The following is a 208,009-nucleotide window of genomic DNA, read 5'->3' on the forward strand; positions in this document are numbered from 1 at the left end:
TTTTGAGGTTAATTCTCCAGTTGGTATTGTTATGTGTTTAATGTGCAAGCTTACATACTTACTTGAGCTTTTGACAAACAAATTTACATTACTTTAAAAATCATGGACAAATAGTAGACTTATGTAAGGTTCAACAATCTAAGATTTACACGCAAGGAATGAGACTTAAATAAATCAAAATAAACTTTATTTTTACAAAAAGTAAAATGACACCTTCATTTATATTTTAAAAAACATCCAACAATTCAGACTATCGCCTAAAAAAAAACAATATACCAAAACATGCCCAAAACAAAAGGAATGCAAAACTAACAGATTCAAAACAAATAAGGGTCCAAAAATGAAAAATAAAAATCCCCCCCCCCCAAAAAAGGGGCAAAAATAAATTTGTGGGTAGCGTTAACAAGAAAGACACAAGTGTGAGTGTTTGGACATGTGTCATATGTGTAAGGGGAAAACATCCTTGACATTGTTTCACAAAGATTTATATCAAAAACATTGGAACTACTTTACTATTTTGAACTGCACAGGCAAAATGACAACATCAACCCAAATGTAAAAATCCCCCCAAAAACCATAGTTTAAAATGTAAACATACCGGTCAAAATTGTGCCTGGGCCTGGAGCACCGAAATCCTCCTCTTCTGAGGTTGGCCAGTGGCTCTGGGAAGGAGGAGGTGTAATTTGGGAGGAAGTGGAGGGTGAGAAAAAGAGAGGGGGGGTTTGAGGGGAGGGGGAAGTTGGAGGGATGGTAAGGTGAAGAGAGGGAGGGGACTGATGGGTGGCAAGGTCTGGCGTGGAGGGGGTATTTGGGGAAGAGTGGGCAGAAGATGTTTGGGTGGGAGTGGGGGATAGGGGTCGAGACACCCGTCTGTGCCGTCTCATTATCCGCTCGGCCCCTAAATGATGGAGAGAAACATATTTAATTACAATGCTTTTTTGTTTATATATTTTTTTTTTAATAATACCCTAAAAATAAAAACAAAACGCCTATACTGTAAACATGCACATGCAGGTAGGGCCAAAATTAACAAACAGGGCTATACTGTAAACATGCACATGCAGGTAGGGCCAAAATTAACAAACAGGGCTATACTGTAAACATGCACACGCAGGTAGGGCCAAAAAATAAATAAATAAATATAACACTTACTTTCCACAATCTGGAGACGCAAAAGTGCAAGCAGGCATGGGGTTCGGCATCTCAAATCCGACCACCTGCGCTCCAGTTGGCCGATATTTCAGCGTTAGCCGATGGAACGCAGGCGGTGGTGCACCTCCGCGTACGCCATCCGCTTGCGGAGGTTTGTGATGGGGGGGAGGATGATGGGTTATTCTCTGGTCCATCACCTCAGTGAGGACCAGTAGCTCACGCCTACAAAACGCGGAGGCTCTCATGATGGCAATGATTTTTTTTACATAAAACAGTTTTAATAAAGGCCCTAGAAAAAATTTGATTGGCTAATGTACTTTGTAAATTAACAGGAACCATTCTATTGGTTATTGTATGAGTCATGTGACCTACAGCCTCACAAATATAATGTGAGTTATGATAGGCTTGATGCAGTGACATGCGTAAGCTAATTTAAATAAAAAAATTAAAGTACTAAAATATGCCTATAAAAAACAACGCAAAACAATAGTATCATTCCAAAAAACATTTAATTTCGAAAAACAATCCCATTGGTGAAACCGTACGTATTCTGCGGTACAAATGACACACACTGACAAGAATAAAGTTTATTGACAATGAAAAAAAAAACAGGATTGCAAACATGTGAATAGCAATTAAGGTAATTAATATAGCGATTGCCATTAAACGATTAAAGTATGTTTGAAGAATGAAATAGCAGGCAATCGAAAACTGACAGGGCAACTTCCGGAATTTACTTGTGCGAGCGTTCCCTGCAACCAAAGAGGAGACGGACAGTTGCTATTTTGAACGTTCGCTAGCTAGAGGAGGGGTTGGGAGACTATGGGGCGGAAAATTAGCTACGAGCGAACATACGAGCGAGCGCTTGAATTTAAATATTTCCGCTCGTACGGCGGAAGAGCGAACGGCCACTTGCGTCCGGGTCTGAATCAGGCCCTCAGTGCAGCTCTGATTCAGGCTCACTGTCCCATAAATAAAATAAGGAATTGTCTTTTCAAACATTATTGCTTGACAATCTCATATGTATTTAGGAACTTGGCAGGGGTGTAAATACAGGAAACAATGTAAGGCGCCAGCCCTGAAGGGTGCACACTGACCTCCATTGTTTTAGGTTCTGCTTTATTCACCCCAGAGCAGGAATAGGCAGGGAGCCCACTCAGCATGTACCACGGTCCTTGCTCTCCCAGGGACTGAACCAATGTACATAAAAGGAGCAGGGCAGAGTCTGTAGTGCATGGCCCCTCCCTAATTTATTGGATTTTCCCCATCACACATGTGAGACCTGCTTCCTCTGCTATTGTTGTGGGAGCAGTAACTAGCAAGAACAGAATACCCTGATCAGCAACAGTTAGGGGTAAATTTATTAAAGTGAGAATTTTTAGAAGTGAGTTTTAGAAGTGATAGTGACAGATACTACTTAACATTTAACTAGCACCTTCTAGAAGATAATAGCTAGAATCTGATTGGTTGCTGTGGGCAACATCACTTCTAAAACTCACATCTAAAAACGCTCACTTTAGTAAATGTACCCCTTAGTGTTTGTGTGTCTGGGTGTTGGTAGTTAATTGGGGGAGGAGTGTGTGTCTGGGTGCTGCTGCTGGGGTGTTGGAACAGCAGTGAATGCAGGTAGGGAGAGTGTGTTGGTTGTTCTGGGGTGTTGGCAATGAAAGCAGGGAGAGGATGTGTGTCTGGGTGCTGCTAGGGTGTTAATAGTGAATGCAGGGGGGAGAATATGTGTCTGGCTACTGGTGGGGTGTTGGCAACTAATGCAGTGGAAGGAGAGTGTGTTTCTGGGTATTGCTGAAGTGATGGAAGTGAATGTGGAGGGGGTGAGAGTTTTTGCTGCTGGGTAGTTGGCAGTGAATGCAGGCGGAGAAGAGTGTATGTTTAGGTGAAGGTGGGGTGTTGGAAGTGAATGTGGAGGGGGCAAGGGGTTGAAAGTGTGTGCCTGGGTTCTGCTGGAGTGCTGGCAATGAATGCAGGGAGAGGAGTGTGTGTGACTGGGTGCTGCTGGGGTGTTGGAAGTGAATACAGGGGAAGGAGAGTGTTGGAAGTGAATGTGGTTTAGGGGGAGTGTGTGTGAGTGCTGCTGGTGCTGGGGTGTTGGTAGTGAATGTGAGTGGAGGCAACAACAACTATCTCACCCTTGGGCTCTTGGTATGAACTTACGCCCCCTGTCACTTGGGACAGTGCTACGGTATGTAAGATGATTATATAATTTGACTTCAGCAAAAAAAGGTGACAATCACAAAAATGCATACTGTCTGTTAATTTTAAATACCATCAGAAAAGAAAGAAAAGTACTACCATGGACTATTTTATTATTTTTATTATTTAATTTTTCATGTAAAAAAACATGAAACATTACACTTTATCTACATCTGGTTTACTAGCAGTTAAGAGGCTAGGCCAGTGGTTCCCAAACTGGGTGCCTCAGGGCACTTGCAGGGGTGCCTCGGTTGATTTTTAGTCAGTGTGATAGGCAAAACCAGTGCTAATGGCTGCCAATCAAATAATGTAGACTAAAAGGAGCGCAGCCATTTCAACCACCACATAACTAAACCTAAGGGTGACATATAAGCACAATTCACTTCATTTATTTTTGCTGAATTTCTCAATTAGAAACTTTTGGCCCAGGGGTGCCGTGTAAAAAATGCTGATACTCTAGGGCGCCATGATTCGAAAAAGTTTGGGAACCACTGGGCTAGGCCGATGCAAGTCACAGGCTATTACATTTATCACAAGGAATTTATAAGCGTTGAAGACACCACTAAAATGTTGGAAAAAACACATGTGTGAATGAGCCTTTAAACTAGGGGTGAGCGGGTTCGGATTTCTGAAATCCGAACCCCCCCGAGCCCGCCCGATCCGAGTCCGATCCGAGTCAGGCTCGACTTTTCCCGCCTGACTCGGATCTGAAATCGAGGCAAAACGTCATCATCCCGCCTTCCGAGTCTCGCGGGTTTTGGATCCTATATAAGGTACCCGCGTCGGCGCCATTTTCTCACTCGGCTGTGGACAGTGAAGAGGGAGGGTGGGAGTTAGGGCTGTGTAGTGTAGTGTAGTGTAGTGTAGTGTAGTGCTGCTGTTGTCCACTACTTCAAAGTCCATAGGGGCTGGCTGTGTTGTGCTGTGCTGCTGTTGTTAATAGGGGCTGTGTCCACTACTTCAAAGTCCATAGGGGCTGGCTGGACTGTGTTGTGCAGTCAGTTCTCCATAGGGGCTGTGTCCACTCCAAAGTCCTGTGCAGTGTCCCAGTCCTAAAGGAGTGCTGTAGTGTTGTCCAGGGGGTGCTCTGTCCATCAGGGGTGCTCCCCCCAAGTGCTAAAAAAATAATATATTTTCTGTGTTTGTGAATTGTGTGCGCAGTAGCCGCACGTGCATCAACAAAGTAGTGCCAAGCGTGCGCCTGTGTCATAAGTAAAGGGCCGGCTGGCTTGACCGTTAAAGGGTGCTGTAACCCCCGAAAGTACACTCCAGTCCAAACCAAAAAAAAATTATTTTCTGTGTTTGTGAATTGTGTGCGCAGTAGCCGCACGTGCATCAACAAAGTAGTGCCAAGCATGCGCCTGTGTCATAAGTAAAGGGCCGGCTGGCTTGACCGTTAAGGGTGCTGTAACCCCCGAAAGTACACTCCAGTCCAAACCAAAAAAAAAATTATTTTCTGTGTTTGTGAATTGTGTGCGCAGTAGCCGCACGTGCATCAACAAAGTAGTGCCAAGCGTGCGCCTGTGTCATAAGTAAAGGGCCGGCTGGCTTGACCGTTAAGGGTGCTGTAACCCCCGAAACTACACTCCAGTCCAAACCAAAAAAAAAATTATTTTCTGTGTTTGTGAATTGTGTGCGCAGTAGCCGCACGTGCATCAACAAAGTAGTGCCAAGCGTGCACCTGTGTCATAAGTAAAGGGCCGGCTGGCTTGACCGTTAAGGGTGCTGTAACCCCCGAAAGTACACTCCAGTCCAAACCAAAAAAAAAATTATTTTCTGTGTTTGTGAATTGTGTGCGCAGTAGCCGCACGTGCATCAACAAAGTAGTGCCAAGCGTGCGCCTGTGTCATAAGTAAAGGGCCGGCTGGCTTGACCGTTAAAGGGTGCTGTAACCCCCAAAGTACACTCCAGTCCAAACCAAAAAAAAAATTATTTTCTGTGTTTGTGAATTGTGTGCGCAGTAGCCGCACGTGCATCAACAAAGTAGTGCCAAGCGTGCGCCTGTGTCATAAGTAAAGGGCCGGCTGGCTTGACCGTTAAAGGGTGCTGTAACCCCCGAAAGTACACTCCAGTCCAAACCAAAAAAAAATTATTTTCTGTGTTTGTGAATTGTGTGCGCAGTAGCCGCACGTGCATCAACAAAGTAGTGCCAAGCGTGCGCCTGTGTCATAAGTAAAGGGCCGGCTGGCTTGACCGTTAAAGGGTGCTGTAACCCCCGAAAGTACACTCCAGTCCAAACCAAAAAAAAAATTATTTTCTGTGTTTGTGAATTGTGTGCGCAGTAGCCGCACGTGCATCAACAAAGTAGTGCCAAGCGTGCACCTGTGTCATAAGTAAAGGGCCGGCTGGCTTGACCGTTAAAGGGTGCTGTAACCCCCGAAAGTACACTCCAGTCCAAACCAAAAAAAAATTATTTTCTGTGTTTGTGAATTGTGTGCGCAGTAGCCGCACGTGCATCAACAAAGTAGTGCCAAGCGTGCACCTGTGTCATAAGTAAAGGGCCGGCTGGCTTGACCGTTAAAGGGTGCTGTAACCCCCGAAAGTACACTCCAGTCCAAACCAAAAAAAAATTATTTTCTGTGTTTGTGAATTGTGTGCGCAGTAGCCGCACGTGCATCAACAAAGTAGTGCCAAGCGTGCGCCTGTGTCATAAGTAAAGGGCCGGCTGGCTTGACCGTTAAAGGGTGCTGTAACCCCCGAAAGTACACTCCAGTCCAAACCAAAAAAAAATTATTTTCTGTGTTTGTGAATTGTGTGCGCAGTAGCCGCACGTGCATCAACAAAGTAGTGCCAAGCGTGCGCCTGTGTCATAAGTAAAGGGCCGGCTGGCTTGACCGTTAAAGGGTGCTGTAACCCCCGAAAGTACACTCCAGTCCAAACCAAAAAAAAAAATATTTTCTGTGTTTGTGAATTGTGTGCGCAGTAGCCGCACGTGCATCAACAAAGTAGTGCCAAGCGTGCACCTGTGTCATAAGTAAAGGGCCGGCTGGCTTGACCGTTAAGGGTGCTGTAACCCCCGAAAGTACACTACAGTCCAAACCAAAAATAAAATTATTTTCTGTGTTTGTGAATTGTGTGCGCAGTAGCCGCACGTGCATCAACAAAGTAGTGCCAAGCGTGCGCCTGTGTCATAAGTAAAGGGCCGGCTGGCTTTACCGTTAAAGGGTGCTGTAACCCCCGAAAGTACACTCCAGTCCAAACCAAAAAAAAAATTATTTTCTGTGTTTGTGAATTGTGTGCACTGTGGCTGCACGTGCATCAACAAAGGAGCAGCGCCAAGCGTGCGCCTGTGTCCCATAAGTAAAGAGCCGGCTGGCTCATTTCTTAAAGGGTGGTGTAACCCACAAAGTGCACTACTCTCCAGCAAAAATAAAATAATATTTTCTGTGTTTGTGTGCGCTTTAGCCGCACGTATATATATCAATATAACATAAATGGAGGACCAAACTTTCTCCGATAAAAATAAAATAGAGAAAGATCAAGAACCTCTTCCTCCTAGTGCTGTTGCTGCTGCTGGGAGTTGTTCATCATCCCAGAGAGGAAGTAGGAACATCACTACTTTTACTAAACAATTGACCCTCCAACAGTCCCTAGCGATGAGGATGAAGTACGACAGCAGTCATCCTGAAGCAAAACGTATAACTGAGGCCTTGACTGCTATGTTGGTGTTAGACGTGCGTCCGGTATCCGACATTAGTGCAGTGGGATTTAGACAATTGATGGAGGTAGTGTGTCCTCGGTTCCAAATCCCGTCTAGATTCCACCTGCATCCTCAAAGCAGCAGCGACAAGCGTGCGTCTGTCTGTTAAAGGGTGGTGACACCCTCAAAGTGTTCTACACAAACAATTAAAATATTGTTCTTTTTTTTTCGGTCTTTGTGAAATGTGTGGGCTGTAGCCTCACCTGCATCCTTAAAGCAGCAGCGACAAGCGTGCGTCTGTCTGTTAAAGGGTGGTGTAACTCTCAAAGTGTTCCAAAAAATAAAAAACTATTTTTTTAATGTGTTTGTGACTTGTGTGCGATGTAGCCACACTTGCATCCTCAAAGCAGCAGCGACAAGCGTGCGTCTGTCTGTTAAAGGGTGGTGACACCCTCAAAGTGTGCTACACAAACAATTAAAATATTGTTCTTTTTTTTTTGGTCTTTGTGAAATGTGTGGGCTGTAGCCACACCTGCATCCTTAAAGCAGCAGCGACAAGCGTGCGTCTGTCTGTTAAAGGGTGGTGACACCCTCAAAGTGTGCTACACAAACAATTAAAATATTGTTCTTTTTTCTGTCTTTGTGAATTGTGTGGGCTGTAGCCGCACCTGCATCCTTAAAGCAGCAGCGACAAGCGTGCGTCTGTCTGTTAAAGGGTGGTGACACCCTCAAAGTGTGCTACACAAACAATTAAAATATTGTTCTTTTTTCTGTCTTTGTGAATTGTGTGGGCTGTAGCCGCACCTGCATCCTTAAAGCAGCAGCGACAAGCGTGCGTCTGTCTGTTAAAGGGTGGTGACACCCTCAAAGTGTGCTACACAAACAATTAAAATATTGTTCTTTTTTTTTCTGTCTTTGTGAAATGTGTGGGCTGTAGCCGCACCTGCATCCTTAAAGCAGCAGTGACAAGCGTGCGTCTGTCTGTTAAAGGGTGGTGTAACTCTCAAAGTGTTCCAAAAAATAAAAAACTATTTTTTTAATGTGTTTGTGACTTGTGTGCGATGTAGCCACACTTGCATCCTCAAAGCAGCAGCGACAAGCGTGCGTCTGTCTGTTAAAGGGTGGTGACACCCTCAAAGTGTGCTACAGAAACAATTAAAATATTGTTCTTCTTTTTTCTGTCTTTGTGAATTGTGTGGGCTGTAGCCGCACTTGCATCCTCAAAGCAGCAGCGACAAGCGTGCGTCTGTCTGTTAAAGGATGGTGTAACCCTCAAAGTGTGCTCCACAAACAATAAAAATATTCTTTTTTTTTTTCTGTCTTTGTGAATTGTGTGGGCTGTAGCCGCACTTGAATCCTCAAAGCAGCAGCGACAAGCGTGCGTCTGTCTGTTAAAGGATTACATCGGTGACAGCATCCAAGTAGGCATGTCAGACAGTCCGTACCTGTACTGGCAGGAAAAAGAAGCAATTTGGAGGTCCCTGTACAAACTGGCTCTATTTTACCTGAGTTGCCCCCCCTCCAGTGTGTACTCCGAAAGATTGTTTAGTGCAGCCGGGAACCTTGTCAGCGAAAGGCGTAGGAGGTTGCTTCCACAAAATGTGGAGAAGATGATGTTCATAAAATGAATTATCAACTCTTCCAGGGAGACCAGCCTCCAGAACGTACAGAGGGACCTGTGGTTCCAGCAGGGACGAATTAATATTCTGTGAGGATGAGGATGTACACACTGAAGAGGGTGAGGAATCGGTGGATGAGGAGGATGAGGATGACATCTTGCCTCCGTAGAGCCAGTTTGTGCAGGGACACATTAATTGCCAGCTTGTTTTGTGGGGGCCCAAACGAACCAATCATTTCAGCCACAGTTGTGTGGCAGACCCTGGCGCTGAAATGATTGATTTGTTAAAGTGTGCATGTCCTGTTTATACAACATAAGGGTGGGTGGGAGGGCCCAAGGACAATTCCATCTTGCACTTCTTTTTTTTCTTTGCATTATGTACAGTTTGGGGCCTAGTTTTTCTAACTGCCATCCTGTCTGCCACTGCAGTGTCACTCCTAGATGGGTCACGTGTTTGTGCCGCCCACTCGTGTCGCTTAGCATAGTCATCCAGCTACCTCGGTGCAACCTTTTGGACATGAAAACACTATTGTGAGGTGTGAGGTGTTCAGAATAGACTGGAAATGAGTGGAAATTAAGGTTATTGAGGTTAATAATAGCATAGGAGCAGAAAAACCTACAAATTCTGTGATTTTAGCTGTTTTTATGCTTTTTTTCAAAAAAATACAGATCCAAAACACAAAACCCAGAACCCAAAACACGGAAGGGTGGTTTTGGCAAAACCAATCCAGATCCAAAACACGAAGAAAGATCCAGATCCAAAACCAAAACACAAAACACGAAAAGTGGCCGGTGCACACCCCTACTTTAAACATAAATCATACACCATGTTAACCATAGTGTACTCTTAGATAAATTAGATGGGACTTACCTAGGTATTTTGAAGAAGCTATGGAGACTCACTAGCATGCTTGCAGAGTGAAATACAGTATCTCTTCAGAAACAACTACTTTAAAAGAACACAATTACAACGAATTGCAGGGAAAGGAAAAGAAAGCGGTGTGCAAGGCTCTCACAAGTTCCACGTATTACCACCTTGGGCGTGCTCGGCCCAACCTTGTAGGCACGCAACCACGCCTCCTACCACGATTTTCACCTGGGGTGTGCTCGGCCCAACCTCATAGAACCCGCAACCACGCCCCCTACCTTTGGGACCAGCTACCATACGTATAACACCCTCACCTGGCGCGCAGCCCATATGGCCCATGCAGCATTTTGCTGGAACCAAGGCGCGCGGCCTACTAATTGGTGAATATGCAAGGCATTCTGACAATCCCCTACTTACCATGCCTTGCACACTGCTTTCCCCTGCCACACAAGGTCCCAGTAACCTGAGGACTGAAGCCCCACCCTGCGACCTCCACCACTTCACTCCTACCAGCACCTTTTGAACATGACCAGACCACCGTTATAAGCTACCAACTTACTGATGGCTGCGTTGGCATCTGAGGACCAAGGCCCTTGCAAGCTACTCCTTCCAGCATCTCCTGTACTGCCATAATTTAAAGTGCCCATTATTGGTAACTGCCAAACGCACTCCCTCGCCCTAGTATGGCCCGCTAGCTTTGAGACTGATGCCCTTATGCTGCGTAATTCTGCCTGGCATGATAGATGATAAGCCTGGGCATGCTGTTTTCCCCATATTATGCCTGCATGTTTCCCTGGTTTGCTTGTTTTTTTCTTCTCCTCCAAATGTATTTTACACATTTCTGTGGCACATAGCTTAAGGCAGAAATATTTCACATAAAAAACTCCCCGTTGGGACTGCGGTTGCCCCTTATGCCCCCAGCTTTAAACTAGGGGTGTGCACCGGCCACTTTTCGTGTTTTGTGTTTTGGTTTTGGATCTGGATCTTTCTTCGTGTTTTGGATCTGGATTAGTTTTGCCAAAACCACCCTTGCGTGTTTTGGGTTCTGGGTTTTGTGTTTTGGATCTGTATTTTTTTTTAAAAAAGCATAAAAACAGCTAAAATCACAGAATTTGTAGGTTTTTCTGCTCCTATGCTATTATTAACCTCAATAACCTTAATTTCCACTCATTTCCAGTCTATTCTGAATACCTCACACCTCACAATAGTGTTTTTATGTCCAAAAGGTTGCACCGAGGTAGCTGGATGACTATGCTAAGCGACACAAGTGGGCGGCACAAACACGTGACCCATCTAGGCGTGAAACTGCAGTGGCAGACAGGATGGCATTGAAAAACTAGGCCCCAAACTGTACATAATGCAAAGAAAAAAAAGAGGTGCAAGATGGAATTGTCCTTGGGCCCTCCCACCCACCCTTATGTTGTATAAACAGGACATGCACACTTTAACAAACCAATCATTTCAGCGCCAGGGTCTGCCACACAACTGTGGCTGAAATGATTGGTTCGTTTGGGCCCCCACAAAACAAGCTGGCAATTTATCTGTCCCTGCACAAACTGGCTCTACGGAGGCAAGATGTCATCCTCATCCTCCTCATCCACCGATTCCTCACCCTCTTCAGTGTGTACATCCTCATCCTCACAGAGTATTAATTCGTCCCTGCTGGAACCACAGGTCCCTCTGTACGTTCTGGAGGCTGGTCTCCCTGGAAGAGTTGATAATTCATTTTATGAACATCATCTTCTCCACATTTTGTGGAAGCAACCTCCTACGCCTTTCGCTGACAAGGTTCCCGGCTGCACTAAACACTCTTTCGGAGTACACACTGGAGGGGGGGCAACTCAGGTAAAATAGAGCCAGTTTGTACAGGGACCTCCAAATTGCTTCTTTTTCCTGCCAGTACAGGTACGGACTGTCTGACATGCCTACTTGGATGCTGTCACCGATATAATCCTTTAACAGACAGACGCACGCTTGTCGCTGCTGCTTTGAGGATTCAAGTGCGGCTACAGCCCACACAATTCACAAAGACAGAAAAAAAAAAAGAATATTTTTATTGTTTGTGGAGCACACTTTGAGGGTTACACCACCCTTTAACAGACAGGCGCACGCTTGTCGCTGCTGCTTTGAGGATGCAAGTGCGGCTACAGCCCACACAATTCACAAAGACAGAAAAAAGAAGAAGAATATTTTAATTGTTTGTGTAGAACACTTTGAGGTGTCACCACCCTTTAACAGACAGACGCACGCTTGTCGCTGCTGCTTTAAGGATGCAGGTGCGGCTACAGCCCACACATTTCACAAAGACCGAAAAAAAAGAACAATATTTTAATTGTTTGTGTAGAACACTTTGAGGTGTCACCACCCTTTAACAGACAGACGCACGCTTGTCGCTGCTGCTTTAAGGATGCAGGTGCGGCTACAGCCCACACAATTCACATAGACAGAAAAAAGAAGAAGAATATTTTTATTGTTTGTGTAGCACACTTTGAGGGTGTCACCACCCTTTAACAGACAGACGCACGCTTGTCGCTGCTGCTTTAAGGATGCAGGTGCGGCTACAGCCCACACATTTCACAAAGACCAAAAAAAAAAGAACAATATTTTAATTGTTTGTGTAGCACACTTTGAGGGTGTCACCACCCTTTAACAGACAGACGCACGCTTGTCGCTGCTGCTTTAAGGATGCAGGTGCGGCTACAGCCCACACAATTCACAAAGACAGAAAAAAGAACAATATTTTAATTGTTTGTGTAGCACACTTTGAGGGTGTCACCACCCTTTAACAGACAGACGCACGCTTGTCGCTGCTGCTTTGAGGATGCAGGTGGAATCTAGACGGGATTTGGAACCGAGGACACACTACCTCCATCAATTGTCTAAATCCCACTGCACTAATGTCGGATACCGGACGCACGTCTAACACCAACATAGCAGTCAAGGCCTCAGTTATACGTTTTGCTTCAGGATGACTGCTGTCGTACTTCATCCTCATCGCTAGGGACTGTTGGAGGGTCAATTGTTTAGTAAAAGTAGTGATGTTCCTACTTCCTCTCTGGGATGATGAACAACTCCCAGCAGCAGCAACAGCACTAGGAGGAAGTGGTTCTTGATCTTTCCCTATTTTATTTTTATCAGAGAAAGTTTGGTCCTCCATTTATGTTATATTGTTATATATACGTGCGGCTAAAGCGCACACAAACACAGAAAATATTTTTTTATTTTTGCTGGAGAGTAGTGCACTTTGTGGGTTACACCACCCTTTAAGAAATGAGCCAGCCGGCTCTTTACTTATGGGACACAGGCGCACGCTTGGCGCTGCTCCTTTGTTGATGCACGTGCAGCCACAGTGCACACAAGTCACAAACACAGAAAATATATATTTTTTTGGTTTGGAGTGTACTTTGGGGGTTACAGAACCCTTTAACGGTCAAGCCAGCCGGCCCTTTACTTATGACACAGGCGCACGCTTGGCACTACTTTGTTGATGCACGTGCGGCTACTGCGCACACAATTCACAAACACAGAAAATAATTTTTTTTTGGTTTGGACTGGAGTGTACTTTCGGGGGTTACAGCACCCTTTAACGGTCAAGCCAGCCGGCCCTTTACTTATGACACAGGCGCACACTTGGCACTACTTTGTTGATGCACGTGCGGCTACTGCGCACACAATTCACAAACACAGAAAATAAGTTTTTTCGGTTTGGACTGGAGTGTACTTTGGGGGTTACAGCACCCTTTAACGGTCAAGCCAGCTGGCCCTTTACTTATGACACAGGCGCACGCTTGGCACTACTTTGTTGATGCACGTGCGGCTACTGCGCACACAATTCACAAACACAGAAAATAATTTTTTTTTTGGTTTGGACTGGAGTGTACTTTCGGGGGTTACAGCACCCTTTAACGGTCAAGCCAGCCGGCCCTTTACTTATGACACAGGCGCACGCTTGGCACTACTTTGTTGATGCACGTGCGGCTACTGCGCACACAATTCACAAACACAGAAAATAATTTTTTTTTTGGTTTGGACTGGAGTGTACTTTCGGGGGTTACAGCACCCTTTAACGGTCAAGCCAGCCGGCCCTTTACTTATGACACAGGCGCACGCTTGGCACTACTTTGTTGATGCACGTGCGGCTACGGCGCACACAATTCACAAACACAGAAAATATATTATTTTTTTAGCACTTGGGGGGAGCACCCCTGATGGACAGAGCACCCCCTGGACAACACTACAGCACCTCTTTAGGACTGGGACACTGCACAGGACTTTGGAGTGGACACAGCCCCTATGGAGAACTGACTGCACAACACAGTCCAGCCAGCCCCTATGGACTTTGAAGTAGTGGACACAGCCCCTATTAACAACAGCAGCACAGCACAACACAGCCAGCCCCTATGGACTTTGAAGTAGTGGACAACAGCAGCACTACACTACACTACACTACACAGCCCTAACTCCCACCCTCCCTCTTCACTGTCCACAGCCGAGTGAGAAAATGGCGCCGACGTGGGTACCTTATATAGGATCCAAAACCCGCGAGACTCGGAAGGCGGGAAGATGACGTTTTGCCTCGATTTCAGAATCCGAGTCAGGCGGGAAAAGTCGAGCCTGACTCGGATCGGACTCGGATCGGGGGGGCTCGGGGGGGTTCGGATTTCAGAAATCCGAACCCGCTCACCCCTACTTTAAACCCATAGCTCTTCCTAGCTTGATCCCGATGGCTGCTGTCCTTATCAAAGGATATCCCAGGCTAACACCTGTAATAATCAACTGCAGTGACAGCCCTTTTACATGCTGCAGCTTCCAACCCTAATCTCCTTCCGAATCCTTTTGGCTACCTTCTCGGCCCTTTCACTTCAAGGCTCCTATCCACACAGATAATCCTGCACCATCATATCTGGACCAAATTGAAAATCACCCACATTGACATGGTATCACCATTACCAAGCAATCCCCCTTGCTCCAATTCCTTTCTTGAACATTCCGGCACCTCCTTATTTGATCCCACAAGTGAAAGTACCGTACCTACTCTCCTATGGTCTTACTACTCCGCCACTTTTCGCCATAATTCAGTCAAGCTAGGTGCTCAACCTTCCCTTAACCACGAACTGTATGGTCTGTTATTCTACTGGTATCTGCCCAAAGAGCGCATCTTACTAACCTGGGTGCACACTATATTACAACAACAAAATTCTGTCCCAAACTCCCCTCCAAATTAGCTGCTTGAAAAACTTGTCATCCACTTTGCTCCACTTAATGAGCCCACTCCAGTCTGGAATGAGTTTTCAACCTTCCCCAGGGACTGTACTAGCAAGGGTGACCGCTGATTTGATCCCTGCTCATTCTAAAACCATTACCTGCTTCAATGTCTCCTGGTTTGTCTGTTGTCCTTTGACCCCTGCTGACCACACTCCTCTTGTACCTTTATTAGGGCTGCCTTACACTGCCCTATCCTGGTTGTCCTATCCCTATTCCATTCTTGCCTTCTCTGGTTCACTCATCCCCAGTTACTCTATTGGTTGGAGACTGCAAGGCTCAGCCCTACAACTAACGTTAAGCTAACTATCTGCCAAGTTGGATGAAGACTCTCAGCATTGCCTTCATCCCTTAACCGAAGAGCCAGCGGTCTCTAGGACCCACCAATGCTCTTTTGGTGGCCTGAACTCCAACCTGTGCTACTGCACCTTTACGCTTCTCTGCACTTCTTTCTCCAGCAGCACCTGCTCTGCACACCTAAAGGGGCCTATCCATTAGCAGATCTTTCTCTATGATGAAAGACATAAGATTTATCCCTTGAAAATTCCTGGGGCTGTGGTGACAGATATCTGTCATGTACATGACAGGTTTTTGCAAACGACGAACGACAAACGATATTACATTGCACCATTCAGGGAGTGGATTTTTTTGAATGTTTCTATTAATTTTCATTAAAAATATCGTTCGTCGTTTACCGCTTATAAACTGACAGATATTTCTAATATCTGTCAGCGATAAGCAATAATTGACCAACATGTTGTAGAGACGAAAGACGCAATTTGTCGGCTGCGGGAGTGTGCCTCTGTCATCGTTCAGGGCCTATCCATGACAGATAAATTGAACGACTGAACAATATATTGTTCAAATTTTTCTGCTAATGGATAGGCCCCTTAAGCCTCTCTGCTATATTGCAGCCGTACAAAGCCCTGCGGGCTTCCTCTTCTCCTATACCATTACCTCTGGTACTGTGGCGCATCATGCTACTGGCCACCAGGGTGTATACTCCCCCAACCCTGGGCGCATTAAACACCCAGCATACCCAGCTCCTGGTTGCACTTACAGTAATGTTCAACCGACTGTAGCATGCTGATGTCTCCGCTCCCTGTATACTATATAGTTAATAAACCTAATCACCGCTTAAGTTGCCTCTTGCGTGGACTAACCGCCACTCACACATCACTGCGTAATTCCATCACGCTAGAACTCCTGTGGGCCAGAGTACTGTCAAGGGCCAACTCTGCTAAACACTGCCAATGGGTAATCAGCATAGTGCCCCCACCTGCAGCGTTCTCATACAAGGAAATTAACCGGACTCTGCCGTTGCTGCAGAAATAAACCCTGCAAAATTAAACTTCTATTTGTGCGGCCCTTTCTCAAACATTGACTTCTGCCAGTCTACTTTTTTTTTCCCCCTATAATCTATTTTTGAATGCAGCTGCGAGACCAATCTACTCGCAGCATCTGCTGATGCGCTGCTTTGTTGGTACCCAGCCCTGGTGTATACCTTTTTTTGTTTGTTAATGCTTTGCTTCTGATTACATCGTGCAGATGAATATTGGCACTTAGATAAGTCAATATTACCCAATAAATAACCTATATCTCTTTGCTTAGTCCTATTATGCCTCCCCCAGACCCCTGTGCTCTGCACCAGCTTTGTACCTCTCAACCACCCTCCTTAACAGGACTTTCCCTGAGCTGTTCTCCCTCGGACAGATAGACTTTCCTGTATCCTTGAAGCATTCCTTGAAATAAAATTACATCTACCGGCAAACTTGTGACTGGACCTTACAGTCAGTTTTTCCAAATTACAATATATGTTGCTTATTCTTGTGTATCGAATTCCTATTTTCTTAAATGTTGCATAAAGTCTCGTTTTGTTAATGTTCTGTCCTCAGTTAGGCGGTGTGCTGGATTATACTGGCTCACCTCCGGTTGTTGCAATGTTCATATGTGCTCTGATCTTGGTGACATCTCTGCCAGTATTGGAGTCCCGTTGGTATTGGTGTGGATCTTATGACGCATCTGGGCTGGTGCCATGCTGGCTGTGCTGTCCCTGGTCAGGCACATTTGGTATTGCCATTTGCCGTGAAATGCTGTTCAACGTTAAACTCCCTTGGCCCTGTCGTGGACTTCAAGATATTTGGTTGTTCGTGGGTCTATTGTGTCTGCTGGCTTCTCCATGTGACCTCTCCCCCGAAGCATTGCGTGAGTGCAAGAAGCCAGTTGATCTGCTTCCCGATACCGCTCCGTGTCATACAGAAAGAAGGACAACAACCATACATGAATAAACAATTAGCAGGTATACTCATTATGTTCCTGCAAAGACTATTAATAACGCCTTTTAACACAGAGGCTTCCAAGGTACTCCCCATATAAAATGCCTCTGGAATATGAAGCAATCATTGTACTGATTCACACATGTACTCTGGGCCTGATTCAGAGCCGCTCGTAAGCGGCCGCTCGTTCGCTATGAGCGATGTTCGCTCAACTGCGCATGCATATGGGTCATAATGCGCATGCGCAAACCAGTCATTGCGGTTGGAAATCGAGTGTTTGCAAAATAGTGAGGGGCTGCTATTTGATTGACAGAATGTACCGTTTGTGGGTGGTAACAGGGGAAGGTGCTTGAAAACGGGGGAGTGGAGATCCGAACGCAGGTGTGCCTAATGGTAAAAAGGGCATTTAATGGGAGTGCATAATTAATAAAGGAGCGTCATCGATCACGTCACTTGGTTGTCTTTTAGCCTGAACTGCTCGCAGTGATTGCGGTAGGATAAACCTACCACAAGCACTGCGAGCAGTTCAGATGCCTTTCGATGTACTCGATTAATCTAATAAATACCGGAGATGACGTGTGATGCGAACGGCAAAGGGGCGTCTTTACAAAATAGTGAGCGCATTTTTCGTTCGCTCGCTCAGACATAGAGGCGTCAACAAACCGCAATGAGCGAGCGCTCAATTTAAATAGCCGGCCCCTTTTTAGGAACGACCATCCACAAATAGTGTCCGGCTCTGAATCAGGCCCACTGTCCTTGTGCCTACCTATGTACTCTTCTATCCATTCCACACATACCGATGCATGCGCAAGCACACATGCTGTATATCTATGTATACGCACATACATGTGCCCAAACTTGCATACATATATAACTGCACATGCCTAATACCTATATCCATGTGAGATAAAGAATTAGGCGAATCCACATATATATAGCTCTTATGAAGCTAATTTAACACAAATAACCCTATCAGATTTTTACATTCCACTATTATTTATTATTTTAAAAATTTGAATAAAAAACAAGAGATATGGTAAGAACTTACCTTTGTTATCTCTGGGCCTGATTCAGACCCGGTCGCAAGCGCTGAGTGCTCGCAACCGGGTCGATGGTTGCCCAGAGCGCATGCGTACGACGGAGCCAGCTCTGTCATGCGCATGCGCGAGACTCGGATAGTGACGGACACTCCGTCGCTCCGGGTCTCGCAATAAAGGGGGCGAGCTGTCAATGTTGAGTGACAGCTCACCCCTTTGGTGGGCGGGCTGGGGGTGTGGCTGCCCAAATGGAGGCGTTTCCATGAGAACGCCTGTCGTTTGGGGGCGGCCCCACTGACATCACAAGTGATGTCAGTGGAGAGCTTCCGGCTCTGTTAGAGCCGAAAGCTCTCTGGGGCTTGCGGCCATGAGACCCTACCACAAGGGTCTCGTCGTAAGCCCGATGGTCGCTATGGTTTTGACCATCGCGACCATCATCATGGCCGCTCACTGTAGCTGTGGGTGGTCACCCACAGCTATGCGAGCGGCCAGGAGGCCGTTCTAAAAAAAAAACAACCCGGCCCTGATTCGGAGCGAGCGCTCTGTCAGAGCGACCGGGTCTGAATCAGGGCCTCTGTTTCTGCGAGGTCCATAGGGTCCACAGGGTTGACCTTGGGGTATAGCTGAATCTGGATCCACGGGCACCACGCAGTTAAAGCTTTGCTGCTCCCAGGATGCACTGGGTCCATCCTCCTATATACCCCGCCCCAGCCACAGGCACCTCAGTTGGTAAGTAGCCAAGGTCGGGGGAGATAAAAACAGGGAGAAGGAAGACTGGAACACACAAGAACCATACTCACAGAAAGGGAGACGGAAAACCGGTGACCAGCCACATAGCCCATATGAAGCCAGGTGCATCAGGGCGGGCGCCCTGTGGACCCTATGGACCTCGTAGAAACAGAGATAACAAAGGTAAGTTCTTACCATATCTCTTGTTTTCTACTTCAGGTGTCATAGGGGGTCCACAGGGTTGACCTTGGGGATGTCCCAAAGCAGTACAACTAAGGGCGGGGACGCTCCTGCACTGAAAGGAGAATCCGGCACCCGAAGGCTGCATCCTGAGAGGCGAAGGTGTCAGACTTATAGAACCGTAGAAAAGTCTGTATGGAAGACCAGATGGCTGCCTTACACAGCTGAACAGCTGAGGCGCCATGGCCAGCAGCCCCGAGGGACCCACAGACCGAGTGGAATGAGTCTTAACAGAGCCTGGAACAGGTAAACCATCCTGTGAATAAGCCTCACAAATAACTAAAGGAAGCCAACGGGCAAAGTTTGCTTGTTGGCAGGCCAACCCCTCTTGTGAAAACCAAAGAGGACGAACAAAGAATCAGACTTCCGAATGGAACTAGTCCGGTCCACATAAACTTTGAGAGCACGGACAACATCTGAGGAAGCCTCACCAGCCGAAAGATCAGGTGACTGAAATGCCGGCACAACAATTTCCTGATTAATGTGGAACTTTGAGACTACCTTAGGAAGAAAACCCAGACAGGTGCAAAGCACTGCCGTGTCCTGGTGAAAAATCAGAAAAGGAGAACGGCAAGAAAGTGCGCCTAGTTCTTACACTCTTCTGGCCGAAGCAATTGCCAGGAAAAAAACAGTCTTAAGTGTCATCCACTTGAGTTCTACCGACTCCAGAGGTTCAAATGGAGGACCCTGCAAGGCCCGCAGCAGCACAGCCAAATCCCAAGGAGCCACTGGTGGAACAAAGGGAGGCTGAATCCTGAGGACACCCTGGAAGGTACGGACATCAGGCAGCGTAGCGATTCTACGCTGGAACCACACAGAAAGTACAGACACATGGACTTTCAATGAAGCGAGGCGTAAACCTAAGGGCCTGATTCAGACCCCGATGCTATGCTGCGCTCGCTCGCATTGAGCGATTTTACGTAATCTGCACATGCGTATGAGCCGCAATGCGCGTGCGCGAACCAGTCATTGTGATGGGAAAGTGCTCGCCCGTAGCATGCAGTCAGGCCACTATTTTGAGTGACAGAAGGTGCCGTTTGTGGGTGGTAAAAGGGAAAGGTGCTTGTAAACGGGGGTGTGGATGTGTGAACGCAGGCGAGCCCAACCATCTGAACAGCGTTTAATGGGTGTGCATAATTAGCAAAGTAGCGTCATTACACACATGACCGGGTTGTATTTTAGCCTGAACTGCTCGCAATGTTGTGGTGGGAAAAGGCTACCACAAGCGCTGCGAGCAGCTCCGATGGCTCTCGATGTTCCTGATTAATCCTACAACTGCCGGAGATGACGTGTGTTGCAAGTGGCAAAGGGGCGTCTTTATATAGGTGCGAGCGCATAGTGCGACCGCTCGCTATTACTTAGTGGGCGGCTTTATGTGACACAGTGAGAGCACATGATTTAAATAGCCGGCCCCTTTTAGCCAGCGAGCGGCCGCAAATACCGTCCGGGTCTGAATCAGGCCCTAAGTCCAATCCAGACTGAAGGAATGGAAAAATCCTAGAAACACGAAACGCTTGAGGATCGTAGTTTCTGGACTCACACCATTGAAAATATGTATGCCAAACCCGGTGGTAAATCCTGGCAGAAGCAGGCTTGCGTGCCTGTAGCATTGTGCTGATGACTGACCTGGAAAAACCCTGGGCTCTCAAGATGGATGTCTCAAGAGCCACGACATCAATGACAGATGACCCAGGTTCGGGTGAAGGCAGGGCCGAGGCAACAGGTCCCGACGTTGAGGCAGAAGAAACGCAATGTCTATGGATAGTCCCCGAAGATCGGAGTACCAGGGACATCTGGGCCAAGCTGGTGCCACCAGCAGAAGTATGCCGCCGTCCTGTTTGAATTTCTGAAGGACCCGAGGCAGCAAGGCTATCGGAGAGAAGAGATACGCCAGTTGAAATGTCCATGTCAACCAGGCTTGCGGCGGCGTCTCTTGTCCTGGACCCGTACACTGGCCGGAGAGCCGGCCAGCAATAGGAGGTCGTCCAGATACGGCAGAAGCCTTATACCCTCGCTGCGCAGATGTGCAGCCATGACAGCCATCACTTTGGTGAACACCCTCGGAGCCGTGGAAATACCAAAGGGTAGAGCCTGAAACTGGAAGTGAAGATGTTGTACAGCAAACCTCAGATACTGCTGGTGTGAGGGGGCTATAGGAACATGGAGGTAGGCGTCCTGGATATCCAGGGAGACAATATAACTCCCCGGTTCGATAGCTAGAATGATGGAACGCAAAGTTTCCATCCTGAATGTAGGCACTCTGAGGAACTTGTTCAATGATTTCAGGTTGAGAATGGGCCGATGAGACCCATTGGGTTTTGAAACCAGAAATAGAGAAGAGTAGTAACCAGTACCGCGTTGAGATGGCGGAACAACAACCCCTGCTTTCAGCAAGGACTCTATGGCTTCCTGGATCAACAATGCCTTGGTCTTGGGAAAGGCTCGTGCAGAAGAACTGTTGGGGGGGTCTGTACCGGAAGGACAGGGTGTACCCCTGAGATACCACTTCTTGTACCCAAGCATCCGTGGTGGTATTGCACCAGCATTGGGCAAATTGAAGAAGTCGGCCCCCCACTCTGGGATCCCCCAGAGAGAGGCCCGTCCCATCATTGATAACGCACAGGCACTTTTTTGATTTTATATATTTATTGGTTGGTTCACCAGATTATTGATTGCATGTTATGAATTTCCAGTGATTGCACTAGACACTTTATATTTGTTGTTTGTCACTTTATCCCCAAAAAATATCCATTTCACTGAGTATACCTGTCGCTTAAGGGTTAATTCCAATTTTGTCTATATATATATATATATATATATATATATATATATCAGGGGCGTATCTACCCATTGGCCAGGATGGCGCTCGCCAGGGGCGCCGACCAAAGATGGGGCGCCGTCCGGCAGTGCCACCAGCAGCCAAGGGGTGGACTAGTTCCCCGGCCCCACAAGTGTAGGGCAGACCACAGTAAGAGCGGTCTGCCCTACACAGTTTACAAACAGCGGCAGCTGTGTGTTTGTAATAGCAGCCAGCCAATGAAAGTCAGACAGACTCTCATTTGCTGCTGCGTTGTCCGTGGAGGGAGCCGGCTGGAGCTCACTCTTGAGCTCAGACTTCCGGCTCCTCCCACAGCATGTGATGGGAGAGACGTCATGACGTCTCTCCCATGCAGGAGAAGAGCGGGCTGGGACTCAGAGCGGACAGCGGCGGTCTCGTCAGGTGCGGGGATCAGGTAAGTTGTTTTTTGTGTGTGTGTGTGTAAGCCTGGCACAGCAGGGGGGGCCACTGAAATAGGGGGTGGCCGCTACTGGGGGCACTGTATGGGGGGGTGCCCGCTACTGGGGGCACTGTATAGGGGTGGCCACTACTGGGGGCAATTTAGGGGGGGTGGCCACTACTAGGGGCACTGTATAGGGGGGACTACTACTGGGGTCAATGCAGCATAGGGGGGACTACTACTGGGAGCACTGTATAGGGGGGACTACTACTGGGGGAACTGTATAGGGGCACTACTACTGGGGTCTACTACTGGGGGCACTCTATAGGGAGGACTACTACTGGGGGCACTGCATGGGGGGGCGCCAGTCCATTACATTGCCGGGTGCGCTTGGATCCCTAGATACACCCCTGATATGTATATATATATATATATATATATATACATATACTGTACACATACTACACCCACGCCCACATACAGGCTGGATTTGAGTCTTCAGTACAAAACATAATTTTTTTAACGAGGCTGAAGTTGGCTTCTTATTCGGCCAGCTTCTTATTCATTTCTTATTCACTTCTTATTCATTTTCCAGCTTCTTATTCAGAAAATGTTACATTAAAATATTTAAATAAAGTTAGATCACTAAACTAACACTATGTAAAAAAAGAATTATGTCCCTTACACAGTCTACAATTATTATTTTCCTGGCACAATAAGGATTTGGGCATGAAAAGTGCAGTAAAGCGGGCACAGGCACTATATTTTGTCATTTTGAATAAGAAGCTGTAGTTGTGCAGGGGTTAACTAGCTTCGGTCATCAAATGTTACACTTGAAACCCACAGAGGGTGGTCTGGTACATATGACCCACTTGTCATTTGCCTTGACCAACAAGGATTTTGGCATGAATAGGGCAGTAAACGGGCACAGACTCCAGAATTTGTAATTTTGAATAAGAAGCTGTAGTTGTGCAGGGGTTAACTAGCTTCGGTCATCAAATGTTACACTTGAAACCCACAGAGGGTGGTCTGGTACATATGACCCACTTGTCATTTGTCTTGACCAACAAGGATTTGGGCATGAAAAGGGCAGTAAAGCGGGCACAAGCACTATATTTTGTCATTTTGATTAAGAAGCTGTAGTTGTGCAGGGGTTAACTAGCTTCGGTCATCAAATGTTACACTTGAAACCCACAGAGGGTGGTCACGTACATATGACCCACTTGTCATTTGTCTTGACCAATAAGGATTTTGGCATGAATAGGGCAGTAAACAGGCACAGGCTCCAGAATTTGTAATTTTGAATAAGAAGCTGTAGTTGTGCAGGGGTTAACAAGCTTCGGTCATCAAATGTTACACTTGAAACCCACAGAGGGTGGTCTGGTACATATGACCCACTTGTCATTTGCCTTGACCAACAAGGATTTTGGCATGAATAGGGCAGTAAAGTGGGCACAGGCTCCAGAATTTGTAATTTTGAATAAGAAGCTGTAGTTGTGCAGGGGTTAACTAGCTTCAGTCATCAAATGTTACACTTGAAACCCACAGAGGGTGGTCTGGTACATATGACCCACTTGTCATTTGCCTTGACCAACAAGGATTTTGGCATGAATAGGGCAGTAAACGGGCACAGGCTCCAGAATTTGTAATTTTGAATAAGAAGCTGTAGTTGTGCAGGGGTTAACTAGCTTCGGTCACCAAATGTTACACTTGAAACCCACAGAAGGTGGTCTGGTACATATCACCCACTTGTCATTTGCCTTGACCAACAAGGATTTTGGCATGAATAGGCAGTAAATGGGCACAGGCTCCAGAATTTGTAATTTTGAATAAGAAGCTGTAGTTGTGCAGGGGTTAACTAGCTTCGGTCATCAAATGTTACATTTGAAACTCACAGAGGGTGGTCTGGTACATATCACCCACTTGTCATTTGTCTTGACCAACAAGGATTATGGCATGAATAGGGCAGTAAACAGGCACAGGCTCCACAATTTGTAATTTTGAATAAGAAGCTGTAGTTGTGCAGGGGTTAACTAGCTTCGGTCATCAAATGTTACACTTGAAACCCACAGAGGGTGGTCTGGTACATATGACCCACTTGTCATTTGCCTTGACCAACAAGGATTTTGGCATGAATAGGGCAGTAAATGGGCACAGGCTCCAGAATTTGTAATTTTGAATAAGAAGCTGTAGTTGTGCAGGGGTTAACTAGCTTCGGTCATCAAATGTTACATTTGAAACTCACAGAGGGTGGTCTGGTACATATGACCCACTTGTCATTTGTCTTGACCAACAAGGATTTTGGCATGAATAGGGCAGTAAACAGGCACAGGCTCCACAATTTGTAATTTTGAATAAGAAGCTGTAGTTGTGCAGGGGTTAACTAGCTTCGGTCATCAAATGTTACACTTGAAACCCACAGAAGGTGGTCTGGTACATATAACCCACTTGTCATTTGTCTTGACCAAAAAGGATTTGGGCATGAAAAGGGCAGTAAAGCGGGCACAAGCACTATATTTTGTCATTTTGATTAAGAAGCTGTAGTTGTGCAGGGGTTAACTAGCTTCGGTCATCAAATGTTACACTTGAAACCCACAGAGGGTGGTCTGGTACATATGACCCACTTGTCATTTGCCTTGACCAACAAGGATTTTGGCATTAATAGGGCAGTAAACGGGCACAGGCTCCAGAATTTGTAATTTTGAATAAGAAGCTGTAGTTGTGCAGTGGTTAACTAGCTTCGGTCATCAAATGTTACACTTGAAACCCACAGAGGGTGGTCTGGACATATCACCCACTTGTCATTTGCCTTGACCAACAAGGATTTTGGCATGAATAGGCAGTAAATGGGCACAGGCTCCAGAATTTGTAATTTTGAATAAGAAGCTGTAGTTGTAAAGGGGTTAACTAGCTTCGGTCATCAAATGTTACATTTGAAACTCACAGAGGGTGGTCTGGTACATATGACCCACTTGTCATTTGTCTTGACCAACAAGGATTTTGGCATGAATAGGGCAGTAAACAGGCACAGGCTCCACAATTTGTAATTTTCAATAAGAAGCTGTAGTTGTGCAGGGGTTAACTAGCTTCGGTCATCAAATGTTACACTTGAAACCCACAGAGGGTGGTCTGGTACATATGACCCACTTGTCATTTGCCTTGACCAACAAGGATTTTGGCATGAATAGGGCAGTAAAGCGGGCACAAGCACTATATTTTGTCATTTTGATTAAGAAGCTGTAGTTGTGCAGGGGTTAACTAGCTTCGGTCATCAAATGTTACACTTGAAACCCACAGAGGGTGGTCTGGTACATATGACCCACTTGTCATTTGCCTTGACCAACAAGGATTTTGGCATTAATAGGGCAGTAAACGGGCACAGGCTCCAGAATTTGTAATTTTGAATAAGAAGCTGTAGTTGTGCAGTGGTTAACTAGCTTCGGTCATCAAATGTTACACTTGAAACCCACAGAGGGTGGTCTGGACATATCACCCACTTGTCATTTGCCTTGACCAACAAGGATTTTGGCATGAATAGGCAGTAAATGGGCACAGGCTCCAGAATTTGTAATTTTGAATAAGAAGCTGTAGTTGTAAAGGGGTTAACTAGCTTCGGTCATCAAATGTTACATTTGAAACTCACAGAGGGTGGTCTGGTACATATGACCCACTTGTCATTTGTCTTGACCAACAAGGATTTTGGCATGAATAGGGCAGTAAACAGGCACAGGCTCCACAATTTGTAATTTTCAATAAGAAGCTGTAGTTGTGCAGGGGTTAACTAGCTTCGGTCATCAAATGTTACACTTGAAACCCACAGAGGGTGGTCTGGTACATATGACCCACTTGTCATTTGCCTTGACCAACAAGGATTTTGGCATGAATAGGGCAGTAAATGGGCACAGGCTCCAGAATTTGTAATTTTGAATAAGAAGCTGTAGTTGTGCAGGGGTTACCTAGCTTCGGTCATCAAATGTTACACTTGAAACCCACAGAGGGTGGTCTGGACATATCACCCACTTGTCATTTGCCTTGACCAACAAGGATTTTGGCATGAATAGGCAGTAAATGGGCACAGGCTCCAGAATTTGTAATTTTGAATAAGAAGCTGTAGTTGTGCAGGGGTTAACTAGCTTCGGTCATCAAATGTTACATTTGAAACTCACAGAGGGTGGTCTGGTACATATGACCCACTTGTCATTTGTCTTGACCAACAAGGATTTTGGCATGAATAGGGCAGTAAACAGGCACAGGCTCCACAATTTGTAATTTTGAATAAGAAGCTGTAGTTGTGCAGGGGTTAACTAGCTTCGGTCATCAAATGTTACACTTGAAACCCACAGAGGGTGGTCTGGTACATATGACCCACTTGTCATTTGTCTTGACCAACAAGGATTTGGGCATGAAAAGGGCAGTAAAGCAGGCACAAGCACTATATTTTGTCATTTTGATTAAGAAGCTGTAGTTGTGCAGGGGTTAACTAGCTTCGGTCATCAAATGTTACACTTGAAACCCACAGAGGGTGGTCTGGTACATATGACCCACTTGTCATTTGCCTTGACCAACAAGGATTTTGGCATGAATAGGGCAGTAAAGTGGGCACAGGCTCCAGAATTTGTAATTTTGAATAAGAAGCTGTAGTTGTGCAGGGGTTAACTAGCTTCAGTCATCAAATGTTACACTTGAAACCCACAGAGGGTGGTCTGGTACATATGACCCACTTGTCATTTGCCTTGACCAACAAGGATTTTGGCATTAATAGGGCAGTAAACGGGCACAGGCTCCAGAATTTGTAATTTTGAATAAGAAGCTGTAGTTGTGCAGGGGTTAACTAGCTTCGGTCATCAAATGTTACACTTGAAACCCACAGAGGGTGGTCTGGACATATCACCCACTTGTCATTTGCCTTGACTAACAAGGATTTTGGCATGAATAGGGCAGTAAATGGGCACAGGCTCCAGAATTTGTAATTTTGAATAAGAAGCTGTAGTTGTGCAGGGGTTACCTAGCTTCGGTCATCAAATGTTACACTTGAAACCCACAGAAGGTGGTCTGGTACATATCACCCACTTGTCATTTGCCTTGACCAACAAGCATTTTGGCATTAATAGGGCAGTAAACGGGCACAGGCACCAGAATTTGTAATTTTGAATAAGAAGCTGTAGTTGTGCAGGGGTTAACTAGCTTCGGTCATCAAATGTTACACTTGAAACCCACAGAGGGTGGTCTGGTACATATGACCCACTTGTCATTTGCCTTGACCAACAAGGATTTTGGCATGAATAGGGCAGTAAAGCGGGCACAGGCTCCAGAATTTGTAATTTTGAATAAGAAGCTGTAGTTGTGCAGGGGTTAACTAGCTTCGGTCATCAAATGTTACATTTGAAACTCACAGAGGGTGGTCTGGTACATATGACCCACTTGTCATTTGTCTTGACCAACAAGGATTTTGGCATGAATAGGGCAGTAAACAGGCACAGGCTCCACAATTTGTAATTTTGAATAAGAAGCTGTAGTTGTGCAGGGGTTAACTAGCTTCGGTCATCAAATGTTACACTTGAAACCCACAGAAGGTGGTCTGGTACATATAACCCACTTGTCATTTGTCTTGACCAACAAGGATTTGGGCATGAAAAGGGCAGTAAAGCGGGCACAAGCACTATATTTTGTCATTTTGATTAAGAAGCTGTAGTTGTGCAGGGGTTAACTAGCTTCGGTCATCAAATGTTACATTTGAAACTCACAGAGGGTGGTCTGGTACATATGACCCACTTGTCATTTGTCTTGACCAACAAGGATTTTGGCATGAATAGGGCAGTAAACAGGCACAGGCTCCACAATTTGTAATTTTCAATAAGAAGCTGTAGTTGTGCAGGGGTTAACTAGCTTCGGTCATCAAATGTTACACTTGAAACCCACAGAGGGTGGTCTGGTACATATGACCCACTTGTCATTTGCCTTGACCAACAAGGATTTTGGCATGAATAGGGCAGTAAATGGGCACAGGCTCCAGAATTTGTAATTTTGAATAAGAAGCTGTAGTTGTGCAGGGGTTAACTAGCTTCGGTCATCAAATGTTACACTTGAAACCCACAGAGGGTGGTCTGGACATATCACCCACTTGTCATTTGCCTTGACCAACAAGGATTTTGGCATGAATAGGCAGTAAATGGGCACAGGCTCCAGAATTTGTAATTTTGAATAAGAAGCTGTAGTTGTGCAGGGGTTAACTAGCTTCGGTCATCAAATGTTACATTTGAAACTCACAGAGGGTGGTCTGGTACATATGACCCACTTGTCATTTGTCTTGACCAACAAGGATTTTGGCATGAATAGGGCAGTAAACAGGCACAGGCTCCACAATTTGTAATTTTGAATAAGAAGCTGTAGTTGTGCAGGGGTTAACTAGCTTCGGTCATCAAATGTTACACTTGAAACCCACAGAGGGTGGTCTGGTACATATGACCCACTTGTCATTTGTCTTGACCAACAAGGATTTGGGCATGAAAAGGGCAGTAAAGCGGGCACAAGCACTATATTTTGTCATTTTGATTAAGAAGCTGTAGTTGTGCAGGGGTTAACTAGCTTCGGTCATCAAATGTTACACTTGAAACCCACAGAGGGTGGTCTGGTACATATGACCCACTTGTCATTTGCCTTGACCAACAAGGATTTTGGCATGAATAGGGCAGTAAAGTGGGCACAGGCTCCAGAATTTGTAATTTTGAATAAGAAGCTGTAGTTGTGCAGGGGTTACCTAGCTTCGGTCATCAAATGTTACACTTGAAACCCACAGAAGGTGGTCTGATACATATCACCCACTTGTCATTTGCCTTGACCAACAAGCATTTTGGCATTAATAGGGCAGTAAACGGGCACAGGCTCCAGAATTTGTAATTTTGAATAAGAAGCTGTAGTTGTGCAGGGGTTAACTAGCTTCGGTCATCAAATGTTACACTTGAAACCCACAGAGGGTGGTCACGTACATATGACCCACTTGCCATTTCCCTTGACCAACAAGGATTTTGCCATGAATTGGGCAGTAAAGCGGGCACAGGCACCATATTATCTCATTTTGAATAAGAAGCTGTAGTTGTGCAGGGGTTAACTAGCTTCGGTCATCAAATGTTACACTTGAAACCCACAGAGGTTGGTCAGGTACATGTGACCCACTTGTCATTTGCCTTGACCAGCAAGGATTTGGGCATAAATAGGGCAGTAATGTGGGCACATGCACCAGATTTCTTAATTTTGAATAATTACCAGTAGTTTTTCAAGGTTAAATAGCTTTGGTCAACAAATTTGACAATTGGGGTCTTTCCCTAAATTAGTAAAAACCCCACACCTCTGAGCATGGTCTGGTATTGGAATACAGGTAAAAAAATCTGCGTGGAGTTCACCTTTTATACCGATAACCAGCACTAGGCAGGTTGTAGGGAGGAGGGGGTAACACTATAGCAGGGAGACACACAGCGTGGTGTCCTCCTGCCATCACATTATCCAGCACTAGGCTGGTTATAGGGAGAAAGGGGTAACACTATAGCAGGGAGACACACTTAGCCTGGTGTCCTCCTGCCATCACATTATCCAGCACTAGGCTGGTTATAGGGAGGAAGGGGGTAACACTATAGTAGGGAGACACACTTAGCATGGTGTCCTCCTGCCATCACATTATCCAGCACTAGGCTGGTTATAGGGAGAAGGGGGTAACACTATAGCAGGGAGACACACTTAGCCTGGTGTCCTCCTGCCATCACATTATCCAGCACTAGGCTGGTTATAGGGAGAAAGGAGTAACACTATAGCAGGGAGACACACTTAGCCTGGTGTCCTCCTGCCATCACATTATCCAGCACTAGGCTGGTTATAGGGAGGAAGGGGGTAACACTATAGTAAGGAGACACACTTAGCGTGGTGTCCTCCTGCCTTCACATTATCCAGCACTAGGCTGGTTATAGGGAGGAGGGGGTAACACTATAGCAGGGAGACACACTTAGCCTGGTGTCTTCCTGCCATCACATTATCCAGCACTAGGCTGGTGATAGTGAGAAAGGGGTAACACTATAGCAGGGAGACACACTTAGCGTGGTGTCCTCCTGCCATCACATTATCCAGCACTAGGCTGGTTATAGGGAGGAGGGGGTAACACTATAGCAGGGAGACACACTTAGCCTGGTGTCCTCCTGCCATCACATTATCCAGTACAAGGCTGGTTATAGGGAGGAGGGGGTAACACTATAGCAGGGAGACACACTTAGCGTGGTGTCCTCCTGCCATCACATTATCCAGTACTAGGCTGGTTATAGGGAGGAAGGGGGTAACATTATAGCAGGGAGACACACTTATCATGGTGTCCTCCTGCCATCACATTATCCAGCACTAGGCTAGTTATAGGGAGGAAGGGGTAACACTATAGCAGGGAGACACACTTAGCCTGGTTTCCTCCTGCCATCACATTATCCAGCACTAGGCTGGTTATAGGGAGAAAGGGGGTAACACTATAGCAGGGAGACACACTTAGCGTGGTGTCCTCCTGCCATCACATTAACCAGCCCCATACTATTCAGCATGTTTCTGGAATCTCTCGGAAAGCTGGTACACCAGCAGTGGCGTAATAAGGGGGTGCGTGTGGGGCACCTTGCCCTTGGCACCATCTGACAGGCCCAGCAGAGGGGGGAGCTGATGTCCAGGGCGATGTCCAGTGATCAGTGGCGTAACTAGGGCAGGGCCACCACGGCCGGTGATGCCCCCGCACCGCCGGCCACGGTACTTGCCCATCCTAGTTAAACAGTGTAGTGCCGACCGCAGTGAGGAGCTCATTCAGAGTCGGTCGCTGCTGGCGGCCGCTCACTCTGCATGTGGGCAGGTGTTTTTTTTTTTATCTCCGGCCGCTCGGAAAGCTGTGGGTGATCATCCAAAGCTTTTGCGAGCGGGCTGGAGACAGTCATAATTATCGCGACCATCGGGCTTGCGACGAGACCCTGGGGTAGGGTCTAGCTGCCGCAAGCCCGAGTGTACTTCCTGCTCTAATAGAGCAGGAAGTCCACTACTGACATCACTAGTGATGTCAGTAACCCCTCCTAAAAACGCTAGACGTTCCTAAGGGAACGCATGCGTTTGTCCGTCCACAAAACGGGGCGAGCTGTCAATCAACATCGACAGCCGTCCCGTCTTGTTGTGAGCCCCATAGCAACTGACCTTCAGTCGCTCAGCTGGTCTCGCACATGCACCTGCTGGACGCGGCGCATACGCAAACATCGAGCCGCTTGCGAGCGCTGTGCGCTCACGAGTGGCTCTGAGTGAGCTCCTGAGTGCGGTCAGCATTTACTCAGGACCGGCGCTAGGCTACCCTGCGCCCAGCACTGTCCTGTGCTGCACAGCCGTGCCCCTTCTCTCTCCCTGAGCACTTACCTAATAGCTCCAGGCGAAGGGTGAGAGGCGGGCTCAGGATAGCCCATAGAGCCGCCAGTGCATTTACAGCAGCCAATGAGAGTCAGACAGACTCTCATTGTCTGCTGCTGCGCCCACTGCAAGAGCTGGGCTGGAGCTCACTCATGAGCTCCGCCTTCCAGCTCCTGTAGTGGGTTATGGGAGAGATGTCATGACGTCTCTCCCATAATGCAGAGTGCGCCAGCCCGGGAGGACTGCGGTGGTGCAGACGGCGGCGTGAGCAGGAGCGAGGATTCAAGTTAGTTTTTTTTTTTTTTACTTGTGTGTTTGTCTAATGGGGGTACTGCATCAGGGGGGGAGGTGACCTCTACTAGGGACTACTACTAACGTATGGAGGTAACTACTATTGGGGACACTGCATCGGGGGGACTCTACTGGGGACTACTACTGGATAGGGGGATCACTACTAGGGGCCTGCATAAGTGGGACCACTACTGTGATCTGCTTAAGGGGGACCACTACTGGGGGCACCGTATAAGGGGAACTAATGGTGGGCTGCATAAGAAGGACTACAACAGGGGGAACTGTGTAAGGGGCACTGCATATGGGGGATCACTACTAGGGGTACTGTATAAGGGGCACTACTAAGGGCCTGCATAAGAGGGACCACTACTGGGGACATTGTATAGTAGGGGTACTGTATAAGGGGTACTACTGGGGGCCTGCATAAGAGGGACCACTACTGGGGGCACTGCATAGGGGGGACTGTATAAGGGGCACTGCATTAAGGTGCATATGGAATGGAAAGGAATGTTCAGAGTGAGGAGATAGGGATGTGTGTCATGTTGACACTCCCCATTTTTAAGTGTCCACACCCATTTTTTGTCACACGCACATAGGGGGGGTCCAATTTTAACCTGGTCCTGGGCTCCATATACCCTAGTTAAGCCGCTGCCAGTGCTGTGACCAAATGCTTGATCCCAACACCTTAGTCCTGCAGTCCGGTGAGATGTATCCCCAGCAGGTCACATAAGTGTCCGATGCTGGGACAGTATGTCTGTTTTCAGTGCCGGTCAAGGCCCAGCAGCGGCTGACATGTGGCACCAGCTAATAGCTTAGTGCAGCTCATTGACCGCCGGCCATTGAAGAGGGGTGACAATTTGAATTTGAGCCAATCACAGTGGTGACAATTTTGACAATCTGAACCAATCACGGCGTGCACCGGCAGCCAATAGAAATCGACCACAGTGAGCCATTCGTTGTAAGCCGCATCATGGCTGGCTACGCCCGTGGCGTCTAGCGTCAGATGTTTCTGGGAGGAAGAGTCAATTTGGCGGAAATGGGTGAAGAACTCCAGCGGCCGTGGAAGAGTCCAGAAGACACCGGGCTCAAAAGAGAAGAGCTCCAGCGGCTTCAGAAGACGCCAGGAGACACCGGGCTCAACAGAGAAGAGCTCTGGCAGCGCCGCTACTGGCCAGAATGGGCCAGCAACAGAAGAATGCGGCTGAGGACCGGAGAGTACTGCAGTGGTTGGGAAGTAAAAGAGCGAATGAAGATCCTCACTGCATCCTCTCCCACCCGACAGGTAGACCCTCTTTGAGGCCTTACCATCATTAACCCCTCCCTAGACTATCAGATTGTTAGGCAGTAGGCACGTAGGGGTCATGAGGCCTTATGCCTGTGGCACAAATAGGCGGGCATTAGGCCCGTGCCCCTAAGGCTATAATTGACCCTGGGCAATAGGCCCAGGTCACATAAATAAGCGAGGTGCGAACTTCTCATCTTGCACTGGGAGCCAAACACCATAGTTCTGCCCCTGGACCTTGGTCACTGCTACCTGTGTGAAGATTGCTGTGGCAGTGGGAGTTTGCCAGCTCAAGGTGAAGACTACAGGAAGCACTGAGATCGTGGGAGTCGACCCACCTCGGGTGAAGAACACATAGTAATTGTGGATGAACTAGGCTTAGTTCAGCCAAAGACTACTGGACTGGTAAATCTAATTGCATTGTATTTTCATTCAATTGCATGCTATATTAATTGCCAGGCATTAGGCCCATGGCCACTGTGGGCGTTAATCCCTAATCAGCAGGGACGGGCTTTGCTAGGCGGACAATAAGCCTGAGCCAGAGAGGGCACTAGTCCCACAAGGTATAAGGGGCATTAGGCCCTATAGGGTTAATTTGGGATCCACATCATTAACCCATTGTTAGGTGGGCAATAGGCCCTACATAGTGTCATTGATCCCCTAGAAGGCAGGCACTAGGCCTGAGTCAGCACAAGATGATTAAGCCCTGTAGTACTGTTGTTCTGATTTGATAAGAATGTATTGAGGTTTGTAACACTGTTACCTCGTCATCTCAGCTACTACAATCAGGCCTCCATTAAAAGGTAGGCTGTAGTAAGGTACTTGTTTGTGATTATTGTAATGTTTTGTAACTGCATTATTCCCTTGTCCTGTAACAATTATTGCATTATTGGTGTAGATGCATTGTTGGGGAGCATATGGGTAGCATGGTGATATGGAGTGCACTACATCCACCCTGTATTACTATTGGCAGGGTGCTGATGTATATATGAGTAGTCAAGTTGGTGTGTGTGGTCAGAGGCGTCACCTACCTTGGTGTCACTTGGTGTGGATGCTCTGAGTCCTCCTGCACGCCATAGGCGTACGCTCCTGGGAGGGGCGTGGCTTCGCAGGAAGGGGCGTGACCTCACCCGTGACGCGTCACCCCTTATGTGAGCCGATCTTGGGTGCTTTACCGCCTCCCGTTCTCGTCACACAGTGGGCTTCCCCAGTGCTCCTGCAGCTGTTGGGGCAGCCCACAGTCTCTCCCTGCCTCTCTCCGCGTCCTGGCATCACGGTGACACCATCCGACGGGGTGACACCAAAATAGCAGAGCAGCTCTGCTATTTTGGTGTCAAACCCTTCGGATGGTGTCACCCAGTGCGGCCCGCCCCCAGTGGCGGTTCTAGGGGCGGGCTAACAGGGCAGTTGCCCACAGTGCTGGCCCCTAGAGGGCGCCACTGATTCCCCAGGAGGGCAAAAATAAAAATCCCATAAGAAAAAAAAAAAAAAACCCAACGCCAGTCCCCCAGGCGTTGATATTTGTTATCAGCGGGCACCCGGCTCCCCCTCTGCAGCGGCAGTCGAAGCTCACTCCAGAGCTCCAGCTCCCGCATAGAGCACTAAGGGAGGGACATCCTGATGTCATGAAATCTCTCCCATAGAACCGTGGAACCGGAGCTCACTCCTGAGCTCCGGCTCCAGCAGAGAGCACTATGGGAGGGACGTCATGACGTAATGACATCTCTACCATAGATCCGTGGTGGAGCCGCGGTCGGACCAGACAGCAGCGGACGCAGGAGCGGGGCCTAAGGTAAGTATTATGTTTGTATTTTTTATTTTTCTTATTCAAAATGAGATAACCTGGTGCCTGTGCCCGCTTTACTGCCCTATTCATGCCAAAATCCTTGTTGGTCAAGGCAAATGACAAGTGGATCATATGAACCTGACCACCCTCTGTGGGTTTCAAGTGTAACATTTGATGACCGAAGCTAGTTAACCCCTGCACAACCACAGCTTCTTATTCAAAATGACAAAATCTGGTGCCTGTGCCCACTTTACTGCCCTATTCATGCCAAAATCCTTGTTGGTCAAGTGAAATGGCAAGTGGGTCATATGTACCAGACCACCCTCTGTGGGTTTCAAGTGTAACATTTGATGACCGAAGCTAGTTAACCCCTTTACAACTACAGCTTCTTATTCAAAATGACAAAATATGGTGCCTGTACCCACTTTACTGCCCTATTCATGCCAAAATCCTTGTTGGTCAAGTGAAATGGCAAGTGGGTTATATGTACCAGACCACCCTCTGTGGGTTTCAAGTGTAACATTTGATGACCGAAGCTAGATAACCCCTGCACAACTACAGCTTCTTATTCAAAATTACAAATTCTGGAGCCTGTGCCCATTTACTGCCCTATTCATGCCAAAATCCTTGTTGGTCAAGGCAAATGACAAGTGGGTCATATGTACCAGACCACCCTCTGTGGGTTTCAAGTGTAACATTTGATGAACGAAGCTAGTTAACCCCTGCACAACTACAGCTTCTTATTCAAAATGACAAAATATGGTGCCTGTGCCCACTTTACTGCCCTATTCATGCCAAAATCCTTGTTGGTCAAGTGAAATGGCAAGTGAGTTATATGTAACAGACCACCCTCTGTGGGTTTCAAGTGTAACATTTGATGAACGAAGCTAGTTAACCCCTGCACAACTACAGCTTCTTATTCAAAATTACAAATTCTGGAGCCTGTGCCCGTTTACTGCCCTATTCATGCCAAAATCCTTGTTGGTCAAGGCAAATGACAAGTGGGTCATATGTACCAGACCACCCTCTGTGGGTTTCAAGTGTAACATTTGATGAACGAAGCTAGTTAACCCCTGCACAACTACAGATTCTTATTCAAAATGACAAAATATGGTGCCTGTGCCCACTTTACTGCCCTATTCATGCCAAAATCCTTGTTGGTCAAGTGAAATGGCAAGTGAGTTATATGTAACAGACCACCCTCTGTGGGTTTCAAGTGTAACATTTGATGACCGAAGCTAGTTAACCCCTGCACAACTACAGCTTCTTATTCAAAATGACAAAATATGGTGCCTGTGCCCACTTTACTGCCCTATTCATGCCAAAATCCTTGTTGGTCAAGTGAAATGGCAAGTGGGTTATATGTACCAGACCACCCTCTGTGGGTTTCAAGTGTAACATTTGATGACCGAAGCTAGTTAACCCCTGCACAACAACAGCTTCTTATTCAAAATGACAAAATATGGTGCCTGTGCCCACTTTACTGCCCTATTCATGCCAAAATCCTTGTTGGTCAAGTGAAATGGCAAGTGGGTTATATGTACCAGACCACCCTCTGTGGGTTTCAAGTGTAACATTTGATGCCCGAAGCTAGTTAACCCCTGCACAACTACAGCTTCTTATTCAAAATGACAAAATCTGGTGCCTGTGCCCACTTTACTGCCCTATTCATGCCAAAATCCTTGTGGTCAAGTGAAATGGCAAGTGGGTTATATGTACCAGACCACCCTCTGTGGGTTTTAAGTGTAACATTTGATGACCGAAGCTAGTTAACCCCTGCACAACTACAGCTTCTTATTCAAAATGAGATAATCTGGTGCCTGTGCCCGCTTTACTGCCCTATTCATGCCAAAATCCTTGTTGGTCAAGGGAAATGACAAGTGGGTCATATATACCAGACCACCCTCTCTGGGTTTCAAGTGTAAAATTTGATGACCGAAGCTAGTTAACCCCTTTACAACTACAGCTTCTTATTCAAAATGACAAAATATGGTGCCTGTGCCCACTTTACTGCCCTATTCATGCCAAAATCCTTGTTGGTCAAGTGAAATGGCAAGTGGGTTATATGTACCAGACCACCCTCTGTGGGTTTCAAGTGTAACATTTGATGACCGAAGCTAGTTAACCCCTGCACAACTACAGCTTCTTATTCAAAATGACAAAATCTGGTGCCTGTGCCCACTTTACTGCCCTATTCATGCCAAAATCCTTGTTGGTCAAGTGAAATGGCAAGTGGGTTATATGTACCAGACCACCCTCTGTGGGTTTGAAGTGTAACATTTGATGACCGAAGCTAGTTAACCCCTGCACAACTACAGCTTCTTATTCAAAATGAGATAATCTGGTGCCTGTGCCACTTTACTGCCCTATTCATGCCAAAATCCTTGTTGGTCAAGTGAAATGGCAAGTGGGTCATATGTACCAGACCACCCTCTGTGGGTTTCAAGTGTAACATTTGATGACCGAAGCTAGTTAACCCCTGCACAACTACAGCTTCTTATTCAAAATGACAAAATATGGTGCCTGTGCCCACTTTACTGCCCTATTCATGCCAAAATCCTTGTTGGTCAAGGCAAATGACAAGTGGGTCATATGTACCTGACCACCCTCTGTGGGTTTCAAGTGTAACATTTGATGACCGAAGCTAGTTAACCCCTGCACAACTACAGCTTCTTATTCAAAATGACAAAATATGGTGCCTGTACCCACTTTACTGCCCTATTCATGCCAAAATCCTTGTTGGTCAAGTGAAATGGCAAGTGGGTTATATGTACCAGACCACCCTCTGTGGGTTTTAAGTGTAACATTTGATGACCGAAGCTAGTTAACCCCTGCACAACTACAGCTTCTTATTCAAAATGAGATAATCTGGTGCCTGTGCCCGCTTTACTGCCCTATTCATGCCAAAATCCTTGTTGGTCAAGGGAAATGACAAGTGGGTCATATATACCAGACCACCCTCTCTGGGTTTCAAGTGTAAAATTTGATGACCGAAGCTAGTTAACCCCTTTACAACTACAGCTTCTTATTCAAAATGACAAAATATGGTGCCTGTGCCCACTTTACTGCCCTATTCATGCCAAAATCCTTGTTGGTCAAGTGAAATGGCAAGTGGGTTATATGTACCAGACCACCCTCTGTGGGTTTCAAGTGTAACATTTGATGACCGAAGCTAGTTAACCCCTGCACAACTACAGCTTCTTATTCAAAATGACAAAATCTGGTGCCTGTGCCCACTTTACTGCCCTATTCATGCCAAAATCCTTGTTGGTCAAGTGAAATGGCAAGTGGGTTATATGTACCAGACCACCCTCTGTGGGTTTGAAGTGTAACATTTGATGACCGAAGCTAGTTAACCCCTGCACAACTACAGCTTCTTATTCAAAATGAGATAATCTGGTGCCTGTGCCACTTTACTGCCCTATTCATGCCAAAATCCTTGTTGGTCAAGTGAAATGGCAAGTGGGTCATATGTACCAGACCACCCTCTGTGGGTTTCAAGTGTAACATTTGATGACCGAAGCTAGTTAACCCCTGCACAACTACAGCTTCTTATTCAAAATGACAAAATATGGTGCCTGTGCCCACTTTACTGCCCTATTCATGCCAAAATCCTTGTTGGTCAAGGCAAATGACAAGTGGGTCATATGTACCTGACCACCCTCTGTGGGTTTCAAGTGTAACATTTGATGACCGAAGCTAGTTAACCCCTGCACAACTACAGCTTCTTATTCAAAATGACAAAATATGGTGCCTGTACCCACTTTACTGCCCTATTCATGCCAAAATCCTTGTTGGTCAAGTGAAATGGCAAGTGGGTTATATGTACCAGACCACCCTCTGTGGGTTTCAAGTGTAACATTTGATGCCCGAAGCTAGTTAACCCCTGCACAACTACAGCTTCTTATTCAAAATGACAAAATCTGGTGCCTGTGCCCACTTTACTGCCCTATTCATGCCAAAATCCTTGTGGTCAAGTGAAATGGCAAGTGGGTTATATGTACCAGACCACCCTCTGTGGGTTTTAAGTGTAACATTTGATGACCGAAGCTAGTTAACCCCTGCACAACTACAGCTTCTTATTCAAAATGAGATAATCTGGTGCCTGTGCCCGCTTTACTGCCCTATTCATGCCAAAATCCTTGTTGGTCAAGGGAAATGACAAGTGGGTCATATATACCAGACCACCCTCTCTGGGTTTCAAGTGTAAAATTTGATGACCGAAGCTAGTTAACCCCTTTACAACTACAGCTTCTTATTCAAAATGACAAAATATGGTGCCTGTGCCCACTTTACTGCCCTATTCATGCCAAAATCCTTGTTGGTCAAGTGAAATGGCAAGTGGGTTATATGTACCAGACCACCCTCTGTGGGTTTCAAGTGTAACATTTGATGACCGAAGCTAGTTAACCCCTGCACAACTACAGCTTCTTATTCAAAATGACAAAATCTGGTGCCTGTGCCCACTTTACTGCCCTATTCATGCCAAAATCCTTGTTGGTCAAGTGAAATGGCAAGTGGGTTATATGTACCAGACCACCCTCTGTGGGTTTGAAGTGTAACATTTGATGACCGAAGCTAGTTAACCCCTGCACAACTACAGCTTCTTATTCAAAATGAGATAATCTGGTGCCTGTGCCACTTTACTGCCCTATTCATGCCAAAATCCTTGTTGGTCAAGTGAAATGGCAAGTGGGTCATATGTACCAGACCACCCTCTGTGGGTTTCAAGTGTAACATTTGATGACCGAAGCTAGTTAACCCCTGCACAACTACAGCTTCTTATTCAAAATGACAAAATATGGTGCCTGTGCCCACTTTACTGCCCTATTCATGCCAAAATCCTTGTTGGTCAAGGCAAATGACAAGTGGGTCATATGTACCTGACCACCCTCTGTGGGTTTCAAGTGTAACATTTGATGACCGAAGCTAGTTAACCCCTGCACAACTACAGCTTCTTATTCAAAATGACAAAATATGGTGCCTGTACCCACTTTACTGCCCTATTCATGCCAAAATCCTTGTTGGTCAAGTGAAATGGCAAGTGGGTTATATGTACCAGACCACCCTCTGTGGGTTTCAAGTGTAACATTTGATGACCGAAGCTAGTTAACCCCTGCACAACTACAGCTTCTTATTCAAAATGACAAAATCTGGTGCCTGTGCCCACTTTACTGCCCTATTCATGCCAAAATCCTTGTTGGTCAAGTGAAATGGCAAGTGGGTTATATGTACCAGACCACCCTCTGTGGGTTTTAAGTGTAACATTTGATGACCGAAGCTAGTTAACCCCTGCACAACCACAGCTTCTTATTCAAAATGAGAAAATATGGTGCCTGTGCCCACTTTACTGCTCTATTCATGCCAAAATCCTTGTTGGTCAAGTGAAATGGCAAGTGGGTCATATGTACCTGACCACCCTCTGTGGGTTTCAAGTGTAACATTTGTTGACCGAAGCTAGTTAACCCCTGCACAACTACAGCTTCTTATTCAAAATGACAAAATATGGTGCCTGTGCCCGCTTTACTGCCCTATTCATGCCAAAATCCTTGTTGGTCAAGGCAAATGACAAGTGGGTCATATGTACCTGACCACCCTCTGTGGGTTTCAAGTGTAACATTTGATGACCGAAGCTAGTTAACCCCTGCACAACTACAGCTTCTTATTCAAAATGACAAAATATGGTGCCTGTACCCACTTTACTGCCCTATTCATGCCAAAATCCTTGTTGGTCAAGTGAAATGGCAAGTGGGTTATATGTACCAGACCACCCTCTGTGGGTTTCAAGTGTAACATTTGATGACCGAAGCTAGTTAACCCCTGCACAACTACAGCTTCTTATTCAAAATGACAAAATCTGGTGCCTGTGCCCACTTTACTGCCCTATTCATGCCAAAATCCTTGTTGGTCAAGTGAAATGGCAAGTGGGTTATATGTACCAGACCACCCTCTGTGGGTTTTAAGTGTAACATTTGATGACCGAAGCTAGTTAACCCCTGCACAACCACAGCTTCTTATTCAAAATGAGAAAATATGGTGCCTGTGCCCACTTTACTGCTCTATTCATGCCAAAATCCTTGTTGGTCAAGTGAAATGGCAAGTGGGTCATATGTACCTGACCACCCTCTGTGGGTTTCAAGTGTAACATTTGTTGACCGAAGCTAGTTAACCCCTGCACAACTACAGCTTCTTATTCAAAATGACAAAATATGGTGCCTGTGCCCGCTTTACTGCCCTATTCATGCCAAAATCCTTTGTTGGTCAAGTGAAATGGCAAGTGGGTCATATGTACCAGACCACCCTCTGTGGGTTTCAAGTGTAACATTTGATGCCCGAAGCTAGTTAACCCCTGCACAACTACAGCTTCTTATTCAAAATGACAAAATCTGGTGCCTGTGCCCACTTTACTGCCCTATTCATGCCAAAATCCTTTGTTGGTCAAGTGAAATAGCAAGTGGGTCATATGTACCAGACCACCCTCTGTGGGTTTCAAGTGTAACATTTGATGACCGAAGCTAGTTAACCCCTGCACAACTACAGCTTCTTATTCAAAATGACAAAATCTGGTGCCTGTGCCCACTTTACTGCCCTATTCATGCCAAAATCCTTATTGTGCCAGGAAAATAATAATTGTAAACTGTGTGAGGGACATAATTCTTTGTTTACATAGTATTCGTTTAGTGATCTAACTTTATTCAAATGTTTTAATGTAACATTTTCTGAATAAGAAGCTGGAGCTTGAATAAGAAGTGAATAAGAAATGATTAAGAAGTGAATAAGAAATGAATAAGAAGCTGGCCGAATAAGAAGCCAACTTCAGCCTCTTATTTTTTTATGGGTTGCAGTTTTGCTAATTTCATTTTCTTCCTTTGCTGAAATCAATGACTGGAGCTGCTTCTATCACTCCAGCACTTGCTTGCAGTACTGTCAACACCCAAGCACTGCCCTGCACAGCCCATTTCTCTCCACCCACCCTTTTGTCCCCCCCTCCACCTTGTCATGATGTCACTGGCCGGCTTTGTCGCTGTTCCATTAGCACTGTGAGCAGGTGAAGTCTGAAGAGCGATGAAATAGAGGGAGCATCCTCCTCATCCTCCACACAACAGCAACTGGCATACAGCATAATACACCACATACAGCATAATTCTGTATACAATATACAGCATCTGCTCCTTGCATTCAGTCAGTGATCAGGAGGATTCAAGATGGGCTTGTTCTGCTGGACTGGATGCCTCGCCGTCTGCCTACAGTTGCTCCTAGGAACAGCTCTGAGCAATCTACCTACTTGTTATGAGGTGAGGCTAGGATTTGTCTAAGCCTATTAAATGGGATGTGTGTAGCTCACATTTTGCATTAGAGGGAACGCTAAACCATAATTGTTTTGACAAATTCATCTTAGTGCATTGGGAATATTGCCTATAGGGGTTGCCTGTGATAACACTGCTGCTCAGTAAGGCAGGGTACACTATGTAGCAGAGAAACCAAATTCACAGAGCGAAGACCCATTACCTAATAGTTATTTGTGATTTTGGGTTAACCATTGCGTTTCTGTGACAAAGAAATGTACGGGGCTGTCAGAGCACGCAACGCACTGGGCTGTGCCCCTGATAAGCCTGGTAGTACTGTCCCTTTAAATAGTAGGACTGTACGTTACAGTATCATGACCAGATGTTATCATGGATAATACTATTTTGCTTTCTGAATTGGATAGTAAACGTTCATTTTCATATAAACATCGCATTATAATACAGGTTTCCCCAAAACGTCAAGCAGTGCTATTAATGTATGAGATAGTACAGTATAAAATAATGGCCAAATGTGATGGATATTGATCAGTTCTTGCACTGCGAGAACATAGCACAGTTTCCTGTCTGAAACATGACCCCTATCAAATCCTATAGCATTCTTTAATATCTGCCTAGTAGCAGCGCTTGGGAGAATAATCTGCCTTTACACTATAATATCTCAACACTGCTGGATGCACAAAGGAAGCTAGGCTTCCTGCTCTCATTATATAAGCCAAGCTAAGGTGGAATACTAGAGAAGTGTCAGGGCTGGTAATGTTAAAGGCACTTTAACCTCATTTGCTTGTAATGATAATGTAGCCAGGTCACTAAGGGTTACCCTGTTTTCCTTTCAGAAATGATAAATCATAGTATATTGACTTGTGTGTGCAGACAGGGCTTGTGTTTATAGACAAATGAGAGCCATAGTACAGTGCTTCAAGACAGTCTTATCTAAATTGACTCTGCTTCCCCCACCTTCCCTTCAGCAGGCTTCTTATAAAGTTGACAATGTAACCTGCAACTCCAGCTTGTCAGGAGTCATTTCTTAAATACAGAGGTGACGGCATGAGGGTGCAATTTGCCAGAAAGTGTGTGGACTTGTTAGTAAATCTTTATATTAATGGAATTTATTTGTGTCAGTAAACTGGACATGTTAGTAGAATGTGCAGATGTCAGTAAGAGTATGTGTCATATTAGTAACTCCCTACAGTAATTGACTATGCTATATGAACATAACATGAACAAATGTTATGAAAAAAAGGCTGCTGTATGTTATGCATCAGCACTGTGTGCATATAGTAAGTCAGTAAAATGTGTTCTCTATGTTTTGTGAATGTAGAATGGGTGAGTGATATGTCTGTAAATTGAGTATGTGAAGTGTTACCCTACTAATCAATACAGGCACACACATCACAGTATTCTAGGCAGTATAGACACACATATAACCCTCTTTACCACACCACCACACCACACAATATTTACATATATTATACACATACAGCTGAGGAATAGATTACAAAAAGGTTTCTTGCAGCTTTGTATTTGGCCCAATATCTCATTGTGCATGGCCCAGAAATTACTGTGGTGCCTGCTATATCATTTTTGTAAATGTTGGTAAACTTGTTTGAAAGATGACTGATTGAGCAATTGTTTGCCATTGTGCAGTGATCGAATTGCGATTACAGACACACAGAGGATCCCATCTCAAAGTGAGTGACAGGTAGTCAGCGTTTGGGGGTGATAATGAGGGGTGGTCAGAAAAACACAGACGTGTCTGACCGTTTAAACGCCGTTACATGGGCGTGTATAAATAAGCCACTACGATCTCTTACGCAGCATAAGAGCCCTCTGCATGGCAGGAGAGTTGGCGAGTCTGCAGCTGGTCAGACAAGATGGCTGCTTGATATATGCATCGATGTTACCGATATTTTCGCAGGTAAGCGATGCCCTGTGCAGGTAAGAAGGCAGCAGTGGGCATCCCTATGCTAGGGTGATCTTTTGAACCGTTAGCATATATTCACAGCTGCTTTCCGTACGAAATTGCATCTGCGATCACATTAGCGTCCATCTCTGAATCAGGCCCCCAGCCTATATTTTTATGGTGGACTGCATGTTCCTCCCTGATTCGGCAACGTAGGCTGTAATGTAGTGCAGAATCTTCCCTAGCCAGCTTCATATATGTACAATACAATAATGCTAGATAGTAGATGCATAACTTAATAAAACAAGGTAAAACCTAAATTCAGCTTGCATGACTTAGGGGCTGATGTAGAGTTAGGGCTAATTTTGCGTAGAATTTCCAGCCGAGCATAGGCCCTGATTCAGACCCACTCGCGAGCGGCTGTTCGCTCGCAAGTGGGTCGATGGTCTGGACTGCGCATGCGCACGACGGAGGGAGCTCCGTCGTGCGCATGTGCGAGACGCGACGAGCGAAGGACTTTCCTTCGCTCGTAGTGTCTGATCAAAGGGGGCGTGCTGTCGATGTTGATTGACAGCACGCCCCCTTTGGTGGGCGTGCCGGGGGCGTGCCTGCCAGACGGAGGCGTTCCCAAGGGAACGCCTACCGTCAGAAGCCGGCCCCACTGACATCACTAGTGATGTCAGTGGGAGTGATTTTGGCTCTGATAGAGCCAAAATCACTCCTGGCCTTGCGGTTGAGAAACTCAGGCTTCTGCTCGCAGTGGCGATGGTCAAGACCATCGCGACCATCATCCTGCACGCTCGTATATGCTGTGGGTGGTGACCCACAGCTATACGAGCGTCCAAGAGGACGCTCCATATTTATGGAGGTGGGCCCTGATTCAGAGCGAGCGCTCTTGTCAGAGCGTCCGGCTCTGAATCAGGGCCATAGTACAGTATGTTACACTGCAATGTGTGCAAATGCAAATATTCTGCATGCAGGGAGAATTCTGCATACTTTTCAATGCTGTACATTAAGGTCATTTCTATTTTTGCACTGCATTATAGAGTTGGGATAGGCCATGTCCACTCACAACCCTAATCATCTTTTGCATATTATACTTGTGACTCTTGGCACAAAATAGTATTTCCATGGTGTTCATTTTTTTACTGGACGATCTGACAATAATTGCAAACTACTTTGTAAACGTCACAGTCCATGCATTTTTGTTGTGAATCGTATTACGTTTCATACCATTTCAATGTGTTTTGAATGCACAATAAAAATTGCATTCAAAATTCAAAACATTGAATTATATGACACCATTGACCATAATTCTTATATAATATAGTGTGTCTCATTTTTGCAATGGTGCATGCTCAATGTCCTACTGGTAAAATTATGTTTTTCATTCATTCAGTTGGAGTAAGTGTTAAGGCATGTGCAGCCAAGATGCTTAAAACATGCAAGGAACTACATTATATATAAGAGCTACTCCTGACCTACTTGCTTTCTGCTGTCTGCCAGCACTCTCCATGGGGGAGAATAATGATTGTATCACTCACTGACCAAGCACGGCCTTTGCCCATCATGAACATTGTACAAGCAGGGACAACGATGAATGACAGCAATTTAAAATGATATTGATGGTCTCCCATGGCACCCAGGACCGCGTGGAAGATCTGTTGGACCCTGTTGTGAATACTAGAGGCCTCTTAACGTGTTGCACTGCCTGCTGAAGCCCGTACCCCTGACAGTCACATGCCCAGGTACTTCGTACCTGCAGAATAGCTTCACAACCCCCCACCCCCTAAGGCACCCTTGTTTTCACCCGGTACCTGCAAAGTGAGAGGAGATATTTACCCCACCACATGGCAGGAACAATCCTGCATATTTCATTATGGTGCAGGTACTAAACCAATAACAGATTTTCTTGATAAGCATAAGAGGAAATAAAATTCTTTGTAATTCCTTATTGCAACAAAAGTATTATTTTCTCATTATCTTTTATTTCAGGGTTGCATAGTATTGCATATAAAGTGCTAATCCATTTTTATTTATAGTCTTTCCATAATCAATTTATGCATAATTAACACATTCATCATAGCACTGTAACTGGCTTCTATTTGATGTCTACTTTGTGTCTAGCATCCCGTTTACATTAGGCATACCTGCATGTTTCCATAAAGCAGGGATGGGGAACCTCAGGCCCAGGGGCCGTACAAGGCCCCCGGAATCATTTGGTCTGGCCCTCTGAGCTTTTTTTTGCTAGCTTCATCTGGATAGCAGGGTGCCTATAATGGCACCCTGCAGCCAGAATCTATGCAGCAGTGCCGCCTGGAGCGTCCTTAGTACGCTTCAGACAGTCACACCGCTGCCCTTACAGGTCCCCGAAGCATCCTCAGGATGCTCCAGGCATTGCTGTAATCACTGGCGATTGTGGCCCCGCCCAGTGTGACGTCACATAGAGGGGGCGTGGCCTGCACTTGGCCCGCAAATAATGTTATATATATATATATATATCAAAATGGCCCCCGGCAGAAAAAAAGGTTCCCCACCCCTGCCATAAAGAGTCAGAGTTGTTAAATCTCTCAATAGTTGAGTAGATCCCAGCAAGGTTTGGGTGGATAATGGCCAATACTTATTTTAATAATGTTGTGAGGCATGTAACGGGTGACTGTTATACACATGGTAAGGCCAAATAAGGGCATATCCCAGGTGATGCAATATTTCATACTTTAAGTTTTAAATCTAAGTAAAATCAATCACAGTTTTGCATATGTACTTATCTATTTGTAGTAGTGTAAATAGTCAGTACTCGATAGTTACATTATTCAGATGAATAGTCTCCTGAGGATTACCTTTTTAAATTCTGTTTATTCAAATGTTTTTAGAAGTAACTGTATTTACTTTTTAGTTATAATTTATGCACTTTACTAATTATCCTCAGCTCTCTTGTAGACCTTAGTTATATCATTTTTGTAGAACTTCCTCTCCTTCTAATCTGCCCCCTGGCCATTATCTGAAGTCAGATCCACGATTGGATGATTGCACTGTGTTTTCGTAGCATAAAATGATGACCTCCCATGTCTCTCCTGAATGCAATGCTCCTGTCAAACATTATGGAAGAGTAACAGACAGTTAACAGGGGAGATGAGGGATGAAATTAAAAAACATTCTATAAAAACAATCCTCCCCCATAATCAAGCGTGTGGTGTCTATTATTTTTTTAAAAAAACCCTTAATTTCGGGGAAAAGTGAATATTACCAGTAGCTATCACCGAGTATTGTTATTGGCAAGTATGGGAAAGGTAGTAATCATATATTTAACAAAGAAAATTACAGTAATAGTACCACCACTGTCCTGCAATCATCACCACCATCTCAGGATGGTAATAGTGGAAACTAATAAATAAAGAAATGCGGTATTGCTAAATAAAGTATTTTTCTTCTCCATTAAAAAAAATAAATATTTTTTTCTACTATTTACAAATGTATTTATTTAAAATTTAAATATATTTATTTATTTTTATTGAATCATGGGCTTTCTACTGTTGGCAAGTATCGCAGAGGAGCTGGCCCCTCAAAAAATAGCTGTGAAAATTTATATGTTTTTAGAAGTAACTGTATTTACTTTTTAGTTATAATTTATGCACTTTACTAATTATCCTCAGCTCTCTTGTAGACCTTAGTTATATCATTTTTGTAGAACTTCCTCTCCTTCTAATCTGCCCCCTGGCCATTATCTGAAGTCAGATCCACGATTGGATGATTGCACTGTGTTTTCGTAGCATAAAATGATGACCTCGCATGTCTCTCCTGAATGCAATGCTCCTGTCAAACATTATGGAAGAGTAACAGACAGTTAACAGGGGAGATGAGGGATGAAATTAAAAAACATCCTATAAAAACAATCCTCCCCCATAATCAAGCGTGTGGTGTCTATTATTTTTTTTAAAAAACCCTTAATTTCGGGGAAAAGTGAATATTACCAGTAGCTATCACCGAGTATTGTTATTGGCAAGTATGGGAAAGGTAGTAATCATATATTTAACAAAGAAAATTACAGTAATAGTACCACCACTGTCCTGCAATCATCATCACCATCTCAGGATGGTAATAGTGGAAACTAATAAATAAAGAAATGCGGTATTGCTAAATAAAGTATTTTTCTTCTCCATTAAAAAAAATAAATATTTTTTTCTACTATTTACAAATGTATTTATTTAAAATTTAAATATATTTATTTATTTTTATTGAATCATGGGCTTTCTACTGTTGGCAAGTATCGCAGAGGAGCTGGCCCCTCAAAAAATAGCTGTGAAAATTTGTATTTGCATGCCATTTTGATAAATGGGTCGCTGCTGTATGTTCTTACATCTCTACTTCACATAGTCTGACTCGGGGGGGTAAATTTAGTAAACGTTGGTTTTGCATCGGTTTTAAAACCAATGGAAACCGACGGCTATAGACGGCGTGTTTGTGTTTAAAAGGTTTGTATTTACTATCCTTAGGTTTTCAGTGTCATTTGAAAAACGATGGCAATGTTGGTCGGTTTTGTCATCGGTTTTGATATTTCTGATGAAAACAAAACCAACCAAAAATAGACCACAAACAGACCAACACTTCCTGGTGGTTTTCTATAGGGTAAAACATGCAACTTCTACTTCACAAATCCCTTATAAACCTGCCCCCACCTGAACAAGAATTGCTACATGGTGAGGGAGTAGTTTGGTGGTTGGAGGTAGTAGGTGAGAGGTGATTTGTTAGAGAAGCTTGGTGAGTGTTACTGCGATGGATTTCTAAAGGAGTAGTCTTGTCATTTTCTGTGTAGTCTTGTCTGAGTCTAAAGTTTGTCTTATTTTTTTGTCTGGTGTAATTTTTTTGTGTTCATTCTAGCACCCTGCACCTGTCACCACCCTTGCAATTCCTCATTCCTGTCTGGGGTATCGCTCTCTGCTCTGGTGCTTCTAGCACACTCTGGTCTGTATCTCAGCAGTTTGTTGCATCAGTGTGCTAGAAGCACCAGAGCAGAGAGTGACGCCCCAGGCAGGAAAGAGGAAAGCACGGGTTGTGACAGGTGCAGGGTGTTAGAATGAACACTAGCTGCCAGTGTTTATTTGTGTGTGAATATGGTGTGTTTGTGATGAGTGTAGTGTTAGTGTGTAAGTTTTAGTTTTCAGTGTTTGTCTTGTCTGTCTTCTTTGTGTTATTTGTTATTCGTTTAGAATTAGATAGAGTGGGAGAGGGAAAGGAGCAGAGAGGACCCACCCACATAAACCCTGAGGACCTATCCTCACTTTGTGAATGGAAACGATAATGTCCAATTATTTGCTGACATTAAGTTTACATTTCAACATACATACCATTAAAATGTTTGTTTATTGGTTCTGTGAAAAAAAAATGTTAACACGACAAACAACATATTTTGTAAAGTTACACCAAATGTGTAATACTGGTTTTGTGCTATGTTTCACACAATATGTTGCAACAGGCAGATGTAAGCCTATTTCGACAAATATTTTAATTGTATTTTTTATTTTTGAACAATTGCCAGTGTATAGTAGATATCAATGAAGCACCTATCCTTTATGAGGTAACAACACTATATTTTTAGTTTTCCAATAACGAAAAACAAATGAAACTCATACTTGCCTGTCAGTTGGTAGTTATTATTTGGGTGGGTTTGCTGTCAGTTTGTGGCCAGTTTTTGGACAGTTTGCAAACTGATGCTTAGTAAATCTCCGGTATCTCTGTAAAATAATGAATAGTTGGTCCAGTGTCCTAAAGTGTTTTAAAGTCTAGCATTTTGTCTATTTACCATTGGTTTTGCATTTAGTAAATGGCTGATTGCAAAACCGACAGAAAATCACCCAAAAAATTTAAGTCGATGCTTAGTAAATCTACTCCTAAATATGAAACCTTTAAAGTTATTTTGAGTAAATGCATTACTCACAAATCCTGTTAATCCGGTTCAGGAAAATGATTTATTCTGAATGTAATATTTTTAGTGACAAAAATGGACTGACTTGTAAACCACATGGGGGACTGCTTTTACTTGTCTGCAACAAGTATGTAACAATGCAGTGTAAAATGTGTAATGTAATACTATATCCCCCAAGTGTTTGTACACTTTATATGCTGAATTACAAGCATATTTTTTCATTTTGGTCAGTTCATGTGATTTTTTTTTCTAGTAATCTTTTCATTTTGGGAAGAAATAGCGAAATAATTAAGTAAAAGAACAGGTTATGTGTGAAGGACATGATGAGGTTAAGTTTAGGTTTAGGTATCGGGGAGGGGGTGTTAGGTTTAGGGTGCGGAGAGGGGGTGGTTAGGTTTAGGCAGTACGGGGGGAGGTTAGGGTTAGGCACCAAGGAGGGTTGGTTAGGGTAGGGGTTAGAAAAATACTTACTGTTACTTCCTTTGGGTGTTGGGATTCTGGCTATCGGGATGTCGCTGTCGGTAATTTTACCAGCGGCTTCCCAATAGCCAACGTCCCTCTCCCAGCAGTGATGACCACAGCACCTTGGCCTTCTCCCAGTTCCAGACTTACTTTACTTGACCGCAATGGCTGCAGTCTGCACAGCGACCCGACTCGAGGTACACGCTGTTCTCAGCTCAGGCTGGCAGGCTGCGTCCCGGTGCATGCCACCCCAGTGCTAACCACTAGCTGCCACCCAGGTGAACCGTCCCCGCAAACAGTTGCTGTCTGCTCACAGTTTGCTGCTGCCAGGCCCGATCTGAGCTGTCAGCTGAGCTCCGATCGTGGACGCTGCGCAGCAGCAATAACAGAGTCTATGCCCACCCGGCAGCAGGTGTCCCTGCTGTGCCTTCCCCAAACCTCCGATGGCCTAGGCGGGCCTGGATGCCCCTAGGTATTCCAAATGCCCTAGGCATTTGCTTACTTTGCCTATACCTAGGGCCGGCTCTGGATTTGAGCCATCGGACAATTTTGGCCAGACGCTGCTGGTCACGATCATTAAGCACCCATGGTCAGCCACTGCACTGCCCACGGTGGGTAGTAATGCCTTCCATGAGGTACTCCTGGTACACATGTGACACCATAGATCGGGTAATGTTGACTGTCCGCACAACTTCGGAATTGGAAAGTCCTATCAGGCACTTAATATCGTGACCCGTTTGAACTCTGATAATTCATGTCGCCTTGCCATGAGCAGCCTAGCTGGTGTTCAGACTAACTCATAAGATATCAGATTACAACTGATGCAGGTCTGGGCATTTCCAAGACTTCACAGTACGGTGATGCCACCTACTATTACCTTTACATACTGCTATCCTATCACTTTTAGCACATCAGTGTACTGTATATAAGGTTCATGGAATAACTAGTTTTACCCATAAGCTCTTACTATTGTTTAGTTAAATTTATAAGTCTAAAGAAAAAACTAAAAAAAAACTTAAAGGAACATTCAACTAATAAAAGTATTTGTTTTTATTTGAGTCACCCCATCCTGCTCTCGTACGTACAGGGTTTCACTTTGATAACCTCTTAAAACATATTTATAGTTTGCATACCTTCCAACATGACCCCTACCATAGGCAAACGCAGGGGGGGTTTCCAGTTGCCTGGAAACCCCCCTCCCCAGCCCACACCATGACCACAATAGAAATAGTAATATAGAATTTTACTAGTGCTGCATGTGCTTCTCAGTATCACAAATTAAATAATTAACACCAGCCTGTGGATCTTTTAACATACATCTGTGCATCAACTAGGAGATCTGGAAAACATGATCTGTTAGGGGTGCACTGCTATAGACCATCAATATGGTTAATTATTAATACCATATAATAATACACTATCCAGTGCATGACGAGACCAATATGTACATATATATGCCCAGGGTAGTGCTGGGTTCTTCTGCTGCTCCCCCAGACTCCCGGACTTGCTCCAATGCTCTGGAATGGAGCCTACATCTGAAATAAAAACATTCAGCTCATATACAATGGCTTACTGTGATCACTGGTCCTGTATATGCTGGAATTATCATGACACGCTATACACTATGTATGACACATATTAAAGCTGGTTAAGTGCTAATTATGCCCTCTTCATGGACTGGGCACACTCGCTCTAAAGTCAAGCATTTGGAAACCCCCCTCTAGAAATCCTGCGTTTGCCACTGCCTACCTCCTGGTACAAAATTCTTTGCTTTTGGACTTCCCACTTATATTTGCAGTCACCTGTTACAAAAACACACTTCTTATCAATTAATTAGTTCAACATAGATGACTGCATCCATACATTAAGAAGGAAGACCAGGAACAGAGCACTTTGGAAAGGGTGTTTTTGATGAGGCTGAGTTTGCAATTTTGAAACCTATTGATATACATAAGGTGCCTACACACTAGACGATATTTTACACGATTCGCCCGACTTCGACGCATTGGAACGACAAATCGTGTAAAATATGTCCAAATCGTGTCAACTCATGATCACGATGCCAATGTGCGTACCCGCTGGTCATACATCGCATCTTCAGATCTTGCCCGCTGCAGGCAAGATTTGCCAATCTCATACACATGTTGTGCAATAGATAGATTTTGTGCACAATAGATCTTAAGTCAGACTGAACACTTTTTAGCACCATATTGTGTCCTGGAGAGCCTGGGAGCTGCCGGGGAGAGTTCAAGGGATATCGGATATTGCATTGTGAGCACATCGCCTAGTGTGTAGGCACCTTACGTTACATTTCTGTTGTGAACTTGAGTTGCGGCTCTCTCCCAGGAGAGAGCCGCATAACAATCCAGCACAGCTGCCAGGAATAAGCATGACCAATTGCTCTTGACCACACTGGTCATAGGTGTATGCGTGATTGCAGGTAATCTTTTCTCTCAGGAAACTTAATTTGTACATTCTAATACAGCGATTTAATTAAAAGTTGAATTAAAAGTTTCTCTGGTTAAAAAATGGTTTCCCACCCTCCCTTTATCTTTATTTCAATATCCCTCCTCTGGAAACCTCTTTCTCTGTGTTAGGGCCCTCTACAAAGGAGGACCTGATCTGTAGAACTTGGCATCATTGAGCATAATATTAGGCTTGCCCCTCCTTTGGTATACTTACTTTCCATCGGTTTATCAAAGCAGCAGATTATCAACGACTTTGATCAATAGTTTTAAAAAGGCAACAGGAATTTATACTCAATAAGACTCATATAGCATTTATTCCTGTTGCCATTTTAAAACTGTCGATGACCGGTGGCTTTGCAAAGCGACCATTAGTATATATATCTCCTTGTATCATTCCATCATTTAAGCCTGCCAATATAATTGCATTTGAAAGTCCTGGCAAGGTAAGTCTTGCCTCTAGAACCAGCAGTTGTGGGCAGCCAAAAGTATACATGAAATACCAAATTAATTAAAACTTTATTCCACTGTGTTAATGATGATGAGTGTGATAATGACTTTTACAACATTTTGCTGTCTGAGATAGTAATATTAATGGAGGCCTTCCTTCTCCTTTCATAGGCATGCCATGCCATTGTAGGTGGTCTGACCACATTCCCCCTTAATAACTGAGGGTTTAAATATTACCCTATGGAACCTATTTATATGTAGTAAGTATGCCAAAGCTCATCAATGTATTACTACAATCTAAAGTTTGTACTGTATTTTATTTTTTTAAGTTATCATTCCATTACCATATCAAATCTTCTAAATAAAACAATGATGGTGTTGGCTAAAGCAACCAATCTTTTACTTGCTATCTATGGATATGGTGGTGTGAATAAATCCCTAGCGCAGAATATATTGCAACCTATATATAGTGGTACTCTATGTCGAATGGCTGATATAAAAATGGTTGTATTGAGACATATAAAACATGTACATGAAAAAAACTAGTCATAAAACTACAGATAAAAGATATAAAATTGATACAAAAATCCTTAGGAATGTTGAAGCAGCAAACAAATAGAAAAACAAGCAGATGAACACCTTTATTTTGTGTTAATTACTCCTATGGAGCGTCCAATAAGCACTTCCAATATTTCAATAAAGTGCAAATGCAATGTGAAATCGTGGACATAAGTGGAAAGTTCCTACCCAGCATAGGTGTTGGAGCCACAGGTAGTGCATTTATTATGTTCACAGTGGAACCCAACATCTATCACATATACCGGAGGTTATCCTATGGAGCTGCACACCGTAGCTCATCTCTGCCACGACCATGGGTACCCAGCAGCGGTTGTTCCCATGCACTCATTGGCCAGTTTGTTTATACAGATGTGTCCACATACATCTTACTTCCTTGCATGTTAAAAATCTCTTCTAGTTGCGCCATGCCGTCTGCATGCGAAATGCCACGTTACAGTGTCACAGGCGCTGACGCTGTATCGTAACATTTAACATGCAGATACACCCGCAGTTGCACACTTAATATAGCTGCTTATCATTTTGATCAGCAGAAGCTGCTTGTGCCTCCTACTGGCATCGCTCTGTGAATTCGACGCATTTAAAGGTAAAAGGTCGCACAAATAGATGCTTGGCACCTACCGAGTCGCATGGTGCTCACGTGCTATGTTTAACGCAACTTGTAACGCACGGAGGTAAGATGTATGTGGACACATCTGTATACCCGGACAACAGCAGGACTCTAAAGCTAGGAACACATTATACAATTATTGGGCCAATTTGCCAATGATCAGGTGATTGGGCTATTTTTGGTGTTGTGTGTAGGCATGAGAGTCTTGGCCAAACGCCAATAAAATGGTCCAAAAAAGGGCCAGAAACACTTGGCTTCAATTATGGAATCAGCCACTTGACAGAAGATATCAGCTAAAAGGTCCCAATATTATACAGTGTGTGGGCATTCATGATAATCTAACCATATTTCCTACGGTTTTCCATATTTACGTCATGGTCCTTGTGGGCGGACATATGCAACTATCGATCCATGCACCTGAAAATTGGCAGGTTTTTAAAATAAATTGTATAGTGTGTACAGCTGATATCGGGTGCTTCCACTCGCAGAAAAATTGTGCTGTTTGTTGGTTCGAACGAAAAATCACATCGTGTTACCTAGCTTTAGGCAAGTGGTTCGGATGACTAACTGGGAAATCCTCTCTAACGTTGTTTCTATTGTTCCCTACTACTAATTAAATTACTATCCACTTACTATACTGTACAAATAAGCCTCCTTGTTTCACTTGATAAGGATTAGACACATATATGATATGTTGTTCTTTTTGAGCGCAGTGGTATTCCTTTTGTGTAAAGTGTTTTTGGACAAAAATAGAAATGAATAATTATCTTAACATCATTTACAAAGGAGATAATGCTTTATGTTAATAAGAAAGCATTTGCTTTGTTTATAAGAAAGCATTTGCCTCTGCAGTCGTCATCCTAAGATACATCGCATGGGGAAGCTATTGCCGAAAATAGCCAGCCAGTGTATTCACTGTTGATACCAGGCTTTAGATATGGCCGACCAGGGGGCTTTATAAATAGTGTAAAGCAGATGTTTTTGCTGTATTTAGATATTTTCTCCATATAATAAATATATTGCATTGCTGCTGTTATGTGATTTACAGGTATACCAAACCAGTGTTTACAGGTTAACAACTATATAATTAAACAGATAGCTATTATTAAATATACAACGTTCACATCCCCCAGATTCTGACACCTATGCAACTAAGATAAAACCATCAGCGATACCTTTCATAAGTGAGAACAAATGTTTTTGGGTGATACTGTGTGTTGACATTGTACACATGCACTGAGGTCCATGCATTGCATTGCTAGGAGACATTATCAGCAGAGACTTCAAGGAGCTGTTTAATGACACAAATACTATATAAAGTAACAAGACAAAATGTGGCGGTAGTGTAAAAAATGAGTTTGTTGTTCTTAGTACTCTTATCCAGATATGTTGTTCTAGCACATATGTACATGCTTATCATACTTGCGCCATCTTACAACTTTATTTCATTTAATAGTGCACTTCATTGACCAACAAGCAAGTTAAGTATATACGACTGAAACTTCCTTTTATAACAGTGCTTTGTAAATGGCCTGATAAACACTAGTAGCATATACGGAATCGGTATGTAATACCGCCGGCCGCATGGCCGGCAGCTCGATTCCCGGCAGCGTCAGGCCGACAGTGGAACAGATCCCGGCAGCGGCAGCCCGACAGCGCTGGAAATCCCGATCGTCCCTAGGTAAGTATTAACTAACCTAACCTACCCCCCTAACCCTAACCTCCCCCCCTAACCCTAATCCCCCCTCTTAAGTGCCTAAACCTAATCCCCCCTTTCCCCGCTGCCTAAACCTAAGTCCCCCTGGGGGGGTGCCTACCCCTAACCTCCCCCCGGGGGTGCCTAACCCTAACCATCCCTCCCCCCAGCCTAACCCTAACCTCCCAGGGGGGTGCCTAACACTAATTCCCCCCTGGGAGCCCTAAACCTAACCCTCCCCCCCCGCGGCTGTCCGCTCACAGCGCCCGACATCCCTTCGATTGGGATGCCGGGCGCCTGTCTCCCGGCGTCGGTGAAATGAGCGGCATCTACATTTAGACGCAGGTCATTTCACCCTCACTGGGATATGACAGTCGGGAAGTCGGCTGTCGGTATAATGCCAGCCGGCTTCCCGATTGCATCCCGCATATACTGTATCAGGCTTTATTGGTGTTGAAATGACAATGTGACTAAAGGTGTGTACACACCTATAGATATATCTGTTCAATCTGTCTGGTGGGAAGGAGAATCTGGTCCATTTTCCAGTGTTTGGTAACAAATTTCTATTGTTATTTGCTCCCATACAGTACCAGATTTTCCATCCCAGCAGACGGATTGGACAGATATATCTATAGGTGTGTACGCATTAGACAAGACTGATAAGCTCTGTCTAAGTACTGATAAAACATAGAACTTGTCCTGCTTCTTTGTGACCTTAGGGCCTGATTCAGGACAGATCGTAAGTCTGCAATAGCACTCACCCACTCGCTTAGAAAATATGCAAATGAATGTGATCGCAGTGCAATCGCAGCACCTTACCAAGACGCCAACCACTGTATAAAGCCACCCACTTACCATTACATACATCCACAAGTCAGCAAATACATCGGTAACATAGAGTAACATCGGACCCATACGCACAGTTGTGGTTGAGCTGATCCTAACTCACAAACTACGAAAATTCCTGTCGCCATCTTGACCTCTGGCTGCATATGCCATCGCAGGAGCTTAATTATGCACACCCCTGTAACAGCGTTCTAAAGCACAGGCATACCTGCGTTCCTCCATCCACCCCCCCCCCCCTCTACATCCCCAAACAGTGCTTCCCGTCATTAATTTCTTTGTGCCACTGCCTTTGCATACCCGATCGCAGTGGCTGCGCAGTACACAAACATCGACTAGTTGCGTGCGTCCGCAGCCTTGCGATCCAACCTAAATCAGGCCCTTACTCAAACTTCCATTGAAGATTTGTACAAATTGTTGCATATGTATTGTAGATGGTTATGTGTTATTAATTTAGTTTCTAATGCTGGTAACTCTGAGCACCAAGCAAACATATGCACCCAGAGATCATGTAAGAGATGGAATTCTACTGCATCAATCTGTCACTGACTTTCTCGCCTACAGTGTATGATAGGAGTAACATATTTCTTCTCTAAAGGAGAGGTGCCTCTTACTGCATACTGTATACACAAATTCACAAGACACACAACTTTTATTAACATTTATTAAAATATAAACATTGTAACTATTTAAGTAGCAAAATAATGAAAAGGTAGAGTGTGTTTGTGATTGTACAACATTAGTCTAGTATATTAATATTGTGAATGACTGTTAAGATTGTGACTGATTGTTCAGTTGTAAGATTTCATGATACTGCATTTACAAAAACCCAGTAAAACATTTACCATGGACACCAAGCTGAGCAATATCATATTCATGCCGGCTGAACTGGACAAACATCCATTAGGATAGGACGTGGTGTTAGTTATACTGTACAATAGTTTATTATTATAACCAACAGCGGGACTGACGCTTGGTCATGTAAATCAGGAATAGCACACCAATGTGTCAGGATTGTGAGTCACTGCAAAGTTGTGTGAATTTGTTATGTTTCGGTAATTTACTCAAGCCGTATATACAATATCTATATCAGCTGGAGGGATCTCCTGCACCAGGTATAGGGTTGTTGCAAATGCACTTTGATTGTAATGACAGCTACTTCAACAAGCGGATGGTTGAGGTGATGGAAATATGTGTGCATCACGCATTTATTTCCGTCCACGCAATGCGGCCACACTTGCTGCTGACTTACTTGTATGCAATGTGGCCACCCTGCTGACTTACTTGCATGCAATGTGGCCACCCTGCTGACTTACTTGCATGCAAGTGTGGCCACCCTGCTGACTTACTTGCATCATAGCTGTAGTGTCTACATTTGTATCAGTAGTACCCCACTATTGTACTAGTAACACTCGGTATTATACTAGAAGGGCATAGGTATGCCATTATATCTATCAGTAGCCAGTTCCACTATTGCACTACCACCATAACCTGATTGTGTGAAGTTCAAAAACATTTTATCTTCACTGCACCAGGCGGTGACCTGATAAGAGCAGAGGTTATGAAAAATGAAGTGTGGGAAGCAGCGTTTTTCCCCACCAATCCATTTCCATTACAGATGTGCGGTTTGGTTTCCCTGAAATCGAGCACACCTGAACTTTGGGGTTCATAGTCAAACCCAGTCCCGGCTCGAGTCTGCTATAAGTTAAAAACTCAGATTTAAAAACACGAATATCAGGGTTTTGGATTGCATGGAAACAGGTCCAAATGACATGATTTTATCGGTTTTTATACTTTTTAATTTTAAAGAAATTCAAAACCGAATCCTAACCAAAACACTTGAGGGGGAATCGGTATGAAATACCGCTGGCCGCATGGCACGGCCGGCAGTTCGATTCCCGGCAGCGCCTGGCCGACAAAAGCAGAGTTCCCGGCAGCGGAAGCCCGACAGCGCTGGAAATCCTGATCGTTGCTAAGATAAGTATATACTAACCTAACCCCCTCACCCTAACCCTCCTTAGAGGTGCCTAACCCTAACCTCCCCCCCAAGTGCCTAACCCTAATCCCCCCTCTAAGTGCCTAACCCTAACCCCCCCTTCCCCACTACCTAAACCTAAGTCCCCCGTGGGGGTACCTAACCCTCCCGAGAGGGGTGTCTAACCCTAAGTCCCCCCCGGGGGTGCCTAACCCTCCCGAGAGGGGTGTCTATATCCGTAAGTCCCCCCGGGTGCCCTAAACCTAACCCTGCCCCCCCCATGGCTGTCCGCTGGCGGCGCCCCGCATCCCTTCGATTGGGACGCCGGGCGCCTGTCTCCCGGCGTCGGGGAAATGACAGGCGTCTAGATATAGACGCCCTGCATTTCACCCTCGCCGGGATATGACAGTCTGGAAGCTGGCTGTCGGTATTAAGGCAGCCGGTTTCCCGATTGTATACCCTTGAGGGTGGTTTTGCCAAAACAATAACATTTGAGGGTGGTTTTTCCAAAACCAAAACATGGGAGTCCGTGCACATCTCTCAATCTGTCCGTGCACAATTTCCCAGTAGTCCTCATTTCAGGAAGGGAGAGGCTTGCTGGTCTAGAAACGTATGACTTACAGAGTGTCAGTCTCTCATGCCTATAATTGCTTTTTATAATTTTTTCTTATATTTTGTTTTAAAACGTTAGTGACCTTGGGCTCTATTTACTACAATCCGCATATTGAATGTGGATTGTAGTGTGATATTACCGAGTGAATTCGCATTGCGAATTCAGGTAATATCATAGGGATTTACTATAAATCCCTTGCAGGGACAGAGCTTGCGATAAAGCTCTGTCCCTGCGGATCCCATCCGCACTCTAGTCGCGGTATTTTCGGAAAAAATACCGCGACTAAGAGCCCGCGCATGCGCCGACCGACCACCGCTACTACCCCCCCACCGACGCTAAGCCCCGCCCCCGGTGCTAAGCCCCGCCCCCGCGATCGCGGACCCCCGCGACCCCCCCTCCCCCCCCCGCGACCCCCCCTCCCTTCATTACACTTACCTGCATCCTCCTGGCCTCCGGTGGTCTTCTCCGGGCTTCCCGATCAGGTGATCTCCCATACTGCACTGGGGCCCGATCACCTGATCACCGGGCCCCAGTGCACTGTGGGAGACCAGCTGACCGGAGAGGAGCCATCACCGGAGGCCCGATCACCGGTCCCTGGATTCAGGTAAGTGAAAAAAAAAATGTTTAATTTTTTTTTTCTTTTTTTTACAGCAATCAGCTTGCAGTCTGCTTAGACCACATAGCTGATTACTGGTACCGGCTCCCGCCTCTGCTCTCCCCGTTAGAGCAGAGTGGGAGCCCGGTAACCGGGGGAGACCCTGGATAACGCCACCTCCAGGTGGCGTTATTATCACAGGGCTTCCCCCGGTATTTTTTTACTATTTATTTTTAGTAACTTGCACACAGATCACATTTCCCATTACAATTATGGGAAATGCGATCTGCTTTACTAAAAATAAGTGATACTGGGGGTTGGAGTAGAATTTTACTAATTCTACTCCAATTGCCCTGTAATAAATACAGGTGAAACTAAAATAATGTGAAAAGGGTGTGAAAACACTCTTTTTCACTTTATTTTAGTAAAAATAATGTTAATAAATAGAGCCCCTTAACTTAACACAAATTTACCTTTTTTTTTTTACTTTTATTTTGCATTTTTCATTTAATTAGTTTCAGATTAAACGAAAAAAGTTGGCTCTTCATCATTATTCCTTATTTTTTTAAAAAGTGCACAAATCAGCCATTTGACACCATTTACAAACCTCCAGTACTTTCATTATGCCCACTAACAGCCTTCTATAGGATTCTGCTGTCACTTTTTTGGGGTCCAGGGTGGCTTCCCCACTTTTACATGCCCTTCTTGCAAGTCGAGTGCTATAGAAAATTCTCACATCCTCCCTGCGAGTAATCTCTAATTGGATCGAGCGTATTTCCGGAGCGAGCATTTGTGCGAAGTGTGCGCGTTTCATGAAACAAACATGCATTTGCAAGCTTGCACCTAATTGGAGTGACCCATTAGTTTGTTTGCTTTGGGTCAAAACAAATACAGGTACTAGGATTATTTTTAAGTCCTAAAAATGAGTCACAGAGTTTTCAAATATATTATTCACACTTAACATTGAGCAATTGGTGGATGGCAAGTTCAGGTACAAAAAACATAACAGCTGTGTGAGCTTATGATCAGCTAGCCTCTTTATCATTGTTTGTCTTGTATTGTACTACAATATAAACCTGAACCATGCTATTCTCCGCCCTCACTATTCAAATATTAAAGCCCACTAAAGGCTAATCGCTACTAATATCTGTAATCTGCTTATATGTAAGCATGATCCCATTCATTTGCTTTTTTTAATATACCCTGCTCATATATTAGCAGTTAATTTTAATTTACATTTAATCTAATAAAAAAGCAGACACCATACATCATAAAGACCCTTCAGAATGTGTGTTACTGACTTTGTAGCTATCAATGAATAGTTTGAAGGAATGGGTATGAAATGGCCGGCGGTTCGATTCCCGTCAGCGGCAGCCCGACAGGAGCAGAGTGCGACGCAGCGGAAGCCCGACAGCGCTGGAAATCCCGATCGTGGATAGGTAAGTATCCACTAACCTAACCTCCCTAACCCTAACCCTCCTTAGGGGTGCCTAACCCTAACTTCCCCCCCAAGTGCCTAACCCTAATCCCCCCTCTAAGTGCCTAACCCTAACCACCCCCTTCCCCGCTACCTAACCCTAAGTCCCCCGGGGGGGTGCCTAACCCTGAGTCCCCCCCGGGGGTGCCTAACCCTAACCCTCCCTCCCCCTAGCCTAACCCTAACCCTCCCAGGGGGGTGCCTAACCCTAAGTCCCCCCCGGGAGCCCTAAACCTAACCCTCCCCCCCAGTGGCTGTCCGCTCATGGCGCCCGGCATCACTACGATCGTGATGCCGGGCGCCGGTCTCCCAGCGTCGGGGAAATGCGGGCATCTACATCTAGACGCCCGGCATTTCACCCATGCCAGGATAAGACAGTCGGGAAGCCGGCTGCCGGTATATAGGCAGTCGGCTTCCCGATTGCTTCCCAGTTTGAATCATTTTCCCATCTCTTATTTAAAATTAATTGGGACCAGAATATAAATGTGTCTACTGTACCAACCATTGAAGTGGCGTGTTATTGTAAAGCCTGTATATACCTAACAGTCCATGAGAGACTTTGCTGTAAACATATTATCTGCAGTCTATACACCTGCTGTCCTTGTATTCTCATGTTTCCTGGTGATGAAACAGGTTTCCTCTGCTTAATGGCTTTAGTGTGAATTTCCCCCAGAAAATTGGAATATTGTCAAATATAGTCCATCCACACCAAATACTTGTACTTGTTTTTTTTTTTCATTTTTGTGAATTTAAATGAATATAAGTGATCACCAGAAGTCCAGTAAGAGATTAGCTGCAGAATGATGCCAGAAAATGTTGCCTTGGTGTCCCTGTTTTCCTAATGGAATGGGTATGAAGTCTTGGTGGCTGAATAGCTGCTGGTTTATATCCCGTTGCCGGCAGCCCGAAGAGAGAAGATCCTGACTTTGCAGTGTAAGGTCCACAAAACAATCAATATAACATTATACAAATTGCAGGCAAAGTTAGGTTGCAAAGTGCATATAACATTCACATGACATAATAATATTATTATTATTATTATTATCATTTATTTATATGGTGCCACAAGTGTTCCGCAGCGCCTTACAAAGTACATAGACAAAAAAGTATACATTGACTTACAATACAATGCAATACAATACAATACAATACAGGACATGGATAAACATTGCTATATTAGTGACATTAACGCCCGCATAAGCAGCCAAGTGTTAGTTGCCCTAGTGGCTAGTAAGAGATAAATTAAATTACAGTAGGGAGAAGCACAAGAGGGTAGAGGGCCCTGCTCGAAAGAGCTTACATTCTTTAAGGGAGGGGAAGACAAACAGGAGTGACACAGAATGGCGTGGGCCGGGAGAAAGGAAGATGTAGCAGCAAGTTAGGATGAGAGCTGGAAGGCTTTAATGAAGTAGTGGGTCTTAAGAGCTCGTTTGAAAGATGGTAGAGAGGTGCAGAGTCTGATAGGGAGAGGGAGGGAGTTCCAAAGGTGAGGAGCAGCACGGGCAAAGTCTTGGAGGCGGGAGTGGGAGGAAGTAATCAATTGGCATGAAAGGCGGCGTGTATTAAGTGAACGAAGAGGGCGCACAGAAGAGTGAAGGGAGATGAGATCAGAGATGTAAATGGGAGAGGAATGGGTGAGGGCTTTGTAAGTGAGTGTAAGAGCCTTGAATTGGGTTCTGAAAGGGAATGGGAGCCAGTGGAGGGCTTGCAAAAGAGGGGAGGCAGATGTAGAGCGTTTGGAGAGGAAGATGAGCCAAGCAGCAGCATTGAGCACAGACTGGAGAGGAGAGAGATGGGATTTGGGGAGGCCAGCTAGGAGAAGGTTACAGTAGTCCAGTCTGGACATGACCAGTGAATGTACAAGGGTTTTGGTAGCATCCTCGGTGAAAAAGGGTCTGATCTTGGAAATATTCTTGAGATGGAAACGACAGGACTGTGAGAGGTTCTGAATGTGTGGTTTAAAGGAGAGGGAAGAGTCCAGGATGACTCCAAGACAACGCACTTTGGGGCTAGATGAGATAGTAATGCCATCTATTAATATAATATAATAATATGCTCCAGACACCCCCCCTCAATAATATGCTCCAGACCCCATCACCACTTGACATAAAAAATAATGTGTCAGACCCTATCTCCACATGACATAATAATATGCTCCAGACCCCATCCCCACATGACATAATAATATGCTCCAGACCCAATCCCCACATGACATAATAATATGCTCCAGACCCCATCCCCACATGACATAATAATATGCTCCAGACCCCATCCCCACATGACATAATAATATGCTCCAGACCCCATCCCAACATGACATGATAAATAATATGCTCCAGACCCCATCCCCACATGACATAATAATATGCTTCAGACCCCCCTTGTGAAAATATGCTCCACAAACAACAGCCCCTTTCCCCCAGTAATATGCTCCAGCCCACTCCCCACAAAATTATATAAATATGCTCCAGTCCCCCCCGCTCACCTCACTGCACACATGTGCACTGTACAAGACTGTGCCACCCCTGTGTCTCAGCCTCACCATTCCCCAGCCCATCTCTGAGCCTCACCATTCCCCAGCCATGTCTTCAGCACCCCTTTACACTAGTCAGGCAGACAGATTTATTAAATTATAAATGTACTTACTGACTGTCACACTGTGAGACAGTAAGAATTGGCAGGCTGGCTCTGTCTCCTGTCGGTGTGTACTGTACTGTCGCACAGGGCTGCAGGCTGCTGCTTTGTGTGCACATGCAGGGAAGGCTGAAGTCGGGCCGCGGATGGGCTGGCGGTGGGACCGTCAGTGGTGACTGATGGCTCCACAAAGGCTTAGGGGAAGAGCTGCTGCGAGTGGGCATGCGCATCAGCTCCCCCGTCGGTCATATTTTTTTAAATACAGTAAGACTGCCCGATCAGAGCTGAGCTCTGATCGCGGCAGGGGTGAAGGTAGGGTGGCCACACTGACTGTGTCGCATAATATATGTATTTGGATCCACACTGTTGGGCCGCATAAAATGTTTATTTGGGCCGCATGTTTGATATGCCTGATCTAGACTGTAGAGCAAATAGTACGTTAACAATTCTTTAAGCCAGGAATGTAACATTTTATCATGCAAATCTTTATGCATTGTCTGACAATATTTGAATGTTATTATTTGGCATTGTTGAGTAGTTATATTTCCAAGGAAAACACAATCCTACACAGTCCATGGCTTGTCCAGTTATATATATAGTCACTTTGAGAAAATCAGTCAGTAAATTGCTGCCAATTTGTATCCTAGCTGTAAATTTAATAAAGGTCGATTTCAATCGATGTAGTGTTGCTGGGACTAAACCATACATTTACTAGCACAATTTTTTATTTGATTTTTAAGTGTTAGTAAATGTGTGATTTAGCCCCAGCAGCACTACATTGATTTAGATCAATTTGAATTCAACCATTAGTAAATTTACTCCCTAGTCTTTTCTTCATCATCTAAAAGCAGAGCAAGACTCTGACAGTGACTCTGACAGTGTCAGGCTTGCAGAATGCTGTGTTGCGTTTACATTCAGCAAGCAGGGTAATCATTATTATAACGGCTTTCTGTTATTTACTGTTCGAAGGGAAAGGCTCACCAAGGCTCACCAAACACAAATGTTATCTCAGTGAAAATTAGTAGATGAATGTAAAAAAAATAAATGAAGGGAATTCCTACACGTGGTAAATTGGGTTGAGGAGTGCATGGTACTTATTTGTATGTATTATTTATTTATGCTTCAATCTAAATTAGCTTCTTCAGTTCTCTGCAGTTGTGTTTTGTAAATGCTTAGATTATTCTATTTTCTTTCTTATGTGTGTAAGTCTAATTTCAGACCTAAACCCTGGCTTTAACCCGCCTCTGACCTAGGTCACAGAACACAGGTTGAAGTTGGTTTTTTTGTACTTACCACTGTTCACATCAGGGTGAGGACCTGGGTTATTTCTGGGTCGTCACCCTTCACACCGGACCCAGGTCTTCCAGCGACCCGGGTCTTCGCGGGCACTTGGAGATGGATGATGTCATCTCCAAGCACCCACTGTATCCTCCAATTAAGTCATTTTAGGCATGACCAGGGTCATAAAGACCACAGCACCACAGCGGGGTTAGGGTTAGGCTTTGGGGGGGGGGGAAAGGGATGACACCACTGGTGGGGGGGGAGTTAGGGTTAGGCACCACTGGGGGAGGTTAGGGTTAGGTACTAAGGGGGAATGGTTAGGTTTAGGCTCCAAGGGAGGATGGTTAGGTTTAGGCACTAATGGGGGTTAGGGTGCAGGTTGGGGAGGGTTAGGGCGCAGGGTGAGGAGGGTTAGGGTGCAAAAAGAAGGGGGGAGAAGGGGGGAAGGTTAGTATACTTACCCAACCCTGTCAGGATACAGAGCGTCGAGATGCCGCTGTCGGCATTTTGACAGCAGGCATCCCAACTGCCAGTATTTCATACCCAACCTGTTTTAGAGAAATGTCTATTTTTACAATGCATTTTTCAAGCAAAGTATTTGTTTTTAAATAAGTAAAATAACTTTATATGCTACTTAAAGAATTCAAAAATTGTCTCTGTATATGTGAAATTGTTAAAACAGCTCTATTTCCTAGGAACATATTTTTCACAAGTGCTCCCTTGCTCTAGGTGGACCCTCAGGGGATACTACAGTATATGTAGCCATTTCATGAGACTCTACTGGGTCTGTAGTACAGATAATAATTCTGTGTATTAAAGAACTGTCAAATGTTTGTTTGTTAAGCAACTTTAAATGTTGAGCAGGAGGACCAGTCACAAGCCACAATATTTTGGTTGCGTCTTGTAATTGTCCCTACTGCTCACCTACTGTCTTATTCACTAGTTCATCTCTTCCTTATTTCACTTTGAGCTAACTTGTCTAAATCTAATTGGATGTTTCTTTCTTTATGCGTACATTGCACATTAAACAGACTACTGTAATCTAATGATTTTGTTGGTGCATTTTTCAGAGTGACTATCATTATGAATATACAGAATGTGATAATACTGGATCCAGGTGGAGAGTTGCTATACCGAACCCAGAAAAGCCATGTGCTGGCTTGCCAGATCCAGTCAAAGGAAAAGATTGCAGTAAGTTGACCATTGTATCACTTCAGTTCAAATATTAACAGGCAAAACCTTTACTACTTCTTTCTGAAAGGTATATCTAATTTCTTGTATGAGTCATTTAATTTTTTTTATCAAAGAAATATTGTTTGCAATACAAAATCTTGATTTCTATTTTTTATCTAATGCAGCCATTTTAACCTCGTATGAACTGTCACGTGCTGCGGAGTCATACTGATTGGTATTTTATAATAGACTGTGTATCTATATTTTGAGTGGTACAGTATGGATTATTATATAGCATTGGTATGGTTTGTGCAGGAAAATAGTTCTTGTACCTCCCTAGACCAAATAATTGTAATTGATTTAATTATAACACATTTCAGAATGGGGCATGAATGGCCAAATAGGCTAATGCAATGGTAGGGGCATGGCCAGCCATCATACAAGGTGTCAGTCACACACACAGTATCGGTCTTATAGGACTCCCGTAGAAGCAGTGCTGAGTTAGTGCAGAAAATGGCTACGTAGGCCATCCATAGGTGGCCTGCGGCCAGATAGGGTTCAACTAGACCAGTGATACGCAGAATGGAAGTTGCTTAGAATCACTTTATTGGCCCATCATAGGTGTGTGTCAGGTAGGGGTTAATCTAGACACTGTTCTGAGAAGCATGTATTGGATCAGTAACTGGAGGGAATGCTGATCCTTGTAGTGCCATATTGGAGGAACCTGGGGTGCCTGTAGGTAAGTTGGCTTTCAATTTAGTAGCATGTGAATATATGATCCAAAGTGGTGCTATTATTATGTAGCATAGGACCACCTGAGCAGAGATGCTTGTGGCTTACCATATGTTTGCAAATATGGATAACTGAGTCCTCTGCATTTTATTATTATTATGTAGGATGCATATCTTTTGCTGGCCAAGAATGTTTTGGCTAGGGGGGCACCCATGCCACCCTGTCCCCAGCTGAGCCCAGTCATGGCTACAATGTCCCTAGAGTATAGTGTGTGGTTCCCCAGTGAGCTTGTCTGACCCTGATTATAATTCTTGTGATGCATGTCATAACCAGCAACCAAATATATCTGCATCTGTAATTCCCTCCTTTCATGACCCATCTGCTGAATTGTAGAACAGTCACAAGCTGTAATAAATATTTGTGGTTTGTGATTGGTCATCCTGTTCTCCCACCATCAGACTCTATTTTCAGTGGTTAGCTTAATTGATTTGCCAGTTCTGTATTAAAGAACCAACACAGTCTCAGGAAAATCTACATAAAGCCATTTTCCTGGGGCTCTGAAAATGTTACCTGGATGTGCATAGGACTCTGTGGGTGCTTGAGCAATGCTAATATCTTTGTTGCTGCTACCACTAACCAAGTCATATGGGCTTTCTTACATGTGGTAGTACAGCTTTAAACATCAAATCATTGGTAGCATGTAATACATGCATTAGGCATTATCGAGACCTGGGGGAATATATCACGTCTTCTAAAGAGAACTAGTGGAGAAGCAACCAATTAGATTCTAGCTATCATTTATCATTAACAAATTCTAGCTATAATTTAGTGACAGAGGGGTGGTGTGACAGAGGGGTGGGGTGACAGAGTGGTGGTGTAGCTGAGAAACCACCATACAGGTAAGGTGTATTTTTATTGCATACACACAAAACTGGATCTTATTAGTGGAATTGGAATATATATCTAGCCCTCCATGCCCGAATTCGATAATGCCCGATATGTTTATTTTTATTTCCATTTTTATTTTTAATTCCATTTAATTTAACCCCTCCTCTCTGGCACACTGGGGGGGCGCTATATTACGCATGTGCTCCGGGCACCCTGGCCACACGCTACACCTCTACTGGCACTGTCGTATGGGATGCGACTGCAAACAGCTGTGCTTCAAATGACAAGGTCACATCTCATGTGATTGTGCCATCCCGCTGCGCCCCCTGGGATTTAAGGAGGAAATCCTTTCTGCACATAAAATGGAATTCCTCCAGCTTGTCCGCCCTCCCTACAATGATGCGGCGGTCTATGTGACACCAACATCACTGCTGAGATTGCGCCCCAGAATGCCATGTGTCCGAACCACACTGCACATGCGTCCCGATGGTTACCTCCGGGGGAATCACAAACTATTTTGGACAGAGAGAGAGGCAATTTAAGTGGGCTTTCCTGGTAACAGAACAGTGGCTAGCCAGATGTGGGCATGTCGCAGTCTACGGCTGCATCTCTTTACACATTGGCAATGATTTTGGCTGTCATGTTTTGACGGACCTTCAGTGCCTCCATGTGCGACCAATGTGTATATATTAAGCTGAGAAGTGCATCTTTGGTTGCAATACTCATGTCCCTGCAGCCCTCATAGGGCCTGATTCAGAGATGGACGGAATTACAGAGCTGCACACAAGTGGTTGTGCAATTCTGTTCATCTAAAATGCTAATGCAGCAGGAGGTGTCTGTAGGAAACATATACATCCTTGCTGCATCTGCTATCTCAGCGCTACAATTGAGGTCACAGCCTGGGATGAGCATCGCCATGTCACAAACAACACACTGGTGCCTGCAAAATGCAGGCTATTACATTTGCACCATAGAGTATATATATAACCTACTAAATTTCACTTATCTTTGTTTCAGGAAACTGACATTCACAAGACACATATCTACACCAAACAACTGTAAATTTGGCAAATCAATGTAAGATTCCTATTATTTAGAGAAGGCGGAGGTTTGTTTGTAGATCTATTACAGTACATGGTACATTCCTCCAGCTTTCTCTGATATTGTACTTCAGCATATAAGTATGCTGTAACATAGCAAATTATTAATGAGAAGTAGCTGGTTCTTATTAATGTTACACTGCATATGTTTAAATGAATAAGCTCATTGTCTTTAGTGAGATTCAATGTGTCTGTCCCAGAATGCTATGCAGTGAGTGCCCAGACTCACATCAATCATACATAAATCACTGATTGTGCCATATTAAAGTAAATGTCTGAAATCCAGGTTGTAGAGATCGATGGACTGCTTGTAACTTTAATAATAGGTTCTCATTATCAGAGGTTGCAAAAATAGTGTATTGCAAATTTGCAAACAACCGGTGTGAGGTACCGCAATAAGAGCAGATGGAGGGCGCTGAAACCTTTATCCAAAATGAATGGTTCAAATAAGAAACCTGAAAGTGGGTGACCCAGAGAAGTAGAGAGTAAAAGATAGGGAACTATTTCAGACAAACAGCAAGGAGAGGAATGGAAGGGAGGAGAATATAACGGCACTTGGTACTTCAAACAACTGTAGTGTCACGGCCAGGGTATTTCAGCATGGCGCTAGGCGCGTGTTACCTGTGAGGTCATTGTGGCGCGGGCTGTCTGGTGGCGGAGCTGATGTCTGGCAGGGGGCTTTGGCTGCGCGCGTTGTTGTGCGGGCCTGTTGTCACTCTGCGCTGGTAAGGCCTGGCGGCGTCTCCATTCCATTTGGCATGGGCGCCGCCATCTTGCCTTCTGGCCAAGTGATGCGGCTGGCCAATCCTGGTGAGTCACATGTTCCCTCCGGCCAGTAACAGCATGGCATGGGGTATTTAGGAAGGGTCAGTGCCTTCCTTCTTTGCCAGTGCAACGTGTATCTCAGCCTAGCTGAGAGGGAGTTCTCTGTGCTTATCCTGTTCCTGTGAATTCGCTGTCTGCCAGTCTGCTTGTCAGCTCCTAGCTCCCACTGGACTACCCCGCTTCCTCCATCACCCTTGCCCATACCTGAGTGCCTGAGCCTGCTGACATCCTGCGCTTCAGTTCACTACCTGCATACCTGGCTTGATTATTTTCAGTTCACTACCTGCATACCTGGTTTGATTATTTTCAGTTTCACTACCTGCACACCTGGACAGCTCTAATTGTTTCTACTTGGACATTAACTCTTTTACTCCCACCACAGAACTTTTGTGCACATTTATGTATTCCTGGACTTTTATTTACTGCCACATTATATGTCTACTCAAGCACTTATTAAAAATCCTAGTTTTATTTTCAAATCTGCTTCTGTGATCGCTCCTGCTACCACCCCGGGTCCACAAACAACCCAGAACATAACAGTTTGCACTGGCCCCATGGAGCCAGCCACGGATCAGGAGTCAGGAGTGGATTTGTTCCGGTGCATTTCTGGTCATTTAGAAAATCTGGAAAACATGCAGCATCAGATGGCTCAATTTCTGCAAGAGATGTCCAAGTGACAGGATAGTTTGCAAACTTCCTTTTCTACCCCTGAAGTACCAGCATCTACATCCGCATCAGCGTCTGGGAATACAGGAGGCAGATCATCTCCCCGCTTACATCTTCCTTTACCAAATAAATTTGACGGCAATCCTAAACTCTGCCGAGGATTCCTAAATCAGTGTGACATACATTTTACCCTGCAGCCTGACAACTTTCTAACTGCAAGAACTAAAGTGGCTTATATAGTCTCTCTGTTATCCGGCCAGGCCTTGGAATGGGCTTCCCCACTCTGGGAGCGCTCAGATCCGCTGCTGGATAATTATGCAGGCTTTGTGTCATCCTTCAGGAGGATTTTCGATGAACCCGGGCGTACTGTCTCAGCATCATCAAACATCATGACACTGAGACAAGGGGTCCGTCCTGTCAGTCAATATGCCGTGCAATTTCAAATTTTAGCATCAGAGCTCAAATGGAATGAGGAAGCCCTCACCTCGACCTTTTGGCATGGGTTGTCAGACCGACTAAAGGATGATCTAGTCACTCGAGAGCTTCCTACTAATCTGAGCGACATGATTTCGTTGTGTATCAAAGTTGACCTATGCTTCAGGGAACGTCAGGCTGAAAAAAACAGAACTGACCGGCAAAGGTCATTTACCCCCTCCATTTCTACCCGTCCCATTCCTTCTCCTACTGAAGAGGAGCCTATGCAGGTGAATCATACACACCTCTCCAAAGAAGAACGTCAGAGAAGAATGCAAAAGAACCTCTGTCTGTACTGTGGAGAGTCCGGTCACCTGCTGATCTCCTTCCCCCGTAAACCAGGAAATGCCCAAATCCTAATTGACCCTGGAGACATCAAGTTAGAAGTTATGAACCCGTCTCCAAAAATTAAAGATTTCACGATTACCCTAGCCTTGGATCTTAAACCCAAACCTGTCTTTGCTACTGCTCTACTCGACTCGGGAGCAGCCGGAAATTTCATAACGTCTAGTTTCATCGATAAATTTCAGATTCCTTGTTTGTCTCTCAACCATGCCATCTCTCTGACCTTTATAGACGGACGCCCTCTAACTAACGGGATAGTCACCAAAGAGACTCAACCAGTATTGGTCCGAATTGGGGCACTTCATTCTGAGTCCTTAAAATTCCTGGTGATATCTGAGGCCTCTCAAGAAATTGTTCTTGGTCTACCCTGGTTACGTCAACATAATCCCAGGATTGATTGGAGTTCTATGCAGATTCTGTCATGGGGTATGGACTGTCAGAAATCCTGTCTTCCAAAAATTCGACCTGTGAGAAAGACAGTTCCATTAGTTTCTTCTGCCATTCCCAAGGAATATCAGATGTTCGCTGATGTTTTCTCTGACCAACAAGCAAATATCTTCCCTCATAGGGAATGGGACTGTCCAATTGAATTGATGCCTGATAAGATACCACCTCGTGGTCGTACCTATCCGCTGTCCTTGCCTGAGACTCAAGCCATGACCGAGTACATCCGGGACAACCTGGCAAAGGGGTTCATTCGCCTCTCTACTTCACCTGCTGGAGCTGGGTTTTTCTTCGTTGGCAAGAAGGACGGTGGTCTAAGACCATGTATCGATTATCGAGGCCTTAATGACATTACTGTAAAGAATCGATACTCTCTTCCCCTGATTACTGAGTTGTTTGATAGGGTCAAGGGCTCTGTCATTTTTTCTAAATTAGATCTGAGAGGGGCTTACAACCTCATTCGTATCCGAGCTGGCGATGAATGGAAGACCGCTTTTAATACCAGAGATGGACATTTCGAGTATTTAGTAATGCCTTTTGGATTGTGTAACGCCCCTGCTGTCTTTCAAAGTTTCGTTAATGAGATTTTCCGGGATCTGTTATATGTTTCGGTTGTTGTCTATCTGGATGACATACTGATTTTTTCACCCTCTGTGGCTAAACATCAAGAACATGTTAAAGAAGTTCTGACCCGTTTGAGAGAAAACCACCTTTACTGCAAACTGGAGAAGTGCGTCTTTGGAGTGCCCAGTGTACCTTTTCTCGGCTATGTAATATCTGGCTCCAGTTTAGAAATGGACCCCAAGAAGGTACAAGCAATTCTGGATTGGACCCGACCTCAGACACTGAAGGCCATCCAGAGATTGTTGGGCTTCGCCAATTATTATAGACGCTTCATTAAGGGATTTTCTACACTGCTGGCTCCCATTACAGCCTTGACCCGCAAAGGTGCTAATCCTGCCCAATGGTCTCCTGAGGCAGAGTCTGCCTTTCATCTTCTAAAACAGGCCTTTATCTCAGCACCAGTTCTTCGACAACCAGATCTGGACAGGCCTTTTTTGTTGGAAGTAGACGCATCATCTGAAGCTGTGGGAGCAGTCTTGTCTCAACGTTATGAGGACAACCGAGTCCACCCGTGTGGGTTCTTTTCTAAAAAATTCTCACCTGCCGAAAGGAACTATGCCATAGGTGAGCAAGAACTACTAGCTGTAAAGTTGGCGTTGAAGGAATGGAGATATTTGCTAGAAAGCACCAAGTTTCCATTTACTGTATTTACGGACCATAGAAATCTCCTATTTCTCAAAAACCTCCAATGTGTGAGTCCTCGTTTGCTCCGCTGGGCAATATTCTTTGCCAGGTTTCAGTTCACCCTGACCTTCTGGAGCACTTAATCAGAAGGCTGATGGCCTATCGAGATCTCTCCTCTGTGATGATCAATCTGAAAATCAAAGCAATACCCCTGTCTTGGAATCAAGAGTTTTTGCCGCATTACAACGTCAGCCTCCTACAGGAAAATCATTTGTGGCCCCGGAATTAAGGAAGCAGCTTCTCACTTGGGCACATTCCTCTCGCTTCGCAGGGTACTCAGGCACTCGGAAGACCTTGGAGTTCCTGAAAAGACACTATTGGTGGCCTTCTATGAAGGCAGATATAATGGAGTTCATCTCTTCCTGCTCCTCCTGTGCCCAGCATAAATCATCACGACAAGCTTCAGCTGGGAAATTGCTTCCATTACCTGCTCCATCACGTCCATGGACGCATCTCTCCATGGATTTCGTCACAGACCTGCCAGTCTCTCAAGGTTTCAACACTATCTGGGTTGTAATAGACCGATTTTCTAAGATGGTCCACTATATACCGTTGAAGAAGTTACCTTCTGCCCCTGACCTGGCACAGTTGTTTGTCCAACACATATTTCGTCTACATGGCCTTCCTGCTGAAATTGTCTCTGACCGTGGTGTGCAGTTTACTGCAAAATTCTGGAGGGCTTTGTGTTCTGTTCTTCAAGTGAAGTTAAACTTTTCCACGGCCTACTATCCGCAAAGCAACGGCTCCACTGAGAGAGTTAATCAAGATCTAGAGACTTTCTTAAGAATTTTTATGTCATCTTCCCAGGACAATTGGGCTGCCTTGCTGCCGTGGGCTGAGTTTGCACATAATGCTTCCTACCACTCGTCAACTAACCAAACGCCATTTCAGGTTGTATATGGCCTTCATCCTCGTGTTCCCGAATTCCGAAGCCTGCCTGTTTTCGATGTTCCGGCCGTGGAGGACACGGTGCGGAATTTTGCTGCCATCTAGACTCAAGTATGGTCTGATTTGTTGAAGGCATCCTCTCGCTATAAGACCCAGGCCGATAGAAAGCGTAAAATAGTTCCACGCATGCAAGTTGGAAGCCAGGTCTGGTTATCCACCCGGAATCTTCGTCTGAGGGTTCCTTCTATGAAATTTGCACCACGCTTCATTGGTCCCTTCTCCATAACAGAAGTCATTAATCCAGTGGCCTATCGTCTACAGTTACCCCCATACCTAAAAATCCCTAATTCCTTCGATATTTCGTTATTGAAGCCCCTGGTCCTGAATAAATTCTATAGTGCTCTACCTGCTTCTCGAGTCCAGATCTTGGACTCTCGTCTATGCAGAGGTCATCTACAGTATTTGCTGGACTGGAAAGGTTACGGTCCAGAGGAACATTGCTGGACCGATGCTCGTGATGTCCACGCTCCCACGCTCATCAGGAGATTCCATTCTGCCCATCCGGAGAAGCCTGGTGAGTGTCCTGAGGCCACCCCAAAAGGGGGGGTACTGTCACGGCCAGGGTATTTCAGCATGGCGCTAGGCGAGTGTTACCTGTGAGGTCATTGTGGCGCGGGCTGTCTGGTGGCGAAGCTGGTGTCTGGCGAGGGGCTTTGGCTGCGCGCGTTGTTGTGCGGGCCCTTCTGGCCATGTGATGCGGCTGGCCAATCCTGGTGAGTCACATGTTCCCTCCGGCCAGTAACAGCACGGCATGGGGTATTTAGGAAGGGTCAGTGCCTTCCTTCTTTGCCAGTGCAACGTGTATCTCAGCCTAGCTGAGAGGGAGTTCTCTGTGCTTATCCTGTTCCTGTGAATTCGCTCTCTGCCAGTCTGCCTGTCAGCTCCTAGCTCCTACTGGACTACCCCGCTTCCTCCATCACCCTTGCCCATACCTGAATGCCTGAGCCTGCTGACATCCTGCGCTTCAGTTCACTACCTGCATACCTGGCTTGATTATTTTCAGTTCACTACCTGCATACCTGGTTTGATTATTTTCAGTTTCACTACCTGCACACCTGGACAGCTCTAATTGTTTCTACTTGGACATTAACCCTTTTACTCCCACCACAGAACTCTTGTGCACATTTATATACTCTTGTTTTATTTACTGCCACATTATATGTCTACTCAAGCACTTATTAAAAATCCTAGTTTTATTTTCAAATCGGCTTCTGTGATCGCTCCTGCTACCACCCCGGGTCCACAAACAACCCAGAACATAACATGTAGACTCTGATGCTGTGATGCTGGGTACACACTGGCCGACATATCGGCTGTTCAATTGAATGACTGATATATCGTGTGCGCGTTGACCAGTATGTACAGACTCATACATACCGGTTGTTGCGGGAGGCTCCTGATTTTTCGGGTAAACCCTGCACCCCTGGAAGGGTAGGCACTTCTCCCACATTTTGCCCACTTCCTAGTGAAGTGGGCAGAATGGGGAGAATTTCTGCGGCGATCGCGGGTCCCGGTGTAGGGGGCGGGGCTTAATGGCGCGATTCTCCATGAATCGCGTCATTTAGCCCCACCCCCTATTTAAATTTAAGCCAGTCGCGGCAATTTGCTGTGAAGGGGACAGGGTTTGACGACGCGACCTGCCAGGCCCCGCTCCCCGTCACATCCCACCTGCTTCTCCTCCACAGGCTTCTCCCTGGGAGAAGAAGCAATAGGTAGGCAAGTATGTAGACAATATGCCTTTGAACGACGTCTTTCACAGACATATTGCGTCAGCTGTGTAGCACAGCCAATGTCAGATATATCTGCAATGCTGTGTGTACGGGCAGTCAGCCGACCCCCAGTACACTTACTGCAGAGACCACAGGGAGGGGGGCGCGACGCGACCCCTGGCCAGCGGGACTTGTGGCCAGATGGCAAATGATGGTTGACCAGTGTGTATGAACAACCGTCATCTGCAGATATATTTGCAGATCAGTCGATCTGCAGAAATATCTTTCCAGCGTGTACCCACCTTTAGCCTTATGTTTGTGAGACTGGTCCTAATAGAAGACAATGAAAAGACAGAGGGCCAAAATAAATGATTCAATACAGCATATCTCTTGACTTTCAATATTCAGGTGGTCTTGATCATGGAAGACTGTCCAGGCTGCTGGGAACATTGGTAGATATGTCTTCCTGCACAACAGAGTATGGATGGTTAGTAAAGATTAATTTATCAAACCTATCAACAAATCAGGCACTTGCACAGGTTTGTAACAGCACATATGTGGAAAATTGACAGCATTTATATTCCACAATTATCAGCCTATTTAATCCATATGTGCCAATCCTGTATTGCGTCGGATTATCAACATGGGAGCAACGATTGTACATCCCTATTACGTCATGTGAGGTGGTTTATGTGTTAGTGATGGCCTAGTGATTTAGGAGCAGTAGACACTCCCCTGAGTGACATGGCTATGTCCCATTGTGACACGACTATACTCTAACATGATGCAATTGTCCTAACTTTTTGGAGCAGATTGATATACAGCGATGGGGAAAAGTTTTGAGAATGACTCAAGTATTGGTTTTCCCAAAGTTTGCTGCTTCAGTGTTTTTTGCAGATGTGTTTGACCTTTTTCTCAGATGTTACTACGGTATACTGAAGTAAAATTACAAGCATTTCATAAGTGTCAAAGGTTTTTATTGGCAATTGCATTAAGGTTATGCAAAGAGTCAATATTTGCAGTGTTGACCCTTCTTTTACAAGACCTCTGCAGTTCACCCTGGCATGCTGTCAATCAACTTCTGGGCCACATACTGACTGATGGCCGCCCATTCTTGTCTAATCAATGCTTGGAGTTTGTCAGAATTTGTGGGTTTCTACTTCAGGGTCCATAGGGGGTCCACAGGGTTGACCTTGGGGTTATAGCTGGAACAGGATCCATGGGCACCACACAGTTAAGCTTTTAGCTCCCAGGATGCACTTGGGTCCTCCTCTATACCCCGCCCCCGAGCCACAGGCACCTCAGTGTAAGCTGGTGCCCGGCTGGAGTCGGTCACCGCGCAGGGGGGTTGCAGGAACAGCCCCCAGAAGCTTTTATTTTAAGTTAGATTTTATTTATTTGAATCTCCTTTTACTACAGACTGCAGCGAAGGGCTGTCTATTCAGACGCCCACGCTGCCGCTCTGATCCCCGACTGGCGCCGCGACGCCAGTACTGATCTGGGGATCGCGGCGGGAGGGCAGAGTCCGTACTAGCCGGACTCTGTCTACCTTCCAGGACTGCTGCCGGAGTCGCCGGGGATGCAGGTAAGCCGCGCGTCGCTGGCTAGCGGCGGCGCGCGGAATACCTTAAATGCAGTCCTTTAGCCTCCGGTCCTGGGGACAGACCGGAGGCTGCTGGCAGTGGCGGCGGGCCCCCCCCATAACCCGTGGGACCACTAGACCACCAGGGATAAAGGGGCAAGCGGGAAGCCAGCATCCCTGGGGTTATGGCCAGCCAGGGGAGGACGCCTTCCCTGTCAGCGGCTCCTCCCCTCAGCTCAGCGCGCCTTTCAGCACGCAGTCTGGCGTCGCTGAGCTGCAGACTACTCGGCCACTCCTCCTCTGAGGTCTCCAGCAGCCATTTTCTCACAGTGGCAGCGCAGATCTCTCAGGGAGCATGCGGACCGGTCCCCCTGTGTACCTCTCCCCTGATTAAGGACAGCGTACACAGCACTATAGCCCTCCCAGACACTGAATCTGGGCAGGTTGATTGTAGTGGAAAGGTGCAGTGAGTATTACTTCTGCATGGTATGTGACTTTTGCTAGTGCTGCCTGTCTGTGCTTATTTTCCGCTTACTGTCAGCTTATACCTATCCCTTTACTTCTCCTACAAGCCATACAGGTGTGTGGGGGAGGGGCGTTTCTACTGACCTCACTTATATAGATCACGTATTTGTGAGGTCCGTCACATACAGTTGTGTGCTACTCAGTGCCATATTGTGGGCTGTTGTTCAGCACACCGGTGAGTGCGTTTTACTTCTACCCTGGTGCCAGATATATAATATATTCTGTCATGTCAGACGAGGAGGTTGAGCGCTCAGTGGCTCCGATGTTGGCCTCCTGCGGACGCTGTTCTGCAGGAGTGGATAGGGAGGATTTGTCACAGGAGGGTCTGTGTAGTCGGTGCCAGGTGGCTCCTGGCCCATCCAGACCTTCTCTGACGCAGGAACCACCGTGGGCGATGTTTTCTCAAGTGCTGGTGTCTATTGCGGACCGTCTATCGGTCCCGACTGCTCTCCCTACTAGGGCGTTACCCCAGCCGACCATCCCCCATTCCCCGGGTGTCCCGCAGTTATTGCGGAGTCCTCCTGGGTCTCAGTCGGTGGGTCCCTATGCGGGGTTGCCTATGTATATACAGGCTTCCCCTGTGCCGCAGCAGCCTGTGGTACCTTTTCAGGCCCCTATGGTGACTCCTCCACCCTGGGTGGATGTGCTCTCCAACTCAGTACAAAATTTGGCGGCCGCTTCCTCGGTTTTTCAGTCAATGTTGCAGACTGACATGCCTTCTAGGGTTTCAAAACGCTCACTCATGGCACGGGCTGCTCAGGTATCGGACTCAGAGGGTTCCTCAGATGATGGGGAGGTCCCTGATGACACTGACTCGGACGCCTCGGTCCAGGAAATGGATACCAAGTCGTCCATTAATGTGCGAGCACTGGTTAGGGCGGTGCGAGCTATTCTTCTTATAGAGGATGAGGCACCGGTTCCTAAGTCGAAGTTTCCTAGTTTCAAAAAAACTAGGGTGGCTTCTGCGGTGTTTCCCCTGTCGGATCAGTTGACGGATCATATGGCGGTAGCTTGGCAGGCGCCCAGTAAAAGATTCCTTCCTCAGAAGCGGTTGGCTTCTAATTATCCCTTCCCTGAGGCACATTGTAAAAAATGGGAAACTCCACCGGCGGTGGATTCCCATGTCACCCGTTTAACTCGGGGCGCTACTTTACCATTACCGTCGATATCCTCGCTGAAGGATCCCACGGACAGGAAAGTTGAGACTTGTTTAAAGTCTATTTACTCCCTCTCCGGGGCGGTGGCCCGACTGTCCATGGCCATCTCCTGGGTGGCCAAGGCCATTGAGGGGTGGGCCAATGCATTGGAAGATACCTTCTCGGATGACGCTCCGGATGTCCAATGGGCGTTGTTGGGACAGATGAGGGACGCTGCTTCTTACATTGGAGAAGCTTCTTTAGATGCTAGTCTGCTGACTTCGCGGGTATCGGCTGCAGCGGTGTCTGCCCGCCGATCCTTATGGTTGCGGTCCTGGAGAGCGGACTCTGATTCAAAGAAGGGCCTGGAGGCCTTACCTTTCAATGGGGAATTACTATTTGGTCCGGACTTGGACAAAATTGTGGATACCCTGGCTAAATCCAAGTCAGCCTTCCTCCCTTCGGCGGCACTGCCTGCTAAGGTTCGGAGTTCGGCTTTTCGTTCCTTTCGGGTTCAGGGGAAGGCAAAAGGTCAGTCCTTCCTGAGACAATCTGCGAGTAAGACTGCCTCTAAGCCCAAGAAGCAAGCCTGGAGTGCACGGCGCCCTTCTTCCAAGCAGGAAGATAAACCTGCGGCCTGATGGGACGGGCCTCCCTCTGGGGGACCTCAGAGTGGGAGGCCGACTTCTTCTATTTGCCCAGTGCTGGCACAATACCACCACGGATGCCTGGGTTCGAGAAGTGGTCTCCCAGGGGTACGCCCTGTCTTTTCGGTACAGACCACCCCACCAGTTTTTCTGCACGAGTCCTTCTCAGGACAAGACCAAGGCGTTACGGATTCAGGAGGCTATAGAGTCCTTGCTGAAAGCAGGGTCATTGTTCCCGTTCCTCAATCACAACGAGGGACGGGGTATTATTCGTCTCTGTTTCTGGTGCAGAAACCCAATGGTTCTCATCGCCCTATCCTCAACTTGAAGTCTCTGAACAAATTCCTCAGGGTTCCCAAGTTCAGGATGGAGACGTTACGTTCCATCATTCTGGCGATGGAACCGGGGGATTACATGGTGTCCCTGGATATCCAGGACGCCTACCTCCATGTTCCGATAGCACCTTCGCACCAGCGGTATCTGAGGTTCGCTATCCTTCAACACCACTATCAGTTCCGGGCGCTACCCTTTGGTCTCTCCACGGCGCCGAGGGTGTTCACGAAGATTATGGCGGTCATGGCCGCACATCTTCGGAACCAGAATGTACGGCTGCTGCCGTATCTGGACGACCTCCTGTTGCTGGCGAGCTCCCCAGAGGTACTGCTTCAACATCTCCACCTGACGATCGCTTGCCTGCAAGCACACGGGTGGTTGATAAATTGGAAAAAGTCCTCCCTGATTCCATCACAGCGGATGGTTCATTTGGGAGCCCTGCTGGATTCGCGTCAGCAAAGGATCTTCCTGACTCCGGAGAAGGTCGCCTCCCTACAGCTGCGGATACGCAGTTGCCTGAGCAGTTGCCGCCTGTCGGTCCATTCGGCAATGAGAGTTCTGGGGTCCATGGTGTCGACATTCGACATGGTGGAATTTGCCCAGTTCCATTCCCGGCCCCTGCAGGGGCTGATTCTATCGGAATGGAACGGGTTACCTCACCGGATCCGCTCTCAGGTGCTGGTGTTGTCTCCGGACGTTCGGCAATCTTTGGCTTGGTGGCTTCAGACAGCTCATCTGGTCGAGGGGCGCCCATTTTGGATCCCGGACTGGGTCCTGCTCACGACGGATGCCAGTCTCCGGGGTTGGGGGGCAGTGACCGGCTCATTGTCTCTCCAGGGTCGTTGGTCTGCAGAAGAAACTCTTCTTCCCATCAACATCCTGGAACTGAGGGCTGTATACAGGGCCCTGCAGTCGTCCGGCCCCGCTCTTCACGGAAGGGCGGTACAGGTGCAGTCCGACAACGCCACCACGGTGGCGTATATCAACCACCAAGGAGGAACTCGCAGTCGGGCAGCGATGTCGGAGGTGTCTCGCATCCTGACTTGGGCGGAGGGTCACATTCCAGCGATCTCGGCGGTCTTCATCCCTGGAGTCCTCAATTGGGAAGCGGACTTCCTCAGCCGTCACGACGTGCATCCCGGGGAATGGTCGCTTCACCCAGAGGTGTTTCAGCTACTCGTGGACAGGTGGGGACTGCCGGAGCTGGACTTGATGGCCTCCCGTCACAATCACAAGTTGCCCGTTTACGGGTCAAGGACAAGAGACACAGGCGCAAGTCTGGTGGACGCGCTGTCGGTGCAATGGACGTTTCACCTGGCGTATCTGTTTCCTCCGATATCCCTACTTCCTCGGGTTCTGCGGAAATTCAAGCAGGATGGCGGCACGCTAGTGCTGGTAGCTCCGGCGTGGCCCAGACGTCCTTGGTACTCCGATCTCAGGAGCCTCTCCATCGACGCTCCGTACCTTCTTCCTCAGCGTCGGGACCTGTTGTCTCAAGGGCCCTGTCTTTACCCGGATCTGGGTTGGCTGTCTTTGACGGCGTGGCTCTTGAGACAGCCGTCTTGAGGTCTCGGGGCTTCTCCAGTTCGGTTATTGGTACCATGCTCAGGGCACGCAAGCCTGCTTCCGCACGGATTTATCACAGGGTGTGGCACACTTACTTTCAGTGGTGTGAGTCCAGAAATTATGACCCTCAGGTGTTCCGAGTTTCTAGGGTCTTGGAATTTCTTCAATCAGGATTGGACCTCGGCTTACGCCTTGCATCTCTGAAGGTTCAGGTTTCCGCCTTGTCTGTGTGGTTTCAACGGCGGATTGCAATGCTGCCGGATGTTCACACCTTTTTCCAAGGTGTTCTCAGGATCCAGCCTCCCTTTGTGCCTCCTGTGGCTCCTTGGGACTTGGCGGTGGTTCTACGGGTCCTGCAGGGTCCTCCGTTTGAGCCTCTTGAGTCGGTGGAGCTCAAGTGGCTGACATTTAAGACCGTTTTTCTCCTGGCAATTGCTTCGGCCAGGAGGGTGTCTGAATTGGGGGCGCTTTCCTGTCGCCCTCCTTTCCTGATTTTTCACCAGGACAGAGCGGTGCTCCGCACTCGTCCTGAGTTTTTGCCCAAAGTGGTCTCGAAGTTCCACATTAATCAGGAACTTGTTGTGCCAGCTTTTCAGTCCCCTGATGTTTCAGCTGGTGAGACTTCCTTAAATGTGGTCCGGGCACTTAGAATTTATGTGGACCGGACGGCTTCGGTTAGGAAGTCTGATTCCTTGTTTATCCTCTTTGGTTTTCACAAGAGGGGTTGGCCTGCCAACAAACAAACGTTAGCCCGTTGGCTTCGTTCCGTTATTTGTGAGGCTTATGCACAGGAGGGTTTACCTGTGCCAGCCTCTGTTAAGGCTCATTCCACTCGTTCTGTGGGTCCCTCTTGGGCTGCTAGACGTGGCGCTTCTGCTGTTCAGCTGTGTAAGGCGGCCACTTGGTCTTCTATTCAAACGTTTTTGAGGTTCTATGCGTTTGACACCTTCGCCTCTCAGGATGCATCCTTTGGGCGCCGGGTGCTCCTTTCAGCACAGGAGCGTCCCCGCCCTTAGTTGAACTGCTTTGGGACATCCCCAAGGTCAACCCTGTGGACCCCCTATGGACCCTGAAGTAGAAAACAAGAGATATGGTAAGAACTTACCTTTGTTATCTCTGTTTCTACGAAGTCCATAGGGTCCACAGGGCGCCCGCCCTGACGCACCTGGCTTCAAATGGGCTGTGTGGCTGGTCACCGGTTTTCCGTCTCACATTGCTGTGTGTATGGTTTCTTGTGTGTTCCAGTCTTCCTTCTCTCTGTTCCATATTCTCCTCCGGCCTAGGCTGCTTACCAACTGAGGTGCCTGTGGCTCGGGGGCGGGGTATAGAGGAGGACCCAAGTGCATCCTGGGAGCTAAAAGCTTAACTGTGTGGTGCTCATGGATCCTGTTCCAGCTATAACCCCAAGGTCAACCCTGTGGACCCTATGGACTTCGTAGAAACAGAGATAACAAAGGTAAGTTCTTACCATATCTCTCGTTTTTTGCTTGTCCACATACACAGTACAGAGCCTGCACATGCTTAAATCGAGAAACTTCTGAGATGTATGTAAATCATCAGGTTTGTGTACAGCTCTGAATAAGCCCCTCAATGCAAAAGCACCTACTCCTGATTTCCTTCCAATTCAGAGTCAGGCCCAATATATTTCAATCCACTTGCTGACAGATTGTCACATGTTGTTTAATCATATCTGAAGAAAAATAGTTTTAGGGGAGATTTTCTAATGGTGCCTCAAATCCATTGGGCAGAGTGAGCTTAAAATAAATATACTGTTCTGCACATACAAGTATTGAAATTAATGGGCTCCCTGAAATTAATGGAAGGATGTTCAGGCTGGTAAAAAAATAAATGGCAATGTGTCCTCATGCCTAATCTGTTTGTATAGCCTGGGCTGGTTTCCATGATAAGAAGGAGGACACAAGCATGGGGGCTCCGTGACATAGAGGGAGATGTATCAAGCCTATGCTATGCTTCACAGCTTCTTAACCATTAGAATGCTCACACCCTGTCTGCGTCTGATTCTCATAACTCATTCTTAACTGCAAATACAGTGCAGATAAGCACAGTATCGAAGTCACATACAGGTGAGTGAGCACCCATGCTTTAAACACTTGACTGATATGCAGGTCACTTTAGATACAGATTGGTCTTACCTCACACTTTGTCTTATCACTCTTGAGAACTTCATTTTGGTCTATACAACTGTTTCAGTTTCGCTCTCTGGGAGCATCTCTCCCAGATGCAGGAACACAACATCTGATTTAATTCGGTACACCTGAACATCTTCAGGCATAAACTTATACTGAAATAGGGAATGTTTGAGCACAAATTCTACATTTGGGTTCAAGGAAATCTTCTATCAAACCTCTGAAGGCATTACGCTTTCTCTCTTGCCTCTGGGGCCATTACTGTACATTAATATAAAATACAATTGTCTAAATGGTATGCAGTCGGGAAGCCGGCGGACCTAATCCCGACAGCCGGCTTCCCGACTGTCATATCCGAGCAAGGGTCTAAAGACAGGTGTCGATTTGCCGAGACCTGTCATTAGACATACGCTGGGAGCCCGACGCCCGGCATCCCAATCGAAGGGATGCCGGGCGCCGAGCGCGGATAGCCACACGGGGGGGAGGGTTAGGTTTAGGGTTCCTGGGGGGGATTTAGTGTTAGGCACCCCCTCGAGAGGTTAGGTTTAGGCTAGGGGAAGGGGGGTTAGCGTTAGGCACCCCCAGGGGGGACTTAGGGTTAGGCACCCCCCAGGTTTAGGCGGTGGGGAAGGGGGGTTAGGTTTAGGTACTTAGAGGGGGGATTAGGGTTAGGCATTGGGGGGGAAGGTTAGGGTTAGGCACCCCTAAGAGAGGGTTAGGGGGTAGAAATAGGTTAGTAGAAACTTACCTTTGCCGATCGGGATTTCCTCCTCTGCCGGGATGCCTCTGTCGTGATTCCAACCGCCGGGCATGGGTCCGGCGGTAAATCACACCGATTCCGTCTAAATTAATCTGCAGTAGTCCAAATGGTAACTACAGTATTCAATTATTTATTTTCTTTTATCCAGAATTTAGGACCAATCTACACTCCATCACCCAACATTTTTACATGACCTTTAATAAACTCATTCCAAAATGTTAAACGCTTGTAGCAGTCCCACCAAATCTACCCAGGGTCATCTATCAACAGCTCACAACGCCAACATTTATCTAAGACCCCTTAAACGCTTTGTGTAGGACACCAATAAATTTGCACCATCTAGTAATAATCTTGTATTGAGTTTCTAAAACTGTTAAAGTCAGGTGCATAAATATTGGGACATTGACAGAATTTTCATATTTTGGCCTCTATTCAACAATGGCTTTGAAATGAAACAAACAAGATGTGCTTTAACTACAGACTTTCAGATTTAATTTGAGGGTCATTACATCCAAATCTGGTGAACGGTGTAGGAATTACAACAGTTTCTACATGTGCCTCCCACTTTTTAAGGGGCCAAAAGTAATGGGACAAACTAAACAATCCTAAATCAAAGTTTCACTTTTTAATACTTTGTTGCAAATCCTTTGCAGGTAATTACAGCCGGAAGTCTGGAATGCATAGACATCACCAGACGCTGAGTTTCAACCCTGGTGATGCTCTGCCAGGCCTCTACTGCAAATGTCTTCAGTTCCTGCTTGTTCTTGGGGCATTTTCCCTTCAGTTTTGTCTTCACCAAGTGAAATGCATGCTCAATCGGATTCAGGTCAGGGGATTGACTTGACCATTGCATAACATTCCACTTTTTAGCCTTAAAAAACTCTTTGGTTGCTTTTGCAGTATGCTTCGGGTCATTGTCCATCTGCACTGTGAAGCGCCGTCCAATGAGTTCTGAAGCATTTGACTGAATATGAGCATATACTATTGCCTGAAACAGTTCAGAATTCATTCTGCTGCTTTTGTCAGCAGTCACATCATCAATAAATTCAAGGGAACCAGTTCCATTGGCAGCCATCTATGCCCACGCCATGACACTACCACCACCATGCTTCACTGATGAGGTGGTATGTTTTGGATCATGAGCAGTTCCTTTTCTTCTTGATACTCTTCTCTTCCCATCACTCTGGTACAAGTTGATCTTTGTCTCATCTGTCCATAGGATGTTGTTCCAGAACTGTAATGGCTTTTTTAGATGTTGTTTGGGAAACTGTAATCTGGTCTTCCTGTTTTTGAGGCTCACCAACGGTTTACATCTTGTTGTGAACCCTCTATATTCACTCTTGTGAAGTCTTCTCTTGATTGTTGACATTGACACATATACATCTACTTCCTGGAGAGTGTTGTTGATTTGGCCAACTGTTGAGAAGGGGTTTTTCTTCACCATGGAAATAATTCTTGTGTCATCCACCACAGTTGTTTTCCGTGGTTTTCCGGGTCTTTTGGTGTTGCTGAGTTCTCCGGTGCGTTCTTTCTTTTTAAGAATGTTCCAAACAGTTGATTTGGCCACACCTAATGTTTTTGCTATCTCTCTGATGGGTTTGTTTTGATTTTTCAGCCTAATGATGGCTTGCTTCACTGATAGTGACAGCTCTTTGGATCTCATATTGAGAGTCGACAGCAACTGATTCCAAATGCAAATGTCACACCTAGAATCAACTCCAGACCTTTTACCTGCTTAATTGATAATGAAATAACGAGGGAATAGCCCACACTTGTTCATGAAATAGCTTTTGAGTTGATAGTCCCATTACTTTTGGCCCCTTAAAAAGTGGGAGGCACATATAGAAACCGTTGTAATTCCTACACCGTTCACCTGATTTGGATGTAATTACCCTCAAATTAAATCTGAAAGTCTGCAGTTAAAGCACATCTTGTTTGTTTCATTTCAAACCATTGTGGTGGTGAATAGAGGTCAAAATATGAAAATTCTGTCAATGTCCCAATATTTATGCACCTGACTGTATATACTCTGAGATGAGGCCTGAGTGTTTTGGAAGATTCTGAACCACTGAAGGCCATCCAAATTTCTATCCAGGTCACATTCCCAAGCAATGGTGAACTAAGTATAAGTAAAAGGGTCTCCATAAATAAATTATACTGTACATCATGGAAATGGTATGTTTGGTATCATGTTGAATGGTGCCGTAGAATTCAAACTGAGTTAAATCTCTTCTCCTGAATGGATGCATGCCTTCACCACCCACCAGCTGCAGACATAACGAGGCTTCTCTAAACACCAATTTTAAAATGCCAAGTGAATCAAACAAGGTGGGAAGTCTTTACTGTGTGGAGGTAATGTAAGTGGGAATAATAGCAAAGAACTTTGGGTCAGATTTCTCAACTTGTGGGTAAAAATGTACTTTATGATATTATTGGTAAATTTGGTGACCATGAAAATATTTCCACAAGCATAGTGTGGTACCCCGGTTCTGGGAGTGCCACTTCTGAGCCACAAGGTTGAAAATCCCTGTTCATAAGAAATGTTTATATTTATTGTATATGTATTTATGGTGTTATTATCAGACTGTACTGTTGATGGTATTTATGTCCAGGAATGGCATGTGTATGCCTTATTGTGTATTAGAGACTGTGGCCTAAATTCCCCCCTGGGATTGTGGACTTACCCCCTGCCTTGAACTACTAAGAATAGCGGGGCACGAGGGGAGGACTTCCCCAATGGACTTGAGAGGGGAGCCCTGGTTACCTTTAGTGCTAACTGACAGCCCCTAGTAACTGTCCTGTACCACGTGACCCGGAGGGAGCTTATAAATAAGGACTGCCTAAGTGACAGTTGCTGAGTTTTGAGGTAATGCCAGACAGCGCAGGGTCTGAGCACTAATCTGGGAGCCCACCGGAGACCGTGAGCGGGAGCCGCGGCAAGGAGAGAGCTGGTCTGCTGTTCCGCACACTTCCCCTTGTGTGCTGCAGGAAGTCCGGAGGCTGCTGGGAAGAAAGGTGGGCCCGAGTGAGTCAGAGGCGGGCTGTGGGAGTCGGCGGGTGTCGGAGGCTGGTCCGGAGGCAGGGGGCAGGTGTCTGAGGCGGTGATCTCCTGAGGATACTTCCCATCATGACTAAAGCTGCCAGTAGAGGTCTTTGGTGAAACACAAAGAAATCACCTCACACTATAGCAATACTGCCTTAGTTCCAGCACACAAGTGGACACTTAGTTAAAACAGAGACTGAAACTGTGCCTGTTAATTCTAATAAAGCAGACCCTAACCAGCATTAAGGCAGGCAGTGGAAGCACCAGGTGCTGAGCAAGGGCAGTGACAGCAACCCTCCTTCTTTAACTTATCAGCTGTTAGAGTCAGCGCTCAGCCTAAAACCTTGCCAGGACTATTTGCCCTTCACAGCAATTTATAGGTGGAACCTGGAGGATGTTCATTAGCCCTAAGAGCAGAGACTCATTATTAGGAGCAATTACCAATTCAAGAGGGAGGGCTTAAGTACAGTCACAAGTATAAGCCTATCTTCTTGCACTATAACCCATCAGCAGGGTCAGTCATTATATACTTCCGCAGTGACAGCTAGAGACAATCTCATTGCAAGTTGTTTGTTACTGCACAAAGTTATAATATCGGGATTGCAGCAAGTGTTAGCAGAGCTGCCTCAGTGACTATCTTCCCTACAGCACTAGCAACACCTATTGAACACTAGAAAAGGACTCCTATATCTAGCCAGCAACATCAGTGCCCTTCAGCAGGAGTACAATTAATAACAGTGTAATAAGTGTTGAACAGTTTTGACTTTTGCCTGGATAGCTCAGGACCTCCCTTAATAAGAAACTGGAAAAGTTATGAAAGGAAGTTACAGGATTTGGTCAGTCTGCTTAAGTGACTGCCGTTTACACCTGTCAGTAAAGGCATGCCCCCAGCAAGTCATATAAAGTGCACCATCGTACAGGTATAGGTGGCCAGCCATTCATAGACTGTATTGGGTTAAATAGACTTATAGCAAGAGTAGCTGCATAGGAAATGTTCATGGTTAAAGGATAGGTATAGCAGTTGTGAGCATAAAAGTGTATATTTGTGCTTTAATCCTTCTTTCATAGCGGAACAGCGTTGACGTCAGGTGGTTCCAGCACAATAAAATACCCACCTGGATACGTGTAATTCTTTGTGTGACAATTGCTATGAAATGTGTTACATGTAATGAACTATTGATGTCTTGTATTTGTTTTAGTTAACATTGATGCTAGAAGTTTCGGTGTGAATAAATAGAAACTTTCTTCACACCAACTACTCAGATGTGTTAAGTGTTAAACAAATAATCTTCTGAGGTAAACTGGAAAGAGTAGTGAACGAATAAGTGTAGAAGGTAAGACTACCTTACGCTCCACCCTCACTATACACTTACTCTTAGTGTGGGTGTTACAATAGCAATAGAACACGACTCTATAGTAACCTACTGCTTTGATCTGTTAAGACACATCCACTCCATAATAGCAGTGTTCATTCAAGGTCTGGCGCAGAGCAGGGCGCTGGACCTTAGAAAGGGCACTCTCGGCGCATCTGAAAAGGGGGCATGGCCACAAGAGAAGGGCTTGGGACTTTAAGTTGCGCCCCCTTACTCATCACTCTTGGGGGTGTGCCCAGCACTTATGGACATGCTGGTCTGCCCTCAAGCTCTTACCTCACAGGGAATAGATGCCGTGCACATACGCACGACATCTATTCTCTGATGGTGAGCACCACACCGCAATGCTGCCTCACAGCCCCAAACACATACCTGCATGTGGCTGGCATCCTCCTCTCGGTGGTTTCCATGGCATCCGGGCCATCAGTGTACAGCAGGCCTCAGTCATGTGTTCAGATGAACCAATCACTAGCCAAGGTGTCCTGTTTAAATTAGTACAACAACTCTTCCAGAGGCTAGTACCTTGGCTCTGGGTTCATGTTCTGCATAACAGTTCCAGTATTCCTTTTTTCCTCTGTTGGACAACCTGGAAACTTGCTCCAGTGTTCCTACATAGGATATTCTCAATTTGTGCTCCAGTGTCCCTACATTGGACATCCTGTAAAGCTGTTTCAGTGTTCCTACACTGGACATCCTGAAAATCTGCTCTAGTGTTCCTACATTTGGCAATCCTGGAAACCTGCTCCAAAGTTCCCATATTGGACATCCTGAAAATCGGGCTACCAGGGTTAGTTCATTGGCCTACCATGAAAAGTCCTTCTGAGGCCTATGGCAAATCTGCTTCTGCTGGAAACTCTATTGAAATGAGGGTGCCTTTTAAATGAATTACAAAAAATTATATTTTTAAACCCTCTGGTGAAATCACATTTGACTACAATCATCACACTCGCTACACATCATTTAATCCTGAAATAAGATTGCTAAGTGACATATTACATAAATGGAAAAATTAATTTCCATTTTTTATTCTTCTGTTTCCACAAATTTAATAGACCTATGATATTTCTTATTCTTTTGTCATTAATTGATATATTTAATTTACTTTCATACATAACCATAAGAAAGAGCAAGTGGATTGTTGAAAGTAGGAATATGGAGGAAAGCTTTATGCTTTCTGCATGCTGAAAATATTGTATATGATGTAAACGCATGTTGTTATACAGTAAGAGGTATCAGGCAAGTGGCCCGATATCACCATATACATGTGTCCTCATACATTGTAATTTCAGTCGTGCCAAACAGTCCCTCTTAGCGCGGTATGCAGTCGGGAAGCTGGTGGACCTAATCCCGACAGCCGGCTTCCCGACTGCTTAATCCCGGCGAGGGTGAAATGACGGGCGTCTAAATCTAGACGCCTATCATTTTACCAACGCCGGGAGACTGGCGCCCGGCATCCCAATCGAAGGGACGCCGGGCGCGGACAGCCGCGGGAGAATTAGGTTTAGGGCTCACAGGGGGGGACTTAGGGTTAGGCACCCCCCTGGGAAGTTAGGGTTAGGCTAGGGGGAGGGAGGGTTAGGGTTAGGCACCTCCGGGGGGGACTTAGGGTTAGGCACCCCCCCAGGGGACTTAGGTTTAGGCGGCGGGGAAGGGGGGGTTAGGTTTAGGCACTTAGAGGGGGGATTAGGGTTAGGGACTGGGGGAAGGTTAGGGTTAGGCACCCTAAGGGAGGGTTAGGGTTAGGGTAGGGAATTAGGTTAGTCACCTTAGGGACGATCAGGATTTTCACCCATGTCGGGCAGCCACTGTCGGGATTCCAACCGCCAGGTCCCGGACAACTCAGCTGCCCCGAGCGTCTTTTTCCTCTCAAAATGTGTGTCTTATTTACACAAATAAATCAACTGGAAGCAACAAAACTACTTTGCTAGATTACACTGATCAATTTTATGTGTGACATGTGCGAATAAGCCTGAATCTGTATAAGAAGTGCTATGATGCAGCGGCTGCAGCTTTTTCTCATGCAAGTCCCGTTAATGTCTACATTTACAATGTCAACATTTGTAATGTCGACACCACAATGCTAACCGTTATGATGTCGACATTGTTGAAATATTGATATTGTACATGTCAGCGTCTGTAGAATGTCACCATGTTCACAATGTCAACATGTGAAATGTTGACATCCTACAGGGACCGGATGGTGGCGGCAGTGGAGGGTTAGGTTATAGGAGGGGAGGGTTAGGCACTAGGGGGATGGTTAGGGTTAACAATACTCACCGTCAGAAGTCATCAGGACATCACCGCCGGACCAAGAATGCCACGCTGGAGCCGCCGGACCCTCTGTTCCAGGTAAGTCACCGCTGAACCACCAAGGATATATTATTGACATTCTGTTCAGTATCGACTTGATGAATGTTGTTCGACAAAATATACCACACCATTGTATTGCATAATAAGATCAGGTGGGGATAAATTAAAAAAGGAAAAAAATATAATAAAGGTTTAATTTTCAGTATTTTGTCCTGTACATGTTAACAATTACATAATCATAATGCCAGTAATATAGCACATTTTCAAATTATATTGTTTCATATATTCTAATAATATTGTATCATTGTTATAGCTTGATTTGAAATAGCCAGGAGAAAAGAGGTTATGGCATGGTGGAAAGAGCGTATGACATAAATATTTTGCACCGTGCATGAGAGTTGATTTACAAACTTACCAGTTTGTGAAAAATTCTACTTACTCCTCTATGTAATGTGCCTGTAATTCACAAACTTACATAACCAATACATTGACAGAAATTGGTAGCTATTCCAATAAGAGCTAAAAACTTCTCCAATCAGCTCTTCAGCTTGTACATGGCGCCCTTATTTACTCATTCTCTGCAATCTTTGTTCTTGTGTCTTCATGTGAACATAAAGTGCCTCAGTGAGTCATTTATTTACTAAGATAAAAATGAGCACTATGAAGTGCAAAGCCATATTCGTCTCTGTGACATCAGGGAAGGGAAAGAGCCCACATCTCCATCATCTATTTGGTATACTTGAGAACATTTTATTTTTATGTAAGATATTTGGACTTCTATATGCAAACAGAGGATTTCTGCACAAGGCTGTAATAAAAGTTACATTAACCTATACATGTAAGGCTAATACTGCAGACCTGCAGATGTAAGGCTGGGTACACGCCTGGGAGAATTGTCCGCCGATTGGTAAGCCAATACACACTTACCAATCTGCCGCTCAATATGTCTGTACTGACATGACAACTGGGCGGCATTTAAATTTGCCCAGCCAGTTAAGATATCAGTGTCAGAGGGTCCCTGCAGCAAGTGCACTCGTACAAACAGCCAAACGTGCCTATATATCTGCAAGATATATCAGCAGTGGCCGTGCCGCAGGGCAGACCTGATATGTCTGTGAACGGCGTCGTTCACAGACATATCGTCAATACACACCCGGCGATGCACTACATAAGATTTTAATAAAAGCCATGTTTTGAACAGGCGAAAAGCACTTCTTGCTTCCGCATTAGTGGTTTCAGTTGTGCGCAAGCAGAGATCCTATTTACCATGATCCAGCCTGTCTACACTGCTTATCCATATATTTTCATGTAACGATGTGGGCCCCATATATTTCTGTTTTATCTGTTTGTGTTTTCGTTCTATACCATCTTGTTAGAAATTGATTGTGGATTGCTAGAACCAATAAGCTTTGGGAACTTTCATGAGTAAATATGTGTGGGTATTTTATTGTATCAATCATCTTGACTAAAATCCAGAAAACTTAATAATTGTATCTTGTTCATCATTAATTAGCAGTCAGGAAACCTTTTGTTCATCAAACCATCACAGCAAATTAAAATGTACTTTAATATATTCATAAATTACTTACTCATTGAATATAAATCACCTTTGTAATCTTCACTTTATCTTTATTGTAAATATCTAGATGTGTATTCTTATTAAATATGTGCCTCTAGATGCCCTGGTACTTGATATAGCACCATGGTTGTTATGGCAACCCCCCACCTCTAAAGTAGAACATGCATTTTCTATTAGCAAGACTAACCTCCTTCAACAGGACATTCACTATTGTAATTCATACAGACAGGCTTAACTTATTAAAACAATCATTTCAGTTCATCCCATTTGTTGTCTCATGAAATTAAATCACCAATTAATTTTATCTTGTGAAATTACTTATATTGTTGACCTTTACTGTTACACAGAGGTCTAATAAGACAAACGGCAAGCATAAATGAGAATCAGAGGTCCTTTACTTCTGAGAATTCCCTTTGTTATATGGATGGTGTGTTACTGTGGCAACGGTCAAAGTTATAGAAATAATTATCTCTGATGCAGACTAAAGAATTGAGCTGCTTTAATAGTATTTTGGGGTCCTGAAAGAAAAATTAAATTATTTTATCTATGTATGTTTTCACCTACTGCTTCTTAAGCTGGGTACACACTTTACAATCCAATATACCGTTTCGGAGCTGACCGGAATGATATATTGTACACAAGGCCGCTCCAGGGGTCTGAGCACCCTGTGCCGGCCCGGTATGCTGTGCCCTGTGCGGCCAAAATTGGGGGCGTGGCCTCATTTCCATAGGCCATGCCCCTACGTGACGTTATTTTGAGGCGTGTCCCTGCATAGCACGCCTCCAAGTAACGTCAGGCTGGGGCTAAAGCCCAGCTCTCCATCACTGGCTGGGCTTCCCCCAGCCCTCTCCCGTCTATGAATGGATGCTGCGCGCATGCACGCAGCATCGATTCACAGTCCGGGGGTCCGACACCGCCGCCCGACTGCGGCGGTGGGGGTCCCCAACATCCCGATTTCACCACCCGCTTCGGTCCACGGGTGGAACAGCGTGGGCCGAACGGGATGTTGGGGAGGGGTGCGCCCTCTATGGGTGGCGCCCCTGTTCGACCGCACTGGTTGAACACCCATAGAGCCGGCCCTGATTGTACACATTGTATACTGTGTATGCCCAATACGTCTTTCCCGGAAGTCATTCATCGCATCGTCCCATCTGCTGTGCTGCATGTCAGATGGGGCAATGAGCCCGATTCAGACCCGTTCGCTAGGCTGCGTTCGCACGCAGATGGCTGATTTTTGCATTCTGCGCAAGCGTAAAGGATGCAGTGCGATTGCGCGAAGCAGTCATAGCGATCGGGAAGCGATCGCATAGATTACACAGATGGCTCGCTAGTTTGACTGACAGAATGTGCCGTTTGGGGGTGGTGATAGGGGAAGGTCCATGAAAACGGGGGTGTGGTGGTGCGAACGCAGGCGTGCCTGAGCGTCAAAACGCCGTTCCTAGGGTGTGCATAATTAAGAAAAAGCGTAATTGTACACGTCACCTGGCTGTTTAAAACACTGTACTCGCAGTGCTTGTGGTAGGGTATGGTCAACAACAAGCACTGCGTATGCCTCCGATGGTTCTCGGTGTTACCGATTGTTACATACACAAGGATATTTAGCATGTGTAGCTCAATGAGTCTGTTTGTTGCGTAGACCATTGTTACAGGAAAGTGCATAGATTTGTGGTTTAAGATCGTAGCACCTGTGGGGGTGCTACATTTGACTTGTATGGACTAGGCATGCAGGAACAAGAATTCATGTATAAGACAATATTATTAAATTGGGTGTTAGGGTAGCAGTTATATAAATTTTACAGGTACGCAGGAAGTAACAATAATCTGGAATATTCTGGACAGAGCTAGATAAAGGCTTTAGGGAGCCTCAGGCACTAAAGACTAGGGAGGACCTATTGCAACACTTGGGGCTCAGGGGTCAGATCTGCATGTGTAGTTCTTGGGCATCACGTGAGGGGGGGGGGGGGGGCTGGCGGATACCACTTACCTTGGCTGGTTGGAGCGGTCCATGTCAGCAATTGCCCCCACTGCTCTGTCCACTACCGCTGCAGCCACATCTGTAAGCATAAGCATCACTTGATGACCTCCTGACGAAGTCATCAAGTGACGAAACATGTTGGGCATGGCTTACTGACGTGGACGTGTGACGTCATCCGGTAGTCCCAGAACCAGCGGTGGTCCGCTGAATTGCTGTCTGCAGCGGTGCCTGTCGATTACACCAGGATCCACTTTTGATCATTCTGAGATTACAATGTGCACAGTATGCACAATATGTAAATCTAGGAGGTAAAGAATATAGTATTTTCTTTCCACTACATGCATCTATCGCTGTCACTGCAGGAATATTCGTTATCAGCTAAGCTGTATAGACAAGAATACCAGCAGTATGCTCTTCAGGTCACAGGAATGCTTCCAAGATTCTTAAAATTTAAAATATGGTGTTATGGTGTAGTTTAATGTTGTAAACTTTGATGTACGTGAGCAAATGTTATAAGTAAAATTGTTATTTTTCACATAATCACGAGTGCGCTCTCCTTTCAACTTGCTTACCTCTAGAATCTGTCGCTCCGTGGCTTGGAGCTGGGATGCAGCTGCGCTACATATATAAGACTTCATGCGCATTAGTAGGATTTCTACTATATATATATATATATATATATATACATATATATATATATTGTGACACAGTCAGATTAGGAGGTCCCTCTCCTGGGTAGGGGACTCCTTCCTTACACACACACACAGCAGCAGGGAAGCAGCACACCAGTCTGGATGCGAGTACAAGCTGGTCGGCGCCAGTCTTTATTGTACAATGTCAGAAATAACACAAAGAAAACATAAACATAAATCCTAGCCCTGTCGGGGCACTAACTTCACAGGTAGTTCCCTCACTACCAGAACCTGGCAGGGCCTAATGCCCCCACCAGCAACAAAGCACAGCACAGTACTTACAAATAGGGTTTTCAAGTGTCTCTGAGCAAACTCCCTGTCTGCTCTCCCAGGTGAGACAATCAGCCCTCAACACACTAGGCTTATATTGGCCACCCTCAGGTGGGAACCTAATCAAGCCTGTTACCAGGCTGCGAGAACCAAAACCTGGAGTGGCCGTGGGTGGAGCCCTCCCTCTCCTCTCACCCACAACCCCCAGGTCCCAAACCGGCTTTTCAAAAAGCTGAGACTCAAGCCTGCTACACTGCAGACTTTCTCCTGGGGATTTTAAACACATAGGACAGGAATCTGGGATAAATGTCCCTGTCACAGACCACTTTACCAGTGATCCTATCACATATCCCCCCCCCTTTGTTTCGACCTATGGGGCGGAACAACTGAAGCCCCCAAACAATGAACGCGTGACAACGCGTCTGCTTTAGACAACAGGCCCCCGGGCCTGTGTTCCACTGAAAATTTAAAAGTTTGTAACGCCAAGAACCATCTCGTAATTCTCGCATTAGCGTCCTTATTTTCGGACATCCACTTTATGGCCAACGCCTCCTTCTCCACTGTGGCATCGGGTAGGCATTGAATTTTGAAACACTGTTCAACTTTCGGTAGTCATTGCAGAAACGCACACTCCTGTTGGGCTTTGGAATCAACCCCATGGGACTTGACCATTCACTATGTGATTCTTCAATAACCCCTAACTCTAGCATATTTTTAATTTCTTTCGACACCGATTCTCTTTGTGCTACTGGTAACCTATAGGACTTTAGATTTACTGGAGGGGCTCGGTCGTCCGACAGTACCGTTCTATCTTTCCAGGGCTTTAACAGATTTATATGGTATATCTGTTCCGGCTTTCTTTTCCCCGGCTGGTAAACTTTGTAGTTGACCTGTCCCACTCTTTCTAAGATTTCAAAGGGCCCTTGCCATTTAGCCAAAAGTTTATTTTCCACAGTGGGAACCAACACTAACACTCTGTCCCCAGGAGCAAAGCTGCGTAACCGAGCATTGCGGTTGTATACCCTCTGCTGTGCCTGTTGAGCCTGTTCCAGGTGCTCTCTCACTATCGGCACCTCTATAATAGGCAATGGAACTAGTGGACCCTTAAAATGTGGTCTGGGAGCATGATACTGACACCCAGGGCAGGATGCGCAAAAGTCAGACACCTCTTTATGAAGCCCGGGCCAGAAAAACCTCTGCATTATTCGCTCAGTGGTTTTCTCTACCCCTAGATGGCCTGCCATTATATGACCATGGGCCAGATCCAACACTGTTTTTCTGTAGGCTTTGGGAACTATTAGTTGTTCCACAATATTTTCCCCCTTCTTAGTCACCTGATATAACAAATCCTGACACATTGCCATGTGGGGATAGGACAAAGGACTATCAGGGTCTATGGCTTTTACCAAAGTAGGGTCCTTCAACTGCTCCACGGCAAAGACCTCTCTTCTGACCTCTAAATCAGGCAGACGATCCACTGGCCCAACAACACTTCCCACCTTAATGGGAGGCACATCAGTTGGCGGGCCACCGTCACGCTCCACATTCTCTAGTTCGCCAACCATAGTAGGAAAAGGGAATAATTCTGACTCAGAAGAAACTCCCTCCTCCACTATATCGACAACCTTCTCAAGTGGACCGGGGTTGTTCACTTCTGGAACAAAACGGCTTTCCCACAATCCCCAGAAGTGAGCAAAGTCTCTCCCCAATATTGCATCGTACATCAGACCAGGCACCAAACCCACAGAAACTATAGCAGAGCCACATGGTGTCTCGATGTTCACCTCGGCAGTAACATAATATCGATTATCCCCATGTATGCAGGTCACACCAACAGTTTTCCCCTTATGCCTCAAGGGGTTCACCAGCTCAGCTTTTATAAGTGTCACCAAGCTACCAGAGTCTAACAGTGCCTCTGGTCGGTTGCCACCTACAGTGAGTACACACATGTGCTTATCAGTCTCAGCCTGCCGGTCAGCCGTACAGGCTATCTGTGCAAAGAAAGACGCCCTGCGGTAGACATGAGCAGTATCACATTGCATAGGTTCAGTTGTAAGTGAACAATTAGCGAAAATATGGCCGAAGTCACCACACCGGAAACACTGAATCATATTAATGTCTAGTTGTTTACGGGGCAAGAACCTTCCTGGCCTGGCAGGCCTGTCTCCAGGTTCTACACCCTCAGTCTTAGGTACATTCCACCGCCCAGCACCCTTCTCCCCTGGAACAGTCTTACCAGTGTCTGTGGGAGTTCGCCGGTGCGCCATCGGGGCTCGGTGGGGCATACTCATCAGCTCCTCAGCCGCCACGTACCTCTCCACCAGCTCGACCAACTGGTCCGCGGACTTAGGGTCTGCATGGCTCACCCACTTGCGCAGAGTCGCAGGTAACGATCGCAGGTACCGGTCCATCACGACCCTTTCCACGATCTGTGGTCCCGTCAGCGTCTCGGGCTGTAGCCATTTTGAGAGCAGATGGATGAGGTCATGCATCTGTGACCGTGGAGGCTTGTCCATATGGAACTCCCAGCGGTGGACCCGTTGGGCACGAACAAAGGTGGTGACTCCCAAGCGAGTTAGGATCTCCTGTTTTAGTTTTTTATAGTCCTTGGCATCAGCCAGGCATAAGTCGAAATAGGCCTTTTGTGGCTCCCCAGACAAAAAAGGTGCCACCAGACTTGCCCACTGCTCCTTGGGCCAACTCTCCCTTTCGGCCGTTCTTTCAAATGCGGCAAGATAGGCCTCCACATCATCGGCCGAAGTCATCTTTTGGAGGAAGTGACTGGCTCGTATGGAGTGAGTGGGGGTGGGAGGACCAGTAGTAACCTCTCTGGGCCGGGCGACCAGGTGCTGTACCACCTCTCTTATGGCCTGGCTGTTTTCCGCTAAGGCCTGGCGGGTTTCCTCAATGGCGACCTGTTGAAGTCTGTTAGTCTCCTGCTGAGCTGCTGTAGCTTGGAGCAAGGCCTTAATAATGTCCTCCATTTTGTCCTGGGGTGTAGGTTGGAAGCTGAACCTTGCCTCTCTGAGCATTGGCTGACGCCTCCTCTATGGGACTCCAAGGACACAGCGTTATTTCCACACTCACTAATTGGGTGTCTATCCCTTTAATTTTTAAACGGAAAGTTTTCCTCTTGCTGCAACTTCAGTGTGTGTGGTTGAACGCATTCTCCACCATATTGTGACACAGTCAGATTAGGAGGTCCCTCTCCTGGGTAGGGGACTCCTTCCTTACACACACACACAGCAGCAGGGAAGCAGCACACCAGTCTGGATGTGAGTACAAGCTGGTCGGCGCCAGTCTTTATTGTACAATGTCAGAAATAACACAAAGAAAACATAAACATAAATCTTAGCCCTGTCGGGGCACTAACTTCACAGGTAGTTCCCTCACTACCAGAACCTGGCAGGGCCTAATGCCCCCACCAGCAACAAAGCACAGCACAGTACTTACAAATAGGGTTTTCAAGTGTCTCTGAGCAAACTCCCTGTCTGCTCTCCCAGGTGAGACAATCAGCCCTCAACACACTAGGCTTATATTGGCCACCCTCAGGTGGGAACCCAATCAAGCCTGTTACCAGGCTGCGAGAACCAAAACCTGGAGTGTCCGTGGGTGGAGCCCTCCCTCTCCTCTCACCCACAACCCCCAGGTCTTAAACCGGCTTTTCAAAAAGCCGAGACTCAAGCCTGCTACACTGCAGACTTTCTCCTGGGGATTTTAAACACATAGGACAGGAATCTGGGATAAATGTCCCTGTCACAGACCACTTTACCAGTGATCCGATCACAATATATATATATATATATTGTGACACAGTCAGATTAGGAGGTCCCTCTCCTGGGTAGGGGACTCCTTCTTTACACACACACACACAGCAGCAGGGAAGCAGCACACCAGTCTGGATGCGAGTACAAGCTGGTCGGCGCCAGTCTTTATTGTACAATGGCAGATATAACATAAAGAAAACATAAACACAAATCCTAGCCCTGTCGGGCACTAACTTCACAGGTGGTTCCCTCACTACCAGAACCTGGCAGGGCCTAATGCCCTCACCAGCAACAAAGGCACAGCACAACACTCACAGGTAGGTTTTCAAGTGTCTCTGAGCAAACTCCCTGTCTGCTCTCCCAGGTGAGACACTCAGCCCTAAACACACTAGGCTTATATTGGCCACTCTCAGGTGGAAACCCTAACAAGCCTGTTACCAGGTTGTGAGAACCAAAACCTGGAGTGGCCGTGGGTGGAGCCCTCCCTCTCCTCTCACCCACAACCCCCAGGTCCCAAACCGGCTTTTCAAAAAGCCGAAACTCAAGCCTGCTACACTGCAGACTTTCTCCTGGGGGTTTAAAACACATAAGACAGGAATCTGGGACAAATGTACCTGCCACAGACCACTTTACCAATGATCCTATCACATATCCCCCCCCTTTGTTTCGACCTGTGGGGCGGAACAACTGAAACCCCCAAACAATGAACGCGTGACAACGCGTCAGCATTGGCCAGCTGGCTTCCTGGCCTGTGTTCCACTGAAAATTTTAAAGTTTGTAACGCCTTACTGTCCTTATTTTCGGACATCCACTTCAAAGGGGCATGGTCAGTGATCAATTTGAACTTTCTTCCAACCAAGTAGTACCTGAGAGCCTCTAATGCCCACTTTATGGCCAATGCCTCCTTCTCCACTGTGGCATAGTTTCTCTCATGTACATTCAACTTTCTACTTAGATAGAAAATAGGGTGTTCCTCACCCTCCTTGTTCTGCGACAGGACCGCTCCTATACCTACTTCTGATGCATCGGTTTGTACTATGAATTCCCTTTCAAAATTAGGAGTCATCAGGACTGGTTGGAAACACAACGCTACTTTCAACTCCTGAAAAGCTTTCTCTGCCTCAGGACTCCATTCTACCATGACTTTTTGTTTGCCTTTGGTCAGGTCAGTCAGTGGGACTGCCATGGTGGCAAAGTTGGGTATAAACCTCCTGTAGTACCCCGTAATTCCCAAGAAGGCTCTCACCTGCTTCTTATTCAGAGGCCGTGGCCAGTTTTGTATGGCATCAACTTTATTGAGCTGAGGCTTTATCAGGCCTCTGCCAATGGTGTATCCCAGATATTTTACTTCCTCCATGCCTAGACAACACTTTTTTGGGTTGGCTGTCAAACCTGCCTTATAGATGGAGTCCAACACTGCTTGTACCCTGGGTAAGTGAGACTGCCAACCAGGACTATTAAGGACCACGTCATCCAGATAAGCAGCCGCATACCGTCTATGGGGCCTTAGAATCCTGTCCATCATTCTTTGGAAGGTAGCAGGTGCCCCATGTAGCCCGAAGGGCAACATCTTGTACTGAAACAAGCCCTCTGGCGCTGAAAAAGCTGTCTTTTGTTTGGCGCTCTCGGTTAACGGTACTTGCCAATACCCTTTGGTTAGGTCAAGAGTGGTTAAATACCTTGCCGTCCCTAGTCTCTCAATCAGTTCATCCACTCTTGGCATTGGGTAGGCATCGAATTTTGAAACACTGTTCAACTTTCGGAAGTCATTGCAGAAACGCACACTCCCGTTGGGCTTTGGAATCAACACAATGGGACTTGACCATTCACTATGTGATTCTTCAATAACCCCTAACTCTAGCATATTTTTAATTTCTTTCGACACCGATTCTCTTTGTGCTTCTGGTAACCTATAGGGCTTTAGATTAACTTTAACCCCTGGGTCAGTGATTATGTCATGTTTAATGACCGAGGTTTTCCCAGGTACGTCAGAGAACAGCACCCTATTTCTGATCAGAAACTCCTTGACCTCTTGTTGTTGAATTGCCGACAGGGTTTTTGGCACTGTCACTTCGGGAACTAAGGGCCCTGGATTTACTGGAGGGGCTCGGACGGCCGACAGTACCATTCTATCTTTCCAGGGCTTTAACAGATTTATATGGTATATCTGTTCCGGCTTTCTTTTCCCCGGCTGGTAAACTTTGTAATTGACCTGTCCCACTCTTTCTAAGATTTCAAAGGGCCCTTGCCATTTAGCCAAAAGTTTATTTTCCACAGTGGGAACCAACACTAACACTCTGTCCCCAGGAGCAAAGCTGCGTAAACGGGCATTGCGGTTGTATACCCTCTGCTGTGCCTGTTGAGCCTGTTCCAGGTGCTCTCTCACTATCGGCACTACCGCAGCAATTCTCTCCTGCATTTGAGAAACATACTCAATCACCGTTTTGTAAGGACTAGACTGCCCCTCCCATGTCTCTTTGGCAATGTCTAATAACCCCCTTGGGTGTCTCCCATACAACAAGTCGAAGGGTGAAAACCCGGTGGAGGACTGGGGTACCTCTCTTATGGCCAACAATAAATACGGCAATAAGTAATCCCAATCCCTACCATCCTTGTCGACCACTTTCCTAAGCATGTGTTTTAACGTCTTGTTAAACCTCTCGACCAGCCCATCGGTTTGGGGGTGATAAACCGAAGTTCTTAACTGTTCAATTTTGAACAGGCGGCATAACTCTTTCATGACTTTTGACATAAACGGTGTACCCTGGTCAGTTAGTATCTCCTTGGGTATACCCAGCCTGCTAAAGACATGAACTAGCTCTCTGGCAATGGTCTTGGTTGACGTATTGCGCAACGGGATCGCTTCCGGGTACCTGGTAGCGTAATCCATTATGACCAGAATATACTGGTGTCCCCTGGCAGACTTCATTAAGGGTCCAACCAAATCCATCGCTATTCTTTCAAACGGCACCTCTATAATAGGCAATGGAACTAGTGGACCCTTAAAATTTGGCCTGGGAGCATGATACTGACACCCAGTGCAGGATGCGCAAAAGTCAGCCACCTCTTTATAAAGCCCGGGCCAGAAAAACCTCTGCATTATTCGCTCAGTGGTTTTCTCTACCCCTAGATGGCCTGCCGTTATATGACCATGGGCCAGATCCAACACTGTTCTTCTGTAGGCTTTGGGAACTATTAGTTGTTCCACAATATCTTCCCCCTTCTTAGTCACCTGATATAACAAATCCTGACACATTGCCATGTGGGGATAGGACAAAGGACTATCAGGGTCTACGGGTTTACCATCAACTACTTTTACATTCTCCCTGGCTTTAACCAAAGTAGGGTCATTCAACTGCTCCACGGCAAAGACCTCTCTTCTGACCTCTAAATCAGGCAGACAATCACCTGGCCCAACAACACTTCCCACCTCAATGGGAGGCACATCAGTTGGCGGGCCACCGTCACGTTCCGCATTCTCTAGTTCGCCAACCATAGTAGAAAAAGGGAATAACTCTGACTCAGAAGAAACTCCCTCCTCCACTACATCGACAACCTTCTCAAATGGATCGGGGTTGTTCACCTCTGGAACAAAACGGCTTTCCCACAACTTCCAGAAGTGAGCAAAGTCTCTCCCCAATATTGCATCGTACACCAGACCATGCACAAACCCACAGAAACTATAGCAGAGCCACATGGTGTCTCGATGTTCACCTCGGCCGTAACATAATATCGAGTATCCCCATGTATGCAGGTCACACCAACAGTTTTCCATGTATGCCTCAAGGGGTTCACCAGCTCAGCCTTTATAAGTGTCACCAAGCTACCAGAGTCTAACAGTGCCTCTACTCAGTTGCCATCTACAGTGAGTACACACATGTGCTTATCAGTCTCAGCCTGCCGGTCAGCCGTACAGGCTGTCTGTGCAAAGAAAGACCCCCTGCGGTAGACATGAGCAGTATCACATTGCATAGGTTCAGTTGTAAGTGAACAATTAGCGGCAATATGGCCGAAGCCACCACATCGGACACACTGAGTCATATTAATGTCTAGTCGTTTACGGGGCAAGAACCTTCCTGGCCTGGCAGGCCTGTCTCCAGGTTCTACACCCTCAGTCTTAGGTACATTCCACCGCCCAGCACCCTTCTCCCCTGGAACAGTCTTACCAGTGTCTGTGGGAGTTCGCCGGTGCGTCATCGGGCTCAGTGGGGCATACTCATCAGCTCCTCAGCCGCCACGTACCTCTCCACCAGCTCGACCAACTGGTCCGCGGACTTAGGGCCACTTGCGCAGAGTCACAGGTAATGATCGCAGGTACCGGTCCATCACGACCCTTTCCACGATCTGTGGTCCCGTCAGCGTCTCGGGCTGTAGCCATTTTGAGGACAGATGGACGAGGTCATGCATCTGTGAACGTGGAGGCGTGTCCCTATTGAACTCCCAGCGGTGGACCCGTTGGGCACGAACAAAGGTGGTGACTCCCAAGCGAGTTAGGATCTCCTGTTTTAGTTTTTTATAGTCCTTGGCATCAGCCAGGCATAAGTCGAAATAGGCCTTTTGTGGCTCCCCAGACAAAAAAGGTGCCACCAGACTTGCCCACTGCTCCTTGGGCCAACTCTCCCTTTCGGCCGTTCTTTCAAACGCGGTGAGATAGGCCTCCACATCATCGCCCGAAGTCATCTTTTGGAGGAAGTGACTGGCTCGTACGGAGTGAGTGGGGGTGGGAGGACCAGTAGTAACCTCTCTGGGCCGGGCGACCAGGTGCTGTACCACCTCTCTTATGGCCTGGCTGTTTTCTGCTAAGACCTGGCGGGTTTCCTCAATGGCGACCTGTTGTTGCCTCTGGGCTGTCTCCAAGGCCAACAGTTGCACCCTGGTGGATTCCTGCTGAGCCCTGGTAGATTCCTGCTGAGCCCCTGTAGCTTCCTGCTGAGCTGCTGTAGCTTGGAGCAAGGCCTTAATAATTTCCTCCATTTTGTCCTGGGGTGTAGGTTGGAAGCTGAACCTTGCCTCTCTGAGCATTGGCTGACGCCTCCTCTATGGGACTCCAAGGACACAGCGTTATTTCCACACTCACAAATTGGGTGTCTGTCCCTTTAATTTTTAAACGGAAAGTTTTCCTCTTGCTGCAACTTCAGTGTGTGTGGTTGCCCGCATTCTCCACCATATTGTGACACAGTCAGATTAGGAGGTCCCTCTTGTGGGTAGGGGACTCCTTCCTTACACACACACACAGCAGCAGGGAAGCAGCACACCAGTCTGGATGCGAGTACAAGCTGGTCGGCGCCAGTCTTTATTGTACAATGGCAGATATAACATAAAGAAAACATAAACACAAATCCTAGCCCTGTCGGGGCACTAACTTCACAGGTGGTTCCCTCACTACCAGAACCTGGCAGGGCCTAATGCCCTCACCAGCAACAAAGGCACAGCACAACACTCACAGGTAGGTTTTCAAGTGTCTCTGAGCAAACTCCCTGTCTGCTCTCCCAGGTGAGACACTCAGCCCTAAACACACTAGGCTTATATTGGCCATTCTCAGGTGGAAACCCTAACAAGCCTGTTACCAGGTTGCGAGAACCAAAACCTGGAGTGGCCGTGGGTGGAGCCCTCCCTCTCCTCTCACCCACAACCCACAGGTCCCAAACCGGCTTTTCAAAAAGCCGAAACTCAAGCCTGCTACACTGCAGACTTTCTCCTGGGGGTTTAAAACACATAAGACAGGAATCTGGGACAAATGTACCTGCCACAGACCACTTTACCAATGATCCTATCACAATATATATACACAAATACATACAGTATCACATATATACACATATACATACAATCACACTCTTAAACAAGTAAAAACAAGTATATACAGACAGACAATACACAGCAGGGGTGGCCAAAGCGTTAATCATGATCGACTGGTCGACCATGGACAATCAACCGGTAGATGCAGTGGCGTCCAGCAGCAGCCACTAAGAATCAGACTGAATGGCTGGAGCCGCGGCTGTTCCTGTCGGCTGTCACATGTAACAGCAATAGCAATAAGAATCAGGCTGATTCCTATTGGCTTGCTATGCAGTGAAACTGCAACTTCCAGTATCTGCTGTATTAAAATGACTGGGCGGGAGAGACGGGCGCACCAAGTTACAAAGGGTGAGTGGATGTATGTGTAGATGTATCCTCGCCTCCCAGCCTACTCCCTGCCCCACAACTCAATGACGGTCCCTTCTGGCACACCACTCTTGATGCCCTTTTTGCCTCTTCGTGCCCATAATGCAGTTTTAGAGCGCATTTGTACTGGGTGGTCGGTGTGCATCTGTTCCCTTTCTGCCCTGGCAAGGTTGCTAGCACCCATTCCCTGGCTGGGTGGCTGGTACCCATTCACTGGCTAGGTGGCTGGCATGTGGCATACTTCCCAACCGTCCCAATTTTGCTGGGATAGCCCCAACACCCTTTGCGCGTGAGGCCATGCCTCCTTTTCAGGTGCACAATGCCCCCTTTTTCAGACACACGTCTAAGATGCACACAAATGTCCCTGCTTAGTAGATTGCATAAAATGTTTGGCCTTTAGAGTAGATCACCAAGTCCTAAAGTCTGATCACCCCTGGCATTATGAGGTAGGTTGCATGTGAACTTTTGGTGGTAGCGGACCAAGGGTGGACCAAACCCTATCACAGCAGATAAGCAGCAGCCCATCATGCACCGTTCCATCCTGCATCTCACTTACTGTTTGGCAGGCCCCAGGTAGTAAAGGGGGAGGCTGTGAGGTTGCAATGCTTGCCTCCAGTGCAGGGTGGGCCAGGATTGAGGTGGAGGGGATGGCCAGCATCCTCATTTCAACTGGGACGGCCTTGAGCAGTGAGTTGCACTGTGACACAGCCAATAAGATGCGCTGTGCTGACATTTCTATATGAAATGTCAATACAGTGTAACTTTCAGCCAAGTCACAGTGCCGGGTAGCAGGGAAATTATGCCAAGCGGACCTCCCGAGAAATATAGCGTGGGGAGAACACTGAATATAGTCTCCCCCTTTCTCTTACCTTACTCTCTGACACACTATCTGCAACTGCTCCTCCCCTCCTCTCTCCCATGCTGCTGACAGTGACTGTATAGTTCAGTGTAGCCCCGTCCCCTCAGCTTGGACTCCGACCTTCCATTCCAATTTCTACAGCTTGCAGTGCAGAGTAAGTAATCATAGGCAGGGGGCACTGGTGATAATCAGCAGAAGTCCCAGTTATTTGTGATTGCTAATACATTGAAGGGACCCTAACCCAAGTACAAAAATATAGAAAAAAATTAATGAAAAAAATGACTGGATAGGAGCAAAAGTTGTTTATAATACAGGGCACACTGTGACAATGGGATGCAGTCAAAAGGTCAACAATCACAACGTCGACAATAACAATGTCGACATTCATAATGTCAACGCCTCAATATCGACACTTACAGTATGATGTTAAAATGTTGATAGGCACTATGTCGACATTCTCAATGAAATGTTGACTTTATCAGAATGTTGACATTAGGTTTAGGGTGCAGGAGGGTTAGGGGAAATTAGGATTAGGCACTAGAGGGAGGGTAACGGGGTAGGGATTAGTGTTAGGGGAGGAATACTCACTGGAACACTGCAGCATCGGAAGTCTGACCTGCCAGAACCCGAAAATTGCGCTGGGCTTGCAGCAGCCGTCGGGAGCAGGAAAGTCACCACTCGACCACTAAGGATGATATGTTGCCATTCTAACATGTTGACATTTTATCCCTGTCTACATGATGAATGTTTATATGGTCAACGCCGACATTATGACCATATCGACATCCTCAAGTCAACATTATTACTTTTGACATATCATACCACACTCTGTGACAATATAATATAGTACATTAAATGGGTTGAGTGGCCAGGTAGAGAAAACAGATTGATACACAATGCACACATAAAATACACAGTTCATTGCTGGTGATCTTTGCACATTTGCACAAGCTGGGAGCATCAAGTGAAATACTTGTTGCTAGTGCAGCAGGAATGACCTGAAATTCTGGTCTGAAAGAATGCTGTTTATGTGCAATGCCTAGAAACCAATTAAGATAGTGGAATATGTTTAGTCCATTCTTTGTTGTGCATTCCTAAAGTGAAACTATGTGCTACAGATTAAAGTGATAGCACCTCCTTCATCAAATAAGCCCCCATGTACTAACGCTGAAAAAATCAAGCTGTGAATTGTCCTAAATAATTAAGGGAAGACGTTATCTAAATCGAGGTGTAATATGACAATTTGTAACAGTGTAACTGTAATCTGCTAAATAAGTGCAATCTGCCTGTTATTTAGTGTAATATACAAAAGTAGATGATATGGCTGCTCCTCTCAGTGAGACCCCTGTTAGTGGTCACAAACATATCCAAAAAAGCCATAAGAGGGTGCGCAAAATAAAGATGTTATTACCTATTACACTTTAACAAAGGAATGCCTTGAATGAGCAAGGTTATAGGTAATGGTGAAATGATTCTCTAATCACAATAATATACAGATGCCAAATATGTAAAAAGTGTTAAGTAAATACCTAAACACTACCATTCAACACCATCACCCAAAATAAAATCCTTAGGCCAACCATATTAATATCAAATAAAGACAATTGAATTTAGAAACTTATGTTTTATAAAAATAGAATCTCTCAGAATACAGTTTACACAATTTGCTGTAAGTTTTTCCACTCTCAGGGTAGAAAAAATCCACCCTTAATTTAGGGGTACAGATTTCAAGTGCGTGTCCTTTAACGGGGAGCCCACAGCTTTTTTACACTACTTAGGAGAATTCATCAGGGGATAGCTCAAGTATAGCAAATAAAATATTAAAAATTTCACAATTGCTTTTCTGCTAGAAACCAATTCAATAAGGCGTCCAGAAAACGTAACTGTCCCACCTTAGAGTGGGTGCATTTGTATTTAGACACAAATAGGTGTAACGATCAGGATGGGTGTAATGAGACAGGATGATCATCCAAGTAGGATGTGTGGATATGAGAGCCTGACAAATTAATCTATGAATTAATATCTCTTTAAATTGTACTAATGCTTATCTGAGTCATTCATAATCCACATATGGAGACTAATGTTATGTATTCCAATTAATTGTCAATACCTTATGTCATTTGTGTTTTGCAGCTTTTTCTTGTGATTCCGGACACTTCTTGGAAATTAAGACCCAGTTATGCACACAGTGTGAAGCAGGAACGTACTCACTGGGTACTGGGATCAAGTTTGATGAATGGGATGAGATGCCATCGGGATTTTCCAATGTGGCGACATTTATGGAGACTACTGCGGACTTCTCTGGAAATAGACCTGATAGCTGTGATAAGTATGTGTTTTGTGTCCATGAAATTTGGTAGGATAGATACTGAATGACTTCCGCACTCTTTGTCCCCTATTTATGAATCTTTATGCGGTACATGAGAAAATATAAGTGCATTGACATACTGTAACCACTATCATGAATTTGCCAAGTACAGTAATCACTAGCGTAGCCCTCAAATGCAGCAGTTTTGCTTGATTATTACTTAGAAATTGAATAGACCCCGTCATTCTGTGTTCGTTCGAAAATGGCAAGTAATTTCCATCTGCCATCTTCAACTGTGTGATCATTGACTGACCCTAGTATCTGGTTGCTTGACCTGACTGTTCAGTGAATGGATCCACCTTCGAGTTTGGCCAAACTGAAGGCAGGTTAGGGCATTCAGTTGTAATTTTAAACTACTTTCTACTTCAGGGTCCATAGGGGTCCACAGGGTGACCTTGGGGTATAGCTGGATCCTGGATCCTCGGGCACCACGGAGTTAAAGCTTTCAGCTGCTCCCAGGATGCACTTGGGTCCATCCTCCCCTATACCCCGCCCCCGAGCCACAGGCACCTCAGTTTAAGATGGTGCCTGGCAGGAGTCGGGTCACCCTGCGGTGGGGGCTGCAGGAGCACACCCCTAAAGCTTTTTCTTTTTTTCTAAATTTATTTTTAATAAGTTTTTCTTCAGAGCGGCAGCAATGGGCTGTCTGTACAGACGCCCACGCTGCCGCTCATTCTCCCTGCTGGCGCCGCGACGCCAGCACTGAACTGGGGATCGCGGCGGGGGAAGCCAGAGCCTGTACTAGCCGGACTCTGGTTTCCCCCGGGACTGCTGCCGGAGACGCCGGGGAGATCCAAGGTAAGCCGCGCACCGCTGATTAGCGGCGGTGCGCGGGTTCCTTTTAAAAATGCAGTCCCATGCCCCCGGTTCTAGGGGACAGACCAGGGGCGCTCTAAGTGGCGGCGGGCCCCCCCTCCAGCGGAGGCATACCCCGCCAGACCACTAGACCACCAGGGTAAATAAGGCAACCTTGGGGGTTAATATGCTAGCCAGGGGAGGAAGCCTTCCCTGTCTAGCGGCTCCTCCCCTCAGCTCAGCGCGCCTTTCAGCTAGTAGTCTGGCGTCGCTGAGCTGCAGATACTCGGCCACTCCTCCTCTGAGGTCTCCAGCGGCCATTTTCTCTGTGGCAGTGCGGATACTCTCAGGGAGCACGCGGACCGGTCCCCCTGTATACCTCTCCCCCGACAAGGACAGTGTACACAGCGCTATAGCCCTCCCAGACACTGAATCTGGGAGGTTGATTGTAGTGGAAAGGTGCAGTGAGTATATCTTCCTGCATGGTATGTGACTTTTGCTAGTGCTGCCTGTCTGTGCTAATTTCTACTTACTGTCAGCCTATACCTATCCCTTTCCTTCTCCTACAAGCCCTACAGGTGTGCGGGGGAAGGGTGTTTCTACTGACCTCACTTATATAGATCACGTATTTGTGAGGTCCATCACATACAGTTGTGTGCTACACAGTACCATATTGTGGGCTGTTGTCCAGCACACTGGTGAGTGCGCACGTTTTCTTCCTGTGTCATAACTGTATATTTAATTATATAGTCGGTCATGTCTGAGGAGGAGATTGAGCACTCCGTGGCTCCGGTATTGTTCTCCTGCAGGCCCTCTTCTGCAGGAGTGGATAGGGAGGATTTGTCGCAGGACGGCCTGTGCGGACGGTGCCAGGCGATCCCTGGTACGTCTAAACCTCCTCTGTCACAGGAGCCACCATGGGCTATGTTTTCCCAGGTGCTGGTGTCCATCGCGGACCGTCTGTCGGTCCCGACTGCCGTCCCTACTAGGGCGTTGCCCCAGCCTACCATCCCCCATTCCCCGGGTGTCCCACAATTATTGCAGACTCCCCCGGGGTCTCAGCCTGTTGGTCCCTATGCGGGGTTGCCAATGTATATACAGTCCACCCCGGTGGCGCAGCAGGCTGTGGTGCCGTTTCAGGCTCCTGTGGCAGCTCCTCCACCCTGGGTGGATGCGCTTTCCCACACTGTCCAAGATTTGGCGGCAGCATCTTCGGCTTTTCAGTCGATGTTGCGCAGCGATGTGCCCTCCAGGGCGTCCAAACGCACAGTTATGGCGCAGGCTGCGCATTTTTCGTACTCTGAGGGGTCCTCGGATGATGGCGAGGTGCAGGATGACTCAGCCTCAGATGCCTCAGTTCAGGTGGTAGACACTAAGTCTTCCATCAATGTGCGGGCTCTGGTTATGGTGGTGCGGGCCATTCTTCTGATTGAGGATGAGGCTCCCGCTCCCAAGTCGAGGTATCCTAGTTTTAAAAAAGCTAAGGTTACTTCTGCAGCGTTCCCTTTGTCTGATCAGTTGACGGATCACATGGCGGTGGCCTGGCAGACGCCCAGTAAGCGATTCTTGCCACAGAAGCGGTTGGTGTCCAACTATCCGTTTCCGGAGGCGCATTGTAAGAAATGGGAAACTCCGCCTGTGGTTGATTCCCATGTAACACGCCTCATCAGGAGTGCTACTTTGCCATTGCCGTCTATCCTCGCTGAAGGATCCTACGGACAGGAAGGTGGAGACTTGTCTAAAGTCTATTTATTCTCTCTCAGGGGCTGTGGCCCGGCCGTCCATGGCCATCTCCTGGGTGGCCAAGGCCATTGAGGGGTGGGTCAACGCCTTGGAGGACACGTTTACGGATGAAGCTCCGGATGTCCAGAGTGCGTTGTTAGGACAGATGAGAGATGCCACCTCCTACATTGGAGAAGCATCTTTGGATGCTAGCCTGCTGACCTCTAGGGTTTCGGCGGCAGCAGTGTCTGCTCGCAGATCCTTGTGGTTGAGGTCTTGGAGAGCAGACGCGGATTCAAAGAAAGGCTTGGAGGCTTTACCTTTTAATGGAGAGTTACTATTTGGTCCGGACCTGGACAAACTAGTAGATACCCTGGCAAAATCCAAGTCAGCCTTCCTCCCTTCAGCTGCTACACCTGCTAAGGTCCGGAGCTCGGCCTTTCGCTCCTTTCGGGTTCAGGGCAAGGCAAAAGGTCAGTCCTTCCCGAGGCAGTCCGCAACCAAGACCGCCTCAAAGCCAAAGAAGCAAGCCTGGAGTGCTAGGCGCCCTTCTTCCAAGCAAGAAGATAAGCCTTCGGCATGATGGGGTGGGCCTCCCTCTGGGGGACCTCAGAGTGGGAGGCTGACTTCTTCAATTCGCCCAGTGCTGGCACAATACCACCACGGATGCCTGGGTGTGAGAAGTGGTCTCCCAGGGGTACGCCCTGTCTTTTCGGCACAGGCCGCCTCACCAGTTTTTTTGCTCAAGTCCTTCTCAGGACAAAACCAAGGCCTTGCAGGTTCAGGAAGCCATAGAGGCCTTGCTGACGGCGGGGGTCATTATACCCGTGCCACAATCTCAACGTGGGATGGGGTATTACTCTACGCTGTTTCTGGTGCAGAAACCCAATGGCTCTCATCGCCCCATCCTCAATTTGAAGTCCCTGAACAGATTTCTCAGGGTTCCCTAATTCAGGATGGAAACTTTGCGTTCCATCATTCTGGCGATGGAACCGGGGGATTATATGGTCTCCCTGGATATCCAGGACGCCTACCTCCATGTGCCTATAGCAACTTCACACCAACGGTTTCTGCTGTTTGCTATTCTCCACAACCACTACCAATTCAGGGCTCTACCCTTTGGCCTCTCCACGGCACCAAGGGTATTTACCAAGGTGATGTCGTTCATGGCGGCTCACCTTCGGAGCCAGGGGATACGGTTGCTACCGTATCTAGACGACCTCTTCTTGCTGGCAAGTTCCCCGGAGGTACTGATCCAGCATCTCCACCTGATGGTCGCTTGTCTACAGGCGCACGGGTGGTTGATCAACTGGAAGAAGTCCTCCCTCATCCCATCTCTGGTTCATTTGGGGGCCCTTCTAGACTCTCGTCAACAACGGATTTTTCTGACTCCAGAGAAGGTCTCCTCCTTACAGCTGCGGATTCACAGTTGTCTGAGCAGGGGCAGAGTGTCGGTGCACTCAGCGATGAGAGTTTTGGGGTCCATGGTGTCGGCATTCGACATGGTGGAGTTTGGCCAGTTCCATTCCAGGCCCCTGCAGAGGCTGATTCTTTCGGAATGGAACGGATTGCCACACAGGATCCGCTCTCAGATGCTGGTGTTGTCCTCGGAGGTGCGTCTGTCCCTGGCCTGGTGGCTACAGACGGCTCATCTCCTCGAGGGGCGCCCCTTTTGGATCCCGGAGTGGGTTCTGCTCACGACAGATGCCAGTCTCCGGGGTTGGGGGGCGGTGACAGGCTCCTTGTCACTTCAGGGTCGTTGGTCGGCGGAGGAAGCGATTCTTCCCATCAACATCCTGGAACTGCGAGCAGTGTACAGAGCCCTGCAGTCGTCCGGCACCGCTCTTCACGGAAGGGCCGTTCAGGTGCAGTCGGACAACGCCACCACGGTGGCGTACATCAAACACCAGGGAGGGACTCGCAGTCGAGCTGCGATGTCGGAGGTTTCCCGCATCCTGGCTTGGGCGGAGCGCTATCTTCCAGCTCTCTCGGCAGTCTTCATCCCGGGAGTCCTCAATTGGGAGGCGGACTTCCTCAGCCGTTACGACGTGCATCCCGGGGAATGGTCGCTTCATCCAGAGGTATTCCAACTACTTGTGGACAAGTGGGGGCTGCCGGAACTGGACCTGATGGCGTCCCGTCACAATCACAAGCTGCCCGTATACGGGTCAAGGACAAGGGACACAGGCGCAAGTCTAATAGACGCGCTGTCGGTGAAATGGTTGTTTCGCCTGGCTTACTTGTTCCCTCCGATATCTCTGCTGCCTCGGGTCCTGCGCAAGTTCAAGCAGGACGGAGGCACACTGATCCTGGTGGCCCCAGCATGGCCCAGAAGGCCGTGGTACTCTGATCTGCGGAGCCTGTCCATCGATGCTCCGTACCTCCTACCTCAACGACGGGACCTGTTGTCTCAGGGGCCCTGTCTTCACCCGGATCTGGGTCGACTATCTTTGATGGCGTGGCTCTTGAGACAGCCGTCCTGAGGTCTTGGGGCTTTTCTAGCTCCGTTATTACTACCGCGAGGATCTACCACAGAGTGTGGCACACTTACTTTCAGTGGTGCGAGGCCAGAAGATATGATCCCCAGGTGTTCCGGGTTTCGCGTATTCTGGCTTTCCTTCAGTCGGGTTTGGAGTTAGGATTACGTCTTTCCTCGCTGAAGGTGCACGTGTCTGCTCTGTCGGTGTGGTTCCAGCGCAGGATTGCTGCTATGCCAGATGTACACACCTTTTTCCAGGGTGTTTTAAGAATCCAGCCTCCCTTTGTGCAACCTGTGGCCCCGTGGGATTTGGCGGTGGTTCTTCTGGCCTTACAGGGTCCTCCTTTTGAGCCCTTGGAGTCAGTAGAGCTCAAGTGGCTAACTTTTAAGACGGTTTTCCTCTTGGCAATTGCTTCTGCCAGGAGGGTTTCGGATTTGGGGGCGCTTTCCTGTCGTCCCCCTTTTCTGGTTTTTCATCAGGACAGAGCGGTGCTTCGCACTCGTCCTGATTTTCTGCCTAAGGTGGTTTCCAGGTTTCACATTAATCAGGAAATTGTTGTACCAGCCTTTCAGTCGCCTGATCTTTCGGCTGGGGAGGCTTCCTTAGACGTTGTCCGTGCACTCCAGGTTTATGTGGACCGGACTAGTTCGGTGAGGAAGTCGGATTCTTTGTTTATCCTCTTTGGTTTTCACAAGAGGGGTTGGCCTGCCAACAAACAGACTCTGGCCCGTTGGCTTCGTTCTGTTATTATTGAGGCTTATATGCAGGAGGGTTTACCTGTTCCAGCCTCTGTTAAGGCTCATTCCACTCGGTCTGTGGGCCCTTCTTGGGCTGCTAGCCGTGGCGCCTCTGCTGTTCAGCTGTGTAAGGCGGCCACCTGGTCTTCCATTCAGACTTTTTTGAGGTTCTATGCGTTTGACACCTTTGCCTCTCAGGATGCATCCTTTGGGCGCCGGGTTCTCCTATCAGCACAGGAGCGTCCCCGCCCTTAGTTGGACTGCTTTGGGACATCCCCAAGGTCACCCTGTGGACCCCTATGGACCCTGAAGTAGAAAACAAGAGATATGGTAAGAACTTACCTTTGTTATCTCTGTTTCTACGAAGTCCATAGGGTCCACAGGGCACCCGCCCTGACGCACCTGGCTTCATATGGGCTCTGTGACTGGTCACCGGTTTTCCGTCTCCCATTTCTGTGAGTATGGTTCTTGTGTGTTCCAGTCTTCCTTCTCTCTGTTTCGTCTCCTCCTCCGGCCTGGGCTGCTTACCAGCTGAGGTGCCTGTGGCTCGGGGGCGGGGTATAGGGGAGGATGGACCCAAGTGCATCCTGGGAGCAGCTGAAAGCTTTAACTCCGTGGTGCCCGAGGATCCAGGATCCAGCTATACCCCAAGGTCCCCCTGTGGACCCTATGGACTTCGTAGAAACAGAGATAACAAAGGTAAGTTCTTACCATATCTCTTGTTTTATTCTGCCATGTATAATCACTTATATAATATGCAAATTCTATATCTATAATACTTACAAATGAGAATGACAGTTTGTTTGTCTGATTGCGATAAACTCCGCAACCACTGAGCCGATTGTGATGTGGTTTTCACCATTGTGTAGGTAATTTTCCCAGGCAGGTTTTAGGCTAAGGATCATCACGATCGGTACTCCGGGGGCTGTGGGTGGGGCTTCGCGGGGAGAGTTCCTCTGCATTGCTCTCGGCAAGTCTAAATTATTATCAGCCCTATGCTCCGAAGAGAAGCTTTTGCTGTGAGCAGTGATAGGAGTCCAGAGCCTGCAGTAAAGAGAGCAGCTGGTACCTGAGGAGACCCATTACAAAAGTGCTGGTGTATCTGCTGTTCAGGGACCCGTTATGTGCGATGATTGGAGCTCTCTGTCATCTGGAAAGGCTGCAGCAGTGTCCTCAGTGACAAGAATCAGGTGTATCTAGGGGTCTGAGCACCCCTGGCAAGATAAGGGACTGGCACCCCCCCATATTTGAAATAAGGAAGGTGTGCGTGCTGAAAAAAGGGTGTGTTCTTGCGGGGAAGAAGTGCGGTCACACAATAGTACCCCCAATTCAAATTGCGCCATACAGTAGTGCCCCTTACTCACATTACACCGCATAGTAGTGTCCTTTTTTCATGCTACGCCACACACTAGAGTCCCTAATCAACATTATGCTACACAGTAGTACCCCTTGTACACATTATGTCACACAGTAGTACCCCTTACACACTGTGGACCTCATTCAGAGTTGGTCGCAAGCGCTGAACGCTCTCAACCGGCTCGATGTTTTGGTCCTGCGCACGCGCAGCGGCCGCACTGCGCATGCGCAAGCCCCGGAGCGAGAGAGAAACTCTCTCGCTCCGGAGCTCACTACAAAAGGGCCGGCTGTCGATGTTGATCGACAGCTTGGCCCGTTTTGTAGGCGTGGCAGGGGGCGGTTTCACAAACGGAGACATTCCTGACAGAACGCTTGCCGTTTTGTGGGCGGCCGCACTGACATCAGCAGTGATGTCAGTGGGGAGTTTCCTGCTCGATCAGAGCAGGAAGCTCCCTGGGGCTTGCGGTTGCTGAGACCCAGCCTTAGGGTCTCGTCGCAAGCCCCGGTGGTCGCGATGGTCTTGACCATCGCGACCATCACCCTGGTCGGTCGCTAAGCTGTGGGTGGTAACCCACAGCTTCGCTAGTGACCAGGAGGCCGCACTAAAAAAAAGAAGCGGCCGTCCTCATTCAGAGAGAGCGATCACTTCTTGTGACAGCCTCTGAATGAGGGCCTGTGTGTGCACTCCAGCTCCCGTCAGGATATCGTCACCTCTGGTACATGCTAGGACTTAGAAAGTGTAATTTCCCTGTTCTTTCTTACCATGCTAATGGATGGTAGCAGCAGCTGCCCACCACAGCCGCCGTCTCTGAGCTGTGGCTGTAAGGCAGGGATGAGAAATAATTTCACTGAGTCCCTCACAGGCTACCCACTCCCTCTACTCCAACTTTACTTACACAACCTCTTCCTGACTCCCCTCTCCAGTGCACTTTATCTTACAGATCTGTGCTCTGTCTCCAGTGCTTGTCGCTGGCTGCCTGGGTTTGGCTCTGCCCATTGATAGCACTGTGTGTTAGTGCTGCAGAACATACACTGCTACTGACTGACACATGTGTCTGTCACCACAACGCATGACAGTGATCAAATAATAAAAAACTACAGCTCCCGACAGCCATTGCTGCCAGGAGCTCCCGGCAGCAAGGGCTGCTCGGAGCTTTAGTTTATTTTGAGTGTTTTCACGGTGGTGCGGTGTGGTGCGGACACCTATGCCAGTAACAGTGACTCCAGTCTGCTGTGCGAGTCTCTGGGCCAGGCACTGCCCAGGGGGGCACACCAGGTACTGCCACTGCTATATGATTCTGCCCCCTGGCCGCAGGTGGGACCACCAGACAACGCGTGAGTCTCCGGGCCAGGCACTGCCCAGGGGGGCACACCAGGTACTGCCACTGCTATATGATTCTACCCCCTGGCCACAGGTGGCACCACCAGACAATGTTCCTCCTCGACCACGAGTGGTGAGGACCATCCTGGCCAAGGAGTAGATACGCCCCTGACGAGAATACCAGAAGGCAGTCACTGAAGAGAACAGAGGGGCCGGCTCAGTACAAGTCCTTAGAGGTGTGTCCTGTGCAAGAGCTGCAGCTCAGTACAAGGGCGCTTAGGGAGGGAGCTTGCTGCCTAGGGACAAACAGATCACAGACTTCCACCCGAGCGGACCCGGGTACTGCAGCTAGGGACGAATTTACCCCAAGGCAATCTAGGCGAATGCCTAGGGCCCGGCGGGTCCCAAGGGGCCCGTGGCCAGGTTCCCCGGAATCCGGCCCTGGAGAGAAACTGCATTTTGAGCTGCTGCTGCTGGCACTGGCCGGCAAGAGGACACACAGCAGCAGCACGTCCAGAGCACTGACCCTACCAGGTGGAGGGGAGGAGGGGGCGGAGTTTCAGGACAGGGCCGGCCCTACCATTAGGCGGGATATGCGGCCGGCTGAGAACACCCCCTTCCCGATTCGGGAGCACTGGCTCGTGAGGGCGACGTGACGTCATCAAGTCATGACGCAATTATACTTATTGGGAGGCGGAGCCAGTCGACTCGAGGATCCATGCAGGACAGGTCCGTGGCACAAATAAAGTCCTTGGACTCCGGCCAGCAGGTAAGTTTGCTGGAGCTAACGGCGAGGGGAGAAATGTGCTGTGCTGTGAGAGTTGAGGGGAGGGGGGAGGAGTCTGTGCTGTAAAGGGAGAGCGGGTCGAGCTGCAAGGGGGCTGTGCTGAGAGGGGAGAGGGTTGTCAGTGATGTGAGGATAGAGGGGCTCTCTGCTTTGAGGGGAGGGGGTCTGTGCTGAGAGGGGTCAGTGATGTAAGAGGAGGGGGGTCTGCTGTGAAAGGAGGAGGGGGTTCTGTGGTGAGAGGGGAGAGGGGTCAGTGATGTGAGGAAAGGGGGTCTGTGCTGTGAGGGGAGGGGGGTCTGTGCTGTGAGGGGAGAGGGGTCTGTGCTGTGAGGGGAGGGGGGTCTGTACTGAGGGGAGGGGGGTCAGTGATGTGAGGATAGAGGGGTTTTGTAATATGAGAGGAGGGGGGTCTGTGCTGAGGCAGGAGAAGGGTCAGTAATGTGAGGAAAGGGGAGGGTGGGTCTGTGCTGAGAGGGGTCAGTGAAAGAGTGGGTCTGTGCTGTTAGGGGAGGGGGGTCTGTAGAGAGATGGGAGGGGGGTTCTGTGCTGAGAGGGGTTAGGCTGCTGGGGGTGGAAGGTTAGGCTGTGGGGGGAAGGTTAGGTGACTGCGAGGGGGAGGGTTAGGTTTAGCCTGAGTGGATGGAGGGTCAGGATACTGACCGGCAGGTATCGGTATCCTAACCTTGTCTGGATGCCGGTGTTGGGATTCTTAGCGACGGATCCCATACCCAACCCATACATACATAAATGACATTTAAAGGCCACAGTGGATGTTTTCTTCAGGGTGCTGTACAGGGGTATGAATCAGAAATTTAAATATAGTGCTTGTTTGAGGGAGGGGGCCCCAAAACTGGTATCTTGCCTAAAGCCTCATGAGGTCTAAATCCGGCTCTGACTGCAGCTAGTATTATATAGATTATATATAATATAAAATAAATTTTAGTAAGATTACTATATCTTTATTATTGTTATCCTTTATTTTTATGGCGGCACAGGGGTTCCGCATGACTTACAAATGAGCAAAATGAGAAAACAGTGACTTACAGTACAAAACAATGCAGGACTAGGACAAGGTTTATAAACATTGCTGATTCTACAATCATAATACTCAAATAGGCAGCAGAGCAGCAGCAACCCAGGCTTAGGTGCTGGTGTAGGGAGTATCTAATAGTATAAGTAAGGGAAAGGAGAAGCACATGAAGGAAGAGGGAATCGCTCATGAGAGCTTACCTTCTAAAAGGGAGGTGTAGGCAGACAGGGTTGACACAGATGGTTTAGACAGAGGACGGAGCAAGGTGCAGTGGGTTATGATGAGAGCTGGATGGCTTTGATTAAGAAGTGGGTTTTGAGAGCCCATCTGAAGGTTAGTCTAGAGGTGGAAAGTCTGATAGGGAAAGGGAGAGATTTCCAGAGGTAGGGAGCAGCATGGGCAGAATCTGGGAGGCGGGAGTGGGAGGAAGCAATCAGTTGACAGGAGAGGCGGCATGCATTTGTGGAGCAAAGTAGGTGGTCGGGAGTGTGAATGGAGATAAGGTCAGACAGAACCTTGGGGGACACCTGCTGTTAGTGGAAGTGGGGGAAAAGTGAAGTTATTAGAGTATATGGAGAAACAGCGGTCAGAGGAAGGAGGTCAGCCAAGAAGGGCAGTGTCACGCAGACCGATGGAGGGAAGGATTTGCAGGAGGAGAGGGTGATCCAAAGCAGTGTCAAAAGCAGCAGAGAGGTCAAGAAGAATGAGCAGAGAGTATGCCCATGGATATGGCAGCAAGGAGGTCATAGCTAACTTTCATGAGGTCATTTTTAGTGGAGTGAAGGGGATGGAAGCCATACTGTAATGAGTCAAGCAGGGAGTGGGAGGAAAGAAAGTCGGTAAGGCAGGTGTAGACAGTATGCTCAAGGAGTTTGGAAGCAAATGGGAGGAGAGAGATGGGGCAGTAGTTGGAGAGAGTGTTAGGATCAAGGGTGGGATTTTTAAGAATGGGAGAGACAAGGGCAGGCTTGAATGCAGAGGGGGCAGTATCTCATGTGGAGGAGAGATCGGAACAGGCAACAAGAGAGAGGTAGTGGTTGAGGCGGGAGGAGACAGGGTCAAGTGGGGAGGTGGAATGGAGCAAGGACTGGATTAGGGCCATGACTTCATCTCCAGATACAGAGGAGAAAGATAGAAAAAGTGTATCCCGCACCAGAATTGTATATTGTAAAATGATTATTCTTATCCCATTATACAACAAATTATTGTGAAGAGCAAATTTCTTTATGCAGATACACCCGCAGTTGCAGAAAGAATATAGGCATGCCACCTATCATTTTAATCGGCAGAAGTTGTTTATGAGTTCTATTAGCACCGCTTTGCAACGCTTTTTAAGGTAAGATGCTCATTGCTACCGAGTTGCACGGCTATCCCTGAGACTATTTATATGCTGTATTTTGCTCCTGGGACTCTCTAAACTATTCTATGCTCCTACGACCATGTTCTCTTTTCTTGAGATTAGCTCTACAGCGTTCTCTGCTCGTGGTGATCTCTCAAAAATTCTCTTTCTACATCAGGGTCCATAGGGTATCCACAGGATACCTTGGGTATAGGTGATGACGTCAGGCATCGGGCACCATAGAGTTAAGTTTTCAGCCTCCCAGGATGCACTAGGGTCCCCCTCCTATACCCCGCCCCCGAGCCAAGGCATCTCAGTTTCATTTGTTGCCCGGCCGGAGTCGGATGCACCTGTTAGAGGGGGGCTAAGAATAGCCCCTGAAGTTTCTTCAATACAGCTGTGGCTGCACATCTGGAAGTACAGCATGGACAGTCAGTGCTGACGTCCATGCTGTCTTCCCTACACCCCCACCAGTACCAGAACGCCGGTACCGATCCGGGGATGCTGGTAAGCATCTGGGGTCACAGCTAGCGGTGACCCCAGATGTTTGGGACCATGGCCGAATCCAAGGGGGCAGCAGGTAAGCAGCGGGGTCCCGCGGTGGGACCCTGCTGAAACATGGTCCAGAGTCCCCAGGCAGGGGGCTCCCTGGGGACTGGCTGCAGCGTGGAGCCAGGTACCTAACCTGCGCTTCCACTACCCCCCTGGGACAGCGGACCGCGGTTGAGCGGTAGCGATGCGGCGTCCCAGGGGTTAATTGCATGCCTGGGGAGCGCGCCTTCCCTGTAGCACAGCCGGGGCCTCCCCCGCTGCACACAGCCCTCTCTGTACTGTGCTGACTGGCCCTGTGGCAGCGCTCCTCCCCCAGGTTGGCCTCCTCTATGCTCCTCGGTGGCCATCTTTCCAAGCGCATGGTGAACGCTGCTGGAAGCTTGGAAGCGGTGGCATCGCGGTCTGGGTCCCCCGGCATACCTCTCCTCCGTTTGGTTCAGGTCTGTGTATGCAGCGCTGTGTCCTACCAGGCTCTGTGTCTGCATAGTTGATTATCAGCGCTGTTAGTGCAGGAATTGATTTTCTTTGCATTGTATGTGACTTCTGCTAGCGCTGCTGCCTGTACTTTCATTTTCTACTGTCAGCTTTTTCACTGTCCCTGATCTTTTTCTGCTAAAGCCCTTGCGGTGCGGTGATTGCAGGGTGGTCTCACACTATACTACGAGTATTAGTGAGAGGGGTCACATACTTACCATCATGTCTGAGAGTGACTTTCCTCTCCAGCTTTTGTGTACTACGTGCAAGGTACCTATAGCGGAGGGGGAAGGTAGCGGGGAGGGGCTATGTCGGCAGTGTTATTTATTGGCGCGGCCTATTACTGTCATGGCCCCGGTACAGGAGCCGCCCTGGGCTTGTTTCGCCAAAGCGCTTACAACCCTCGTGGGCCAGTTAGCTCCGCAGCCTGCGTTCTCACTGATGGGTTTGTCCCAGCAGTCGGTGGTGTTGTCACCCATGCAGGGTTTCCCGAGACAATTGATGGTACCACACAGTCTCCCTATTTCCCCTCCCAAGACTCTCAGGAGCCTGCGTGGATTAATTTTCTGACAAGTTCTGTACAGCACTTGTCGGACGTGTTACAAGGCCGCATAAGCGGTCGGTGGCGTCTCTGTCCGCTCCTTATGAGGATGACGACGTGACGTCTGATGATGGGGAGATTCTGGATCTTTCGGACCAGGAACCTCTCCGTACTAAAGAGTCAGACGCTAGGTCCAAGGTTTATATTCCTGGACTTATTTGGGCAGTCCGCACAGCTTTAGTGATTGAGGATGAAAATCCTCCGGTGTCAAAATCTAAATATGCCTCTTTTAAGGATATTAAGGGTGACGCCACAGTGTTTCCTCTTTCGGGTCAGTTAGTGGACCATTTAGAGGAGGCGTGGAAACATCCGGGCAAACGGTATCAGCCTCAGAGGCGCTTGGCGGTGGCTTATCCGTTTGCGGATAATTATTTTTCTAAGTGGGAATCCTCTCCACAGGTGGATTCCCATGTGACACGCCTAGTCCGCAGTGCCACATTGCCCATGCCCTCCATGTCTTCCTTGAAGGATGCTACGGACCGTAAGGTAGAGATTTGCCTAAAGTCCGTTTATTCCCTAGGCCGGCTATAGCCATTTGTTGGGTAGCCAGAGCTATGGAGCGCTGGGCTGATAATTTGGAGGCGTCTTTCAATTCCGACTGTTCGGCTGAACAGACCGAGTTGATAGGCAATCTCCGGGACTCGGCCACTTATATCATTGAGGCGGCATTGGATATCAGAACCCTGGCGTCTCGGATTTCTTCGGCGGCTGTCGCTGCTCGTCGCACCTTATGGTTGCGATCTTGGAAGGCGGACGCTGATTCCAAGAAGGGCTTGGAAGCTTTGCCTTTCAATGGAGAAGTCCTCTTTGGTCCGGATCTGGACAAAATCGTAGCCACGCTGGCGGCAGCCAAATCGGCATGTCTTCCGTCTGCTACGGTTCCTTCCGGTTCAGGTACGTCGTCCTTTCGGCCTTACAGGGCTCAGGGTAGGCCTAAGACGCAGTCTTTTCCCAGACAGACTGGCCCAAAAAAATCGTCCAAGCCCCAGAAACAGGCCTGGTTACCACGACAGACACTTAGGTTCTCGAGGTGGTTTCTCACGGGTACGCCCTCTCCTTTCGGCACAGGCCCCCGTCTCGATTCTTCACCACGGGTCTTCCATCAGACCGGAACAAAGCCGTGGAACTGCGGAAGGTTTTGCACACTATGCTCCAGGCTGGAGTTATAGTGCCTGTTCCATTCTCCCAGAGGGGCCAGGGTTTCTATTCCAATCTGTTTTTGGTGCAGAAACCCAATGGGTCATATTGGCCGATCCTCAACCGCAAAGCACTCAACAAGTCTTTGCGGGTGCCGAGGTTTCGGATGGAGACCCTGCGGTCCATCATTCTGGCGCTGGAACCTGGGGATTACATGGTGTCATTGGACATACAGGACGCTTACCTGCATGTCCCTATTCTTTTACGCCATCAACAGTTCCTCAGGTTTTCAATCAGCAACGACCACTTTCAGTTCTGGGCGTTACCTTTTGGGCTAGTGACAGCACCACGTGTATTCACCAAGGTGATGGCGGTCATGGCGGCTTCCCTGCGGCTGCAGGGAGTCCGCATGTTACCGTACTTGGATGACCTTCTGTTGGTGGCAGGATCTCCAGAGCTCCTTCTACGCCACTTGGACCTGACCATTGCGGTACTGCAACAGCATGGCTGGTTGATAAACTGGCAGAAGTCCACCCTGATCCTGTCTCAGAGGATTCTGCACCTCGGAGCCCTTATTGGACTCCGGACAGCAAAGGATCTTTGTGACGGGGGAAAAGATCTCTGCCTTGCAGTTGCGGGTGCGCAGTTGTCTGCAGAATCGCCGTGTGTCTCTGCACTCGGCGATGAGGTTACTGGGCTCCATGGTGTCGGTATTCGACATGGTGGAATATGCCCAGTTTCACTCCAGACCTCTGCAGCAATTGATCCTGTCCAATTGGAATGGACTGCCTCAGAGTCTAAAATCCCAGACGATGGTGCTCACTCCGGAGGTTCGCCTGTCCCTAGCCTGGTGGTTGCAGACGACCCATCTCAACAGGGGTCGTCCATTCTGGGTGGCGAATTGTGTCCTGCTGACAACGGACGCCAGTCTGCGAGGCTGGGGAGCAGTCACGGGTCCACACTTGTTCCAGATCAGGTGGACTCAGGCGGAAACAGAGCTTCCAATAAACATCTTGGAGCTCCGCGCGGTATTCAATGCTCTCCAGCAGGCACATCGGGTTCTCCAAGGTCACCCAGTGCAGGTCCAGTTGGACAACGCTACCACCGTGGCCTACATAAATCGGCAAGGAGGAACCCGAAGTTGGGCGGCTCTCGTAGAGGTGTCCCGAATCCTGGTTTGGTCAGAGCGTGATCTCCCGGCCATATCAGCAGTCTTCATCTCGGGAGTCCTAAACTGGGAGGCGGACTTTCTCAGTCGCCAGGATGTTCATCCGGGGGAGTGGTCTCTGCACCAGGACGTCTTTCAACTTCTGGTGGACTGGTGGGGTTTTCCTGAGATCGACCTCATGGCATCACGGCACAACAACAAGTTGCCGGTGTACGGGTCTCGCACAAGAGACGAAAAGGCGTCTCTGGTGGATGCTCTGTCCATCTGGTGGATGTTCCGGTTTGCTTACCTGTTTCCTCCGTTTTCCCTTCTTCCATGGGTAATCCGGAATTTCAAACAGGAAGGAGGGACGCTCCTGTTGATAGCTCCCACGTGGCCCCGGAGGCACTGGTTCTCAGACCTCCAGGGACTGTCCGTGGACATTCCTCTGCGGTTGCCGTTACGTCCGGACCTCCTGTCACAGGGTCCTTGTCTTCACCCGGACCTGACTCGGCTGTCTTTGACGGCATGGCTGTTGAGACTGCCATGTTAAGTTTTCCAGCTCTGTAGTGCAAACAATGCTCTGCAAGGATATACCATCGTGTGTGGCATACGTTCTTCCAGTGGTGTCAGCCGAGAGGTTATGCTCCTTGGGAGATCCGTCTGTCTAGAGTATTAGCTTTCCTACAGGCGGGACTGGACCATGGACTTCGCCTTGCGTCTCTGAAGGTGCAGGTGTCTGCCCTGCCCGTCTGGTTCCATCGTAGGATTGCTGCAATCCCTGATGTGCGCACCTTTATGCAAGGTGTTCTCAGAATTCAGCCACCTTTTGTTCCACCGGTGGCGCCTTGGGATTTAGCTGTGGTCCTGAGGGCTCTCCAGGGACCGCCGTTTGAACCACTGGGCTCAGTGGACCTCAAATGGCTGACAGCTAAAACTATTTTCCTTCTGGCCATTGCTTCGGCCAGACATGTTTCTGACTTAGGGGCTCTCTCCTGTAGACCCCCTTTTCTTATTTTTCATAGGAACAGGGCGGTGCTGCGCACTCGTCCTGGTTTCCTTTCCAAAGTTGTTTCGAGTTTCCACATCAACGAGGAAATCGTTGTGCCGGCTTTTAACTCACCTGATCTTTCAGTGGGTGAGGCCACTTTGGATGTTGTGCGGGCCTTAAGGATTTATGTTGACCGCACTTCTTCGTTTAGGAAGTCGGACGCCTTGTTTGTCCTCTATGGCTTCCGTAAAAAGGGTTGGCCTGCTTCAAAGCAGACTTTGGCAGGCTGTATACTTATGGCAATTTCAGAAGCTTATCTTCATGAAGGCCTTCCGGGTCCTTCCTCTGTGAGGGCTCATTCCACTAGGTCTGTGGGTCCTTCGTGGGCTGCTCGACATGGTGCCTCTGCAGTCCAGATCTGCAAGGCTGCCACATGGTCCTCGGTCCATACCTTTGTGAGGTATTACGCATTTGACACCTTTGCCTCTCAGGATGCTTCCTTCGGGCGGCGGATTCTCCTTTCAGCACAGGAGCGTCCCCACTCTTAAAGGATACTGCTTTGGGACATCCCCAAGGTATCCTGTGGATACCCTATGGACCCTGATGTAGAAAATAGGAGATATGGTAAGAACTTACCTTTGTTATCTCTATTTCTACGAAGTCCATAGGGTTCCACAGGACTCCCGCCCTGTCGCCCCTGTGCTGCAGATGGGCTTTTCTCTGGTCACCGGTTTTTCCGTCTCCCTCTTGTGAGAATGTGATTCTTGTGTGTGTCCAGATCTTTTTTCTCTCTCTTCCTTCTCCTCCTCCGGCCTATGGCTTGGTACGTAACTGAGATGCCTTGGCTCGGGCGCGGGGTATAGGAGGGGGACCCTAGTGCATCCTGGGAGGCTGAAAACTTAACTCTATGGTGCCCGATGCCTGACGTCATCACCTATACCCAAGGGATTCTGTGGAACCCTATGGACTTCATAGAAATAGAGATAACAAAGGTAAGTTCTTACCATATCTCCTATTTTACACCTGATACTGTGTGTCTTTTAAATTACTGTGATTGTCTGTTCAATTTAAGTCCAGAAGTGAAGTTTTGTGAAAACACAAGGGCATTGTTGGCCCTATTTATTATATTTTAATTTATATTTTCTCAGTTCATCATGGATTCCTCAAGGAAATTATATTGAATCAAATCGGGACGACTGCACGGTTTCCCTTATTTACGCCGTGCACCTGAAGAAAGCTGGCTCTGTGTCATTTGACTATCAGTATCTGGACAACAACATCTTTTTTGAATTCTTTGTAAGATTTTTTTTCTAAATAATCAATGTATTACCATGATCTTTATATATTACCAACTCTCAGGTTTGCCATCTTTGACTTGCATCAATATCCAAAACAATGCTTATAGCTCAGAATATTTTGCCAGTAAACCTTATTGCCACTGATTAGGAATATATATCAAAGGTCATGGAAAGTCAATGAGTGAAAGAATTTCAGGGTGAGAAGTAACTTGTAAAAAGCTCTTGACTCACACACTAAGCAAACTGTGCTACACATACAGTACAGTCATTACATTCATATTTATCAAACTCAGCTGTTGGTTACCTGCCCTGTGTTTTCTGATAAAGATAATCTCTGATCTAATGTTGTGAAGTAGTTCATTTGTGACATCAATAAATATATAGATGGGGGCATCCTAATGTTCATTGATGTTGTCCTCACTGCTATAGTGGACATGCTGCATTCTATTCATTTGCTAATTAGGTATTTGGGATGTGTATGGTAAAGACAAAGTTATATAGGATCAATGGGCCTGATTCAGACCCACTCGCGAGCGGCTGTACGCTCGCAAGTGGGTAGATGGTCTGCACTGAGCATGCGCACGACGGAGGTAGCTCCGTCGTGCGCATGCGCCAGACACGACGAGCGAAGGACTTTCCTTCGCTCGTTGTGTCCGATCAAAGGGGGCGTGCTGTCAATGTTGATTGACAGCACGCCCCCTTTGGTGGGCGTGCCGGGGGCGTGCCTCCCTGACGGGGGCGTTCCCACGGGAACGCCTCCCGTCAGAAGCCGGCCCACTGACATCACTAGTGATGTCAGTGGGAGTGATTTTGGCTCTGATAGAGCCAAAATCACTACGGAGCTTGCGGTTGAAAACCTCAACCGCAGGCTCCGGCTCGCAATTTCGATGGTCGCGATGGTCACGACCATCGCGGCCATCAAAATGCACGCTCGTATAGCCTGTGGGTGGTGACCCACAGCTATACGAGCGTCCAGGAGGACGCTCCATGAAAAAGGAGCCCGGCCCTCATGCAGAGCGTGCGCTCTGCTCAGAGCGTACGGCTCTGAATGAGGGCCAATATCCCTTAACTACATTTAAAGTCTATATATCTGGTGCAACTGAATATGGTACACATCAATATCTTTACAGATTCTATGGTGTTATTATAGAAGGTTTTCCTTATTTAGTATGTAGCCTGTCATTTATTCATTTCTCCAGGACCTATGATTGATTTCTGGCTATTGTTGCTCTTTCTAGACTCAGAATGACCAGTGCCAGGAGACCGGTTCTACTTCTGATAAGTGGGTGAAATTATCTGATAACAGTGAATGGATGCATCATTCGGTATTGATTCTTCCTTGTCATGCTTTATTACGATTATAAGTTCGTCACACACACTGCTATGCGTTTGTTCCCACCACTTCTGAATGACTCATGGAGCTTATCCCCTCGTACATGGCTTTGGAACCCTTTTGGATAATAATAATAGTGGCACAATGAAACGCCCATAAGATGGCCCATTTCCGGACCACCTACCAATCACTACCCAGTAACGCCAGCACATTTCCAATACACTTCTGATACCATGCGTCTCAATCACAACTGCGCCTCTGTGAGTACACACTGTGTAACACATGTGCCCTAGAAGTTTTTACAGTTTTTGGAGTAGGAAAGAATAGCTCAACTTCATGAACATCGGCATTGCATGCTGCTCAGAATCTGGACCATAGTGACTTCTGATAATGTTGGACTAAACCATCAGAATTGCTGCTTGCGTGGGGAGCATCATTAGAATGCTACTAGGAATTTTACTTCTATATCCCTTCATTTAATTTCAATAATATTCCTCCACAAAAGGATTCTCATTTCCGCACTACGCTATAAAACAAAGTTAGGTGGGCGTACTTAGCAAGGAACCGCATCACTGCATCCAGCTCCTTCCCTTAGCCTGTACAGATGCTTTTTCCTCTGCAGAACTGTAGCTGCACTTGGCAAAGTGAGAGGCTCTGTGTGATTAAAGCTGACTTTGCACTGGGCAGCGGATATTTTGTGCTTGTAAATAGCCTCCACTTTTGTGAATTTCTTGAAGCAGGGAGCACACAAAAGAAGAATATCAGTGATACCAGTTTGTAATTACAGGTGGCTCTAAAATCTGGAACTAACATTTTGTATTGGAGGACAACAGGCATCCTTCTTGGGTCAAAAGTGGTGAAACCTGTGCTGATAAAGAACATAACAATAGAAGGTAACATAAATTGTAGAGACCCCCCTCCCCCTCCTCAAAACAGTATGACAGGATGTAAGGTCTATATGTATGTGTGACAGCATAACGTCAAAATCTCCAGGCTAAGATGTCTTGAGATAAACACTGACTTACTGTAATATATTGGATTGGACTTATTTGTTTATTTATATACTGTACATACTTTGTTACTTCATTACACGACTCAATCCTCGCAGTATTGTAAATGCTATATTATCTGTTCGTTACTCTTCTGCTGAAAACTTTCTCCTATTATACTCACCTAGTACCTTTGTGAGGAAGGTGTCTCTGTACAAACTAGAGTCTCAATACTTAACTAAGGGCTGAACTTGCAGCTTGCAATGTCCATTTAAGTTGATTTTCAGACCAGCATCAAATCACCTCTTGTAACACTTCGATTGAAATTTAATGATAATACTGTATATTCAACACTCCCAAGCAATAAAGATGATTGATTTTTACCACTTTATATTTATAATTGGCTGTTGATTTGAAAGCCAATATTATTGGCTTTGTACTGAATATGTTTCCATTGCTAATGATAACTACAGTGCTCTCTTACAGGTGTTGCCTACACATCAGAGTGTTTTCCTTGCAAGCCTGGCACATACAGTGATCAACCAGGATCCTCCTTTTGCAAGTTATGTCCCCGGAACACATATTCTGACAGAGGAGCTAACAAATGCACTCAGTGTAATTTGGAAACACAGTATTCAGGTGAGCTCTGATTATCACTTCGCTGTTTATATATGATTAAATTAGACATTTTTAGTTATCTCCATTTAAAAAGAATGATATATAGAGGGTATATATTAAGTAAGATTTAATATGAGAATGTGTTCAAGCCTATTCTGCAGCTCTTGTGTACACGGTGGTCTGAAGTCCGCATTATGTCTAGTCCGCAAATTAAGAAAATGTGTAAAGGCACAGTTAGGGTCTCGGTGATCTCCTTAGTCATGAGGGGACAGTCCTATTCTTGGAGCTCAATATTTGCCCCCAGATCACTTCATACAGCCTGTGACCAATGAGAAGCCTCCTCTCTTGCTCATTAGCTATCAGGGTGAACTGGGAGTGTGAAAGGGAGACCACGTTCATCAAGATAACATCTTTTGGATGCTACAGGCAGACACCTTGCCATGTGTGCAGCTGCCCAAAGAGTCTTGAAGAGTCTCCAGGCATTGCCGCACTTTATTTGCAACATCATGACCTCATGCGCAAAGGGGGCGGGCCCATTATAGGGCGCTGCTAAGCCCCGTTACGGCCCTTTTGGAAGTAATTCAATTTCATGAATATAAAATCTAACGCAATTTAATATCTGTAGCTACAATTCTAAGTAATTATTATGTATGTTTACATTTCAGATGAAGGATCTAGCAGATGTTTAAACCGTCCTCCATGCACAGCCAAAGATTTTTTTCAAATACATACAGCCTGTGACAGTGAAGGAAAGGTAATTTTTTAGTCTGGAAATTGTAGAAGTCCCGTTTGTCATACAGTATCTCTTTTTCCACTGAAATTGTTTAACTTACAAACCTTCTTTTGCACCCAATAACCATTCCTCAGTACATTCTCTCTGTAACCATAGTCAAAATTGAAAGCACTCATTTTATTGACTCACCGTACAACCTGCACCCTAAACCCTAATGCCTGTCATCTTCTCTACTCCTTCCCCCTCACTGAAAGAAAGGAACAAATAGGTGGAACGGCGCTAGATGCACATAATATCAAATGATATAAAAATGTATTTAATGAAAAAATGAACAAATGAGTATAAGATAAATGATAAAGCTGCTATTTGCAGTGAAACGCGTTAAAGGATTACAGACATTCCCTCCACACCTCTGTCACACTGCCGCTTGGCTCTCCAGCTTTGGAAACCCTTCACCTACGGATTCCACCTATATCAATTTCCAGAGCCTGCACCGGAACTACCTTTTCCCTGTGAAATATTATTTATTATTTATTTATTAACAGAAATATAATAATGTATCAGCCGGGAGAATTCTCCTGACTCACACACATAGCACTGGGCATATCGGTGCCAAGCTGAATGCTGGGGGCATATACGATACCATGTCTCCTTCTGATTATTATATGCTAATACGCTGAACATTGGAGCTTGAGACAAGGATATTTTATCAAGTCTCCGGAGGCTTATACAGTGCTAGCAGGATCTGGGATGACACGGTGCATGGATGCAGTAATTGCTGATTTTTCAAAAACTGAGTTACTAACAATAATTGCCAACACAGAAAAGCACCTTACATCATTATAAGATGATTTATAAGCTAAATCCACTGACGAGGGTAATAAGATCTAATACACAAACACATCTTCATGTTATCAGGATTCTTCACTACGTATATGACTTTTTATTGAGTATACTTATATGTGATTGACAATATTCAGAACATACAGAGAGAAATTAGTAACTAAATCACAAAATGTTGCTCAACTACGTGAACATTGACGTTGTGTGTGACTCTGAATTAGATCTGAAATGCTGTAGGTCAGTGATTTTCAACCTTTTTTAACTCGCGGCACACTACACAAGATTTTAAAATTGCCAAGGCACACTATCCGGCGATGCGGTGTGCACGGACTATGAAAAAACACACTACATTAGTTCCCACAGGAACAAAACACACTACATTGGCCCCCACAAGAATAAAAAACACACTACATTGGCCCCCACAAGAATAAAACAATCCCATTGGCTGGCCTAACAGAAAAAAAACCCCACATTGCTCCCCACAAAAAAAAACACCATACCACATTGCGCCCCACAGAATTGCTCCCCACAGAAAAAGAAACCTATGGCTGGCCCCACAGAAACAAAAAACAAAACAAAACACATTGTTCCCCATTAAATAGGCAAATATATGGCTGGATAACATATGGCTGGTTCTCACAAAAAAAAATGACATGACTGGTTCCCACGAAAAAATAAACTATGGCTGGTACCCACGAAGAAGAAAAAAATGTCTGGTCCCCACAAAACCCACATTTCTTCCCCTCTTGTCACTCACACTGCAGCAGGATCGCGTGCGGGCGGGCTTCCAGGCAGGCTGCAGAGCCTGCCTGAACAGAGCGCGGGCTGGCTGATTGGCGCAGGGCGTTGGCTGGCAGAGCGGGCTGGAGGGCAGTGGACAACGCGGCGTGCGTGACCTGTGATGTCACGCCGCCGCATCTTTGCAGGTCACTACCCGGTCGCGCCTGAGTCTCCCAGAGGAGCTCAGCGGCCTGGGATGCTGAAGTACAGTAAAATGTGCCCGGTGGCTCTGACAGCCCCGCGGCACACTTCACAACCGGTCACGGCACACTAGTGTGCCGCGGCACACCGGTTGAAAACCGCTGCTGTAGGTGGTCTAATTTTTAAAAGAATATACCTTGTTGGGCAACCAAAATATTGCTACACATTTTATGCGTATCATTCAAATTAGTAAAAAAAAAAAGCTTTATTATTTTCATGTGCCGACATTACAATAAGCTACAGGGAGAGTGTCAATTTTTGCTGTTTGTGACAGGTGGATTAATTTTGAAGCAAAAACCAGTAAATATTTATTGGTGTACAGTAGTTAGAAAAAAAGTTCACTTTCAATACAAAAAACACCTTTCTTTGGCCATTTTGCTTTGTCGTGCGAGGCGATATAAGTAATCTAATATTATTTTCTGAAAATAAAACTATTTAGAATATGTGATACTGTACAAATATATTTCTGACATTGATGTTGCAATATGACCATCACAAAAACCGTTAAAATAGGCTCAACACGGGTGAGAAAAGCTTCAGCAGTGTAGAAGTTAGCTGTCACCTTTTGTATTGTCTTAAACTACTCAAATGGCTTATGTACAACTGAGTACCGTACTTTCTTTTCTCGCATACCTTTTGCATACAGCTTAGCTGTCTTTGCTGAGAGAGAGAGTCTTGCAATGGGATGAAGCTTACTCAATAAAGAGTGGAGCTTTGCCAATAGTAATGCATTTTGTGGTGCATTGGAAATGGAATTTATGTGAATATTGGGGAGGACCTTATTTTGTGCTGATTCTGCATTTATAAATGTTGGGAGATATGCTCTCTGTAATAAGGTTTCCGCTACTAAGCCTGCAGTCACAATAGTGATGTTCACAAAGTCCAGACGGGCGATATTGTCAGTGGGGCCATGCTGCCGAATGCATCATGGCCCCCGCTGTCACTCCCGGTATAGGCAAGTGTGTGTACGCACTTGCCGTTGCCGGCACCCCCGCCGAGACACGTTGCACGACACTTCGGCAGGGTACACATTGTGAAGTGTGTACCCAGCATAAGGTTCAGAATGGTCATTACTCAGCTGTTTCATGATTATAATTCAATGCAGCAATGCATAATGCTGCATGTATTAAGTTAAAAAATTGAATAGAAGACTGCATATCTATATATTTAAAAGGCTAACACTGCTCTTCATGTCTGTGGGGGGAATTCAAGTGTTTTGTGTGCCTGCGGCCACTAGATGGCGCCAACATGTTTGCAGATGACGTGTGCGGCAAGTGTTTACAAAAACAAAATATGAGTTATTTGCTATTTGGAGTTGCTCTTAAGGTGCATATCCACTACACGAGTGTAGAACGACTGTACAATTACAACATCGTAATCGCTCATCATCATGTGCAGTGGATAATGTGCCCACACTGAACAATATGTCGTTCAGTGCAGGCACCCTCCCTCATCCCCAAACATGCACAACCTGTCGATATCAGCAGGTTGGCCTGCATGTTCAGGCGATGACAGATGCGGGCAATGACCAGCGGGAGTGTGCATCGCTGGTCGTTACCGGCATATTCACTGCATGATTAATGAACGATAACGATGTCGTAATCGTTCATTTTTATTGTGTAGTGGATATGCACCTTAAGCGAAATTAGACTGTATTTATTCTACAAGTAGACTTGGCACCAACTAATGCAGACCTTCCATTTGTGTTGAAATTAGGGGTGTGCACCGGCCACTTTTCGTGTTTTGTGTTTTGGTTTTGGATCTGGATCTTTCTTCGTGTTTTGGATCTGGATTGGTTTTGCCAAAACCACCCTTCCGTGTTTTGGGTTCTGGGTTTTGTGTTTTGGATCTGTATTTTTTTTTAAAAAAGCATAAAAACAGCTAAAATCACAGAATTTGTAGGTTTTTCTGCTCCTATGCTATTATTAACCTCAATAACCTTAATTTCCACTCATTTCCAGTCTATTCTGAACACCTCACACCTCACAATAGTGTTTTTATGTCCAAAAGGTTGCACCGAGGTAGCTGGATGACTATGCTAAGCGACACGAGTGGGCGGCACAAACACGTGACCCATCTAGGCGTGATACTGCAGTGGCAGACAGGATGGCAGTTTGAAAAAGTAGGCCCCAAACTGTACATAATGCAAAGAAAAAAAAGAGGTGCAAGATGGAATTGTCCTTGGGCCCTCCCACCCACCCTTATGTTGTATAAACAGGACATGCACACTTTAACAAACCAATCATTTCAGCGCCAGGGTCTGCCACACAACTGTGGCTGAAATGATTGGTTCGTTTGGGCCCCCACAAAACAAGCTGGCAATTAATGTGTCCCTGCACAAACTGGCTATACGGAGGCAAGATGTCATCCTCATCCTCCTCATCCACCGATTCCTCACCCTCTTCAGTGTGTACATCCTCATCCTCACAAAGTCCACCACCACAGGTCCCTCTGTACGTTCTGGAGGCTGGTCTCCCTGGAAGAGCTGATAATTCATTTTGATGAACATCATCTTCTCCACATTCTGTGGAAGCAACCTCCTACGCCTTTCGCTGACAAGGTTCCCGGCTGCACTAAACACTCTTTCGGAGTACACACTGGAGGGGGGCAACTCAGGTAAAATAGAGCCAGTTTGTACAGGGGCCTCCAAATTGCCTCTTTTTCCTGCCAGTACAGGTATGGACTGTCTGACATGCCTACTTGGATGCTGTCACCGATGTAATCTCCCACCATTCTGTCAATGGTGACAGTATCATATGCAGTGACAGTAGACATGTCAGAAATTGTTGCCAGGTCCTTCAGTCCGGACCAGATGTCCAAACTTGGTCCTGCCTGCCCTGCATCACCGCCAGCGGGTTGCTTAGGATACCTAAGTTTTTTTTTCCTGGCAGCCCCAGTTGCGGGAGAAAATGAAGAAGGAGCTGTTGACGTGTCACGTTCCGCTTCAGCTGACAGTGTGTTCACCAGCAGGTCTATGCACCTCTGCAGGCTTGTGTCGGCCGGAAAGAGAGACACCACATAGGCTTTAAACCTAGGATCGAGCACGGTGGCCAAAATGTAGTGGTCTGATTTCAACAGATTGACCACCCTGGAATCCTGGCAAAGCGAATGAAGGGCTTCATCCACAAGTCCCACATGACGAGCGGAATTGCTCCGTCTTAGCTCCTCCTTCACTTTCTCCAGCTGCTTCTGCAAAAGCCTGATGAGGGGAATGACCTGACTCAAGCTGGCAGTGTCTGAACTGACTTCACGTGTGGCAAGTTCGAAGGGCTGGAGAACCTTGCACAACACGGAAATCATTCTCCACTGCGCTTGAGTCAGGTGCATACCCCCTCCTTTACCTATGTCATAGGTGGATGTATAGGCTTGAATGGCCTTTTGCTGCTCCTCCATCCTCTGAAGCATATAGAGGGTTGAGTTCCACCGCGTCACAACCTCTTGCTTCAGGTGATGGCGGGGCAGGTTCAAGAGTGTTTGCTGGCGCTCCAGTCTTCGGCACGCAGTCGCTGAATGGCGAAAGTGGTCTGAAATTTTTCTGGCCACCCAAAGCGTCTCCTGCACGCCCCTGTCGCTTTTCAGAAAATTCTGCACCACCAAGTTTATTGTGTGAGCAAAACATGGGACGTGCTGGAATTTGCCCAGATGTAATGCCCGCACAATATTGGTGGCATTGTCAGATATCACAAATCCCCAGGAGAGTCTAAGTGGGGTAAGCCACTGGGCGATGATTTCCCTCAGTTTCTCTAAGAGGTTGTCGGCGGTGTGCCTCTTACTGAAACCGGTGATACACAGCGTAGCCTGCCTTGGAACGAGCTGGCGTTTCTGAGATGCTGCGACTGGTGACGCTGCTGCTGTTGCTACGTAAGGTGATACATCTACCCAGTGGGCTGTCACAGTCATATAGTCCTTAGTCTGCCCTGTTCCACTTGTCCCCATGTCCGTGGTTAAGTGGACATTGGGTACAACGGCATTTTTCAGGACACTGAGGACACTTTTTCTGACGTTTCTGTACAGTCTCGGTATCGCCTGCCTAGTGAAGTGGAATCTAGACGGGATTTGGAACCGGGGACACACTACCTCCAGCAATTGTCTAAATCCCACTGCACTAATGGCGGATACCGGACGCACGTCTAACACCAACATAGCAGTCAAGGCCTCAGTTATACGTTTTGCTTCAGGATGACTGCTGTCGTACTTCATCCTCCTCGCTAAGGACTGTTGGAGGGTCAATTGTTTAGTAAAAGTAGTGGTGTTCCTACTTCCTCTGTGGGATGATGAACGACTCCCGGCAGCAGCAACAGCAGCAGCGGCAGCAGGAGGCGTAGCAATGCAGGATCCTCCGGAGGAATCCCGGATAGGAGAGTCAGTCATGCCAGTGACATGGCCTGCAGGACTACTTCCGATCCTGACTAAGGAGGAAATTGACGAGGAGGGAGTTGACGGTGTGGTTTGCAGGCGCTTGGATACAACAGGACAACGGGATTTAGGTGTCCCTGGACTGCTTACGGTCTTAGCCAAAGTTTCTGAACTTGACAGTAACTTATTATGAACGCGCTGCAGGTGCCGTATAAGGGAGGATGTTCCTAGGTGGTTAACGTCCCTACCCCTACTTATTCCACCTTTACATAAGGTACATATGGCAAGACAGTTGTTGTCCGGATTTGGATAGAAATATTGCCAGACCAAAGAGGTGGAATGTTTGGTCTTCTGCCCAGGCATGACCGTGATGGGCTTTTTCATCCCACGGACAACAACTGTCTCCCCCGGAGCCTGATTTAAACAAACCACATCACCATCAGAATCCTCCTTGCCAACTTCCTCCTCAGCGCCAGCTACACCAGTATCCTCATCCTGTTGTACTTCAACAGTGACATCTTCAATTTGCATATCAGCAAGTGGACTGTGGGTGCTCCTTTCAGCACTTGCAGGGGGCGTGCAAATGGTGGAAAGAGCCACCTCTTCCCGTCCAGTGCTGGGAAGGTCAGGAATCGCAACCACCACCACACTTGGACTCTCCTTGGGGATTTGTGATATCTTCTTAGAAAGCACAGTTCTTCGCTGTGCTTTTGCCAGCTTAACTCTTTTGATTTTTTTAGTGGGAGGAGGGCTTCCATCGTCATGTGAAGCTGAACCACTAGTCATGAACATACTAGGGATCGACCTTAGCCGTTCCTTGCCACTCCGTGTCGTAAATGGCATATTGACAAGTTTACGTTTCTCTTCAGCTGATTTAAATGTTTTTTTCAAGGTCATTTTTCTGAACTTTGTCATTTGGGATTGTATGTGCCCTCTATTATGACATTGGGCATCGGCCTTGGCAGACGACGTTGATGGCATGTTATCGTCTATGTCATGACTAGTGGGAGCAGCTTCAGCACTAGGAGGAAGTGGTTCTTGATCTTTCTCTATTTTATTTTTATCGGAGAAAGTTTGGTCCTCCATTTATGTTATATCGATTTGATATATACGTGCGGCTAAACACAGAAAATATTTTTTTATTTTTGCTGGAGAGTAGTGCACTTTGTGGGTTACACCAGCCTTTAAGAAATGAGCCAGCCGGCTCTTTACTTATGGGACACAGGCGCACGCTTGGCGCTGCTCCTTTGTTGATGCACGTGCGGCTACTGCGCACACAATTCACAAACACAGAAAATAATTTTTTTTTTGGTTTGGACTGGAGTGTACTTTGGGGGTTACAGCACCCTTTAATGGTCAAGCCAGCCGGCCCTTTACTTATGACACAGGCGCTCGCTTGGCACAACTTTGTTGATGCACGTGCGGCTACTGCGCACACAATTCACAAACACAGAAAATAATTTTTTTTTTGGTTTGGACTGGAGTGTACTTTGGGGGTTACAGCACCCTTTAACGGTCAAGCCAGCCAGCCCTTTACTTATGACACAGGCGCACGCTTGGCACTACTTTGTTGATGCACGTGCGGCTACTGCGCACACAATTCACAAACACAGAAAATAATTTTTTTTTTGGTTTGGACTGGAGTGTACTTTGGGGGTTACAGCACCCTTTAACGGTCAAGCCAGCCGGCCCTTTACTTATGACACAGGCGCACGCTTGGCACTACTTTGTTGATGCACGTGCGGCTACTGTGCACACAATTCACAAACACAGAAAATAATTTTTTTTTTGGTTTGGACTGGAGTGTACTTTGGGGGTTACAGCACCCTTTAACGGTCAAGCCAGCCAGCCCTTTACTTATGACACAGGCGCACGCTTGGCACTACTTTGTTGATGCACGTGCGGCTACTGCGCACACAATTCACAAACACAGAAAATAATTTTTTTTTTGGTTTGGACTGGAGTGTACTTTGGGGGTTACAGCACCCTTTAACGGTCAAGCCAGCCGGCCCTTTACTTATGACACAGGCGCACGCTTGGCACTACTTTGTTGATGCACGTGCGGCTACTGTGCACACAATTCACAAACACAGAAAATAATTTTTTTTTTGGTTTGGACTGGAGTGTACTTTGGGGGTTACAGCACCCTTTAACGGTCAAGCCAGCCGGCCCTTTACTTATGACACAGGCGCACGCTTGGCACTACTTTGTTGATGCACGTGCGGCTACTGCGCACACAATTCACAAACACAGAAAATAATTTTTTTTTTGGTTTGGACTGGAGTGTACTTTGGGGGTTACAGCACCCTTTAACGGTCAAGCCAGCCGGCCCTTTACTTATGACACAGGCGCACGCTTGGCACTACTTTGTTGATGCACGTGCGGCTACTGCGCACACAATTCACAAACACAGAAAATATATATTTTTTTGGTTTGGACTGGAGTGTACTTTGGGGGTTACAGCACCCTTTAACGGTCAAGCCAGCCGGCCCTTTACTTATGACACAGGCGCACGCTTGGCACTACTTTGTTGATGCACGTGCGGCTACTGCGCACACAATTCACAAACACAGAAAATAATTTTTTTTTTGGTTTGGACTGGAGTGTACTTTGGGGGTTACAGCACCCTTTAACGGTCAAGCCAGCCGGCCCTTTACTTATGACACAGGCGCTCGCTTGGCACTACTTTGTTGATGCACGTGCGGCTACTGCGCACACAATTCACAAACACAGAAAATAATTTTTTTTTGGGTTTGGACTGGAGTGTACTTTGGGGGTTACAGCACCCTTTAAGGGTCAAGCCAGCCGGCCCTTTACTTATGACACAGGCGCACGCTTGGCACTACTTTGTTGATGCACGTGCGGCTACTGCGCACACAATTCACAAACACAGAAAATCATTTTTTTTTTGGTTTGGACTGGAGTGTACTTTGGGGGTTACAGCACCCTTTAACGGTCAAGCCAGCCAGCCCTTTACTTATGACACAGGCGCACGCTTGGCACTACTTTGTTGATGCACGTGCGGCTACTGCGCACACAATTCACAAACACAGAAAATCATTTTTTTTTTGGTTTGGACTGGAGTGTACTTTGGGGGTTACAGCACCCTTTAACGGTCAAGCCAGCCAGCCCTTTACTTATGACACAGGCGCACGCTTGGCACTACTTTGTTGATGCACGTGCGGCTACTGCGCACACAATTCACAAACACAGAAAATAATTTTTTTTTTGGTTTGGACTGGAGTGTACTTTGGGGGTTACAGCACCCTTTAACGGTCAAGCCAGCCGGCCCTTTACTTATGACACAGGCGCACGCTTGGCACTACTTTGTTGATGCACGTGCGGCTACTGCGCACACAATTCACAAACACAGAAAATATATTATTTTTTTAGCACTTGAGGGGAGCACCCCTGATGGACAGAGCACCCCCTGGACAACACTACAGCACCCCTTTAGGACTGGGACACTGCACAGGTCTTTGGAGTGGACACAGCCCCTATGGAGAACTGACTGCACAACACAGTCCAGCCAGCCCCTATGGACTTTGAAGTAGTGGACACAGCCCCTATGAACAACAGCAGCACAGCACAACACAGCCAGCCCCTATGGACTTTGAAGTAGTGGACAACAGCAGCACAGCGCAGCACAGCACAACACTACACTGCACTACACTACACTACACTACACTACACAGCCCAGCCAGCCCTAACTCCCACCCTCCCTCTTCACTGTCCACAGCCGAGTGAGAAACTGGCGCCGACGCGGGTACCTTATATAGGATCCAAAACCCGCGAGACTAGGAAGGCGGGATGATGATGTTTTGCCTCGATTTCAGATCCGAGTCAGGCGGGAAAAGTCGAGCCTGACTCGGATCTGCCTCGGATCGGGGGGGCTCGGGGGGGTTCGGATTTCAGAAATCCGAACCCGCTCACCCCTAGTTGAGATATAGGCAATTTCCAGTAAAACTAGCATTTGCCATGACCATCAATAAGTCGCAAGGACAGACATTATAAAAAAAATGGCATACGGTATATTTACCTGATCCTGTTTTTTGTCACGGTCAACTGTATATATAGCAATGTCCAGAGTACGGCGATCTACCGACGTGAAACTCAAAATTATTGGTGGCATGGAACAGGGTCAATTGGTAAAAGACTGAGGAGATTTATACAAATAATGTGATATTTGTGAATTGGGAATTGTGTGAAGTTCTTTTTTTATTTTTAAAACAATAGTTGATTCCACGATCGTGGGATAAATGATGAGTGGCATTAACCGTTACCAAAAAACGGTCCAACTTGATCTTACTATTTTTTTTTCTGTCATTTTGTCGGGCTTTTAACTAGTACAGAGATATAAAAATAAAATCAGTTTGCAACAAAGTGCTAAATGGTTAGTCATATAGCTACTGTTAAAATGTTTGTGTAATGTTTTATTCAAAGTGCACAATTGTTTAGAGCCACTTATAGCAATCACTGCCAGGTTTAATACACTAATATATTTATAATATTTGTATATTGCAAATATGTTGTTTATTATTTCTTATGTATTTAGGCCCTGATTCAGAGCCGGACGCTCTGACCAGAGCGCTCGCTCTGAATCAGGGCCCTCCTCCATTAAAATGGAGCGTCCTCCTGGACGCTCGTATAGCTGTGGGTCACCACCCACAGCATATACGAGCGTCCAACAAGATGGTCGCGATGGTCTTGACCATCGCGACCATCGGACTTGCGAGTGAAACCCTGTGGTCGGGTTTCTCAACCACAAGCCCTGGAGTGATTTTGGCTCTATCAGAGCCAAAATCACTCCCACTGACATCACTAGTGATGTCAGTGGGGCCGGCTTCAGACGGTAGGCGTTCCCATGGGAACGCCTCCATCTGGCAGGCACGCCCCCGGCACGCCCACCAAAGGGGACGTGCTGTCAATCAACATCGACAGCACGCCCCCGTTGGTGCGAGACCCGAAGCGATGGAAAGTCCTTCGCTCGCCGGGTCTCGCGCATGCGCATGACGGAGCTCCCTCCGTCGTGCGCATGCGCAGTGGGGACCATCGACCCACTTGCGAGCGTACTGCCGCTCGCGAGTGGGTCTGAATGACCCCCTTAGTTTTTATTTGTTTTGCATTAAAAAAACCTACATGCTGTTTTCAGAGCTTTCGGCATTTTCTTGTTTGTGAGTGAGTGATGTAGCACAAATATATTTAGAGCTCAAACATAATTGCTTGTACTTTGGGCTGTACTGTGCGGCATTAAGGAAGTTCAGCATTATAGGTTTTTATTATGCTTTACTTTGACAGATGGAGTGGGCTTTAACTGTAATAGTAATATCAGAATAAATAAATGAATGCTGTAAACAAAGCTACACTAGTTAAAATTATATATTATATATATAAATAAAATATTTTTGTTTGTGTTTAGACACAGATCATGTATAAATGGATTGAGCCAAAGATTTGCAGAGAAGATCTGCTCACAGCAATACAGCTTCCAGCATCTGGACAGAAGGAAAACTGTCCACCCTGCAATCCAGGCTTTTACAGCAATGGAACATCTGCCTGTTCTTCCTGTCCGTTCGGTACATTTTCTGATGGAATACAGGGTAAGAGGATTAGAGATCCTTACTGAAACTGCCCCAAAAACATGTAACAAATCCCAGAACTCAGATAGCCATGATGACTAGTGCTGGGGTGTATTCTCTGGAGATTTGGTTGTGTAAATATTTTCTTCCTCCTTAAATCTCCATCTGGCACCTAAAGTAACTATGTGTGGCAACTAAATTCTAGATGTTGTCATTATCTATCTCTCAATATCTCTGAAGAAGCGTCAAGACTTGGGGAATGTTGGCTAAAGTGCAGGGTTTTAGAAGTGGAGATATTGCCCATAGAAACCAATCAGATTCTGCTTAACATTTATCTAGCACCTTCTAGAAGATAACAGCTAGAATCTGATTGGTTGCTATGGACAACCACTTCTAAAAACCTGCACTTTAGTAAATATAACCCTAGTAGTTTGAAGAATGTATATATTTGATTTGTTAAGGACTGATGTGAATGAAAATAACTTAACCACATATTCTCTTTGTTGTTACTTACTGTCTTTATTACTTCTAGTTCTTGTGTCTTCCATGCAGTATTGGATGTTTATTTAATTTGTTTCACAAATATAGCATTTTGTATAATTTTATGATGTGTAATACTTATTTGGGCAGCTGCAACATCAATTATGTTTATATTTTCCTTGGACCATTATTAAAAAGCAGCTGTTAAAGTTTAATAATAATAAAAATGTTTTGAGAACTGCATTGTGTTTATTTATATTCCCTGTTATGTTTCTTGGCTATGTGCTGATACACTGTGTTTGCAACCTGTATAAAATAAACTCCCGCAGTGCATAAGATATGTTTTTGTCCACCTTGTGCATACACCTACATTCTTTGTTTGGGAACTGCCCCTGTAAAATCGCTCTGTGCTACTTTACAGAAATTGCTTGTCCCATTGGAACTGTTCATAGTGGTGAGAGTAAAAAGTAACTACAAAGTTCTGTCTACTATCACTTTACAGCACTGGGACTGACTTTATTACATGTATATATAATAAACATTTAAATAATAAAAATAAGAATTAGCTTCTAAAACGGAAAAGGTGCAGGCCCAATCTTTTACGATTCTGAGTATATATTAAAATGAATTCCATTTGCAAGGAAAAAATGTTTTTGCTGTCACCACGCACCCAGCTAAATTGATGTTAAGATCCAATTCATCCTATAGAAACAGGAGCATTTGGTCACAAGTCATTGTTTACACCTCAGATCCAATACATTGTATTTCTTTATTTTCCCTGCAGAGTGTAAACAGTGTCCTGCTGGAACAGAGCCGGTCCTAGGCTTTGAATATAAGTGGTGGAACATTCTCCCTGCCAATATGAAGACTTCCTGCTTTAATGTGGGAAATTCCAAGTGTGATGGAATGAATGGTAAGCCACGGCTGAGAGAGAGCAACTTTTATATTAGTTAGGAACAGTTATCACTTATCTATGATTCAAGATTGGACAATTCTGAGCTTCATTATTCACTATGAGCAGCTGGAGAATAAAGCCAAAGAATATAAGGTCTGGGCATCGTTTCTGGTATAATGTCTCCCCCTGCTGGAGAATCCTTAGGCTTTGGTAGCCAAGAAGTAACAACACTGTTTTTAAAGATGCAAAATAAAAAATTGTGTAACACCTACAGTATTAATATATATTTTTTAAACAGGCTGTATTTGTACCAGCTGTACAGATAAAACAAAGTAACACAGAATATAAATGTCTTTCTTTTGGACCAAGCAGCTCTATAAGTTTATTAAATTGCTAATATTAAGAGTCAAATTGTAAAAGGCAATTGGCACCATGCTCAAAGTTCAAAATCAGGCATCTTTTTCCTGGCCCCCACTCCCCAATATCTGTTAGGGCCCCGCAAGGCTCTGTTCTTTGCGCTCTGCTTATCTCACTATGGGGTCTATTTACTAAGCTGCGTTAGGAGATAAAGTAAACGGTGATAAGGTACCAGCCAATCAGCTCCTAACTGACATTTTTCAAAAAACAGCCTGTGACTTGGCAGTTAGGAGCTGATTGGCTGGTACCTTATCACGTTTACTTTATCTCCTAACACAGTTTAGTAAATAGAATAAGGTTTAGTAAAATAAACAGGGACAAAGAAATGAGGAATCACTGTGCTTAATTTAATTAAGACCCATATTAAGTCTGCTTATTGATATGAGAAACAAGGAGGCTTGGTTAGTAAGAAGCAGATATTTACTAATAAATTCAATAGATAAACAGTAGTCATCTAAGGTGGTGGAACCATATTTAATAAATGTACAATAATGCCACAAAACACTAATAAAAAAGTAATGAATTATAAGAACGTTACATTTTTATAAGGGTTCCTTATCACCCAGCATAGTATATTTGTAGTATGTGCCACATAAAGTTTGTCAAAATAAATTTCAGACAATATAGTAGTAGCAATTCTAATGTTAAGTATATTTAATATTGCTTGAATTATTTCTTACACCCAATGTTTTTATCTATTCTCTAGTAATCTACTATTGTAACCTCATCTTATCTGGAATCACCTTTACTGTCACTTTAACAGCCTAAATCTTATTCTTTCCTGGAAATTAGTTCCACACATATAAATAATCAAAATAATCTATTAAATTAAATATAATTAATTGGAATGCAAATCTACCTTTCTACTGGCCCTCTTTAGTGGTGATTGTTTTCCCACAAATGTTCTCTTGTGCAGATAAGTTACTTTTTTTCCTATTTGTTCTATTATGTACCTACCTTTGATATCACTAAAATACAAATATGTCTCTCAGAAGCTTGTCGTACAGATGTACATAGATTTGGCCATAAATTTGCATTGAAATATATTTTCTGCAGGTTGGGAAGTTGCTGGAGATAATGTTCAGAGTGGTTCTGGGGGTTCAGACAATGATTACCTTCTCCTTAATATGCATATTCCAGGATTTAAGTAAGTTACATTTCTTTATTACAAATCTCTATTTGCGTTTCATTTAAATTGTATTTTTCATATGTATGTTGCACATAAAAACATATTTTATATGGTGTAAGATTACAGTACTCGGATTTATAAGAAGATATGTCACTGAAATGTACTCTTATGTGAAGGTAGATTATTTATGCAGATATGTCCTTACACATCTTTGCGCTCCAGGTCCTGTGAGACTTTGCTAGTGGCGGGCATCTTTCTTGACGAAAATACGTCTAAGCCGCAATGCAATGCGACTAGGACGCAGCCGCAGACTGGCTGGCTGGTACTGCTGATAGTTATCATCATGGCATATCCGTGTTGCACTAGTTACCGATGCATTTTGTTGGACATTATTATTATTATCCTTTATTTATATGGCGTCACAAGGGTTCCGCAGTGCCTACCAAAGTATATAAACAATTGAACAGAACAAGAATACAGTGACATACAGTACTAGACATTGCAGGACAAGTAAATGGTATATAAACATTGCTGCAACAGCAGCAGGATGGCAAAATTCAAGGGTTAGGTGCTGTTGTAAGGAGTATAGAGTAGATAATATAAGTAAAGGAAGAAAAAGCACATGAGGGAAGAGGGCCCTTCTCTAGAGCTTATATTCTAAAGGGGAGGGTCAGACAGACAGGGGTGACACAGATAGGGTAGACAATGAGCACGGGACAGACTGTTAGGATGACAGATGGTTGGATACCTACTTTACAGTATATGAGGAAGTCATGCACAGTATGATTAATTATGTCAGAAAAAGTCTAAATGAGGCCCAGAATGTACGATACATTTATTTCATTAATGTTGTGGTTGAATTTATAATTAAAAAAAAGAAAACAAAAAAGCAGAATTAAAAAAAAGCTCACAGTGCAACATTTAAATCTTTTAACATCTTTAATCTTATTTTACATTTATATTTTCAGACCTCCCACATCAATGACAGGAGCAAACGGCGCAGAATTGGGCAGGATCACCTTTGTATTTGAAACCATTTGTTCAGCAGACTGTGTGTTGTACTTCATGGTGGTGAGTGATTTCCTTGCATATGGAGGGAATTGTTTTAAATAAAGAAGTTTATTACTGTGAGCTACTTCAAAATATGTCATTCATTGTGGTTGGTTTTGGCTTCCTATAGAATTACAGATTTCCTTTTTCACTTACGTATTGCTGTAGCCTACACCACTGAAAGCTCACTACAGCTCATGAATAAAACATAGTCCAGAATTCATGTAAATATTTATGATGACCAATGAGTATCATTTAAGAGGACAATAAGTGGGGCATTTATAAAATGGCGCAAAGGTAATATGCAAAACCTGTAATACCAATTCATATTCTCTCCTATTTCCTGTACAGAAAAAAAATCAAATTGGTTATTATGTGTACCTATTGCTCCTGCTTTAACAGGAAATGTTGTAAAAGATATACTTACATATGGGTTGAACAGTGCCAATTTAGAGTTGAACAAAATAGGAAATCACTCTGAATATATACTTGCATAGTTACCATTGCTAGGAAATGTTTAGAACTAATCATTGCATGGTGATATCTTTTCTTTTTTTGTTCATTTTGACATTTTTTCATTTTTCCAGATTAGTTTAGGAGTAAATTAGGCGTCATCATACTCAGTATTTTCACTTCTCACATTCAAGTGTTACCAACAACAAGTGATACATCAATAACATTTATTCATTTGTATTTTACTTGTTAAAAATTCTACAACAATTCTAACCCTAATATTTTTGTCACTCTTTGTTACTACTCCCCACTCTCGCCAGCTAAACTCCCACTGTGGTGCTGTACAATAGTTTTCCATGGTCTGTCCCTTTGGCTCTCACCTTAATTCAGTTCATTAGTCTTTAAGGAAGTTTAGGGTAATAATACATAGCATGGGCATAGCAGACATAGGTAGAATAATGATATTAATGAATCTGAGAGTCTATGTGATGAGCCAGGTGTAATTGCTAACATATGGGATTAGTTTGCTTGTACCAGCAATGAATTGCCCACCTCGTGAGCTCACCTGTCCAGTTTTTTTTATTATCTCCTATTTGTCAATACTATCTATGTCATCTTGGCAAGTCCAGTAACCTGTCCTTATGGAAGGCCACCAGAGCTTCAGAGTGCTGGCCGGTGTTATTTGTTGTCAGCACCATGTAATATTACTAGTAAACTACAGTGCAAGTTGTCATAGGGATTAATCTACCAGACAACCACATCCTAAAAGCAGTATAAAGCAGCACTGGTCTTGGATATTGCACCAGCACTTCAGTGTAGACAAAGGAGACCACGTGCCTGTAGTAAGCTCTATCTACTTCAAAATACTCATCCTGTAAGCGGCATATATGTAGGACACGATATACAGGCACATGTTGCTGTGGAGTTAAAACAGAAAAAAAAAAAAAAAAGTCTTGTACACAATGACCCTTTCACCATCCCTGCCCCAGTGCTGGCACATTGACATTTTAAAAATGTGATCAACAATTAGAAATGTATTACTATATTTTTTTTACCAGTGTAGTACATAAACATTCTGCCCATCTGCTCTGCATGTCTGACGGTAGTAATCATTGTACATAGCTGCAGACTGAACTGGGCAAATGTTTTCCTGGAAAACTGCCTGGATATGTGTAATGTTATTTATAGTGTTAATACATTTTCCCCTTTAGGATGTTAACAGAAAGACTACAAGTGTGGTGGAATCATGGGGAGGAAACCGAGAAAAACTGTCCTATACTCACATCATATCAAAAAATGCTACTTACATGTTCACTTGGGCATTCCAGAGGACCAATCAAGCACAAGATGTAAGTACCTTAGCACTAGCAGTATTTTGATACCAGAAGAAGTTTCCCGATTTGAGGAATACTTTTATATAGCGCAGTCATGGTGACGCAGGGCCTGGTTCTCAGTTGAAGTGAAACATAAATTGTGCAAATTTGCTCTACACATGTTCACAAGGAGAATGCATACATATGGCATGATGCATACAGCAGGGCTTGACAAATTTTTCTAAAACCTAGGAGCCGGGATGAAAGTGTAGGAGCCAGACCCCCCCCTTCCCCCGTGGCAGCATTACTGAGCACCTACGCCCCAGGCAACCAACCCCCATGGCCACCCCACTAACGGGGTACCCCAGGTAAACTTCCCTCCCACAGCCACATTACTGAGCAGCTAACCCGCCTCTCCAGGCAACCAACCCCTAGAAAGACCACCCCTCCGCAGCCGAAAACCCGGGCAAGCAAAGCCATCGCCGGCTGTGGCCGAACTAGAGAGTGGTGGGCCCAGATGCAAGAATATGCTTTGGGCACCCCTATTCAGTGCCCCCAGTAGTAGTCCCCCCCTCTGCAGTGCCGCCAGTAGTAGTCCCCCCTCTGCAGTGCCCCCAGTAGTAGTCCCCCTATGCAGTGCCCCCAGCAGTAGTCCCCCTATGCAGTGCCCCAGTAGTAGTCCCCACTATGCATTGCCCTTAGTAGCGCCCCCCTATACAGTGCCCTAGTAACACTCCCCCCCCCTTATACAGTGCCCCAGTAGTGGTCACACACCCCCATACAGTGCCACCAGTAGCGGCCACCACCCCTATGCAGTGCCCCCAGTAGCGGCCACCCCCCTTATGTAGTGCCCCCAGTAGCGGCCCCCAGTAGTGGTCCCCCTATGTAGTGCCCCTTTAATCAGTGCCCCTAGAAGTGGTCCCCCCTATGCATTGCCCCCAGTAGTAGTCCCCCCTATACAGTACCCCCAATAGTAGTCCCCCTTATGCAGTGACCCCAATAGTAGTCCCCACTATGCATTGCCCCTAGTAGCGGCCCCACCCTGTACAGTGCCCTAGTAGTGCCCTCCCCATGCAGTGTCCCCAGTAGTGGCCACCCCCACAGAAGCGGCCACCCAAACTATGCAGTGCCCCCAATAGCGGCCACCCCCCTATGCAGTGACCCTTAAAAAAAAAAGAAACCGCAACTTACCTGATCCAGTCTCCTGCCGACAACCGCCACTGTCCGCTCCTCCTGGCCGCTCTGCACTATGGGAGAGACGTCATGACGTCTCTCCCAACCTGCTGCGGGGTGAGCTGGAAGGTGGAGCTCATGAGTGAGCTCCAGCCGGCTCACTCCATGGACGACGCAGCAGCCAATGAGAGTCTGACAGACTCTCATCGGCTGCTATAACAAACATACAGCCGCTGCTGGCGGCTGTGTATTTGTTACTCTGTAGTGTGGACCTCGCTCGTGGTCTGCAATACAGGGCCCGGGGGTTGCTGAAAATCTGGTCGCCAGGCAACCAAATCTGGTCGCCATGGCAACCTGGCCCCCCGTGTTTCGTCGAGCCCTGGCATGCAGGGTCTTGCACCCTCTTAACTGCAAGGGTAGTCCACATATATAATGTTTATGCTAATGCTGTCAAATGCAGATTTGAAGTAAATGCTCAAAAGTGAAAATAATATATAAAATGTGACCAAAATGAAAAAGAAGATTAAAAACATGTATATCAGTAATGCACCTGTTTGCAACTGAGTAAATACACACTTACAGATGTGTCCACATACATATTGCCTCCTTGTGCGTTAAACAGCCCTTCTAGTCACGCACGGTTGGTATCGTTGAGCGTCTTAACGTGCAAATGTTTCCCTTAAAATGCGTCTTGTTTGCAAAGCGATGTGAATAGGACGCACAAGCAGCTTCTGCTGATTAAATTATATATTCTGTGTGCACCTGCGGGTGTGTCTGCTACGTTACAGTGTCACAGCCGCTGATACTGTAACGTAGCATTTTGCATGCAGATACACACAGAATATAGGCATGCCGCTTATCATTTTAATCAGCAGAAGCTTCTTGTGCGTCCTATTCGCATCGCTTTGTGAATAAAATGCATTTTAAGGGAAAGAGGTGCACGAAAAGACAACGCTACCTAGTCGCACGGTGTTGACCCGTTATGTGTAACTCGACTTGTAACGCACGGAGGATAGATGTATGTGGACACATCTGTACTATGCCCATATTAGAATGCTGCAGTTCTGCCTATAAAGCCGCAGATGCCTGTACCCACCCTCTGTTTCTGGCTAGATGCTCTTTTTTATAGAACTCACTCTTCATCGACCTCTAAGTGTCATCCAGTTGTTTAATGAACAGCTTCCCTTATGTGTAATAACTGTAATAAGCTATTTCTGTTTTGTGCCCTGTCTCCTAATATCCCCACCAGCCTGACATAGTTTGGTAGCTAACCCCCAATGAGCTCCCAACGCATGTTGTACTTCTTCTTTAATATCACAGTTGTTACTGTGCAGCTTTCCAATGTTTACGCATATTTAGTTAATGTACCGTCTGATTAATGCCTAAAGTATTTTGATCTCTACAACAGAGGACCCGTTGTGCAATGCTGAATGCAGTGGATACTCAACCAGCATGTTCTACGCCTTATCATGGTCAATTTCCTTTCAATAATATAATTATAGTTTCCCAATGTGCAAACTGCTGACTTTTAAATCTCATTACTTTAGTCAATCAGTATGACCCAATGGAGGTCTAGTAGAATACAACCACACATCAGGTCCTGCTTTGTGAAGAGTGGATTTCATCAAGGGTCCCAGCCATGCAGAGAGGGCATGTTATACATACATGGATGGGAAAAATTCCTTTAAATAAAGGCTACTGGCATATTCTCAGTCAATTCTCAGTCATTCTACTGGTCAGCTGCTCCATTACTTCATCTGTAAATTATGTTTTGTTAGTCTCAGCTGTTTAGCAGGGCCGTGCATTGATGTGGGCTGAAAGCACGTCCCTGTCAATGAGGCACATGTGTAGGTGCCGCTTCTCCTGCTTTTTTTTAATGGGCTTTTACTGCTCGTGGCTTGGCCCCGCCCCCCGCTTCATGTCTTTTACTATTCACAGTGAGAGGCACCTCTCTCAGGGGTATATTTACTAAAGTGTGGATTTTTAGAATTGAAGATGTTGGACATAGCAACCAATCAGATTCTAGGTATTATCTTCTATAAGGTGCTAGATAAATATTAAGTAATATCTGATTGGTTGCTATGGGCAACATCTCCAATTCTAAAAACCCGCACTTTAGTAAATATACCCCTCAGTGTCTTCCAAACAAATTGGACTGTAAAAATGATTAGAATAATATAAAGCAAATACTTATGATACAGAATATGTGTTACTGTATTAGTATCTTCTTAATATTATTTGCCTCCCCTGACTGCACGTCCCTGCTGTTTAGCCCAGTGGATCAACGAGATCTCTTAGACACCCTACACTGCCCTGTTTCAACAGAAATAATGGGAAATTACTCTTAATGAAAATAGGGCAATGTAAATAGATTCACTATAAATGCCAAAGACAAATCTCGTTATAATATAAGTGCCTGCATAAATATATTAGTTTCTGCATTTATCTATTGCCTCTCTACTTATCTTCAGAAATAATGAAAGCTGTTTTTTATGGTTGTTAATGCAGGGAAAGGCGTGATACATGCTTAATAACACTGTCTCCGTATGCTGGAAATGTCATTGATCATATTTTTAATGTAGGCAAATGAATAATATTGCAGTAAAATGGGTGGTGTTTAAGTTATTCTGATTTATTCATAAAGGGTTTAGCAAAGGAAGGGGATAATATGCTTTCCCTAACTTCTGTTTTATATTCAGAGCCGACGTTATGTAAATGACGTTGTAAAGATCTATTCAATAACTGCCACCAATGTTATGGATGGAGTGGCATCGAATTGCCGTGCTTGTGCCATGGGTTCTCCGCAGTTTGGATCATCTTGTGTGCCATGTCCTGCTGGTAATTATATTGATAAGGAGAGCAGCATGTGTAAAGAATGCCCACGCAACACGTATCTATCGCCACATCAAGTGTATGGAATAGAGGCTTGCATTCCATGTGGTCCTGCAAGTAGAAGCAACAGGGTATGTTATTTGCCATGTATGTATGAACCTTGTAATAACAAATACATGTAAAGACAGTGATGGTGAAATTGCCTTGCAATAATATTAATATTAGCTTTTATTTATATGGCGCCACAAGGGTTCCGCAGCGCCTTACAAAGTACATAAACAAATGAACAAACAATAAAACAGTGACTTACAGTACAAAACAATGCAGGACAAGGACATGGTGTATACACATTGCTGCATTAGCGATCATAACACTCAGATAATCAGCAGGGCATTAGCAATCAAATGTTAGGTGCCCTTGTGGGGCGTTAGAAGTAGAATGAGTAAGGGAAGGAGAAGCACATGAGCGAAAAGGGCCCTGCTCGTGAGAGCTTACATTCTAAAGGAGAGGGGCAGACAGACAGGGGTGACATAGATGGGGTAGACATTGAGGAAGGAGCATGGAGCAGCATGTTAGGCTGAGAACTTGTAGGCTTTGATGAGGTAGTGGGTCTTGAGAGCCTGTTTGAATATTTGTACAGAGGTGGAGAGTCTGATAGGGAGAGGGAGAGAGTATCAGAGGTAGGGAGCAGCACGGGCAAAATCTTGGAGATGGGAGTGGGAAGATGTAAGCAGTTGGCAGGAGAGGCAGCGTGCGTTTGTTGAGCGTAGTGTGTGGGCGGAAGTGTGAAGGGGAGAGTATTGGGTGAGGGCTTTATAAGTGAGTGTAAGAACCTTGAATTGGGTTCTGAAGGGGAAGGGGAGCCAGTGTAGGGCTTGTAGGAGAGGAAAGGCAGATGTAGACCGTGTGGAGAGGAAGATGAGCCGAGCAGCAGCATTAAGGGCAGATTGGTGGGAGTCAGGGAGGCCAGATAAGAGGAGGTTACAATAGTCCAAACTGGATATGACCAGTGAGTGGATGAGAATCTTAGTTGCCTCCAGGGTGAGAAAGGGTCTCATCCTGGAAATATTTTTGAGATGGAAATGGAAGGACTGCGAAAGGAACTTAATGTGTGGTTTGAAGGAGAGGGAGGAGGCATGGATAACTCTAAAGGAGCATACACACTAGACGATATGCTCCCTGAGCGATATCATCTAGTGTGTCCCTAGCAGGTTGTGCTCAGTGTCATTCATGATATTGAGCACACCCGCTGAACGATATTAACGATATCGTTCAGCGCCGGCCTCTCTCCCCCATTCCCCAACATGCAGCAACCTGACAATATCGTCAGGTTGGCCTGCATGTTTGCCCGATGAACGACAATGGCGAACGACCCGCGGGAACGCGCGTCGTCGTTATCGTTCATCGTTTTGGTGTAAAAAATGGACGATATAGTGAACGACTGAACGATAACGATATCGTTCAGTCGTCCACTTTATCGCACCTTAAGAAAGCGCACTTGGGGGCCAGAGGAGATAGTTGTGCTGCCAATAGATAAAGAAATTGTGGGAAGTGAGGTTATGAGGTTATGCAGGAGGGTGGGAAGATGATCAGCTCAGACTTAGAAATGTTAAGTTTAATAAAGTGCTGGGACATCCAGGAAGAGATAGCTGAAAGATAGTTAGAGACACAAGTGAGGTGAGAGGGGGAGAGGTCAGGAGAGGAAAAGTAGCTATGAGTATCATTAGAATATAGATGATATTGGTGGCCAAAAGAGCTGATGAGTTCACCTCAAGAAGATGTATAGAGGGAGAATCGAAGAACCTTGGGAAACACCTAACATTAGTAGAATTGGGGGTGGAGAGGAGTCATTAGAGGAGACAGAGAAGGAATGGTCAGATAGGTAGCAGGACAGCCAGGAGAGGGCAGTGTCATGTATACCAAGGGAGTGAAGGATTTGCAGGAGATGGTGGTCCACAGTGTCAAAAGCAGCAGAGGTTGAGGAGAATGTGCAGAGTAGAGCATAAAATAAGTCACTGAAATTTACACAGTTCCTCAGGTAATTTTTAAAACTGGCATATAAAACATATTACCATTAGCCAATAGTAATAATATTAAAAACACCAGTATGGCAATAATGAACAGAAATGTTCTCTTTTATGACATAGGGCCTGATTCAGACCCGTTCACTATCTGCGTACGCTCGCTGGATGCGTATGCAAATTTTGCAAAGTCACGCCATGGGCAGCAATCGCTCGCCAAGGCATAAGCACGCCCACCATGTCTTAGCGAGTGGCCACTTTGTGAATGCGTATGCCCAATCGCACAGGCAGAGCCGCCCACCAGCAACACGTCATCGACAGTAAGTGTATGAAAACATTGGTACATGGAGCATCATCGGATGTGAAAGCAGTGCTTGTGGTAGCTTTACCCCACCGCAAGCATTGCGAGGAAATCAGTGTAAAAAAATGGCAAGTGACGTGTACTATGACGCTACCTGTTAATTATGCATGCCTCTAAAACGGCGTTGAAACACCCAGGCACGCCTGCGTTCACATGTCCAACCCCCCGTTATTAGTGTCCTGCCCCTGTTACCACACACAAACGGTCTCTCCTGTCACTCATTACCCTGGGCTGCCTTTGCTGGGTGAGTGAAAGGGGTGTAGTTTGCGCACGCGCAGAACGAAGTGTGGGCATGCACGTATGCAAAACATCGGACCACTTGTGAACACACAGCACGAGCGAGCGGCTCTGAATCAGGCCCATAATACAGTTACATTTATATATAAATGTTTATTCAGACCCTAAATATTGTCCTTATTAAGACTTTTGTTTTGTATAGTTATAATCATTACAACATAATCTTTAATGTCCATATTCAACCACAGCCTCTGTGAATGGAAAGGCTTAGGCTTTAGTATTAGGACTAGGAAACGTTAGTAATACGATAATCAATAATGTCCAAACTGGCAAAAATGAAGAAGCCCAAACTATGTATTACAGGTTTTTTTTTACAGTTTAAAGTATTGTATTTTGGTGAGATAATTGCAAAATTCTATGAGTTTAATCTATATGAAGTATGCTGATAAATATCTGATATATGACTCATTTCCAGGACCATTCGGCCTGTTTCAGTGACTGCTATATGTCGTACACATTTGAAAACCAGAGTTTGATGTACGAATTCAACAATCTCAGCAGTGTTGGGACACTTATTAATGGACCCAGTTTCACTCCAAAAGGAACAAAATACTTTCATGTTTTCAACATCAGTTTGTGTGGAAATGGAGTAAGTTTCCCGGGCTGTATGAAGAATGTGGCGTGCATCTACACAGAAAGCATGGGGGATCATCTACACTTAGATATGTAATCATATATTCATTGTGACAGTCAAGAACCCACTTAATGAATATTATTCTATAATTTGTCAGGAGTTATTACTTTCATGGGAACATTTCAGCTGGCAGTGTCAGACATTGGATTAGAAACACGTTTTAGTCACATTTAACATGTCATTTATAGTCAATAAAATAATATAAATTATATTACACAGATGATTGTGAAACAGATGACAAAAATAATAATTTTTCTTTGTATCAAGCATGCTTGAAGTAGAGCACTAAGAGGCTGATGTATCAAGCAGTAAAAAGTATGGAGAAGTGGACCAGTGGAGAAGTTGCCTTTAGCAACCAATCAGCTTCTACCTCTCAGTTTATAGAATATACTTTATAAATTATTCCTCAAAGCTTATATGTTGCTATGGGCAACCTCCACTTGTCTACTTCACTTTTCTCACTTTGCTATACAACAACCCCTAGGCCTTGGAGACTCCGGCTGGAAGCACTGGAAGAACAGATAATTCCATGATCAAAATGTACTTCAAGCATATTTTACATATACAGGGGCTCCTATAGAATTGCATGCAAGTCCATTGTGCAAACACATTTAGCAATTTTTTGCACTGCGCATACTCCATAGCCGAGGCTGCAACTACTGGCCATTCTGAGTTTTGTGCATCTCAGGTGCATCTCTGCATGTGGCTGGGTGAAAACAGGGCGGGCACACATAGCCTAAGTGCTCTGAGGATGTGTATATATATCTGCGGGCTATGCAGCGTCAGATTCCAGACGGATCTCTTGCAGCAGGTATAGAGCTGGTGCAAGTGTAATCTGATGGTGATAAAGCCTATTTCCACTAGCGTATGGATAGGTGCAGTGCAGACGTACAACTCTACATATGAGGCAAATGTCCACATTATTTCTGTGTACACAATGTGATACTGATTTGTGTACAATTCTGAATTAGACCCATATTGTATTATACATGAGCTACAGATCCAGTCATTGTTATCCCTGGAGGAATTAAGTTTGTTTTTGGCCATCCTGAAGTGATCACACTGAGCACATCTGCATAACTAGTGGTCACCATCTTGGGTAGAGACTTTGGGATAGCCATGGCTACATCTTTGTGTTCTAGTCAATTTGTTGAACATTGACCAGTTAGAATCAGCGGTTGAATAAAATACTTGGAAATAAGTTTATTCCAGTTCATATTTTGTAAATTACTTTTTCTTTTTTTTTTTTTTAGGGAGAAAAAATGGCTGTGTGCACTGACAACATTACTGACGTGACAGCAAAAGACATGGAAGCCGATGCAGAAGACACATCTAATTTCATAAAGTCTTTTGTCTGCCAATCTACCATCATTCCGTCAGACAGCAAAGGATTCCGTACCGCACTCTCATCACAGTCTGTCAGTTTGGCTGATATGTTTCTAGGTATTACAAATATGGCATATAGTATGTATAACATGGTGAAATAGCACAAATGAGTTGTTACAAATTGTTACCAATCAGTCCCTTACATTCAGCTAATATCCTTTGACTGATATAGGAAAATGTAAATGTATGCTGGTTGTCTCCTTTTATTTAAAAACTGACTTAATTTAAGTCCCATGTGAACTCTCTCTTGCATATGTATTCTGTTGTAGTCCAACTCATGGATAGCCCTTATGTTTTCCTACAGAAGTGAAATTCTTTCACTTGAACTAATGGATAATTGATTGTATATGACTACCTAAAATATACAATATGTCAGCATTACAGCTAAATCTTCCTTAATGAGGTCAAGGCCTGTTTGTCAGATCTAGAATACCGTGCCAAAACACACACATCATCCATTTTGAAAATGCTTATCTATGCAAATTATTTTACCATCCAGGGTAACAGCCTGTGGGTTACATGCTGTATATGGCTTTTGTATAAATATACATTTTTATATATTTGAATGTCACAAGGAAGCAGATATTAAATGCTGCTGGCATATAGAATACACAACAGGAGTCCACATAAACTGGACACGTGCTGTCCTATCTTGCCCCTTGTCCTAAGGGTAGAGCGATGGGGTATCCTACAATTTGTATACAAATGGGACGAACATACAGATAATGTTTTGTCTACATTGCAGCCTGTTAGTGTGGTTAGATGCAGCATCACAGCACATACATGGAAGACTGTAAAATCACCATTGATAATTATAATAAATAAAAAAATATAAACGCAACATGAACAGAACTTGAATTCTAAGCCGCCAGCACTGTTGTGAGTTTTGTTACTGCATTTGTTAGTGATTTATTTATTTTTACAAATATCCAAGCTGTGTTTACCTGTTGATGAACATAAGATAGGGCAACACAACATGGGTTGAAGCTATGCCACCTTTATGTACATACCCCTTAAAAAAAAATTGTCAACATATAAGTTAAACTACTTATTTTTATAATAAATATTTGTCAGAAACTAGTTAACAAACTGATTGCAATCATTTTAATTGTGTCATGTTTGGAATGGTTCCCTTTATTCCGTAATTGTGCATATTACATGGGGTTGGGTATGGAATCCCGGTGGTTGGGATCTCGGTGGTCAGAATACAGACGTCAGAATCCTGACGCCTGAAGGTAAGTACCCTCACACTAACCCACCTTTCCCGCAGCCTAACCCTCTACTCCTGCAGCCTATCCCCAGCCCCCCCACACAGCCTAACCCTAAACCTCCCCCTAGTGCGTAACCCTTACCCCAAGCCTAATACTTACCATCGGGTTGTCAGCGGTCGGGATTCCGACTACAGGTTGGGTGCGGGATGTTGGCAGTCAGAATACTGACATCGGACTGCTGCATGTTGATAACAGGATTGATAATGTTTTGCAATTCTCACTGTAATAGCTATATGGTAAATCTTGTGTACCATGTGTTTGTATATATGGATTCTATGTAATCTGGAACAAGTACTGTGTATTGCAGATGTATCTGGCAAATGCATTTAATCATCACATGATTGTATTGTATTTATGAATGCAGGTGCTACAACTAACATAAGCCTGGACGGAATCAGTATTACCCCAGATATATTTCCTTCCCAAAATAAGTTGCCTGATGTCAATTTCTTTTTCAAGTAAGTTATATGTGCACTGGAGTTGTATCTTTTTATAAACACAATTTGACATTCTATTGATAACTATTCAGTTTGTCTGGGCTAATTTACAGTTATACCCTAAGCTACATTATCTAGCCTCCTCTGTTCTTGTTTATCAACATGGTCATCTACTATATATATAAAATTAGAACTTTGTTTGTTGTCGAATATCTTCCACAGCTCTCAAGGTAAAGCTGCCACATCTTACATAGTTATTTAGTATAAAAAAATGAAGCTATTAGGGGACAGAACGATAAATCTTATATATAAAATTCATTGATATGTTTGCTTGTCTGTCCGGTTATGCATTCGGTCACTCCTGCACCAATTGAGATGAAACCAACGCGAGGTGGTCCAGTTGGACCCTGTCCAGATTTTAGGGGGCTTAGGATCCCGGTCGGACCTCCCTTTGGTGTACGCTGGGCAGAACTTTGACCCGGGGAGCCTTTTCTGAGCCTTCTACTGGATGGATTTGGACGAAAACTTCAGAGTGGTTACATTGAATCCCAGAAGACATACTACGGGGGTTTAGGTCCCGGTCCGACCTTGCATTAGTGTACGCTGGGCAGAACTTTGACCCAGGGAGGCTGTTCTGGGCTTTCCACTGGATAGATGTGGATGAAAACTTCACAGAGGGGTGGCAATTGGTCTGGGATGCCTAATGGAGTGGTTGGGGTCCTGGTCAGTCCTCACGGCAGGGTGCATCGGGCAGAACTTTGACCCAGGGAGCCTGTTCTGGGCCTTCCACTGGATGGATTTGCACATCATCACATAATAAAACTTAATAACTTGAAGATTTAATTTAATATTTAATATTTCACATGTATTCTGTCACTTTCAACAACAAAAAGACAGCAAAAGCTATTCTAGTATTGACACTAAACAAGTAGTTAGTCCCTCATGGAGACCACATACTACAGATGTGTTCACATACATCTATCCTCCATGCGCTACAAGTCTTGCCACAAATAACGTGGGAGCTCTGTGTGCCTCAGTAGCACTGAGCGTCTTTCATGCAACTTTTTACCTTCAAATGCGTCTTAGTCACACAACGATACGAATAGCTAGCAAAAGCAGCTTCTGCTGATTAAAATTATATGCAGCATGCCTATGTTCTGTGTGTGATTGCGGCTGTATCTGCATGTGTAATGCTATATTACAGTGTCAGTGGCTATAACACTGTAACATAGCGTTTCGCATGCAGATACTCCCGCAGATGCACAGAGAACATAGGCATGCTGCATATCATTTTAATCAGCAGAAGCTGCTTGTGCTCTCTATTCACATGACTGTGTGAATAAGACGAATTTGAAGGTAAAAATTCTCACAAAAAGACTCTCAGCGCTACTTAGTCACGCATGACATGGCAAGGGGTGTTTAACGCAAGGAGTCTAGATGTATGTGGACACATCTGTAAGTTTATGTAGATGCATCACATTAACTGATGAGAGCAGAACAGCAACATAAAGCATATAGTACATGCCCAAATAGTAATGCAACATACAGTATATACAGGTAATACCATCCAAAAATGGACTCATTGGCTGCAGGCACTGTTTGAATGTTCAGTGCCCATTCTGGGTTTAATTTCTGAACCTGAAATATGGGAATGCAGTTCATCATATTTTCCTCATTTATAGGGGAATTCAATATGGAGCGAAAACTCAGTTATTGCGTTAATATCACACCTATGACGTCATTATCGCAGGTTTTGGTTTTACACCGTATTAAATTTCAAAGACTTTTCGCAGATTCGAAAAGTCTTTGAAAAAAAACGGGGATAACTTTTCACCACTGAATAGGTGGCGAAAAAAAGTGCAGAATTGGGGTTTAGGGGTGCAGGCTTAAAAAAAAATAGCCTGCACCCCTGTGAATGACATTTTAAAAAGAACTGTGTCAAAAAATGTTTTCAAAAAAATAGGGACACCCCAAAAAATTTATTTAAAAATTGGGGTGAAAAAAAAAAATGGGAAAAAAGTGTTTAAAAATAGGGAAATAGGCTCAGGGCTATTCTGCAAGTATGCGGCTGGTGTATTCTAGGATAGGCTATTAGCGGCAGATGCATAGTTACAGAATTTTTAAAAACTTACTTTAGGGACATAAAAATATGCTAGTACCCAAAATTTGATGGGACCACTTAAAAAAACGAAAAAAATAACCTAAGTGCTCTTCTGCAACACTTCTTCAATGTCGGGAAAAAAACACCTGCTGCGGCTATTTAAATCCCTGACTTTCATTTGCAGGCTAAAACGGGGGTACCCATAGTGATCCCGCATGTTTTTACAACTTTAGGGGGGTCCTACAATTTTTTCAAGGAAAATTTCGTAGTTTATCGCAAATCCCACTTTGCCAGGTCCCGTCTTTGTAGCTTTTGTATTGAATACTGGGATAAAGCGGGCGCTCGCCCGATACTTTATCAATGAAAAATCTCCGATGTGGAGCGAAAAGTCCAGCACGGACTTTTTGCTGCCATATTGAACACCCCTCTTAGTGTTCTACTAATTCATGAGAGTAAAGGGATATAGAATGTATTACCTTTGTAACACTATAAATTTCAAATTTGAATGTTGTTTTAAAATTTGTCTTAATGATGCTAAAGACGTCAAACTGTATGTACTGGCAGGTGACTCATCGCTGCCATCTTAGAGGACAATGAGAACTCCATGTCCTGCTCATCTGACAAGCCTGTCAATACCTCGTTGTGTTACATATTGTTGTTTTTATATTTGACTGCAAAATTTAGCAAATTGTTGTAGCCATTTTGTCTTCAGCAATTTATTTTTTATTTATACACATTTCTCATTAAGTGGCATTCACCTTTTGTTAGAGCTAAAATTCTTTTAAAATAGAATATTTGTTTTGTAAAGTAGGGATGTTTAAGGGACGATAAGTGCCACCTCAAGCAGCAGAATGGCTTGCACACCTCAAATCCTAGCAGAAGGAGAAAGGTGCTGCCTCACTACAGTCGCCACTAAGCTGGACACTGTAGACCACATGTGTTCCAGTAAAAATGGCTGCTTTTGAAGAAAGTTTGGCACATGGGGCTAATACAGAGTTGGCTACAATTGACCCTCAATTGTAAGAGCTGCAAATTGTGTGAATATGCAAAGTTGAAACTATTGCAGAATGCTTGCTGACCTGCACCAATAACACAATAATGTACATGGCTTACATTTGGCATATGTCACGTATGTTTACACACATATGCTTAGAAGCATTTATTTTGCGTGCAAAATATATATTCACTATTAGATTTAAATTAAAACTTTAAATATTTCTCTCATCAGATATAGCTCTCCATCTATTGTATGTAGGCAGCATCAGGAAATAATACAGCTTTCATAGACATATACATGTTTGTGTGCCTGTCTGCATGTGTTTGCAATTGCAAGTACTGTACTCACCCCTTCGCTCTTCTGTCCTGCACAAGCATACTCAGAGTAAAAGCAAGCGCAAGTGCCAGTATCAAGCAAATCTGCATAGGCATGTATCCATGAGGCCAGTTCTTGGGCATAGGCAGAGCACATTTACATTGTGCAAACTGGTAACGTTCTCACTCAGCATTAGCCCCATAATATCATTAAACAAGAAATCAAACACAGTATTTGTGATATACATCAAGTTATCAACATTAGAATTTTGCCTATAGTGTTATCATAATTACTAGTAATAGGATTTAGTACTGTACAGATCAAACAGGGCACCGGCTGCTGCCAGCTATATAGTAATAACTGTAATAGACACCACTTTATAAAGAGGATTACAGACAAAATAATCACTATATTTTATCCTATTTGAATTTCTTGCATCTTTTATATTTTGTAAATTAATATGTGAGGTTTTGTCAGTTAGATTTGTTCACATTATTTTTTGAACGGGTGCAAAATCACATTCCTTTGCTAAATGACTTCTAATTTGCTAAACAAGCTTTATATTTGTGACTGTATATTACTTTCCTCAGATCTTCATCAGTTACATCTTCATGTGAGAAAGGAAGAGCTACGGTAATAGCTATGAGGTGTAACCCCACAAGACATAGTCAGGGAGATATCTCAGTGCCCAGGTAATTACTGTTACAATTTATTTTTGCTATTTGCATGATTATATTTTATTTTATTCCAATTCCTCAGTAACCCCTAATAATTTATTCTGTTTGATGTTTTTCCCCATAAGAGTGAGAATCAGAAACTTGTATTGATATTTCAAATGACTACAGTTCTTTAGAAGTTTACTAATTAAAGTTCACTTCAGCTGACAAATGCACGGACCCCTAAGCCTTGTCATTGTTCTGCCTTGTCACTGTGCTGCCTTGTCATTGTGCTGCCTTGTCATTGTGCTGCCTTGTCACTGTGCTGCCTTGTCATTGTGCTGCCTTGTCATTGTGTTGCCTTGTCATTGTGAGCTTTACAGCCCTAATAGTTATATTAATGTGTCATTTATCTCAAATAAGTAAAGGTTCCTGCACTTACTTGTGAAATGTAAAGCAATGGCTTAGTAGACTGCATTGTTTTAACATTTTAACACCATCTATCTGAAGCTTAAGACAGATTTCAAAAGGTCAGATAGAACTAAATTGGAATTTATGTCATTTTTAATAAGAACACATTAACATTGCATTAACACACTAGGTACTGGGTGCTGATCAGAGCTGTAACTACACATTTTGGTGCTTTGTGCCAGAAAGCGCATTGGTGCCCCCCCAAAGGGATATTAGGCGCTTGCCAACAAAAGATGTGTGGTCTTGTGGGGAATAGTGTAGCCTCATGGCACACCCCCATTTTCATCACTCTGGAGATGCTGGGCTGCCCCTATTCTCTCTTCCTCTCACAGCACCAGCAGCTCCACCCTCTTTAAGGCCATGCCAGTACAGACAATTAAAGAACTGTACTGTGCCAGCCAAAATGGTACAGTTGGAGGATCTGATTCATGTCTAATGACTTTCCCCACTAGTTAGCTAATAACCCCCAATACCTAAGGCAGACACCTGTCTAATGACCACCCCCAGCCTAAATGCAGATCCCTGTCTATTTACTCCCACCCCAGTGCAGACCCCTGTCTAATTACCTCTCCCACCTCAATGCAGACCCTTGTCTAATGACTCCAGCCTTAATGCAGATCCAGTTGATTCATCAGTGTACATGCACATTCCATTGCTTTATTAGTGTACATACATATTCTGTTGATACATTAGTGTATATGCAAATTCCGTTGCTTTATTAGTGTACATGCATATTCCGTTGATACATTAGTGTACATGCACATTTTGTGACCACCCACAGCATATGCGAGCGGCCAAAAAGATGGTCGCGATGGTCAAGACCATCGCAACCATCGGGCTTGCGACGGAGACCCTGCGGTAGGGTCAAAATCAGAGCCAAAATCACTCCCACTGACAACATTACTGATGTCAGTGGGGCCGGCTTCAGACGGTAGGCGTTCCCATGGGAACGCCTCCGTCTGGCAGCCACGCCCCCGGCACGCCCACCAAAGGGGGCGTGCTGTCACTCACCATCGACAGCACGCGCCCTATGGTGCGAGACCCCGAATGACGTATTCCTCGTCAATCGCAGGGTCTTGCGCATGCGCACGACGGAGCTCCCTCCGTCGTGCACAACATCGACCCGCTTGCGAGCGTCCTTTGCGGGTCTGAATGACCCCCAGACTCCGAAGACCCGAATCGTTCCATCCCGAGTCTATGGTCCACTACGGTCGGGCAGGTTCAATTCACGGACAGTGGAATGGGCAGATGCAGCCCAAGTCTCCTCAACTTTGAGGGTAAGTTCCTGCACTTTTTGGGTGAGCACCTGAATCACAATAATAATTTTTTCTGATATGGCCGGTGATAATGTTAGATTTGTAGGGATGATTACCCAAGAGCCTAGTCCTGAACAGTCTTGAGGGCAGAGATGTAAGTCAAAGAGTAGTGGCAGCCTTTGGGCTGAGTAGCAGCCTTGAGGGCTGGAAACCTTGGCTTGATGTGGCCTTTGGGCTGAGATGCAGTTTTTGGGCTGAGTAGCAGCCTTTAGGCTGTGTAGCAGCCTTGAGGGCTGGAAACCTTGGCTTGATGCGGCCTTTGGGCCAAGATGCAGCCTTTGGGCTGAGTAATAGCCTTGAGGGCTGGAAACCTTGGCTTAGTGTGGCCTTTGGGCCAGGGAGCAGCCTTTGGGCTGTGTAGCAGCCTTGAGGGCTGGTAACCTTGGCTTGATGTGGCCTTTGGGACAAGGAGCAGCCGCCGGGTTGATACTAGTGGCAGTACACAAGATTGCGTACACAGGATGCTGAGGTGCGCTAAGTGCCGCCGGGATGACATTAGTGGCAGTACACAAGATTGTGTACACAGGACACTGAGGTGCGCTAACTGCCGCCAGGATGACACTAGCGGTAGTACACACAATCGCGTACAATGGTGTGCGAACTGTGCTGCCGGGTTGACACAAGCCGCTGGACGCTGGGTTGCGCACTCTGGACACTGAGGCCCTGATTCAGAGCCGGACGCGCTGACAGACCACCCACAGCTATAGCGAGCGGCCAAGAAGATGGTTGCGATGGTCAAGACCATCACGACCATCGGGCTTGCGACAAGACCCTTGCCGCAAGCCCCAAGCCACCGCGAGCCGCAAGCCCCAGAGAGATTTCGGCTCTGACAGACCCGAAATCTCTCCCAGACACTAGAGGTCCAGTAGGACTGCTAGCATCCGTCTCCTCCTAGGCGTCGGCCATTTTTGGAGGGACGTTTTCAGCAGATTTCATGCGGACGGCAAATCTGCATGGAATCTGTAACCCCCAAGCCACCGCGCCCCACAAACCTCTGCACCCTATAGCCACCGCAGGGTCTGTGGGGGCTGTAGTTACACCACTGAATGTTCAAGTAGGGAGTGCAGTAAGGAGTTTCCTGGATATGCATACAGCAGGTGTTAGTGATGGTGAATTGGCTTATTCACATAAGTATGTTGTTTGATGTCCTTCAGATAGTGTTCTGGCTTTCAGGATGTAGTTTTCCTCCAGTTTAACTCCGGCGTTAAACTGTATGCACATTCCTTTGATGCATTGTCTGTTTTTTCATCAGTGTGTATCAACATTCATTTGCTACATCAGTATGTATACACATTATGTTGATACATCAGTGTATATGCATATTCCATGGATTCATCAGTGTATATTCATATTGAGTTGATTAAAAGTGTGTGAATACTCTTGTGGTGCATTAGTATGTATGAATATTCCATGGATTCATCAGTGTGTAGAATCATTCTGGTGATAAAAAAGTGACTCCTATTGAGTTTCCATTAGTGCTCTATCCATTCTATGAATGTAGTTCTGAATAATGAAGTACTAGAACATGTCAAACTATTCAAGTGTAAGTAATATTGTATTCATTGCTTATATTTAAACATTATTTTATTTAGTATAAGGTGGTATGTTTCTTTCCCTTTTACTTCTATCTTATAGACAGTGTCCTGCAGGTACCTGTGAAGGGTGCATTTTTTTTTTCCTTTGGGAGACATCAGAAGCATGCCCACTTTGTACAGAGAATGACTATCAGAAAATAGAAGGAGCCTGTAGAAAAGGACACCAGGTATTTAGTTAACTATGACCTTCTTTGATTGCTTGCCTGTTGGATATCTAAAATATAGTACTATTATTTTACTTACTTAATTAATTAGTATTTCCTGTTTGATACATGACTGCATATAAAAATACTTTACTCGTACAAGGTTTTCATGTCTAGGTGCACTTTTCCATATTTGGCTATTACTGTATGTATAGAACATTTTAATTAGTTAAGTTAGTAAAGATGAACAACCATGATTCTTGCACACAAGAAACATTGCATGCCCAAATAACGAAGAAAGCTTGATTTCTAAGCTGTTGACACCATGATTACAAGCTTTAATAGCATTAATATATAATGTTATAGTGGGAAACATTCAAGCAATTGCCCCTTTGCAGGAAATAAGATATATTACTGTATGTGACATTTATCTATATGTTTTTTATTGGTTCAGATGTTATAACAACATTATTTTAATAAGCTTCTTGAATCTACAGTATATGACAGAAATAGACAATAATAATATACACTTATACTTTTACAAATAATTACTTATGTAGAGTGCTTTTTATGCATTAGGGGCCTTATGTAGAGTGCTTTTTATGCATTAGGGGCCTTATGTAGAGTTGAATGAATAAATCTTTTTTTTTTTTTTAATAAAATACACAAAAATGTTTACGCTTCTATCAATGTGCATATTTGGTCACATCTTGAGCTTATGACCCCTTAAGGTTAGAGAGGTGGATCAGGGGATAGAGAAGGAATGCAAGGATATGGGACTACACTATGGTTGTGTTCTCATACATTTCACCTAGCCAGACTTGTACACAGACCCATATACACCTGTCAGGAGGCGTATAACTGCCTGATGCAAAGTATGAACTGATTATGAGGAAGATCACACCTGCTTCTGATTGTCTGAGTGTGGCTGCTGCAGTCTATTTGCATTATGTAACTTCACACAGGATATATTATTGCCATTTCAATTTTAAAAACAAAGACAGAAGAAATTTGTATTTAATTGAACTGAATTGGTACTTTTTTTATAGGACACGTAATTAAATTAGTATATTGTGTAGAAATTGTGTACCGTTACCACTAACACTTGCAAGGAGTATGCCCTGATGTAAACCTGGCGCATATACTAACCTTGCAGAGCTGGCCACAGTTTTATGCAAAGGTATATATAGAGAAAAATGGGAGCGCTAGTAAGATCAAGTGGGCCACACTGAGATGTATATAAACATTTATTATAAGACAATAAAAATGAAAATAACCACAAATCTATAATGCACACAACTGATGGATATAACAGGGACAGATAGAAATGCAGCAAAGGATGACTTGATGGCCTTTTCCTATAAATGTCCGCAATCTGCGTAACAGATAGTTCCACTATATAATCCTCTATTTATAGTTGGGACAGCAGCAATGAGACATGTAGGTAGCCCACAAGTACTGGAGTGCAAAAGTCACCTGTATAATACTGGCGGTATTCACGTTTGTAATGGGTCAGATTGATACTTGATTTCACGCCGGGATCCGTTCCAGACAGGGACCGAGCATGGCACTGGTGGGCTGGTTCCAATCAGGGCAGAGGGAGCCGTAACCAATCGGCTCATGGTGAACTTTTCTCTGACTGTGCAGGCTGGGAGTCTCCGTGTGTGGCTTTATTCTTTATGGCTGAGCCGTGTTTAGCCTGCTCTGTCTGCTGGTGCTCCGAGGAGGTGATACAGAGTGTCCATATATGAGAGCCGCGTCCAGCGTGCTCTGTCTGCTGGTGCCCCCCAAATGCTACAAACTTCCAAAGGAAAGAAATAAAGTGTCTGTGTGCAAAGTATAGAATCCTTGACGCGTTTCTTTGGGGTTGTGGTGTTCCCTCCCGGTTTCATCATTACTCACCTTCTGATGAAACCGGGAACACAACCCCGGAGAAACGCGTCAAGGATTCTATACTTTGCACACTAACACTTTATGTCTTTCCTTTGGTAGCTTGCAGGATTTGGGGGGCACCAGCAGATAGAGCACGCTGGACGCGGCTCTCATATATGGACACTCTGTATCACCTCCTCGGAGCACCAGCAGACAGAGCAGGCTAAACACGGCTCTGCCATAAAGGATAAAGCCACACACGGAGACTCCCAGCCTGCACAGTCAGAGAAAAGTTCACCGTCAGCCGCTTGGTTACGGCTCCCTCTGCCCTGATTCGAATCAGTCACACCAGTGCCATGCTCGGTCCCCGTCTGGAACTGATCCCGGTGTGAAATCAGGTATTAGTCTGACCCATTACAAACGTGAATACCGGCAGTATTATACAGGCGACTTTTGCACTCCAGTACTTGTGGGCTACCTACATGTCTCATTGCTGCTGTCCCAACTATAAATAGAGGATTATACAGTGGAACTATCTGTTACACAGATTGTGGACATTTATAGGAAAAGGCCATCAAGTGGTCCTTTGCTGCATTTCTATCTGTCCCTGTTATATCCATCAGTTGTGTGCATTATAGATTTGTGGTTATTTTTATTGTCTTATAATAAATGTTTATATACATCTCAGTGTGGCCACTTGATCTTACTAGCGCTCCCATTTTTCTCTATATTCTCCTGTATTAGCAGGTGCAGAACCTGCTTTGTGAGCTGCTGGTTTTGTCAAGGGGATATCAGTTTGATTTGTCAGCGCACCTGGTTCTGAGTTTATTGTACAGTTTTATATGAGTCCGAATCCGCTTACTGTACAAAATGTGTCGTTTTTTTAGGCTCATTTTACACCTGTGTTTTTTGATGAAAGATGCGTCCAACTCTACATCAGACCCAATATATTTTATAGGTTTATTTGTTCATTAATTTGCCTCTATATTTTACCTCTTTCTTTTCAAACTGTACAAAGGGTGGTATGTAAAATTAAATATGTTGTAACCTTTATGTCCATTTCCAATTTAGTATCTTTGTACAGGAGCTAGTTGTGGTTTATTTTTCCAAATACAAATAACTGTTAGCCTAATTTCCCATAAATTCCTTTTAGTTTGTGTCTGGATGCCTGCACATATAAAGTGGATTGACAATTATATAGGCACAAGATTTTTAAAATTTAATATCCTTTTTTAACTTATTTTGAATGAAAGGAAACTCATTATGTGTGGAATGAGCCAAAACTCTGCACGCGAGGTGTTTCTCTTCCTGAGAAAAGAACAGCAGCCTGTGAATCAATAGAGTTCTGGTTGAAAGTGGGAGCAGGGGTGGGAGCCTTTGCAGCGGTTCTGCTTGTAGCACTGACCTGCTACTTCTGGAAGAAAAACCAGAAGTGAGTACACATCTTCCACATTTTTTCTTAATGTATTATATGCTTTCATTTATTATATGCCGCAAACATTACATCTTATTAGGTCCACCGTCCTTGTGTGTTATTATACAAGAACTCCAATTACCCTATAACTCCATCTAACATAATAGTGGGTAATCCAATGTGTGGTTTTCCATCTGCTCCTAAAATGATTTAGGAGCAGCTATAATCTTATGCCGCATGAGAATTTCACTTCTCCCTACACCTTACAGTACTTTGTTGAAAGTACTGTTTGCCAGTTCCCCATTTAGTGCTTTGTATAAAGAAGTGCTGACACTTAGGAATGGAAGTGGTAAGTCTTATTTAATATATTGTTTATTAATGCAAAGCATACACCTGTTAGATAAGAGGAAAATAAGATTTGATTATAACTTGTATTCAGAATCATTAATACTGTATCAACTTTGCAACGAAAAGCAGTAGTTTCAATCCTTGTGTGTGTAAATTAAGTGACTTGTCTCGTGTGGTGCTCTGACTGCTAAAGCACTGCACAGTCCATTATAGGAAGAATTATAAGAAAACATTACAACAATAGAAAATAGCATGTGACCTAATGTAGCTTCCCATCCTTGGGGTATATAGTTAGTAAAGTGAGAGTTTTTAGAAGTGGAGATGTTGCCCATAGCAACAAATCAGATTCTACTTAACATTTATCTAGCACCTTCTAGAAGATAATAACTAGAATCTGATTGGTTGCTATGGGCAACATCTGCACTTCTAAAAACTCTCACTTTAGTAAATATACCCCCTGCTGTCTGCCTGTTAATTTGTCAGTGTCCTATGAACTGCACACAAGGTATTCCAGTACATGGATTTAGTCCTTGGACACAGTTTTAGGGGAGTATACTGCCCTAGAGCTCTCATGTTCAGGCCAATTCATCACTGCGGCTAGAATAAAATATTATTATGTATTATGTATTACTTAGCTCATCTCAGTTGTTGATTTTTTATAATTGCTGTTTACAAAGTTCATCGAGAATGCAAAAAAATTAACAAAAAGATTAATTGTTTTTTCCCTTTAAAATGTGAAATGTTATGTAATGTTTCCATCACACTATTCTCCAAGTCACTCCCTGAGCAACTGTGGAAATGCCATGCTACCGATGCAACCATGCTGTATAGCAAGTGTCATGCCATCATTAGTGGCGTTGTAAAAGCAGGATATAGTGACAGGGCACAGGATGGCCATTGGAAAGACACATACCACATTTATTTCTGACCCACAAGATGCCTTATTAATTATACAAAGTTATGAACATACAATCTGTTTATCATATACCATAGAATTGGAGGCTCTCCTAAAGTATTGTTAGCATTGTTCTACTAACCAACATGGCAAGAAGTATATGTGTGGCTTAAATTGTTTTGATTTTTTCAGTACATTGATATTGCTAATGCCCTCTCTTCCATTTTAGGCTAGAGTATAAATATTCCAAACTTATCATGACGGCAAATTCCAAAGAGTGTGAGCTTCCTGCCCCCGATAGCTGCGCCATAATGGAAGGAGAAGACAATGAGGATGATGTGGTGTATTCCAATAAACAGTCATTGCTTGGAAAATTGAAGTCTCTTGCATCAAAGGTGATGCTGTATTGCTAGATTACATACTTTTTTTTTTTATTCAGCAATAGTATCAAAACTTGGTAGTAAAAGAGAAAAGGGAGGGGTCAGGGGTAAGGGGTAAGGGAACATATGGGAAATCCAATAAATAAAACACAGTGAAAAGGGCAACAATCTTGTAACCAGAACACAGCAAATAACCACACCAAACTTGATAAACATAAACAGCAATAGTTCAAAGAGAATTGCTTTCATTCAGGCTAAATGAAATTGGGTCAGATAGGTGAGGTTTATGAAGCAATAATAATGCACTTTCACCGTCAATGACATTGGGCCTGATTTAGCATGGAACGCTGTTCTGCGTATACGCACGCAACGCAGTTACTAATATCAGCGGTGCTATTTAAATGTGTGCATTCACATTGCGTATGCAGCCTGACATAAAGACGCCCACTTCCCCTTACATCCGTATACTAGGGGAAAATAGCAAAACAATTGGTAACATTGAGTAACATCGGACCTATACGCACAGTTAAGACAGCCCAGACCTCACTCAGGAATTACTAACTTCTGCGCACACTATGAGACCTTAGGAGGTACAGAACATGAAGGACATGACAACTGCCCCACAATTCCTCCAGCAGTAGACCACACAGTATGTAGGCGGTCAGTGTGAGATATACAGTAACCTACAGAGCTATTTAATATTCATATCAAAATAATTAAAACATCTGGACATACGGTAGAACATTGCATATATTGACACCCATTGAGAATCAGAAATAGAGTGATCCAGATCCATTTCCCAACAGGTCTGGGAGGGCAATTTACAATAAGGACACATTTTTAACACACAACGATACCAATATAATATATCACCCTTTCCATTACCTGAGGTGGAGGAGATGGTCAGGGACAAGGAAGGACGTGAGCACTAAGGTGTCCAGAGAAGGTTCACCAGATAGAACCCAGTGTACAAATTACAAACTCCCTGATATCTAGTGAGGTTAGTGAATGCCAAAACGCCCTATTTCTCAGCAAGAATCATCCTAGAACATGCAATTTTCAGAGATTTCTTCTTCCATACATATTTAGTTAAAATAGCCAGACACTTATCCACATATGTCCTAACAAACTTAAATGGAATTGTGCAATAAATATACATAAGCTTGGGAAGCAGTGACATTTTAAATGCAGCTGAACGGCCCAGCCATGAAATGTCATAGGAAAACCAGGATTTAGTTGGAGACAATGATTGATCAATAAGTGGCGTGAGATTAATGTCAAAAACAGAGTCTGCGGAATTCGATGACCTAAATATACTGTAGGATGGAAGTTGTTTGCCAATAGTACTTAAACCTAGAATGAAGTGTAAACACACTAGCCTCTGAGAGATTAATAGGTAAGGCATCTAATTTAGAAGTGTTCAATTTGTAAAAGGAAGCTCTGCCATAGCGGCCTAATTAATTATGAAGACAGGTCAATAAGATCGATGGTTCCCTAACAAAATGGAGAACATCCTCTGCAAAAAGACAAAGTGTGTGAATCATATTTCCAACGAAAATGGAAATGGCGTGATAAAAGCTGCGGCCGCTGCATCATAGCACGTTGTATGCTGATTCAGAGTCTCAGGTGCACACAGATATACATGTGTCGCATATAAAATTAATCAGCACCATCTTCCTGTATGTCCTAGTCGCATAGTATTGCAACTTAGATGCATGGTTGGCAAAGGAGATGCCTGACGCTAGCAGAGTTGCGGTAGACATTGGCGGCTCACTCATGTCAGGCAAGTCGCGCTGCATGGTGTAGTGAGGCTAGATGAGCAAGGACACATCTGTATCTGAGGCTTGTCTGCCTGACATGACCCCACCTGGTTGAGGTGGATTAAAGAGTGAAGGAGGGGGCTGAGACAATTAACTTAGCATAGATCTTAATATCACTATTTTAGATTGTAAGCTTGCAAGCAGGGCCCTCTTACCTCTATGTCTGTCTGTTATTACCCTGTTTTGTTCTATCAATGTTTCCAATTGTAAAGCGCAACGGAATATGCTGCGCTATATAAGAAACTGTTAATAAATAATAAAATAAATAAATAACACCAGGCAAAAGGTGAAGAAATAGTCTCCAGGGACGTGGAGGAATAGGCTACATATTCTGATCAGCCTTTGCTATTAGACACTGGGGTAGATTATTTTATTGGCAGCTTTTAGACACAAGTAGTAAATCATAATAATTTTTACTAGTTATGTGATTTAATTTCACACTTTATTTACCATTAAGGAGCACAGAATACATTGCTGATCATAACTGGTGCCACATGTTTATTTTTGTTTTTTTTTAATCCTCAAACATGTTAGTGATCTGTGCAGAATAACATATGCCTTCATGTTTTAATAAATGTAAATAAATATCAAACGAAAATTAAAATAACCTCTGTTTAAGGATCAGTATCACTTTAATTTTGAATACTTAAGTGTACAGTATAATCTTATAATCAACCTTTTTATTCCTACAGGAAAAGGAACACCATTTTGAGTCTGTGCAGCTGAAGTCCTCACGGCCACAAAATATATGAAGTTCCAACATTGCCTTTCAGACTTTGAGAAAAAGATTTTTATAGAAAAAAAAAACTTGTTACATATCAAAAGAAGAAGTTGGTATACGGTACCAGTGAAGATCAGTGAGGCATCATAAAGAAAAACAGAAACTGTACACAAGAAAGTATAAAGCTCAGCTGCCTTATTACATGATTATTTTGCCAAAAATGGAATGTGTGGACATTTAGATTTCAAGTTCAACTCAGGATGAGAGAAGTGATGCAGAAGATGTTTACTTTATTGTGTATAGGTTGTGCATGTATCTGTTTTATCTCTTACCTCCCTACACATCTACTATATCACAGAAACCCCAATTGTATTCAAGTCTTAACATGACCATTGCTGCTGTTCTCAAACCCTTCTTAGCTTTTATATCTGGGAGTAGAAATGTAAAAATGAACATGAGTTTTCTAATGAAAATTTGCACATGGAATTAACAGGACAAAGCATTAGGGAAGTAAGAGAGAATTCCACTATAACGAGAAAATAAATCAGTACGTAACAAAGAGTTTTAATGTGTTTTTGCAGTGTAACAAAAGCACAGGCTAATGAGGATTTTAGGATTTATTTTATTAATTTTATGATAACCTTTTGTTAACCATTAGCCCCTGAAAAAAAGGTACTTACTGTAGTTGATTTCTATTAAGAGGGTATTAATGGACTAAGTGCAATTTGTTGGGCCCTTACTGGACCAACTACAATAAGTGTTTTCTTTTTTTAAACTTGCAAACATCAATTGTACTACATATCAACTGTACTAACTTATAGATGAGGATCCCATGTTAGTTGATACTATATTTGTTTTATGTTTTTGAAAATACCAAAGTAGTTGCTATAATACCCAATTACTAATTCCTGCACATCCTCTTTTAGCAAATAGGAGGATCTCCCCAATACCTGAAGGTACGGACCAGATTGTACTACTGTGTGCTCCTATTTACTGCAGCTCAACCAGAGAGTACAACAATCTGTCCGACCCTGATCAACAGAGCTCTATCCAGTCTTCCTCAATAGAGCTCTCTAGTGCTGTTATCTGCAGTATATTAAGCCTCTAGCTTCAGGTAAAGGAGGTTGTTCACCTTTGCTTTAGGAAAGGTCACTTGGAGGGCTGGCTTTAGTAAAGGCTGGCTGTTGAAATTTTACAATTCCTTCAAGACCTGGTTCTTTAAATGCCAACTGCACGCTTTTGACAGCAATTGTTGTCTCTTTCAGATCACTGTCAAAAAATGTGCTGGCATTTAAACTTTGGGGTTTGCATATACAATTCCTTTAGATGCTAAACCGATTCTATTTTTCCATCCTCTTCTGTCTGTGTCATGATTTATTGGTCCAGTATACCCCTATATAACATCACTCTGCTTTGTCAGTGTCAACATTCAATTATAGGAAAGATTTTAAACTGTGACATTCCATGTATATTAGCAGCTTTACGTAACAGCACCAATGTTACTGTTCCCTGCTCACATTAGTGAGCTGCCAGTATCTGAGCTGCTAGGCATTAATATACAGACACCTGTTTTAAAGGAGTCCCAAAATGCTAGTGCCTTCTACTTTCATAAATTTGTTTTAGAACTGTTTTAGACCTTTGCAGACCTGATGTATAACTAAAAGTCCTGCTACCTCCTCCATTTATGCTAGTTTTCAGCTAGTCATTAGGATAATGTGTCTCCAATTGGCAGGACTGGCAACTGCCTGTAAAATTACTGACCGTCAGTAATAAAGAAATATTATTTGCAGGGGCACTGAGAGGGGGCAGGGGTGGGTACTAATTACCTGGGCCCGGGCTTGTTGAAGTGGCCCGGGTCCAACACCGTCCCACCTATCAGTCAGTAGCCCAGCACACGCTGCTGTGTGGGAGTCTTTTCACTGCTAACGCTTAGCAGCAGCAGTCTCTCCTGATTGCGCACCCTCCTGGTTCTGCGCCAGGCTGAAGGATTCACAGCGCCCCCAGCGCACAGTGCCGCAAAACGTTTTTTTTTCCTAAGGGGGCGTGACTACGCCTCCCGTGATTAGGCCACGCCCCCTCTATAGTAATGGGGCCCAGGACGGCTCTCTACGGCCCTGATTATTTGTATCTGTCAGTAAAGTTCATTGATTAAACACTAGCCTGCTATGATACCTCCACCACCCACTCAGGGGATATAAAAAAGTGTCTTTCCACAGTCCTGTGAGTAAGACATAATTTCCAAACTACATGTGATCATTCTACGATTTTAAGACAAATATTTAAAGCCAGTAAATAAAAAATATGATTATAATTTCAAGTTAGTTTTTCTTTCTCCTTTGAGACCGTTATCTAGGAAGCACTAGTTAATATAGTTTTGTATATAAATATATGACATCTATAGACAATATTGTTGTGCTGCAGTTGGTGTACATTTTGTTATTAAATGGATATTAAACTTTTGTGTTTTTCTATGTTTTTTTGATTTGTTGGGATAAAAAAGAAAATTATTTTAAGTAAAATCAAAGTTTGTTAATTTGTTGTTTTTTTTTAAAGTAATTTATTGCACTCCTCAGTCCTCACACATTTTTACTGCAACAGGAAAAAATGGAAAGTATTTTTTTTTGTGTACAATGTTGTCATTGCATTTTTTCTTACACAGATAAACATTTTTATCTGATGTGAAGGATGATAATTTTAAGGGATTTGTTCTGTGAAATATAGTATACTGTATACATGCCATATTTGTTTTACTAGTACTGCAATATTGTGTAATAAAAAGCAATTGGCTGCCTAGTTGTTGTGTTAACTTCATATCTCTAATTGGGGTTGGGTATGTAATGCCGACAGTCGGGATCCCAGCGGTCAGAATCCCGATGTTGGGATCCCGACAGGGTTAACACACCGACACTTGTTGGTCGGTATGCTAACCCTCACCCTCTCTCTACCATAACCCTTCCACTTTGGTGCCTAACCCTAACTTCCCCCCTTAGTGCCTGAACGTAACCTCCCCATCCCCGGTCCCTAACCTTCGCCCCTTAGTGCCTAACCCTCTCCCAGTGTCTAACCCTAAACCTAACCCCCTGATACTTACCTGCGGCATGCCGGCGATCGGTATTCTTGAGCTGGGATATAGTCCGTCGGCATGCCACGTTGAGGCAAGCCCTCTAATGTATCTACCAGATGAGCGTCACTTTTACTTATACCATTTTTGAGTAAAAGGGGTCCTGGTGTCAGAATGAGGCCCTTTCATATGCCACGTTGGCCCTCCTTGCCTGGACTGTTTCTACTCTTTGGTTCTGTTACTAGTGATGCCATAGAGTGACGCCATTGCCAGTGGTGGAACTTGTGAGTGGTGGGCCCAGGTGCAAAAATTAGCTCTGGGCCCCCCTCCTCCGCCCTATGCCAAGTTGAAAGTGCAGTGGGTGACAGGGAGAGGCAAGAGGTAGACAAAGAGAGGCAAGAAGGTGACAAGGAGAGGGTGAGAGGGAGAAGAGAGGGGACAGAAGCAGTGGGTGACAGGTAGAGATAACAGGCAGTGGGTGACAGGGAGAAGCAGTGGGTGACAGAGATAACAGGCAGTGGGGGACAACGAGAGGGAAGATGCAGTGGGTGACGGGAAAGGGTGAGGTGACAGGGAGAAGCAGTGGGTGACGGGGAGAGAGTGACAGGGATAGTTAACAGGCAATGGGTGAAAGGGATTGGGGATACGCAGTGGGTGACGGAGAGATGACAGGGAAAAGCAGTGGGTGAGAGAGAAAGAAAGGGTGATGGAGAGGTTACGGGGAGAGGGATGGGCAGTGGTTGACAGGGAGAGGGGAGAGGCAGTGGGTGACAGAGTGATTGTGATAGGAAGAGGTGACAGGCAGTGGGTGAGGGAGAGGGAGAGGCAGTGGGTAACGGAGAGGTGACAGGCAGTGGGTGATGGAGAGGGGTGAGGCAGTGGGTGAGAGGAAGAGGTAGCAGGCAGTGGGTGACGGAGAAGGAGAGGCAATGGGTGACAGGGAGATTGTGATAGGAAGAGGTGACAGGCAGTGGGTGACGGAGAGGGAAGAGGCAGTGGGGAACAGGTGACAGGCAGTGGGTGATGGAGAGGGGTGAGGCAGTGGGTGAGAGGAAGAGGTAGCAGGCAGTGGGTGACAGGGAGAGGGAGAGGCAATGGGTGACAGGGAGATTGTGATAGGAAGAGGTGACAGGCAGTGGGTGATGGAGAGGGAGAGGGGAGAGGCAGTGGGTAACAGAGAGGTGACAGGCAGTGGGTGATGGAGAGGGGTGAGGCAGTGGGTGAGAGAAAGAGGTAGCAGGCAGTGGGTGACAGGGAGAGGGAGGGGCAGTGGGTGGCAGGGAGAGTGACGGAGAAGGGAGAGGCAATGGGTGAGGGAGAGGGTGACAGGGAGAAGGTGATAGGAAGAGGTGACATGCAGTGGGTGATGGAGAGGGTGACAGGGAGAGGGGAGAGGCAGGGGGGTGACAGGGAGGGGGTGATAGGAAGAGGCGACAGGCAGTGGGTGATAGGGAGATGCAGTGGGTGCCCGACACATACCACACTGTAGTGTCCCCCACTTATGTCACAAAGTAGTGCCCCACACATTATGACACACTATAGTGCCCACATATTATGCCATCTGTAGTGCCCCCACATTATGCTACACTGTAGTGCAGCCACATTATGTCACACTAGTCCCCACACATTGTGCCACCTGTAGTGCCCACACATTATACCACACTGTAATACCCACACAATATGCCACACTGTAGTACCCATGCATTATGCCACATTGTAGTGCCCACATTATGCCACACTGTAGTGCCCACACATGTCACACTGTAGTGCTCACACATTATGCCACACTGTAGTACTCACACATTATGCCACCTGTAGTGCCCACACATTATGCTACACTAGTGCCCCCACATTATGCCACACTGTAGTGCCCACACATTATGCCACACTGTAATGCCCACACATTATGTCATTGTAGTACCCACAGATTATGCCACCAGTAGTTCCCACACTTTGTCTAACTGTAGTGCCCCCACACATTATGCCACCTGTAGTGCCCCCACACATTGTGCCACACTGTAGTGCCCACACATTATGTCACTATAGTGCCCACAGATTATGCCACCAATAGTTCCCACACTTTATTTAACTGTAGTGCCCAAACATTGTTATGCCACACTGTAGTCCCCACACATTATACCACTGTAGTGCCCACACATTATGCTACCTATAGTGTCCACACATGCCACCTGTAGTGCCCACACATTATGCCACCTCTAGTATGCACACATTATGCCACCTTTAGTGCCCACACATTATGCCACCTCTAGTGCCCACACATTATGCCACCTCTAGTGCCCACACATCATGCCACACTGTTTTCCCCACACATTTTGCCACCTGTAGTGCCCACACATTATGCTACACTGTAGTGACCACACATGCCACCTGTAGTGCCCACACATTGCTACACTGTAGTGCCCACACATTATGTCACTGTTGTACCCACAGATTATGCCACCAGTAGTTCCCACACTTTGTCTAACTGTAGTGCCCAAACATTATTATGCCACACTGTAGTCCCCACACATTATACCACTGTAGGTCCCACACATTATACCACCTGTAATGCCCAAACATTATGCCACCTGTAGTGCCCACACATTCCACCCCTAGTGCTCTCACATTATACTACACTGTAGTCCCCACACATTATGCCACATGTAGTGCCCACACATTATGCTACACTGTAGTGCCCACACATTCTGCCACCTGTAGTGCCCACACAGTGTACTCACCAAGAGCATCCTCAGGCAGCCAGCAGAGACTCAATCACAGCCTCACAATGAGTCACACCCATGACGCTGCGGTGGTGCTCCAGGTCAGAAGAGCATTGATGGGCTCCTCCAATCAGAGCTCAGCACATGCTCCTCTGACCCCACTGCAGAGACTACTGGGGTACATAAGTCACAGCCTTGATGACTACCCGGCAAGCAGCTGCACTGCAGCCTGCCATACAACTACAAATGGCGCCGGGCAGTGTGGACCCCTATATTGCGGTGGGCCCTGGTGCAGTGCACTGGCTGCATCGCTGGTAGTACCGCCCCTGGCCATTGCAGTTACACAGTCTACATACTGTAGCTTGTTATACCATGAGTACATACAGAAGAACACCTACTTTATATGGCGATCCTATTCTGTACAAAGGTAATTTGATGTAACCTTGATGCAACAAGGAGGAGATTTAACAAAGTTTGAAGAAAGATACAGTGGAGAAAGATAAAGGGGGAGATGTATCAAGCCATGGAGATAAATTGGAGAGAGATACGGTACCAATCAATCTGCTCATAACTGTCATTTTTCTATAACAGCCTGTAAAACGACATAACCAGATTGGTTGGTACTTCTACTCTCTCTCTCCACTTTATCGCTCTCCAAGGTTTGATACATTTCATCTCAAGTTCTGCAAAACTAAAAAAAAATCCCTCTTTTTGTTGCTTACCACTTGCTTGCAGCTCATATAAGGCATTATTAACCTTGAAGTCCTGTTATGTACAGTATAACTACCAATAATGTTTTGTTTCTCAGATATTTAGATACAATGGGGTATATTTACTAAAGTGAGAGTTTTTAGAAGTGAAGATGGCAAGCAATCCGATTCTACTTAACATTTAACTAGTACCTTCTAGAAGATAATCGCTAGAATCTGATTGGTTGCTATGTGTAACTTCTCCACTTCTAAAAACTCTCACTTTTGTAATTATACCCCAATAAGCATGTAATATTGAATAGCTTTTTATTTTAATGCTCTGACCTTTAAATCCTGCATGTAATCTTATGTCTTCTAAATCTGTCCAGAGTGATTTGAAGTACCAACAGGACCCTCCTAATTGTTTTCGTAAGGAAACCCCAAAATTAAATAACACATTTTATATTTTATCATTTAATTCTTAGCTGAGGCTTAGTTATTTCAGACCACATTACACTAAAACAAAGTGCTTAAATAACATTGTCTATTATACGTTATCTTCTTTGAATTTATTTTGAAATAGTTTAGCTCAAATATTAGAATGCATATTATAATAAATAGGAAAATAAATTAAATGAAACTCGAAGGAACCTCTCAGGCGAAGATTTTAATGCTTGATTAAAAGTAATTAGTCTATCTCATATCACTGCACCAGGAAAAATAAAGTAAAAAATTAATTAAGAAAATATTATTGTGAATTTAATCATGCCAGGATTACAACATTCTATTCTCTCTATTAAGTCCTTTGGGACATAGTGTTTACAAAGTGTGGCTCCATAATGCTTCAAATTTTTTAGTATTTGAAACTATTATCATCGCTGCATGGTCTAATATTTGAAATAATAATTGTAAAATATATAGTTGAAATGTATAAATAATGCTTTGGAAGGTTAGAGTTTTTTGGGCTGAAACAAGAGTACTACTGTACGTCAGGTACGTGGTGTTCCATGTGTGAATGCACAATAGACATACAGTATGCAGATATGCGTTATTCTGTCACTTAACCCTGTCTGCTTGGATGAGATTTTAATGTAGGCCAAGTACAGTAAAGTTATGTTTGCTCAATTGTGAACACATGCATGTGGGGAAAAAGGCACATTTAAATCTAGGAAAGCCGTATTGTTTGTGAGTGGTCAGGGGCAGGTGCTGGATGATGGTGATGATTGTCAACATTAGGAAACTGCTTGTGATTGGCTGTTTGCCTGCTGACCCTGATTGGTTCTTTCTTCATTGATTATGGTTATGTATTTTTATGCATACATGAGACAGTGAGTTGTTTCTGCTGAATCAAAAAGGTTATTGTAGTTTAATTGGTACATAGTGAATGTTTTGGTTATACATAAAATAAATGGTCTACAACATGAGTGCTAGTAGTACAGTCCTTAAGTGTCTGTGACATGTGCCTGGCATAACCCATGTGCATATGTTAAGGCCCCCATACACGGTGCGATAAAACAACCGTTCTGACCGATTGGTGCGATTTGGCTGCTATATCGCACCGTGTATGGCACTGATGTTGGACCAAGCGTGGTCTCGTGGGGTTGTACATCGCACCCACTGATCTTTCTGCAGGACCAGTCGATCAGGGGATGCGATGTGCGATCCCATGGATTGGTATGCGGGTGAGGGAGGGGGGAGCCGGCATTATGGGCAGTCGGCCACCCGATCAAACCGTGTGTGCGGACCACCTGATATGTCGGGCATCGGATCCCCTGTCGCCTCGCACAATGCCATTGCACTGTGTATGGGGGCCTTTACTGTTGGTGACTGCATATAGGTACTACAAATACTCTGTGTTTGCTTGTATAATTTACACTTTTTTTTGCAACCATCTCAGCACTATTTATTTATTAAAACGTATTTAAATAGCACCAGCATATTCCGTTGCCCTTTGCAACTGGGAACAAAACATCAATAAAACAAGCCTGGATAATAGCAGGCAGAGAGGTAAGAAGGCCCTGCTCCCAAACTTACAGTCTGTAGGGAAATAGGAGTTTGATACATGAGGATAACTGCTACATATCGTACATTGGGTCCAGCCAGAATGCAAAGTGGCCCACTGTGTCTCTGATAACAGATCTACTCATATACTTCAACATACGATCACATTTACTTTGTGTAGATCACAAGGACATTAGTAGATTGTAGATGATATCACTCACTCAGTTGAAATGACAGGTAATAGAACAAAGTGTACCTGTACATTGGTAAAGGTTTGAGCGAATCCTAAGCAGGGGGGTAGTGTACTAATTTTAGGCTTTTTATAGAAACAGGCGGTTGAATTTTACTGCATTAGGCAATACTTAGTGTTGGATGAAGAGCGCTCGTGTGCTACATCCATCCTCGGTACAGACAGGTAACTGGGCTGGTAATCTCTAGGACCTGTCGGAGCTCAGCATGAGGTTTGAACTCGGCCATGCACTACTACACATGTACAGGATGCATTTCTGAGACTCCCACAGATATACTAGCCCTGAAGAGCCCACACAGTACCGCAAGTACACTATATGACCGTCGTAACATTAGAGGGGCATAGTGCTACTGTTCACCTGTATTTTTACCACTCTGACACCAGGCACACTACAACATCCAGCAATACCTAATGCTACAGGCTGCATCAATACTGCTATATGTACACCTGTTATATCCATGTGTCATATACTACTTGTTCTACCTGGTTCAAAAAACCTAAGACCTGTTTAAGCTGTACCATGTATGGACTATACTTATACACTCTGGCCCAGTGTACTGACTGTTATCTAGTGATTCCATAATCTTAATTCCACCCATTGTCATTCAGCTGCACATCTTCACTATCGCTAGCCTGCTAATAGGTTATGAGACCAGCAGCCTCAAATTTATAGGTTCTGGTCCTCATACATTGATACTACCAACAGGTTATGGGCCCAGTCATTACTCAAACCCCAGTAATCGCTCAAACCCCAAATAAAGACTTCAGCTAGCACTAATTGGATCTGAACCCAGGCCATCACCATACTGAATACTGAATACTCTTAGTTTGAAACAAGCCCATACCAAGATCAAAAAAGCTGCGATTGACAGGGAGTAAGAGGATCTGAGTACAGACAGACCCTTATTCACCTGTATGAGAGAGATCTACAGAGCAGGGATCAGCAAGACATTTGAGAATCTGACAGGTGCAGTAAACTATGACACATGGAAATTTGCAATGGAGATACAGTTAAAGCAAGAAACGTTATAGAATGTTACTGTACTAGCAATCCTGGTGATAATCCAAGCCCAGAAGAAGTAGAGCTACAGTATGGGTGTGATTGCCTAGCTGTGGAATAAAACGTTTATTCCATCATCCATAGCAAAGCGACAGCACATAATTTGTGGGTAATTCTGCAAATGGCTTATAAAGATTAATAAGAATAATTAACTTGAGGCATACATTGTATGCAACAAAGCTTAATGCAGGTAAGACCAGCAGCATCTTGTTAATAGGTTCTGGTCCCCAAACACTGACGTTATCAACATAGAGACGTATCTTCAAAATTATTCTTAGACAGCATGCATTTTGGGTAGTAATCAGATAGAATTTGCTAACTTCTATGTTATCTATCCAATAAAAACTTCCCTGTAGTTCACTATATATTGGAGAGACCACACAAAATATATGTGACTGTGTATTGAAGCATAAACAAACTATCAGATACAAAAATGTGAATATTCCAATCCATTATCAATTAGTTTTTCAAGTCAGCAGATTACTAGTCCACATAAGATATTTGATTTTAAATTGTGCAAACTTAAGTCCTGAATGGATTTACTGGTGACTAACATCAGGGCTCCTACCCTCTTGGATGAGGGGGGGCTGTCTATGCTTCACTGCAGTCTGGAAAGGAGGAGTCCTGGGCTCCAGTGCATGCACAATAGATCTGGCACAAGTCCTGCACATGCACTAAACACTGATTTCAAGGGACGGCATTGGCTGCAGCTGGGTAGGGCTTCTCAAAAGACAAAGAAGTGGCTTCCCACTGGAAGCTTGCTCTCTGTTAATTGCAGCCCGGACTGGCAGTCCGGGAGGGAGAAAACATTTCACCCTAGAACTGCCGGTCCTGTGTGTGATTGGCAGGCAGAGCTTCCAATGGCAAGCCACTGCCAGTGAAGCCAGTGAACAGACTCAGACGCAAAATGCGAGCGCTCGCTCTGAATGAGGGTGGCCGCATCTCTAAAATTAGCCGGCCTCCTGGCTGTGGAGATCTGTGTTAAGCTGTGGAGATCTGTGTTAAAACCTTTAACCTCTATTATTAGGTGGTATCATGAATAACACACATCAAACTTTGTTTTTGTATCTACAGTATCTTTGTCATGAAATATTTTGAAAGTGCCAAGTACGTAGTTTAAATCTCATGTGTAAAGTAATATGACAGACCTGGAAGCAGTAAACATTCATTCAGCATTCCATGATTTTTCCCAATCTACTGCACATGCTTATTTGAATGCCATGGCTTGCATACAGTTCTGTGTATAGTGTTATGTAGATGCAAAACTACATTGTCTTACCAACACTTGCTCACTGTTACGCATGACTGTCCCTGATCATTTCTAGACAAATTTGTTCCTTTTTTTAAATACAATAGTGTAACTAATGCTGCATTCTACATGACAATTTAACTGATTTTAACTCTGTATTCTGAGTGAAGATCTATTTTATAGGAATATTTAGGTTTACAACATAAATGTTTTCAATCAGTTACAGGTCATCTTATATTGTAAGTTTTAATACTATACTATATATACTATATGTTGATTGTGCATTGTGTGTGACATACAGTATAGATATGCAGGCAGTTTTACACAAATGTTGCCAACAGTGCAAAGTACCTAGAGTGAAAATCGATGATATTTTTGGATATTGTCCATCCAGAGAACATATTTATTTATTTTATTTATTATAAGTTATTTATATAGCGCACACATATTCCGCAGCGCTTTACAGAGATTATTTGTCCCTTCACATCAGTCCCTGCCCCAGTGGAGCTTACAATCTATATTCCCTACCACATGTACACGCACATACTTACACACTAGGGTTAATTTTTGTTGGAAGCCAGTTAACCTACCAGTATATTTTTGGAGTGTGGGAGGAAACCGGAGTACCCAGAAGAAACCCACGCAAGCACAGGGAGAATATACAAACTCTACACAGTTAAGGCCGTAGAGGGAATCAAACCCACGATCTCAGTGTTGTGAGGCAGTAATACTACCCACTACCATAGGTAAATGTGGGGGGGGGTTCCTGTCTGCCTTGAAACCCCCCTCCCCAGCCCACACCATGACCACCATAGAAATAGTAATATAATAGATTGTTACTAGTGCTGCATGTTCTTCTCAGCATCACAAATGGAATAATTAGCACCACCTGTGGATCTTTTAACATGTATCAGCCAGTAATAAATAACCTGGAAAACATGCAATGTTAGAGATGCACTGTTAAAGAGCCCAATATGTACATATAAGTCCGGGGCAGTTCTAGGTTCTTTTGCTGCTCCTCCAGGCTCCCAGACTTGCTACAATAGTCTGGAATGGTGCCCACATCTAAAACAAATACGTTCAGCTCAGGCAGGATGGCCCTAATGATGCATCTAATGGCTTACTGTGATCACTGGTCCTGAATATGCTGGAATTATGACACAATACACTTTGTATGATGCTTATTAAAGCTGGTTAAGTACTAATTATACCCTCTTCATGGACTGGCCACACTCACTCTAAAATTAAGCATTTGGAAACCCCCCTCTAGAAATCCTGCGTTTGCCACTGCACTACACCGTCTGTGCTACCCACAGATCTCATCAACACGCTGATAACTGACTGCATTTTTTCATATTATTCATTGAGATGAATGAACTGTGAGTTGATAGAGGGCCAGAGGGGGTAAGAAGTGCACTCAGCATGTAATCCAGTTTGCTATTTTAGGACCTAAATGTCTATAAAGGGACATTGCCATCTTACAGCACCCTGGGCTATAACCTAGCCACCACAATTCCTGTAAATGGCTCAGGCGAGGATCTGTTTATTTTTTTTTTAAAAGTGTCCTCTGTCTTCCCATCCCTAAGTGCATATCCATTTTTTACTTTCTCAATTTTTAGAAATAAACTAGGCATGTGTTACAGTCTCCTTAATGGTCCTAGTATTTTTGCTGCTTTTTATCTCTGTTGCTCTATTTTTAAAAGAGGTAATATTGGTGTAGCTTCAGCATTTACTTTGTTTAATTTCTGAAAGCAAATATAATATATATTTAATGTGAACAATGTGCCTGTGTGCTCTGATTTTTATTGAACTCTCTTCATTATTGATATTGTTTTGTCTGGTCTAGACGTGTCAGGCGATTGCATATTGTAGGATTCTCTATTGTTATTACAGAAATAAAATCAAGAAAATTGCAATTGAAATCATCAACTGTGAGAATTGTAGGATACTCCCCAAAATAATATATAGGGCTCTACTTATTATCATTATTTTTACTAAAATAAAGTGAAAAAGGGTGTTTTCACACCCTTTTCACATTATTTTAGTATCACCTAAAGTTACTAAAGGGCAATTGGAGTAGAATTCCTAAAATTCTCCTCCAAGCCCTAATTATCACATATTTTTAGTAATCAGATCGCATTTCCCATAAATATAATGTCTGGTTGTTACTAAAAATAAATTGTGAACAAAATACAGAGGGAAGCCCTGTGATAATAACGCCACCTGGAGGTGGCTTTATCCAGGGTCTCCCCCGGTTATCAGACTAATGCTCCGCTCTAACATGCAGAGCAGAGCCCGGAGCCGACCCCAGTGATCAGCTGTGTGGTCTAAACAGCCCACATGCTGATCACTGCTAAAAAATTAAAAAAATAACTTACCTGAGTCCATGTACCGGAGATTGGGGCTCCGGTGATGTCCTCCCTCCAGTCAGCTAGTCTCCCATCCTGCAATGGAACCCGGTCAGCTGACCGGGTCCCAGTGCAGGATGGGAGATCAGCTGACCGGAGCCACAGAGGACATCACCGGAGACCCGATCACTGGAGGTAAGTGTAATTAAGGGAGGGGGGTCGCGATCATGGGGGCGGGGCTTATCAGCAGGGGCGGGGCTTAGCGATGGCCGGTTGGCGGGCACTTGTCATGGTATTTTTTGCGAAAATACAGTGATAAGTGTGCTGGGGGGATTCGCAGGGACAGAGGGCCTGATTCAGACCCGGTCACAAGCACTGAGCGCTCGCAACCGGGTCGATGGCGGCCCAGAGCGCATGCGCACGAGGGAGCCGGCTCCATCGTGCGCATGCGCGAGACCCGGATAGCGACAGGCAATCCGTCGCTCCCGGTCTCGCACCAAAGGGGGCGTGCTGTCGATGTTGAGTGACAGCACGCCCCCTTTGGTGGACGGGCCGGGGGGGTGGCTGCCCAGACGGAGGCGTTCCCATGAGAATGCCTACCGTCTGGAGGCGGCCCCACTGACATCAGTGATGTCAGTGGGAGAGCTTTCGGCTCTGTTTGAGCCGAAAGCTCTCTGGGGCTTGCGGCCACGAGACCCTATCACAAGGGTCTCATCGCAAGCCCGATGGTCGCGATGGTCTTGACCATCGCGACCATCTTCCTGGCCACTCGCATTAGCTTTCTCTGTTTTGGATTTCACCATCTGAATGAAAGGATCCAGGAGCATTAGGAATATTTGTAAAAAAAAAAAAGTTTGGGGATTACAATCGTATTTATCTTTTTTCACTTGAACTTGCAAATCCAACAATTGTGATTTCAGGAGAATTGCTGGATTTGTGAGTTCTAGTGAAAAAAGATTAATACAATTCAAATTACATATGCCACAAATTGCTGAGGATCACTATCGGAAAAAAAAACAAAAGTCAAGCACGATTCTCAGTAAATTTGAGATTGTATTCATAAAATATTCCAGTGATGACCAGCAATTTCAAATCGACACCAAATATAATTCTTAGCAAATTTACCCCTTACTGTGAATAAAGAACTTTTCTGTTCTCACTCAAGGTGTTGATATAGCTACTAGTGTTGTGATGGACGTCAGTCCACACAATGAACAACTTAACCATGTCTTATGGTGCATACACACGTAGCGATTTAAATGATCGATTTGAATGAAAACGATATCGTTATTGTTATCGTTACCATTATAGTTCAAATCGGTCATTTAAATTGTCCCTACCAACTTACCATCGACCAGCAATGCACGGCCACATATGGATGATAGTGATATCGTCCATTGGCCGTGCATGCCGGTCAACTTGCTCGATATCGAGCAGGTTACTATAGGGACCCGCGATCACTATAGCCGTCCGTAAGTATGTGGTGTTCTGGGTGATCGATGTTGATCATCCAGCACACCAGGGAGGGTGCATGACGATCAGCCAACGATATCATATTGCTGGCTGATCGCTACGTGTGTATGCACCATTAGATTTTTTAACCAGGCACAACAAATTGCAGGATGACTCAGGGTTAATGCTAGTACTGTATGTACAACAAGTACAGGATCACTTGGGTCTGGGGCTGAAAATGTTCTGGGCAATAAGTTATCGGATGTGCAGTTCATAGGTAGAGTAGACACAATCTGACTGTCTGGTTATGAACTGTAATCTCTGACTAAAGTTCTTGTGAAATTTCAGGGCACAGAACCATATAAAATCAGTACTGTACAATGAAGAAGTCAGCTTGTTCACTTCCTTCACAAACTTGTTATGCAGCTCAACAGCGGCCACTGGAGAGCCATGATCTTCTACGACTACAAGCGTAGTCTGAACAGCAGCAGAGTTTGTGACACACCTGCATTTTTAATTTCAGAGTGACTCTCACTCAGGAGTAGGGACTTACTTTACTCTTGGGGACTGTGAGCTGCTTTATGGGATGGAAGCGCCATCTTGAACCACTGTGTTTGAGTGGTTTGCAGAATTTCAGAGCAGGAGACGATCCCTGAAAGATGAGGAGTACTGAGGCCAACTTGTGTTTGCCATCACCGAGGTTAATGTTGCTGCTGTGCGGGCCATAGTTGAGATGGATGCCAGGGTGACTGTGGCCCCATTAGAGAAGGAGATAGGCATCTCATCGGGATCGATCTGCTTGATACTCCATGAAAAACAAGGCCTGAGCAAGGTTACTGCATGCTGGATGCCCAATCAGCTGACTTTTGAGCAGTTTGAGGCTCGCGTGACTTGGTGGCCAGGTTAGATGGTAGTCACTGAAACTCTGTCTGGGAGGTCATTAGTGATGAAGAATTCTGGCTCTACAGTTTCGACCCTGATACCAAACAACAGTCAGCCCAGTGGACCCCAGTTGGAGGTGCGCCACCACATAAAGTTCAGAGGTTTTCACTGAATTTCTGAGCGCAGCATGGCCAGGCAGATGGTGGCTGTTTTTGTAGCCAAGACTGGTCATGTAACTATTCTAACACTTGTGAAGCAGCGCACAATTACTGGGGACTGCTACGCCAACCAATGCCTGCCACAAGTGCTGGAAGCCATTTCCAGATTCCATCCAAGAACTTGACAATGCACCTGTCCACAAGTCCAGAACAGTGGTGGATTTTCTGGCCTATGAAAATGCATCTAGGAGCTTGGTCATCTGCCATACAGTCCACACCTGGTCCCCTGTGACTTTTTCGTGTTTCCACAAATGAAGTGCAAGATGCATGGCATTCATTTGGAGTCACCGGAAGCTGCAGTGGAGACCTTCATCAAGTATCTAGAAGACATACCTGCTTTGGAATGGTCCAGCTGCTTCACCAAGTGGTTTGAGTGCATGCAACTTTATGGGTATATATAACCACAATGAATACAGAAGTCTACAGAGAGAGGCTCTGCGGAGTGTGGTGCTGGCGCTGTCTGCACTCAATGAGTGTGAATGACCACTGGGCAGGCCAGGAGCCAGGACCCAGGAGGGACTCAGTTATTAAATAACAGGCAGCTCTGCTGCCTCTGCCCGCATTCTTTTTATTGGACCCCACACCTGCATTTTTAATTTCAGAGTGACTCTCACTCAGGAGTCAGGACTTACTTTACTCTTGGGGTCTGCTGATGGCCGTGGCACTGCATGCTACTGTCTCAGAGTCCTCAGGTCCAGGACTGCATAGAGACACCCGCTGCTGCCTTCTCTTCTGCGAGCACACACACAGAACAGCATAAACACCATGAACATTGGACACCATCTACTACTTGTGGCTAGCCTGGCCTGTCTCTAGTTCTGTGAGTCTCTGCACACGCAGAGAGCTCTTGTGCTTCGGAGATGATCGCACTGGCTAAATTATGGATGCCCATTAAAAGGCATCAAACAGTAAGATATACCTCTATTTTTAAGGCCACCCCCCGTCACCTCCCCCAAATGCTTACTAGCTGTCAATCATTTCTGCATGTTCGCTGGCTTGTGAGTACCATGGCAATGCGATCGCACACATGCACTATGCTGCATACGTGCATACACACAGGATAAAAATCACTCGGCTGTGTTAATGTTTGCAATTATGATCCAAGCTGAATCAGGTCCAGCATGCGGTAGGTTGACCTGCTCTTCTGGAAGCCAATGGGACATCCAACAGTTAGGGAGTCTTACAGATATTCTGGGAGAGTAGGCTTGTTTGATATATTTGTGCAGAAGGAAACTAACATTTAATAGCACTTTAAAAGTCAACTAATTTCACTTCATCATAGTTAATTTAGTAAATCCCTGTGATCAGAACCATAAATGATGTACCATGTCTTTAAAACAAATATCTTTGTTGATAGTTGATTAACATTATTAAAAAATTGGACCTAATTTAGAGTTACACGCACCAAAGATACACAAAAATCATCTATATTTTGAGTTGGATGTATATCAAGATTTTTTTTTTGCTGTTGGTCTAATGCAATCAGTATTTCAGCCCAATAATGTATATGCAAATATATGGTAAGGAAACTGCTGTGGGGTATGTTATTTTCCTTCCTTATATCCCGTGCTTGTTCTGTTTGTACTTGTAGGCACTTGCCTGTTTTACCCTCATATTTCTGAAGCAAATATTCAATTTTTATCATTAAATAACATCAGGTTATAATTAATATATATATGAACTTGCAAAGCATTAACCAGAATTTATATACCTCTAAATTATTTGGGTAATTTTCTCTTTTGGATAAAAACATTGCCAACAAGATGTGATAAAGTAAAGAGTTTTTATATGAATCAAATCAATCCTCATATAACAGTATTTAAACTTAACAATACTAATTAAAATACAATATACTGTAAACGATACAAAGATGATAATATAGGGGGAGCGAGAGAGAGAGAGAGAGTGAGAGAGACAAAGAGATAGGGAGAGAGAAAGTGTATGGGAATGTGGATGCGTGGGGGTGGGATGGCACATGTGCTGTTGTCCAAACCTCATGGCACAAGGATAACCTCCATTTTGAAAACTCCCATACTACACTCCATTTAGAAAACTCACATGGCTATGTTCTGTAATGCCAATATAATGCATCCAGTATACACAAGGCCGGGCTATTGTTTAGCACACGGTTCAATGGGGGGGAGGGGGAACACATGGACTTCCTTTGTTTACAAGCCTCATGCTGGCAGCCATTTTGACTGCAGACTCCATTCCATATGGTTATTACTTATAACAAACCTATTTGTACTATACAATCCCCAAATTATGATAGTATTATAACTATGATCACAAATCACAATACTAGTAATTCACAACTTCCATTGAATCAAGCACATGTTTCAAGGCCCTAGCATAGATCACCAGCTGATATCAAACTGAAATACTGTATACTGTATATTCTGCAGATTGCAATATTTCAACCAGTTTCTATCTTAATTCTAGCTACACCATGTTACAGCTAAACCCCAAGAATATAACACACACCAAACCTATCTTTTCCAGGCCGTGCTATTGAACCAAGCACATGGCTCCAGGCCTTATCAAAAGGGAACAACACATGGAACCGAACCTATTGTTTATATCCCATGGTGGCTGCTATATTAACAAACAACAGCAGACAGTATGTATGTATATCCCAGCTAGTCATCCATATAATAGACAAACTAGATCACACTATATTATCCACTGTATGCTAACACCAATCATTACAAATACCATGGTTCTGTTTCACAGAATATTCCAAAAACTTAATTACAAATCTATTTCCTGCATGCTGCCCCCTAAACTATACACAGACTATTGTACACTACAGCATAGTGCATGCTACATCTACTATATAAAAGCGAAAATTTGTCCTTCTTCCTTCTGTCTTTCTATACAAATCCACAGTTTACAAACCAAGATCATGAAATTTTACATACGAGCGTATTAAAACATGTCCGAGGCAACTAAAAAAATTTGAAATGGAAATTAATTACTGTTAATTTTTAATTAATTAAAAAACAAAATTTTTGCTGGACACTCATTGTGGGGCCTTGCCCTCAGTACTGCTGTCTGCTGCCTCCAGTGGTGATATTTAAGAACGTTCTTATCTCTACTATTTATACTGTTTCTGTCCTTCTGTCTAGGGATGGACATCGGAAGCCCACCATTATATGATGGCAGTGCTTCCACCATTGAATCTTTCGATGCAATGGTAACTAACTATCGCATCAAAAGCATTCAATGATAAAAACTATTCATATGAATAGTAAAGGGGCGGGGTTAGGGGAGGGGCTCGGACACGAAGCAACAAAAAAAAAAACCCAGGCAAGGCAGGCAGAGCTGACTGAGGACAAGGAGGGGAATGAGACACACTGTCACTGCCACGCTGCTGCTGCTGTGGGCACTTAAAGCAACAATAAACTGAAGACTAAAAACATTATTAAATATACTTATAACACACAGAAAAGGAACCTCTTACAGCACCAGCAGAGACATCACTCTCCATCTCTGCTGGTATAAACGTTGTTAGCTGTCACTTTGTGTGTCTGTGAGTGACTGCTGCTGCTGGGCCAGGGCTGCACACTGATTGGCTCTCACAGACTCAGAGAGCCAATCAGAGCTAGCAGAGAGGGGAGGGAGGGACAGGTCTGAGGCAGTGAGAGACAGCCTCCAACGATCCCAGCAGCATGAGCCAGAAAGGTTATCAGAGGCAGAGACACAGCACACAGCAGCCATGGGAGGCATAGCTTATAGTATTTAAAGAAAATAAGTCACCATCGAAACACCATTGAATGATTACCATTCGATGGCAGCAAACATTGGAATGCTGCCATCGAATGGTAAAAACACTAACATCGGAAGAAAAACATTGATGGTCGGCAAACATCAACCATCAATGTCCATCCCTAATTCTGTCCTTCTGTCTTTCTATACAAATCCACAGTTTACAAGCCAAGATTGTGAAATTTTACATACGAGCGTATTAAAACACGGCCGAGGCAAGTAACAAAAATTTAAATTGAAATTAATTACTGTTAATTTTTAATGAATTAAAAACCTCAATTTTTGCTGTACGCTCATTGTGGGGCCTCACGGCATATGGGTAGGGTCTCGGAGTGGGCCTTTTGTGTTGTCGTGTTTTGTCATGATCTTAACGTATATTATCGAAAGAGAGCTTTAGCAGGCTTTCCCAGCATTCTCAGCTATCTGACTATACCAAATTATGCAACAACATTGACTTCTTTCTTCGAACTGTGTCAAAATGAAGACTTTGCAAGGACCCTGCTGTACTGTGAGCTGCCAAAATATTACACATGGAATGCTTCTCGAAAAGTTTTTATGCACAGAAAACAGGGAGTCGCTGGAGATGGTCATCCTGGTATCAGAGCAACAGAAGCTCTTGGCCGTGTTTACACTGTACATCCGACACATTTTGAATGATTCTATCTCCGAAGTTTGCTTTACTCCGTTACAGGTCCTACTTCCTTCGAAGACCTTATGACTGTTGATAGAGAAGTTTGTCACACTTTTCGTGATGCCTGCCTAAGGACAGGTTTGTTGGAGGATGTAAACAAACATTCTTAAAATCCCGGGCAATCCCGGGTACTCAGGTTAGCATTTATATTAAAAAAATATATAAATATATATATATATATATATTTATATATATATTTTTTAATATATACACTGTTACAGAAACCTACAAGATGCATTTCATCACAGGGCCTTAACCAGGGTGGTGCATCCGGAGTACTCGCACAGAGCACATATGCCTTGTGGGCAGAACCGGCCCGGATCCACCTGCGATCATCTCTGTCTGTGTGTGACGCTGAAATTAGCTGTGTACCACCTGCTGCAATGTTTTATAGTATAAAGATGCAGCTGCATGCCCCTTTAGGTCCACCCTCTCCCCCGTCTCCTGCAGTGTCTCTTGGGACTGGAAGAGAAGTTTTGATGTCTCTCCCAGACCACCAAAATACCCTGCGCCAAGGAGCTGTTAGGAAGGCCGCAGCGCTGAGGAGGGCAATGTACAGTGACAGCACAGTTAGCAGAACTCTGGAGTCAGGAGAAGAGATGGCAGGGAGGGCACTGACAGAATCAGAGTGAGCTCAGCTGAGTGAGTGATTGATGCCTGGATTACAGTACATGGCCAAACAGCAGCAGTGAGGGAGCAGTGGAACACCCAGTGACAGTGGGGGGTGAGTGCTGTACTATGTTATTTAATATTAAAAATATAAATGATACTGTCAGTAATGTTCACATCATCATTGAATCAATACATCCTTGGGGAGGGGTTTATTAAGGAAGGTTACAAATGAAAGAGCGGCATAGGGAGGACTTTTGAGGGCTTATTAATGGGCAGGTAAAGTTATTATAAATTTAGACAGAGTGAGGCATAGAGAGGGGCTTTGGACAAGGTTAGTAACAATTGAAATATAGTCACAACCAAGAGGCCCAGGTCCACACTGCCACAGTACCATTGGCCATGGCCCCTCCAGTTTTAAGTCAGCGGGGGGGGGGTACCGGTGCTCTTTCTCACACAGGGTACTAAAATGTCTAGTTACGGCACTGTTTCATCGTAAACAGCCTGTAATGTTTGCATGTGTGGGCATGAAAACATAGGTTTTTCACAATGGAATCGTCATAACCCGTACTTTGGGAATGGCGAGACCCAGTACTGAGATGCGGAGTCTAACGTGCCGGTGATTTTCACTTGCGACCCCCGCAAGGAGGGTTAGACTTAGCTGCTTCCAACACACAGGTCGCTGCCCCTAAACTCGGTTCCCTAGAACGGGTGCTGGTATGCTCTGGATAGGAGCTGTGTATGAGGAAGGCGTACAAAGCCGGGTCAGAATCAGACGGACTAGACGGTACCAGTAATCAGACAGGGATGGAACGGAAATCAGGTCACAAGCAAGTAAAGGGTAAGTAATGAGTAGTAGGGATCACTAGAGACAGGAACACTGGAGTATGGTATGGGAGCCTATACTCTGGCAAGGAAGTGCTTCCAGGGACTTCCTTAAATAGGAGGAGATTACATTCCGCGCCCAAGTCAGCTTTTGATTTGGTGCGCCTGGCTCTTTAAATTCTGCACAGAGCGAAGCGCACGTCCCTATGGGAGCCGCCTGTGCAGACCAGCAGGAAACAGCATACTGCAGCCGGAGGGAGAACACTGGTGATCGTGCAGCAGCTGTAGTCAGCGTGATTCACCACTGCAGGCGCCGAGAACCTCGTACCCGCTGCCCTGCCCACACCCCTGAGGATCAATAAAGACACCAGGGACTAGCGTGCTGTGACAGAAGTTCTAATTTTGATTGGGCAGTCCAGCAATTTGTGTGTTGCATGACATTCAATTTGATCCAATAGATCTATCCAATTTGACTATTCACGTGTGCAACTATTTGGCCACAGATTTGGTCACTTGACGATTGGTACAAATGCCATTGCAAAATGTTTCGGATCTGTTAAGACGTGGAGATGTTGCCCATAGCAACCAATCAGATTCTACTTAACATTTAACTAGCACCTTTTAGAAGATAATAGCTAGAATCTGATTGGTTGCTATGGGCAACATCTACACGTCTAAAAACTCTCACTTTACCCCCATGTATTTTTTTGAGATTTAAGTGAAAATAAATTGTACATATTGAGAACATATAGTTTCCCAGCCAATGTAATGTAACCTCACCAGGAGCGCCGAGGGGGAGTGGGGGTGGTGATTACTAATTACCCAGGCCCGGGTGTGTTGGAGGGACCCAGTGTGGGCCTGGGTCAGCTGCTTAGGGAGGACATTGTTCCCCTGTGTGGCCGCCGGTGTCCCATGTGCAACCGCCGTACCCCCTTGCCCTCTACGAAAACCATCTCTGGATTTGGCAATGCCTGCCCTCAATACCTGAGCCCATAGTCACTCTCGGCGCCCTGAACCTCACCATGGGTATTAGATGGCCTAACAACTTCAACTAAATCAGACCCACTTTTTTCTTCATATAAGGACACTACTGTACATATTAAAACAGTTCAGATTAGGGATGTGCAGGCTCGGCTTAGTTCGAATTTTCTCCACCAAAAATCGGGTCTCAGAAAGAGGCAAAATATCATCTATCATGGACAAACATCATCATTCCTGGACAGAAGTCCATGAAAGATGATGTTTGTCCATGAAAGATGATGTTTTGCCTCTTTCTGAGACCCGAGTTTTGGCGGGAAAAATCCGAACTTGGCAGGAAAATTCAAACTAATCCGAGCCTGCACATCCCTAGTTCAGAGAGAAGAGTCTACTTATTGTCAATGGTTTCACATTATTATTGTTCTCATTATCTATTACAGGTTGAGTCTCCCATATCCAAATATTACGAAATACGGAATATTCCGAAATACGGAATTATTTTGGCATGACTGAGATAATGAAACTTTTGATTTTTGATGGGTCAATGTACACAAATTTTGTCTAAGGCACAAATTATTAAAAATATTGTATAAAATTACCTTCAGGCTGTGTGTATAAGGTGTATATGAAACATAAATAAATTTCATTTCTGTACACAAACTTTGTTTGAGCCACAAAATTATTGAATATATTGTAATAAATTATCTGCAGGCTGTGTGTATAAGGTATATATAACACATAAATGCATTCTGTGTGTATATTTGGGTCCTATTCCCAAGATATTTCATTATGGTATGCAATTATTCCAAAATACGGAATATTCCGTTATCCAAAATACCCCTGGTCCCAAGCATTTTGGATATGGGAGACTCAACCTGTAATCCAATTTATTTATTTTTAGCTGTCTTAATTTAAATGATTTCAGAATTAATATATGTTTTGAAACTAGGCCCAATGATGCATTATTAAAATATTTCGTATTTAATATAATTGCCACATAACTTGAGAAAATGCTAATATATATGTAAATCAAGCCTGGTCACAGTTATACACCTAAAAAGAACGGAGAAGCAAAAATGATTCTGCAGTAATAAATCTTTGTTTAAAATTTAATTTAATTGCGGCTTTACCAAGTCAGTAATTGCATGAAAATGTAATATTTCATTTCATTTCATTTCAAACTGAAATGATGAAAACAGCCACAAGAAGGCAGCATTTTCATGTGTTTCTTATTTTATACACCTATACATAAATATGTATAGAAATTGTATACTATCAATAACTTGCTGGTTTCTATACACTGGGCTGATGCAGAGGTGAATGTACACCTGTTTGCTGAGCATCTCATGCATATACTCACACCATGCATAATCAGAAATGGATGCATGCATGTACTGGCGATACAGATTCACATTTTGATCACATTTATGAGATGTGGCTATTAAATAACAAGACTTTACTTGTAAAAAATAATCCTTACTGCGCGTTTTAAAAGGGAGTGGGGGAACATTGACCTTGGACTATCCCTAAATGGTTTTGCAAGTTTCACTCCTCTCTCCAGGGATGGACTGAGGCTGTAGTTCAGCCCTGACAGTCCGCCCTGTGCGTGCGCCTTAGGCACAGGTGTTTGCAACGGGGGCGTGATGCGAGTCACAGGGGTCTGGCCTCGCAGGCATGCCCCATCTCTTCCCGGCCAATCACTGCTGTGGCGGCCCTTCCCTTCCCCTGAGCGGTGCGCATAACATGTATCCAGCGGCGTGGGGTGGAGGGCGGAGGCACTCCCTCCCTCCATTTGCCAGAAGTGCCCGATGTCCAGTCCGGCCCTGCCTCTCGCACAGATAGTTTGCTGTCACACAGCGTTTGAAGTAGTTGTATTTTTCCTGTGCGTACTAAAAATGCTTAAGTCAAAAGTAGAATTTGTAGTAAATTTTTAGTTAAATTGAACAAAAAGCCCCCCGAAGCTTTCAGTGTGCTGAGGCACATTGTATGTCACGTGCATGTGTGTTTGAGTGGCACAAAAGATTTAGTGACGGTAGTGAGGATGTCGAAGATGATGAATGTCCAGGAAGGCCTTGCACATCAAAAACAAATGAAAATGTGGAAACAATTGAGAACATTTTTCAAATTGACCATCAACTCAGCATCTGAAAGATGAATCAACATTACTTCAAAAATGTTCTAGCAACTTTGCAAGAAAGAATCAGAAGAAAGAGGTCAGAGTTGTGGAAAAATGGATTCATTCTCCATCAGGACAATGTACCAGCCCAACAGCTCTTTCTGTGGAGCAGATTTTGGCCGAGAAACAGATTGCAGTGCTAGTACACCCTCCATACTCACCAGACCGAGCACTGTGTGACTTCTTTCTTTTCCCTAAAGTCAAATCTGTACTCAAGGGAACACATTTTGCATCAGTTACTGAGGTAAAGAAGAAAACGATGGAGCTGTTGAGACAGCTTATAGATAAATAGCTACAGCACGGCTTTGACCAATGGAAAATAAGAATGCAGCAGTGTGTGGATGCAGAAGGGGAGTACATAGCGTACATAGAAGGGAAACAGATTTAAAATGTACTTAATATAATTATACATAAATTATAGCATCAGTCTTGTTATTTGACAGCCATACCTCGTACATTTACGACTGAAGAGCAATAATGGTGCGATCTCAAAAAGGCAAAGTTCAGTGAGGGCCTGTTTTCGCCTGTCTGGAAATGTGTCTTCTGGTCTTAGTATAGAGTAGTTTCAAGTCCACATTGATAATGATACTTAGTAGTAAACCAGGTGCACGTGCAATGCGTCTCGAGATCAACTTTGCAAATGGGAGATCATATGTGTTTATTCCATGCACATTTCTTTTAAGTCTAAAGTGACGAGAGATCGAGGGGTGATATCCAGTAGTTTTGGGTACCCATGCCTATCGCGCATATCGCACCCAAAAGCACAGGGTTTAGATATATTAAAGTGACTAAACCCATGCAAAGTCCTCTTTAGTGCACTCAAACTGCACAGATTATTCACAGATTTCTCCTCGAAGCCTCAGGAGCAAAACAATAGAATTTCCCCCATTGTGTATAAAAATAGTGTTAGGGCTGACAGTTAAATATGTGTTTATGCATATACTGTGTTTAGGAGTGCTGAGGTAATCTACTAAAATATTTGTTTGTAATGATTCTCTACTAAAAAAAATCTTTGTGGTGTGCAGTAAAAGAAAAATGGACATAACATAAGCAGTTTGATACTGGCAAATCCATTCCATTTCCTATTTACATTTTCTCACATTAAAACAGACAATTTGAATAAAATGTCTTTTGGTTAGAATTTCTGCTGATGAAGCATAATAATAATATAGAAAACAAATAGGTTGTCAAGTGTAGCTAATTTTAAGGGAAAGCTGGGCGATCTTGGGAGAGAGTTAGTAACATTCCCAGTACCATGGACAGCTCCCTCCTGACTCATTGGCAAATATTTAAACAAGTTCTTTGCTGCAATACTACTGGCTGGAATTGTTTTTGGATGCTTTACAATATGTATGTTTTTACTTTTTTTTATAGATTGTAAATACAATATTTATGATAAAACAAATTAGGTTCATCTGAAACCGAAACATTTGAAATATAAAACAATAGTTCTTGTCGTACCCTTACTTGAGATTTAATAAATACATATATCATTCTATAAACCTAAACTAGAAGGGAGAATGGCTGCTGGATCAAGAAGCCAAAGGGGGAGGGGAGAGGGCAATGGAGGGGGGGTGGTGGAGCCGGGGAGAGGGGAACAAATTCCCCTCAAGAATCCAGCCAAATTGGAGAATCCCCCGATATTATCCGAAGACGGTGCCATTGAGTAAATTTCAGTGACTCATAAATTCTACACCTCTGTACTGAAGTCAGAGTTCCAATATAACTTTCCCAAGTTTGGAAAAATTTAGCAACACCAGTTTGTTTCTCTAAAATAGTCTCGATCCAGTCCATGTTAAATACATGGAAAAGATTTTTCTTTAAAAAGTCGCAGTGTTGGTGGAGTAGTTTTGATCTATTTCTGAAGTACAGCTTTACGGGCCACCACACTAATACAGGTTGAGTCTCCCATATCCAAAGTGCTTGGGACCAAGTGTATTTTGGTTATAGGAATATTCTGTATTTTGGAATAATTGCATACCATATTGAAATGTCTTAGGAATAGTGTCCAAATCTAAACACCGAATGCATTTATGAATCATATACACCTTATACACACTGCCTGAAGGTAAGTTTATACAATGTTTTCAATAATTTTGTGGCTCAAAAAAGGTTTGTGTACATACATGAAATGCATTTATGTTTCATATACACCTTATACACACAGCCTATAGGTCATTTTATACTTTATTTTTTAAAATTTTGTGCCATCATAAAGTTTGTGTACATTGAACCATCAAAAATCAAAAGTTTCACTATCTCAGTCTAAAAATATTCTGTATTCCGTATTCCGTATTTCGGAATATTCCGTATTTCAGAATATTTGGATATGGGAGACTCAACCTGTAATAAGTAGGTGCCTTCTGTAACACTTCGCCACTCGCTGACCTTCCAGAAGTACACCAAATAGAGCACATACATCATTAAATGGTATGTCATTTACCAGGTGCTCAAGGGCGAATTTCCTCACTTACAACCAGAAGGTTCTCAGGAGAGGACAAGACCAGAAATAGTGATACAAGTCAGGGTTGGGGGGGAGAGGGGAGGTTTCTGGGGTACCTCCAAGGTGAGTCAGCTCTCAGCTTATACATGTGCTGTTATTATGCAGTACACCAATTTGTAATTAGATGACCCAGAGTGGGTGCTACTATTATAGCAATAATTATTTTGGGGTGAGCGTTTGGCAGTGGGCCCCCTGGAGTTGTTCTGGCTGGACCTTTTTCAGGGCATCACCACTTAATTCACATAGATATTTTTTATCACTTTTCAAATTGTTTGTTTATTATTTATGTCATTTTAATTCTTTCTCATTTCATTAACACTTATGATTTATCTTTACACATCTATTCTTTACACTTCACTATCACCTTTTTTCACCTTTTTGTGTGATGCCCTGTGGATGGTCCTTGGCTGGAATTTTTTTGGGTACCTTGCTTCTCGGACGTGAACCCCTTAATATTAGGGATGCCAGTATAGAGGAGCCTTGACGATGGCCTGGTGCTTATTCATATATTTGCAAATGTATGTAACTAATACCTCTGAATCTCTATTATTATGTAGGATTTAAATATTATTTGTTGATTTGCTGCAGTGTGCTGGAGGGCAAATCCCTTTTTCCTGTGTTCAGTGTAAACCCCGCTCTTTACAAGCACCTGTGCTATGTCATTAAGCTGATATGAGCGACTACCATACTTTTTGTTTGCAGTCTTGAGAGGCATGAAGGGAGCCAGCATTGGGAGGATGTGCTGGTCCTTATAGTGCCATGTGGAGATTTCTGGGGTACCCCAAGGTGAGTCAGCTCTCAGCTTATATAGGTGCTGTTATTATGCAGTACACCAATTTGTAATTAGATGACCCAGAGTGGGTGCTACTATTATGTAGCAATAATTATTTTGGGGTGAGCATTTGGCAGTGGGGCCCCTGGAGTTGTTCTGGCTGGACCTTTTTCAGGGCATCACCACTTAATTCACATAGATATTTTTTATCACTTTTCTAATTGTTTGTTTATTATTTATGTCATTTTAATTCTTTCTCATTTCATTAACACTTATTGATTTATCTTTACACATCTATTCTTTACACTTCACTATCACCTTTTTTCACGTTTTCGTGTGATGCCCTGTGGATGGTCCTTGGCTGGAATTTTTTGGGGTACCTCGCTTCTTGGACATGAACCCCTTAATGTTAGGGATGCCAGTATAGAGGAGCCTTGACGATGGCCTGGCGCTTATTCATATATTTGCAAATGTATGTAACTAATACCTCTGAATCTCTATTATCATGTAGGATTTAAGTATTTTTTGTTGATTTTGCTGCAGTGTGCTGGAGGGCAAATCCCTTTTTTCTGTGTTCAGTGTAAACCCCGCTCTTTACAAGCACCTGTGCTATGTCATTAAGCTGATATGAGCGACCACCATACTTTTTGTTTGAAATCTGAGTTGTGGTCCTGCTCTTTTTGTGGTTCGGAATTTGGATTTTAAATCCGAATTTCGGGTTTTGGATTGCATAAATTACACGATATTAGCTGTTTTTTTAATTTTTATCTATTTTTTTTTTAATGTAGATGCAAAAACAAAACTAAAACACTTAAGGGTGGTTGATCCTGAGCCTAGGGCAGCGGTACTTGGTTTCACTTAATATCACCCTGGGTAGGAATCAGTACTGAGCAGCACACACAGTAATGCGCAAGTGTGTACAGAGTGCTCAAGTTGCAGTGGTAATCAGGGTGTTTCTTGGTGATTACCTAGTAGTACTGTACAAACTTGGAAATCCAGTATGATAGATGTATCAGTCACCAGCAACATCTACCAAATTTATACAAAGGTAAAACCATGATGAATTGCAGGGAGAGCATCCTTACTGAACTCTAAATAACAGAAGAGCAAAGTTGCCAGCATTTGTGTGCTACATGCGAATACAGGCAGTATTTTATTGTCATAAAAACTGTATTTGCACCACTTGCATCACGTTTGTATTCAGGTGCACAATTGCCCTCTTTAGCAGGATTTGCTACTAACTGTAAATAAGGTGTTTTAAAATTCTCCTTCAGTGTATATAAATTAATGCATTTGATTAATCACACAAACATAATTGCACTTACTCTGCAGAGAACCTTTTGATAAATATGCTATAACAGTTCAGAATTTGCAAGTGAGCATACTGTTCGTGCTATCTGTAGTCTTTTCATCAGATATGGATTACTAGTCTGTATTTTGTCAGTTATATCTGTCACTTTCATTGGGTTCTGTAGAATATAAATGTAATGTAACATATAGCCTTCGGTGTACAAAATACATGATTATCAGCAGATGTCTAGCATCTCTTTATCTCTGCATTCCAGCTTGCCTACCACTGCAATGCCTGAATGCTTGCATCCTAAGTTGGCACTGCCTTATCCTGTAATGCTGTTTGGTGTGGCCTTGTCATGCTGCCTCTCTGTCTGAAGTCCAGCATTACATTTTACCCCTTCTTCCATCTGTTCAATCCAGCATGATAGAGCTCCTCCATCCCAGCTTGTTGGAAATATAGCTTAGTCCAGCTGTGTCCTGCCTGCTCTCTGCAGTCTGCTGCCTGTAGTTCAGGTTATTACAGCTGCTCATTGCTCACATTTATTTATTTGAGTAGAGTTATAAATTTGAACATCAGTCATGATGTTCTGTGTGTTAACCTTTGTTTAATCATGTATGTTCTTATTTATTAAAGATTGAAACAAAAAGATATAATTCAAAAAATAATTTAGACAGAATTTTAAACAGAAAGATTTTAACAAGACAAACTATATCTAAAGCAGACAATGATGTATTCTGTTTCTTTCCATTTTCATGAATGTTGTATTAGGATGTTATTCAGAAGTAAATTCTATATTTTGGTTTGGTATGCTAGACATAACAGCAACAAGTTTCTCTCAAGTTTCAAAAAGTGTCTAATTATTTTGTCTTAAATACGTTCCACCAATCCATATTAATCACATAGAAAATGTATGACTAAATAGTTATGAAAAAATAACCAGAAGTGTTTGTACAGTGCTGTCTGGAATTTATGTTAATTTATGTTAAACATTTAAATATCTCTATTATGTAGGTGACTTTTGTGGTGTGTATTATGCTGGCAATACCAAAATGACTGGCTATAGTATTTTGCATAGTTTACGTACAGTAAAGAGCCTGTGGTAACAGATCACAGGTCTAAGTTTTTTTTAACATTAATTCAAAGCTGATTTGAAATGGTCATAGTATATGAGCACAGACCACTCTCCTTGAGCAACTCTCCTTTGCACTGATGCTGAACTTTATTGCAGGCTTATCAACAATGAATTTATAGCAAAAGACCTACACACCAGCTCATTATCCCAACACAGTTAACCTACTAAATAAAATGGATCTACCTAAACAGCATAAAAGCCATCTAGACTAGGCTGGCCATGCAACAAACATATGTAAGACAGTTTTTTTTGCTTCTATGGCCCGTATTCAATTTGAGCCGAGCCGCGTTAACTTTACGCGGCCCGGACTTAACGCTGGCTTTGCCTGTTTTCCAGGTGTTAAAGTATCGCGCGCGTGCCCGCGTATCCCCATATTCAATTTGAAAGTAGGTGAAAACGGCACCCGGCGATACTTTGATCGGCGAAAACAAACTGGAATTATTGGGAAAAAATTAGAGGACCCCGTAAAAATGTCCAGACCTCAGGGATCACTATGAGTACCCCCGTTTTTGCCTGCAGAAGAAAGTCGGGGTTTTTAAATAGCCGCGGCTGGTGTTTTTTTCCCGACATTGAAGAAGTGATGCAGAGGAGCATTTAGCTTTTTTTTTTCATTTTTAAAAGTGGTCCCATCAAATTTGGGGTACATGAAAATGGGTACTAGCATATTTTTAAGTCCCTAAAGGTAATTTTAAAAATTCTGCAAAAATACACCAGCCGCTACTCTGCGCAATAAAAAAAACACCTGCCACATACTTGGGGACCCCACCAGTATTAATTTCGTTAGTTTGGCTTTTTTTTTTTGTCACCCAAAAACATATATATATATTTTTTTGGGTGTCCCGATTTTTTTTTAATTTTACATTTTTTTAACAACATTCCGTTTTAAGGGGGCATTCAAAAAATGTACAGGCTAATTTTTATAAGCCTGCACCCCTAATCTAAACTTTATTTCACTTGCTATAGTAAATTAAAAAATTATCCCTGTTTTTTTTAAATGACCCTTGACCCCATTTCCGAAAAAAATGGGAATTTTCGGGAAATATGCCTGGGACCCCCCTAAAGATGTCCAGACATGGGGGATCACTATGGGTACCCCTGTCTTTGCCTGCAAAAGAAAGTCAGGTTTTTAAATTGTTTTTTCCCTGGCGCGGCTATTAGAAATCCTGACTTCCTTCAGGATATAAAAATGGGGGTGATCATAGTGATACCCCATGTCTACACATCTTTAGGGGGGGTCCCTAGAAGATTTCCCGAAAATTCCCATTTTTTTTAGCTGTAAAAAAATTTGTAAAAATTTACAAGAAAAATTACATAAGGTCCCCCCCCCAAAAGCCAAACCTGCCCCAGGCTTGCCAGCCAGTGGTGGCTTCTATAAATATGAGGAACAAAATGTGTAGGGTTCCGCCGTATTTTAGAAACCAACACCAGGCTGCAGGGACTAGTGCTGGTTTTAAATATATGGGGCAAAAAAGACATGGGGTACCCCCTATATTTAAGACCAGCACCAGACCCAACCGACTAGGGTGTAATGCCACAGCCCGGAGACCCAATCACTGGGGCTCCAGGTCCAAAGCATTACACCCCAAGTCGGTCAGCGCAAGCCGGCGATCTCGGGGGAGACTTGGGATGTAATGCTTTGGACCTGGAGCCCCGGTGATTGGGTCTCCGGGCTGTGGCATTACACCCCAGTCGGTTGGGTCTGGTGCTGGTCTTAAATATAGGGGGTACCCCACGTCGTTTTTGTCCCCTATATTTAAAACCAGCACTAGTCCCTGCAGCCTGGTGTTGGTTTCTAAAATACGGTGGAACCCTACACAATTTGTTCCCCGTATTTTTAGAAACCACCACTGGCTGGCAAGCCTGTGGCTGGTTTGGCTTTTGGGGGGGGACCTTATGTCACTTTTTTTGTAAATTTTTACAAATTTTATTTACAGGTTAAAAAAAATGTGAATTTTTGGGAAATCTTCTAGGGACCCTGCTAAAGATGTGTAGACATGGGGGATCACTATGGGTACCCCCATTTAAAACTACTGAAGGAAGTCGGGGTTTCTAATAGCTGTGGCAGGTGAATAAATGCTTCTTTGAAGAAAGTGCTGCAGAAGAGCATTTGGAAGATTTTTTGGGGGAAAATAACTATGCCCATCTGGTTTGGGGTACTTGAAAATGGGCGTCAGCATATTTTAAACTCACTAAAGTGAGTTGAAAAAAACGTGAAAAACCTGCCGCAAACAGCTGCAATGAAAAAAACCACTTGGGGCATACTTAGGGACCCCCCCAGAGTCAATTTTGCTATTTTTTAACTTTGTCCCCCAACTTTTTTTTTTAACCCCCTTTTTCAAAGTCCATTTTTGGGGTGCCCTTAATTTTTTTTTTTTAGTTTTTTTGACACAGATTACCTTTGGGGGACTGTCTGAAGGCTGCACGGGGGTTCCCGAAATGTTGCACCCCAAAACCCCAATTCTGCACTTTTTAACGCCTGCCATTCATAGGCGATACTTTAACGCCTATTACATTGCATTGACTTAATGCCTAGGTGGAAAGTCTTTCAAATTGAATATGGAGGAAAACTAAAATAGGCGATAATGACGTCATCGGCGGTAAATTACCGCCAATCCAGACTTAACGCCTCAAATTGAATACGGCCCTATATGAGATGCTGCCAAAAGGAGCGTGGTATGATATTTCGACAGTCATCTCGACATACATCATGTTGACATGAGAATGTCGAAATGGTCATAATGTCGACATTGGCCATATCGACAGTCATCATGTTGACATTGGTGAAATTTTGATGTTAGAATGTTGACATATCGCCCTTAGGTGGCCCAGCGGTGACTTACCTGCTCCAAGCAGCTGCAGCGGCTCCAGTGCTGGCTTCCAGGTCCTGTCCATCATGTGACCATCACTTCCGGGCCAGACCTCTGATCCTCCGGCATTCGGGTAAGTATTTTTCCGCTATACCTATACTCTCCCTCTAATGCCTAACACAGGGCTGCCATCAAAAATTGTGGGGCCCGGGACTGACAAAATAGGCTGCCCCCCCTTCAACCTTACAACTCCTGACCCCCATAACCCCCTTCCTCCACTACCTTATTTATACACAATAAAAAAATTGTCAAATATTTTGTCCAAAAATCATTAATCCTGCCACTATGTCAAGGAAGACTGTTTAGGCAGGTCTCTGATCACCCTCATTAAATTACCCATTTAAACAAACTATATTTAATATAAAAAACTGCAGAAAGAACATTATATTACAGAGAGGGTAGAGGACATCTAAAAAATGTGTGCCTGATAGTGTAGGAGGTAACAGTAAAAGTGGATTCAAACAGAAGATGATGAATATGCACACCAGAAAGAAAAAACAGGTTTATCTGTTTTTCAGTTGTTGGTATAGAAGGTGAGAGAAAGAAA

General features: G+C 45.0%; 1 protein-coding gene across 1 annotated transcript; it reads left to right on the plus strand.

Moving 5' to 3' along the window:
• The first annotated feature begins 42,069 nt into the window (after positions 1 to 42,069).
• ELAPOR2 (endosome-lysosome associated apoptosis and autophagy regulator family member 2) lies at positions 42,070 to 175,676 on the plus strand. The gene is made up of 22 exons (XM_088468793.1): positions 42,070 to 42,304; positions 66,887 to 67,007; positions 109,291 to 109,486; positions 127,143 to 127,290; positions 128,531 to 128,617; positions 129,413 to 129,518; positions 130,101 to 130,253; positions 130,898 to 130,986; positions 142,565 to 142,745; positions 143,989 to 144,117; positions 145,573 to 145,663; positions 146,614 to 146,716; positions 148,360 to 148,497; positions 152,334 to 152,597; positions 155,561 to 155,734; positions 157,033 to 157,222; positions 158,801 to 158,894; positions 162,877 to 162,978; positions 166,365 to 166,491; positions 169,593 to 169,771; positions 171,226 to 171,391; positions 173,889 to 175,676. Exons 1-22 carry the CDS (start codon positions 42,215 to 42,217, stop codon positions 173,946 to 173,948), a joined length of 2,988 nt encoding a protein of 995 aa, XP_088324919.1. The 5' UTR covers positions 42,070 to 42,214; the 3' UTR covers positions 173,949 to 175,676.
• Positions 175,677 to 208,009: the final 32,333 nt, after the last annotated feature.

The sequence above is a fragment of the Taudactylus pleione genome, unplaced genomic scaffold, assembly GCF_031769625.1.
Source record: "Taudactylus pleione unplaced genomic scaffold, aTauple2 ptg000086l, whole genome shotgun sequence".
Lineage (NCBI taxonomy): Eukaryota > Metazoa > Chordata > Amphibia > Anura > Myobatrachidae > Taudactylus > Taudactylus pleione.

Excerpts from the sequence above, each read along its gene's own strand:
- ELAPOR2 (XM_088468793.1), top strand. The coding sequence starts at position 42,215 with ATGGGCTTGTTCTGCTGGACTGGATGCCTCGCCGTCTGCCTACAGTTG. Across the intron at positions 67,008-109,290 it reads AGTCAAAGGAAAAGATTGCA|CTTTTTCTTGTGATTCCGGA; the intron begins GTAAGTTGACCA and ends TGTGTTTTGCAG. Across the intron at positions 169,772-171,225 it reads TTCTGGAAGAAAAACCAGAA|GCTAGAGTATAAATATTCCA; the intron begins GTGAGTACACAT and ends CTTCCATTTTAG.